The 236,920-nt window shown below is 38.9% G+C and overlaps 6 protein-coding genes across 27 annotated transcripts; 3 read left to right on the forward strand and 3 right to left on the reverse strand.

Moving 5' to 3' along the window:
- The first annotated feature begins 14,807 nt into the window (after positions 1 to 14,807).
- Positions 14,808 to 43,575, forward strand: golim4a (golgi integral membrane protein 4a). Of its 4 annotated transcripts, none has more exons than XM_053623405.1 (17): positions 14,826 to 14,983; positions 15,151 to 15,527; positions 23,673 to 23,747; positions 29,280 to 29,329; positions 31,292 to 31,345; positions 32,476 to 32,626; positions 33,459 to 33,541; positions 34,333 to 34,416; positions 35,565 to 35,672; positions 36,612 to 36,806; positions 37,068 to 37,366; positions 37,964 to 38,016; positions 39,391 to 39,455; positions 40,044 to 40,229; positions 40,759 to 40,827; positions 40,927 to 41,013; positions 43,069 to 43,575. In XM_053623405.1, exons 2-17 carry the CDS (start codon positions 15,320 to 15,322, stop codon positions 43,195 to 43,197), a joined length of 1,896 nt encoding a protein of 631 aa, XP_053479380.1. In that variant the 5' UTR covers positions 14,826 to 14,983; positions 15,151 to 15,319; the 3' UTR covers positions 43,198 to 43,575. The 4 variants fall into 4 exon arrangements, with proteins under 4 accessions (XP_053479382.1, XP_053479381.1, XP_053479380.1 ...); XM_053623403.1 differs by having other exon boundaries at positions 14,828 to 14,983; positions 36,609 to 36,806; XM_053623407.1 differs by lacking the exon at positions 36,612 to 36,806 and having other exon boundaries at positions 14,808 to 14,983.
- Positions 43,576 to 55,673: 12,098 nt separating this feature from the next.
- LOC128606887 (protein tilB homolog) lies at positions 55,674 to 70,686 on the reverse strand. Of its 8 annotated transcripts, none has more exons than XM_053623412.1 (9): positions 70,112 to 70,684; positions 65,711 to 65,767; positions 65,295 to 65,424; positions 62,035 to 62,128; positions 61,800 to 61,902; positions 60,346 to 60,470; positions 58,705 to 58,847; positions 57,642 to 57,839; positions 55,674 to 55,962 (listed from the first exon to the last, which is right to left on the reverse strand). In XM_053623412.1, exons 4-9 carry the CDS (start codon positions 62,074 to 62,076, stop codon positions 55,851 to 55,853), a joined length of 723 nt encoding a protein of 240 aa, XP_053479387.1. In that variant the 5' UTR covers positions 62,077 to 62,128; positions 65,295 to 65,424; positions 65,711 to 65,767; positions 70,112 to 70,684; the 3' UTR covers positions 55,674 to 55,850. The 8 variants fall into 8 exon arrangements, 5 of the variants coding, with proteins under 5 accessions (XP_053479387.1, XP_053479388.1, XP_053479386.1 ...); XM_053623413.1 differs by lacking the exon at positions 70,112 to 70,684 and adding an exon at positions 66,473 to 68,192; XR_008385761.1 differs by lacking the exons at positions 61,800 to 61,902; positions 65,711 to 65,767 and adding exons at positions 56,066 to 56,144; positions 56,583 to 57,306 and having other exon boundaries at positions 55,894 to 55,962; positions 70,112 to 70,678.
- Positions 70,687 to 82,516: 11,830 nt separating this feature from the next.
- On the reverse strand, positions 82,517 to 112,770 carry serpini1 (serpin peptidase inhibitor, clade I (neuroserpin), member 1). Its single transcript, XM_053623415.1, has 9 exons — positions 112,659 to 112,770; positions 94,268 to 94,545; positions 93,848 to 94,078; positions 93,474 to 93,668; positions 88,635 to 88,839; positions 85,888 to 85,997; positions 85,296 to 85,382; positions 84,153 to 84,242; positions 82,517 to 83,441 (listed from the first exon to the last, which is right to left on the reverse strand). The coding sequence occupies exons 2-9, from the start codon at positions 94,521 to 94,523 to the stop codon at positions 83,365 to 83,367; spliced, it is 1,251 nt and encodes a 416-aa protein (XP_053479390.1). The 5' UTR covers positions 94,524 to 94,545; positions 112,659 to 112,770; the 3' UTR covers positions 82,517 to 83,364.
- Positions 112,771 to 113,145: 375 nt separating this feature from the next.
- pdcd10a (programmed cell death 10a) lies at positions 113,146 to 135,936 on the forward strand. Of its 2 annotated transcripts, none has more exons than XM_053623416.1 (8): positions 113,146 to 113,394; positions 125,264 to 125,434; positions 126,928 to 126,981; positions 127,134 to 127,251; positions 130,322 to 130,448; positions 132,149 to 132,227; positions 132,708 to 132,790; positions 135,405 to 135,936. In XM_053623416.1, exons 2-8 carry the CDS (start codon positions 125,345 to 125,347, stop codon positions 135,484 to 135,486), a joined length of 633 nt encoding a protein of 210 aa, XP_053479391.1. In that variant the 5' UTR covers positions 113,146 to 113,394; positions 125,264 to 125,344; the 3' UTR covers positions 135,487 to 135,936. The 2 variants fall into 2 exon arrangements, with proteins under 2 accessions (XP_053479391.1, XP_053479392.1); XM_053623417.1 differs by lacking the exon at positions 113,146 to 113,394 and adding an exon at positions 114,052 to 114,411.
- A 6,907-nt stretch (positions 135,937 to 142,843) lies between these two features.
- LOC128606891 (WD repeat-containing protein 49-like) lies at positions 142,844 to 201,334 on the forward strand. Of its 4 annotated transcripts, XM_053623419.1 has the most exons (20): positions 142,844 to 143,394; positions 145,659 to 145,785; positions 146,853 to 147,293; positions 149,366 to 149,542; positions 152,361 to 152,532; positions 163,514 to 163,681; positions 166,995 to 167,143; positions 169,863 to 170,096; positions 170,212 to 170,376; positions 172,477 to 172,592; positions 178,268 to 178,389; positions 181,416 to 181,517; positions 182,649 to 182,771; positions 182,920 to 183,107; positions 190,528 to 190,725; positions 191,728 to 191,915; positions 194,316 to 194,440; positions 194,708 to 194,854; positions 198,045 to 198,174; positions 199,680 to 201,334. In XM_053623419.1, the coding sequence occupies exons 2-20, from the start codon at positions 145,705 to 145,707 to the stop codon at positions 199,720 to 199,722; spliced, it is 3,069 nt and encodes a 1,022-aa protein (XP_053479394.1). In that variant the 5' UTR covers positions 142,844 to 143,394; positions 145,659 to 145,704; the 3' UTR covers positions 199,723 to 201,334. The 4 variants fall into 4 exon arrangements, with proteins under 4 accessions (XP_053479394.1, XP_053479393.1, XP_053479396.1 ...); XM_053623418.1 differs by lacking the exon at positions 199,680 to 201,334 and having other exon boundaries at positions 198,045 to 199,236; XM_053623421.1 differs by lacking the exons at positions 146,853 to 147,293; positions 199,680 to 201,334 and having other exon boundaries at positions 198,045 to 199,236.
- Positions 201,335 to 203,344: 2,010 nt separating this feature from the next.
- On the reverse strand, positions 203,345 to 216,318 carry LOC128606892 (uncharacterized). Of its 8 annotated transcripts, none has more exons than XM_053623427.1 (7): positions 215,407 to 216,318; positions 214,441 to 215,314; positions 212,627 to 212,720; positions 205,612 to 206,215; positions 205,357 to 205,406; positions 204,256 to 204,313; positions 203,345 to 203,896 (listed from the first exon to the last, which is right to left on the reverse strand). In XM_053623427.1, exons 2-3 carry the CDS (start codon positions 215,312 to 215,314, stop codon positions 212,665 to 212,667), a joined length of 930 nt encoding a protein of 309 aa, XP_053479402.1. In that variant the 5' UTR covers positions 215,407 to 216,318; the 3' UTR covers positions 203,345 to 203,896; positions 204,256 to 204,313; positions 205,357 to 205,406; positions 205,612 to 206,215; positions 212,627 to 212,664. The 8 variants fall into 8 exon arrangements, with proteins under 8 accessions (XP_053479402.1, XP_053479401.1, XP_053479398.1 ...); XM_053623426.1 differs by adding an exon at positions 212,461 to 212,479 and having other exon boundaries at positions 214,441 to 216,317; XM_053623423.1 differs by lacking the exon at positions 204,256 to 204,313 and having other exon boundaries at positions 203,345 to 203,681; positions 203,873 to 203,896; positions 214,441 to 216,317.
- Positions 216,319 to 236,920: the final 20,602 nt, after the last annotated feature.

Genomic DNA, 236,920 nt, shown 5'->3' on the forward strand with positions numbered 1-236,920 from the left:
CACATGCTATGATAAGATAAGAAGAGCTCTGACTCCAGTTAGACCAGCAAATTGTACTGAGTTATTATTAAGTTACTTGTTAATTTTTGAATTAGATGTCACATGATACTACTATCAGTTCAGTAGTTAATAATGCACTTTATCATGCTCACATCATGTTATTAATGAGTAACATAACACAATAGTAAAAATTTAGCTTAAATATTTATTTATAACAAACATTTTACCAGTAGTCTAAAGATATTTGTTAAAATCAGGTTTGCATTTTACAATTCACCAATAATCCTTATAAACACTCACATTTATGTCATATGTCCCGCATATACTCACATACTTATATAATTGCTACATGAGATGCAACCCTCTGACCTCTACCCCACTGAACACCTTTAGGATGAACTGGAACACAGTATGCACAACAGGTGTCCTCACCCAACATGAATGAACACTAATACCCAAAGCCATGCTCCAAAATCCAGTGGAAAGCCTTCCCAGAAGAGTGGAGCTTATTATAACAGCAAAACATCTAGAATGCGATGTTCAACAGGCACATATGGGTGTTATGGTCAGGTGTCCACAAACATTTGACCATTTAGTGTATGTGCACTGTATACTTCAACAAGAAGTTAAAGTCTGCCAATGTAGCATCCCATGAATCATCATCGCTGCTGAGTGGCTCTTTTCTTTTTTTTTTTGAGCAAGTTTTTCTTTGTACCTCATAGTAGATTACATTCTGCCACCACATTAACAGGATTTTGTTTCCATACTGAATGCAACAACTGGGCATGTGAGAGATGTAATGGCTGTGTGAGAGGTAATAAAAAAAAAGCTCATCGGTAGCATTTGCAAGGCAGTATAAGGATAGATAGAAGTGTATGTCTAGCAGTGAAGTATCAAAAATGATCTAGTAATCTGTACTATTTTACCAAAGATTAAATCAAACATTTGTCTCAGTTATCTGACAAAATATCTAGGTCTTGTGTGTTTCTTTTCATACTGATCTCCCAAATAAGGTTTTTACACTAATAGTTCACTTAGTCCCTGACTACGAGAATCCCTTCTCTTAGTCTATAGTGAACTAAGAGGCTGTATTTATGGATAGAGTCGTCAAAGCAGGGGCGCATGTTGGCTTAGTGGTTAGCATGTTCACTTCACTCCTCCAGGGTTGGGGATTCAGAGCTTGCATGTTCTCCCCGTGCTGCAGGGGTTTCCTCCTGGTACTCCTGTTTCCTTCCCCAGTCCAAAGACATGCATGATAGGCTGACTGGCATGTCCAAAGTGTCCGTAGTGTATGAATGGGTCCTGCGATGGATTGGCATCCCGCGCAGGGTGCACCCCGCTTTGTTCCCCATGCTCCCTGGGATAGGCTCCAGGATCCCCGTGACCCAGAAGGATAAGCAGTATAGAAGATGGATGGACTTCAAAACACTGTAAGTCACTCTGGATAAAGGTGTCTGCCAAATGCCATAAATGTAAATGTAAATGTTTTTTTGTTAGTAAACTCAGAGTCTCAGAATATACACATTCATTCATGTTTAGTAACTGCAAATCGTGGACCTGAAGCCTATTATTATTTTATTATTATTATTTTATTAGTAGTAGTAGTAGTAGTATTATTCGGAAGTATCTGTATTAGTATTGCTAAAATTAATTTGACTTTAATTAATACAAGTATTCAACTACAGTGACTTTTTTTAAACTATGAGCTTCAACATGCCAAATCTGGCAACCCCAATCTCCAGGTTCCTGCTGTCCTGAAACGTCTGTGCGCGATGACGTCATTATCAGGCCTTTATGGGTTGTGCGTAAAGGGGAAATGCCCCGCCCCCACCAGCAATCTGAACACATCATTATTAATCTAACACGACTTTTATACTAATCTAACACAACTGATTGGACGTCAGATCAGTTTTTTTTTGTAATTCTTAAATTAAATATACATTTTATAAGGGAAACCACAGTTACTGTAGGATATTTAAATGAATGTGCCACTGCTGTTTCATAAGCACTTTGTTTTTGCATATCACATTTAAATTATACATATATATATATATATATATATATATATATATATATATATATATATATATATAATATTTAAAAATAGTTTATGCTAAAATGAACGTTCTTGTACAACAGCTAATACAATTTGCTGAATAGTTTAGTTAACATTTGTAAAGAATAGGAATCTTCATGTGTGTTCAGATTGCTGTTGGGGGCGAGGCGTTTCCCCTTTACGCACATCCCATAAGGGCCTGGTGATGACATCACCACGCACCGATGTTTCAGGACAACACATGCGGACTAGTTGAATACACAGCGGTATATATTGTACTCCCCTAATGAATAGGATGTGGGTCAAAAAGTTTAAAACAAAAAAAGTTCAATTCTAGTGTGAAAATCTCTCTGATAATATTTGCTTTTGCTTCTTTATTTAAGAATGTGTGGAATCTGTAAAGCTTCACTCAGACTTCATTTGGACACTGAGAGGTCAGAAAACACATAAGGTCCTCCTACATTAGTCGTGCGGTTATGTATCACTTTATCAGATACACCTACCATATAGACATACAATTACTGACTGTAGTCCATCTGTTGCTTTGTTTTTGTTGTTCAGTTTGTCAGCCCCCTCCATCCATCCATATGCTACCACCATAGAACCATGTGTGACCAGGTATTTGTAAGTGGTGGACCATTCTCAGTACATCAATGCCACTGATTAGTGTGTATGCCACAATAATTGTCTATCTAAACATTGCACTTATATGGTAGATGCATCTGATAAAATAGCCAAGTGTAATATATACATATAAACTGACAACTCAGTGTGTAATAGACCCGTTGAAAATATTAATGGGATAACACATTTAGTTCAGATTAGAAAAATAAAACAAATCTGATTCAGGTGGTACTCTCAAATGTGTTGACATGTAGAGAGGCTTTTTGGGAATTAGTCACCTTGTTTATCATACAATAAACCATTTTAAACTTGCTTTACAGCTGCAGTCAAAATATGAAACGTTTATTAGTGATTTACTTGTACAATAAAAGCCAACCCAGCAAGTAACCGAACAGTAATGCCATTATGATATGTTTTAAAATCCCGCCATCTAGTGGACATATATGAGACTTGCAACTATTCAATTTGGCTGTGATGGCAATAAAAAAGGCTGATATCTGAATATACTGTATATAAATTGTACTACTACTACTACTACTACTACTACTACTAATAATAATAATAATAATAGTAATCATTGCCATCATCATCATCATCATCATCATCGTCTTCTTCTTCATCATCTTCATCAACATCATCATCATCAGCATAATCTTCATTATCATCGTCTTAATCATCTTCATCATCATGTCCTCATTGTCATCATCATCATCATAATCATCATTATCATCATCGTCATAATCGTCTTCATTATAATATTAATAATCATCATCATCGTCGTCTTCATTATCATCAATCGTCTTCATCATCATCACCATCGTCGTTGTCTTAATCATCATCTACATCATGGTTATCATCATTATAATCATCTTCATCATTATCCTCCTCCTCCTCCTCATCATCATCATCTTCATCATCATCATCATCATCATAATCATCTTCATCATCACCAACATAATAATCGTCTTCATCATCATCAACATCATCATCATCACCAACATAATAATTGTCTTCATTATCATCAACATCATCATCATCACCAACATATTAATTGTCATCATCATCATCATAATTCATCTTCAGTAGACACAACACTGGGCAACGGGCAAGTGACAGATTTTTTACCTGAATTTTCTCCCCAATCTGGTTACCTGCCAATTCTCACCCACCAGACAGCTACCAACTGGGGAGGGTAAAGGCTAACATCCTTTGAGACACATGAACCCAGAAACCATCTTTTTAAACTGCTGCTCATCCTGCATCACAGGGCAGTGTAACCCACTCAGAGGAAAACGTGTTCTGCCCTCGTCAGCGTACATGAGCTCACAGACACTCACAATTGACGAGTGTCACTGTGATCTAAACTCACCATCTCTGCTGTATCACTCGGGAGCCCTAAGGCAGATTTTTTCAAAATTTATTCCTGCAATAATAGTACAACAACAAGGTACAATAAGGTTCAATACATGTGAAATATAATTTATATGACAAAAAATGAACAATAATAATAAAAGAGAAAATATGCCTAGAATATCATACGGGTTTTAAATGAAATAAAAAAAACTTCAGCAGTCTGAAATTGGAAGATTTAAGCAATCTTTTTACAACATTTCCAAAACCATAAATTGAATGCAAATTTTTAATGTTAATATACACTAATATGTAGTGAAGGCAGGACACCATATACACATATTTACACACTCATTCACACCTAGAGCTAATTTAAATTAGCTTGTCTACCTGCCTTTTTTGGAAGGAAACTGGAGAACCCAAAAGAAACCGTGCTCAGTATCGACCCTGGGACACAGTTGAGGCCCGTCAAATATATTTTATTGTATATTATAATAAAAATTAATTAATAAAAACGTTATATATATATATATATATATATATACACACATATATATATATACATATATATATATAACGAATACGTAATTATACTGTAGTTATATACTGTAGTTATATATTATATATATATATATATATATATATATATATATATATATATATATATATATATATATAACTACAGTATAGCGAAAGGGATTCAAGAATGATTTGTAGTTTCATGCATTCATCAGTCTGTTATGGGAGAACAGTTTTGAATATCAGAATTCCTTTTATAACTTTTGTGTAAACAGGTCTCAAGCTGATGTGAGCCACTTAAATGGAAAGATTTTTGGCATGTTATTGTAATTTTTCACCCTTAGGTTATGCATTCGTGAAATTTGCTGCATAGCCTCAGGGCATGGTCCTGAAGTTACCTACCAAGATTTGTGTCAGCGTGCAAGGTTGATGCTGAGATACAGCCTAGCTTCACATCCTGTTTGGCGGCTTCACCAACAGATTTATTGGCATATTATGGGCAAACCATTTGGAATATCAACAGTCTTTTGATAACTTTTGTCCAGGTTGTTCTGAGTATAATGTATGCCAAATTTGTTATTGATGGGACATAATTTGTAGAAGGAGTATGATCTCATTTATCATAGGTTTGTGTGCAATCTATGAATACACATTTTCTTTACAGATACAATGTGATTTATGAAAGTAATTATTGTGCCTGAGGATGTACGTATACTGTATATAGAGCTTCTCCTGACCATGCCTGTGGAATCCCTAGTGGTAGGAAATTGTGAAGTTATTATGAAGAGCGCCCATCACACTTATAGTCAGTCATGTCAGCATAATTGACAGTAACTACTGACTATTGTGCTCACGATAAGGTACAGATAGATGATACAGATACAATCAAAAGTAATATCATATAAAAACATCTAAAGATGGATGACGCGGAAAATGGCTGAGCTTGCCTTACTTGAAGATTTGGTTTGCACAGCTTTGAACCAACAACAAAACAATGGAAAAGACAACAATAATGAGGGATTTTTGTCTAGAACAAGGGCCAGCGTGGGTGCAGGTTTTCATTCCAACTAAGCAGAATTCACACCTGAGTCTGTTTAAAGTCAAGATCACATGATTAAACAGGTGGCATCAGGTGTGGCTCCTGCTTGATTGGAATGAAAGCCTGCACTCACACTGGCCCTTTGTGTATAAGATTGGACACCACTACTCCAGATTGTGTTTGTATGCTGTAACATTACAATTTGCTTTCACTGGAACTAAGGGGCCCAAACATGTTCCAGCATGACAGTGCCCGTGTGCACAAACGGAAGTCCATGAAGACATGGTTTACCAAGGTTGGAAGAATTTGAGTGGGCTGACCTCAACCCCACTCAACACCTTTGGGATGAACTGGAATGATGGCTGCACAAAAGGCCTCCTCACCTGATGTCAGTGCCTGACCTCTTGTACTCTTGTAGTACTATGGGCACAAATCCCCACAATCCAGTGAAAAGCCTTTCCAGATGAGTGGAAGTCATTATAACAGCAAAGGGGGAACAACTCAATATTGTTGCCCATTGTTTTGGAATGGGATGTTCAATACTCGGGCCTCCTTATACTTTTGATAACTGTGTTGATAATTGACTTTTTTTTAAAACCATCATCAGACTTGCCCCCAAGCACTTCAAAACAAAGTTATGTCCATGCCATATGCCATATACTTCATCTGTCTTGTATCAGAGGTATGTTGATATAACTCGGCACACTTGACATCTCTCAGCTTCCTTTTCAATACATACATAAATATACAATAATACATTTTAGCAATTTATTTATAACTTTTTAAACAACAATTCTGTTGATACTCCTTAAGGCCCACTATTTCCTAGAAATTTGGCAAGTGTGGCCATTTTATTTTTATATGATTATCGTTCCTGTGTATAATAAATATGCTGGCAAGACTAAGCCCTCTCTTTCAAAGAAAGGTGCAGAGAAAATAAAGTTCAATTGTGTTATTACTTTTAACAAATAGCTTGAAGTGGATTTTTTTTCCCCAGATTGTGAAACTAAGAGCAACAGCACCATCAAATGTCATAATGTACAAAATGGTAGCCAGGAGAAGATTTTTTTGGTCCATACTATACAGTAGATTCATGCAGCATATTGCTGACAGTGATTGCACATGGTAAAATGCACCCTAGGGACAGTGGTGGCTTGGCGGTTAAGGCTCTGGGTTACTGATCGGAAGGGCAGGGATTCAAGCCCCAGCACTGCCAGGCTGCCACTGTTGGGCCCTTGAGCAAGGCCCTTAACCCTCTCTGCTCCAGAGGTGCTGTATCATGGCTGACCCTGCGCGCTCTGACCCCAGCTTCCTCACAGGCTGGGGTATGTGAAGAAAACAATTTCACTGTGCTCTACTGTATATGTGACCAATAAAGAATCATCATTAGATTTGGTGTCTATTTGGGCAAATTGAATTAAGGCAAATAATGCATAAACATGTACAAAGTGAATTATTTCCTTGATTATTTACTTTTCGGAATGCCTTTGAAGGAGAACCTAGATGTAAACAGACTACACATGCAATGTTTGATTAAGGTACAAATTATTTGAGTGACAATATACTGGATGATATTTATGTATACAACTGTGAACACTGCATTCAACTAGAGGTTAGAATTTCCAACCTCCAACCAGGAAAAACCACAGAAAGTGCCCCTCAACTCAGAATTCCTCTTCAGGAACTTTAAGTTCCTGCAAGTTCAGCAAGTGACATCAAATCAAAATGGCTGCACAGCATTAACACTAATCAAAGTAGCACTTCTTACCTTTAAAGTTAAAGAGTTGAAGAGTTATGCTGTATATACAAGTATTTGCTTTAAATGGATCAACATACAGATATATTCGCTTGTTAAATCTATAACACTGACTGTACAGATTGCTTTTTGGAGGAGGAAAATATACATCACTCATCACAAGTAGCTAGCTAGCTTGTTGCTAACAAAAGATGAACATAGAGGTGTCCATACGGTAAATGATTTACTTTCATCCATTTTCTGTACCACTTATCCTACACAGGGAGCCTGGATCCTATACCAAAGTACTCGGGGCACAAAGCGTGGGACACCCTGGTCAGGGTGCCAACCCATCGCAGGGCACAAACATTCACACATTATGAACAATTTGGAAATGCCAATCAGCTTACATCGCATGTCTTTGTACGAGGAGGAAACCAGAGTACCCGTAGGAAAACCCCAAAGCACAGGGGTACATGCACACAGGACGGATGCGGGAATCGAAACCCAAACCTGGAGGTGCGAGGCAAACATGCTAACCACTAAGCCACCGTGCCCCGCTGATTTACTTTCATACCTTTCAATACGTTAATCATTTATACATTAATTAATTCTTTAATATTAGTTAATCCTTCATTATCTTCTGTAGTAACACATTTATGTTGGTAATCAGAAGTCTAGCAGATCTGTTTCTTGATATTTCATCTTGTGTGTGAGAAAGCAGGAAGGAGTCCTTGAAGGCCTGTTTTAAGACATAGAGGGAGGCCTATTCTGTCGCGACTGATTTAAGACACCAGTGAGAAGTGAAGTTGCAGTCATGTCTTCTTATGCATGATGAATAGAACAGGCTTGGGACCTGAAGAGATAAAGTAATTTATGCATTAGATATTCACCATATACCCTGCGATGGATTGGCACCCTGTCCAGGGTGTACCCCGCCTTGTGCCCGATGCTCCCTGGGATAGGCTCCAGGTTTCCCCATGACCCTGAAGGAAGGATAAGTGGTATAGAAGATGGATGGATAGATGGATATTCACCATATATGCATTCCTTTCCTGTTAACTGTATAATTATTTATGATGATTCATATTAATTAGATCTTTTAATTTGTCCAAAAAGCGTGAAGTCCTTTGTCTACTGGTAGCCAATAATGAAACACTAGCCCTGTGCAGGGAACTATTTAACTGCATGTGTCACTTTGGTCTTTGGATTTCTTCTCCCTGGCCATGATGAGAATAAACGTATTACTCTGGAGTATGGTACCCTGTGTCTCTGTGAGTTTAACTTTAGATTTGTCTTAGAAGGTAACATGTCCATCACACCCATATAGCTGAGGTAAAAAATGTAGTCATTTTAAGCTCCGACTTCTCATTTCCAATGAGTTCTTCTCAGTTCTATTTCTTCTCCTGCAGTAATCCTTCATTAGCTGTTACCTCGATATACCTATGCATAGAGTGCAACTATTAGCATAGAGCATAGAGAGCTTGCTAGTAGCATTCAAACCAAAATAGGAAAAATGCATGATCTGGATTGGTTAATTATCACCATTATCACCAACTGGATTGTATCTCACCATAGCAGCTGGAAAGCGAATGAAATGTGATAATAAAAAAAAGTAGGCTAAGTGTTCATTTAATGTTTTGGGTGGTTGATGACCATTTATGGACATTAATATAGCCCCAAATCAGTGTTATTTGCCAGGTACACAGTCATCTGTGTTGAACGTAGGCAGCAGTGGTAGCTGAGAGCCTCAGTGGACTACTGATCAGAAGGTCATGAGTTCAAATCCCAGCACCACCAAGATGCCACTGCTGGGTCCTTGAGCAAGGCCCTTAACCCTTGAATGAGATAAATGTAAGTCCCTCTGGATAGGGGCATCTCGAATCTGATTGGTCAGGAGGTGTGCATTCTCAAATCTGATTGGTCAGGACATATAACCGCACAGATTGGATAGTAGTTCCAGTGGTAAGGTAAATGGGGTTTATATTAATGCACTCATTCTAAAACATTGTTTCTATAGTAACAACTCATTCACAGGAATATGTATGGCAAATGCTCCACATAATGTCACGAATCGAGGTTGAGCCAGAAGCAAGTGCAGATAATAACATTTATTTAAACAAATGTACTATGAGACAAAGACACTAAGACAACTTGGTATAACACTGTGGCATGAAACAAAACACCGAGACATAAACAACAAGAGTCTAGGACAACGAAAGACCACCAAACAGTGCAGACAAGGACTATATATACACACACACACACACACACACACACACACACACACACACACACGAGTGCTCATTAACCAAACATGAGTCAGGTGCAGGTGGTCATGTGACAGCTAGTGCAGTGCAGTGGCTGATGGGAAGTGGAGTCCAGAGTTTCTTGATACATGACAGAACCCTCCCCCAAGGGCGCTACTCCCGGAGCGCCCAAAATTATACGTCCTCCATCTGGTGGTCCTGGCCCCCTGGGCAAAATGTCCCCAGTAGAACCAGGAGGCCGAGCGGCTTCCACAACGGCACAGGGAGGCTGAGATACATCCTCAGCTGAACAGGGAGACTGAGCGACGACCACAGCTGAACAGGGAGGCTGAGCGACGACCTCAGCTGACCAGGGAGGCTGAGGCTCTGAGGTCACCAAGTGAACCTTGGGCATGGGCGGAGCTTGGCTGTGCGTGTCAGCAGACTGGGGCGTGAGCGGAGCTTGGCTGTGCGTGTCAGCAGACTGGGGCGTGAGCGGAACTTGGCTGTGCGTGTCAGCAGACTGGGGCGAGAGCAGGACTTGGTGGGTGAGGTCATCAGACGGGAACATGAGCAGAGCTTGGTTGTTCGTTTCAGCAAACTCTGGCTTTGGCAGAACTTGGGTGACCGGGTCGGTAGTCTTGGGCGTGGGCTGAACTTGGGCGACCGGGTCGGTAGTCTTGGACGTGGACAGAACTTGGTCATTAGGCTTAGATATTAGCGGAGCTTGGTCAACTGGATCAGCAGGCTTGGACGTGACCTCAGGAACTTGAGACTTGATTTGGACCTGAGCTGAACAGGGAGGCTGAGCGACGTCCACGGCTGAACAGGGAGGCTGAGCGACGTCCACGGCTGAACAGGGAGGCTGAGCGACGTCCACGGCTGAACAGGGAGGCTGAGCGACGTCCACGGCTGAACAGGGAGGCGGAGCGACGTCCACGGCTGAACAGGGAGGCGGAGCGACGTCCACGGCTGAACAGGGAGGCGGAGCGACGTCCACGGCTGAACAGGGAGGCGGAGCGACGTCCACGGCTGAACAGGGAGGCGGAGCGACGTCCACGGCTGAACAGGGAGGCGGAGCGACGTCCTCGGCTGAACAGGGAGGCTGAGCGACGTCCACGGCTGAACAGGGAGGCTGAGCGACGTCCACGGCTGAACAGGGAGGCTGAGCGACGTCCACGGCTGAACAGGGAGGCTGAGCGACGTCCACGGCTGAACAGGAAGGCTGCGCGAGAGCCATAATAGGGGAGAGAGGGTGGGAGTCGGTCTCCACCCTGACCACAGACTCCTCCTCCTGTCGGCATGGCATGGCGTAGTCCTTTATGAACGCCGGGTGTGGCCTGGTGCATGGTCTGTCCAGCTGCGGCAGGCCTAGCATGCGGTTATTCTGAGCGAGCAGTTCATCTGTCCTTCTTCCCTGCTCCAATAGTCCTATATACCACTCCGCATATGCTGCAAACCAGGCATCCATCTTGGTGATCTGCTGCTTCTGGTAAAGGGTCTTTCGTCCTGTCACAAATCGAGGTTGAGCCAGAAGCAAGTGCAGATAATAACATTTATTTAAACAAACGTACTATGAGACAAAGACACTAAGACAACTTGGTATAACACTGTGGCATGAAACAAAACACCAAGACATAAACAACAAGCATCTAGGACAACAAAAGACCACCAAACAGTGCAGACAAGGACTATATATACACAAGAGTGCTCATTAACCAAACGTGAGTCAGGTGCAGGTGGTCATGTGACAGCTAGTGTAGTGCAGTGGCTGATGGGAAGTGGAGTCCAGAGTTTCTTGATACATGACACATAACCTTAGACTAGTAATAAACAGATTTAAACAGCGGGTTGTTTAACAAAATAAAGCATATAATAATCACTGATGTGCTGATGTTTTTTATTAGGAGACATTTATTAAACATTAATGGAAGAAGTCTTAGTTATAAGCACATTGCAACAGTCATGGTGCTTTAGAAAGTTTCCCAGCACAGGAAAGTCTTTTGGATAGAGGAGTTTACGTGTTCCGGTTTCATTTTCTTTTTTGTTTTTCTTGGTAAAATGATAGGCTGCAGAAAGAGAGAGAAAGAGAGAGAGAGAGAGAGAGAGAGAGAGACTGGAGAAGGGAGTGAATGTTTACGGCGGCTACAACATAAGTGATAACAGGAGTTAATTTGTCTCTTGGACATTCCACAACATTAAATGTATACTAAATCTAACTATACACTGTTAAAATGTGTTCCTTAATATATTAAACATTATAATACTTGGCAAATCGCTGTGATATAAGTGGAATAACACACTTCAGGTGTTGTGGAAAAATCTCTTCACCCAAAGTCTGAAAACTTCCAGAGACTTCAATTCAATTCAATTTTATTTCTATAGCGCTTTTAACAATGGACATTGTCTCAAAGCAGCTTTACAGAAACATATAAACACAGGATACAGATTTTAAGTGTCTGAATTTATCCCTATTGAGCAAGCCGGTGGCTATGGTAGCAAGGAAAAACTAACTAAGATGATATGAGGGGGAAACCTTGAGAGGAGCCAGACTCAGAAGGGAACCCATGTTCATCTGGGTAACAACAGATAGTGTGAAAGTAAGGGAAAGTTCATTATGGTTTTTATATGAAGTCTGTTTTCCAGCAACCACAGTGAGAATGTCCATGTGGAATTGAGGTCCAAAACCATTTCCATGATACTTCAAGCAGCACCATCCTCAGCAATCTCCAGGCTGCACTGCTTGGGGTCATCCTCAGTGGCAGAATGTAGCCTCCAGTTGCTGAGAACTCCATCCAGAGGTAGGGCATCAGGATGGATCAGGCAGGTCTTGAGAGCAGAACGGGTCAGGATCACTGGCATCTCCATAATATCATGGTGCCATGACCAGAGACATGAGACAGTCTGCAGAAAGCCCAAATTATGCAAACACACACATGCCCTTTTATACCTTTCTTAGGCGGGGTTTTACCTTTTCTCATTAAAAAACAAACCAATCTCCTTCCCCACAATTAATTATTCATGTCTATATGATGTCTTAGATTTGCGGAGCATGTGCAGTTAGTTGCTTTTCTTAAAAAGGTTTTAATGACGACAATTTTTTTTAAAGGTTTCACTCAGACAGAGTCTTTGTTTTGTTTTTTTCTCTCTGACCAAAATTCCCTTCTATGCCTCAATGAGTTTCTGCCTTCCTTCCTGAGGCCTTATCCTAACTTGATAATTGGTATCGGGCCTCAAGGTTGTTTACTTACAAAAGCAGGTTCTGTGCAGAAAAACACAGGATTCTTCTAACAAGATGTCTAAATGCTGATTTACTACAGCAAAAACACAGGATTCATTTAACTCAGTACACACTTAGAATATAGTTTGACCAGAATGTATTTGACAGTTTTAGATGATGCTTCTAAATATTGATTATACATACTGATTGTACTTTATTAATATCTCCAAATGTTAGTTAAACATATTGATTACACTTTATGTTATATACAGGCTGTATACAGTAAGATTACACTTTATATTGTATACAGGCTGTGCGGTCACACAAAAATAATTTTGTAAGTTGTAACAACACTCCGATTTGCGTTGCACCCCAGAGTGCATTATTTGCATATTCCTGTCTGTCCTATATTATTCCTTACTTATAAGGCGAATTTCAGTTCTAAAATCTGGCAACTCCTCTGTATATGCACACCTGTGACTGCATCACAATAATTGAATTCTGTATTAATGCGCCAGGTTTTGAATCAACAAATCTGTTACAATGTAGCCGTTGTTGTTCAGAGAATACCTTGATCTTTGGCTTACTGTTCACTGGATGAGTTGTTTATTGTGAATATTATTATTCATAAATGTAATTATTTATTGAACACTGGAACATTGAATTTGTTTTATAATACTGGGGTTTTTATGAAAGCATCAAGCCACTCGTTTGTATCACAGTTAAGTAAATTTTTACTTTTCTTCGAGTTGTGTGACTGTATACACAATCAGTACATTTACATGGACAACAATAATCGATATTAACCCAATTAAGACAATACACTGATTAAGAAACTACCATGTAAACAGTGATTATTTATTACCTTAATCCAGCTAAAGTCATACTCGAAGTAAACACAAATGGAATTAATGTTGAGTATTCGTAATTTAGTCGCATTATTGAAGTGCATTACAGACATGTACACACCTTAATCACACTATTAATGCCATGTGGGAGTTTTTGCCGCATTTTGCGTCAGGACACGTACACAAAAATTTTCTTTCCATTCGGCGTCATCAAATTCCATTAAAACAACTCTCTCCCACCAGTCCTTAATTTATACTCGCATCCAGTACCTCCGAGTTTGTCACAGTGGCATGAATGAAATGTTGCCGAAAGAAAGTACACAGGAGACCTGTTGCTGGAGAATTTGTATCCGTCTGCGTCTATTTGCACGTATAGCACGACAAATAATTAACTGCACTTGAAGCTTTCATAAAATGAAAAATGAAACACACAAAACTGTATACGGTACCATAACGAAGACGAACTGTATGTTGATACGTGAAATTCTGGAGGGAACGTCGGACGGCGTGCCGTGGGGACGTAATGACTTGTGACGTTATTCGATCTATGTTCTATAACATGTAAAACAGGAACATGAAAGGAATATTCTAAAAGCAATTCATGTATACGGAAGCCCTAAGCGTCCATGCATTATTAATTTTTTTCTGTTGTTTTCTCATGATCTGGACTTATTTTCTTAATTCTTAATTTACACCTTAATCAGAATACTGATTTATTCAGAATAAGGTCAATAAATACATTACTGCTGTCCATGTAAACATAGTCTATATGAGTCATTGTTTGTGCTTAAGAACACAGTCTCTCGTGCTTTATTGCTTTAACCTCCCTCTAGAGTAAAACGAATTCCAAACGCGAGAGATGAAATCATCATCAACAACAACAAACACCAACACACAATATAAATTTGGTCATTTCAAGTAGCTACACCCAGCCACTTTTAAACCGTATACCAAAAAAAAATCCCGCCTCCTGCGCTGCGATTGGCTGAGAACATTCCGCCCAGTCAACCAATAGGACAATCGGATTTTGTTACATGATGTTTAATCGCTAAATTGGATTACTGTTTCTGACCAGCTATAACAAAGGGAAATAAAACAATGCAGATAATGCATTATTATGGTTATGCAAGTTTAAAGATAAGCGTGGGGCATTTTAATGTAGCACCAGGAAAACACTCACTCACACACACCGTCCCAACACACACACTTTCCTCTGACGGAGCAGTACATACACCAATAGCAGTAGGTCCAGGACGGGCAATAAGCAGGGAGGGACTTCCTTCAGGTCCGCTGCAGCTCGGTGACACGTAACTAAAGCTAAAGGTGTCGTGCAAAGCTAATAGGTCTGTTTATATATATATAAAAATATATATAAAATGTAATTCATATTTGTAGCAAAGTTTTGGAGAGGAAAAAAACTAGCTTAGGACTACTTCTGTTTGTTTGCTAGAGGGAAAAAACCGTCTTTTGTTCACTTTTTGCAACTTTTCTTTCTTCTTCTTCTTCTCAGGGTGAAAGTAAACAGAGCTGTATGGGAAACTTTTCCTCCATCCTGGAAATGGATGTTCCACACCAGAGGATCTGCTTCCATCTGACCTGGAAAATCCTGGTTTAAATGACTGCTCTTGGAATGTAAAGCCCATAAAGAGGGGAAAGTTTTTTGGAGAAAGTTGTTGTGTATGCTCAGCGTGGAGGAGAACATGGGCAGTGGGGTTTGCTCCAGAAAGCAAAGGAAAATCTTCCAGTTGTTGCTTCTCACCACTGTGGTTTTTGTCCTCGTTTATGGAGGAATGATTTGGTATGAAATGCACCAGCAGCTCAAGAGGACGGAAGCCCTGGCTCTGAAATACCAGCAGCACCAGGAGTCTCTCTCAGCCCAACTCCAAGGTATTCAACAGTGTTTTACAAGGTCAAGACATCTCGAGACCCCTGAAACTTTTCTTTACTTTCTTACTTTGTTTTAATCCAGGCTGTTTTTGTTTTAATTCTGTTCTTGTTTGCACTTAAAAAAACAACAACAAAAAAACAAACCCCAACATGATTAGACAAAGTTTTATCTTCGCAAAGCTGTATATGCAGAATGACTTCCATAACGACTAACACATTATCCTTTATAAGTAGTTATCAATAGGTAGTCAGTGTGTTTTTCCCTCAAAATAATCATTTAAAAACTATTTAGAAACTTTTTATAATTTTTTTTTTTTTTACATGAAATGACGGCCATTTTACAGCTCTTACATTATAACTAACCCTTTACTCTTGGCACATAGAGTAATTATGGTAGAGGTTATAGTGACGGTTCAGTATGCTTTTGTACAAAACTTTATACTATACCGCAATACACGAAGCACAAGACCATGTATAACCTTCACATGAATTATGTAACCTGTCATTCATCTTCAGTAGCTGTTTTATCGTAGTCCGGATCGCCCTGGATGTGCTGTCAGTCCATCTCAGGGCATCATAAACACATTGCACAGACATGTACACACATAGGGGCAGTTTAGCCAATTCACAAACCTGGGGGAATATCGCATGCACACAGGGGGAACATACAGAACAACAAAAAGACAGTAACTTGAGCTTTGAATTGAACCAGGGACCACGGAGATGTTAGGCGGCATTGCTAGCCGCTCTGTCGCCCCTCATGTAATCATGCGCTAGTTTGTACAGTGATATACAGAAAACTCTGATATTGGGGTATGATTATCATAATGTGATTTTTTTTTCATACTGTTCCAGCACTAATTGTCATTAGAGGAGGGCTGGGGGGTTGAGTCCCACCATTGTCCTGTGTGCATGTTGTTTGCATGTTCTCCTTGTTCTTCAGGGGTTTCCTCTGGGTACTCTGGTTTCCTCCCTCAGTCCAGAAACATGCATTGTAGGCTGATTGGCATTTCCAAAATTGTCAGTAGTGTGTGAATATGTGTGATTGTGCCCTGCGATGGGTTGGCACAATGTTCAGGGTGTTCCCTTGGATAGGGTCCAGGCTCTTCACAACCCTGTGCAGGATAAGCAATATGGATGGCTGCAGATCGTGGTTTCAATACATTAAGTAGTTACATTACTGTATGATTGAGTAGAACAAATGCAAAGTATTAAGAACATAAAATCTCCAGAACCTAACAGGATTGTTTCTGTAATCTGATTTTTGATTGGACCCAGTCCACTGCACAGTCTGTGATTCACTGGCACTAGATTTCAAAAGGAAGCACGCAAGTACACAAGTATGGGTAGAAAGATGATTATTAGTCTTGGTCTTCAAATCTGGCAGCTACACACCTACTTGAGTTAAAGGAAATCAAGATTCCGTCCCTTAACTGAACTGGAAGTTATTAGCCAGGAAGTTTGATTCTTAATGGGAAACGCCACTCTGAAACCCGTAAAATTTGTTTGATTCTTCTAAGCACTTGGCGATTCTGGTGCTAATTTGTTGCTGTTTTCGAAGTTAATGGTTGTGTGTCACGATAATCTTTGAAACATGATCTGTTTCAGCAGAGTGTAAAGATTAGGAGGTGAGAGAGCTGGACAAACTAAAAGACTAAAGCACTGCTGCATCACTCTCTTTAGGTAGAGATAAAGCAACGGGTAATTCCCACTAGCGCCACTATCAGCTAGTAGTTGAACGGCATTGTAGGTAATAAAAGAAACTGTTAACCAAAGTGAAAAAGGCCAACCTGTTGATGAAGTAAGTTTAAAACTAAACAAATCCAATTCAGAATTTCATTACAAAATAAATCTGGGATGCCTTTGAAGACAATCTTTTACTAATTAAGATGAATATTCCTGTCATTCATTGTGGATTTTTCCTTAAAGTTTTGCATAAAAGCTGTTGCCGTGCTAAAGTAGTGGTGGTGATCTTCAAGCCGAATTCACTTCCCTCCTCAACCCATCGTTTGTTTCCACTTGATGGAAACATTAGGTAGTAGCTTTAAGTAGTAGCATTAGGAGTTGTAGCTTTCAGATTTCCAGAGTTTGAGGTGGAATTGTATAATGGAATTTGAATATATCTGTTGTCTTTTGCGATCTAGAGTTATGCTGCCATTTTAAGAAACTGTAAAATTGCAAATGGTATTCCTGAACCAAATGATGTTCTTTCAGTTGAGTGTGTTATGATTTCAACATGCAGTTTGTACAGTGAACAAAACAAAGTTGATAATCCTTCCTTACTTGTTAGGAACATTAGCTTTGTGGTAGGCCTGGGCAATTTAATGGTTTAATTTTCCCTACACGATATTACACTGCCACAATAACAACTGATGTTTCAAATTATATTGTATTACCACACCTCACAATCTTTATGTATTTTGCATAGGAGCTCCGCAATTTAACATCGGAGTATGCTAATATGATGATCACTCAAAAACATGCCAAAAGAGCAGCCTTCCCCCCCCCCCCCCCTCCCGAAACAGGAAATGAGCCAACGGACACAAGAATCTGGAATTATTTGTGCAAGTCGTTTGTTAATTGACACTGTCTGGAAGCCCTGACTGTTTTCTGGACTTGCGGGACTCACTCGCTTTCTGTCACAGTAAATGGAGAAAGTCCTGATGTCATTAATGTGAAATAAATTTGACTGATCAATGTATATTTGACTTAGCTAAAATCGTACCATTATATTAGGAACACCTGTACAACTGCACATTCATGCACTTAATCAATCAGCCAATCATGTGGGAGCAGCACAATGCAGAAATCATGCCAGTCAAGAGCTTCAGGTAATGTTCACATCAAACATCAGAATGAAGAAAAAATGTGATCTCTGTGACTTTGATCGTGGCATGGATGTCGATACCAGATGGGCTGGTTTGAGTATTTCAGAAACTACTGATCTCCTGGGAATTTCACACACAACAGTCTAAAGTTTACACAGAGTGGTGTGAAAAACAAAAAAACATTGCGTTCTGTTGGTGGAAACGCCTTGTTGATGAGAGAGATCAGTGGAGAATAACCAGACTGGTCTGAGCTGACAGGAAGTCTATAGTAACTCAAATAAGCACTCTTTACAACCATGGTGAGCAGAAAAGCATCTCAGAAAGCACAACACATCAAACCTTGAGGTAGATGAACTGCAACAGCAGAAGACCACATCAGGTACCTCTCCTGTCAGCCAAGAACAAGAATCTGAGGCTATCATGGGCACAGAATGGCAGAAACTGGACAGCTCTTGACCATTTTTTTTTTAATTCTCATGCTTGATGTGAACATTAACTGAAGCTCTTGACCTGTATCTGCATGATGTTTCACATTGCGCTGCTGCCTCATGATTGGCTGATTAGATAACTGCATGAATGTAGTGGTGTTCATAATAAAGTGGATGGTGGATGTGTATTACTATATTATATATTAGGGATGCACCAAAATGAAAATTCTTGGCCGAAGCCGAATATAATGAAAAACTTGGCCGAAGGCCGAATACCGAAAACGTTTTTTTTCGTGTTTTTTCCATTTATTTTGCCATTTTTTTCACCATTGCATAAATTAAATAGTCAAAATGTGCTTTTTACTATTTTGTCTTGCTTTTCAAAGAAAAAATCAATTACAAAAACTACAATTTCAAAATATTAATTTAACACTGAACATTTTTTTCATTCCAGCAGGCATAAGCTACCAACAAGGCACAATATAACTTTAAATAAATAAATGAGTAAAATAAAAATATTTTTATGTGGTCATCTTTGAGTTCCCCTTGAATAGCCTATGTTAGGCCTATAACTGACTGCTGAAAGAATGTAACACTCTGTAGCCTACAACAAAAAGTGCATTAAAAAGTGCACTGACGAGTGTAGGAAATGGTTCTGTTCGGTTCTATACGGCTGATTATATTGGGGATATATACTGCTCGCGTCCCTGTACACCTCGCGGAGTATTATAGTAGATATAGTAGAGTTAGATACGTTGTTAATGTCATGTTATGATTTAGTTAGTTTAAACTATAGATCAGTTCATTTAGTCCCCGCTGGTTTTTCCGCTCCCAGTCCGTAGTACTAGTTCATGTTTCTTGTTTTGTGTTTTCTGTGACCGCGACTTTGATTCCTGCTTTGCCCCGTTTATGCCTGTTTGCCGATCGCCCGACCCTTTGCCTGTCTTGACTAAATTTTTTGGATTACGATTTGGATTTGTCTGCCTGCCCTTAAATAAATAAGTCTTTACCTGCTTCCGTACTCTACTCCCTTACGTCTCGCGATGTGACAGGATACTCCGGAACAGAAACAAAACAAACGCACGTGTCCACAGTAAACAATGTCACGGTTGTCACTGAGCACTCATGCACGCGCACGCGCCCTCTCATCTCTCAGAGCGCGCTGCTGGAAGTGGAGGTCGTGACATTCGCGAGTCTCACTCTGGTTGCTAGGCTATTTGGTCGCGTCATCAAACACGTCATTGTTCGGTCAAATTTATTCGGCCTTTTCACTTATTCGGCCGAATAATTTCGGCCGCCGAACATTCGGTGCATCCCTATTATATATAGTAGGTATATATTACTATACAACTATATTTAAGCTCATTGGTGATGCCACAAAAAAATCACCTGGAAAATGGTTTAAAAATGGCTCAGTGAAAAGTGAAGAAATTTTTCTTAACTATCATCTTTTATGCTTTGTATTCTGTTCGATTAAACTATTTAGCATAATATTTGTAAATGGAAAATTGTGAGCAGGGGGAAAAAAAATCTGTATAACACAAGCCTACTCTGGAGTCTGAAGTGAATTGTTTGTCCTTGCAAGCCAGGTTTATTTATAGCACCTAATATACTATCTAATCCTTAACATACACGCCTGATGTGTGTGCATACTGCTCTACTATAGCCTTAACAGTACCATAAGTGTAATTAACCCAAGCTAGTAGTTGCATCTGGACTTGTAATAAGGAAAGCCATAATTACATGTATATAACAATTAATGCTGTTTTAATTCGGGACCTATGATTCAGTCTGAGAACATACACGGACACAGTCATGAAATTAATAGGCAAAGAGTGGGTTTTGTATTTAAACACAGAAATGAACAGAATTGAGGGGACATTGAAATGTGTACTTATTGTACTTATTTTTTACACTATTTTTCAGAGAAAATCTCTCTCATTGCTGTAGCACTTGTAGCCACAAACTAGCCAGCTAATCTTAACGATGACTGATCTTTAAAGTTCATAAAGTACAGTTGCAATCAAAATTATTCAACCCTCCCCCATTGAAAATCAGGTTTATTGTCAAAGTTTACAGACTTTCAGCTGTTTGCAACGAACAAATAAAACAAAAGCAGTTTAAATAGTTCATCACAGCGAATGCTTCAAGTGGTTTACACAAATACAACTCAAAATGCAACTTAATGATTTCTCCACTTTCAAAATTATTCAACCCCCTGAATAGAATCCCTCACAACAACACAAATATGCAAAAGAGGTGTTGTCTCAAGCACACCTGAACTAGTCAAGGGCTTCATTAATTGCACCAGGTGTGCTTGAGCTGGAACACATATATCCCTGATACACATGAAATACCTTTCAGTTGCTTTTGTTTGATTTGTTCATTGCAAACAGCTGAAAGTCTGTCAATTTTGACAATAAACCCAATTTGCAATGGGCAACATACTGTGTAGTCAGTGTTCTAAACCTGGCCAGCTAATATGTATGTACAGTATATGTTGATTGATCTAAAACAAATACTACTATAATCACATTTAAAAGTAGAGAAGAAAAGTGTTTGATTGTACGTCATATGCTGAGCTCTGGGTTGAGGAACTTGGGTGTTGAAGACATCTTCCTGACATCCCAATTTCCTCATTAAGGAGGCAGTTTCTTTGTTAACTTTCTTTGAGTTATGAGATTAACTTGAGCGCAACAGAACTCTTATTCTTATTCCTAGCATTTGTTAGCTGAATTAGCACCATAGCCTTCAGTTCATTAGCAGAGCTCACTCAGTTATGCCTTCACTGAATGGATTTCTTACAGTTAAACAAAATATTTCTACTGTAAAAATGAAAGAAAAAAAACCCCACAAAAAGCAAAGCTACCAGATTAAAGAAGATGAGTGAAAACAGGAAATGAGAATAAAATGGAGTGCTAGCACATTCATAAGCAGCATACTTGAGTGACTATTTTGCAAGCTAGCACACTGTGTTAGATAGCCTCTCACTCACAGGTGCACATTATTGTTAATGAAATCTTATTCTTTGATAACTGATAGATAATCTCAGTGTGTTATGTTTAGTGCATTAAGATACTCTGCTTAGATTTATTTTTTTTAATCTGAGCTAACATAGCCAGGGGAAAGGCGTATGAGAATCAGGTAGGTGAGAATGCTAAATTAGATGTAGCTTTGTTCTGTACTCATTCATTATTGTGCTATTATCTTGTCTGTAAAGGTAGCATTGTAGAGCCTTTTTCTTTTCACCCACCTTTTTGTGACTCCTCTGGTTTTTGTGGTAAGTCTAGCTAGACTGGATTTGGAAGCATGTCATCGGTGCTGCAGAAATGGATTGTGTCTCGTTTTTGTTTCTGCTGGCCCACTCAATCACATTCTTTCTGCCTGTCTTCCTAAGATTGTATCACAATCCACCAGTATTACATTAAGCATAATGTGGCTGAATATCTGTCTGCCTGTGTGTTTGTCTGTGTATTTGTCTGTCTGTCCGAACAGAGTTCAATGTGCCGGAGCTTAAATATCAACTAGGGGTCATTGTTTGTTTCACTGTGGTTCATTTAGTTACTAGGTTTGAAGTGAGGTTGGAAGATTCATTTGGATAGCTGCATCTGTTGATCCAGTTTTTATCATATGTTTTATGAAAACAGGTTAAGGTTCCAGAGCACACAACTTAACCAGAGTATCGCCTGTTGCACTTCCAGGTCAACTCTTCATGTTGAAATGTCCTGCAGTGCACTTAAAAAAAAAAAAATAAAAAAAAAAAAAAAAATTTGGATTTTGGATCATTTTCCTTTGACCTTTTTAGAAATAACTGTATGACAAAATGAATGAGTTTAATATTTTTTGTACCTGCTTCGAAAAACCTTCACGTTTTCATTTTGAAGTGGGAAAACAAGAATGCACTGTACCTGGACCTGTCAATGCAGCTTTCTAACTAACTATAAAGTAGTACACTAGGCTACGGTAAAAGTACAACGTAATCAGATATCGCCAATAATTGACACACAACCCGATACTGAGGTTTGGCAGGCGATAATCACCCACGCTGTGTGGGGGAACGGAATTAATAGAGATATTAGTTAACATTTAAGTAGAGCTTCCTGGAACACGTTTTGTGTTGGTATGGGGGGAAAAAAAGGGTTAACGTCACAACACACTGCAACCATAAGAACATGACACGCCCACTGTAATCACAACAAAAAAAACCCTCTGCATTCAGAATCCACTTCACAGTGAATTAGTATGTCAGTTTAATATTAACCTGTAATAAAGCCTGTTTCCTGTTACTGTTATTAAAAAAGTATGTTTAAAAGGATGGATTGTGACCGGCCGAGCCTTCAGGCCGCAGCAGAGCAAATTTCTTCACCTCGAACGTGGCATTACTGTCTGGTGTTTGATATGCTGTAATATTACTTCTACTTCTAGAGTAGTGTTTTTATTGATTTTATTCTGCCACGAGAATTTTTTGATCATTCAAACAAAGTGCAGTTTAAACCAAAAGCCTACACTGAAATGAAGAAGAGGGTAACACTAACTTTACTGGATCATAATAGTTGTTAGTTAATAGTTAATTATTCCTCATTGTGATCTAAACGTGTTGCACAAGAGGTGCACATTTCGGCCATTATGGCTTTGTATGCGTAAAAAAAGTAATGGAGGAGCCTGTCAGTGGGTCAGTGGCTCACATGCTGTGTGTTTGTGTGTGTGTGTGTGTGTGTGTGTGTGTTCTTAAAAACAGCACAGCTCATATTACCCATTCAGCTGATGTTTTTGTCCAAGCCCGGACTGGAATGTCTATTGTATAACTACTGTATAATTCTGTGTATGTGTGGATTCTGCTTAGTCATAGAATGTTTACAATGTGTTTCTCCATCTTTCTCTGCTTTTAGTGGTGTATGAGCATCGGTCTAGGCTGGAGAAATCGCTACAGAAAGAACGGCAAGAGCACAAAAAATCCAAGGAAGGTACATGTATGCATATTAAATGTCATGTAATATTAAATGTCATGTCTGTTGTTAAAAAAAATGCAAGAGATCAAACTACTGGCACATGATATAGCATTGAAAGTAATTTATCAGTTTGAGCAACAGTTGTGTCTTCTGAGTACGGTCGTGGGAAAAAGAAAGTACACCCTCCTTGAATTCTATGTTTTTATTTATCAGGGCCTAAATAACAACTTTAAATAACCTCAGGTGACAAAAAAAACCCAACAAAAATACTCAACAGATTTCAGTATGTAGTTATTCTGCCCAAAAAGTAAACCAGGATTCAGAAATCAGGTGGGAAATAGCAAGTACACGCTTTCTATTTCCACAATCATTAAAAGAGTAATTAGCAGTAAGCTGTTAGTAATGAAATGCACAAGATTAGTTCATCGTCAAGAAATGTTACTGCCTCTATAAAAGCAGAACATTTGGCAGTTCGGTTTTCCGAAGCACTCAGGTGTGTATGTACATCATGCTGAGAACAAAGGACATCAGCCATGACCTCAGAGAAGCAATTGTTGCTGCTTGTCAGTCTGGGAAGGGTTATATCTCCAAACAAATTGAAATTCGCCATCCAACAGTGACAGTTGACAATCTTTGCAAAAGTGGGCGTTCCAGAAATTAAGTCCAAAGTAAGACCGTTTAATGCTCAGAGACATAAAGAAAAACCCAGGCGCTATGTCATATGACCTACAGACCTCTGTAAGCACATTAAATGTTTGTTACTGACAGCACAATCAGAAAAAGACAGAACGAGTATGGCAAATTCGTCTATTCTCCAAAAGAATATGGCAGCATGACTTAGGTCTGCACAATTGCATGTGAACAAACCACTAAAGTTCTGTAACCATATTCTTTGGACTAATGAGACCAAGATGGAGATGTTTAGTCATCATGCACAGCGCCGTGTTTGGCAAAAAAAAACACAGCACCTCAGACCGTGTTGATATTTCTGTAAAGCTGCTTTGAGACAACGTCTGTTGTAAAAAGCGCTATACAAATAAAATAGAATTTAATTGAATACCAACTGTCAAGCATGGTGGTTAGACTTGTTTTGCAGCCACAGGACCTGGAAACTTGCAGTCATTGAGATAATGATTAACTCCTCTTTATACTAGGATATTCTTGAGACAAATGTGAGGCCTTCTAGTACAGCAGCTTAAGCTGAACCGAAATTAGATCATGCAACAGGACAATAATCCCAAATACACCAGCAAATTGACATCTGAATGACTAAAGAAGAACGGGTTATTACATATCCTTAGCTAATTAGAACCAGGGTGTTACAGAAAAGATAAGGGGTATTTGTTCTTTGCTTATATCCAAAAGCTAGGTAGTGTTTGCAGGTAAAACAAAGTAATGAATACACAAGGAGTAGCTGTCTTCTTTCAAACATGTATTCAAAAAGGATGAAGACCAATATGACCAGGACCCCACAAAGTACACAATTAAGAGGCTAGATCTATGAAGTACTTGTAAACAGTATTGTGCTCTAGTGGCAATTTAATCATGAACACATTGGTTGTATAGATATGAATGATGATGTCATGGCAAAAAAGTCACACCACTAAAGCAGTAGAGGTCGACCGATAGTGGATTTGACCCATACCGATAACTAAGTTGGGCAGGACCTGCTGATAACCGATTAATCACCCGATAGTTTTTTAAAATTGATACTGTATGAAAACATAACACTCAAAGTAAAATACTGCTGAACTTTATTACATAAATAAACAGTACTGACTGTAAAAAATAAATATATAAATATTAATAAATATTAATATTGTGTTTTGATATTTATATAAGTAAATAAAAGATATACATCCAAACTGAACCAAAAAGTAACACTCCAAATAACAAATAAAAATAGATCCAAATTTGATCCAAAAGGAATCAAAAACACTTCAAATAACACGACAAAATTTGTCAGTGATAGTTTCTATTTCGCCTCTAGAGGCCGTGCTCATACTGTATAATGACACCCTCCTCAGCTACTCACGCAACAGACGCAACCAGGAAAAACTATCGGTGTGGATTTTTGCCAATAAAAGATCCAGCAATCAGTTATCAGTGCCGATTAATCGGTGAAACCGATCAAATGGCTGATCTCTACAAAGCATGGTAAACAAGACTGGTTCACTTATTTTCAAAATATAAAATTGACTAGAGCATACATTTGAGCCACTGGATGAGGAGGACATGGTATTGAACTCTCCCTACATCCCTATTGCCAAACTTTTCACCCTGAATTTGGACATTTCATTATCCTGGGCTTTGAGAAAAACAGTTCTAATGCCCTTTTGTAGTTGAATTCCTCTGGGCTCACCTCAGGCAGGCAGCCAGGTGCTCTCTTTACAGCCTGTTACCAAGGTCTGATTTGACCTTAAAATGAAGGTAACTACAATTAAATGAATGAAAATAAAAGGTGCATTTGCAGCACACTGTTTGTACTCTTCTTTTAGTTAAGAAGAATGGGGTTAAATGTTTGGCACATGTCTCGGCAACTTCACTCATACACATATACCTGCTTAGCACTTCTCATATAATCATCCTAACCCTAGGAGTTATGAACAACCGATATGATTGACAGACCTTTAGTGAATCATCTGTCTGTGATTCATAGTCACCTATCCCAGTATCGAGACGAAGGGAGAGCGTTATACGACACATCATGCTCATCAAATTGAATAATTTTGTGTTTAATGTATAGAAACGATTATTCTGTCTAAAGAAATGTGAAGTAAACATGTGGGAAATGGGAAGTAAACAAGGAGAGTGGTCTGAATGACTTGGAGTGAGGGATGCTTTGCCAAAGCAACGGCACAAAGCAGAGGTCTTTTATGTTATTATGAGGAGTGTAAAAATATTTTCGGTTCCCTTTTTTATTTTTGGGACAAATTAGGTAATTAGTGGGAAACGCTGACCTAGCTACTTTTGGATAAAACACTTGGATAGTGGTGATAATTTGAAGTGGCTGCACTGGCAATATAGTGTGTTAAATATGTAAGGAATAAAACCTAGCGGACTACGCTGTTAAACTAAAATGATCCACAATAATGTGGATTATCTTTGCAGAACAGCACAGTCTGGCATGTGTTAGTCCCCTTATACCACAGCAGCTTTTTAACTGTGTATAATTACGTTTAACATGAGGGAATGTCCATGAGACAATTAGTTCCTGTCATCACTTATGTTATAAACAGTTGTTTTTTCAACAGCCTCTCCATTCTGCTTGGTTCCACGTTATGTACAAGATCACCTTAATAATCAGTTATATAATATATTGCATTATGCCACAGTGTGGTTGAATTCTCGAATCTGATTGGTCAGAAGGCGTGCATTATTTTTGTATAACAGCGCGGCTCGGAAAGTAGTTCCGGCTGTGCCTTAATTGATAGGTTTATTTTAATGCTCTCATTTTAGTAAGGTTAATAAATACAGTAATAAATGGAATAAAAAATGTGCTGTTTAACAAAGAAAAAATCTTTAATCGTTGGCCTGGTGATGTTGTTTGTTAGGAGACATTAATTTAAAATAAATTTATGTAAGGAGTCCCGATGTGTCAGTACTTTGTAATAGTCACACTGATTTGTGAAAGTTTCTGCACAGGAAAGTCTTCAGGACATTGGAGCTGTGTTGGGGAGTAGCTAACTAAAAGTAGCAACTTTACTAACGTAACTACATTGTTCAGTAGCGTGACAGTAACTCTGCTACTTTAAAAATAGTGTAGCTTTTCCAGTAGCAATGTAGCGTGACCAATCGCTCCTTTTTTTTTTTTGGCCAGTTATAGCGGTGTGCTTCATCTCATGTCTGCAGTGCACGCTTGCTTTACAATTAAGAGCCTCATTGTAGCTCGCATGGTTAGGAAGAGACCATCTGATGGACGCGTAAAGCGACCAACCACAGTTTATATGTTGTATGGGGCAGGTAAACGATAACTACATAATAAATTAACACTGGAGTTTATTCTTACAGAGAATATTGCTTGTGCTTTGTTGTTAATGGGTGGCTCAAAACAATGTTTACATTTGCTTACAAATAAAATAAAAGAATTCAATAAGTTTATCAGTGCATGCTGAGGGATTTTTTTATGTTCTGAATATAACAGTGTGATTGTATTTCTCGTTTAAGGGCGTAGCAAGAGAAACAGTTCCTATCTTAGCTTTTTTTATGATCTATTATTATTTCCATGATTGATTAATTTATCAGTGATAACAAAATATTAATAAAAATAGTAAAAATTAATAATAATAATAAAAAATAATAATAAAAATTTGTTGTTGCATGTATTATTAAATTCAGTTCAATTCAGTTTTATTTGTATAGCGCTTTTAACAATGGACATTGTCCCAAAGTAGCTTTACAGAAATATGTAAATTTTAAATGTATGAATTTATCCCTAATGAGCAAGCCAGAGGCGACAGTGGCAAGGAACAATTCCCTGAGATTATATGAAGAAGAAACCTTGAAAGGAACCAGACTCAAAAAGGGAACCCATTCTCATCTGGGTAACAGCAGATAGCGCAATTATAAATAAATAAATCCCTTCTATAACTGTGCTAATACTACATGGTCAGATAGTGAAGTCTGTTTGGTTGAACTTCTCCACTGTTCACTGATGGAGACTTGAATGCCAAACTGTTTGTGGTAATTATAGTCAACTGCTCATATGAACTGAGGTCCAAAGCCATCTTTATGGTTTTTAAGTGGTACCATCCACAGCAATCTCAATGATCTTTAGGCTGCACCATGTGGAGCCATCCTCAGAGGCAGCATGTGACTTCCAACTGATGATAACTTCAACCAGAAGTAGGGCATCAAAATGGGTAGGAAAGGTCCAGAGAGTAGAAGGGGTCAGGATCACTGGCATCTCAGAAGTAACGTGTAGCTCGACAGAGAGAGAGCGAGAGAGAGTGTATCAATTATTCAAGTTCGACACACTCATCCTTATTATCTATGATTGAGCGGGAGATCTTGATTGATGAGAAAACCAATTACCCGTGGCCTTTTTTGTGGAGGTTCATGTGCCTTAAGGAATCAAATAGTTAATCTTACACCTTTTTATATTTAATCTTTGCAAACCAAAGACTAAAAATATTTTGTCCAATTCTTCTATAATAATATGATATCCAAGAGTTCAAGCACAAGGACGCATATAGTGGTGAATGTGATTGTAATTTTAAATTGATAAGTAGCCTAATGTGCACATTATTGAATATGTCACACTGTAGTATAATGCAAAATGGCAGCACATGGCGATGTTGTACATAATCTGGCACCAAGTCATATTAAATTGGTCCTTGTTTAGTGTATTATTATTTTTATCTTTAAATTATGGTTTTATTAAGCTTTATTACTTTTATGTATAGCATATAGCAAAGTATTTCTCAGTCTTGTCTTTTATTTACTGACTTGAAATAGGCTTTTTTTTGTTAAAAATTGGAACTCAATGAGGCTCTCGCAGCCTGGGTGACGTAACCATTTTGCTTTTATTTTCTGTCTCCCCCCCAGATTATCTGGTTTATAAACTGGAGGCGCAGCAGTCACTGAATAAGGAGAAGGTGAGGCATCGTGTAATCTTTACATTTACATTTACGGCATTTGGCAGACACCCTTATCCAGAGCGACTTACATTTATTTCATTTTTTTTTATACAACTGAGCAGTTACGGGTTAAGGGCCTTGCTCAAGGGCCCAGCAGTGGCAGCTTGGTGTTGCTGGGATTTGAACGCACGACCTTCCGATCAGTAGTCCAATGTCTTAACCACGAAAGTTGAGCAAAGCTTTTTTCAAAACTATTTGCAAATGAGTTAATCTCTAGCATTGAGTATAGGAAGGCAGGCAATGGTAGACATCATGCAATGAGAGACTTCTAATGTGCTTTAAAATATCACATGATGTAGCTATTCATACCTAAATATTATTACAAAATTTATATCATATGAAGCTCACTGAGTTACACGGTAAGGCAAGTTTACAGATTATTGTTACTCACTAATAACAAAACAGTTTATTGTTACTCAAAGATATGTTCAGTATGTTTTAAGTAACCTTTTTAAGGAGTAAAACATGACTGGCCATGCTGTTAAAAGAAAATAATCAGTGATTATGTTTACATGCAAATCAATGTTCCTATATTATATCAGAATTTGGCAATATTCTAATTAGTACGGAATCGTGTAAACGCCACAATCCAATCGCCCGATTCAGATTAAGACAATATTCTGATTCCCCAAATTCTGATTCCTGCCCCTGGAATATGCCTGTTTTAATCAGAAATTTGTTGCATGTGAACACCTCATTCAGAAAATCCACCGAAAGGAGATATATGCGCATGCTCAACCCGCAATTGTGGGTAGCAACGTAGACTGGCATACTTGCAACACCCGTGTATGGGGGAATAGTCCGATGCCTGTTCACATATAAACATCGTATTCGGAATATGGCTGCAACCCGAATATAGACCTTAAACGGAGTGTGATGTGCGTGTAAACGTAGCCAATGACTGGGTGGTCTGAAGCAGTCTAACAACTGTTACCACCCCAGAGATGATAATTTTCCAGTGACAGCACATTCTGTGTTTTTACAATTTTTATTCCTCTTATTGCATAGCAATTTGCCAACACTAAACTTTTAGTCGTACTTTTATTTATCCATTTACATGAATCCATTTATAGTTACATTTAATGTTGCGGAATGCCCATGAAACAAGTTATAGCCACTACAAACAGTTATTTCCTTACCAGAATCTCTTATTACTGTGTCTTGAAGTTAATGAGGTAAAAAAAAAAAAAAACCCACAAAAACAAAATGAAATTCAGCTTGAGAAACCCTGAAAGCTACAGATTTACCTCTGAGTGTTACAAAGCAGTGACATTGGAGAGTCCTTCCATAAAAGCTGAATCAAAATCTCACAGAAATCGCCACCTTGTTAACAATTACACACATTTTTAAATCTGTTTATTTGGAGTTAGCATTATATAAGTTCTTGTGTAAGTTGTTACTATAGAGAAGACCATTTATTACACTGGTCATTATGCATGATGCTTGAGTTACTGTAATGCTTTGATGGCAGTTTATGTACACATGTATATGTATCAGTCTGTGTGTATGAGTGAGTGTATGTGAGACTGAGCTCTGTGACTATGTTTAGGAGCTCTCACAATACAGTTTACATATCACACATTTGGTATTCGCTAGTTTTAACCTTCCATCTTTAGTGTTTTCTTTCACACTGTCCACTGTGCTTTGTGTGTGATTGCTGTAGAGAATTGACACCATCAACATAGCTTGAGCTGCCTTTTGTCAGGATTGAACACACATTGCATGAATGTGAGAGCTTCTCATGTCCATGTAAGCGGTAAATAGATGTGTGAGTGAATGTAAAGTAAGTAAAGTTTGTAGAATGGTGTAACCAGCAGCTTCAGGTGTGTTCAGTGTCTCACATGTACGTTAGTCATACGTTTGGACAGCTTGAAGATATATTTTTACTTGTCTTAGCATGTTATTGGTGTTTTTCCACAGCAAGATGCCAGCAGCAGGATTAACTCTCTACACACACAGCACCAGATGCTGAAGGTCAGTGTTCTGTCTGTCTGTCTATCTATCTATCTATCTATCTATCTATCTATCTATCATATCTGTCTGTCTGTCTATTTATCTATCGATCTATGTCTATCTATCTATCTATCTATCTATCTATCTATCTGTCTGTCTCTATCATATCTATCTAACTGTCTAGCTATCATATCTGTCTGTCTGTCTATTTATCTATCGATCTATATCTGTCTCTATCTATCTATCTATCATATCTGTCTGTCTATTTATCTATCGATCTATCATATCTGTCTGTCTATTATCTATCGATCTATATCTGTCTCTATCGATCTATCTATCATATCTGTCTGTCTGTCTATTTATCTATCGATCTATATCTGTCTATCTATCTATCTATCTATCTATCTATCTATCTATCTAACTATCTAACTATCTAGCTATCATATCTGTCTGTCTGTCTGTCTCAGTGGTGGTGTTTTTGGCCTATGCTACCACACTAAAGTTGATTATGTTCCAGTAACAGCACACCCCCAAATGCTTTATTTCTCTTATATCACAGAAATTTGCCCACACTAACAATTTTATATTTATTCAAGAACAACGTGACATACTTTTTATATGTTTATGGTTACATTTAATGTTGTGGAATGTCCATGGAACAAGTTAGTTTCAGTTATCACTTACATTATACCAGCTATAACAAGACAAAAAAATGCATCTTGTTGTGTAACAGAGAAACCAAAGAGCCGAACATCCTCTCCAGAAAACTTAGTTACAGTTTAACCTCTGCCTGTTACAAAACACTGCCACTGGTCAGACTTCTTCCAAAAATGCAAAATATTTCTGTCCTAACATTTTTGAGCCACCATATCGACTCCTTTTAAAAATCTGTTCATGTGGGGCGTCCACCGTACAAGTTCCTGCGTGAGTTGTTACTATTGAAACATGTTAGAATGAGCACATCAGTATATGTACTCCTGTGATTTGCCTTGCAGCCAGAACTATTGTCAGAGCTGCCGTTCTGGAAACTTAATCAATACTTTCTGACCAATCAGAATCCAGAATTCAACAATATCCACAGGTGTTTGTCTTTGTGTCCGTCTCATGTTGTACGTTTGTGTGTGTGCATGTGCGTGTTCTTGTGCTTGCAGAATCAGCATGAGGAGCTGAAGAAACAGTTCTATGAGCTGCAGGAGCAGCATCATGCTCAAGGTGAAGACCACAGTAAGGTTGTGGATGATCACCAGCAGAGATACGAGCGATTACAGCAGACTAAAGAGATTGAGATCTCTAAACTCAAAGGTATCACTTTATCATGCCACGATCATTCTCTATCTCTCTCCTATCACTTACCTAATGTTTTACCTTCCTCTCTCACAGTGTACAGAGCAGCATTTCTACTCTCAGTACCACGTGATTTAGTATTCATTAAGCCATGGGTTCTCAAATTCCTTGGACAAATCACCCCAAATGGAGATTATTAATTTTCTGTGACTCCCAAAATCAGGATCAGCCTACATTTTGAATTCTGGGTTTATAATTTAGGACTCCATATTCAGTAAATTTTTCTACATTTTTGTGTTTGTTTTCTAGACTTCTGTTGTTCCACAGAGTCAGAGTCACTCAGAATTGTTGAGGAACTAGTGGAGGTAGATGGACAGAGATATTTGTCCAATGTTATTGTTAAAGTCCAATTCTAGTACAGCATTTCGGGACGGCAAAAAAGACTGAAATAGCATGTGCACGTTTAATTGAAAGGTAGTATGTCTGACTGTGACGTCTAAGTATGACCCAAGTATTAGGCATTATTTGTTATGGAGCTGCCACCTACTGGGATGTGTGACGTGTTCCACTTCTGTTCTCGCGCCCTTGTTAACTTCCTCTCCACTTTGCCTTGAAAGGCTATCCGTTACTTAATCAGCTCGAGTGAAGTTCATTAGATGACCTTTAGATGAGGGAGATCGCATTAAACTTCATGAGCAGCGTTTACCCAAAATGCATTGCTGCACTCTGATCAATTGTATGTTGTAGGTGTCTACCTCTGTATGTATCTATAAGGGGAAGTTGATGAAAGTATGTTAAGCACAGTATTGGGTGGTTTGATATGTGCAGTGTTGAAATATGTCTCCTATAGAAAGTGTTTATAACCTGCGGGAAGAGAACAGGCAGCTGAGGAAGGCTCATCAGGAGATCCATGTGCAGCTTCAGGATACAAGGGTAAGCCCTTGAGGCAGTGTGGGTAATGTAGATTTTTAAATGACTGCTTAATTTGCAAAATTAACCCAACTTTTACATTATTATTAAATACCACAGCTAGTTTTCCCACTACCAGTCAAAAGTTTGGACATGCTCATGGAAAGGGTTTCTTCAAATGTACTATTTTCTACTATTGTAGAAGAATAATACTATGAAATAACACATGGAATCACACAGTGACCAAGAAAGTGTTAAACAAATAAAAATTTTATGTTTTGTTACATTCTTTACAATATATTGTTCTAAATGAGACCTGCTTATTGGGGAAAATTAATTTAGAAGAATTTTAAGAAGAAACCCTATGTTTTAAATAGTTATTAAAACATACAGTGTGATTCAATACAAATGTAGGCACTGGCCTTAGATTCACTATTAATATTTGTCTTAGAAACAAAATTTCAATAAGCATGTATTAAATGTCTTTAATACATGACCGTGAAAAATAAACATTCAATCTGGTGTCCAAACGTTTGAATGGTAGTATACGTGGACTTTTTTCAGTTTACTTTAAAAAAAAAAAAAAAGAAAAAAAAAAGAAGTTATTATTCTCAAACTGAATGTTCCCCATGTTACATGCATTTTAATGTCTAATTCCATTCCATTTACTGACAAATCATCATCATTGCATGTGCTCTATGTTGCTTTATGTTACACAGTTATTGTCTGAAGTGTGTCGTGTCTACCTGTAACTGAAATCTAGTGTTGTGCAGAATGGCTTGAGGCTAGTTGACTTGTGCTGATCCTCTCTTTAGCAACAGCACAAGAACTTAAAAGCAGCCCATGATCAGCTTGCATTGACCCTGGAGGACCACAAGAGTGCGCTAGCAGTGGCTCAGGTGTGTGTGTGTGTGTGTGTGTGTGTGTATGTATGTATGTGTGTGTGTGTGTGTGTGTGTGTGTGTGTGTGTGTGTCCACTGGGAGACATTGTGGTACTCTTCAAAGTGATGCTGCTGTTAATCCTGCTAAGGAAATAGCCTGTCACTCTTAAAACACAGCTTTACTGCTTTTTAACTCTTTTTTTTTTTCTTTGTTTCTTCTCATTTTCCGTTTCTTTCTCACTGGTATCTCTTCTTTCTTCAATTCAGGTTAGTATTATTGACCTGTGTGGAATATAGTATCGATTTTGAAAAATAACAACAAAAACAAATCAATAACAGTAGTAATCAAGCAATAATTACAAAACTGGCAACAGTTGCGTTAAATCGGGGATGCTTATCTCCTACTGTCCTTTCAGGAATTCCATCAGTTTGTGTTTCTCTTTCTTCTGCTTCCGAGCATCACCAGAAGCGAACTTCTGAAAGCTTGAAAGGTTTATGGTTGGCTGTCAATCAAACAAGGGGATTAGGCAGTAAACTGGATGTAACACTAGGATAAAGCACCCCAGCACTACTGCTAGTTGCTGTGGAGATGGGTGGCATATATTTCTGTTTCAGAGAATGATTTTTCCAGGCTGCCTCTGGCTTTTTTTTTCACCTGGCCAGCTGACTCTCAAATAACCTTTTACTACAAATAGAGTTTGTCTTTAGTCTGTTTTTTTCTACGTGTATTCATTGTCCTGTCATGCCAATAACCTGTCACCAGCATCACCACATCTATATCAGTGGTTCATTATTATTATTATTATTATTATTATTATTATTATTATTATTATTTGATTGTGTGTTGAAAAGTCTATAAATAAATGTTACATACTATACATATTGTGGCTTATTCAATTATTATTTAATCATTTATTCTTATTACTTCTTCATCATAAGCCCTTCAAATTACTAAACTAATCACATAACTTTGAGTTTGGTGTCATTACTATACTACTGTAATATTATATATTACATCTTTGCCAATTTCATTATAGGTTCTATAATTGTAACTGGACCTATGCACCAATATATTTATTGTACTGTAGTTTATGCGTACTCTGCATATGAGAGTAACACAGCTGTAGGGGTGTTAGTGTTTAATGTGGCTCTTTGTGGTTTGTAGGTCCAGGTGGATGAGTATAAGCAGCTGAAGGAGACTCTGAATAAAATGCCGAATCTGAAGCAGCCGGAAGAACATCAACCTGCTGCGACTCAGAGCAGAAAAGCAGAGGTACAAACAAACACTAGTAAAAAAACCAACATATTCCAACAAACACTGGTTAAAAACACAACCCTCTCTACAAACACTGATTAAAAACCCAACACTCCAACAAACCCCAATAAAAACCCAACACTCTCCAACAAACACCAATAAAAACCCAACACTCTCCAACAAACACCAATAAAAACCCAACACTCTCCAACAAACACTAATAAACCCCCAACATTTTCCAACAAACACCAATAAAAGCCAACATTTTCCAACAAACACCAATAAAAGCCAACATTTTCCAACAAACACAAATAAAAGCCAACACTTTCCAATAAACACCAATAAACCCCCAACATTTTCCAACAAACACCAATAAAAGCCAACATTTTCCGACAAACACCAATAAAATCCCAACACTCTCCAGCAAACACCAATGAAAACCCAACACTCCAACAGACACTAGTTAAAAACCCAACACTGTACAACAAAGACAAAAAACAAATCACGCCAACAAACACCAATAAAAAGCCAACATTATTTAACAAACCCAACACTTTCCAACAAACACCAGTAAAAACCCAACACTTTGCAAGAAATACACCAGTAAAAACCCAAGACTATTCAGCAAACACCAATGAAAACAAACACTAGTTAAAAACCCAACAGTCTCCAACAACAGAAAAAAAGAAAATTCAACATTCTGCAACAAACACCAACAAAATACTACTTTCTATATTCTATGCTCTTAAACAAAAAGTTGATCTTACTTTCAATGCTGATTTATATATTATATCATATTATATTATATTTGCATTCCTGGTCATAATCAATCAATTTACATTCATACTTGTAGTAGAGTTTGGAGTTTGTGTGTCTGTCCATAAATGGTGTCCTCTGACCATTAATGCTCTGCATATTTCAAAATGCTCCATTTTCCTTATCATCATGGGTCAGCAGGGGCAGAAGCAAGATGTGAGAAGGGTGGAAGGAGTACAGAAAGAAGAGAGGAGGCATGAAGGCATGGATCAGCCTCAAAAAACAGAACAGCATGATCAGCTTCACCATGAAGAAGAAGAAGAAGAAGAGAAAGAACCAGAACAAAACCTGCCTGATGAAAATGCATTAGAGAGGGAGAGTCACATTGCACAGCCGGTCAGCTGATTTTAGTTTCTGTCTCGTTATCTGTCCATTTGTTATTTCCACTTCCACCTTCCATCAAGACGAGTTCTGGCAGGGAATTGGGTTTCAGGGCTCTATTTGCTTTAGGGTTCTTTATATGTTTCATCACTTTTTGCACTGACGTTGTTGTATATAAAATCTAAACTGATGGTCTGGCCAATGGGACATCAGGGTGGAAATAAATGTTGTGATGATGATGATGATCATGATGCTGATGTCTCTGTGTGTTTCCAGGTGAGTGCTACTCAGGGAAACCACATCAAGTCTGCCTATGAGCAGCAGCAGGAAGAACAGCGGCGTTTAGCTGCTCAGTTGGAGGAGGAACAGCAGCAGCTTCTTCAGAGAAAGGAAGAACTGCAGCGAGAGAGGGAGGAGAGAGAACGAATGGGGAGAGAGAGGGAGGAGAGAGAACGAATGGAGAGAGAGAGGGAGGAGCGAGAGCGGATGGAAAGAGAGAAGGAGGAGAGAAGGCAGCGAGAAGAGCAGCAGCACAGAGAACTCCAGGAACAGCAGCTCCAGGATGAACAGCTCAGGTTCGGCACAGTACACATGCATCCTAGGGATACCAATACTTACTCAAAAATAATGCTCACACATTTGATAGTATGTGACACCACATGTTGCTATGTGAAGTAAACCTAAGGTTTATTGCTGCGCTAGTGAATAGACGACACGAAATGACAGCGATCTGGACATTCTTGATTAATAATGACAATCAAAGCAAATCAGACTGCAAACTGTTGTTTGTGAAAATATCAAGTGTAGCGACTTCAGCATCTTCTTACAATGCAAGTAACCTGTATTGTTACTAACAGTATGTTAATGAATGAGACATACCAGTGTATACACATTGCTTGCGAGCCAAAGTGCAATCCATTGCACGTTGCGGTCATTTTAATGATCATACTCGCTCATGCTGCTCTACACGCTCAGCTCAGCTGTCCCTCAAACTCTGTGTTACAGATAGAGAGATGCCTTGTGAATTAGCATCCCAACGAGGGTGTATTCTGCCTAGCGTTAGAGCATAGGCGCGTAGGCTCCGGATCCACCATGACCAGGTTAAATTGGTTGGCGAAGATGAATAAATAAATTGCTAATGAATGACTGTATTATTTGTATGTCTCATTCAGGAAAAAATCGCTGTATGTAAATATGGAGCCTGGCGTTGTCCATCATGAAGAAGGTAAATATTAATGCTAATATTATTGCACACTGCGAATATACCTTTCTCTTACTGAAACTAAGCTGTTCTTTAATATTATTATTTTTTTAAATTCACATAACACCAAACATAGTTCGATTAAACATGCAAGTGAAAAACAAAACCTCCCAGATAACAATGTATGCCTCAAACATTAATCTAAACTCACTAAGAGTTTAATGCAGGGATAATCCCGTACTGTTTAACTCCACATCTACAAACCTACCTAGATGTAGTTTGATCACAGCAGGTTGGGTTTGCTAGTAGGGTTGTTATGGCGTCACAGTGTGTCATCAGCCAACCTCAAAATACAGATGAAACTGCTTTTACGTCCATTACACTCTACCCATTCATTTCATCCTTACTCCAGTCGTTCTTATTCTTTCTGTGTCCGGCTGCGACTCACCAAAAATATAGGTTCTATTTTTTTAACCACGTTGTCCTGGACTCCCCCTAAATCATACCACAGCAACCTTCTTTTCTCTGTGCAGTGGACACGATTGCACTGAAAATGCTTTAGCTGTGTAATCCGCTACTGTTATATTGCTACCTCTGCTGCCACAACTTTATCTGTTTTTGGCTAAGCAGCAAGGCACACCGAAACAGTAGTTCGATTATCCATCCATCCATCCATCCATCTATTTTCCATAACACTTATCCTACACAGGGAGCTTGGACTCTATCCCAGGGAACTCTGGGCACAGGGTGCCAACCCATCGCAGGGCAAATTCACACACATTCACACACTATGGACAATTTGGAAATGCCAGTCAGCCTACAGCGCATGTCTTTAGACTGGAGAACCTGGAGGAAACCCAAGAAGAACGGGGAGAACATGCAAACTCCGTGCACACACAGGGCAGAGGCGGGAATTGAACCCCCAACCCTGGAGGTGCGAGGCAAACATGCTTGATTATTTATTTGTTTATTGATGGATGGATGGATTGATTGATGGTTCAGTGCCCCGCCTTTCCTCGCAGCCACTATATCTTTCTTCTTAAATGACAATGTGATAAATACTCACAAAGTAAAAGTTTTAATAGAAATATCGTTCTCAAAAATAAGAAAAGAAGGAGTTGATCATTGAATTTTTTTTGTTATATACTACATGACATTCACAGCTTTCAGCATTTTGTAGCACCCTCTCCTAAAATGTAGAGTTATTATTAATTAATTAATATACATTAAAATCTTCTCAGAATTCTTGGGAGGTTTTTGCATCTTCTGTGGTCTGCGGATGGAAATGCACAGATCATGGGGTTCTGGAATTCTATTAAGACTGATTGTAAATGTATGTCTACAGTATGTTTAACGGCTGTGAGTGTGATGATAATTGTCTTTTCTTTCTTTTTAAAGAGAATAATGTCCACCCCGAGGAAGTGCAGGGACAAGAGGAAGATAAGCATGCGCATCATGAAGAGGTAAGGGTGTCTCTCTATTAAACACACACATAAAAATACACAAATGTATGGTTTTTCCCCGGTTGTTTCCCTTGCTCGAGCGGCTGAGAAGTGTCCGCTGTCATTATACAGTACTAGAGCGGCATCTAGAGGTGAAATAACACTTATCACTGACAGACTTTGTTGTGTTATTTGAAGTGTTTTTCATTCATTTTCTAGTTTTATTTGTTATTTAGAGTGTTACTTTTTGGTTCAGTTTGGATGTATATCTTTTTTTTCCTTTAATATTTATTCATATTTAATATATATATTAATTTGTAATTAATAGATTTATTTCATTTTAAAAAAGTACAGTGCATTTTCATGGTACAGTCAGTACTGTTTATTTTTTTAATAACGTTCAGCAGTATTTTACTCTGAGTGTTATGTTTTCATTCAGCATCAGTTTTAAAAACTATCAGTTGATTAATTGGTTATCGGCAGGTCCTGCCCAACATAGTTATCGCTATCGGTAAAATCCACTATCGGTCGACCTCTAGTTGAATGCATACGCAGTATAGTGTGTATTTTCTCACATGCACGATGGTGTGATTTTCTATCCGTGCATAGCAAACCATGGAGGCGGACATTGATCCAGCAAACGATCCCAACAATCAAGGAGAGGACGAGTTTGAGGAAGCTGAGCAGCAGGCCCATGAGGATGAGGAGGAAGAAGAGCCAGTGCCTGCAAGACACCCTGATGCACACTTAATCAAAGAGAATCGGCAGCAAGCTCCAGCTGATGAACAGCTGGTGGTGAGTCAAACACAGTGGGGTAATGGATTTATTTTTTGAGGCAGCATCTTCTTTCTAACAGTCACATCTACCCAGAAACTGGATTGTTGCATTTTACCAACCTTATTACTATAATGCTAGTTTATGGCTTAGTCTGTTTACTATGTTGGTAGTTTGACCAGTGTATTATAATGCTACTTTGTGTGTTCAACTGTATTTTATATTGCAAGTTCATAGATGTCTCGTTTACTGTAATGCTACTTTTAGGTTATTTCATATTTTAGCCTGTTTACTATAATACCAATGTAGGGGTAGCTTGATTATTATAATGCTAATGGTAGTTTGTGCTTAGATAAAATAAAAAAAAACTATGTAAAATCATTCGCAAATATCAGCGAGCTCAGATTTGAGGGCGCTTGTCTTACTTCAGTCTGAATGTTCATGAGCCCTTGTGTTGTAATGCAAGATGTTTTATCATCTAGAAATGGAGGTGATTTTAATATTTGCAAGGTGAATGAAATAAAATAAACTGTGTTGTGTGTTTGTGCAGATGGCAGGAAATGCGGACGAACAGGAAGAAAATTTGGAGGAGCAATATCAGGAAGAGGGAGAAGATGAGGTCTATCTCTCTCTCTCACTCACTAACTCACTCACTCGCGCGCACACACACACACACCTTATTAGTGACCTATTAAAGCATTTGTGTGTTTCCTCTCAGGCTCAGGAAGATTTGGCTGTGCAGCAGAAACCGGAAGAGAGAGGAGTAGAAGAAGCAGATCCTTACAACGAAGAGAACGGAGAACAGGTATGTTCTCTCATCCTTTTATTCATACACTATTTGCTTCAGCTGTTGTGAGACCAGCTCTCTTTCTTTTGTAAGTTTAAACCTAGATGAAACCTTATTAAGAACCTATTATTCCTCCTGCCTTATCCTGAAAATATTTATCTTGTTATATCTTCTGGTTGATTCTGTGCAGTATTTGCTTAAATAAATATGATATGTTCCCTGTATGAGGTTACATGAATTGTTCTGAACATTTAATTTCAGATGACTGTGAAATAATAGATAATAATTTGGTTTTTAATTGTTGTTTTTCATAGTGTTATTCTTTGTTTGTGTGTGTGTGTGTGAGAGAGGGAGAGAGAGAGAAAGCCTTGAAAGCTGTTAGTGTAACTGGCTGAATGGGAGCACTAAAAGCTTTAAAGGTGTACTCACTAATTGTTGCCAGCGGTTTAGACATTAATGGCTGTGTGTTGAGTTATTTTGAGGGGACAGCAAATTTACACTGTTATACAAGCTGTACACTCACTACTTTACATTGTAGCAAAGTGTCATTTCTTCAGTGTTGTCACATGAAAAGATGTAATCAAATATTTACAATTATGTGAGGGGTGTACTCACTTTTGTGAGATACTGTGTATGTATGTGTGTGTGTCTATATGTATATATATATATATATATATATATATATATATATATATATATATATATGTATATATATGTGTGTGTATGTATATTATCCATAGTCACAGTAACATGCACACACTGTAGCAGCCTGCTAAGTAAGCTTTGTGTTTATTTGTCAGAAGAAATGGGTTTCTGATAAGACTTGTGTGTACATCGCAAGCTTTCCTGCCTTTTCCCTTGCCACCTGGTGCGTCTGACACAACCATACCAGAGAGAATACATTCATTTTGGCCAGGTTCTTATCACATTGTTTTGTACAATTAAAATTAGAAGTGCCTATGTTGTTTGCACGTTGGGATGACATAAACCCTGTTTCTAATGGATGGACTATATTTGAAAATTAATCCAGCTGAGTCAAGTAGATAGTACACAGAAGTCAGAATCCTACCTTACCAGTGGAGAATAAATTCAAGATAGAAGAACTCAAAGCAGGCTAGACGACCGGGTCAGAGCTTCTCTAAAACTGCAGGTCTTGTGGGGTGTTCCCGGTATGCAGTGGTTAGTACCTACCAAAGGTGGTTCAAAGAAGGACAACCGGTGAACCGGTGACAGGGTCATGGGCTCCCAAGTCTCATTGATGTGTGTGGGGAGTGAAGGTTAGCCTGTCTGGTCTGATTCCATAGAAAGCTACTGTAGCTCAAATTGCTGAAAAAGTTCATGCTGGCTATGATAGAAAAGGGTCAGAACACACAGTGCATCACAGCTTGCTGTGTATGGGGCTGCATAGCTGTAGATCAGTCAGAGTGCCCATGCTGACCACTGTCCACTACCAAACACACCTACAATGTGCACGTGAGCATCAGAACTGGACCATGGAGCAATGGAAGAAGGTGGCCTGGTCTGATGAACCACGTTTTCTTTTCATGTGAGTGGCCGGGTGCATGTGCGTCGCTTAGGTATTAAAGAGATGGCACCAGGATGCACTATGGGAAGAAGGCAGGCGGAGGAAATGTGATGCTCTGGACAGAACAATGGCTGTAGTGTGGTGTTTTATTTGTTTAAAACCTGGAGTATTAATACAGAATTCAATTCATGTGATGCACATTATCACAGGTATGTAAATATCAGGCACATCTCAGCTATGGGGTAGGCTGGCTAAACGAAGCCCATTCTCACAAAAAATAAATAAAAAAATCAAAGCCTGCTTAAATCACCCCAAACCATGTGTCAAATGGCCTGCTGAGACCATGATAGAACTTTTTGGCCATAATTCTAAAAGATATGTGTGGTGCAAAAACGAGAGCTTATCCCCTTGGAGAACACCATTCACAGAGTCAAGCACGGTGGTGGCAGCATCAAGCTAAGATATATTAAGACTTAGACATTACCCTGCTTAACACGTCAAAATGTTTTTGTGCTTGTGCTTATACATTTGTGTGTGTGTGTGTGTAGGATGACGCTAGAGAGCAGGAGGATATGGGGCCTGAGAAACAGCCTGCCAAAGAACCTAATGAGGAGGAGAACTATGAAGAGGAAGAGGAGGATCCAGAGGAAGAGGCCCATCACAGGGCAGAGATGTGAGCCTTTCCTTTGTGTCCTTTCATTACTGTAGCAGGATTAAGCTGCGTGAAGGAGCGATTCTACTGGGACTTTCACCTTCATTTGTTGTAACACACCCTTGAGTTGGACATACTAGACTGATATATTTCGTTCACTGTGCCTTTATTTTGCTAATTTGTAAATGGAGCACTGATGTGTAATGAGAAATCTGAACAACGCTGTAGACAGAATGTTGATGATCGGAGTGCCATTTTAAATTTTTTAAATATTTAATGTTTACCATACAGGTGCATTTCAAAAAATTAGAATATCGTAGAACAGTTGAATATATGAAAGTTCCACTTTTTGAAAGATATTCTAATTTTTTTAGATGCACCTGTGTGTGTGTGTGTGTGTGTGTGTATATATATATATATATATATATATATATATATATATATATATATATATATATATGTATATGTATATATATATATATATGTATATGTATATATATGTATATATATACATATATATACATATATATATATATACATATATATATATATGTATATATGTGTGTGTGTGTGTGTGTGTAACTTGTCTTCTGTCTATTTTAAATCGTGTTATATGGCTGGATGTTTTTGAAAACAGACAGTGCTTTATACAGTAAGAATACTGTTTGTGACACTACACTGATGTTTATTATTTGTTGGCAGATGGATGTTGCTAATGATCATATTTTTTATTTTACCCTTATAGGTGTTGTATAATATTTGGGGGGTGAATACTTAAGAAAATATTTTTCGCTACTACAAACAAATGTAGAGCAACTTGGATCCAAGATATTTGAAATTTGGCTTGTGTGCCTTATTTGAATGTCATATTTCTGTTGGTTTTTCTGTGTTCCTATGTCATATTGCTTTGTATGTTGGATTTGGCTATCATACTGAACATTTACTACAGTCACTGTACAATTAGCACAGTCAAGTCTCTACTTGGGAACGAGCCCTCGTAAGTCTTGGATAGAAATGAAAAGGCTAAACTTCACGTCGTGTTAATTATGCAGTTTAAACACCCTGATTTACTAACATCCCAAATAACGCATGTTCATTTTTGCGTGTTCTGTTCATAATGTATGTTTGAACGAAAACCTTTTCACAATCTCTATTTAAATGCAGTTGCCACAGGAAGTGTGAATGTGTGGTGAAAATGTGATACCAAACATACTGTACTGCAGTAATATTTAGTCATTAATAATTTTTTTAAACCATCTTTTTGAGATACTGAGGCATAATATTTCTCATTATTAACCTAGTTTAAAAAAAACCTGGTGTGGCAGGAAATGGCAGAAATGGATTTTTGCTAAATAAAATCAGTTCGTACAGGGTTTTGCAGAGTTTTTCTGTGATTGTTGCAGCAAAAATGCTTGATTTTCCTGCAGCCTTTCCCCCCAAAATTTACGAGGCAACTTGCAGAGTTTTTTGTGCTTTTTGTTTGTTTGTTTGTTTGTTTTGCACGATCTTTCGCAGTGATGTTTGTTGGTAAATGAGAACTTAAGCTGTACTCATGTTCGACGCATGTGAATAGAAGAGGGCTATGGCCGAATACGCGTTGTGATGATGTCACATGACACATCTTGGCCCTAATCTGCGGTAATTTTCAAAAATTGCAAGCTCCTCCGAATATTACGCCGTTTCCTTGATTTTGAGTTCATTTCTGTGATCGCAAAATTGAATTAATCTGGGCCTTTAATTGCCGCTCCCTAAGCGACTTACAGGTTTACTAAATCTATATGCATTGACGTTGGCTATATTTTGCATATGAATCGCATATGAATATTCATATTCATATGAAAGTCGCAATCTTAAGTAGACCCTGTTAGTAAATCAGCTTGCACCTGTTTTCGCAGCTGTTGTCAAGTTTGTTTAAGTAAATCAGAGCCTGAGTTTTTCTATTAAACTATGTATTTTATTTCTAGTCTCACTACTTAAGCTGATAATGAAATGTATTTACTGAGAGAGAAAATAATTCCACTACAACTCTTCACTGCTAAAGTGGAGGCCTGTGATGGACTGATGTCATATCAAAGTTGTATTGCTCTCAGTGTTGCTCTCAGTGTTCCCAGTACTGGTTCTATGTCCAGAGTGTCCAAGTCACTGGTTACTGAAGATGAATGAATAAACTAGAGACTGTAAGCTTTCATTACTTGTTAGCCTTGTACTATAGCTACAGTGCAAACTTTAGACAGCAAACGTATCTTGGCTAAAGGAATGTTTACATTTGAATATTTGGCCAAAATAGGGCTTATATAACCTTATCTTTTGTTCCACTAAAAATCACACTAATGACAGGCATGTGCCAACATTAATATCTAGAATTCACAATATCACAGTGTAATATATCACTAGAGCAGTATTCCTTAATCAGAGCGTCAGTTAAAATTGATCTTTATGCTGCTTTCTGACTGTTACAGAATTTATCTCTGGAGAACAAATCCTGGCCAATGGAACACAGTATTGTACATGTTAGATGATATTATGGTCACATGCTTCATGTCACATCAGCTGACATGTCTGTGATGTACATGCCATTTCTGCCATGCAAATTTCAATATGTAGACGATAACGGTTATGTAATAAGTAATACAAGACTATATATGTGCGAGAAAACTGTGCACAGATATTTGAAACTTATTTTGAACAAGCTGCCAAATCTTATCTTCTCTTATTTAGTATTATTATTATTTTTTATTTTATTTTATTTTTATTTTTTTTTTTTGCTGTCGTTTATTCAACTGAAAACTGAACACAACTTACTGTTTTGTGAAGACGTTCTGTATTTGGACTTTTGTGTGTCACTACAAATTATTGTATTTATTTCGTCCACCCCCTAGCCCTCCCAACCCCCCATTAAATCCGCCATATTTGTTATAGTGAAATATTGGGTACATAAAGAAATATCTTTTTGGGTAAATTTTACTGTATTTAATACACTGTATTAAAGTAAGACACTTTATGTATATAGTAGAAATTGTACTCATTCCTTTCCAAAGGCTTTCTTTTTTGAAACTTGGTGAGAGAATTCACACTCTCTCTCTCTCTCTCTCTCTCTCTCTCTCTCTCTCTCTTTCTCTCTCTCTCTCTCTCTCACACACACACACACACACACAGTCACCTTGCTGTTAATGGTCACCTTGTTACACTCATCACACCAGTGGTCACCAACCCTGTGCCTTGAGATCTACCTTCCTGCTGCAGGTGTCATCTCCAACCAAAGTCTAACACAGCTGCTTTAGTTAATCATGAACTTCTTAAGGCAATGATTAGATGGTCAGTTGGGCATAATTATGGTTGGAGTCTTCAGGAAGATGGATCTCCAGGAACAGGGTTGGTGACCATTGCACTACACGGTTGTAGCTTTTTATGTTGTGCTCCTGCCCCTACAACTCAAGTTTATTCCCAATTTATTCAGACCAACTTTAAGCACCATGTCCATATATAATAAAAATGCTGCATGTCTCATGTCAGCAGTGATCAGATTCTTGTTTGTCAGTGGTAACAATTTCTTTTCTCAGCTCAACCTCGACAGGTGATTCCTTTTTAATTGCATTTACACTCACTGAGCACTTTATTAGGAACACATGTATAACTACTTATTCATGCAATTATCTAATTAGCCAATCATGTGGTAGCAGTGCAGTGAATAAAACCATGCAGATACAGATCCAGATTCCAGTTGAAGTCTGAAAAAACATAGCCCGGTCTGATGAATTTCTGTTGAGGGACACATGTGGTAGGGTCAGAATTTGGACTCAACCTACCTTGTGTCAACAGTCCAGGCTGGTGGAGGTAGTGTAATGGTATGGGGAATGTTTTCTTAACACACTTTGGACTCTTTAATACCAATCAATCATTGCTTAAATTCCACAGCCTATTTGAGTATTGTTGCTGACCATGTGCATCCCTTCATGGCCACAATTTACCCATCTTCTAATGGCTCTTTCCAGCATGATAATGCACCATGTCACAAAGTAGTCTCAAACTGCTTTCATGAATATGACAATGAGTTCAGTGTTCTTCAGTGGCCTTCCCAGTCACCGGATCTGAATCCAATAGAACACCTTCAGGATGTGGTAGAACAGGAGATTTGCAGCATGAAAGCGCACCTGAAAAATCTGCAGGAATTGCGTATGTCAACATGGACCAGAATCTCAAAGGAATGTTTCCAACATCTTGTGGAATCCATGGCATGAAGAATTGAGGCTGTTTTGAGAGCAAAGGGAAGCCCTACCCAGTAATTAGAACAGTGGTCCTAATAAAGTGTAGTACAGTGAGTGTATGTGCACATTATCAAACTTTGCTTACTAAGTTTTAAATTTGTCTTCTTAGAAAACTAGAGAATCTTATGCAGATGTCATTATTATGTAATTAAACTACTGGAACATGCTATGCTATAACATTCATTCATTTACATTTGTATAGTGCTTTTAATAATGGACATTTTCACAAAGCAGCTTTACAGAAATCCTGATGTAAATTTTATGTTTATGAATGTATCCCTAATGAGCAAGCCAGAGGTGACGGTGGCAAAGGGGAAAACCTCCCTCAGATAATATGAGCAAGAAACCTTGAGAGGAAGCAGACTCAAAAGGGAACCCATCCTCATCTGGGTGGCACTGGATAGTGCAATTATAAATAATTTCCCTTCTACTGTATAACTGTATACTATATAGTCAAATGTTAACAGGAACATGAGTATGAGCATCAGAGTCATTTCTGAATTCATTAAAGTCTATTGTATCAAACTGAACTGATTTAGCTGTTCAGTGATGGAGACTTGAGTGCAAACTGTTCTGAACAATTGTAGTCGTAAGGCTATCCAAGGAAGAACCTCCATAGCCATCCTTATGGTTTCTATGTGGTACCATCCACAGTAATCTCATGGTGATCTTTAGGCTATGCCTGTGGGGCTATCCTTGGCAGCAGCGAGTGACAGGACCCTAGTGGCCCTGGGTCCCTGTGCACCACATACTCTGTGTATTTGTATAAAATTCAAATTTGTATGTATATCAAAGAGTAATATAGTGGCACTTGGTTCGATCCTGAGTTACTGTCTCTGTGGAGTTCCACATGTTCTCCATATGTCCATGTGGGTTTCCTGAAGGTTCTCTGGATTCCTCCCACTTCACAAAAACACAAGTTGGCTTGACAACTCTAAACTGCCCCTAGGGGTGAATCAATGACATTGTGTATGTGCATGGTCCAGGGTGTATTCCTGCTTCACACCCAGTGTTCCTGGGATAAGATATGGATTCACAGCAATTACTAAGATGATTGAATGATTGAAAGGATTATAATGAGATCTCTGAAGGTGAGAACAACCAATCTTTCAATCGCAATAGGGAAACCATATAGCTTTTAACACAGAAGACACAGATGGCTAGTTAATGGGATATAAAAGGATATTCAAACAGCTAAAACACATAAGGAAAATGTTTGGACCACCAAAGCACCACCACTGACCTGATGTTATTTGTGTGGACCATCCTCAGAATAATTACACAGTCAACAGTAGAGATGACAAAATGAAATGAGTAATCACTACTCAAATGTGTTAATATTCTCGTCAATATGACGTATAAAGTTAGTAGTTAACGTTGTTTGAAAAACTCACTCTGAATTACTTCATTAGTGTGTGAAATTTTAAGTAAGCACATACTCAACTCAAGTAATAATTACTCAATAATATTGGTATATTTATTATTAAAAATATTTATTAATATTGTAATAAAACCAAAACCAAACCTAAACTTTGGACATTCTTTCAAATTTCTCCTCAGCACCTCATACCAATATGAATCCTTGTTCGTGTACTCTTTCATTTAACTGCAATTCAGTTAGCAAATAGGCCAGAGGTATTCAATTAAAATTTGTGAAGGTCCAGTTTCATAACAAATAAGAACAGTTACCTTTAAAGCTTGAACATTAATGATTACAGTTGTGTTCATAAATTTCATACCCCTTCTAATAATTAAAACAATAAAAAGAGGGATCATAAAAATCCCATGTTATTTTTTATTTAGTGCTGCCCTGAATAAGACATAATAATAACTCAATTTGCACAAATGAACCAGTTAAAAAGTTTACACACCCTTGATTCTTAATACGTTGTGTCGTTACCTGGATGATCAACGATTTTTTTATGTTGTGTGAGAGTTGTTCATGAGTCCCTTGTTTGTCCTGAGCAGTTAAACTACCCACTGTTCTTCAGAAAAATCCTCCAGGTCCTGCACATTCTCTGCTTTTCCAGCATATTGCGCATATTTGACCCCTTTCCAACAGCAGCTATATGATGTTGAGATCCGTCTTTTCACACTGAGGACAACTGAGAGACTCGTACACAACTATTACATAAGGTGCAAAGATAGCAGTTATAGCAGTGTTGTCACTTACTGGGATGAGAAACAGTAGACAATCCTGTGCTCAGAAACTGAGACGTATGATGGGTTAGAGGTTGATTTAGACGCAACTGCCATGAAAAAATAAGAATTAGTTATAGTCTCTAATTGTACACTTAGAAAGGGGTGACAAAAGAAAAACCAGTGGCTGTGGTATGCTGTGGGAGGTTTGTTTTCGCTGGCATGGTTTAGGTCCATTTGTACCCTTTAAGGGAAATGTCACTACAAATCAGATGATTTATTCTGATTAATCACCTTTATCCATATAAATCAGTGCCTTTATCCCATTGCTGCATTTCACTAAAGGTCACAACTCTGACTAGGAAAAACCAAAGAAAACACCCAGTCAGCTTTGCTCGAGAACTCAGCACGGTGTCCTCAACCCTGAGTTCAGCAAGTGACATCAAATCAACATGGCTGCTTACATCATCAGCAGTAACGCAAGTAGCACTTCTTACATTTTAAGTACAAGTATTGGCTTTAGATCAATCAGCATACAGACATATTTGCTTGTTAAATCTTGTTATAACACTGACTATACAGATTGCTGTTTGAGGAGGAAAATATACCTCACTCATCAGAGTTAGCCGGCTAGTTTGTTTGCTAATGAAAGACGTCCATGTTTTTCCACCCACAGTGTAGCACAAATGGACAGAGGTTGAAAATGACGTCATTGCAAGCTCCAACTTCCTGTTTCCGAAGTAAGTCAAATGCCACATAAGCGAAAACATGTCTAGCCTGATGGGAGTGGTCTCTTCCAGGATGACCACTAGCCCTCACAGTCACTAGAGCTCAATACAACTTCAGAACTGTGTGATGTGTTAGACAGTACTTCTCATTACCATCATCCAAACACCAACTGAGGGAATATTTTTTGAAATAACAGTATTCATCCCTCCAGTAAGGTATAGAGTCGTGTACAATCTATGTCAAGGCACACTGAATATGCTCTAGTGCCTTATGATGGCGCAACACGTTGTTTTCCCCCTTTGATTTGTTAGTAGCTGTACATATGGGGCAGGTTGCTTAGTGGTTAGCACATTTGCATTTGCACCTCCAGGGTTGGGGGTTCAATTCCTGCCTCCGCCCTGTGTGTGCGGAGTTTGCATGTTCTCCCCGTGCTTTGGGGGTTTCCTCTGGGTAATATGGTTTCCTCCCCCAGTCCAAAGACATGCGCTGTATGCTGAAATGCTGAATGGCATTTCTAAATTGTCCAGGGTGTCCCCTGCCTTGTACCCAGAGTTCCTTGGGTCCAGGCTCCCTGTGACCTTGTGTAGGATAAGCGGTACAGAAAATGGATGGATGGATGGTTTGTGGACCACCATACATGGTGGGCCAACAAGTAAGTCTACCCAGTGTTTAAAAACCATCAGCAGTACTGCTATGCAAGGTACAGCTTTTGTTTTTTTGCTTAATCTGTTGTCAAAAAAGTTGCTTTATGACCAAATAAAATTCATTAATCACCTTGGCCTTAGATTGTGCAGAGAAAGTAGAATGTGTGTGTGTGTGTGTGTGTGTGTGTGTGTGTGTGTGTGTGTGTGTGAATGCGTATATCCTTTCTCTCAGTGTCCTCGGTGTCCTAAATTGTCCTGGTTCCTCAGCTCATGTTTCACTGGAACCGATATCGATGACGAATTTTAGACTGAAACTCTGATGCGCGTATGAATTAATGAAGCGCCGCTGAAAGGATGAAGCTGCTGTCATGAATGGCACGCTGCTCCATTGTGTCGAGTCTTTCAAATACATTCAAACCACAAGGATAAGCTTCTGAGCTTCTTTCTGTGAGATCTAACAAGATTGGAGATACTTGTGAAATCTTGATCCACTTCTCCATGCAGAATATTTTAAGCTCGTTTAGATTCTTATGTTTGTGCATAATGTGCAGACTACTACTGCCATCTGATCTTACTAATTATTCATCACTGGACATAACCAGCATTTAAAGAGAAAATATGCAGAAATTATTCATCATTATGCAACATGAATACCACACGCCAGAAGAACTCACACTTACACTGCTTAACAATGTATAGACACGTACCCGTATAGGAATCACAGATACACAACTTAGTTATGGTTATTCCAGCTCTTGTTAGTGAGTCAGTTCATTTGACTTACTTACATTTAATACTGCTGTGAAGGTACAGTGCTCTCTAAAACCAAATGTTTAGGCTCAACATTATCTCAACAGGGGGGATGTGACTTAGCCTGATACGGACCACATTGCACATGTCTCACTTCGGTCCTTGTGATTTGGCCTCAGAGTTAGGCAGAGACTGTAACCTCGGGTCTGTTTTACTTTTCAGGTTTTTATTAATTTGTTAAGTACCTCACTCACAAGGAACAGGTTCAAATGTCAGCTGATCAATTTTATTATTAGTCAGGCAAAGATGTTGATATGCCTGTGCAGAAGAAACAACGTGGCACAACACATAATCTGCCATTAAAGTTCTCTCCGGACTGATAACATCAAAAAATACTGATTGATTTTAATTTTTACAGAAATATGTTTAAGCATTTATATATATGTATTGAGTCACCTTGACTTTAATGTGTAGTGTGAAATTTGATAACTAAAAGATTGTAGAAAGGCACAAAAAATTATATTATTATTGTCATTTTGGGGCCTTTTAACTAACCAACACATTCATAATTTATGGAATATAAATGAAAGGTCCAAATGGACTGACTCACTCATTTCTCAACAATGGCCTGAAAATGCACACTTTTTCCCCACCTCCAGTCTTCCCTGGATCACACAATCTGGGAATATGTTTTTATATTTTTACTAGAAATTCTTATTTACACAATAGGCAGTCTGGCAAAGGTCTAAAATATTTACAATGTTTTTGAATGCTCCCCAATTTTTAAAACATTCATACAGCAATTATTGATACCAAAGTAATTATAATACTCACAGTCACACCTGACTCACAGAAAGTCAAAACATTCAAAAAAAGCAAAAATATCTCACAATGTTCTGTGTTACCCAGCTCAATCTGAAGAGCACACACACAGAGTATTGTTTTTCCTTTTTTTTTCTTTCTTTCTTCCACACAGACGGCAGGCCTGCCTGCACAGATAAGAACAGATAGGAACACACACATACACTCCTTTTTATCAACAACGCCTGCAAGCTCACATACACATATTATATTCACACACTATTACACATATTTATTTTATTACATACACACAATTGAGGTTTCAGAGTATAAAGCACCTTCACACCAGCTCCGTATGTATGAAGCTTACAGTCATATAAAGTAAATGCAACTTTCTCCGAAACTAATTTTCAAAGCTTATCAAACACACATATCTCCTTATGTATGGAGCTCATGTTCAGAGCACTAATGAATACATTTTTCCCTGTCTCCAAAACTAAGTTTCAGAGCTTATCGCACATGCATGCACGCTCTCACACCACACTCATATTATAAGCACACACATTTGTTATTACACATTCATACACTGGGCACGCTGGGTCCGTTCCCTAAGTTGCGTGACCCGGACCTGGGCCCAGGATTTATACCCCTCTCTATCCAGACCTGGACTCAATCCAGCGGTATTAGGGGTCCTCCACCAATGCAGCCGCCACCTCTAGTGGCCGGTATCTGGGGTTTGAGGCCTCATATCCACCTGCTTCCTATCCAGCCCTGGAATTTTTAACCAGCGGTATTGCAGGACTTTCACTCACACAACACATACAATTTCATTAAGCAGTCTTATGAACCTTATACATAGCCCTTATACAATTACAATCGGTTCACACTTCTCTTACCTCTTCTCACTCACTCAAGGTTCTTTTGGAGACCAACTTTCGTCCTTCTTCCCACCCCGGGGCTTCCCACTCGTAGCAACAGATCACTAAAACAGAACTTTGTAATAACAGGCGTCTGCAATACCTTTTTTCCCCTACACGGCCTATCTGTTGCTTAGAGAGTGAAGTCCCACAGGAGAGATTACAGGCATAATATAGATCTTAACCCAGTTCCATCTGGGGTGCCAAATGCTGGCCCGAATTTAGCCTATTACCCAAAGACACTTAAAATTCAACATAGAAGCAAATACTCACATCTGTAAACCCAGTTGGAGATAGAAAAAAGACACCAGCCGTGAGTGAGAAGAAGCAAGGGTCCAGATTTTATTTCCACCTCACGAGATCCACACCAATGAGAATTCTCAGAAGTGATCTGACACCTGGAGCTCAAGCTCCAGTATTTATACTGTATTTACACAGTAGATAACCAATATATTTTAGAAAGACTATGATTTCAATACCAATAGGGTTAAAAAGAGCTCATCTACATTACCATGATGTTTAAAAAAAGGCTTATCAACTTTACCATGATGTTTTGAAAGAGGCTTATCAAATTTACCATAATGTTTTGAAAGAGGACTTTCTGACTACCATTAGGATTGAAAGTGGGAGAGAGAGAAAACAATTTAGAGAGACCTTAGTCTCATGTTGTTATCTCATAATGTTATGTGTGTGCGTTGGGGCCTTTGTGTGTGTTATGTCTGCACGCCCGCCCTTGACTGTACGAGAGTGTGTGTGTTTCTCAGCCTGCACTCCTCAGCTCTTATATTTCTCTGTGACTAATAAACCATAGTGTGTTACTCTTAAAGATCTTAAAGTGTGAATCCAACCAGTCCTGTGAATTTTCAATAAAATTACATTACTCATACTAGGTCTCCCTCGTGTTTATTTCATGTCATTTTTATCCACAACAATATTTTAAGTAGGGCTCAAACCTAAGATGGAGACTGAGATGGTCATTGCAAAACATTGATTTATTTTTTTTGGACCACTTCTGTATTGGTTCGAATGTACGTTCAGGGTCATAATTGATCTCTGCCCAAAGATGGTTGTGGAGAACCGAAAGATCAGTTTCAGAATGTACTTTTAGACACCACCTTCATAAGAACAAGATGTTTGGAAGCACAAAATGCAGGACTGGAACGTCACCAAGCACCAGTGGAACCATGTTGTGTTCAGACAACCACTTCTTGACTGTGCACACAATCGCTGTTGTTTTGCTGCTGTGGTATACAGGTTGTGGAGATCGATGTCATCAATTCCACTCAGGATGCACTAGTAATATTTTCAGGTTCTGTCATTCAGAGATATTGCTAGTGCAATATCTCATAAATGAGTGGTTAAATGTTTGTAGGATTTATATGGAAGTATCATTGTAACCAGCAGATAAACTGATTCGATTTTGGAGTTGATCCAAACAGGTTCAAGATCCCATCAAGGTCAAATGTCTGTTTTTCTTCAATAGCTTCCATCCTGCTTGAAGTATATTTAAAGGGTAACAAGAAGGATTAGACTTGTGGTGGAGGCATCCCCGTCGACGCCGTAGGCATAGAGTTCTACTTGTTACTCCAAAAATCAGATCTGATTGTTCATCAATACATGCATTTATTCAGTTGACTTCATTATTAGGGATGCACATATCCAGTACTGAGTATTGGTATCAAACCAATATTGGTCTCAAATGATGGATCTGTAGATGTAACGTGTGTGATTTGGACAGTTTTCTTCTTTTTATGCAAATTCAGGTCGCATAGGATCATTACTAAGTAAAACACAATGCCGGCAAACCAACCGTCTTCACAACTTTTGTGATTAATAAAGTGTAAGATGATCAGCATTGGCAGGCACTCAGAGCTCTGATATGGGTATTATGACTTAAATATAAAACAGCATCAAAGAATGGATTATCCAAAATGAGAGATTCATGGTTTAGCTGTTTGAAAAATCTGTTTAAAATCAAAATCTATCTGAACATCGTGTTCACACTTGATTTGCTTAATTTTTTTCTAATGTTCAGTTATGACATCAAATAAAGCATTTACGCTCCTAACACAGTGCTGACTGTTGTTGCATCTTAATGACTAGCACATGATATTGACTCAATTACTGTAGTAAGCTCACGGTTATTATGTTGTCTATAGCCAATACTAACACAGATTGGACTTCTATTACTGAAGGATTGAATCTCTGATAAATATACTACACTGGTATATATACAAACTGGAATATGACAGGATGCAGACAATAACAAAAATAGACTGCTTTAATTTGCAATATAAACGGACATATTATATATAAACAGTGCATTTCAGAAACGGGACATTCTCATTTCTGGTTCAGTACGTTAGAAGAGATCATGGCTTTTGCTGCTTCCAGTCCATTAGGCTAGATGTCCTGTCTAAGATCTGTCCTACATCACAGAATGATGCAAAGCCTAGAGGATTCCTGGAAACAGAGAGGCACCGAATCTTCTGGCAGCTTTGGGATTCCATCCAGGACTTTGAGATTTGGCAAATAGGAGAACACACTGTGGAAGGACAAAAAATCAAAATCAAAGTCACATTCACTGAGTCAGATTATATTATTAACTCAGTTTGAAAGGAACCATTTGAGAAAAAAATTAAATGTACACAAAGCCGGCCTTTGACCCAAAGCTAGCCAACACATGTTTGGGGTGTCTGAAGTTTGCTTTTGAGTTTTGCACTGGAGCTACAAGACAAGTAAAGGAAGCTTTTAGCCTACAGTTTAATTTGAATAATACTGTAGAGTTTAATCTGTATATTTCAATTTTTGATTTAATTCGGACTTATGCTATTTCTGTGAAAATAAAACTGTTAATGTAATGCCAATGCAAAATGGTATAACAGAGTTAAATAAGGCCTCTTGAGGTAAGTATGCGAAAGTATTTAAGCATGTTATGAGCTTCCCTTCTACCACAATCCTGTTAAATTCTCAAATCTATTTGGTCAGAAGGCATTCCTGTATAATTTTCTATAACAGCAGCTCAGACAGAAGTTCTGGCTGCAAGGCAAACCCTAGGTTTATACATTACATGGCCAAAAGTTTGTAGACACCTGACCATCACACCCATATGTGCTTGTTTAGCATCGCATTCCAGGTTTAGTTACACTTTGCTATTATAATAACCTCCACTCTTCTCCACTCTTCAGCTATAAGAGCATTAGTTAGATCAAGTAGTGATGTGGGTGAGGAGGTCTGGGGTGCAGTCTGTGTTCCAGTTCATCCCAAAGGTGTTCAGAGGGGTTGAGTTCAGGACTCTGTGCAGGCTTGTGTGGAGTTCTTCCACCCCAACCTTGACAAACCATGTCTTCATGGATCTCACTTAGTGCACAGCGGCATAGTCATGCTGGAACAGATTTATAAGGTGGCGCAGTAATGCACAACATGACGAAATTTAAAAAGCAAACATAAGTTAACAACACAACGGAATCGAGCCACAACACAATGGAAATGCACCCGGCCACTTGGGGCAGTGTCTGCATGGAAAAGAACAGATATTTCTGGTGTCATCCACCACTGGAGAAATCGTTATGGGCGAAATTTCCGGTATATAGTGGAAGTGACCGTAATAGCAGATGTCGGCTGGAGTATGATTCACAGTGCTTTTGTTAGATTACTACTGTTTACTTTGTTTTTTCCACGTTAGCTTTTATTTCATGTTGTAGTATACTGTAACTGTCTGGATTGTGAAAATGTCATTGCAGAGTTCTGAGAGAACTTGTGCTGTTCGCTGCTGCGCTAACAATCAGGCTAAGCTAAACCAATGGCTGAAACAAGAGCGTTATGAACATTAGCACATTTGTAGGAGGAACGTATCCGTCAGTGATGAGCTCAGTGAAGTTTTCATAGTCTACAAAAAAAAGAGGACAAACATAGCTGAAGAATCTAAACTTAAAGAACTCCTCCAAAAATTCTGCATGTGGGATCATTTCACTTAGTTGCCATTATTATTAACTAACACTTGTATGACTCCCAGTACAAACATAGACATGTATGGTGAAAGCTCCACATCACAACACCCCATTTTCCTATTACAGCTTGCCACAGCGTGATTTAGTCCTTACTTACACCAGTGCAAACTAAAGACTCAAAACTTCTGACATTAAATGTGTGAGGAAACAGGATCATTGTGTACAACTACAAAAGTAGACAAATTAACAAGAGTTCCCTATCTCTTTCTCTTACCGTGAGCGGTAGTCCTCCAAGAACTCACAAGGGTTATGTTTGAGTGTGAGTGTGTGCAGCGGTGTGTGTTCCAGCAGCTTCAGCTCTGCCAGACTCCTGATGTTGTTCTCGGACACACACAGGTGTTCAATTGCAGGGATCTTTGGCAGCTGAGCGAGAGACTTCAAGTGATTTTGGTGCAGGTTCAGGCTTTTACATCTACAGAAGACAAAATAATCACTGATATTTAGTGTGGGCAAAAGTAGGCAGTATATGTTTTCATTCAAATCCATTTTTCTTTCTTGTGTTCTATCTTTATTTACCTCTTGCTATATATTTTTATTTGTTCTCCCTCTCTTCTTACTTCCTACATTTCTCTTTCATATTTTCTGATTTCCTTCATTTTTCCTTACTTAATTTATTCTTACTTTTCTCTTTACTCTCTTCTTCTTCTACTACTACTAATTCTATTTTTCTCCTTTATAAATGTCACCTTTCCATAATTTCTTTCCATGTATTTTTCTTTTTTCATTCAGTTATCCCCATATTATTAATTCTGAATCATTTTTTGCACTGAACCCATTTAGTTATGGGTTATTGCTTTATGCTGTTGTACTCTTTGCACTATATGTAGATATACACTATCCCCCTGCTGAATGGCTGACTGAGTTAACCACACACACAAACATATGCTGCATTTGACTAGAAGTCATAACTCGTGATTTCCAAACACTGACTCGGAAAAAAAACAAAGAAAACAGACCCTCAACTCAGTGTTCCTATTCGGGAACTCAGGATGGTATCTTCAACTCCAAGTTCCTCCAGCAAATGACATCAAATTAACATGACTGCACAGAATCAGTAGTAAACAAAGTAGCACTTCCTACCTTTAAAGGAGTTATGCTGTATATACACAAGTATTTGCTTTAAATATTAGCTTGTTAAATCTATAACACTGACTATACAAATAGTTGTTATGAGGAGGAAAATATACATCACTCATCACAGTTAGCTTGAATACATGGAGGTATTCAAGCACCGACCTCCCACTTCTGAAGTGAGTTGAGTGTACACGCACACATACCTTGGCAGGCGGATGGAACTGAGGTCACACAGTGCATTGTCCACTAGCTGCAGGCGCTCCACTCGGATTAGCCTTCTCAGGATTCGCCTGAAATTTTCTAGCTGAAACGCATCTCCCAGATCTTGGTAGGACAAATTCAGTTCCTACAGACAAATCAAACTGAACTGAACTTTATTCACCCCTCATAGGAGAACTGGCTAACAGTCATGTTTAGTTTAAACAAAAAAAAAGCAGCAGAAACAATCTCATAATAATACACTAATTCAGTGAAAAGAGAAAGTAAACATACATAAAACAGAGTACATATACTGTAAATTATGTGTTTTACTATGTCAAATATTGAACACGGCTGTTCACATGTTGGAGAACTTCTTACGCTTTATTTTAATGTTTGGGCAAGTCATCAATATACAAAACAGAAGAATCAATACAGCAAGACACATTCAGTCCAAATACGCATTGCTACTCATTACTCATCAGCAAATGTGCATAGGATGAACATTTGTCTTTCTCTCTTTTTTCTCTCTTTCTTTCTAACTCATGAGCTGTGCAACTAAAATGTATACGGTAATAGTGGTGTGTGTGTGTGTGTGTGTGTGTTATATGAGTCATATGATTTCAAACCAGGTAGATATTACCCCAATTTTGTTTTCTCAGTCAAAGACCTGAGCGAGTTCATTAGAATGATTGTTTTTATAAAAAATGATAACAGATAAGGCTGTGTACTCTCAGTTATCAATGGACTCTACTCACATAATAATGAAACAGAAATTAGATCGCACTAGGACATCCAGTAGTATTGAATGATATGTGAAATGTGTAATACTTTAGGCCATTTTAGGCTAGGGTTGGTGTTTGGGCTGTTCAGCTGCAATGACATCGCACATTGAATATCACCCTCTTGGAAAAAGTGATGATGTAAGCATGCTGCAGATGGATGTGCTACATGGAGATATGGAGGGAATAAAACTCTTGTTTGTCTGTGCATGTCACCTAACATTTTCATCATACTTTTCTAAAAATAGCCTAGCAGCTATTCAGCTACCATTAATTTTTCATACCATCCCAACACTAATACAGACCTGCCAACCCTGAAGAGGAATAATGCATAGTCCATGTAAGGGGAAGGGGAGAAAACAGTAAAAACAATAGAGTACATTTTTGATATTTAACTGATTTATTAGCCACTGATCACTTTTGGCATTTTATTGAGTAATAACATCCACCCATCCATTTCTGTACTGCTTAAGCTACACAGGGTCATGGGGAGCCTGGAGCCTATTCCAGGGAACTCGGTGCACAAGGCGGGGGACACTGTGGACAGGGTGCCAACCCATCACAGGGCACAATCACACAGAAGGATCTGGGGAGATTCTGTATGGAGGAATGGTCTCCAATCCCTTGCCATGTATTCTCCAACCTCATCAGGCATTATAGGAGAATACTCAGAGCTGTACTCTTGGCAAAGGGAGTTAGCACAAAGTATTAACTAAAAGGGTGCCAATAACTGTTGCACACCTATATTTATTTAACAAAGAGAGATATATATATATATATATATGTGTGTGTGTGTGTGTGTGTGTGTGTGTGTGTGTGTCTGTCTGTGTGTGTGAGAGAGAGAGAGAATGTTGAACATCTCACCGTACAGTTCTCCCAATTCTCCTGTAGCCTGTCCTCCCATGTTTGCTCATCATCTTCTCTCCTCTTCCTGCTATTCTTGCTAAAGATCTGCCTGTTGCTAGGAGCACTGTCATCTTCTACAGGTCCTGTTTGATAAGGTCATAGACCGGTCTCACAATATCAATCAAATTAAAATTTAATTTGTCGCACACACACACACACACACACACACACACACACACACACACACACTACAATGTATAGTGAAATGCTATTTATATAACGTATCGGACTGTATTATACTGTATGTTAAATTTAATATGTGTATTGCTTTTAACTTCATGAACAGCACAGAACAATATTTATATTTCTAAGAGTGAAGAGAAAATGAAAATGTGTGGCAAGTTGAGAAAATCCTTGCCATAGTGACATTTTGCCATTTTCTTCTATGTAGAGTTCTAAGCTTTCCAGACCTGAAACATCTCTCTCTTTTGTACGCATCATAACCAGAACTTTATAGCATTGTAAAGTCTGCTTAACCACAAATGAAAGGAGAAAATAGCATTTAAAGATTCCAGTTCCACTGAAGGCACCAACACATTGATTGTCTAAAAGCAACTGCTATTTGTGTGTTATTCCTTCATTATTTCACTTGCAGATAAAAGGTCTACAGTTGATTTCAAGTGAGACATTTGTATTTGGAATCTGCTGCTGTTAACTCTCAGTAAGAAGTCTAAAGAGCTGTCACTGCCAGTCATGGAAGCCATCATTACGCCAAAAAATTCTAAACAAACCCATCAGAGAGATAGCTGAGCAAAAACTTAGCTGTGGCCGAAGGAAAAAAAAGAATGCACTGGTGAGTGCAAGAACACTAAAAGGCCCAGAATACCATGAAAATCAACTGTGGTAGATGACAGAAGAATTCTTTCCCTAATGAAAACAGTTGGCCAGCCAGATCAAGAACAGGGTTTACCACAAGATGTAGACCATAGGTAAGCCTCAAAAACAGGAATGCCAAATTATATTTTGCCAAAAATATCTAAATAGCCCGTACAGTTCTGGAATAACATCTTATGAACAGATGAGACAAACATTATCTTGTACAAGAACGATGGGAAGAGAAGAGAATGGAAAAGGGAAGGAACTGCTCATGTTCTGAAGCATACCACCTCATCTTATGGTGTGGGCATGTGTGGCTGCCAATGTAACTGGTTCCCTTGTATTTATTGATGATACGACCACTAACAAAAGCAACAGGATGAATTCTGAAGTGTATATGGTTATATTATCTGCTCAGATATAGCCATATGCTTCAACACCCATTGGACGGTGCTTCACACTGCAGATGGATAATGACCTGAATCATACTTCAAAAGCAATCAAAGACTTTTTAAGACAAAGAAGTGGAATGTTCTGCAGTGACCTGAGCTGACCTGACAGTGACCTGAACTGACCTGACAGTGACCTGAACTGACCTGACCAATCATTTGACCTGAATCCAGTTGAGCATGCGTTTCTCTTGTTGAAGGCAAAACGCCCCAAGAACAAGCAGGAACTGAAGACAGCTGCAGTAAAAGCCTGGCAGAGCATCCCCAGGGAAGAAATCCAGCGTTTGGTGATGTCTGAGTATTCTACACTTCAGCCAGTCATTGACTGCAAATGATTTGTCAGTGTCCAAATATTAATATTTAGAAGGGTTAGAGACCTTACCCTCTCTGACTCGCGGACAGGACAGCTGGTCTCCACGAACATCGGTTTCCTTGAGCTGATACCATGAGGTGAACCGGAATCGACTGGATGGCAGCTGAATTAAATCAAATGAAATAAAAACAGAAAATGACAGTAAGCACAGAAAGGAGTGAAATCTTAATAACACAATGTGCTTGAATACTGTTTGTAGTGTGCCCGCGCTGACTAATCTCCTTGAAGACTTATTTTATACTGTCCAGGGTGTATATGACTTGATGCAGCTGCTATGTACACTCTCAGTGCATTTATATTTAATGTTCTTGTAAGCTGTGTCTGGTATCTTTACTAACTGTATAAATACAGTGTTAATGGATAAGGGAGTGTTATGAAAAGGGATTGTAAAGAAGGGCGATTCAGCCTGTCAATTTCCTGCCTTTGATTATTAATGATAAAATGGTCATACCCTGGGTGAACCCATTCTAGGGAAGGATCACCTTCACATTCACAGTGAGTGTGTATTCATGGATCATTTGTGTCCGGTAACCTGATCCACATGGATTACCCTTTACACTAACCCTTACTGTAGCATGACACTGTACACAAACTAAACAAACGTGCACAAGGGCTCTTCGAGAATCATTAAATAGTCAACTACAACTAAATATGTGCTTTTACACATTATATTTTCACCAGAAATAAAATGGTAAAAAAAAAGGCAATTGTTTTACACTTTGATACTCTCTCCATTCTTTAACTTTTTCACTATTCACTCTTGTGGTATTCACAACTTTGGAGGTCAAAGATTTCTGAGAGCTCTGAAATGTGATGCAATCGTGATCTTCCTTAATATTCCAAATCCATGAAAATTCAGCTTACAGTCTATATGTTTATGCCACAGTGCTGGTGAATTCTCAAATCAGAAGGTGTGGATTTAATTTGTACAACAGCAGCTCTGACAGTAGTTCCAGCTGTAACATTAATTACAGGTTCATATTGATATGCTCATTCTAATATGTTACAGTGGGGGAAATAAGTATTGGACACGTCAACATTTTTTTCAATAAATATATTTCCCATGAGGGTATTCACATGAAATTTTCGCCAGACATCAATATTAACTCAAGAAATCCGGAAATATAAAGAATTCACATCATTAAAGTCCATAAATAAAGTGTAATAATGTGGAATGACACAGGAAAAAAGTATTGAACATGCTAAGAAAAAGCAGTTCTCCAAGGTAAGGAAAGGCAAGGAGCCAGCTGAAATCCATAAGTAATTATACCCCCTATCTGTTCCAATTAATATCAGATGGGTTAGTAAATTAATGGTCTATAAAAAGGCTTTTCTTTACCAAGCTGTTGCACAAGAAACATCTCATGATGGGTAAAAGCAAGGAGCTCTCCCAAGACTTTCAGAACCTTATTGTTGCAAAACATATTGATGGAATTGGATACAGATGTATTTCAAAACTTCTGAATCCTCCAGTATGCACCATTGGGGCCATTATACACAAGTGGAAGCAACATCATGCCGTCATCAACTGGCCACCCACACGAGCTGCTCACAAGATTTCTGACCAGGAAGTCAGAAGAATAGTCAGAAGAGTAGCCCAAGAGCCAAGGACCACTCAGAAAGAGCTCCAGAAACACTTGGAGGCAGTAGGTGCCATCGTCACAGAGAAAACAATAGGCAATGCACTCCACTGCTCACGCTCACCCCACAAGACTCCATTACTAAATAAAAGGCATGTGGAAGCTCGTTTAAAGTTTGCTACAACTCGTTTGGGCAAGCCTATGAAACACTGGGAGAGTGTAGTCTGGTCAGACGAGAGCAAAATTGAACTTTTTGGCTGTCATTCTACACACCATGTTTGGAGAAGAAGTGGCACTGCACATCACCCTAAAAACACCATACCAACAGTGAAGTTTGGAGGTGGAAGGATCATGGTGTGGGGATGTTTTTCATCACATGGTACTGGCAGACTTCATATAATTATAGGAACGATGAATGGAGCCCTTTACCGGGAGATTCTTGAGAAGAATCTGCTGCCATCCACCAGGATGATGAAGATGAGACATGGATGGACCTTCCAGCAGGACAATGATCCAAAACATACAGCAAAGGAAACTTTCAATTGGTTTCAGTGAAAAAAAAATCAAGGTGTTGGAATGGCCCAGTCAATCACCTGGCTTGAATCCAATTGAACAAGATTTAAAGACAATATGTTTAGAAGAATGGGCCAAAATCACACCTGAATACTGCGGCCGATTAATTTCTTCATACAGGAAGTGTCTTGAAGCTGTCATTACAAACATAGGCTTCTCCACTGAGTATTAAATAAATTTCAGTTAGCGTGTTCAATACTTTTTTCCTGTGTCATTCCGCTTTATTACACATAACTTTATTTATGGACTTTAATGTTGTGAATTCTTTATATTTCCAGATTTTTTGAGTTAATACTGATGTCTGGTGAAAATTTCATGTGAATAGCCTCATTGGAAATATATTTATTGAAAAAATGTCGATGCATTCAATACTTATTTCCTCCACTGTACCGTTTCTATAGTAACAGCCCATTCCCAGGGACTTGTATGCCAGATGCCCTATGTAATCTAAGCCTAATAATATTTAATATTAGGATTGTTGCCTAATGATAACAGATAATGGAAGTAAAGGTGTCATTATTTAACAAAGAAAAATGTATAATAAATGATGTGGTGAAGTTATCTGTAAGAAGACATGTATTTAACATTTATGGAAGGTGTCTTGTGTGTCAGGCTTTGTAACAACATGGGAGAGAAATCTGGATATCCAGTAAGGTCCTGTCATGTTTCCACTGTCACTGTGATTTTACATTGTTCATATAAAAGCCATTAACTAGTTGTCTATTAGCTAGCTTGTTCTAAGTGTCCATATTTACAATATATATAAAAGTAGAGCTCTCACAACTGGGCAAATGTAACAACTTTTTTCTCTCTCTTTTCTTGTGTCAAAAGCAAAAATTCTGCAAGTTCTAACACACCACTGGGTTCTGGATTGTTCAGACTATACAAGCTTTCTAACAAATGATTTGAGCTGCATCACTTGGACTAAAATGTTGTGTGTGAATGGTATGAGTCATCTAAACACAGAAATACTCATCTAGAGAATCTAAGAATAAACCATTTAGTGACTGATTAGAGGGCTCAGTTACATGTTGGATAAGTATCATAGTAGCTGATAAAAACACAATGACATTTAACAAGCAATATTTTATGCAGTCCCAATGTGTAGTAGCTTACTGGAGTGGCGACGATGCCGGAGTCTGTTGTGTGCTCCACTGAGAGAGGAGTGTGTGTATAACTGAGTTCAGAGTAATGGGAAGAGTGCGATTTGGGGAAACTGCCACTGCTGGTGTTCACTCCTGATGAACTGAATTGGTGGAGAAAAGAAATATAGCCGAATATGAGTAGGACAACTGAGCAAACATAACACCATTTTTTTTTCTCTCAAATGCTAATTTTTCACTTTAATGCAACCTGAAAAATATGTGATGAATTTCTTGCAATTATACTTTCAACTGTATTAATGAAGGGCTATTTTAAAACTATTTTAACTAGGGATGTTAAGCAGTGTTGCCAGATTAGTGACTTTGTTGCTAGATTTGGTGATTTTATTTTTTTTTTAAAAAAAAGATTTTTGACAAATGTAGACTTACTGAGCAGGCGTTAGTGACTGTGCTGCACTCGATGTCGCTCACCAGCACATTTTACAGCTGTTGGTTATACGAGTTATGAGGTTCAGTGTGTAAAGTTGCACTTCTCACTGACCAATCACTGATCACCACTGTACCCAAAGACCAATCACTGATCACCATTGTACCCAACAACCAATCACTGATCCCCATTGTTCCCAATGGCCGATCACTGATCCCCATTTTTCCCAACAACCAATCATTGATCGCCACTGTTCGCAACGACCAATCACTGATCACCAGTTTGCAGCAACTAATCATTTATCACCACTGTACCCAACAACCAATCATTGATCCCCACTGTTGCCAATGACCGATCACTGATCACCATTGTTCCCAACAACCAATCACTGATCACCATTGTACCCAACAACCGAACACTTATCACCATTGTTCCCAATGACCAATCACTTATCACCATTGTTCCCAATGACGATCACTTATCACCATTGTTCCCAATGGCCGATAACTGATCACCACTGTTTGCAGCAACCGATCACTGATCACCATTATTCCCAACAACTGATCACCATTGTTCCCAACGACCAATCACTGATCACTATTTTTCTCAATGACCAATCATTGATCCCCATTGTTCCCAATCACTGATAACCATTGTACCGAACAACCAATCACTGATCACCATTATTCCCAACAACTGATCACCATTGTTCCCAACGACCAATCACTGATCACTATTTTTCTCAATGACCAATCACTGCTCACCATTGTTCCCAGTGGCCAATCACGATCACCATTGCACTCAATGACCAATTACTGATCCCCAGTATTTCCAATGAACAATCACTGATCACCGTTGTTTTGATTGTGTCTCCAGTGAGCACTTGTGGAAGGGCGTTGCACACATTTATCTAGATACAGTATCCCACAAAAGTGAGTACACCCCTCACATTTTCGTAAATATTTGATTATATCTTTTCATGTGACAACACTGAAGAAATGACACTTTGCTACAATGTAAAGTAGTGAGTGTACAGCTTGTATAACAGTGTAAATTTGCTGTCCCCTCAAAATAACTCAACACACAGCCATTAATGTCTAAACTGCTGGCAACAAAAGTGAGTAAACCCCTAAGTGAAAATGTCCAAATTGGGCCCAATTAGCCATTTTCCCTCCCCGGTGTCATGTGACTTGTTAGTGTTACAAGATCTCAGGTGTGAATGGGGAGCAGGTGTGTTAAATTTGGTGTCATCGCTCTCAGACTCCCTCATACTGGTCACTGGAAGTTCTACATGGCACCTCATGGCGAAGAACTCTCTGAGGATCTGAAAAAAAGAATTGTTGCTCTACATAAAGATGGCCTAGGCTATAAGAAGATTGCCAAGACCCTGACACTGAGCTGCAGCACGGTGGCCAAGACCATACAGTGGTTTAACAGGACAGGTTTCACTCAGAACAGGCCTCGCCATGGTCGACCAAAGAAGTTGAGTGCACGTGCTCAGCGTCATATCCAGAGGTTGTCTTTGGGAAATAGACGTATGAGTGCTGCCAGCATTGCTGCAGAGGTTGAATGGGTGGGGGGTCAGCCTGTCAGTGCTCAGACCATACGCCGCACACTGCATCAAATTGGTCTGCATGGCTGTCGTCCCAGAAGGAAGCCTCTTCTAAAGATGATGCACAAGAAAGCCCGCAAACAGTTTGCTGAAGACAAGCAGACTAAGGACATGGATTAGTGGAACCATGTCCTGTGGTCTGATGAGACCAAGATAAACTTATTTGGTTCAGATGGCGTCAAGCGTGTGTGGTGGCAACCAGGTGAGGAGTATAAAGACAAGTGTGTCTTACCTACAGTCAAGCATGGTGGTGGGAGTGTCATGGTCTGGGGCTGCATGAGTGCTGCCGGCACTGGGGAGCTACAGTTCATTGAGGGAACCATGAATGCAAACATGTACTGTGACATACTGAAGCAGAGCATGATCCCAGCATGTATTCCAGCGTGATAATGACCCCAAACACACCTCCAAGACGACCACTGCCTTGCTAAAGAAGCTGAGGGTGAAGGTGATGGACTGGCCAAGCATGTCTCCAGACCTAAACCCTATTGAGCATCTGTGGGGCATCCTCAAACAGAAGGTGGAGGAGCACAAGGTCTCTAACATCTACCAGCTCCGTGATGTCGTCATGGAGGAGTGGAAGAGGACTCCAGTGGCAACCTGTGAAGCTCTGGTGAACTCCATGCCCAAGAGGGTTAAGCCAGTGCTGGAAAATAATGGTGGCCACACAAAATATTGACACTTTGGGCCCAATTTGGACATTTTCACTTAGGGGTGTACTCACTTTTGTTGCCAGCGGTTTAGACATCAATGCTGTGTGTTGAGTTATTTTGAGGGGACAGCAAATTTACACTGTTATACAAGCTGTACACTCACTACTTTACATTGTAGCAAAGTGTCATTTCTTCAGTGTTGTCACATGAAAAGATATAATCAAATATTTACAAAAATGTGAGGGGTGTACTCACTTTTGTGAGATACTGTACATGAGACTCCTATCTTATGTGTGGGCTATTTCAAAAGTTTCGATCATGTGGTCTGCTAATGATGTCATGGTCCGGGCCAAAACTCCTGTGTGTTTCTCCGTGTTTCCCTGTTTTTCTCCCTTCCTCTTGTTTCCAGTGGGCGGCTGTGGTTCAGGTGGTAGAGCAGGATGTCCACTAATTGTAGGGTTGGCAGTATGATTCCTGGCCCACATGACTCCACATGCCGATGTGTCCTTGGGCAAGATACTGAACCCCAAGTTGCTCCCGATGGCAAGTTAGCACCTTGCACGGCAGCTCTACTACCATTGGTGTGCGAGTGTGTGTGTGAATGGGTGAATGAGACACCGTGTAAAGCGCTTTGGATAAAAGCGCTATATAAGTGCGCCATTTACCATTTACCATTCCAGTGTTTTCTCTCCCTCTCATTTCTGTTTGTGTGTGTGTCTGGGCATAACGCTCCACTTCGCGCCTCTCCCTGTTGGAATCACTGAACACATGTGTTCCTCCTCAGCCCACCGATCAGCAGAGTATATAAACCTCGGTTCTCCAGCCACTCACCGCCAGATTGTTCCGGCTTCCAGTGCGGGAACTTTACATTCAGTGTTTGTTCATCCACTTATTCCGTCATATTCTCAGTGTGTGTTCCAGGATCACGTCTTCCCCAGCCTGCTTGCCTGCTTACTTCCTGCTACACCCAGCCCTACTCCAATTATTATTACTTTTCTAATAAAACTTTGCTATATTCTAATATTTACTATTCTGATAAAACTCTATTCTAACATTTAATATTTTATATTCAAATAAAACTCTATTTTAATATTTACTATAATGATAAATGCAATTCTATTCTAATATTTCATATTTTCTTTTGTGATAAAACTCTGTCCTATTCTAATATGTAATATCTCCTACTCTGAGAACACTTAATTCTCTTCTTTTCTGTTCTAAGTGTCTTTAGAAAATCATCCATCTTCATGTAACATGTTTGGATATGCAAATGATAATGATGATTCATTAAATAAACACCGTAGTCAACAATGTCCTCTGGTGACTTCTAGCAACTTTTTGAGCATACATTAACTTCCCCCAGAAAAGAGTTGGCATCACTGTCTGTAAAGTGGTTAATATTCTGTATGTTAGTGATAGACACTTCCGAAATAAAATAAACTATAATTTAAGTAATGAATCAAATAAATGAATCAAAGAATACATGCATGAATGAAATTAAATGGTCTTGCTACAGCTTGTAACCCTATTTGCGGTGTTAATTTTTACTTCAGAGTGATAATTCATGAATAACTGTAAATGCAGGGATGAAGTTGGCATCTTGAAGACCTGATGTTTCCAATCCTTGTCTGTAAAGCAAATATTTCCTCTTGGAGATAATAAATGAATAAATTCTTAACAGCTACATAACCTATAGTAATTATAACTTGGTAACCATTAATTTCAATGTATGCAGTGTGCAACTCAGTGTGCAGGATCTTCAGCAGGGTTTTGGCATGTGGCTTTGAGCATCAGGTTTAATCTCTGTGTAACAGGACGCCACTAGATTGAAATTCTGAGCTCCTTCTTTAAGGTTTAGGTTACCCTGACCTCTGACCCCTTCACCTGATTAAAACCGTATAACCCATACTAGCAATAAGACAGGTGCCATTATTTCGTAATAGATGTGTCGCTTAATTAAATACAACATCAATTTATTCCTACAAAATGCCACCCTTTTCACTTATAGATAAATCTCATAAACTTTACCAAATACTTTAGCCACAATAGCTGGCTAAGTGAAATGGACACTAACGCTCTAAAAAAAAAAAACAAAGGCAGAAAATTATCCCAAAACACACAAGAATTAAATGACTTACCTTTCGGACATGTCCGCCAGTCGTAGTGAATCCCTTTGGCATTTAAAACGCGGAGAAAAGCTTTGTTTAACGCGAGGAGTGTTTGCTTTCCCATTGGAACTGAATAGCTGCTCAAACCGCGAAATGGCGACTGGAGCGTGTTCCCGTTGCTAGGCGACTGTTCTTTCTGCGCGTTCACGAGATTCGGGTCATAGCTGGATAGTGACCCCGGCTGCGCGTGCTAGATTACCTGCTATAGTAGAATATGGTAGTATGGTGTATTATGGGTGCTTCTCCTCCACATTCTAACTAACTAGCTAATAAATAAATAAATAAATAAATAAATAAATAATTCTACTCCCTAAACAATTTCTCTAATTATTTAGAATCACAAATTTGGAAAACAAAGAAACAGCTTTTTGTATTGTTTTTGTTTTTCCTGGCACACACTAAACTATGGAATAATTTTTCCACATAAAATTATTATTCAATATTGACTCGTTTTTACTGGGTTCTATGTTAACCGCACAAAGTCTAAAAATGTTCACAAATCCTTCTAAGTGAAAAACAACACAAATCTGCCCACTGTTAAACAGCATAAACAGAGTCGACTAAAATAGACTCTTCTATGGTGAAGATGTACAGGCTGCTCTGGTACCTTATTCTATTTTTGTAAAAGATATTATTTCAAAAATATATAAACTTTTTTTAGTGCTCTGATTTCTTCTGTTTTTGTGTATATCTCATACTAAATTGCATCAGAAATTAAAACCAAATCTAAGATAAAACAAAGGCAATCTGAGTAAACACAAAACACAGTTTTTAAATGATAATGTTTATTTATTGAAGCAAAAAAAGTTATCCAATACCAACTGGGCCTGTGTGAAAATGTATTTGTCCCCGTAGTTACTAAATCTATGAAACTGCATTCATAATGGGGTTCAGCTCGACTAGACACAACCAGGCCTGATTACTGCAAACCCTGTTCAATCAAATCAACACTTAAATGGAACTTTTTTCCTAAAGGTGAATGTCCGGTCTTCAGTCCATAAATTGAAACTCAAGCGCATCTGGATTATGCAGCAAGACAATGATCCAAACACAGGAGTAAGTCCTAGTCCTAGAAGTAAGTGAAAGACTGATCTCCAGTTATCAGAAGTGTTTGGTTGCAGTAACTGCTGCTAAAGGTGGCACAATCAGACTTTATGTTTAAGGGGGCATTTGGTTTTTCACATTGGTGATAGGTGTTGGATAAGTTTCCCTGCTTCAATAAAAAAAATTAAATAAAAACTGTATTGTGTGTTTACTCAGTTGCCTTTGTTTTATGTTGTATTTTGATTGAAGATCTAAAACTATTTAGTATGAGATATACACAAAAACAGAAGAAATCAGGAAAAAGCACATTTGAAAAAGCAAATACTTTTCCACAGCATGTACACACACATACATATCATATACGGTACACCTATGATGCAAATCCAGATCATTCATTAATTTTAGCACCCATATGAATTTGAAATGATGAAAGACAAGCAAAAGAGAAAAACTAGACCATCACCATCAAAACATCTGAAACTTGATTTAGATCAAATGATCAAATGAAAATTTAAATATACTTTGTGTATATCAATTTCTAAAAAGCAATCTGTCTCTCTATTGCGTTCACAATAACACCCAGGTAACCTGTAGGGTATAAGAAATTTAATTAAGCGACTGATTAATTTTTAGAAACAAATTGTATGCATACTCAATTTTGAGCTTCAAAAGTTCATACACCCAAAGCAAGATTTTAGATTGCTCTTTTGCAAACCTAGAAATCCCATTTCAGTTCAAAATTCAATTTCAGATGGTATTGTTGATTGCTTGCTTGCTTGCTTGATTGATTGATCCAATCATTCATTCATCTTTACTAACCACTTTATCCTGATCAGGGTCACTGTGAATCCAGAGTCTATCTGGGAACACTGAGTACATTACAGGAATACACACTGGATGGGATGTCATTCGCATACACACACACATTCACACTGAACCAGGGCCGTGTTCAATAAACCTTGTGCACATGGTTCCTTATAACCTGTCCCTGAGTCCTCCGTTGCACCAGGATTCATTTCTATGGTAACATGAATTTAATAGTAAAGAAACGTTGTAAGAGATTAAACATATTGTTATATTCTAGCTATGATCTTGTAATAGAAAGATTTTTAGTGACGCTGGGTCCTGCATTTTCCTGATGTTTTGCAAAATGATATTAGAACAGCATGACATGCTTTTAAACTATTGTGTTCTGGTCAGTTCAAGACACTGAGGTCAAAACGACTAATCTAACATCTTACTAAGACTGTGTGCATGGCTCAGTTCCCTAATAAATATCAAAGAGCAATAAATAAAGAACAACAGCAATCTTGTTAGTATTAGATGATGTTCCGGTTCTTTTGGAGGTGAAAATAATAAGGTGTGTTATTTAAAAAATGACTGGTGTTTTGAAGCAGAAAGGTGATGTTGGTGGTGTCCCATCTCCTGCTTCTCTTATTTCTACTCCCAACTGTACACACAGCTGCTGTTAGGAGGAACCCAGAGCATGTGAAAGGCTTTGGGGTATATGTATTTATCAGTATTATTTACATTGATAATCACTTAGAAAAAGAGACAATAGATTAAGAGTCGTAAAAGAGAAAAAGAATTGTATTGCTATAGAATATACATTCAGCTCCATTGCTCAATAACTTGATTGACAAAAGTGAGTACACCCCTAAGTAAAAATGTCCAAATTGGACCCAATTAGCCATTTTCCCTCCCTGGTGTCACGTGACTTGTTAGTGTTACAAGGTCTCAGGTGTGAATGGGGAGCAGGTGTGTTAAATTTGGTGTCATCGCTCTCACACTCCCTCATACTGGTCACTGGAAGTTCAACATGGCACCTCATGGCAAAGAACTCTCTGAGGATCTGAAAAAAAGAATTGTTGCTCTACATAAAGATGGCCTAGGCTATAAGAAGATTGCCAAGACCCTGACACTGTGCTGCAGCACGGTGGCCAAGACCATACAGCGGTTTAACAGGACAGGTTCCACTCAGAACAGGCCTCGCCATGGTCGACCAAAGAAGTTGAGTGCACGTGCTCAGCGTCATATCCAGAGGTTGTCTTTGGGAAATAGACGTATGAGTGCTGCCAGCATTGCTGCAGAGGTTGAAGGGGTGGAGGGTTCAGCCTGTCAGTGCTCAGACCATACGCCACACACTGTATCACATTGGTCTGCATGGCTGTCGTCCCAGAAGGAAGTCTCTTCTAAAGATGATGCACAAGAAAGCCCACAAACAATTTGCTGGAGACAAGCCGACTAAGGACATGGATTACTGGAACCATGTCCTGTGGTCTGATGAGTCCAAGATAAACTTATTTGGTTCAGATGGTGTCAAGCGTGTGTGGCGGCAACCAGGTGAGGAGTACAAAGACAAGTGTGTCTTGCCTACAGTCAAGCATGGTGGTGGGAGTGTCATGGTCTGGGGCTGCATGAGTGCTGCCGGCACTGGGGAGCTACAGTTCATTGAGGGAACCATGAATGCAAACATGTACTGTGACATACTGAAGCAGAGCATGATCCCAGCATGTATTCCAGCATGCTAACAACTCCAAACACACCTCCAAGATGACCACTACCTTGCTTTAGAAGCTGAGGGTGAAGGTGATGGACTGGCCAAGCATGTCTCCAGACCTAAACCCTATTGAGCATCTGTGGGGCATCCTCAAACGGAAGGTGGAGTAGCACAAGGTCTCTAACATCCACTAGCTCCGTGATGTCGTCATGGAGGAGTGGAAGAGGGCTCCAGTGGCAACCTGTGAAACTCTGGTGAACTCCATGCCCAAGTGGGTTAAAGCAGTGCTGGAAAATAATGCTGGCCACACAAAATATTGACACTTTGGGCCCAATTTGGACATTTTCACAGCGGTTTAGACATTAATGGCTGTGTGTTGAGTTATTTTGAGGGGACAGCAAATTTACACTGTTACACAAGCTGTACACTCACTACTTTACATTGTAGCAAAGTGTCATTTCTTCAGTGTTGTCACATTAAAAGATATATTCAAATATTTACAAAAATGTGAGGGGTGTACTCACTTTTGTGAGATACTGTATGTAGATATTAGAGATGCACCGATGTATAGCCTGTATATCGATGACTACCGAGTAACGGCCGATAAAGGCTATTTTCCTGCTATTGACCATCGGCCGATAGTTTAAAAACATTCGATGATCAGGGCCGATTATGTCCTGTCACTCAAAAGAGGGCAGGAAAACACATAGATTATGTACGGTGTGTAAAGATGATGTCTCTTGTGTGGAATGATGACAAAACTGCAGTTTGTAATCTCTGCACCGCTAAAATTCGCGGCATCGACTCAAATTTTTCCTCCCGCACTACTCGCACGCTGCTCGCGCTCAATTAAAGGGCCAGTACACTGTTGAAAGATTTAAATGAAGATGAGTGACAAAAAAGTAGTATATATTGCACAGAAATTTTTTTTTAGAGTAGTATGTTTCATATGCAGTTAATGTTAATATGAGTTAATATCATCCAAAAAAAAGGTTTATATTAGGCCTATATATTACCAGTTTGATGTTCAATGATGAAGTAGAAATGCTTTTGTTTGTGGTGAGTGTGAGACTATCAGGAGGTTTGTTAGAATTCAGTCAATGTAAATATGAATTAATAACATTCCATAAGTTAAGAAATCTTACTTTAATCTTCAGAATTTAGTTCATGTGTTAAAGTTAATTAGAGTAATGTGTTTTCTGTTTATGAGACCAGTTACTGTGAAACAACTTGTTGAAATGGAGAGAATAAAGTTTTTATTTGCATTTCCTTCAGAAATGCGGAATTAATTATTATTAATTTAAAAGAAGGTATAAAAGTCAGAACTATCGGTATCGGTTATCGGTATCAGCTGATATCACTCGGAATAATTGGTTATTGGTATCGGCTGAGAAATTTAGTATCGGTGCATCTTTAATAGATATAGTCCTGTCCTGTCTCTGCCCCTGTTATTTTATTGGTTCTTTCCTAATGTCTCAGCTGTTCTGTGTTATGCCCTTTGATTCATTTGCATATTTAAACCTCCTGTGTCTTTGTTCTGGGCGAAGTATTGTTTTTGTGTTTTGCCGCCAGTGCATTACCAAACCTTTGTTCTGTGTTCTCGTTTCCTGTTCTTTGACCTTGTTCCCACTTTCTCGGTTTTCATGTTCTGCCTTTGCCCTGTCTACCCTGTTTGCTGATTGCTTTACCCATGCCTGTTTTTGACCACGATTTTGTCTTCACATTTTGGATTTGTCTGCCTGTCTCTTTAAATGAAAGTTTTAACTGCGTTTGCATCCATCTCAACCCTGTTTAAATGTTAAAATACTTTGCCTACAACATGGATGCAGCAAGAGAGCGAAAGGAACGTCACGCCTGACTCTTTATGCCGGCGTTGACTCTGTGCGATTTCCCTAGTGGCTTGACCTGGATGTTCCGGCTCCTCTCAGAGGGCTTTGAAAGGGCTTTGAAAGCCCTCTGAAGGGATTTTTCCTCCAGTGGCAATTTTATTTTGAGAGCCTGGTGAACTCCAAGTCGAAGAAGAGATAGTGGCTAATGTTCATGTTATTCCGGCTTGCCGGCACGGCTCACCAATAGACAGAGCTCCTGATCGCCACAGGAAAACTAGGCCCAGGGAGTGTAGCGGAGTTCATCTGCCTCATGAGGGTGATCTATGGAAGACTGACTTTCATATCAATTTATAAAAAAATTTGGGGAGGGCCAGTCTGACAGACGAACCTGAGAGGCCGTTCACCAACTACTATGACAAGGCCGACAGGGTGGCCTCCACAGCCCAGCCAATGGTCGATGTGGCGACCTCATCTCCAGAGCTCCAGCCTCAGATCAACAAGGTAGTCCCCCCTGCAGAGCTCCAGCCAGAGGTCAACATGGCAACCTCAGCTCCAGAGCTTCAGCCTGAGATCCACGAGGTGGTCTCCCCTGCAGAGCTCCAGCTGGAGGTCAATGTGGCCACCTCATCTCCAGAGCTCCAGCTGGAGGTCAACGCAACGGATTCCCAAGCCATGCTCATGCCTGAAGCTGACATGATGGCCTCCCAAGCCATGTTCCAGTCAGAGGCCGTCTCGTCAGCCTCTGGCTGGAACATGGCTTGGTGGGCTTTCTTGTCGGCCTCTGGCCGGAACACATCTTGGTGTTATGTCTCGTCATAATTCAGGAAATCGCTATGAAAATAGTGACACATTTGTAAATGCAACTAACCATAATTAGAGCAATAATTAAGACAACTTATGGTGTAAGGAATCTTCCTGGAAGAGGCTGCAAGTGTATTTTGCTCTCATACACATTGAGATGGACAATGATTAGATTTTATCAAAGGACCAAAGTTGGAGAGTTGCAGAAGATGGTAGAATTTTGAGGTCAGCAAGCCTCCAAATCTACAATTAGATGCCACCTTCATGCCATCAAACTATTTGGAGGGTGTGTAAAAATAAAGCTTTTTATTTTATTTATTTATTTTTTTTTTAAAGAAAACAATGTTGTGGGCTGTTTTTCGTCCAAAGGCAAAGAACACATGGTTAGGATACATAGCATCCTGGAGATTGTAAATGAAAACGGGTCTGCTTCTGTCAAGAAACTGGCCTGTGGTTGGATCTTCCAGCAGGACAATAATCCAAAACATGTTCAATTCCTTGCAAAAGTGGTTGAGTGCCCACAGAATGAAGCTTTTGACATGAGAGATTCTGTACTGAGAAGTAGTCTCAGATATGTTCTCTCTGTATTGTCCAATCCCATCAAGCATTATATGAGAAGACTCAGTGCTGTTAGGTTGTTACAGAGAGATTACAAAAATTTATGAAATCTAGGGATGCCAATAATTGTGACACATATAGCTGTGTCACAAACAATACATCACCATTGATAAAACATGGAATAAATTGACTCCATTTAAAGGTCAGGCATCTCTCAACTTTTCAGTATTAGATTAAGTTAATTAACCATAGCATTTTTTAAAACCAAGGGTGCCAATAATTTTGGTACTGACTGTAAATAGATGGCTTGCAGCAACATGACACAGCATAGCTAATGAACAGAAGACAAGGGTTAATTAAAGAGTGTTTCTTTTCCTGACAAACTACTATGGCAAAGATTGACCCTTTTACCAAGTCAGAGTTTCCATAACCACTTAATATTTCAGCTGGAGTGTTATGGTTTTGAATGTCTCACTCTTAGAACACTGGAAGCTGTTAGCCCCTGCAAAATGGAGATCAGCAGTGCTTCAGCTTCCCAAATCAGTTGATGCTGTCTGCATTCTGTCTTACTTGGCAAATTAAAGACAAGCAAAGTCAAGTCAGGTTGGTATCAAAAGTTTTATTAAAGTTTAATAACAGCTTATTTCCAGTTGTACAGCATCAGCCATATTTCCTTAGTCCTTGTGTACTTCATCCTTCAATTTCACATACTGTACATCATTTTTTTTAAAAACTCACACACTGTATCCTTCTTCCTTCAAAGTTGCACACTTTATCTTTTATTCTTGAATATGTCATGCTTCACCCTATAAGCTTGTGCATATCATCCTTCTTTCTTTGACGTTGCATAATTTCAGTCTATTCGAATATTTAAACAATAACTTAAAAGCTGCCTTGTCATCCTGCAGCACAAAAGAGCCAAATACAGCTCCTCAGTTTTCAGTGAGCTATAGTGATACTCTGATAACAGATGGTTCTGTCTCTTATGATGTGCGATTAGAAATATTACATCCTCTGGTCTTTAAGTATGAACGAATAAATAAAGCAGAAAATGAATTGTCCATTATTGTCTGCTGAATTTAATCAAATTTGTATTTATTTAGCAATGTTTTATTAATTTAGTGACTTATTCATACCTTTAAAATGAATGATAAGGAAAATATAGCGTTATCTGCATATTCGTACTGTATCTGCTAAGCATGACAATGTCATAAGAGATCAGACATCCTTCAACCTCACAAGATAAAATCTCATGTCCTTCCGCCTTTAATATTGCTCACTTCACTAAACATCTACATTTATGATAAGAGGAAAATTGTTTCATTTTTAAACGATTCTTTAAAATCCGCCTTGACATCCTACAGCATATCAGAGCCAAATAGAGCATTTTGGTTCTCAGTGAGCTTTAATGATGTTCCCTGATAACAGATGGTGTTGTTTCTTATGATATGTCACTGGAAATATTAAATTCTCTGATGTTCAAATGTAAGACTATAAGGATGGAGTCTGCCATTAAGCAATGTTTTATAAATGTATTGTATTATTTAGGTAGCTTTAAAGTGAATAATGAGGAAAAATGTGCGTAATCTGCAGGTTCCTATATGCTAAACACAAACTTTCTTTTCTCACAGATGGCTTATGAAATGGCACTGTGGTTCTCTTTGAAATTGAAAACACCATAACATTGTGACTTAATGATGTGTCACTAACTTGCTACAGCTGAGTGGCAGTGTGTAGCCAAATTTCTCGCATTAGTCATTGCTGATTAAATTATCAATTGCAGTCAGGCATTTTATACAGGATGTGCTTCATTAAATTAAAGCACCCTTATTATGCTATATAAATGTGCCTAATTTTGTTTTTAGAGGTCTCATACAATAGATTTACATGCATCCAAGGTCAAAACACACTTTACTGTTCTCATAATTTACATTGCAGCACCACCTCTTTTTCTCGGTGTTACATACGACTTGCTCAAGGATCCGTTCTCTGCTCTGATTGGTCAGATGTCCCAGTCTGTTGTGATTGGTCTGCCACTTACAGCGCGTGTTGGAAAGGAAATGCCCATTACTGTATCTGAATTTTAGTTCAGTAATAATGTTGTCAGTTTTAACTTATCAATTTGAACCCGAGTCCAATAGTGATACATCGGAAGATCAACCTGAACCACCATCGCAAGCGTGACGAGAACAGGGCGTTTCTCAGTGGTAAGTTTGTATGTAGTTTGACAATAATGTGAGTTAGCCGGTTAGCGGAGGCTAACAGCTAACAGGCTAACAGGTGTGCACTGGCTGTACACGTATACAACACAAAACCATGCATTTGGAACACTGGGTAGAAAATATTTACATAAATAATTGATCAGACTTACAGGTTGTGATCCAGCGGCGCAAAATGGTCCAAATAAAGTGGGTACGGCCACGTCTTTAATGAATAATTGTTTCAAAAATCGCACGTTGACTTCAGCTAGATTTGAGAAGCAGTCGTCAGTGAAATGACTGGAACACGAACGAAGGTTGGAGTTGAACTGCTGTGATATCGTTTGGAAAATGAATTCTAAGTACTGGCGCTTTACATCCTCATCCTTTGGGAGTCCATGCAAAGTGGTTTTGCTTTTGCAGCGCAGAAAACAACATCTTCTAGACATGATCCTAACATGATCTTCGTGAAGAGTTAGGACCTAACTCTTTCAGGACACAACTACTGTACTGTAGCGTTTGAGAGCAGGTCAAAGTACACGTTGTTCACAAGCAACCAATGAAGACCAGAGGTGGGGCTTTTTGTTACAAACATACATAGGTTTGTGCAGGAAATAAGTCTGGAATTACTGACGACTTATTTCAGGTGTTCAGAATCAGTTCTTTCTTTTGGGAGTAAATAACTACGTTTGTCATGGGCTTTGATTTTTGAAACTTTGCAGAAGTTTTTACATTCACAAACAGCTCTATAACATGCTACATCAAAGGTAATATTTGAAAAAGCATAATGGGGCACTTTACGTATCTGGGACATACAATACTATGCAATAGTCTTAGGCACACACAAAGAAATGCTGTAGAACAAAGATGCCTTTAAACATAATGAAACTAAATGTTTCTACATTAAAAAATACTATAAAGTAAACAGTAATAAATGAAACAAAGTCAATATTTGGTGTGACAATCATTTGCTTAAAATAAAAAATTATTAGTAGTCTCAGGTACAGTTTGTGCAGTTTTATAAGGAAATGAGCTGTAAGTTTTATTGAGCATGTTGCAGATCCAGTCACGGTTCTTCTGGAGACTTTGACTGTCGCACTTGCTTCTTATTTTTGCAGCAAAATCCAACAGCCTTCATTGTTTTTTTTTTTGTCTGAAAAGTGCCTCTTACCACTTAATATACTGCTTTCTTTACTGACACATAAACATTTTTCTGTAACATTTAATTTCGTGCTGGAAAACTAATGTTTGTAAATCTAAAATGTTTTTGAACTAACTAAATAATATAGAAGTCATAAAATAAAAATTTACAACAAAAGTTTGTAATAGAAAAATAAGGTGCCTAAGACCTTTACACAGTATTGTATATTAACATTGAATTTTTATTGTGTTAGCAGTATTGGAGCTCTGACTACTGGTGGATACCCAATACAAACCTGATATTTAAGAGATAATGGCCAACAAAGTGTGCAAATATTTTTAAAAAATGTATGTGGTGAAGGTGAGGAACAACACAACACAAAGTGCAGACACTTGGCATGCTTTGCTGAGCACTGCTTAGCATTTGGTGTCATGTAATGGGATTGGAGACGGATGCAAATGCAGTTAAAGCATTTATTTAAGAGACAGGCAGACAATTCCAAATTGAAAGGCAAAAGCATAGTCAAAAAACAACGGCTTAGACGAGAATCGAGAAACATGAGGACAAAACAGGATCAAAACCATGGAACTAAGAACAAGGATCAAAGGCTCGGTACGGGTCTGGTGATAAACATAGAAGCACACAATACTTTGCCCTGAACAAAGACACACGAGGGGTTTAAATGCGAAACGTAATCTAAGGGGATAAAAAAACACAGCAGGGTTGGAGACAGGACAGAAACCAAAACAAAAAACGCACGGGTCATAGTAAACAGTGTCAATGTCAGCTCGGAAGAGTGTGCTGCCGTGCTTCGGGCAGTTCATCTGTTACAGTTGGCTATTTAATAACATTTAAACTCACCCAGGTTTTGATATTTCTCTAACTCAACTGTATGATATGAAAATAACAACTCTCATTTTATTTAGGCAACTTTCTAGTCTAAGGAACAGACTGCTATTATATGATTATTGTGTTTTAGGAGGGCACTATCTTGTACTGTTCTTGTCATTTTTAATTAAATGTCCTCCACTGACTGTTGCATATATTTTATAACATATTCAAATGTCATGTTCACAGTGAACACTCTCCTGGAAGTCATGGATTATCAGTACCCATATGCATACTGGATTAGTTTTATATCGGCATGTGGATGCAATTATTACTAGCATTATCTGATGTTAGTTCCATCCCCGTCTGTCATGTTAAGTGTTCCCATGTCTGGAAAGTCTACACTGTTTTTACCTAATATAAAAGTAGAAATAACCCCAGGAAATACACCAAGCTGACATGCTGAGAAGAGGGTTTTTTTTTCTTTCTTCATTTTTTCTTCACTATGGATGTACTCCATACTGCTGCTATTTCTCTTTCAATCTTACTAAATCCAAACCATGAACAAGTCCTAGCTGAATTTTAAATGAAATACAATAAAATTTAAAAGGACGTGTTAGAGAAGCCACACTTCTGGAGGTTTTAGGTATGTTTCTGAGTTCCTAGCACAGGTACATACTGTACATGTTATGGTCATGTGAACTAATAACCTACATGTCAAAATGATATGTGCACAGTATGCTGAGGAACTGTTCTGTGACAACCATGTGCACATTGTGAAGACTCTAATCATTGTGATCACTTCCTGTGCAAATTGTTCATAATTACCTCAGACTTTCTCTGACAACATTACACCTACTTAAGACATACGGTATGTCTGGTAAATGTTAATAATCCCAGTGGTTTTGTCTCATTTCCTCAGTCTGTGCATTTTCAGTATGCATTTAAAAAATTGTGGCTATGTGGTAACTAGCTAAATCATTAGCCTTTGTAAGTAACTAGCTTATACTAGGTTTTCATGTTGACCAATACAGCGTTGTGCCCTGAATGCTGATGATAGTTATAGAATCAGGAATGTTGTAGAGCTGTGATTTAATTTTGGACTAAAACTTGGAACAGACTGTACTTTGCTAATTACTAGCAATATTCAATTTGCACTCCTAATTCTAATGGCATCAATGTATAGTAATTACTGTTATACAGCAATGATTGTACAATGATTATACAGTAATGACTACTGCTGCTACAGATTTCAGTCTGTCTGTACTACTGCAACATTTGCACATACTCTTCTGTTACGTTTTCACTCAATGACTAAGTATAATGCATATTTCTTGCATGTGTTGTCTAGTCCTGCTGTCTTGCCCTGCACTTTCATACACATGTTTAGTGTATTATTTACTGTTGATTGATAAGCTATAATGAACTCAATTACTACCAATAAAAGAATCTTCAATCAATGTTAGAAGCCAATGATAGAATTATTTAAATGGTCATGGTATAAGGAATTTTTTATTTTTAAAAAAAAATCCTAACAAACGTAGCAGACTTTGGCACAAGAAACAAACCAGACCGTTATTAGTCATCATACACATCCACAGCATAGCTACATAATAACTGTCCAGTATTCGGTCATGCTGTATCTGATCAGTACATTCATATATGAAATGTAAACATTATCTGAATTGACTTAATTGAATGAAAGACATCTTTTCCACATTCATATTTATTTCTGAAATCAAGAATACAGCTGGTGTGTCTCTTATTCAAATCCCTGTACATCAAACAGATGGTCTGCACACCGAGTCACCATGGTAATCCTGCTTCCATAACTGTACATTCTTAAAATTGAAAACTCATTTATAAGGCATGTCAATATTTCAGCAGTACTTTAGCCACATTGAAGAGTAAACATACTAAATTCAGGACGGTGAGGAAAAAGATAGAAAGCAAGAGGGAGGAAAGAAATAAGAGAAAACTGCACGTTTATATTTAATAAATATCTACTTTGTAAACACAATAGCAAATTTACAGTAATGAAGAGTGCATACTCTGAGGCTGGTGAAAAAGAAATGCAGTTACTTATCTCAATAAATACGTATAAATGCATGTGCTGCTTTTACCATCATGGCCACAGAGACCATTATCTCAGATATATTTACAACACCTGCTCTTGTGGTTAAAGCTGAGAGTATCAAAATACAATCACATATTATGTAGAGTATAATTTGTGTATGCAGGGTTCTCCCTCTAGAAAACCATGAAGGGGAAAAAAAAATGGCATTGGCGCTCTTTGGGCCTCATTACATTCTATTAGTGATGCATTAAATAGAATCCAAATCAGGATCGAAGGGATCGACGACCTCTGGGTTCATGACTCGGCCCATGAAAAGGATGGAGCCTACAAAAAAAAAAACAAACAAACAAAAAAAACACAACAATAACACACATATTTAACATTAAAGGAACAGTTTAGTCACAAGTGAAAACAGCCCCTCCTTACCCAAAATATAAATGTAAAACAACCAAGTCATGCACAGTGTCTTAAATATCTTTTTGTTGTTGTTGTTTATTTAGTTCTGCTACAAAGTAATGTAGCAGAACCTTCAGTTTATCACTGTGCTAATACTGTAGATGCCTAACACCTCACACAATTGCTTGAAACGGCTTTGACAGATTGTTCAGTATGTCAAACAGACTTGTGTGGCACTATGTGACAATGTTATCTATAGAAACGGACAAGAAACAGTAACGATTATATTAAAGCCATATTAAAAGGCTTTAATATTCTTCCACATTTTCTTCCTTAATCGACAGTTTTTCACAATGTGAAAGAATTGGATGAAAAAATTGACTTGCATATTGCATTTTAATACAGACTTACTCTGCTTCTATATAAATCTGTTTATCTTAAATTTAATTACTGAGCCAAACAAAGTTTGACATTTTGCTAAACTGGAAGCTGTGAGCTTCCATTACTTGGTAGCTATATTAGCCTCATGGTTCCAGTGTAAAACTAAAGAAGCAAATGGCAGATATCAGATATGTCTTGTTTTCACAAAGGCAATATTTATTAAACATAAAACAGGCACAGATTGCAGGTACATTATACCTGTCTTCCTGTTCCGGATGATGAAGAAGAAGGGATGATCAGCCATAACCTGAGGGTATAACACCATAGTCCTTGTCAGAGCAATCATTCCTGTGGAAGAAAATAGATCCCATCAACTCATTTGAACTGGTGTACCTGTTGCAATAACTGATAAAACAACATGTATTACATAAAGCTTCACTGCCAAATCATGACCAAATGGATCTGGAGGTCTTTGTACTAATAAAGTAGTCTGACACCAGTCAGTCTCAATAAAGAAGGCATGGCCTATACCAGTCTGTCCCAGAGAAAGAGTTTTGCACTCTGTCCCTATCTGTCCCAGAGAAAGAGGTGTGGCTTCTGTGCCATTCTGTCAAAAAAGAAAGGAGGTGCGGCTTCTGTGCCAGTCTTTCCCACAGAAAGAGGCATTGCCTCTGTCCCTATTTGTCTCAGAGACAGAGAGGCACGTTCTCTGTGCCATTCTATCCCAGAGAAAGAGGTGTGGCTTCTGTATCAGTGTGCCCCAGAGAAAGAGGTGTGGCCTCTATGCCAGTGTGTCCCAGATAAAGCGGTGTGGCCTCTGTGCCAGTGTGTCCCAGAGAAAGCGGTGTGGCCTCTATGCCAGTGTGTCCCAGAGAGAGAGGTGTGGCCTCTATGCCAGTGTGTCCCAGAGAAAGAGGTGTGGCTTCTATGCCAGTCTGTCCCAGAGAAAGCGGTGTGGCTTCTATGTGAGTCTGTCACAGTTAAAGAGGCGTGGCCTCTATGCCAATTCCAGAGAAGGAAGTTTGGTCTTGTTAATCACATGTTGAGATGATCTAGTCTTGGAAGCAAATATGTACAACCCTAATAAGATATATTGAACTGAGCTCTTGGTCCTGTCAGAAAATGAATATTCCAGAGGTGCTCTTACAATAAATGAATATTCAATCTGATGAGGGTGAGAGTGGTAGGAATATTAAAGTGTGAAGAGAAAGACGTGAACTGTGGGAGGACAGAAAGAGAGAGGGGGCGCATGCAGAGTAAAACTATTATACAGTGTGTTCACCCTGACTGTAATATGATGTGACCGTGAAGTGAGATTGTCTGTTTGTCACTGTTGTGTGGTTACATTAAAGAATAAAATAATGAGAGAAAGAGAGGGAGGGATAAAATGACTAAGTGCACCTGATCCGGCAGCTCCCTCCGCTCCCTCCTCGGTCACCTCCAGGTAAGACTTCTGTACAGCTTTCCCGATGAACAGATCCTTCCCTTCTGCAGATCAGAACAGAGAGAGGTGTGAAAGGAAGGAGAAAAAAGGGAAAGAGGGACAGAAGGTAGGCCAAACAAACAGGACAGAATGTTAAAGGTAGAGAGTCATGGAGCAATGGGTTGAAATGAGGGAGACAATATAGGAACGGCAGAAGGAAGGAGAGAGAACAAGCAAAAAAATAAATAAATAAAAGGGGAATGGAAAGAGTGAAATGGAAAGCACAAAGGATGAAAAGACATGATGAGAGAATAGATGTATAGGGAGAGGGATGTAAGGATTATACGGCAGATATAAGGCAAAAGATGGATGAATAAATGAAATGCAGGAACAGGAAAAAGAAAAGGATGATTGTGAATATAGGGATAAACACAAGGAAACACTACTATAATAATAATGATAATAATGATAATAATAATAATAATGTTCAAGCAACACTGTAAGACTCAGAAATATGACACTTACTGTGTGTGCTTGTAATGTTCTGAGAGATGTTAACACCACACATACCTTCTATCTCAGCTGTCATGGCCGACAGGTCTGCTTCCTTGGTGAAGATGTTCTTAATACCGAGTTGCTTTAATACATCTCTCAAGTCAATCTTCTGCTCCACTTTAAACCTACATCATCATCAAAATAAACAAAAGAATAAAATCATGCACAGAGTTAAGAACGAGGTGGCAGTTTTTCCATCCTTAACGCAAAATGTACATATGTAATAGCTTGATTGTAGTGTGTGGTAGAAATCAGACAGATTAAGAATCTGTTGTTGCATTTAGTGTGTCATCAGTGGGCACAGAAGCATAAAACTGGGCCGTAAAGTAGGCTGCTCGGATAGATCCAACTTCCTTTTGCATCATGAATTTGGCAGTCCATGGAATCGATCCATTTGGTGTGTACAGTAAGGGCTGCAGGTGGCAGTGAGATGATGTGGGACACAATCAGAAACCACTGATCTGAAAATCATTACTGACATCACTGTCTAGATCACATCTAGTCAAATGCAATAATACTGAGTATATAAAATAAGTGAGCAAGCAAATTCCTGGTGAGGGGAAGATTCTGTGTAGCCATAGTCTTTAGTCATTCCTGATAATATCTTTGAAAGTTTGTCACCACTTGCATATCTCTGCTTGTTGCAGGACACGATAATAGTGTGCCACTCGATCATAAATCATCACAAACATTTCAGTTATAGGGTTTCAAACAAGGTGCTTTTCTGTGGACAGGGGAGGAGGGGAAAAAAATAAAATAAAATAAAAAAGCACTGGCAATTACCTACTGCTAACCTACTTAATGTACTTGTTTGCCAGGCAACTAACCAAGACGCACAATGTGCTTGTTCCAGGCACCCAGTCTAATCATTAGACCTTAGGGCTGGGCAATATCTAAAATAATTATAACAATATTTCCTTATTAAAATTGTGAGATAACCAACAACATTGCCAGACTCCTTCATTACCTTCCCCCTCCACTTGGCAGTATTTTGGTTTTAAACCAAATGAAAGAGGAAACAGGGGGATCCACCTTAACATATTTGTAGGTTTCGCAAAAATAAATAAATAAATAAATAAAATAAAATAAAATAAAAAAGGTAAAAGCCTGAGATGCTCAAACGTCAATCTTTGCTCGAATATCCATGCCCCTGCCATGACTTTAGTCCTTCTTCTTACTAATTTGTATTCCAGGAATACCATTAATATACAGCATACTTCCAACAGGAAGGAAGCTAGTGAAGAACAATTATTTCAGACACATGACCTTGAAGTGAACTTGATCCTGTTTGGATCAACTGCAAAATTTAATCAGTTCATCTGCATTAATGAGACTCTTGGACGGACATCCTGAAAAAATAATGCCTATACCATTTAGTGGTGCCGGCATAAAAAGACAGTACACAAAGTTACAATGCACACTCACAGGGAGCATTATATTCTCCTAATTTTGCAACCCATCCCAAGTTACACAGATAATGCTTAGAATTTTATACACATGGGTAAAATTGCTGTGGTGAAAAAAAGGCTCACCCAGTTGCAATTCACCCTTTTAAACATCATTGGTTAATAACAGTCATAGGAAATGTATTACAGGTTAATATTTAGCTGCCCTATAAAGCTAATTCTATGTGAAAATGCCTCAAGACAGTCAGAATGTAGCAGCTTTTAAAAAACACTGCAACCAGCATCTTTTTCTCTCACTGTTATTACAGTGGGCGCTGTCATGATTTTATGGTGATGCTGTCCTGTGGCATGAGTTGGTTTTTTTTCATATAAACACCAAACGTGTTCCAGGCAGTGCTTTTCCATGCAAAAATGGTACGGTCTCTATTAGTTCTTTTCCCCTCTGCAGCATGGGTGATTATTGCCTGTCAGACATCAGCATCCTGTTATGTGTCAATCATTGCCAATATGTGAGTACATCGCACTATCCCCCAGGCCTACTCCACCTCTGCAGTAATTTTCAAATGGTACATTCCTGCACAACCAGAATCCAGTAGAATTCATGCCAAGATGCAGTCATCCTTCTCTGAAAGCCTGTTTGGAATGCAGCTTTTATTTCTAATCCTTAAATATGTTAATTTACAGTGGGGGAAATAAGTATTGGACACGTCAACATTTTTGTTCAGTAAATATATTTCCAATGAGGCTATTCCCACAAAATTTTCATCAGACATCAGTATTAACTCAAGAAATCTGGAAATATAAATAATTCACAACATTAAAGTCCATAAATAAAGTTGTGTAATAAAGCGTAATGAGACTGGAAAAAAGTATTGAACACGCTAACTGAAATTTATTTAATATTTAATGGAGAAGCCTTTGTTTGTATTGACAGCTTTAAGATGCTTCCTGTATGAAGAAATTAATCGGCCGCTGTATTCAGGGGTGATTTTGGCCCATTCTTCTAAACATATTGTCTTTAAAACTTGTTCAATTTGATTCAAGTCAGGTGATTGACTGGGCCATTCTAACGCCTTGATTTTTTTCACTGAAACCAATTGAGTGTTTCCTTAGCTGTATGCTTTGGATCGTTACCCTGCTGGAAGGTCCACCTACATCTCAATACCAAAGTCTGGTGAAATTTCATGTGAATAGCCTCATTGGAAATATATTTATGCAAAAAATGTTGCCGCGTTCAATACTTATTTCCCCCACTGTATACTATTTTTAATTGAATTGTCTAGGCAAAACTGTTCATGCGTTTTATCTCCCCATTTAATCAACATCAATTCCCACTCCATTATCCAAGTCTCTCACCTGGGCAGGTAAACCTCCACTTTCTGCTTCTTGACGTTATTGGCCCAGTCCTCAATCAGCGAGGCCTTAAGGATCGGTTCTAACGAGGCCAGTGGAACTTCTTGTCTTGGCAAAACAATCATCATGCTCATGTCTTCACCTTCATATGGCATCTCCAACACCTGATACACTCCTCCTGCCTCTGAGCTGCCATCACTGAACTCACCTGCACAAGTGGTGAAAAGAAAGTATGCAGTGTTTCTCTCAGCTTCTGTTAAGCTGATATTTTGAAAAGAGGCAACACAGTCACATGTGAACCGTACAGGGGTCCCCTTCTGTACCTCCATCTATTATGGCTGCTTTCATTTAAAACATCTGCACATATTGTAGAAGTAAATAATTGCTATTATGAAATTATTAGTTTAATTATGACAAAAAATGATAACATTTCTTGTTTACTAGAGTAATAGTCAAGGCAATAGTAAAGCTTACTATATATAATATAAGCCTAAACAATTATTTGTATTTAATATATAAAAATTATGCTTGCCGGCCAGCATACATTCTGAAACGGCAACATGAGCACTGTCGTACCAAAGGGAGTGATTAAGAACTCTGATCAACGTTTTTATGAGATCTACTTTAGAGACATGCTTGGTTTTTTAATCACTGTGTACACTTTCTTTATTAAGGCACACATTGACCATCACATATGAGTGCTCCAATACTGACGACACTATTAAAATTTCATCCACGGAAAAAGATTGCCTTTTGCAATGTGCCGACAGCAAAAACTCATTTGTAACGACTAGAGCTGCAACAACTAATCGATAAAATATATAATAATTGATTATGAAAATCACTGTCAACGAATTTCATTATCGATTAGTTGGTCTGCGTGCGGCACCGGGTGTGTTTACTCATGATGTTACTTCTCTTCCGAAAGTTGCGTCCCAAATGACGCACTATACACTTATACTATGCACTATACTTCATGTACTAAGGTAATATCGTCTAAACACTAGCATTTTTTTTAACTAACCGGAAGTATAAGCCACTTCCTAGTAAGTGGCGCATGAAGTCATGCACATGTAATGCGACGCTGCTAGCTTTAGCCTAATACCCGGAGTCACTAACAATAACTTTCTTCAGTTTACTGTTTATGTCAGCGTTACCTTTTATTCCCAACATGACCTCAGTCACCATCAGACGGAGGCGAAACTGTCAAGTGACTGAGGAAGAAAGTGTGCGACCTCCAAGTCCTCTAAGGCAGGGGTGCATTTTATATTAAAAACTGCGGAGAAGATCAAACTTTATAAAGCGAAGTTTGTGTAGCATGAGCACGACAGTGATGCTGTCAGGAGTTGCTTAAAAGGTTTAGTTTAATTTAAGTTTGTCATTATATGCTGTATCTGTGTAACTTCTGTCGTTTATTATAATGGAAGTGATGTGTTAGTAATGAGGCCGTGTTGCTGATCACGTGCAGTGTATACACGCTGATACACACTGGGAGAGCGAGTACGATCTGTAATGTCTAATTAAAACACTATGATCAAAAGTAAACAGAATTAAAACAATGTGTCTAAAGGCAGCGAGTAACAGAAACCACAAGGCGCAGTGAAAGTGAGTTTTTATTATTAATTTAGGACTGTAGTTTAATTCAGTGCCTTTTGTGCATCCATAAAAATAATGCATATATACTATAATACGTATACATACATACATACATACATACATACACACACACACACACACACACACACACACACACATACATATATATATATATATATATATATATATATATATATATATATATAAAAAATATGCATATATACTAAGTGAGTACACCCCTCACATTTTTGTAGATATTTGATGATATCTTTTCATGTGATAACACTGAAGAAATGACACTTTGCTACAATGTAAAGTAGTGAGTGTACAGCTTGTGTAACAGTGTAAATTTGCTGTCCCCTCAAAATAACTAAACACACGGCCATTAATGTCTAAACTGCTGGCAACAAAAGTGAGTACACCCCTAAGTGAAAATGTGCAAATTGGGCCCAATGTGTCAATATTTTGTGTGGCCAGCATTATTTTCCAGCACTGCCTTAACCCTCTTGGGCATGGAGTTCACCAGAGCTTCACAGGTTGCCACTGGAGTCCTCTTCCACTCCTCCATGACGACATCACGGAGCTGGTGGATGTTAGAGACCTTGTGCTCCTCCACCTTCTGTTTGAGGATTCCCCACAGATGCTCAACAGGGTTTAGGTCTGGAGACATGCTTAGCCAGTCCATCACCTTCACCCTCAGCTTCTTTAGCAAGGCAGTGGTCGTCTTGGAGGTGTTTGGGGTCGTTATCATGCTGGAATATTGCATACTGATCATGCTCTGCTTCAGTATGTCACAGAACATGTTGGCATTCATGGTTCCCTCAACGAACTGTAGCTCCCCAGTGCCGGCAGCACTCATGCAGCCCCAGACCATGACACTCCCACCACCATGCTTGACTGTAGGCAAGACACACTTGTCTTTGTACTCCTCACCTGGTTGCCGCCACACACGCTTGACACCATCTGAACCAAATAAGTTTATCTTGGACTCATCAGACCACAGGACATGGTTCCAGTAATCCATGTCCTTAGTCTGCTTGTCTCCAGCAAATTGTTTGTTGGCTTTCTTGTGCATCATCTTTAGAAGAGGCTTCCTTCTGGGACGACAGCCATGCAGACCAATTTGATGCAGTGTGCGGCGTATGTTCTGAGCACTGACAGGCTGACCCCCCACCCCTTCAACCTCTGCAGCAATGCTGGCAGCACTCATACATCTATTTCCCAAAGACAACCTCTGGATATGATGCTGAGCATGCGCACTCAACTTCTTTGGTCGACCATGGCGAGGCCTGTTCTGAGTGGAACCTGTCCTGTTAAACCGCTGTATGGTCTTGGCCACCGTGCTGCAGCTCAGTGTCAGGGTCTTGGCAATCTTCCTATAGCCTAGGCCATCTTTATGTAGAGCAACAATTCTTTTTTTCAGATCCTCAGAGAGTTCTTTGCCATGAGGTGCCATGTAGAACTTCCAGTGACCAGCATGAGGGAGTGTGAGAGCAATGACACCAAATTTAACACACCTGCTCCCCATTCACACCTGAGACCTTGTAACACTAACAAGTCACATGACACCGGGGAGGGAAAATGGCTAATTGGGCCCAATTTGGACATTTTCACTTAGGGGTGTACTCACTTTTGTTTAGACATTAATGGCTGTGTGTTGAGTTATTTTGAGGTGACAGCAAATTTACACTGTTACACAAGCTGTACACTCACTACTTTACATTGTAGCAACGTGTCATTTCTTCATGGTTGTCAAATGAAAAGATATAAATCAAATATTTACAAAAATGTGAGGGGTGTACTCACTTTTGTGAGATACTGTATATATGTCTGTGTGTGTGTATAAGTATTTATGCATTGTCTTTTTATGGATGCACAAAAAGCACTGAATTAAACTACAGTCCTAAATTAATAATATATATATATATATTCTGATGTGTGTGTGTGTATTGGGTTCTTTTCAGTTGTATATAATTGTACAAACAGTTGTGTAAAATTTTAGTCTGAAGTTTATATTTGTAACACTCAGTTTGTGTATTCTATTTTAAATAAAGGAAAAAAAGGGTACAGGAAGTCCCGGGTTAATAGGGTTAATAATAATAATTTAAAAGATAATAAAAATAATTGGCCAACTAATCGATTATGAAAATAATCGTTAGTTGCAGCCCTAGTAATGACCAATCGCAAGCTTGGTTGCACAGTGCGTTTGTTGGAGTTTGCATGAAGTGCACGTGTACAGAGAAATACTGCCAATGATACATAAAGAACGCCCTTAATTATGAGCAGCACTGAAATGTTGCCGTACTGTCCGTACTGGATTTCATTTATTTTTTGTAATTGTTGCGGCCAAAAATGTTTTTTTTCGTGTCGTAAAAAAAGTGTCGTGACGTCACATGATGCGTCTTGGCCGAAATCTGCTGAAAATCTGTGGTAATTTCGAAAACGTTGCAAGTTCCTCCAAATATTGCGGAGTTTCCATGATCTTGCATTCTTTTCTTCAATCACAAAATCCTGGATGGACTGATTAATTTAACTTACACCACAATGTTGTGGCATTCTTCATTCTGATTGATTTAGGATGATTTGGCAGTAGTTCCAGATGTCCTTGTTCTAATAGGTTGTCTTTTCTATAGTAATAACTTGCATAGGGTAAGGTATGGCAGACGCTTTACATAACTTAAATTGAAAAAGGTGTGTAACAGTTGAAATGTAAAGTGTTTCATGAGGAAACCCTATTTAGCATTCTGAGATGGAATCTGCAGTATCAGTACTTTGAAACCATCGGAGCAGTATAATCTAAGGTTGGTCCATGAATTTTTCCAACGTCTTCAAGACAGACGGCTTTGCAGTTTCTCTGTAAGCTGCATTTTTATATTTATTTTTGGTCATATCAACTTGAAGGGAAGAGAAAAAAAAAAGAAAGAGAGGCTGGCAAGTAACTGACTGTTTTTAGATGCTATAACAGGAACTAACTTTTCTTTTTCTAGACAACATTAACCATAGCTTAATAAACTGTTAAAAATTAAGCTGTGTCATTCATAAATTTTTTAAATTATTAACATTGGCAAAATTTTGTGGTGTAAGAGGAATAAATTGGTTTTATTCTTCTAAAATCACTTTAGGGTGGTTGATTAGTTTCCTATAACAGCATGCACCAATGATATGAGTGTCCTTTAAGAAAATATTGGTATAAAATTATATTTGGTTTATACCAATATTTTCTTCAGACCTGCCTGGATTGCTCACCGTAGTAAAAGTCACCCTGTTGGTACATCATCAGCGTTTGCACCTCACTGCCATCATCTTTACTAAAGGAAAATGTTCTTGTGTTTTCGGGTCGAAACTGATTCTTCCAGCTGCCTCGGAAGTAAACTGCGTTAATCAGCGTTATTCTTGTCAAGCTGCTGAAATCCTCTGCCGAAACCAGGTCATGAATCTTACCTGCAGAGGACAGAAGGGGAAAAAAATGCAGCATATGAAAATCTTTAGACTTAATGTTCTGTATTACTTTGTGTTATAATCATAAGGTCTCTCTGGATATGAGACATTTGACTCTGAGGGGCTTTCTTGCTTGCTTTAAATGATCTCAAGTGAAATAAACACAATCGCTGTGTACTTACTTGCGGTGTGGTTCTGGACCCAGGCATTGATGTGTTGAGCCACAGCAGCTGACTCGTTGAAGTCCACGGTTTCTGCTTCAGCATGGAAATAAAGCTTAACGAGCTTCAGAAACTCGGGGCTAAAGTGAATGCCAGTCTGGAGGAACAGTGAGTTCGCAAAACGCACCACGTACTGGGCCTCATCTCCAATAAGAGCCTGGGTTAGGTTCTTGAGGACAGCGAACTCCTCGTCTGTGAGAGCACACCACACACCCCTCTATATTATCAATAACATTTCTTAGAGGCTCTTAATTCTGAACCTTTTGCTCGTTAGAATTACACTAACCTAATTGTGTAGTTATCCATGCACTGGATTTTCTGTAATTAAGTAATTATATTTTGATGTGACGATAAATCTCAGATTTTAGGCCACTTCATTACCTTCCCTGTAGTTTGTGTAACCCACAGCCTGTCTGATCTGCTGCAGTGAGGACCCTCGAGCTCCGAGCTCAACCATGCCCAGTGCCAGAGCCACACTCAGTGGAGAGAAGATGATATTGTCATCGGCTCCTGCCATCTGGAGCTGATGGTATAATCTCACCCAGAACTCGGCACTTGCATCCTCTGGAACTTCAGTCGCCCGGCAACAGCCAACCCGTAGCAACAGCAGGGGAATGAAGAGGCCGACAGCCAACATGGTGGACGACAGAGGACTAGAGCTGGAGAGAGAAATGACAGGGAAGAATGAAGGGGGAGAGAAACAAACAGACAAAGGGAGAAAAGAGTGGAAAAAAAAGATGAGAGCGATAGGACAGGAAGCAATGAGAGTGAGAGGCTAGTTATCTACTTCTAGTCTAGTGATTCAGCTAGGCCTTGAAGAGCACTTCATTTCATCCTGCTTTTCATCAAACCACTCTTGAATAATTATAGCAGTATGGGAACATCATCTGGAAAGAGGGTTGACACCCTATGGTGCTTCTGGTTCTGTAAAATTATATGAACATGCATGGCAATCACTGGACCTAATGATTTCCATGAGTATGCTGCCCATACCATTATGATCTGTACTTAACAGTTGGCAGCTGCTATTGTGGCATCCTTTGGTTTTCCTGATGTCAAAAATATGATGAAAAATAACTCCCATGACCATATAACGTCAATTGACCATTTTTTCAACATTGAGTAATTTTAATTCTAGTTACACAGTCAAATACACTATACAGTATGGCCAAAAGTTTGTGGACACCTGACTGTCACACTCATATGTACTTTTTGAACATCTAATTCCAGATTAATTCCCTTTTTATAATAACCTCCAGTCTTCTGGGAAGGCCTTCCACTAGATTTCAGAGAGTGGGGATTTATCCAATCAGCCACAAGAGCATTAGTGATGTCAGGCACTGATGTTGGGTGAGGAGGTCTGGGGCCACATTTGGCATTCCAATACATCCCAAAGGTATTCAGTGGATTTGAGGTCAGGGCTCTGTGCAGGCTATTCGATTTCTTCCATGCTAACCTTGGCAAAGCATGTCTTTATATACTTCACTTTGTGCACAAGGGCACGGTTATAATCAAGAATACAGCATACAAAAGACATCCTATAAAAAAAGTGTGCTTCCAACTTTGTGGCAACAATTTGGGTAAAGCCTGCATATGGGTCTGATGGTCAGGTGTCCACAAACTTTTGACCATACAATGTATTTGTACATTTTAAGAAAGCATTTAATTATGTTTAGCAAAATGGACTATTCTACCAAGTCTTATAGTGGTACAGTGGGTAAACATTACTTTGTACAAAGTAGTTCAATACTTTGGACTGAAAACTAAAAAGTAAGAAATCGATTTTCTTCTTCATGTTGTTATTTATTCTTTTTTTTGGGGAAATCAAAATGGACATCGCAATCAAAATTTGGTGCAGACTTTTTGACTGCATTAATGCACCTTTTCAGCTGTATGCAGGTGAGGTCTGGGGGCTACACTACAGTAGGTGGGACAAGCATGAGAATTCTGCAGAAATATCAAAAGGTGTAAAGAACAACACCCAGCAGGCTTAGACTAGCACTGCTTATCAGTCTAATCACAGTAAACCAAATTATCAGACTGATCCAAACAACCTATTTGGAACCGAGACAGCTCGCACACCCGGTCGTGATTACAGTGTTATCAGGCCCTAAACAGGGAGTATAAACTGGCAGAGTATCTGTTCACTGTCTGAGATAAATCCTGACCAAGTACAGTATCAGTGCCCCAGGAACTTCTTATTGAAAAGGGACAACAGTAGATTCGGACTGCCCAGAGAGGACAGACAGTGTGGTCACTGAGGCAGAGGTACACTTTTTCCTCCACTATGAAAAATTTCAAGACAGAAGGACTTTTTTTGATGAAATAAACACATTTCCAAATTTATGCTTCACCCATCACAGGGTGTCAAGTTATTTTCCTTTTGTTGTGTACTGTAGTCTTATGATATTGTGTGCCATGCACACCCTTTCACCATTTAGATTAGAGGGGGCTATCAGGCTTATCCAATGTGTTTCTGGGCCTAATTTATTTTTCTTCTTATTATTGCTGCATTATAATTCAACACACATTCAAAACAGACACTCCTTCTAAAGCTCTCTGGCAAAAGCTGGAAGTCTGACGCCTAGATTACTTTTTTCTTTTCTTTTTGATATTAATGTAGTGAAGTGTGCATACATGTGAAAGACAGAGAAGGGTATAGATGACTGAGATATCTATATAAGAGGACAGACAATATGCTAGTGGATTCAGCTACATTTCCAGGAAGCTGTGTGTGTATAGCACATCTGTACGAAAGAGCACACACGACTGACTCCAGCCTCTGCGCAGTGTGTATGTGTCATGAATGATTGATTATTCACAACTCTGCTGCATACTCTCTCGCTCTCACACACACACACACACACGCATAGATAAAATCCACTAACGCTCATTGCACATGTTGCATATGATGTTCAGAGAATCACATTTACACAAGCATACATTGGCATATAGAGGAACACACACACACACACACACACACACACACACACACACACACACACACACACACACACACACACACACACACACACACACACACACACACACACACACACACACACACACACACACACACACACATCCAAATACATAATCCTCTCTTCAGTTCTGGTTTTCCAGTTGCCTGGCAACATTGTTTATTGTGCCAAGAGAGAAACGAATATTTTTGTATGAGCAGAAATGTGCATGAGTTTGAGTGTGTGTGTTTGTGAATTGTCTCTAATCCATGTCCCAATCGTGAGTTCAAATCACAGAACCGCTAAGCTGTCACTGCTGGGCCCTTGAGTAAGGCCCCAAACCCTCAATTGCTAGGCTGTATAAATGAGAAATGTAAATGTAAAATCTTTCACTTCTATAAGTTGCTCTGGATAAGGGAAACCGCCAAATGCCATAATGTAAATGTGATGTAGCAAAACTGAGTGTGTGTGTGAGAAAGATGTGTGAGAGAGAGTGTGTGTGTCTTGAATTTCAATAAAATATCTGTTATCAAAAAATTAGAAAAATATACTTAAATTTCAATCTAATAAACATTGGAGCTGTCTCTTTGTTAAATAAATCAGGATTAACTGAAGAGAATGTCAATAATAATAATAATAATAATAATAATAATAATAATAATAATAATACCAGAATCACTGGATCATCGATATTTTTGTCCATGTCAGGATAATTAATTACATCTTGTAGAAATGTAGTCTCTACACTGTGTAGAGTATTACAATGAATAATAACTGACATTTTTTCCCTGAAATAGGGCCAAAAATTACATTTGCGTTTGGCTGATGCTTTTATCCAAAGTGACCTATGATTGAGACATAATACAACTGTGTAACTGAGGGTTAAAGGTCCCAAAAGAGGCAGTTTGGTGATGCTGGGAACTCACAACCTTCTGATTAGTAGCCCAAAGCCTTAACCACTGACCCTGTGTATAATAAAATTAACATTTATGAAAATATATTTTGATTATATTGTACCTTATGAAAGCAAGTTCTGCTTTTTTACCTAATGGTCAGTAAACCTGACAGTCAAACTGACGTACACAATAAAGTCTTCCCATAAAACTTCTGTAAAACCATTATGGCAACATTTATTTATAGCCTCAGTGTCATAAATACCTGGACTGCATATTGCTGTAATAAATAATATTTTAGCATACCTTTGGTGTCATTATATAGGCATCCTACTTAGTGAACATTGTGTAGTTTGGGATGCAGCCTTGAATTCTTCTCTGTATTAACTTGGCACTGGCAACCTTGAGATTAATCCATGCAGCATAAAAGGTGTAGCACAAACCTTTTTTTTTGCCAGAAAGAGACAAAATCTTCATTTCAGCATCTTTAACTTAAAACCTTACACATTGCAGCTTCTAAAATATATTACAAAAAGATGTTTATGTTCTATGGAGAGATACTCATCCCAGCGGCAATAAGACACAACATAAAAACATAACTCTCTTCTCGCACATTAGTTAAATACGCACCTAGGTGTAATCGGAACCTTTTTGGATACCTTTTAGAGGAGGAGTTTGTTTCAGGAGCCATGAGACTCGAGTTTTGTACAGTGCAAAGGCCTAACTGGAGCTGCAATGAAAACAGACACTCGCTTGTGAACGGAGGAGAAAAGACGCCTGAAAACAGCAGATCCAGTGACCTTTTTTCCTTCAGTAAGGCCGAGTTGTGAATAAAAGCCATCCAGCCACCAGGGAGAAACTGAACAAGCCAAACGGAGAACTCCAGACGATACTGGAACTCAGTTAAACTTGGTGGCTTTAGGCTCAATGTCAGCTTGATTTCTTGACATTGTGTGTCAGGAAATCTTACACAGCTCTATATTTATTTAAAGTTTGGAGCTTAAGTTAATATGATCCATCCAGTAAAAACCTGTTACATCGTTTAATTTTTTTCAGTTCCTTGACATGCCACACTGCTCAGCATAAAATACTGGTTTTAGTTCTGCAACGTAATATTAATAGCAAAATTAGCTAAGCCATCATCTTCCAAAATGCAGCACAACAATAACATTAGCCGGGGAATCTATAAGCTTAGCTAATATGACTGTTACATCTCTAGCAGTGCTTTTCTGTTGTTACTTTTGATAAACTACTTTATTCCACAGAGCTGTTGAATTCTCAAATCTGACTGGTCAGAGGATGTTGGTTAATTTTCTATAACAACATGGTTCTGGCAGTAGTGCCAGCTGTAGTTCAAATGATCTGTGTGAATTAATGTGCTCATTTTAAAATGCAATAATTTCTATAGTAACAGCTAATTCATTATGACTTACAGTATACACGGATCAGTCATAACATTAAAATCACAAACAAGTGAATGGAACGACATTGAATATCTCGTTACAGTGGTTAGGGCTGCACGATTATAGCCAAAATGATAATATTGATCAAAATAATCGGGATTAAGATCTCGATTATTTATTACGATTATTCATTGATTTTAGTGACAACATATTTTTTTACTGTACTTTCACATTTAAATAAACAGACCGCTGCTTTCACCTCCATGTTGTGCTACATTCCTGCTAATGTGCAAATCTTTGCATCAAATTAGACTAATCCTTAAAGTGCATCATCTCGTAGAAGCAAAATATAAATAAAATTGTACCCAAAATATAGGATAAGTAAAAATGCCATCAACCAAATGAAAATATGTAACTAAATGAAAACAATTCAGGCATATGCAGAAAAGGCAATAACAGTGTTTACAGGAGGAGAGATACAAAACAATTTCATTTAGGAGATTACAAAAATTTAGGAGCACAGTTGAAGTTTAGTGTTTTTTTTGTTTTTGTTTTTTTTTTTTAAAAGAGATGGTAGCGTTAATGTGCCACAATATAACACACAAGTAGGCATGAGAAAACTTGAGCTTGTCAATTATGACAGAATTTAGGAACATAGCGCGTGACCAATAATGGTGGTTGTGAGATCGGGAAGTTGAGAGAAGCAGATGATGTTCGCTCTATGCACCGTTACTGTGTGATTGGCTGTAAGTGTAGGAAGCGCTTGATTTGAGTGGAGAAAACAGTGGAGTTTTCTATGAGCGGAGGACGAACTTTAAACGTCAATATCGCAGTCGATCATGTTCATTTAATCGCGGGCAGTCAAAATCATAATCGCGATCGATATCTGATTAATTGTGCAGCCCTAACAGTGGTACATGTCAAGGGGTTTGATATATTAGGCATCAAGTGAATGATCACTTTTTGAAGTTGATGTGTTGGAAACAGGAAAAATGGACAAGCTTAAGGACTTTGAAACAATTTTGAAAAGGGCCAAATTGTGATGGCTAGATGACTGGGTCAGAACATCTCCAAAACGGCGGGTCATGTGAGGTGTTCCCAGTATGCAGTGGTTAGTGGTCCAAAGAAGGACAACTGGTGTACCAGCGACAGGGTCATGGCCGCCCTATGATCATTGACACGAGTGGGGAGCAAAGGCTAGCCCGTCTGGTCCAATCCCCCAGAAGAGCTACTGTAGCACAAACTGCTGCAAAAGTTAATGCTGGCTTTGATAGAAAGGTGTCAGAAACCACAGTGCATCGCAGCTTGCTGTGTATGGGGCTGCATAACCACAGACTGGTCAAAGTACCCATGCTGACCCCTGTCCACCGCCAAAAGCGCCTAAAATGGGCATGTGAGCATTAGAACTGGACCATGGAGCAATGGAAGAAAGTGGCTTGGTCTGATGAATCAAGTTTTCTTTTACATCACGTGGAGAGCTGGGAGTAGGTGCATCGCCTTCCTGGGGAAGAGATGGCACCAGGATGAAGGCAAACAGGCAGAGGAAGTGTGATACGCAGGGCAATGTTCTGCTAGGAAACCTTGGGTCCCGGCATTCATGTGTAAATTCATGTTACTTTGACACATACAGTGAGGGAAAAAGTATTTGATCCCCTGCTGATTTTGTACGTTTGCCCACTGACAAAGAAATGATCAGTCTATAATTTTAATGGTAGTTGTATTTGAACAGTGAGAGACAGAATAACAACAAAAAAATCCAGAAAAACGCATGTCAAAAATTTTATAAATTAATTTGCATTTTAATGAGGGAAAAAAGTATTTGACCCCCTCTCAATCAGAAAGATTTCTGGCTCCCAGGTGTCTTTTATACAGGTAACGAGCTGAGATTAGGAGCACACTCTTAAAGGGAGTGGTCCTAATATCAGTTTGTTACCTGTATAAAAGACACCTGTCCACAGAAGCAATCAATCAGTCATATTCCAAACTCTCCACCATGGCCAAGACCAAAGAGCTCTCCAAGGATGTCAGGGACAAGACTGTAGACCTACACAAGTCTGGAATGGGCTACAAGACCATTGCCAAGCAGCTTGGTGAGAAGGGGACAACAGTTGGTGCGATTATTCGCAAATGGAAGAAGCACAAAAGAACTGTCAATCTCCCTCGGCCTGGGGCTCCATGCAAGATCTCACCTCGTGGAGTTGCATGGATCATGTGAACAGTGAGGAATCAGCCCAGAACTACACGGGAGGATCTTGTCAATGATCTCAAGGCAGCTGGGACCATAGTCACCAAGAAAACAATTGGTAACACACTACGCCATGAAGGACTGAAATCCTGCAGCGCGCGCAAGGTCCGCTGCTCAAGAAAACACATACATGCCCATCTGAAGTTTGCCAATGAACATCTGAATGATTGTGAGGACAACTGGGTGAAAGCGTTGAGGTCAGATGAGACCAAAATGGAGCTCTTTGGCATCAACTCAACTCGCCGTGTTTGGAGGAGGAGGAATGCTGCCTATGACCCCTGGAACACCATCCCCACCGTCAAACATGGAGGTGGAAACATTATGCTTTGGGGGTTTTTTTCTGCTAAGGGGACAGGACAACTTCACCGCATCAAAGGGACGATGGACGGGGCCATGTACCGTCAAATCTTGGGTGAAAACCTCCTTCCCTCAGACAGGGCATTGAAAATGGGTTGTGGATGGATATTCCAGCATGACAATGACCCAAAACACATGGCCAAGGCAACAAAGGAGTGGCTCAAGAAGAAGCACATTAAGGTCCTGGAGTAACCTAGGCAGTCTCCAGACCTTAATCCCATAGAAAATCTGTGGAGAGAGCTGAAGGTTCGAGTTGCCAAACGTCAGCCTCGAAACCTTAATGATTTGGAGAAGATCTGCAAAGAGGAGTGGGACAAAATCCCTCCTGAGATGTGTGCAAACCTGGTGGCCAACTACAAGAAACGTCTGACCTCTGTGATTGCCAACAAGGGTTTTTAAACCAAGTACTAAGTCATGTTTTGCAGAGGGGTCAAATACATATTTCCCTCATTAAAATGCAAATCAATTTATAACATTTTTGATGTGTGTTTTTCTGGATTTTTTTGTTGTTATTCTGTCTCTCACTGTTCAAATAAATCTACCATTAAAGTTATAGACTGATCATTTCTTTGTCAGTGGGTAAACATACAAAATCAGCAGGGGATCAAATACTTTTTTCCCTCACTGTACCACCTATCTAAACATTGTTTCAGTTCAAGTACACCCTTCATGGTAATGGTATTTCCAGTGGCCTCTTTCAGCAGGATAATGTGCCCTGCCACACTGCAAAAATTGTTTAGGAATGGTTTGAGGAACATTACAATGACTGGCCTATAAATTCCATCCATTTTCTATACCACTTATCCTACAGGCTCGCGGAGAACGTGGAGCCTATCCCAGGGAGCATGGGGCACAAGGCGGGGTACACCCTGGACGGGGTGCCCATCCATCGCAGGGCACAATCACATACACATTCACACACACTACGGACACTTTGGACATGCCAATCAGCCTACCTTGCATGTCTTTGGACTGGGGGAAGAAACCAGAGTACCTGGAGGAAATACCTGCAGCACGGGGAGAACATGCAAACTCCGCACACACAGGGCGGTGGCGGGAATCAAACCCCCAACCCTGGAGGTGTGACGCCAACGTGCTAATCTGTGGGATGTACTGGACAAACAAGTCCAAAGAGGAAACATTTAACATCTATGGAAGGAGTCCCGAGAGAATATCATGATAGTTTTGTTGTATTTATAAATTCATGATCATGTAATCATATTAATATGTAAACTTGCTGTGATTTTTCAAGGAATGTATGGGTTACATTAGCTGTCTAACTAATTTTCTAGATAGAAAGTAACTCCCACCACAACCAAATAAAATCTCACATCCTTTCCCATTCAAGTATATTGGCTTTTCCACAATGTGAATTTTATTTGTGTTTGGTCTGACTGCTACTTCAGCTGAGAAAACAAAAAAGCATAGTTTTCAAGTATCTCCCATATAGGATGGTGTGCTAAAAATGTTACAGCTAAACCTCTGTTTATAGTTTCTACATCCCCTCCCCGCCTCTCATAAACACCAAGCTGTGCAGTACACCCTTGCATTTTCTCCTGTGTAGTTTACTGTCACCATTCTCCTAAGTGGCTTCAAATTGTTCAAATTATAAAAGACAGTTATTTTTAACACTAGAGCATGAAGGCCACCCTATCAAGCTCTGACTGTGCACCTACGCAACCACCTCCTCCATATCTCCATGTGGAGTGTAGACACACGTCAAAAAATAACACACACACACACACACACACACACACACACACACACACACACACACACACACACACACACACACACACTCTACCAGAAGCGAGGCCATTATCTCACTGTTCTCAATGCCATGGTCAACTCTATAATTCTAGAACAAGGCTATTCACCTTTTTTGTCATGTGAAATATAACGTGGTCAAGTTTTAAATGATCAGATTATAGTCATTAAATGATTAAAATGCGTTTTCACATTCTAACCATAACCGGCATAAAATATTTTACTAATCTGGAACTAACACCAAACAACCATTACACAACAATAAAACCTTATGATGAACTTGGAGAGCTCAAGGGCAGAGGCTTAAATGATATTTTGAGCATGAAGTTTGGCTTCTCTTGCACAAGTGAAATAGCAATGTCTGTTTTCAGCCAGAGATTTCAAGAACACTGGTTACATCCAGAATATCCCTTTGTGTATGTGTGCACAAATGCCAAGATACTGCGACAAAAATTCATAGTGAGGTATGGTAGTATTTACACAAAATACTGCAGAATTTTGTCTTATTTAAAACATTGCTTCAGTTCATTTATGTTTGAGGGCATTCGTTTTTGCATAGATCTCTTAAGATCCCACCACAGTATCTCAATAGTCTGGACTTTGACCTGGCCATTCCAACACCTTTATTTTTGTCTTCTTTAGCCATTGTTCTTGGGATCATTGTCCTGTTGCACGACCCAATTTTTGCCCAGCTTAAGCTGCTGGACAGAAGGCCTCACATTTGTCTCAAGAATATCCTGGTATAAAGTGGAGTTCATTGTTGTCTCTGACTCAGTGGCTGCAAAACAAGCCCAATTATCACCCCTCCACCTCTATGCTTGACAGTTGGTATGGGGTGTTTGTGGCATTGTGTTCGCTTTTCACCAAACATGGTGCTGTGCATGATGATCAAACATCTCCACCTCGGTCTCATCAGTCCAAAGGATATTGTTCTAGAACATTTGTGGCTTTTTCAGATGCAATTTTACAAACCTAAGTCATGCTGCCATATTCTCTTTGGAGAGAAGGGTCTTTTCCTAACCACCCTTTCATGAAAGCCATGTCTTTTTCTGATGTGCTGTGCTGGCATGAACATGAGCATTAAATGGTCTTACCTTGGACTTAGATAACTGGGTCTCCCACTCCTGGCAACTGTCCTGAAGGCACTGCATTTGTAAACAATCCTTCCAACTGTAGAATATTGAATTTCAAATTGATTGGAGATGGCCTTATAACCCTTCCTAGATTAATAAGCAGCAACAATTGCTTCTTGGAGGTCATAGCTGATGTAATTTCTTCTTGGTATGATGTAGACACAGACCTGAGTGCTTCAAGCTGCTTCAAACTTGTCATAGAGACAGTCACACTTCTTTAAGATTAACTGATCTTGTGCATTTCTTTAGTAACACCTGACTGCTAAATACTGTCTTAATGATTGTGGAAGTTGGAAGGGTGTACTTATTTTTTTCCCCACCTGGTTTCTGAATGTTGGTTTACTTTTTGGGGAAAAATGACTACATATCGAAATTTGGCGTTTGTTTTTTTTGTTGTTGTCTGGTTATTTGTTTGTTTATAGAAGTTAGTGAGGACCACCCAATTGTTATTTAGGTGCTAAAACATAGAATTGAAGGAAGGTGTACTTTATCCCATGACTGTATGTATGTATCTGTGTATCTATACGTACATTATGTACATATTTATATACACTATAGTGTATCTCCTTGTGCGCTGTGTGTGCGCATTAGTTTTAGGACCTGGAGTAGTGGACATAAGTTCAGGGTTTTGATGGTCTTGGGAAGAAGCTCATTTTTAGTCTCTCACTCATGGCGGAGTTGCGGAGGTGCTTTTCTGACGCACAGCCACCAGAATAGCCTGTTGTGTGTGGGATCCTGAAGATCTTTGCTGCTGTACACCTGCAGTGCATGATGTTCCCAGTGAGGATGCTCTTTATAGTGGCAGGATAAAAAGGTCTTCTGGATAGTTGAGGAGATCTGTCTCTCTTTCATACTGACATTTAAATTTGACGAGTCCTTGACAGGTCCTCGCTGAGGTTTACATTAAAGTACCTGATGTTGCTCACTCTCTCCACCAAGGTCCCACTGATCATTTGAAGTGTGTATCATCTGTTCCTTCTGAAGCCCACAACCAGTTCCTTTGTTATGCTGGTATTTAGAAACAGGTTGTTGGCTTTGCACCACTGGGCCAGCCTCTCCACTTCATCCATATAGGCCTTCGGTTCATTCTACTGCAGCGTCATCTGCAAGCTTCATGATGGTGTTGGATCCAAATGACAAGGATGATATAAGGGGTTCACAGAACCATAGTTACATATGCAACTAGCATTCTATTTCACCCCTCCTAACTGCCAGCAGGGCTTTATAACCCCTAGATAACATCTCCCAACAATGTCATGAGGAACAGGACAGGAGTAGTAGTTGCTGTGTTCTTGGAGGAATTTTGGAAGGTCGGCCAGTTCTGGGAAGGTTCATTTGATTGAACAGGGTTTGCAGTAATCAGTCTTGGTGGCATCTAGTCCAGCTGAACCCCATTATGAATGTAGTTTCATAGACTTGTGGACTTCGTAACTACGTGGCATATACATTTGCACACAGGCCCCAGTAGGGGCATTATAATTTAAAAACTGTATATTGTGTGTTTACTCAGGTTGCCTTTGTTTCATCTTTGATTTTGTTTTAATTTCTGAAACAATTTAGTATGAGATATACACAAAAACAGAAGAAATCAGGATGGGGCAAATACTTTTTCACAGCACTGTAAGATAGTAGCCATTTATACATTCTACTGCAAATTTATCCACACCAGGGTGTTACATTTGTTTGAAAATATTTTATATTGTATTTAAAAGGCATAAAAGGCAAATGCATTTTCATGGGCAGGAACAATGATAGGAACAAAGGTTTCTGGGAACAACAGGCAGTTTACTATCACCAATCGTTTGAATTTGTCACTTTACTGCATCATACCTAATTTGCATATAATTAAGAAAATGTAACAATTTAAATGTCACTTGTGTCTGGAATCGTGGCTCTATGACACACTCTTAGACCACTAATTTCAGCTAGGCCATGTCCTATATCTGCTGAAAAGTTATTTATTTGTCTAGACAGGGTTCTTGGCTTGTTGTGGTGGTTATGTGCTGTTACAGGGCCTGGTATTTACAAACTACATATAGGCGGTTTAGACTAAGAAGCTTGAACAGATGTGAAAAAGGATTCACGTCTGCTAACCAAGCATGTGTTCCAGAACTGGCATTAAAGTCAGTGTAGGAGATGTAGTCAGAGCCAGACACAGCATCAATAATATCAGCTCAATGCCAAGGAAGTGGACACAGTTGATTGTCATTGTTTACCAAGAGGTTCCGGCATTACTGCATGAGGGCTAGCACTATAGCATGCTTAGCAATACAAAGTGAATTGGGGGGGGTTGACAACTCAGGTGTAGAAACGCTGACATTTGTGTGGGGTGAATAAGTCCAATTCCAACTCCAAAACAAAGAGTTGGAATTAGCAGGAATCCCAGCTGAGAATAACCGAATATCAGAAGTTAACAGTGCATAATGTGTTAAGGAAACACCAATTCCACAACTTCTGTTTGACAAAGAGTTTCAGATATTGGCTGAGTGTTGGTTTGAGCACACAAAATAATGTACAAACCAAATGGTGACTCAGCTTAAGTTAAATGGTCACAATCTCTCTTGCATGCAAATTTTGACTGAAGCAATAATAAGCTGATGAATATCCACTTCTGCATGTTCTGATTAAAATTTAAATGAAGAAATATAAACATCTTCTGATGCTTCTGGAGACATTTTCATTTCCTAGAATCATTCTGTGTTTCAGGTCTTTCAACATCATAGACCACACAACAGGTGATCCAGCTGAGGCTTATCAGAATTGTATCCAGATAGCTAGCAAATGACTTTGCCCTATGGTTCTCCTCTTTTGAGTCACCGACATCTAGAGACTCTCTTTGTCACACTGGTAGTATCAGGGCTCTTCTTCTCTTCTGCCCTTTGATGTCCAGTGTGCTTAAACCTCTGGCCAGAGATCGCAACTGACTTCGATCAGGTAGCACCTTGCCCGCACACACTGACCAGCCCCTTGTACATGGTGAGTTTCTTTTCAAAGGACTCATCTAAACAATCTTCCCAACGGACTGTTAGCTCCAGCATGATGACTTGCCTGGTGAATTAAGACAAGAGAATGGTGTCTGGTCTCAAGGTGACTGCAATGTGCTGCAGGAACTTGAGCTTCTACTCCAGATCTAGCAACAGGTGCCAGTCCCTTGCAGAGGTCAAGATTCCTGCAGATGTTCTTACTATAGGTTCACCGATGTATCAGCCGATAATTGGTATCAGTGGATAAAGGCTATTTTTCCCACTATGGGCCAATCGACAGTTATAAACTGTCAATCAAAAGAGGGCGGGAAAACACATCGATTTCATGCTGTGTGTAAAGATGTCTCTTGTGTGGAATGATGACAAAACTGCAGTTTATAAGCTCTGCACTGCTAAAATTTTACACCGGAAGTGAGCAGAAGTTAATCAGAAGTTTCGGCGTCGAGTCAGCTCTGGGACTGCTTGCTCCACTGAACTCCTGCGCTGATGACCATAATGACCTTCAGGACTTGATCATGTCACCAGCCGTATCTCCCCTCTGCTGACATGATTACACGTTGACACTAAATCCTATTACCTATATTTTAGTCTCAAGTTCTCAAGAGACAAGAGAGTACTTGCTATAGTTATTTATGATACTGATTTCGATTTTGATTATTTAACTGTAAGCAAGCCTTTTTCAATTCATATATGCTCAAATTTAAATGCACTCCAACCAGAAGCAAGTATGATTGTAAAGATATACTAAAGATGAAACTGACGAATAAGGAGCCCGTCACTGGGTATTGTGCATACTGTTTTGTTTTTAGTTTATTTGCATATTCAATAACTTGACTGTGGATTATTTGCAGACTCAATAACTTGACTGTGGATTGTTTGCATACTCAATAACTTGATTGTGGATTTTCTTCCACGATCACTCAGGGTTTCTGTTTTGGATTCATTATGTTACTCCTTTATTGTCCTTCTTATTTTTTGTAATTTGTCAATTTTGTATTGTTTTCTTTTCTATAGTATAACCAGCAAGTCCACATTAGCTTTATTAACAGCAAAAGTAAATATCCATGATAACAGAGTGAAAAACATGCAAGTTTAGTGGCTTTTAGTATGAATATGTTAGCCTTAAGGTTATCTATAAGCTAGTGTGCTCCAAAACAAAGACAGATTTTGCATTTAGAAGATATATGTATTCGTCTCTCTCTACAACCAATATGGATAATCAACGATTCTGATTATCATTCTCCACTTCAGCTTCTCATCAGATTTTCTGTTTAATCAAATGCTCTCTAGAATCTGAAACGTCTCGCCCCAACATTATAAACATCCATGGTACTAACTGTCAAGTACGGCTTAGCCCGGGCTGTGAGGTAAGCTAAAGGCTACTGTCTATTTTTAAAAGTGGGAGGGGCCACTCGAAGTGTTCTGCCCTGAATTCCTGTTTCAGTGGAAATTACACCAACACATCAAACAATGCTGCACCTTTCAAAGCATTTCACTAGGACCTTAAGACTTCTCTAAGATTGTGTGCATCTATTTTGCTTTATCAGAAGAAATAAGATAAAAAGAAAGATAATGCCAAAACTCACAGTCGACTCTATATTAAATAATGGTCACTGCCATTCCTTATCTGAAGTCCAAAACTTTTGCCAAATGTGGCCTACCTGCCAGTGGATGTAACCTCTAAAAACCCTCACTCTACCCTTACGCCACCCCATAGAGAACATCTGTCAAGCCCTTTGATTACCTGGGCATGGATTTAATTAGGCTGCTGCCTTGTTTGGCTTGAGGGCACAATTACATCTTAGTCATGTCGCATTATGACACCCACTACCTGGTATTCTTAGCCTTATGAATCTCCAACATATTCACTGAAAAATGGCACTTATGTTCTGTTGCATTAGAAACCATGAGAGACCATGCATGTGATTATTACGACCTCCAGTTAGCTTTTGGAATGTAAGGTCTGAGAGGTTCCTCAAACATTCACAGGTTTATTTTCCCCATTAAACAAGGTTATGGGCTGCCAAGGAGACCTGGCAGCATCAATCCTTCTTTCACTGTTTCAGCAGGTTCACCAGACATAGCAACACATTTTGAAGACTAGCCCAACCGTACCAGAACACATGAAAGAGGTGCACAGTCTAGTGAGCACAGAGAGCTTTCAAGAAAATAAATACTAAATTGTACCATTGCTTGTCACTTGGGGTGATCCTTAAGGTCCAATTATGTGCTTTATAACTAATGTAATAAGACATAATCTTGCAAATTCCAGCATGTGACTGTGTCAAGGCTCTGGATGTACACATGGGCGTAAAACTACCATTATATATTCTTTCTTCCCATTCCTTCCTTCCTTTCCTCCCATTCCCTTTTACATGCACTTCTTTCACATTCTCAGTTTTTAAACATTAAAATATTTCTACTTAAGTTTTTGAAAACGTTACATTTCATATAAAAAAATTATTCTTTTTTTTTTTTCCATCTCTCCATGACATTTGGCTTCTTATAACTGCAGGATTTCCAACAGGAAAAGCAAACTGAGTTATCATTTCTTAGATTATGTGCATGTTGTGTTTTACTGTGCAGAACAGACGTGTCCAGGTGTTCCAGGAAAAAGCATTTGCAAGACTACTGTTTGCCAATAAGCATATAGGCAAAGACCAGGCCTTCTGGAATAATGTGCTCTGGAAAGAGTTGTTTGGCCACAGTAACAGCAGAGATGTTTGGCGCTAACCAAAGACATCTGTTCAGGAGAAGTGCCTCATACCAACAGTTAAGCATGGTGGTGGAAATGTTATGGTTTGTGGTTGTATTGTTGCTTCAGGGACTAGACAGCTTGCATTCATTGCTTCAACTATGAATTCTGCATCATATTAAAGAGTATGTGAAGATAATGTGAGGTCATCTGTCTGAAAGTTGAAGTTGAACTGAAAGTGGACCTTTCAACAGGATAATGATCATAAGTCCACTAGCAAATCCACCAAGGAATGGCTCATAAAGAGGAAATGGAGGGTTATGGAATGGCCTAGTCAAAACTCGGGTTTGAATCCCATTGAAATGTTGTGGGGGGATTTGAAACAGGCAGTACATACAAGAAAACCCTCAAACATCTTGCAACTGAAAGAATATTGCATGGAAGAGTGGTCATAAATTCCAGCAAGCTGATGTTATAGACTGGTGGACAATTATGCAAAACGCCCACAAGAAGTTATTTCTGCTAAAAGGGGCAATACTAGCTTATGAGGCCAAGAGTGTACTTACTAAGAATCTCACATCTATTGACATTTCTGTTGAATAAATGACTGAAAAAACTAATGTTCCTTGTGGTTTTGTTCAAGTACCTTGTGGTTTTGTTCTGTCCAGTCCACATCTCCTTTTTGTCTCAGTCTCACTTTCTTTTCTGTCCCCCTATTTCCCTCTATCCCCCATCTCCATGTCTGTTTTTACAAATCTTATTTACAGAAGCATGAAACAAGATTTTCTGGAGCAACACGTTCATGCCAGTGTCCGCTCAAATCATCTTCCTCTCTGTTTCCACAATGATGTTATCGCACAACCAATGCCAGAAATATATTACACCAACACTTTCCCAATTCCCTTGGCTTCAAGAAAAGAAATTACTTTACTGCAATAGAAACTTTACTGATGCGCTGTTAGAAGTAACACTAGCGGCAGTTTGTATTAGCCAGTGTGCAACAGACAAATGTAAATAAAAAGTAATTATTAAATAAAAAATAAAGTAAGATTAAAGTGACATGATGTTGCCACAAATTATATATTGTGCCACATCACTTATGTGCTAGGTGATTTATTATTATTTTTTTTTTAAAGAATGCTTTTAATACATAATAAACATTCACCTGTTACTCTTAATTTTGGCAGGGTTTTGGATAAAAATGTCATGGGACTCATAGTTAGGGCGTATCAGCCGTAACATTAAAATGACCTGCCTAATAATATGTAGGTCCACCTTGTGCTGCCAAAACAGCTCTGACCTGTCGAGGCATGGACTCTACAAGACTTCTGAAGGTGTGCTGTGGTATATGGCACCAAGAGGTTAACAGCAGATCCTTTAAGTCCTGTTCCTCAAACCATTTCTGAACTATTTTTGCAGTGTAGCAGGGCGCATTATCCTGCTTAAGAGTCCACTGCCATTAGGGAACGCCACTGTGATGAAGTGGTGTACTTGGTCGGCAGCAATGTTTAGGTAGGTGCTATGTGTCAAAATAACATCCGCATGAAAGCCAGGACCCAAGGTCACAAACCACTGTATACCGAGAACACCCTACAAGACCTGCTGTTTTGGAGATGCTCAGTCGTCGATCACAATTGGGACCAAGCTTGTCAAAGTCGCTCAGGCCCTTACGCTTGCCCATTTTTCCTGCTTCAAGAACTGACAGTTCACCTGCTGCCTAATAATATCCAAGATTCTGCACTATTTCTAAGTCCACATTTATATGCAAGTAAAATTGTGATATTGACCATGTTAAAAGTTTTGTACATAAAGTCGGATTAGGGCCTCAGGCCTAATCTCTTCTGTTGAAGCATGTGTTCAGATGACACACTGATGAATTTTATATAAAATGGATCATAAGGTTTTGCACAAACTTGTGGAGTCTGTGTCAGCTTGAGTGCACACTGTCATTAAAGCAAAAGGGGGACGTGACAAATAATAACAAATTCTGAAATACATGCAGAAATTTCAAAGATTCTAAGATTTTATATATATATATATATATATATATATATATATATATATATATATATATATATATACACATACATACATACATACATACATACACACACACATGCATGTTTATGTATGTACATGAAAAAAATTAAAGCGTGGTATGTGTATTTCAAATGAAGTAGAGATCCCAATCCTGATCTATATATATATATATATATATATATATATATATATATATAAAATATATAAAACCCATCAAGTTATCCATCGTGTATGTCTATTTCAGATTTTAATCACATGTTCTCGAGGCATTCAAATAACTTTCAGTTATCCTTACCGTCTGTGTAAAGATGATGAAGCCGAAATGGAAGCAAATATCCTGCTCGCTCGCTCTCTCTTTCTCTCGCTCTCTCTTTCTCTCGCTCTCTCTCTCACACACACACACACACACACACGTTCGTCCTTCACTAACACGGAGGCAGGTGGCTCTGACTGCCGTATATATATATATATATATATATATATATATATATATATATATATATATTCAGCAGTGGCTCCACCCCCTCTCGTCCACCATTGGTCATATATACCACCACAGAAATGACTTTTCCTCACAAAATTTGATATATTTATAATAATTGTATGACACTATATAATGTCACCTTGTCACGCTGTTAATATACAGAAAGAAAGACGACAGCAATTTTAAAAAACGTATTTGGAAAACCGGAAGATCATCCAATGACTTCCGAACTGGCAATAGCCAATCAAACGAGCTCTCCGGGAAGTGTAGTTCTTTTTTTGACCCGAGGCGCACCTTCTCGGTTATTTTTACGCTTTGAAAAGACTACAAATTCTCTGTCCACACCTTTGCGAATCATCTGCTGTTGGAAGCAGAAATCCTCATCTATATTTTGTGGATTTTGGGACTAAAAGAAAAGAAAGAAAGAAGAAAAACAAAACAACTTCCGTCTTTTAGCCTAAACGTTTCGGAAGGAAATTCAGCGGACAAGCATCGGGGAGATACAACTATAAATTCCGCAAATCAACTTTATTTTTTAACACGACAGGTATGGGATTAACGTCACCAATTCAGCCTAAATAACTCGGTTATCATATTACCGAGTGTAAAAGTGCTGCTTATTGGCGATTTAAATGACTGAATTACAAATGTATCTCTATCGAACAGAGAGTGTACTACCTAGGCTGTAGAAACTATTGTTTCAAACCCTATCAAGGACACATATCAAGGGAGTAGAGATGCATTTTTATCCTGCCTTAACTAGCTCGAAACTATTAGCTTAGCTAGCTAGCTAGCTAGCAGGTGTGCTGCAACTTCCTGCACATCCCGCGCGCCTGTGCGTTCCGGTTTCAATCTCATTGGATGAATCTGAGGACCCAGAGCGGTCTTCCAACATTTGAGATAGATATTTGATGTGCCTGATACAAAGTGTATTTATTTCCTGAATTTATTTATTTCCTGAATTTGACGGTTTTTGTAACCAATTGCAACACTACTAGTGAATTTATTTTTTTACGTTTCATGTATGTAATGGCTAGCTAACGAAATATTTGCTAGCATACTGACCTACAGTATCAGTAGAAATCCTTCGTTTGAACTCTTTAAAGGTTACATTTATCTGTTTAAAACCTGTTATATTTGCAAGTAGTCCATGACCAGCGCTCACAATGGTCGTTTGCTGCTATCTGAAAACAGCTTCGTCGATGTAGGGATTACGAGTTGATATGATTTTGATCAGGCGCACACGAAGATACCAAAGGGTCCTTGGGATGCAGGCTGCGCAGGGAGATGCAGGATACGTCACCCCACGGCTACATAGTTAGCTTGCTAGCATTTACATAGCTTTGTTTAGCAAGCTAGATTAGTTTCACCAACGCCAGTACGTTGTTCACCGTAATGTAATGAAAACATAAAATTAAGAAACTTAAAACAACAATAATAATAACTACTTGGCTGTACCTTTCTGGTCACAGCCTTAAAGGTAGTTTAATCTGAATAAACAATAGAACTTCAAAAGAAACTAAATTACAGCCATGTAGTTAACTTAAGGAGGTAAGAGAGTGAGGTATGTATTAGTTGCTATTTTTACAAGATTATTCTTATATAAATATAACCATATATATATATATTGTTACATTTATACACTTATTTTTGGGTTTTCATTTAACTTGTGTTATTCAATGAATGCCATTTTATATAGCAAATTCTGTGGAATTCTTCTTGTGTGGCGTAAATGTTTGAGTCATCGTTAAAATCAAAAGATCAGGACCTATTTTCATTTTAACTTTATAGTTTGCCGCTTGTTTGAAAACGGTTACAATTTTTTAATGCTCATACTGTACTAGTCCTGTGTTCGACCAATGAAATGTTCTGTAGAAAGTATTTGTCCCGCCCCCAGAGGTGTGTTTTGTTCTACAGCAGCGGCTTGTTAGACGTAAGCATGGTTCACGTTTGAGTATTTAGCAATGCGCTGTCATGCATGTTATTCCCCTTTCCAGCTATTCCTTGGTTGAGAGAAAATGGTTGTAGCGTCTTCGTAAACTTTGAAAAGTTTTTTTTTCCCCCCACTTTTCTGAGGAGTGTTTTACCAGTTTGGAGCTGTTCAGTGCCAGAATGCCGCTACCTCAGACTAATTGAGGATGTGAATCTGTCTTTATATTCCGTCATAAAAACCACGACCTAAAAACGTGCAAGGCATAATGCTCGTCAACTAGGATATCATCCTCGTTAAAGTGAACAATCGTGGTGTAGGTCGCAGTGAGAAATTCATAATATTTCTCCTTTGAAGTGACAGTCTTAAGAAAATTCTCCTACATGTCTATATATGTGTGATTTCCATTCAGTTTTGCTAACATTTTTTCATATGAGGCACTCTCAATCATTGATTCAAACCACACTGTGGGAGATTGGGTATCTTTCCAGTCTCTAAGTATCTCCTGCACTGCTGTAACTATACCTGCAGTAAGAAGGGAGACTTCATTTAGGGATGCACCGAAATGAAAATTCTTGGCCAAAGCCGAAACCGAATCTAATGAAAAACTTGGCCGAAGGCCGAATACTGAACACGTTTTTTCCATTTATTTTACCATTTTTTTCACCATTGCATAAATTAAATAGTCAAAATGTGCTTTTTACTATTTTGTCTTGCTTTTCAAAGAAAAAAATCAATTACAAAAACTACAATTTCAAAATATTTATTTAACACTGAGCATTTTTTTCATTCCAGCAGGAATAGGCTACCAACAAGGCACAATATAACTTTAAATAAATAAATGATTAAAATAAAAATATTTTTATGTGGTCTTTGAGCCCCCCTTGAATAGCCGATGTTAGGCCTATAACTGACTGCTGAAAGAATGTAACACTCTGTAGCCTACCAACAAAAAAGTGCATTGACAAGAGTGCAAAAAATGGTTATATTCAGTTCTATATGGCTGATTATATTGGGGATATATACCACTCACGTCCCTGTACACCTCGCGGAGTATTATAGTAGATATTGTATAGTTAGATACGTTGTTAATGTTATGTTCCTTGATAGATTTAGTTAGTTTAAACTATAGATCAGTTCATTTAGTCCCTGCTGGTTTTTCCGCTTCCAGTCCATAGTCCTAGTTCATGTTTCTTGTTTTGTGTTTTGACCCTGTTTTCTGTGACCGCGACTCTGATTCCTGCTTTGCCCCGTTTATACCTGTTTGCCAATCGCCCAACCCTGTTTTGACTACGCTTTTTGGATTACGATTTGGATTTGTCTGCCTGCCCTTAAATAAATACGTCTTTACCTGCTTCCGTACTCTACTCCCTTACGTCTTGCGACGTGACGGGATACTCCGGAACAGAAACAAAACAAATGCACATGTCCACAGTAAACAATGTCACGGTTTTCAACATCCGAAGAGCATGCGCTCGCTGACCACTCATACGCGTAGCTCATGCATGCACGCGCCCCCTCATCGCTCCGAGCGCGCTGCCGGAAGTGGAGGTCGTGACATTCGCGCATCTCACTCTGGTTGCTAGGCTATTTGGCGCGTCATCAAACACGTCATTGTTGGGTCAAATTTATTCTGCCTTTTTACTTATTTCACTAATTTCGGTTGCCGAACATTCGGTGCATCCCTAACTTTACTGTTTTTAATCTGAGGAATCTCAATTTTATCCCCTAAAAGACATACCCTTGGTGAAAGTGGAAGGTTATATCCTAACCCTCTCCCAAGATATTTCAAAATAGTTTCCCAAAAAGGCTGAACCTTTGTACATTCCCAATGAGCATGAAAATACGTTCTAGTTTCTTGTTTACATTTCCAGCATTTATTATTTTTCACACTACCCATTTTATAAAGTTAACCGGTATGTAACAATACCTGTGTTATACATTATGCTGGATAAATTTACCTCTTGCTTCCTTTATATACATCCTATTGTTGGATAAAACTCTATTCCAAGTATCCTTATCTATGTCACTATTAAGGTCTCTTTGCCAAATCAGTCTCAGGTTTTCACAGTCCCTGTCATCAATCCTAATACACCTTTGATAAAAAATGAGATGCCTTCTGGAGAGGCCTTGATAATATGCAGAACTCTTCGAAAACATTATTTTCTTGCCCAATGCTGACCGATGCCTTCAAACAATCTCCCCCTCCCCGCCCCCATTTTAATATGTGGATTATTCCATACTGAAGAATAGTGTTGGCACATGTGAGAGATCTGACACTTTTTGTGGACGGCCTTCCACACCTCTCTAGAAAGAAGCAATATTGGATTTGTCATTATGTTGTAGTTCTCCCTCCAGTTTTTGTGATGGAGCCTCTATTGGTCGAAAAGGGAAAGTAAGTTGTTGTTCTATGTGTACCCAGTCTAAAGCTGAATCGTTTTCATCCCAGTGTCTCGTGAGCTTAGACATCCCAAATACTATTTTATAGAGTTCTACATTCGGTAATGCTAAACTGCCTTTTTCTCTAGGTAAACATAATTTATTTATTCCAGTCCCGGGTCTTTCACCTTCCCATATAAAGGCCTTACTAGAGGAACCATTTCCTGATATATAATTAAACTGCGTCGCCACCACCAGCTTTATTATAGTAATCTTTCCCCATAAAGTTAAGTTCAGTTCTAATTTTATCTGTAGTTTCTGCAATAAAGGGTCCATGTTCAAACTCATTATGTTCTGTAAATTAGGGCTCCGTTGGAGACCAAGATATCTAATTCCTTTATGCATCCATTTAAAGTTAAGTGCACTAACAGAAGAAGAGAAACATGTTCCCGATATGGGCATAGCCTCTGATTTATGCCAATTGATTTTATATCCTGAAAATTTGGAATATGATTCAATCACATTAAGGGGTACTGATAGAGTATGTGAGGTCTTTAACTAATAGTAATATGTCATCAGCATATAAAAGCAGTTTGTGTTCTCTTTCCCCTTCAAATACACCTTTTAATTCTCAGGTCTTCTCTAATCTTCGACGCAAGTGGTTCCAAAACCAGTGTAAAGAGTAGTGGACTAAGAGAACAACCTTGACCTAGATAGATTAAAAAAAGATGACATCATCCCATAAGTTATTACCACTGCTTTAGGATTGGAGTATAGAATTTTGAACCACTTCACCAACCAGGGCCAAAACCAAATTTATCCAAGGTTGCAAAAAGAAACCCCCATTCCACCTTATCAAAGGCTTCTTCCACATCTAGCGATATTGCAGCCATGGGATCTAGGTTAGACTGATTCATTCACATAAGATGCAGTAACCTTCTCATATTATCAGTTGAGGATCTGTTTTTAATGAAGCCCACCAGATCTCTGTGTATAATATTAGGTAGAATGCCTTCTAATCATGAGGCCGCCAACTTTAACACTTTTAGGTCTACTTTTAGCAAGCTTATTGGACGGAAATTAGCAGGATCCATTCTGTGTTTTCCAGGTTTTGGTATAAATTATATTAAGGCTTCATTAAAACTGTCGGGCAACGTATTATCTCTGAATTTAGATATTTTTTTATAATATTCGACTGGAAAACCTTCAGAGCCTGGTGATTTTCCAGATTTCAAAGACATTGTAATAGTTCTGACCTCTTCTTGATTTATCTGTGCATCCAATAAGTCTTGTTTATCAGAGGATAAAGTGGGTAATATAATGCTGGACAAGAAACATTTCAACTCATCCTGACTATAACTGAAATCTGATGCATATAATTTAGAGTAAAACTGATTAAAAACCCTATTAATTTCTTTCTCAGAACTGAGCACCCTCTCTCGCTCCCTAATTGCAGGTATGACATTAAATGCACTCTGTTGCTTTTTCTGTCTAGCAAGAAGCTTCCCAGCTTTTTCCCCACTCTCATAAAAAAAAATTGGGCTTCAATTTAAATAATGCATATTCTGATTTCTTATTAAAGAGTTTATGCAAATCAAATTTTAATTGACACAGCTGTTTAAATTTCGAATCCAGGAAACCTTCTGCTAATTCCTTTTCTAAGTCACAAATTTGCTTTTCTAGATGTCTCACTTTTTCATTACTTTCTTTTCTTCCCTACTGGCATAAGCAATACATTTTCCCCTGAAAGATGCTTTAAAGGCATAGCATACGGTTGCTAATCTCTGGGTTGAACAAATATTAAGTAAAAAAAAATAAAAATTTTAATATCTTCCTTTAGAGAATCTACTAAGACTATCTTCTAACATAAACATAGTTAGTCTCCATCTCCCTCTTTTCCTATGGTCTGCTTTTACATCTCGTTTCAACTCCACATGTGCATCGTCTGTCACTGCTATAGCCCCTGTTGTACAATCAACAACAGCATCAATTAACAAATTGGAGATCAGAAAATAATCAGTTCTTGAGAAGGTCTTGTGACAGTTTGAAAAGAATGTATATTATTTTTCTCATGGATTAACCAGTCTCTAGATATGTTCATCCATTATATCTTTGAGAATGTGAATAGCCTTGTCTCTAGAACTTGAAATGATGATGTTTTCACTTCCGTCCAGGATTCCATCCATTGTCTGATTAAAGTCTGACACATCCCTCAAGATTGACCAATGTTTTGTTTACATCATGAAAGAATTCAGGCTCCTCCTTATTTGGTGCATATATATTACATAACACTACTTTAACACCATTGAACTTTGCCTCTATTCAGATTAGGCTACCCTCCTTGTCCTTATTCTGACTCATCAATACAAAATTAATTTTTTTCCTCACTAGGATGGCCACTCCATGCCGTTTGCTTGATTTAGCGTTGTGTAGTTGTGAAGAACATGTCCGACCCAATCTTGTCTAAGTTACAAGGCTTCCTTTTCATCTTTATAATGTGTCCCTTGTAAAAAGGTGATATCAGCTTTTCTGACCTTTGAGATATTTTTTTCCCTTTTGACATGTGACGCACAGCCATTTATATTCCAAGTTATGATATTTAAACATTGTCTATGCAGCATAAAAATAAATATTACACATTGCACCTGTTGTGCTCCAATATAACTCCTTTTTTATGTTCATAATTAAAACTTGAAAATATGAACTTGTATTGTGCCCATGTCCAATAGAAAACCAACAGTATAACCTCAAACTGTTTTGTGAACAATGAAACCCTGAAAAACATACATGTAAGGGACATTGAACCCAGTTTTGGCCCACACATTTTGGTCTGTGATGCTCGCAGTCAACGTGCACTCGCTGACTCGGGAAGGCAGACCCCAAAGCATTCCCCGACCCACCATTTGCATCAAAAATCAGGATACTTCAACTTGCATATTTCCAAAGATTTATTCATGACCTCTTGGTTGTTGAATATGCTCCTTTATATATCTCTCCGTTCTCATGTGATCAGTAAAACTGCTTTTTCCCCTTCCAAGTAAACTTCAGTGTTGCTGGGTGAGCCGGGGATGTCTAACCTCCGTCTCCTGTGATTTTCCAAATCCTCACCTTTATTCCAGAGTTTGTCCACCTGTTTTCCCATCCTTTCTTCGTATCGTTAATTAAGCAGTTAGATACATCTTTCACGTGCGAGATGTGATTTTCAACTTCATTAAGTCTAGCATGTATGGAGCTAATCGTATCTTTAAGTTCTGTAGTGGTCGCCTTAATCGTAATCACATCACTCGCCACCCCTTGCAGAATAGCATTCATTTTACTAATTTCAGTAAACAGCTCTTTCATATTCTGGTTTTGATTATTTGACTCTGGTGATGGTGGGTTGTTAGATTCAGGGTTCATTGTTTTAAAGTGCGTCTGTACCCCTCGAATTGGTTGCTTGGTAGAGGTCATCCCGTCGTTTGTTGATCACTTTTTGTAAAAACAAAAAACAAAGTTATCTGCAGAAGTCTGATTCATTTTGCGAAATAAATATATTTTATCTAATCTATTCAATGGTGGGTACTCGTAGCCATACTCTAGTGTGCCGCCATTTCCCAGCTTGCCATCGTGTGACTCTCTTTTCTCTATCTTTAGCTAGTTCACTCAGTACTGTCAAACAACCTATCACTTCAGATTCCTGTTTCAAAAGGAAATGTGTCAACATAGGGAATTAAATCACAGGTCTCGAGCCATTTCATGGGGACTTTAAAGGAACATTTTACCAAAGAGAAATTTCTGCAACTCTACCCTTGCTTGAATTCTTGCTCATTCCTCCTGACAGAACAGGTGTAAATCAGTTAAGGTTGTGGGCCTCCTTGCTCAGACATGCTTTGAGCCATTTTGTTACAACTTTGGATATCTGCATGTTCAACTATGACTTCCCCTTTCACAGGGGTATAAATATGAGGCAACAAAGGCAATATTTTAGACAGGGCAATAATTAAGAAATTCCAGAAAAAAATCCCCAAGGATCACAGCTGGAGAATTGCAGAAGTTAGCTGCGTTTTGGGGTCAGAAAATCTTTTTTTATCTTTCACAAAGTCACCTACATCACCTATGTTGTTTGGAAGGTTTTCAAGAAAAAAGCCTCTACTCTCATCAACAAACTCAAGTGTCTTCAGTTTGCCAGAACTGAAGATCAGGTTCTGTGGTCAGATGAAACCAGAATAGAGCTTTTTGGCAATAAACACCAGAGGTGGCTTTGGCACACAGAGAGGTAGTCATATGGAAAAGTACTTCATACCCACGGTTAAATATGGTGGTGGCTTTTTAATGTTTTGGGGCTGTTTTTCTGCCAGAGGACCTGGATATTTTGTTAGGATACATGGCATCATGGACTCTATCAAATATCAACAGATTTTAAATGAAAACCTGACTGCCTCTGCCAGAAAGCTTAAAATGGGCCATGGTTGGATCTTCCAGCAAGACAATGATCTAAAACATGCATCAAAATCAACACAAAAACGGTTTACTGACCACAAAATCAGGATCCCGCCATCGCCATCCCATCCCTGACTTGAAACCCATAGAAAACCTGTTTGGTGAAATGAAGGAGAGTCCACCAGTGTGGACCTCAAAATTTGAAGGATCTGGAGAAATTCTGTATGGAGGAATGGTCTCTGATCCCTTGCCATGTATTCTCCAACCTCATCAGGCATTATAGGAGAAGACTCAGAGCTGTTATCTTGACAAAGGGAGGTGACACAAAGTTTTACAAACCTGTTTTGTTTGCAATTGTTTGATATCCTATGAGAGCAGAGTAGTTTTGTGAATTTTTTGAACAAAAGATCAAAAGGTTAAACAACAGACACTTTTTCAAAGCCTTCTTTGCTCATATTTACCAAGGATGCCAATATTAGTGGATGGCACTGTAGTTGTAAAAAATTTTCTTTTTGTTTTGCGGTTAAATTCTGTTTGCCTGCGTTATAGCAAACAGGCTAACGATGAACTACCTTTGTAGTATACAAAGGCTAACCAGACTTGCATGATGGTATATGAAACAAACACCTATATGTAGAGCTGCAACAACTAATCGATAAAATCGATAATAATTGATTATGAAAATTGTTATCAACGAATCGCATTATCGTTTAGTTGGTCTGCGCACGGGACGGGGAAGATTACATCTTTACATTACTTCTCTTCCAAAAACACGCTTCAGAGAGTAAATACTGAAGCTGTGTCCCAAATGAAGTACTGTACACTTACATTGTGCACTCTACCGTCTAGTGTGTGGATTTTAGAAAGGTAATATCATCTCAAATATATCACTATCGGATTTTTACTAACCGGAACTATAAGCTGCTTCTAGGCGATGGCGCATGACGTCATACGCACGCCAGCATTAGCAGACACCCAAAGTCGCCGATAATGACTTTCTTCAGTTTATTTTCTGTCAGCATTAACTTTTATTCCCAACATGAATTCAGTCACCATCAGTCGGAGGCGAAATCATCACGTGACTGAGGAAGAACGTCCTCTAAGGAAGGGAGCATTTTATATTAAACACCACGGAGATCAAACAGTGCTGCACAAGCACCAACTTATGTTTATATCCAAAATACTCCACTGTGTGTAAGGGGCAGGGGAAACTGGTGCGAGTTGCTTAAAAGGGTTAGTTTAATTCCAGTTTATTGTCATTATATGCTGTATTAGCGTGCTTGCGGTGTAAATTCTGTTGTTTATTATAACGGAAGCGATGTGTTAGTAGCGAGGCCACGTTACTGATCACGCGCTGTGTAGACGTACTGATACAGAGTGTAGTGTGAGTAAGATCTGTAATGTCTCATTAAAAGATTATGATCAAAAGTAAACAAGTAAAATAATCTGTCTAAAGGCAGTGAGTAACAGAGACCACAAGGTGCAGTGAAAGAATTTTTATTATTAGTTTAGGACTAGATTTATTCAGTGCTTTTTGTGCATCCATATATATATATAATATAAAAAATTCATTTATTTTAGTTTATATTGTGTATATAAGGGTTTTTTTTTTTAATAAATGGATGTGCAAAAAGCACCGAATTAAGCTACAGTCCTAAATTAATAATATATATTATGGTGTGTGTGTGTGTATTGGGTTCTTTTCTGTTTTGGACAAACAGTAAAAAGTTTTAGTCTGAAGTTTATATTTATAACACTCAGTTTGTGGATTTTATTTTAAATAAACAACAACAAAAAAAAGGTGTATTGAAAGTTTTCCCCGCCCCACCCGATTAATCGATTAACCAAATAATAATAAATAATTGGCCAACTAATCGATTATGAAAATAATCGTTAGTTGCAGAGATACCTATATGGTGATTATCTGGCACGACTGACGACAGCAACATCAATAATAAATAAGTCTAAACGTCTCCAATAGGTTTGCCACCTTGTTCCTGGGATATTTAGGTCCATTTCTGTCATGATTTTGTAGTCTAATGAAGTATGCAAATAAATAGTAAAAAAAAAAAAAAGGTTGTCTTGCGGAGACTCTGCCATTTCCCCAGATGTTTCATTCCAAGGCCTTTTGTGTGTTTATGGCATCAGGGCTTCAAGCCAACCAAGTCATCACTCCTCGTTTCTAATTAATATGAGTTATGAAATCTTGAGAGGACATAAAATGAGATTTAACAGTTTTCAACAGGCCACTTAATTTAAACAATGTAATAAAGGATTTTTGACTGCGTGAAACAGCCTGGCGCTTAATTAAATGGCTCCTTGCAGATGAGCGGATATAATTTAACGGTGTAATAATGTCTGTTTTTCATTTTTGGAGTCTCGTCCCTGCTTTCGGTCCTCACACATTAGTGTGATCACTTTGGATGGCAGGCAGTTGAATGGGTTTATATTACAGTAGTGCTGGATCTTTAATGTTTGATAAACAAGATGCTGATACTGAGTTGTGGTGAGTGTGGCAAAAATATTATATCGTGAAGACATTTTCATGATCCATCATGCTGATGTTTTTCTAACAATGAAAATAGTTTTGTCATATCCAAAACTTCAGTATTTCACTCAGTCTCATGAAAGGGGAAAAATTACACAGCTGATGATCCGCATATTTTAATGTCCAAATAGCAGCTTGTTACCTTCTTGTAAAAGTAATTTCGATACCTGTTATACTCTCAGAACAATCTACCTTGGTGTAATAAGTTATGATGCAGTTTAATAGGTACATCCATGGGCATTCAGATATCCAGTTAACCATTTGACTACTGAAGTCACTATTCGGTCATTTGTTATGTCCTGCATCCATATGATATTAGTGAGTCTTGGGTGTTATTTCCAATAACATGCAGTACAACTCAATTAAAAGAATTTAAACTATAGTGGAAACGAATCCAGTATCTCAAGTTTGTGAATTGTTCGTTTTATGTTCAATCTTGGCAAATGTTTTTATTTTAGACTGAGCACTGAAACAAGAAGCATTCATTTCCGTGTCATCATTAGTTGTTTCAATAAATATAATATCGAAATATACTCACCCACCACCTTAGTAAGAATTCCTATGCACCTGTGCATTCATGTAATTATGCAATCAGACAGTAATGTCTTTGAGTCTTTAGAATTTGTATAAACAAGCAAAAAAAAAAAAACATCTGGTGAGCGGCGGTTGTGCAGAAAGAAAAGTCATGTTGTTGAGAGGTTGGACTAGATTCGGCTGACAGGAAGGCTACAGTAACAGAAATAATCACTCTTTTTACAATGTGGTGAGCAGAAAAGCATCTCTGAAACCATACCATGCCAACCCTTGACATGAATGGGCTACAACAAGACAGCTTCCACTGTCAGACAAGAACAGGAATATGAGGCTAAAGAGGGCACAGAGTCACTGAAACTGAACAGCTGTAGATTGTCCAATTTTAGTGAGCTGTGATGTTTAATTAATTTTTTTATTTTGTACATTCTCCATATTATATCTGTCAGACACATAAACGTATGCTGCCACTGACAGGAGAAATGTTTAATTGCAGTTGAAAATGATGCATAATTACACCATATTAAATATACTTTTTCCTCTCTCCTTTTTTTAAATAATAATATTAGGAAGAAAGCACTAATAATGACTGCTTTTCCTGTCCTTTAGTTGCAGACGTGGTTTTGGCTTGAACTGAGCACGCTCAGGAGTGAATGAATCCCCGCCCACCCTCACATTGCCACGACAACGATGACAATGGAAGAGATTAAGAACGAAGCAGAGACGGCCCCAATGGTTTCCATGTCGCTCTACGCCGTGATGTACCCTGTGTTTAATGAGGTGCAAAGAGAGATATTACTACATACTAATACATACTAATTCGCTTACTTGCATCAATGCACTCAGTGGCCACTTTATTAGACATGCCTACTTTATTGGTATGGGTTACAGTTAGAATATAACTCATCTTTTTTCCCCCCAAGCATTTGTTGCCTAGATATTTCTGGTTAGTGGATTATTCCCATCACACCAGTGACACTAACACGACAGGTCTAGCTGCAACTTGATTCGCAGTGTGAAAAAGCTTATGCAAATGACTGCTGCTGACACTTGCGTTTAGCCACTCAGGCGTTTAACCAAATCCATAACAACGCCATAGAAACACACTCTAACATTTTATTGATTGATGGGGAAGAGCAACAGTAAATAATTGTATAACTACACAGTGACCTGTAAGTGTACGTTCAAGGTAGGTGTATTTAGTAAACTGCCCACTGAGTGTGTTTCCATGCTCCCTGACTCACATACATGCCTATTTCCATACTCATTTTCATACACTATCTGTATGTAAATGGACAAAAGTTTGTGGACACTTGACCATCACACTCGTATGTGGGCCTTCACTAAACTGTTGCCATAAAGTTGGGAGCACACAATTGTCATGAATGTCTTTTGTATGCTGTAGTATTAAGATTTCTCTTCACTGGAATTAAGGTGCCCAAACATGTTCCAGCATGACAATACCCCGGTGCAGGTCCATTAAGACATGGTTGACCAAGTTTGCTGTTGAAGAACTTGAGAGTCTTGCACAAAGCCCTGATCTCATCTCCACTGAACACCCTTGGAATGAACTGGAATTCTGACTATGCACCAAGCCTCCTCGCCCACCATCTCACTAATGCTCTTGTGGCTGAATGTTCAAATCCCCACAGCCATGCTCCAAAATCTAGTGGAAAGACTTCCCAGAGGAGTGGAGGTTATTGTAAGAGCAAAGTGGCAGCCAACTCCATCTGTTTTGGAACAAGATGTTCAACAAGCATGTGAAGGGTGTGATTGTCAGGTATGTGGGTATGTTAATCTCACTTCGTGATTTACATACCCACTCACTTATGTGCATACACAATTACACTGGCCCATAATTTATACGGCTCTTTACAAGCCACAGTCCTTTCACACAATCCTGCAGGTCATCCTTCCAACCTCCTTTGCTGCCTCTTCCCTTTATTACTCTCTTAATATTGCTCTTCAGTCCTAGTAAGTCAAGGCCATTTGACCCTAATCTTTTAAACTCATAACAGATTATACTTAAGTCATCTTGGTGGAGACAGAAAGGAACAGAAACTCCCTCAGATTACTGGAGAAATGTCAATATTATTTAAAAAAAAAAATCCAGAAGATGGAACTGACTGTTATTAAATAAATTTATAATGAGTGTATATCTTTACAGACACTCTGGCAAGAAAATTATTTTTTTCTCTAATTAATTTACAAATCTCCAAAGACTCAATGGCTATAGGAACATGTTTACTGAGTATTTTTGTTTGCCATTGCAGTTGGAGAGAGTGAATCTGTCTGCAGCACAAACCCTAAGGGCTGCTTTCATAAAGGTAAGAAAAGCACACCTGGATACAATTGTGATGCTTTGCTGTAGTTTTACATGTTCTAGATTTTGTTCTGTGCTTGAAACGTGCTAGCATTCTTTGCTATTATGAGGCCAAAGATTTCTCATCTCTGCTGATCCAAATACAATAACACACAGGCGGAGAAGGAAAACCCGGGTCTCACACAGGAGATCATCATGAAGATCTTGGAGAAGAAGAATGTCGAGATCAACTTCTCAGAGTCTTTATTGCGAATGGCTGCAGACGACGTCAAAGGTGTGTTTGACTGTGTGTGTGCATGTTCCTGACTGCTTGAAGTTTGGTGTGTGTCCCCTTGGTGGAGCTGTTTCCCTACAAATGGCATATTTATCTAAATGCCAAGTTTTATGGTAATATTTTTTCCCCCTTGTCATAATTTAATTTCCTGCTCTCTGCAACACATTTTTGTCACATCTTCAGATTTATGCCAGTAATGAATTCACAGGCACACTTGCGTTTGAATGTGAAATTTCCCTCCATCTTTAAGCCAGGCCCGTTTTCATACCGTAATCCCATTTTTGTAATCTTTATCTTCATTTTGTGTGTGTGTTCTAGCATTGATTGTTTGTTTAGTGAAATATGGAGGCCTCCATTGCTAAGCCTGTCATGTGTATTAACCCCCCCCTCCCCACCCCCCAAAAAAAAAAACCATCCTATGGTACCGTATACTCGTTGCCGAATTCAGCCTGGACAGTCCGTCCTGAAACATTTTCTCCCCAAGGGAGATCGCTTTCTGAAGCAGTTTTTTTAATTGGACCAATCATTGCATCCACAAAGCCAGAGGGAGGATGCAGTTTGGGACTGCGAATAAACATGCTTATATGGGGCATGGAAAATAATAAAGCAGCCATAACCATAGCCGAAGCTCTTGAGAATGATTTTACTCTCCTGTGTGCATTTGAAGAAAAGACACACACACATTCTGTGCTGTGCTGGTAATCCGACAATATTGGAGACTCATTTTTTTTTTTTTTGGTTTGTGTTTTCTCACCTAGTATTAGAGTCCAATGGTCCAGACTGTAATACATTTCTTATTAGTTTTACTATTCATACGTAATAATATGCTTTAATGTAAAGAGTTTCTGCAGCCAATTCATAGTTTTCATCAAGCTATATTCACATGCAAAGAATTTCGGCAACCGGAATGGATTTATTCTGATTGCAGGATTCTGACGAACTGTTTATAGGTGTCCTAAACCAGACACTCGGTAGACAGTCTTCATTTAAATGCACATTACATCCGAGCCAAAGCTATGTGCATGTAATGAGTGGGGCTTCGGGTCAACATTACCATAACAACAAGGAGCTTGTGAGTCTGGTCAGCTCGTTCAGGTTTTTAAATTATTTCCATCACGGCAAAACTTCAGGCAAGTGTGATTTTATTTAATTTTTTTCCTTTAAAAAAAGAATTTTAAAAAAATGTACAGCGATAACAAGAGTCTGCAGCAAAGGTGCTTAACATTTTATATACTTCAACCTTAGGGCTTTGACTATGTCGGGGGTTTTTTTTTTTTACCACTGCGGTGGTTAATGACCAAATCACCACAGTGAGTGGTGGTGGTGGGGGGGTGTTAGTGAAATATACATAGTGAAATAATATAGTAATAATAATATAATTTTATAGGCTTTAATTATATAAAAACCTAGATATAAAAAAAATTATGAGGCTTTATTTTAGTACTTCCTTCAGTGAAACAGCCTTGTTGTGTCGTGTTGTTGCAATGAGGAACAGCCTGAGGGTGCTGTGGGATACGGTATTGTGATTGACCAACAGAGGAGAGGTGAAGAAGTGAAACATACGTTTCTCTGACGAATACTTTTTCTTTTACAAGTGCAGTATACCACAAGCCTATAAAATTTTGAAAGAAATACTAGTAGGACGGTAACCTAAATAATACACTAAAAAGCTAAATATTAAATAAAATAAAAAATGTGGGTATGCGTCATGCCTGGAGATGGATCCTGAGATTTGTAGGCTGGTGTTTGCCCGTTTAACAAATGTTGTTTTTTCCCAACAAAGCCGACATATGGCTTCATCCAAATTTATTGGTTCAGCTCGAATCCAAAATGTTCCCAGATCGCAGATGTAACATTTGGTTTCCCAACAAGATCCATCACAGCGGCAGAACCCGAAGTGAAATCGCAGAATTCCCCTGACTGGATTTTGCCATGCTCAAACAAACCCGTGCCAAACTAACACACAACACCATATAAGGCTTGATTATGATTATGTAATTTGAGTATTAACATATAATCTCCCACTCTATGGTAGGCTATAAATACAAATTAGTGTTGCAACACGTTGTTGTTGTTGTTGTTGTTGTTATTATTGTTATTATTATTATTATTATTATTATTACACTTGTATACAAAACGTTGTACTTTGTACTTGTCATAGTGCTCACTCAAGCAGAAATGTTAACATGGCGTGTGATGTGACACCACTGCAGGTGGCACTCCACCACCGCGGTGGCGCGGTTGTCATGGCCACCGTCACAGCCCTGTTCAACCTTGCTATGAAACTGCAAATAGTAAGAACTTTAAGCATCAGTGTAATAGGGACAAACTTCGACATGACAATGGAACAATGACAGTTTATGCCACATAAGAAAAATGTGATTTCAAACAAGAAAATAACAGCTTTAGGTGTTAAGCAGCATTTGTCTGAATTTCTTTCCCATCTTCACTGAGGTGCAAACAAAATTATCCAATTATGTGTGTTCCTGCTTTGATGTGTTATTTGAACAGACTTAGTGGCTCAGTTAATAGATGTTAGTTGTAAAAAAAGAAACAAAAGCAAAAAACCTGTGAGCAACAAGCAGGATTGTGTTTACTCTGAAGCAATAGATTTGCACCCTTATTCAATGTCATAATTATTTAATTCAACACGCACAAACAACAACATAAAATTAACTTGCCTAACCCTCACTATGTTTCCACTACATGATGTGAATACAGGAAGCAAAAAAGTAAAAACAAAAAAAAAAAACTAAAATTTATGCATGGGAAAAATAGCACTGGTTTATTTCCAGTTCCTTTAGCCGTCTGAGTATTACATACCTACTGTTTTTAATCAGAAATCATGATTGATTTCTGACACCCACCAGTCTGTAAAGAAACAAGGTGAAAAGCAGATAGATTTCTTTCTCGAGTGAGACTGATTTGTGCCTTGCCTAGTACAGAGCAGCTCTCATTTTTCATCACTTCTAAAAAGGGCTGTCAGAAATAGTTTTTGAGTTTAGTGCAAAGTTATGATGTTATGTCAGGTGTTATTAAAGTGATGTATGGGTGTGTTTTGTGTCCTCAGAGTATATGATTGACAGACCGGAGCGAGAGTTTCAAGAGCTGAACGAGAGAGCTCGAGCACTGAAACAGATCCTCAGCAAAATCCCAGACGAGATTAACGACAGAGTGCGCTTCCTGCAGACTATCAAGTATACACGCGCACACGCGCACACACACACACACACACACACACACAAAATATGACAGCTCTGTCTTTACAGACTTATTTTCCAATATTGAGTTCCTGATTTGTTGAAATAGTCAATAAATCTGTCAGAACTTTTGTTCTTTATGGGAGTGTGTATTGAGTTTTCAGGCTCCAGTTCTGTTTCGAGAGGGATATTCTGTCTGTCACTTTTTAAGTTTACAGTATTTAAGGTTGCATCATGGCAGTAGTAGTTGTTATGGCTAAAACTTCTGCCACTGTATAATTTCAAATTCTGGCTGTATCAAGATGCATCATGGTATAATGTGATGTCTCTTCAGGCTCACAAGGACCGTATTGATTGGCAAAAATGTTGCTCTTTTGGTTCCTAATGGAACAAACAACAAAACCAAACTGCCACAATGTGTCATTATTTATCCAAACATTGTTTAAATGGGAGAGCCAGTCACAAGTTAGTGTGCAGCTACAGTGCTGTGCATTTTGTTTTTGTCTGAATGATTCAAAATCTTTTATAACCACATTATCTCTAACAATATACTTATAAAAATGCAACTGTGTGTGTGTATATGTATATGTGTATGTGTGTATATATATATATATATATATATATATATATATATATATATATATATATATATATATATATACACATATATATATATATATATATATATATATATATATATATATATATATATATATATATATATATATACATATACACACATTCAATTGATAAAAGTGACTAAAGTATTATGACTATTATCTGTTTCCTTCAGAAGATGGGGGGGACTTTTACCATAACAATTAACAGACTAAAGTTAGAAGTCTTATTATTATAAATTCTATATTATTATGAATTCTATTCTCAAAAGAATAAAACTGCATTCAAATTAGCTTTTAAAAGAAACCTGTGGGATTATGAGTAGTATGTTGTTGTTTCAAAGAAAAATGTTCTATACCAAAATAACGGTATGCACAAAATTGTAAATCTGAGGCTAATTTTAGTATTATATCATAATATAACAATAATAATAATGATGATAATATATTCATGATGACATAAGCCCCACCCCCTATATTGTTATTTAGGGAAAAATAAACACAATGCTTCATTGGAAAATGTGTTTGTAAGTCCAGACTTGCCAAACCACCATAATATAGCAATATTTAATTCGGAAACATTGGCATTTAAGAGGCTTTTGTTTATCCAGACACTGCCACTATGATTATGCTAATTTCTTCTGGGATGGCTGTAAGATTTGTAATGTTATGTTAGAACCAGGCTGATAACAGACTGAATTTATCACTTGGGCAGGCAGAGTACCATAACTGCTGGAGTAACACACATACTTTTAAAGACATTAACACACAGACAGTTACAGGTAGTACTCTTCTAACAAGGATTACATCGTAATTTTAAACTCACAGGCTACTTATCAAGGACAGAATACATTTGACCATATATAAAACATTTGACATATTATGTCAGTACAATATAAACTAAAATATATCTGTGGTGGCAATGAAACAGGCAGCAATGTGCTGATTGAGTTGGTCAGTGCTTGCTTTAAAGGTGTGACTGGAATATTGTATATTTCATACTACTTCACAAGTTAAATACCAATTGTGTATGACTAATACCAATGTTTTTCTTTCTTTTTTTTTTTTTGCCACACACAGAGACATTGCCAGTGCCATTAAAGAGCTACTGGATACAGTCAACAATGTCTTTAAGAAATACCAGTATCAGAACCGAAGGGTGAGTTGATGGTTGCACTATTTATTGAATGAGATATACAGTAACACATGCACCATAAAAATGATAGTACAATTATACATTATGTGGGGCACAGTTATAGTTCTTTATACCACTGAAGTGTTGCAGATCATTGAAAATTAGGACCCATTTCATGTTAATACACCTAACATCACATTTTTATTGCTTCATCTATTGAAGGCCATTAAAATGGAATGGAACAACTTTATGTGAAAGGCTGTCTGCACGTTTAAGACTTTTATTATTTGAAAAAATTGAAAGGAAAAGCTATTCGGTATGTGTTGCTTGTTAATCAATTAATTGTTTCTTAACTTTTTATTCATTTCTAAATAAATTTTTTTTAAAAAGCTCAATCCCCCCCCCCCCCCCCCGCACTTTTTCTTAGCCTGTTTTGCCCACGAGTGTAATTCAGTCTACATGGTATGAGACTGGTCGTTGTGAAATGTTGCTGGTGCTTTGCAGGCTTTGGAGCACCAGAAGAAAGAGTTTGTGAAATACTCCAAAAGCTTCAGCGACACTCTGAAAACATACTTCAAGGATGGAAAGTAAGCATGTTGTGAAGCTCAATTATAGGCTGCTTTATTTTGTTCGTAAACCATTGTGTCATATATCAGTTTGGTGTTTAAATATGAATTGTCTAGCCAAAGCAGAAACAGCACAGAAATAATTTGGTGCTTTGTGTTAAGAGTATTCTAATAGTGCATATTTACTAGAGGGTCGGTGTGAGAATATTCAGTGGCCATATAATAGAGGATACAGCATGATATTTTTGTAAACAATACTGTTGAATAAAACGTTTGTGGGCATTTAAACGCTGATATGCTTTGGCTGATGAATGACCTTATATTGTCTGTGTGACCTAACAGCCCATTGCAGGCTAAGCACTAAATTGCATCTCATTTGCATTACAAAATAAATATAAAATAGTCTGTCAGAAAGAAATGTCGTAAAATGGAGCAAATCATTTTGCAGCCAATACTGTTTTCATCATCTATAACATCACAAAAAAAGCAAAGCCTTGTTTATGCCATCAAATGCACAAGTGCTGTTATGCAACCTCGTAAAAAAGCAAACAAGCAACAGCAAACAATACCAAGACATTATAGCAGACGTGCAATAATACGCTGCTAAATGAGAGGAGATTAAAATTTAAATAATGAGAATATAACGGGTATTGAAACGTCAGATGGCACACTCAATATTTTTGTTTTGGGCTGCTTGAATGTCGGAATTCTATGCACTGTACTAAGACAAATGCTTATGAAAGTATTTTCATGCAACTTTTACCAGTAGAGGAATGTGTGCACAAACATGGGTAATATAAACTCGCCGTTCATTAGGAATTCATCATTTATTGTTCATTCGGAGCACCAGTACACCTTCTCATTCCTCCAATTATTCAATCATGTAGCAGCAGCACAATGCATAAAATCATGCAGATAAAGAGTTTCAGTTAATTTTCACATCAGAATAGGGAAAAAATGTGATCTCTGACTTTTACTGTGGTGTGGTTATTGGTTTCAGATTTGAGTGTTTCAGAAACTGCTAATCTCCTGGGACAGAACAGGAATCTGAGGCTACAGTGGGCACAGACTCACAGAAGCTGTACAGTTTTAGACTGGAGAGAAAAAAATAACATTCCATTTTAGGTGAGCCTGTGCCCAACGTAACCTCAGATTCTACTGCTGTTGTAACCCATATTTGTATGTTTGCAGATGATTTTTTTTTTGTGCACCAGAGTTGTAAAGAGTGGTGATTTTTAGTTGCCGTAGCCTTCCTGATAGCTGGAACCAGTCAGGCGTTCTCCTTTGATTACTGTTTCATTATCAAGGCTTTTCAGCCTGCAGAACTGCCCCCACACATCAAGCTCTAGAAAATCCCAGGAGGTCAGTAGGATCTGTGGGAGGTCAATAGTTCTAGAAAACTCACACCAACCTGTCTGAGAGCAACAACCATGCCATAGTCAGAGTCACAGATTTAGATTTTTCCTGATTCTGATGTTTGATGTGAACATTAACTGAAGCTCTTTTCCTGTATCTGCATATCTCGTCCTGATTTTATGCATTGTGCTGCTGCCACATGATTTGACTGACTGGATGATTGCATGGCTGTGCAAGTGTACACGTGTTCCTAATAAAGTCGGTCAGTGTAGCTGTACACAATAAGGAATTAGATAGCTGATGATTCCTATCTAAACACAGCTCTATCAGACCATTTGGCCTCCATATTGAGCCTCCCTCTCCACTCTGTAAAATAAACACTTGTCTATGGACAGAATGTACTTGTATTCCCAAACAGTGCATATTTAATTTCTGTAGCAAAACATTGTGTATACGTATCTGTTTAAAAATGTATTTCAAAGCATTCCAAGTTATAATGGTAGTAACTGATGTTTACCATTGCTCTGCAAAAATGATTTGACTATTTTGACTTTATTTTAATTTTTTTCAAACAAAAAAAATGTATATTAAGAAGAACCAGATGTTAAAATCCCAAGGCAAAGCTCACAGAGCTGAAAATGACGAAGAAATGGGGAAGACATGGAGTGCACTAAATCTTATAGTAATGCAGATTAGCCATTGCAGCATGTCAGCTGCCATATAATTCTTCCTCATTTTATAGGATAGAATAAATCTTTTCATATCCGGCTTGATAAATGAGGCCCAATATCCCCAACCACAGAGATGGGTAGAAACTGCATAGTTTGAGTTTGAAAATGATGTAAATCATATTGATGGCTTACGGAGTCACCAGATCTCAACCCAATGTACATACTTATATTGGGTTGAGTACGAACAAGAAACTTAAACTTGCTGGAGCCTGAATAAAGGAAATCTACTGACCCTGTTCACAGCTGATTTTTTTTTTCATGTGCTGTATATCTGGATTATACCCTTGTAAGATTTTAACTATTTAAAAAATAAAAAAAAGGTTGAATTTGTATGCCATTGGGGAAGAAAAAGGCTTTAAAGGCACCAACTTTACCAGCAATGGAGCATGAGTGTTCTCATGCAGTATTTATTACTGTGGCTTGGGGAAAACATTTGTGTAACATGAATAAAATATATCTTAGATTTTTTTTAAATCAGAAATGGGGTCACAGTGTTTCTTTTTGTTTTCAATCCCTCTTCTCTCTCTCTCTCTGTTTCTGTCTCCCAGGGCAATAAACGTGTTTATCAGTGCCAACCGGCTCATCCACCAAACCAACTTGATCCTCCAGACCTTCAAGACAGTTGCATAGGAGATTGATTCTGCCTTCAATTTTTAAAAACTACAACATAACCTTCAAATGAACATGGAAAAGTGTTGGGGACTGTGTAATTTATTAATCTTGTGGGCCAATTACTTTGGGATATTCATTCCTTTCTTCTTGTCTGATTTCTAATTTCCTTTAAAAGCTGGGTAAAGAGCCAAGAATTTATCATAACCCCCCCCCCCCCCCCCCCCCCCTTCTCTCTCTCCTACCATCATCTGACTCCAGGTCTCCATTTTGTTGTTTTTAAAGGAAAACATTTCCATTTCCATTAGTGAAAAGAACAGCTGACGTTTTTTTTTCTACATACTGGACTTTTCCTGTCCTGTGTAATATTCTAAACTGCAGAGAAAGAGAATGGGCAGATGGGAGATTGTATATTTAATAAATATTTGGTAGCAGATATATTCAAATAAATAGACTGCTATAAATAGTCAACTATTCTACAGTCTCCTATGTATTGTATTATTTGGATTTTATGGCATTTATAGACTTCTAGCATTGCTACATTATACAGGAAATTCTATTCATTCATTGTTGGTAACCGCTATGTTGTGCTCTGGGTTTTGGGGGATTTGGAGCCTATCTCTAGAACATATTTACAACAGCCAGTTATACTATTTATAGCCAAATTGAGCATTTAAAATTCCTGCTATAGTGATTCATCATCACTACCTTCAATTTAAGAGAATGCTGCCTAGGGTATCAGCATTTTTCTGTGTTTGTGACAGGTTTTATCTTGCAAGCATACAATTCAAATGAATTTTGTTTGTGTACCACCGACTGACTGATAACAACAGCAGTTCTCATACAGAGTACATTATCCACTGAGCAAGGCCTCAGCTGTTTATGGAAAATGCATATATTTTGAAATCCCAATGCAGGTATTTTGAAATTTGTTAGCCCTCCTTTTTGCTAGAGTCATCCTATTCAACTGTCAGAGCCTAGGTTGGTGTTAGTCAACAGAATTGATGATTGGTGTTTAAAAAAATAAATACATTATGACACTTAAATGGGTGACAAAAATGCTGATGTGGCCTAGGCAGAATTTCTAGTTTGACACCCCTGACTTATAGGGAGCATTTAGAATAATGTGTAATCTTTGCAGGACAACATTAACAGCGACAAAACCTCAAACAAAATTTAACAGTTTAAGTCAAGGTGCGATCACATTTGCCTTAGGCTGTAGTGGACTATCTAGTGAATTTTTAGTGTAACCCCATAACAGGCAGTCATCCAGCATACAGTATAGCAGCTTGTTTACTTGTATTGTTTCAGCAATATTTCCAAGCCAATACTCAAAATCCACACCGAAGACTTGAAACTAACCCAAAGAATGTGGGCATTGGAAAAAGGGGAACGCATTCTGTGGTGCAAACACATTTTTTACGTATGGGCATTATCCACTCCACAATGGATAATACACAGTAGATATAGAGTATATACAGTTTATACCCAGTATATCTTACAACTAGTAGGTGCATTAATAACTATGGAAACTACCCCATGATCACAGCATCTAGAAAGTTCTGTTAAAGAGCAACATTTTTAAATCACTCAAATGAGGTTTTATAATGGGAGTTATATTGTTCTCAAAATAGGAAATCAAATTGTCTCTTATTCCTAGTTAGCATTGCTAATAATTGTAGAAGTCTACCAGTTTAGTTTGATACCATTTATATTTAAGTGGTCTGTTTTAAAGTGCAAGTGTGATCATTATACCAGTTGGAACAGTATCTGCCATGGAGCTAAATACTGAATCTAAGTATTCATTCATTTGATCGAGTACCGTGGAGTGAGAGGGTGAATCAATCATCGTAATAAATCCAGAAGATTTACAATAAAGCTGCATACAGTAGCTGATGTGATTATATTTTTGAGCATATCTGTACTTTAAAGCGCAGCCTATTTGTATCTGCGCTTGTGTTCGGATTTAAACACAGAAGTGGGTGTGGTCTGTACTAGAAGGTGGGTTATTTTATTTATTTATTCATTAATTTTTTCATGCTAACCATACTATTATACCCTAGAAACACTGTAACACATTAAAAAAGTAATTTTTATTCACAAATTATAGCAACAAATAGCAATTTGCCGAAAATTACTTTATTCAGCTCCTGAACCAGATGCCCTGTGCACCTTTCTTGCACACCTGTACAATGTTACCCTTAGTAACTCCTAAGATGCAGTATTGTCAAAAGTATGTGCATATCTGACCATCATACCCATATGTATTCTTGTTGAACCTCCCATTCCAAAAGTTGTTCCCCCACTTTGAAACTATAACAGCTTTCACGCTTCTGGGGAGGCTTTCTGCTAGTTTTTGGAATGTGGCTGTTGGAATTTCTGCCCATTCAGCATTAGTGAGGTCAGGCACTGATGTTGGATGAGAAGGCCTTGTGCAGAGTCAGCGTTCCAATTCATCCCGAATGTTTTCAGGGGAGTTGAGGTCAGGGCCCAGAACAGGCCACTTGTGTTCTTCCATATCAACCTTGGCAAAACATGTTTACATGGACTTTGCTTTGTGCACAGGGGCATTTTCATGCTGGAACAGGTTTGGGCTTTTGAAATTGAAATTGTAATGCTACAGCATACAGAGACATCTTATAAAATTGTGTGTTTACAATTTTGTGGCAACAGTTTGGGGAAGAACCACACATTGGTGTGATGGTCAGGTTTCCACAAACCTTTGCCCATATAGTGTACAGTTGTGGTTGGAAGTTTACATACACTCATCATGGACATGGCTGTCATGGCAATATTGGGCTTTCAGTAATTTCTTTGAACTTTTCTTTTTCTGGGGCAGAATGATTGTACAACATACATTTTTAATAATAAAAAATAATTTGGTTCACAAGTTTTAATTCATTTGGCGTTTTCTGTAATCAACATAGGACCAAAATTATACATACAGGGTCAAAAATATACATACAACAATGGTTCTGAAAGTTCCAAAATGTCCTTTAATTTGCCAAGACCAAGGCCTCTTAATTTCCTGTTAGTGATAATGATTGACTACAGCTGGCAGCTTCTCTGTACCAACATAAAAATGGTTTGTTTGACAGCACTCATTGGCTTGACCAACACACACTATGCAAAAGTCCAAAGAGCACAATGCAGATCTGAAAAAGAGGATGGTTTATTTACACAAATCAGGAATGTCTCTTGGAGCCATTTCTAAACAAATTGCAGATTCCAAGATCATCAGTTCAAACAATTGTATGTTAGTACAAATTATTGGGAAGTGTAGCCACTTTGCCAAGGTCTGAAAGAAGACTCAAACTGTCACCCTCAGCTGAGAGAAAATTGGTTTGGATGGTCAGGAAAAACCCAGGAACCACCAAGCCACAGGCTTGCCATGAACTGGAAGCTGCTGGAACATCAGTATTACCTTAGGATTACCTTAGAATTATACAGCAAAAACCATCAGCCAGACAGTTGAAACTTGGACACAATTGGGTGTTCCAGCAGGACAATGACCCCAAACACATTAACATTAAGCTTTTGGAATGGCCTTCCCAAAGTCCTGATCTCAACCCTATCGAAAATTTCTCGACTGTGCGTAAAAGTCGAGGCAGGGACAAATGTAATTGATCTTTACCAATTCTGCCAAGAAGAGTGGTCAAATATCCAACCAGAATTCTGCCAGAAGCAGGTTGATGGCTACCAAAAGCGTCTGCTCGAGGTGAAACTTGCTAAGGGACATTCAACTAAATATTAGGTGTGCTGTATATATATTTTTGACCTTGTATGTATAATTTTGACCTTGTATTGACTACAGAAAACCCCAAATAAATTAAAACTTGAGATCCAAATTCTTGTTTTTGTTTTTTTTTTTTTTATTAAAGATGTATGTTGTTCAATCCTTCTGCCTCAGAAAAAGAACAGTTCAAAGAAATTATTGAAACCCCAATATTGCCATGACATTCATGTTCCTGATGAGTGTATGTAAACTTCCGACTGCAACTCTATGTCATCAGCTCCTATATAAATAACCTTCTGAGAAAACTTGCACTTACCTAAGACTAAGATTACCTGCTATGTCTGGCACCCTGGTATACAGCTAACTATAGCTGCTGTTGACTCTAAAGGCATAACTAATTTCGTGTGTTGAAGAATAAAGTGACCTATAACCAGCGGCAGCATTAAGACAGACATCTACCTTATGTATCTGCCTGGTTAAGTGAATAATTCTGTTTGAGAGTATGAAACATGAAATTCTGAAAAATATGGCACACAGCTGTTTCAAACAAAATATCATTTTATTCATGTCGTAAGCCATGGTACAAGGTTATACGGTTGTAATGACGTGGAAATATTGAGAATGGGATTAAAATAAGATAATTCCTCATTTAAGATCTAACAGGTGCAATATGTTTTAAAATTATTTATTTATTTTATTTAATTTAATTAATTTATTTATTTATTTTAACACAAATTCATACTGCAAAAGGAAATCCTAGCTCAATTTAGGAATTATTACTTAAGGATGAAATCTCAGGTTAGGAAATCCAAAAGTAGTAGATAATCAATTTTCCACTGTTACTTAGCAGTCAGTGATTCATGAACAGCTGTTAGACAAACTGAACAACACAAAGTGTTATGGAAAATCTGAAATGGCTCCTAAATTGATATATGGTCTGCTATAAAGGTTGTAAATGCCATTATGCAGGAGTGTACAATTTCAGATTCAGCCACAGTTGTATTTTTATTATTTTATTTTATGTTGTAAAAATAGAAAAGTAAAAACGTCTCTCCAAATTGAAGCAATTCGTGGAGTTGCCAATAAGCATTTTGCCATTGAAACACATCACATAATTTTAGTCAGCTTTTACAAGCGTTTCGATCGTTAAGTTTCTATTTTGTGTCTTGCAATATAAACCAACATAGTACTATTGCTAGTTGATGTTAGCAATCAAGTTGTGCTACACAGTTGTCCTATAAACAAGGAAAACAGTAAAAACCTAGAAGTTAAGGCACCATTAGGGTTATCTTAAAGTAAGGACAGCTTTAAGGGATTTTGTCCAGTTAGTATGCTTCTTTAATCTTCTCTTTAATCTGGAATTAAGATAATAAAGCACTTCTTAAGTTAATGAGCATCCACTAAATGCCGTAAATGTTTTTTTTTTTTTTTTTAATTATGAATTGTTATTCTGTACATAGCCATTGTCCTAAACGAGAACCTGCCTGTGGTTGTCACGGCTAAAAATCAGATGTAATAGGATAATACAGCTCCAGGACTATAACACCTCAGTTCAGGTAACAGTTAGACTCTGAAGACAATAATAGGACAAATCCTAACCTAGACTACATCAACAGGTGTTTTAGGGCCAGTACAAAGACACTAGGAAAATGAGAATGCCTGCTACATGAATGCAACTTACTGTATATAACAAATGTAAAAAAAAAAAAAAAAAAAAAAAATGGAGAATTTAAAGAGGTGCATCTCATAGTCTGGAATGAGTTCTATCCTGAAAAAGTATGGTGGACATCTTATCCTTTTACCCAAAGGATTTTATAGTAATCCTTCAAGGAGTTCCCTATCTCTTTTAATTTTTTAATTGCTAAAAAGCTTCTGTTTTGAAACGAATATTGAATTAAATGACTGTGACCTGATTTAAAACCATATCTTCATGCATGAAAGCGCTGATCAGCTAATTATTATTATCATAGGCCATTAAGTAATGTGTAGAAATCAGTTACAAATGATCCCTGAGGGTTTGATCCATGAGAAAATGAATTATTTCAGCTCTATTGCTCTCCTTGTAATACAGTTGCAATCAAAATGATTCAACCCCCATTGCAAATCAGGTTTATTGTCAAAATTTACAGATGTTCAGCTGTTTGCAATGAACAAATCAAACAAAAGCAAGTTAAATAGTTCAACACAACGAATGCTTCAAGGGGTTTCCCCAAATTCAGCTTGAAATCCACAACCTATTTGAGTATTGTTGCTACCATGTGCATCCCTTCATGGCCACAATTTACCCATCTTCTAATGGCTATTTCCAGCATGATAATGCACCATGTCACAAAGCAAAAGTCCTCTCAAACTGGTTTCATGAACATGACAATGAGTACAGTGTTCTTCAGTGATCTTCCCAGTCACCGGATCTGAAACCAATAGAACATTTTTGGGATGTAGTAGAACAGGAGATTCGCAGCATGAAAGTGCTCCTGAAAAATCTGCAGGAATTGCGTGATGCGATCATGTCATGGACTAGAATCTCAAAGGAATGTTTCCAACATCTTATGGAATCCATTTCATGAAGAATTGAGGCTGTTTTGAGAGCAAGGGGAGGCCCAGTATTAGTACAGTGGTCCTAACATTTTATCTAACTGTATTTCATCAACTTCAACCACAAGACACAATTGATTATTTTCTTCTCCCTTACACTTCTTGCACTCTCCATTACCCTCTATTTCTCAATCTTCAGTATAGTGTAAAAATTGTGCCTGTTACTTCATTCATTCCTTTTCAGTAACCACTTTATACTGATTAGGTTTGTGGTGGGTCCAGAGTCTATCCAGGAAAACTGGGTGTGAGACTGGAATACACTATGGATGGGATGCCAGTGACACTCTGGACAAGATGCCACTCTGAATGGGATGTGCAATGGACACAGACATTCACACCTAGGGGCAATTTTGAATAGCCAATCCACCTGCTGGCGTGTTTTTGGGAGGTGGGAAGAAAACCGGAGAACCTGAAGAAACCCTTGTGAACATGGGAAGAATATGGGAACCTCCGCACAGCCAGTAATCTGACCTCAGGATCGAACCAGGGACTCTGAAGCTGTAAGGAGGCAATGCTACCTGCTGTGCCACTGTGCATAAAGTAGCAATGTGAATAGCATTATGAGTGTAAATTATAAAACAGCAGTGGTCATGTCAATATGTATCTGTGTGGATGAGTTATATGGTGTGGAAGTGAAGGGTGTATGAACAGGATACATAGATCTCAGTTTCACACTATCATTTTTCACAAAGCTAAACACTGGAGCTGTCTCAGCTTTAAATAATCGATTTGCGTAAAATAAGGCTCAACTTTGGGAATCCTTAAATCAGTGTTTAATAGCTGATCAAGTAAAGACACCTGACTGTATGACTGGAAACTGTGTGTAAGCTAAAAGGAATTCTAAAGATTGTTTTTGCACATTTATTGAGAATATTTTAAACAAAACACAGTTCTGAGCTTTCTGGTTGTGAATACAACATTATTTGGTTCCCAGGGTGATGGTTTGTTGTGGTGGGTGTGTGTGTGTGTGTGTGTGTGTGTGTGTGTGTGTGTGTGTGTGTGTGTGTTTGTGTGTGTGTGTGTGTGTGTGTTAGTGAAAGAAAGAAAATAAAGCTTTTGTTCTCACTGAAGCCCTGGACAACAATTGTTTAAAGCCCTTGAGAGTTTTGGAAACGAGGGATGTGGAAACTGTAATAAAACTCTTTCCCCCATTGCTTCTCTCCACTGTGTGTGACTGTGTGTATGTGTTGGGGAAAAATGTGCCCCAGGCTCAGATAAGCTTTTCTCTAGTGTCCAATCTGTGAAAAGAGGAATGGCTTGGACGCATAAACACGTCCTCGTCTAGCTCCCTTGTTGCCTGGATACCTGGACGGGCTTTAAAAGAGAGAGATCATAAAAGAAAAGTGTTGTGTAGATGTGTGTATGTGTGTGGTGTGTGTTTGGATTCACCACCAGCAATGCTACAACTGGTGGCTGCTACTCTTGTTCTTTGAGGACTTTTTCTCTGTCTGATTCTTAGAAATGCACTTAGCGTTGTGAGAATTTAAAGGAGTTTATATTCCCATCTGCCCAACACTTAAACTTTTTTGAGCTTCTTCGCTAAAGAGCCTTGCGAGAAGCTTTCATGTCCTGGACCCACTTCACACAAAGAGTGATAGGTAGGGAAATTTTTTCATTTATGTCACTTTAGACTTCATTGATTTCTATTGATGCCTTTCTTCAAATGAATTATATAACGCATTAACATTTAGATATTCTGTGACAGTAGCTGATTATTTGTTGTTTAGAATTTTATGATCGTGAACAAAATGTATAATTTGGTTCTATTTATTAGTGCTTTTAGAAAAACTTGTGTGGCCCTTTACTTTATGACCTTGATGCTGTGGTGATATTTGTTGTGTAATCCTATACAGTAGTGTTTTTTTCTTTTCAAATTCCTGTTCCTCTAGTCCATTTTTGTTGATTAGACTCATTATTAACACACATACAGTAAACAGGGTGTGTTAATATGTCAGTATTTTCCAACTCTTTTATTAATATCAGTTTGGCTTTTAATACTGTATATCTAATATCACAGGTGTAATTTTGCTTTGAAACATCATGGGGAAAGAAACACCAGCTTAAGAAACAAAAGCATTTCAGTTGCCTGTATGATCATGGCTCCCAGAAAATCCACATCAGCTTTATAAATACTCCCAGTAAACACTGAACAGTGGATGGTTTGAAAGTTTTAACATGTACTTTACAGCCTGTCATAAGGAAAGGGAAAGTAAACCAAAAAACTTGATTCCGCAGGCTGTTTTAAATGACAGCTACAGCTTTTTGAAAACCTCACTTTATGTTTGCATATGCCACAATATCATGCTGTAATTTTTGGTGAATAAAATTTAATATTGTCTTGTATAATGCAAGCATTTAGGTTTGCAGGAAAGGAAACATTCTAGAAACTTTCTAGTGCTATTTTAATTTCTAGATGCCAGGATATGAGTTTTATCATAGAGGAGACATATTGAGAAGTGTGAATAAGGCTTAAACATGCTATTTTATTATTTATTTATTTTTAGAAAAAGCTTAGATAAATTTCTGTGGCAAGCTAATATATAAGACTACACTTTCAAACAATGGTGCTGATTAAATCAGACATATCAAAGTGTTGGGGACCCTGTTATGCTTGTTTAATATGCATATTTAATATAAATGCTCTAGGTAACTGAAAAATTTGGTTAATTTTATTGCCTACATGCATGCTTATACAGCCATCTATAGCAAAAAAACAAAAAAACAAAAAAAAAACAACAACTATATCCTTTCCACTAAATCTGCTTCTACAAGTGAATTCGACTGACAGGAAGTCACATGAATTGATAATTATTGCATAATACTGTACATACCATACCATATACTATTACTAAAATTAGTATGCAGTATACTAGTGAAGTATGCGCTATACAAGTATTACATTTTGAACACAGCCTCAATGATCCCTGATCTAACTACCAGAATGACAACTTCATGGGTTTATGGGTATTAAAACAAAATTAAAACTGATATGTGCATCTAATGCAAGTATTCTTACTTTCAAGCACATCTTTGATGACAAAGGACAATTTAATGACTTAAGACTGTGAGCCGACTGTGTTCCATGGCAAACTTCCAGAGAAATTCACCCTTTGGCTGATCTTTTGAAGTCCAGCATTTTTTTTGGATCGAATCTTTATAATGAATTTATCTCTAATGGTCCACCTTGTGATAGTGGAGTTATGGTCGCAGGATTTGTATGAAGCTAATGGGGAACTGGATTTTGATATTATTTGGAAGAATGTATTTGTTTCATCTAAAAAGTTTGCTCACCAGTTGATTATACATTTTTTTACAAAGATTTTATATAACTCCTCAATTTCAAATGAAATGTATTGCTGAAAAGTTGTGTTCCAAATGTTCCTCAAATGCTGTTGCCACCTTTTATTCAGACATCTTTGGGAAATTGCTGCAGACGTCTTGTCCTCTATTTTAGAAAAAAGATTTTCCTATATCCCCAGTATTATTCTTACTCAGAAATGACTCATCTTTCAATCTAAACCCTCTTCACAAGAAAATACTACTAACTTGCTGTTGTTAAAAAGACAGTTCTAAAATTTCATATTAAGCCTATTCCTTCTTGGAAGTCTGAGGTTATTCATTTTATTGTTTGCATCTCTTAGGGTTTTTTTCTGTTCCATTTTTTCTCATTTGTTATGCTAAAAAAATCTGAATAAAAATATATTCACAAAAAATAACCCTAATATGTGTACATAATTTATAGTCAAGGCATCATAGAAGTATTGATTCATTAACTTCAACACCTCAGTGTTGTATCTCTGTCTAATCTGATGCTGAGCAGAAGAGTTGGTCTCTTTGTGAACTTTGCCATTTTCCCCCAAAGGAGTCGCACGCTTGTGTCCTCTAGGCCTTGATTGACAGCTGAAACCATGGCAACAGTGAGGGAGGTGGAGATGCTTGAGAGTCGGCTGAGCATAGAGGACTTCATCAAGATGCAGAGCCTGTTTCAGGTGAGATCAGTGAGCTTTAGAGGGGAAGATGAGACAGTGTTTTAATGTATGTGTGTGTGTGTATTTTATAAGATGTGTGTGTTTGAGTGAGTGAAGAAGCTTGGATTATGAGGTTAGAGAGTCCTTAATCTTTCAATTTTATTTTATTTTTCATCTTACTTTTGTTTAGGAAAGCAGGTATGGAATTTATAAAATAATGGAAATAAATAAAAGACAACCCTAAGTAGTTCCTTGCAAAAATTCAGCAGTACACAATATTTAATAATTCAAAAATAGTGAATATGGCATGATTAAATAGAAGGCTTATTATTATTATTATTATTATTATAATTATTATTATTATTATTATTACTACTATAAAACACACTTTAATAATTTGTATATCATCATTTTAATTGTAACTAAAAATAAAGAATAGGTGTTGTACGTTGTTCCAACTGGAAAACTCTCATAACTCATAGAATGACTTTTTTGAAATCAATAAGTCAATAAGTAATAATAATAATAAAAAATACATTAAATTAAATAATGATTTGAAAAAATCCTTGCAACTATGATACTTTTATTTAATTATGCATTTCTATCAGTTTATAGCAAATGGCTACACTATTTCAAGTGATTATTTATTTCACAAATGGCATTCCATAAAATCCAATACCCAGTGGTTATGCTATATGGAAAGAATTACAGTTTAGCATATACATAAAAACCTTACATTCAAGTTTTATTAGTAGATACATGGTGTTACAAGAAAGCACTTTGAACTACCCCTTTGAACTTTTGCACTGGGCAAAACACTGACAACAATAATAGTAATTATCAATAACAATATTTGAATTACAGCAGCTTAGTGGAACAAAAGGAAGTATTATTGCCTCACAGCTTCTGGGGTTCAATTCTGAGCTCAGATTATTGTTTTACATGTATTCCCTGAGTAAAACAACAGCTTTCTGAAACAGAAACAGTTCTTTGACATTCAGTCTTCATATCTTACTAGAGTTATTCTTATGTTTCATTACTCCAGTTGCAGTATAAGAACCACTTTGACCATTTTATTTGAATTCCAGTCGTGTAATGGCTCTGGTGATCCAGTGCCCATGCAGCGAGAGGAGTTTATAGACCAGTTCTACTCCATCATTGGCCATGGCTCACGGGAGGAATATGAGTGTTTATTTGACAGTGTGGACGTGTCTAGGGAGGGCTCGGTGGACTGGCATCACCTAGCATCTTACCTTCTTCTGGGACTTTCAGAGAAACAAGAGCAAGCTACAATGTCTGCAGTGCCATGTTGGTGCCCACCTCGCCTTCTACGTGCCCCTCACAGAGGGCAAATCCAGAGCCTGGTAGCTCTGAGCACTGGCCGCTACCTGAGTGTGAGTAAAGAGGGCATGATGGCTGTGTGGGCTGACAATCTAATGCTGCTCAAGAGCCACAAGCTCCACAATGATTCAGTCAAACCCAAAGACCTCTGGGTTACAGGCATGGTGGTGCTGCCCAATGTCCACAAGGTAAATATATATAGAGAGGCATATTCTGCATATTAAAGTGTAAGGTACTAAATATTAAAGTTTAAGAGAATATCTCATTATTATACTTTGCAAAGTCTTGCTCCAGCACTGATCACCTAATCACGTCAGCCTCTGGTAAAATATAAATAATAAAGGCTGTAGGCTTTCAAAAAGCCTGTATCCTGTTTCCTCATTCCCCTTGAGAACTGCCAGGGCATCATAGTGGTCCCGAAGCTGGGAGTAAGGAATATATGTTGCTTTGAAGACCTTGTCGAAATCATAAAGACCCTTGAATCATACGTGTCTATAAATACACTTGGCCACTTGACCACACATACACACACACACACACACACACACACACAGGTGCACCCATTTATCCATTACCACACTCCTTCTCCTCAACTCTTGGTCTGCATGGCTGTCGTCCCAGAAGCAAGCCTCTTCTAAAGATGATGCACAAGAAAGCCCGCAAACAGTTTGCTGAAGACAAGTAGGCTAAGGACATGGATTACCGGAACCATGTCCTGTGGTCTGATGAGACCAAGATAAACTTATTTGGCTCAGGTGGTGTCAAGCGTGTGTGGCGGAAACCAGGTGAGGAGTACAAAGAAAGTGTGTCTTGCCTACAGTCAAGCATGGTGATGGGAGTGTCATGGTCTGGGGCTGCATGAGTGCTGCCGGCACTGTGGAGCTACGGTGCATTGAGGGACCCATGAATGCCAACATGTACTGTGACATACTGAATCAGATCATGATCAGTATGCAGTATTCCAGCATGATAACGACCCCAAATATACCTCCAAGACGACCACTGCCTTGCTAAAGAAGCTGAGTGTGAAGGTGATGGACTGGCCAAGCATGTCTCCAGACCTAAACCCTATTGAGCATCTGTGGGGCATCCTCAAACAGAAGGTGGAGGAGCACAAGGTCTCTAACTGCCACCAGCTCCATGATGTCGTCATGGAGGAGTGGAAGAGGACTCCAGTGGCAACCTGTGAAGCTCTGGTGAACTCCATACCCAAGAGGGTTAAGGCAGTGCTGGAAAATAATGGTGGCCACACAAAATATTGACACTTTGAGCCCAATTTGGACATTTTCACTTAGGGGTGTACTCACTTTTGTTGCCAGTGGTTTAGACATTAATGGCTGTGTGTTGAGTTATTTTGAGGGGACAGCAAATTTACACTGTTATACAAGCTGTACACTCACTACTTTACATTGTAGCAAAGTATCATTTCTTCAGTGTTGTCACATGAAAAGTTATAATCAAATATTTACAAAAGAAATGGATGCATTTGCTATTATGAAAGTTTAAGAGAGGAAGTGCTTTTGCTTCTTCTATTTGTACCTGCTGTGCACAGGATAAATAGAAAACGAAGAATCCTGTTCTGATTAACAGCAGCTCTGCTTATTAAATCTACATATGGTGGCTCAGTGGTTTAGGCTCCACCTGATCAAAAGTTCAGGGTTTCAACCCCCTAAGCAGGTACTTATCTGCTCCAGGCATGCTGTTCTGCCTTATCTGCTCTCAGATTGACCCTGCTCTCTGACCCCAACTTTATAATAAGTTGGGATATGCAAAGAAATAATTATTTCACTGTGCTTAATGAACTATACATTTGTAATGTGTACATGTGTAAGTAAAGCTTTATTCTTCTCTATATTACAGCTTATACACTGCATATTTTTTATTAAAGTTTCAGGAAGCCTGTGCTTTGTATTTTGCTGCACCTAGACTTTGGTAGCCTACATTTTGCCAATTAATCTTAGAAGTGCCTCTTCTTTTTTCTATGAATAAATCAAAATGTAATTATATTAAAATCTAGATTGAAACCATTTTAGTTTACGTTCCAGGAAATTTGAATGTAATTATTAGGTGGATATGTTGGATAAATGGATAAGTTTTCTGTTATCTAAAATTTGTACAGGCATTAGTTTGTTGTGTTATGTCAATAAAATATTTCTGTTGCCTCTCTTTCTCTCATGTCAGCATGAGTTATTTTGTATGTGTATATGAAATATGTACTGTAATTTTCTCAATCTGTCCTCTCTTCCCATTCCTCCATTAGCTCGCTGTTTCCTTCACCAGTAAGGAGATATGCTTTTATGATCTGCTCTCTAAGCAAGAGTTCAGCTGTCAGTATAAAATTCATAGCCTGCATCACACTCCCATCTGCCTCCATTATTGGTATCATCCTGAGAGACCTGGACATGCTGTGCTTAGCTTCGGAGATACAGCAGGACAGGTGAGCTTTGAAATGATTTTTTTTCCAACAGGAAGCTTTATGTGCTTGGCTTTATTGCTGTTCAATTCCTTTCATCTCTTATTTCTACCCTGCCTGTGTGCACAAACCTGCTATGAGGAGAAGTCCTGAGTATGGAGAGGGCTACTTGGGGCTCGGTTTTCATCAGTATTTTTCATACTGACAGGAAGAGGAAATAGATTGGATTTTATAATGTTATAGTTGTAAGTTACAAAGACTTATAAAGAGATTATATGATTTTTTCAAATTAGCTGACAGGTGTCTATAATTTTCTTAAACCACGATCCCTCTATCAAGACTTAGGTCAAAATATGTAATCTCAGTTCTGAATCAACCCTCATCAGACTCAAGTTGTAAAGTTAATCTGAAAGCGATCACAATAGTTTACACTAGACGTATTTATTCTTCACTATTGTCTTTACTCTTGAACCACTACATGCCAAACATATGTAATCAGTTATCAAAAAGTAATGACTGATTTATTCAGTTGATTGCTATTTTACAAGAATAATCTTGCTGTCATAAATCACACAGAAATTAAATCAATTTGAATATCCTGTTCACACACCATTTGTTTAAATTCCACATGTCGTTCAAAAAAGAACATATACAAGTGTGTACAGATGAGTACTGGTGGAAGGGGGTCAGAGGTAAGAAGTAAATACTGTGGGAAGACAGATCTGACTGGGAAGTACACGGGGAAGAACATGTGTGCACAAGTTTCTACAGTTGAGGACAGGGTGAGGACAGATAAATACGGTGGGAGGACAGATGTGTACATGTCAAGAGTTGTATAAATGACAGTGGGTAAGAACATGTGAGGACAGAATGCAGCTGTGCGACTGGTTTTCAACCTTCCTAAGTTCTACCTAATTGCTACACTACACCCTCTGGCTTCCTGTAGCTGCCCGTATCAGATTTAAAACACTGATGCTAGCCTACAAAGCCAAAAACTAACCAGTACCCACTTACCTCAAAGCAGTTATCACACTTCGCATGGCCCCATGGCCCCATGCTCCCTCCAATCCTCTAGCACCGCTCGACTGGTCCCACCATCAGGGTACAAGGAAGGCATGCATCAAGACTCTCTCGTCTCTGTTCTGGAGAGAAACCTATAACCTAGGAGATAGAATGAATTTTCCTAGAATTTCATAGATGTCCTAACAGCTATGTCACTGGCTGTCTTCAAACAATGTCTAAAGACCTACTTCTTCATGAAGTATTTGAATTAGCGCATCTATCTATCTATCTATCTATCTATCCATCCGTCTTCTATACCGCTTATCCTTTCTTCAGGGTCACGGGGAAACCTGGAGCCTATCCCAGGGAGCATCGTGCACAAGGCGGGGTACACCCTGGACAGGGTGCCAATCCATCGCAGGGCACAATCACATAGTGTATCACATACATAATTCACATTCTGTGGATTTATGCCAATCAGCCTATCATGCCTTTGGACTAGGGGAGGAAACCGGAGTGCCCGGAGCACGGGGAGAACATGCAAACTCCGCACACACAGGGCCACGGTGGGAATCAAACCCCCAACCCTGGAGGTGTGATGTGAACGTGCTAACCACTAAGCCACCGTGTACCCTCTATCTATGTATCTCTCTCTCTCTCTCTCTCTCTCTCTCTATATATATATGTATGTATGTATGTGTATGTATGTATGTGTATATATATATATATATATATATATATATATATATATATATATATATATATATATATATATATATATATATATATATATGTATATGTATGTATGTATGTATGTATGTATGTATGTATGTATGTATGTATGTATGTATGTATGTATGTATGTATGTATGTATGTGTGTGTGTGTGTGTGTGTGTGTTGTCTGTGTGCTTATCTTACTATATTACCTCCACAACAGAGTTTTTAGACTGGTGGTATTCTTAGTACGTGACCTAGTGAACCAGAATCAGGATGTATTTATTGATAAAGACTTCTTAGCACTTCTATAAGTCACTCTGGATAAGAGCATCTGCCAAATGCCATAAATGCAAATATAATGAACAGGACAAGGAATCCCAGTACAGAACAGATGAGGACGGATGAAGGCCTTCCAATTATTCACATGTCTTTACTTGTAATCACCTACAAACACCTGTCATCTCTTGTACTCAATTGTATACATCTGTCTTCTTCTATACCTGTTTTCATCTGTAGCAGAAGAGGCATTATGTTGCATGGGTGATCATCCCCAAAGGTGGGGGAGTTTGGGGATGAGCTAGAGAGATAATGACTAATGTGGCATGCCTGAGCCTTGATTTCCCATGTATATTTATGTGATGTATCTCTCGTTCTCTCGCTCTACCTGAACAGTGAGCTGATCATGTGTGAGTGAGATCAAAGCAAAGGGAAAGCAACAAGTGAGCTAGAAAGCTGCAATATGATTTGAATAGTTTTATGTTAGACCATACCAAGGCCAAAAGCACCAATAAAAAAACCTCACGCGTGCTCTTGCCCTGGTTCTGCGGGGTGTTCTCTGAGTGGAATATGGTCAAGATTGTTGCTTCACTTTGACACCTAATCATTAGATACTTTAGATGTTTGAAGTTTGCTGCAAGTGCAGGATATATAAATGGTATTATGCCAGCTTTTACTGTAAGTCCCCTGCCCTCATGCACATATTCACACCTGTCCTCATTTGTATTCCCTTTTAAAAAGATCTGTTAAAAGCTTCAAGCTTATTGCACATTCATTGACATGTGTTGTCTGCTTTTGGCCTTCGTGTGTTAGTTTTACAGTGTGTGTATTTTGTGTGTGTTTGAGGTGAGTGCGATGTGTTTTAGGTCAGCAGTAATCTCTCTGTTCGAGAGGCCAAGTGCGGGTGTGGAGCAAAATTCTGCCCTCAATATCACCTGGAGTGAGTTACAGCAGAACCGACATCAGTGCTGTTACACCGTGACACACAGCGCACATGCAGCTCACTGGGTCAGGAGCGGTAAGAACCACATTGTCTGTCCATCCTGTCTGTCGTTGACGAAGCAAAACTCTGCCAGCCTTTTGCTTGCTAGTGTGAATGCAAGGTAGTAAAAACATGCAGTTATAGGACACAGAGACAAACAGTGTCCAGAATGACAGTGTCCCTGTTATGTTTTAACTCATTTCCCTTATGGGGACCTGGCCATCATTTATCAAAATTGTGTAGAAAAACTTCTTAAACTATAACTTATACATAAACTTTTGAAGTTTTGTATGCACAATACAATTTGGATTTATCGAATGTGCCTACAGATATCATACAAACAAGTGTATACAATGAAGCTTAACACTTTGATTCTGATGAACGTATTTGTGGGCATTTTTGCAATTAGTTTTCAAGGTTTCATAACTCAGGAATTGTTTATGGTTCAGAAATAAGACACACATTACTGGAAAAACAGAAGGTCTTACCCTTTAAAGTGGCTTTGTTCTGTTAGTAACAGTGTCAGTGATTAATCTGGTTTTGAAAATTCATAAATGATCAATGTTGTGTTCAAAATGCTCAGAAGTGACAGTCCTCATATATTTCCTCATGTGTCCATATCTGTTCTCACCTTGTCTATTTTGTACTCCTGTATGTGTTCTCATCCTCCATTAACAGACCAGACACAGTAAGAGAGTGAGAATCCATGTTTAGAGGCAAATTCTTAAAAAAATACAGGCAGAGTCAGATAACATGTACCAATAATCAAACTGATAAGGCAATGGTCAGAACATTAGTGGCCAGGATATAATAAAGCCAAGGGGGAATCCAGAGAGTAATCCAAATAAACAGACAGAAAGTCCAACACAGGAAGCAGAGACAAGCAGCAATAAACAAGGCTTAGAACTTGCACTGTGGGATTAGCAAGCAAACACATAGTTTACTTAAACATAGGGTGCTTCCCAAAACTCTAGTCGATGCCTCCTTGATTCCTTGATCCTACCTCCTTTAGTCTGTCATCCTTAAGGACGCAGCAATTGTTCTCATTCACTCAGAGGAATAAATTGTTTCTGAAATGAAAACAAAAATCTAAGCTGAAACAAAGGCAACCTGAGTAAACACAAAATACAGTTTTTAAATGATAATGTTATTTATTGAAGCAACAAATTTATCCAATACCAACTGGGCCTGTGTGAAAATGTATTTTCCTCCATAGTTACTAATTCCCAAACTCTATGAAACTGCATTCATAATGGGGTTCAGCTGGACTAGATGCAACCAGGTCTGATTACTGCGAACACCATTCAATCAAATCAACACTTAAACTTAAACTTAACTTTTTCAACAGCATGAAGTTGGTTAAAACGGCTAAGTTGAGAGAAATTCCAGAAATTATGAGGAAGAAGGTGGTTGAAATGCATTAGTCTGGGAAGGGTTACAAAGCTATTTCAAAGGCTCTGGGAGTGATCTCCAAATGGAAAAACTCGGCACAGTAGTCAACCTTCCCAGAAGTGGCCGAGCTTCCAAAATTCACAGCAAGCAAGAGCACAGCAACTACTCATCCAGGAAGTCACAAAAGAGCCAAGGACAACATCAAAGGAACTACAGGCCTCTCTTGCATCAATAAAGGTCACTGTTCATGACTCCACTTTCATAAAGACAAAACACACTTTTATGATCCTCAAACCTTTTGGGAGAATGTTCTGTGGATTTATGAGTCGAAAGTGGAACTGTTTGGAAGACAGGGATTTGGTGTAAACCAAACACAGAATTCCACAAAAAGAACACCATAGCTACAGTCAAGCATGGTGGTGGCAGTGTGATGGTGTGGGGATGCTTTGCTGCTTCAGGGCCTGGGCAACTTGCAATAATTGAGGGAAACATGAATTGTGCTATCTACCAGAAAATCCTAAAAGGAATGTCCGGTCTTCAGTCTATAAGTTGAAACTCAAGTGCAACTCGATTATGCAGCAAGACAATAATCCAAAGCATTAGAGTAAGTCCACCTCTGAATGACAACCCCCCCAAAATTAAAGTTTTGGAGTGGCCTAGTCAAAGTCCTGATTGAACCAATTTTGAGATGTTGTGGCAGGATCTTAAACGGGCAGTTCATGCTCGAAAAGCCTTCAGTGTGGCTGAACTAAAGCAGTTCTGTTGCTACGGTACCGCCGGCAGATGGCGCTGTGGCAACAACGTGCACGAGCGGCTTGAGAGCGTGCACATGCACGTGATTGAAGTACACATGGACGCTAAAGCTGTGTCAAGTGTTGCCAGCTGTCGACAATCAAGAGACTGGTTACTTAAACCCCTCGCATTGCTGCGCACATCGCGTGGCATTAACCTAATGTCAGGTAAAGTAAAGTAAAGCAGAGAAAGGACTACTGGTGTAAGGACTAACAGAGAAAATGACGGAATGAATAATGGTGCCAGGTTGTGATGTTGCCATGCTCTGTCTGTTTTCCTGTTCCTTAGCTTACGCTTTGCTAAGAGTGTTTATGTCCTGCCAGAGTTAAGATTGTGTATGCCCTGTCCTAGATAGGAGTGCTTCTCCCTTGTCATAGTTAAGTGTTTATGCCCTGTCATAGCTAAAAGTGCTTATGTCCTATCATGGTTAAGTGTTTAGGCCATGTCATAGATAAGAGTGCTTCTGCCCTGTCATAGTTAAATGACGTGTTCATGTTCTAGTTACATGATGTGTTCATGTTCTAGTTAAAGGATGTGTTCATGCTCTAGTTAAAGGATGTGTCCATGCTCTAGTTAAAGGATGTGTTCATGCTCTAGTTAAAAGATGTGTTCATGCTCTAGTTAAAAGATGTGTTCAGGCCACAGTTAGATGTGTTCATGTCTTACTTTAGAGGAGTGTTCCTGCCTAAGTTCAATGTATGTTTGGTGCATGAGTTAAGCTACTGGTTCTAGGTATAAGCCTGTCCTAAGTTTTGTGCTTCACGTTTCAACCCGAGTTGAGGGATAGGTTTTTCATTGTAAGTCTTTAGCGTGAGTTCAAATGAAGACTGTACTCTTGCACTTACTTCCTGTCTCCAAGTCCTGCTTCGTAACAGAATGCCACGCCAAACCATGGAAGTAGCAGGAGAGCTCATGGTCGGGAGATGCTCGGATTACTAACCACGTTTCCTCTCAGTCCAGTTTCCACAGAGGACAGCCACCGAACTCCCGCCGGTAATACATGGGTGGGGACACCACCCGTTGTGGTTCCTGTTCCTCAGCCAGGTGTACTTTGCCAGCCTGGTGCCCCCCAAGCCTATCAAGAAACAGTGGCTGGGCTTCCTAGTATCCCGGTTTTATGGCCCGGCCCGGGATTGGGCAGAGCAGCTGGCCTGTTCAGGGTCCAGTGCCCTCCACGACATCACCCGGTTCTCTGAACTTTTTCTGAAGGTATTCTCACAGCCAGGGCAACTAAACCGCCTGGATGTGCTGGAGAGGGGAATTGAGGTGACGGAAAAGGAGAACTGGCCGTTCCGCCTCTATTATGCATGGCTAGACTGGATAGAAGCAGCAGCTTCGCCTCAGGTTCCAGTCAACATGGTGGAGAGGACGTCTAGATGCATGTCTGAGGGCTGCGGGAAGGAGACCAAGCTACAATGCCCTACCACCAAAAAACTGGGTCTCCAGGAAGCATTCTACTGCTCAAAGGAATGCTTCAAGAGCACCTGATGGGAGCATAAACAATTACATTGGCGAGCCGTGCAGAGATCCAGCCCAAGGTCAAAAGTGCGACCTCAGAGCTCCCATCAGAGGTCAACCAGGTGGCCCCAGAGCCCCAACCTTAGACCTGTGGGGGGGGTCTCAGCTCCAGAGCTCCAGCCTGAGGTTAACCTGGGAACCTCTAGGCCCCCGTCTGAGGTCAACTTGGTAGCCTCAGAGCTCCAGCCAGAGACCCGCGGGGAGGTCTCTGCCACTGAGAAAGCTGCCCTGCTGTCCTGTCCTGCTGAGGAAGCTGTTCCACCGTCCTGTCCTGCCGAGGAAGCTGTCCCGTCCTGCTGAGGAAGCTGCCCCGCTGTCCGGCCCTGCTGAGGAAGCAGTTCCACTGTCCTGTCCTGCTGAGGAAGCTATCCTGCTGTCCTTTCCTGCTAAGGAAGATGTTCCACTGTCCTGTTCTGCTGAGGAAGCTGTCCCACTGTCCTGTCCTGCTGAGGAAGCTGTCCCACTGTCCTGTCCTGCTGAGGAAGCTGTCCCGCTGCCCTGTCCTGCTGAGGAAGCTATCCTGCTGTCCTGTCCTGCTGAGGAAGCTGTTCCACTGTCCTGTCCTGCTGAGGAAGCTGTCCCGCTGTCCAGCCCAGCCGAGGAAGCTGTCTCGCTGTCCAGCCCCGCTGGGGACGTCGCCCAACGTTCCAGTCTTGCTGGGGACGTCACCCAACGTTCCAGTCTTGCTGAGGACGTCGCCCAGCATTCCAGTCCTGCTGCGGAAGGCACCCCGAGCTTCTGTCCCACTGGGGGTGGTGCTCTGCCTGTCTGCTGCCTGGCGGAGGCCACCCTGTTTTCCGATGCATCAAGAGACAGATTACACAGGGGCCCAGGACCCCGTTGGAGGGGGTTTTTTGGCACTCTGGGAGGAGCGCCTTTGGAGGGGGGGTTCTGTTACGGTACCGCCGGCAGATGGCGCTGTGGCGACAATGTGCACGAATGGCTTGAGAGCGTGCACGTGCATGTTATTGAAGTACGCATGGACGCTAAAACTGTGTCAAGTGTTGCCAGCTGTCGGCAATCAAGAGACTGGTTACTTAAACCCCTCGCGTTGCTGTGCACATTGCATGGCATTAACCTAACGTCAAGTAAACTAAAGCGGAGAAAGGACTAATGGTGTAATGACTAAGAGAGAAGACGACGGAATGAATAATGGTGCCAGGTTGTGATGTTGCCATGCTCTATCTGTTTTCCTGTTCCTTAGCTTACACTTTGCTAAGAGTGTTTATGCCTTGCCAGAGTTAAGATTGTGTATGCCCTGTCCTAGTTAAGAGTACTTCTGCCCTGTCATAGTTAAGTGTTTATGCCCTGTCATAGCTAAAAGTGCTTATGTCCTATCATGGTTAAGTGTTTAGGCCATGTCATAGATAAGAGTGCTTCTGCCATGCCATAGTTAAATGATGTGTTCATGTTCTAGTTACATGATGTGTTCATGTTCTAGTTAAAGGATGTGTTCATGCTCTAGTTAAAGGATGTGTTCATGCTCTAGTTAAATGAAGTATTCATGCTCTAGTTAAATGAAGCATTCATGCTCTAGTTAAATGATGTGTTCAGGCCACAGTTAGATGTGTTTATGTCTTAGTTTAGAGGAGTGTTCCTACCTAAGTTAAATGCATGTTTGGTGCATGAGTTAAGCTACTGGTTCTAGGCATAAGCCTGTCCTAAGTTTTGTGATTCACATTTCATCCCGAGTTGAGGAATAGGTTTTTCGTTGTAAGTCTTTAGAGTAAGTTCAAATAAAGTCTGTACTCTTGCGCTGACTTCCTGTCTCCAAGTCCTGTTTCATAACATCTGCAAAAAAGAATGGGCCAAAATTCCACCACAGCGCTGTGAAAGAGTATCTCCAGTACTTATTTATAGTATTATTATTCCTTACATTTTTATTTAGACTTGCTACAAATGGTAACAAAAAACTGTTCTTCTGTTCTGTTAATCTAGTGATGCTATAGGCTATATCAATAGAATGGGCTCAGTTTAGCATCCAGTCATTTTAGTGTAGCATAAAGTCAAATTAATCGATGTAGAAGAAAACTATCAAGTTTGCCAATTTATCATCTGTGGTGACCTTCTCATGCTACATAATGTAGCTAATGCTATAGCTTTCCTTGTACTTTTGAAGACGTATAAGCCACAGGACTGCACTGTCTAGCGTGATGTACACCCCTGGCCCTACTGCAGTGAAATATGCTGGAGTAAAGACATTTTGGAGCAAAGACATGTAAAAAACTTGTGTCCCTAGAAGAGATGAACTCAATCTAATTTGAAACTGACTATATAACATGAACTGGCTATATTTAATGAAGCAAGTCTGTTTTCTTTGCTAACACAACATTAGACTAGCATTGCTTCCAGTCGCTAGCATAAATGGGCTAAGCAGCAGGTCAATTTGTGGCACATTATCTATACTTTCATTTATTATCTCAGTCCTTTTTCCACCCCTGCTCCTGCCCTTACCTGCACCCACATGTCCACATGTCCTATACTCACACCATTAGCAATTTCCTCCACAGGACCCCATAGGCTGATAGGCCTGTGTGTTATTATTAGTGTTGACAGTATAGCACTGTGTGTGTGCAGATGTGGTGATAGAGAGAATCAGAGCTGAAGTAAACAAGAACAACAAACACAAGAGAACAGAAGAAACATGAAAAGGACTTGTTAATTGAACATTGCTATGTGCTTCATTTCCCCCGCTGACGGCTAGATCCTTTTGAAGTGTCTTTGTGAGATTAGACACAGTGTGTGTGTGTGTGTGTGTGTGAGTGAGTGAGAGAAAGAGAGAGAGAGAGAGAGAGTTTGAAACAACTCATTTGGTTGTGAGCTGGCCTTTGGGCCTGGCAGTCGCTAAAGGCATCTGTCTCTTAACCATAATGCATCTGTGACCTCTTGAGTATGAAGTGCCTGGTGTTTGATCCTCCAAGTGGGATTTCTCTTTGCCTTTGTTTCCTGTAGTCCACTTTCTTTTCAAATTTATCCTGGAAAAAGATAAAACAGATGCTGGTGAGTCAGTTGGTGTCAAACTGAAGTATGTGTTTGATGTAGTGATGTGTGTGAACTGACTACTTGAACCAAACATGGCAAGTGCACACTGGACGTAGCGAGTTAACACATAGTGATCTTCCACTTCTGCTTCCTTAGCCATCCTATTCAACAACACTGAGACAACTTCTGCAGAGTTTAGTGATTTAGCTTATCAGTAGATTAACACATGCTTCACGAGATTAAAATAGATGTGTTAATTTCTCAAAATATAGACTGTGGCCTAGATAGGCAGCTCTATAAATGTTCCTGTTTAGCATTTGGTCATGCAAAATGTCTAACAAGGCAGATGGACACATACTTTTATTGGTATTTCCATTTAACTGCTGCAAAATATAGGGTAGTGTACACTACTTTGAGTTATACTTAACTAACTTGATAACCTAACTAACCACTTAACCCTTATGTTACGTTTTCTTTTAAAATACAATGTTTTCCTTATTTTTTTGTACTGTCTTCATCCATTTAAAAAGCACACAAAAAGAATGCCCTAAAGTTTATAAGTCCAAAAGGCTTAGACTCAGCCCTGTTCAGTGGATAGTCTCACAAGAAAACTTTACACTCCTACAACTTTATAGTGTAATGATTTATAATCCCATTATCTGGTGTTACTGGGAACAGGACGGGTTCCCATTGTAGTCTGGTTCCTCTCAAGACTTCCCCATGTTGTCTCAGTGATTTTTTTTTCTTTTGCTAAATATGCTTTGTGACAATGTCTATAAAATATACAGACTTGGTTCTCAAGTCCCACAGCTGGGATTGGAGTGCTCAATGCATGCCCATTGAAATAGGCTGTAGAGGGTTTGTAGCACACTCCCTTTGAAAGACCTACAACATGCTGGGCATCAGAGGTGCAATGAAAATGAGAGGCCATCATGGATATCATGGAGGCAGCTGAAAAGCCTGTGGACAGGGAGGTTTCAAAGCTCTGTAAATTGTGGCTTGATGGACACCTGACCATCACATGCATATCTGGGTCTTTCTCAAACTGTTGCCAATTAATTGGACACTATTGTCTTTAATATCGTCTTTGCTTAATATTAAGATTTCCCTCCACTTGAACTAAGTTGCCCAAACATGTTTCAGCATGTCTGTGCACAAAGTGAGTTCCATGAAGAAATGATTTGCCAAGGTTGGAGTGGAAGAACTCAAGTGGCTTGTACACTGCCCTGACCTCAACCCCACTGAACACCTTTGGGATGAACTGGAACGCCAACTGCGCCCCAGGCCTTCTTACCCGGCATCAATACCTGACCTCATTAGTACTCGTATATGTGTTAATTTCTCAAAATATAGATTGTGGCCTAGATAGGCAGCTCTATGAATGTTCCTGTTTAATAGTTGCTATTGCAAAATGTCTAACAAGGCAGAATGGCCACATAATTTTATTGGTATTTCCATTTAACTGCTGCAAAACCCATTCATCCATTTTAAAAAGCAAACAAACAGAATAAAATCACATCTTACCATGACCTGTTTAATGTAACCAACCTACTGTGATGTTCTTTAGCTTTCACCTTCCACTGCATTTTTGGATTTTTTGAACCACAGACAATTGTGTGGTACTAAGGACATTTGATATCATGTGTGATGCTGTCTAACAAAAATGCACACAAACACAATCATGAATGTGTCAAAATGCTGATTGTAAAGTAGGTCAGTATTGGTGGATCTGATGGTCAGGATTGGTCCTGGATTTGAACCTAAAATGTCTTCATCCAGGAGCATATTAACTGACTTGTTTTTATTCAGCATGTTGAAAAAACATAATGTGATTTATATTTGTAACTGTTTTTTTTTTTTTTTTTTTTTAAACCCTAGATAATTACCAGGGGTGTTATAAAACACCTGGACATGAAACTGTGCGTGTGTACATGTATGTTGAGATCTTCCAACAAAGTCACATTCATCATTCACCTATCTTCATTGCTTTACAACGATCACGATCACAATAGAGCCAAAGCATATCCCAGGAACACTGGACAGCAAGAATACACCCTGGTTGGGATGGTAGTCAATCATAGGGCAGTTGTCCCTTATCATAAATTTTGCTAACTAGTTAGTTGGATGCAAGATAGCAAAAACAGCTTCTGTGACCTTGTTACCTTAAATATTTGGATGTCCTAAAGTTTAAAAAAAAAAAGTTTATACTCAGCCCTGTTCAGTGGATAGTCTCACAAGGATACTTTATACTCATACAACTTTATACTGTAATTATTTTTAATCCCATTATCTGGTGTAACTGGGAATAGGATGGGTTCCCATTGGAGTCTGTTTTCTCTCAAGGCTTCCCCATGTTGTCTCAGGGACCTTTTTCTTTTGCTAAAGCTACTTTGTGATAATGTCTATAAAATATACAGACTTGGTTCTCGAGTCCCACAGCTGGGATTGGAGTGTTCAATGCATGCCCATTGAAGTAGGCTGTAGTTGGTTTGTAGCACACTCCCTCTGAAAAGCCTACTCCATACTGGGCAACAGAGGTGCAATAAAAACAGGAGGCCATCATGGATATCACGGAGGCAACTGAAAAGCCTGTGGATCAGGAGGTTTCAAAACATGGTCAGTGCTATTTGGACATAAGTTGTGGCTTGAAAAACACCATGTTAATGTTCATGCTACAACAATACTATGTAAATTGAAGAGCCAGTAAAAAAAAAAGGACAGTTGGATGGAAACAGCATGTAATAAAACTCAACTCCATGTACTATATATGGTAACCAGGGAACACTAGGATTTTTCTGGTGATTTAATTTTGAAAAAGAGCCAAGGGGCAAAATGATCAGGCATTAGCAACTGACCTGTGTTTGATACAGCTCTCTAATTCACATCACAATTGCTGGTTATATGAGCTGAGAGAGCAGGTTCAGTTGACTCACCACCAGTGTGTTTAGACTGACCTGTGCTTTCATGTACCTACATTCCCAATGACAAATCACTAATGACCATTGTTCACAATGACCAATTACTGATCCCCATTGTTCCCAACAACCAATCACACAAGCAATTGTTTGTCCCACCTCCACACTTCTTTGTTCTTCATTTTAAACTGTCTTCTTGGCCATATTTACAATTCATAAAAGTGAACTATGGCAGTTTTCTTTGTCTCTATTTCCCTACTACACACTTCTACAGCTTCTTTTTGTCTGTGTTCTTAGTAGAAATTGTATTTTCTAAATATGTGAATAGTTGTCTTAAGAAACGTCTTCTTTCCTCATATAACAAGTTTTGATATTCAGATGAACATGATGATTGATGATAACACCATCTGGTGACTTCTAGCGACTTGAGCATGCATTAGCTACTTTTCCCTGAAAAGAGTTGGCAACAGTTGGGAATTTAGTTTCCAAAGGTAGTAAAGTTCTGGATCGAAACTGTCTCAGTGGTGTCTGAGGTGAAAGGCACCAGTACAGCTAAGCCATTGCTTGTCAGCAATGATTCATTATTAGCTTTATGATAACACCAAAAGCATACTTGGTTGGCTGGCCAGACAGCAGCTAAAGGCATTTGTTGGCAGTCACATTTATTATCTTAATTTAAATGGTTTACTTAGAATCAGCAAAAGGAATTTACAAAGCAAGCCAGAAAGCTGTCATCAAGCACTGTCTCTGGCATGGTCAGAGTTCAACAATGAGGTCATTGTTGATGTGGTATAGTTTAAAAGTACTGTGAAGTAGGTCAGTTTAGTCTGGGGTCTGGTCACCACTGAGGGCATGGGAGAGAGTAGTATGATTATGGTTTATGGTACATGCTAGCATTTTTGCATGCTCTATAACTACTGTGCTGATGGCAAAGTGACAAAGAGCAATAAAGAATGATATACCAACACAACACTGTGTATATTTCATGGAGTATCATGATGCATTTTTACCTTGTGTGTTTTTAATCTGTAATGCTTTGTTTCTGCATTTTTTTTTTAAACTGTTGGTGTGTTTTGGTGCCTCAGTGTGATTTCATGGCCCTATGAAACCTTCAGTCTTTTTGTAGCTGTGCTTTGCTTTGGTGCTTGTGCACTCAGATCTTCATTTCTGTATTTGTTTCTGTTTCAGTTTTTACAACGTGTTTATTGTAATTTGTTTCTTCATTGCATTTCCTCAACCCTCTGAATGTCTGTGTCTCCTGCCTTGCTCTTTCTCTGTAGCATTCTACACTCTTAATTAGCATGTCATTACCTTCTTATGGATTCTGTGTAATGCCTTGGATATCCCTGTCATATTCTTCCATGTGTAAGATCTGTTTTGAGTGTGTTTAAATTAATCATTGTGTTTCGGTCCTTTAGTACGTTTCCTCGGCACTCTGGAAGCCTTTGTCTCCTGCAGTGGTTCTGCTCAGAACAGCATGGTGCTGGCATGGAGGGAAACAGCGGCCCATCCTCTCCGAATCACAGCTTTTCACACAAAGAAGGGAATTATGGATCTGGATTATCATCCAGGACTCAACCTCATTGGTAGTTTGTCATTAATAGTCATTTATAAAAGTATTAACTAATTTTTGTTCACTTCTGTTCTGAATATTCTAGCAAAACAACATTGTTCATGTTTACTGCCAGTGTAAGTTTACTGCCAGTGTATGTTTCAGCTTAGTCAAGCTGAAACATACTTAACACAGGTTAATAGAGATGTAACAGGATAAGAATACATTGGGCCTCATTTATCAAGATGAATGAAATTGATTTATTTATAAATAAATATGAGTGTTTACACAAGAAATACTCATGAAAATACTGTAATGTCTGTAAACAAAAATGTTCGTATCCTACTTGTGCTCCTGAGTGTGTGTAAATTTATGCATAAGAACACTAACTAATGTAAACCTCAACCTGCTTGACTTCGCTTTTATATATGGAATATACTGTTGAGTATAAATCCAATTTCCAGAATGACTTGCAGGAGTGAGTTGCAGTATATCAAAAAAACATCCTCATGCTAGTTCACTAGGTCAGGGATTAAGAATACCATTCAGAAAATTTTGTTTTATTTTATTAGCATTAAAAAATATGAAAAATAATGAAAGCAAGCTAACACAAACCCATCAATTAAGCAAAAATAAAACTAAGCATTCAATTATGACAAAATTAATGCTGTTGAATAAATGGAGGACAGGCTGATCTGTATGTGCAAATGAAGATTTAGCGCTCACTTAATATAATAAATATGATCTTTTATTTAATATTTTTATTGGCATAAAAGTCAAAATACTGTAACCTCCACTTCTGTCTTTCAGTCATTACCCTCATCAGTAATTTTGACTCAGAATAACTTCCACTGTCTTTCACATTTTACCCTGATCATTCCTTTGTGCTCCCAGGTGTCTGAGCAACTTTTATGGAGTTTTGAGGGCGTCACTAAGTACAAATAAGCTGTGTCATGAATGCACTTTGCATTTTATGAGTAATCAACATATGCACACTGTCACGATTTCCCCTCGCGCTAGCGCTGGAACATGCGGCACGCTCTGAAACCCAAAGCGCGAGCTCAAAGTGTGAGCATGCGCTTTTGGGTTTGTCACTCAGTACATTTACATGGACTGAAGTAATATAGTTATTGACCTTATTCCGAATAAGAGAATACTGTGATTAAGGTGTTTACATGAGTTGCTTTTAGAATACTCTTTCATGTTATAGAAGATAGATCAATTAACAACACACGTCATTACGTCCCCATGCCACGCTCTCTGATGTTCCCTCCAGAATTTCATGTATCGACATACAGTTGGTCTTCATTATGGTACTGTATACAGTTTTCAGTGTTTCGTTTTTTATTTTAGGAAAGCTTCAAGTGTAGTTAATTATTTGTCATGCTGTACGTGCAAATAGACGACTGCTTGAAGCCATGGGCAGCGTACGAACCATGTACTTACCTACTATATAGTAGCTGATATACATATATTTCACCTATTATATAGTATATAGAGATATGTGTATTTATCCTACTATATAGTAGGTAAGTACGTGGTTTTGGACACAGCCATGCTTCTTGTTTGCCGTAAAACGGTTGAGCACTGCCGTGTGTGATCGTGTCCTGTCACACAATGCGGTGAAAACTCCCACACGACGTTAATAATGTGATTAAGGTGTGTACATGTCTGCAATGCATGTCGATAACGCGACTAAAACAGGAGTACTCCACATGTCTTAATTCGATTTGTGTTTACTTCGAGTATGACTTTAGTCAGATTAAGGTCATCGATAATCGCTGTTTACAGGCTAGATTCTTAATCATGACTATTGTCTTAATCGGGTTAATATTGGATTACTGTTGTCCATGTAAACGTACTGAGTGACCTTGTTTACTTCTGACACGTGTGTTTTGTTATGATTTCTGTCCTGTCTCCGCCCTGTGTTGTCATTGGTTGTTTCCCGTATGTGTCATTAGTCTCAGCTGTTTTGTTTCACGCCTGATTTATGTTTAGTATTTAAACACCTCATGTCTCTTTGTTTGTGGCAAAATATTGCGTGAGTTTTCCGTGTACCACCCTTTGTTCGCCATGTTTTGTTTCATAGTTTTGATCCTGTTCTCGTCCTCTGTTACGACACGGCGAAATCGGTGCGGCAACTCACAGAGTGTAGTGACGCCCAGGGACGTGGCGGAGGAGGACTACACTTCCCAGTTATACCCGCGCTCGAGTTCGCCAGAGTTCTAATCATGAACACCTGCAAACACCTGAGGTTATATAAGGGCCTCCCTGGCATTAGCCGCTTGCGAAGTAACCGCTCAGCAGCCTCGTCTCTGTTTGTTTACCAAGCCGATCTCATTAGAAGTGTTTTCCCTGGTGCTTGACTTCACGCTCATCTCTCACTACGCTTTTGCCTACGTCCCTGATACACAGCTTACCTGTTCGGTCCCGACTCGATTCTCGTTCGGGATTCTTCCTCACGTCATCTCTCCGCTCGCCCGCGCTTGTCTCCGTCTACGCTTCGTAACATCCTCGTTTCTCGATTCCTGTTTAGCCTTGTTTATTGACTGACATATTGCCTGTTTTTGACCACACTATTGTCTCATGTTTGGGATTTGTCTGCCTGTCTCTTCTCTAATAAAGCTCTTATCTGCATTTGCATCCATCCTAAACCCCATTACGTGCTTAACGTGACACACACAAGTATGAAGAAAATCAGTATTTCCGAAACTTTTAGTTCAGTTTTGGCTTACTCAAATATTTACAAACTTTACTAATAGACTGATAAATGAGGCGCATTATTCAGCTTCTTAGTGCACTATCAAAATTTTTTATTATTTTTTAAAAATTATTTTGCCAGAAAGGTTCACCAGGTGTCTGGTTGAAATTAGAGGTGTGCTTTTGGGATCCTGCAAGTTTAAATACAAAAACAAATACAGACATTTGGAGCACTAAACAGATATTCGCAGACATGCGTAAATTAAGGGACTGTCTCATACACAAAATATACCATAATTTAAAGCTCAATAGCATTTGAAGGGAATGACTTACAGTCACAAAACCAACTGTACAGTGTTCGACTAGGTGTTAGGTATTTAACAACACAGCTCCATCTTATACATTCTTAGCATACAAATGTCACTTCTGTGAATGTTTTTGGTCAACCAGTAAAATATTATTAGATCAACGATGGTCTCTTTCCACTTCTACAGTATATGGCATAGAGGGGGCTGACAGGGCATCAGATTATTGTCTATCTCATAAAATCTTAACTAATTTATAATCTGATTTTGACACAGACTTGGACTTGTACATTAGTGAAGGATGGCATCTTGTTTGAGAAATATTTTGTTCCTCTCCCATAGCTACCGCAGGTCTGAATAACCACGTGTGTCTCTGGAACCCTTACTTGGTCTCTAAACCTGTAGGCATCCTTAAAGGTCATGTTACCAGCGTAGTGGCAGTTCAATTCATTCTAGGAAAAAAACATCTGATTAGCTTCTCTAAAGACAAGGTGAGGAAGAAGAGTTGATTATTTGTATCCACTCATCTGACACAAATACAACTATTTTCCTGGACATATTGACTTACAGTATTGCAAAGCTTTTACATCAGTATGAATCATCTATCAGTCTTTTAACCGAATACATATGTTATACTATCTTCGAATGGAAATTGTAATTTGTCCAATGCATAAAACTTTCACTGTTTGAGTGGTTAAATTTGCTATATTCACTTTGGAAATATAAATTTTAGTATTTTACTTGGACAGTGACACAGATATACTGTAACTCTTGTGACAGTCTAGCTACCTTGGCCATTGACAGTAAGGAACAAAAACATGGTTCATAGGTGATTCTTCAAATATGGTACATTTTGTGTCCTGGAGGAAATAAGAAAAACAAAAAAGATTTCTACATTTTTATTTTTGTCACATTTACTTCATACCAAGATGAACTTATAAAAAATAAATAATAGCTCAGTCATTAATTTTATTATATAATAAGAGGCCCTTTATGTATGGTTTTTACTATATTGCCTTTGTCCCTAAGCCTGACTCTGGACCTTCAACCCTGCATCATTTTGAATTTATTATTGGAATAATGTTTCATTCAAATACAAATTAGACATCAATGCCTATTTTCATTAAATATATTAAGTATTGTAATATTTATTCACATTTTCTTGTATATTTTCTAAAAAGAATCCCTGTCCCTTGGTTCACAATCATTTTCACCACACTGTACAAAATAGAATTCTGGATTATTGTTTGAGGGTCTTTATAGTTGGTAACCATATAAATAGCTACTCAGCAGGGGAACACATGGCTGGAGAAAAGAGTCACCTCCACAGGGCTTAATAAAAAGAGGAAAAATCAATGTAAAAATTTGTTAAATCGAGAGTATCTTTATTGGGTGTCATTTCCAAACATCTCATATTTCATATGAAAGTAACAAGAACAGGACAAATTTCATTTCATATTGTGTATTTTGTGTATATTTAATGCTAACTCTAAAACAGACATTAGCAGGCTAACATATCATGAGATTTCAAATGAAATATGACAAAATATAATTTCCACAACAGTCATTTCCACCACTGTGTTCATTGTGGTGGAGAAGACGTGTTGTGGTGGAAATGACATTGCCAGTACTAAAAAGCCATTTAGTTGTGTTATAGCAGGCCTACTGATTTAAAAATATATCATATTGTAGTGAAGTACAAAAAATGTATAATATTGTTGAGTCAACAGGAGCAGAATAGACAGCTAAATTTGACATAATCTCTCTTTCCTTTAAGATGGCACCCAAGACCACAGCAGAGAGATAAAAATCATACAGAGAACGGATAAAATCATAGCCACTTAAACATCTGGAGTTCCTCAGAAAAGATCGAGAAAGATATCTGGGGGGAAAAAAAACCAACAACAACGAAGTGTTGTTAAATCTGTGTCAGAAATGTCAAAAAGAGAGCAAAGAAAAACTAGACAACAATGGCGAAATTCTCAACAAAACAGATGTAGGAAGTTGAAAATGATGTCAATAGTAGAAAGTTTTGTGGTGCGAACAGCACCACTACAATCACCAGAAAATATGAGGGCAGAAGATATCCTTGAAACACCTCAAATGAGTATACCAGACAGTAAACAGAGAAGAAAAGGGAGAGAAAAGGTTGTGAAGGCAAGAGCAAAGGTGTACAAGGATCTTTATTAGACTAAAGCAAAGCTTGAAGATGCCCTAAGAAAAATAGAAAAATACAAAAAAAAAAAAGATGTGATCGATTTACAAAAAAAATTGAGATGGTAGAATCACCAAAAGTCAAAATTGAAGTGCTGTTGGCATATTTAAGTTGGGCTGTTAGGCTAAATGTTTTGACCTGATTGAGCACATAGAGAGCAGTGGAAGCTATTTTCTGACACTGGATTTAACAGAAATATATATGCTTTTTAAAAAAGATTTTTCCATTTCAGAATATATGTTACTCGGTGTCATTAATTATCAATAAATCAGTAATTGTTCACTAATGCTGTTTGTCACAATTGTCATTTCCACAACATCCAGGCATTTCCACCACACTACGTCATCGCCATCACAACACACATTTTTAAGTAAAACATAAAAATAATACAGCCACATGAATAATATTGTATAGTTTTGAAACGTGCAGTTATGGTTAAAATATATGTATATAAATGGAAAACAAATAATTTGTGAAAAGTACAAAAATTACTGAAAAGTTCCAGTGACTCTTTTTTATGTAAACTTTGTAAAAGCATTACCTTCAAATTCTTGAAAAATAAATGAATTTATATATTTTGGCAGGTAAGTATGTGAGATTTAATAAGATACATTTGTAACAGAAGATATTTCAGTAATTTTCCTAAAAACACATGTTTCTTGGTTTGATGGAAATGATGATTTCCTCTTAATGTTAGAATGAAATGCTAAAAATATATATATTATTTAACAAAAATGATCACAGCCATTATCAGGACATGCTTTTACACAGAATGGAGAAATTTCATAACAAAATGTTAGATTTTCAAAAATTTTCCAGACCATAGTTGAAGAATCACCCTCATTATAGTATATTTTGACAGGTTTGACTATGGTAAAATCAGCAAAAATATGGCAAATACAAGCTAATTTGTACAAGCCAGTTATTAGGCTTAGCAGGATATTTCAAAATAATACAGATCTCTCTCTCTCTCTCTCTCTCTCTCTCGCTCTCAGGTCTTAAGGGTGTGGGATGTGTCCACTCATCTGTGTGTCCAGCATGTGGCAGGACTCTTCCCTAAAGCTCAGGAGTGTACAATGCTCCTGTTCTTCCACGAGGAACGATCACACCTCTTCCTCTCCTTTAACAGCACCCTGTTCTTCCTTGAGGGACAGAAAGAGGATAGGAAGAGAGTGATGAGTCACGAGAGCACCGTCACCTGCGTCCTCTACAACTCTCTTTTTAGACAGGTGGGGGTGCTCTGACCCTGTAAAACTACATTCCTTAAGAGACCCTCTGTCCTACACACACACACACACACACACACTACAAATCTCTTACATTTTGATATTGTGCTCCTCTAAGGTTATCAGCAGTGACGCAAACTCCAGTGTAAAGATTTGGCTCATAGACACTGGACAGAAGGTCAAGCACTTTCCCTGTTGCCATGGTGACTCTGAGATCACCACCATGGCGCTGGACGCAACTCAAACAAGACTCTTCACTGCCGGCACGGATGGAGCAATAAAGGTCTGAGGTCACAAGCAGATTATTAAAGAAATTATGGGGACATAGAAGAAATCACTTGTTTATCATAAGGGAAGTTTTGTCATAAATCTAAATCTTGTGACTAAATGACAACATACATACTGTATGTAAATATTTGTTATAATCTTATATAATGTTTATATATTTTAATCTGGGATCATCAAATATACACTGTTGAAAAAAGCAAAGCCTGTTTTAATTCTATGGCTTTATACTGTATATCCAGACATAAAAAAAACAAAAAAACATCAACTGGTCCTCATTAGGTCCTAAAACTTTACCAAAATATCAGCCATGTATAAGCCATGTGTGAAAATAAGCACAATCATTCAGTAGCTTGTAGAAGCACCTTTAGCAGCAACAATTTGAAGTAAGCATTTTCTGTATGAGTTTTTATGAGTTTGTGAGTCTCTCACATCATCTTGGAAGAATTTTGCTCTACTCTTCCTTACAGCATTGTTTCAGTTCGTTGATGTTTGAAAGCATTTGTTAAGGCTCCACCACAACATATAGATGTGGTTGAGGTCTGGATTTTGACGTTTGCTGTTCAAAAACCTTTTTTATTTTTCAGACATTCAGTACTTTTGCTGGTGTGCTAGGGATCATTGTCCTGTTGCATGATGCAGTTTGTGCCAAACTTTAGCTGCTGGACAGATGACCTTACATTTACCTCTAGAATGGGCTGGTATAATGAGTTCATGATCGACTCAATAAATTTAAGGGGTCCTGAACCTGTGGCAACAAAACATGTCCCAATCATCAATCCTCCACCACCATGCTTGACAGTGGGCATAAGGTGTTTTTTGTTTTTCGACAAATATAGTACCATTCATTATAACCAAACACCTCCACTTTCGTCTCATCAGTCCAAAGGGCATTTGTTCCACAACTGTTGAGTTTCTTTATATTTAACATTGCGAACCTAAGCTGTGCTAGCATGTTCTTTCTAGAAAGAAAAGGCTTTCTCCTAGATATCCTTACATTAAAAGGCTTTTTCTGACAGTAGAGTCACAAACAAACATTTAATATCCTCACTAAGGTCTGCAGTTCCCTAGATGTAACTCTTTCTGATTTGACTTTGGGATGAATTTTCTGGTTGTCCACTTCTGGGAACATTGGCAACAATCTTGTTTTCTCTATTTCTTAATAATCCTTCTCACTGTAGAATAATGGATTTGAAATTGTTTGGATATGGCCTTATAACCCTGCCCAGACTGATATATAGCAACAGCTGCTTCTCTGAGATCGCTGCTGACGTCTTGTCTCCATGGCATGGTGTTGATACAAACCTGAAGGCTCCGCATCACCAAAAGATTTTATAGCATTTATAGAGGAGACCACACGTGCTGATGATCAACTAACAATTGCATTTTATTAGCAGCAAGTGGCTGCTTATTATCTTATTAAATTGATGTGGAGGCAGCAAGGATGCACTTACATTGTCAGGGGTTAGGGGTTCGACATGCTTCGGGGGTTTCCTCAGACAGTTCAAAAACATCCATTGTAGACTGATTGGCATTTCTAAATTGTCCTTAGTGTGTGAGTGTGTGTCCAGTTGTGCCCTGCAATAGGTTGGCAGCCCTTGTGCCCGTGTTCCCTGGGATAGGCTTCACATGACCCTGTGTTGGATATGTGGTACAGAGAATGGATGCGTGGATGGATGGGTAATGATACAGTGGAATCAGTTATGCGGTGTTTGTTACCTGATGTAAGTTTTACTAAGTTTTAGGAGCTGATGAGAACCAGATGATGTCTATATATAATATAATATATTATAATATATATAATTATAAAATAATATAATATATTTATGTCTATATATAATGGAATTGAACAAGGGTGTACTGTTTTATTCTTATAACATATAAACATATAAAAAGTGTAATATGGAAATTATTAATATAATTTTTTTGAGAAATTCACAATTTCATGATCTGTTTACACGTATATGTTTGCACTTGTATTTTCTTTGGACACTGTGGTTGTTGTTGGTGACCTCACTGAATGGACAACACTGACATCTAGCTTTATTTGTACATCAAGCTAATATGCTGTTATGGTCCTGTATTTGTGCATGTGAAGGTGTGGGACTTCAATGGCCACTGTCACCACAGACTGAACGCATGCCGAGACCTGGCAGTGGAAATCTCGCAGATACTGGTGCTGAAGAGGACAGTGTTGGTGTTTGGCTGGGACAGGTGAGAGATAGAAACATATAGAGAGAATGAATAAGACAATGAGTGTGTGTTTGTGCATGTGTGTGTGTCTAGGTGACTGAGGACAGAGTTTGTGTCTGACTATACCGCTTTTTACTACATGTATGAAGTATGCTAATATCTACACTGTCAAGTAAAATTAAATGAATTTACAGAAAAAGTGAAAAATTTACAGTGAGAAGAGGTGATTTCAAAAGCTTGTATTTCCTCATTTGTAAGTCACGTTGGAAAAAGCGTCGGCTAAACAAATAAATGGAAATGTAAAAGAGTTGGAAACTACTAAGCATGAAAAACTAAAGTGGATTTGCAACCATGTATTAAAAATTACAATTTATTTTATGATTATGTTAGTTTGTCCAGTGATTTTTGTTCCAGAGGGGGTAATGTAGGCAGTTCAGCTCACACTTGTCTTTATATGTGCTATATGGACATAGGACTTGACTCATAAAATGTTGTATTGGCTGATGTATTGGAGGCTCAGAAGTTGAATCCTGGTGAGGATAGAGAGGAAGACTGGACTCATTAAGTTTAAAAAGAAAGCATGCTTACCCTTCCAGATTTATAGCTGTTTTGTGATTGGGGGGAGGGGGTCGGAATTAGCTATACTCTTGTAAAAAAAAATAAAAAATAAAATTGTCAATATGTAAATTAGGTTGTTTTCATAAAAATTCTATACCAGAGTGCATTAAAAAGAAAAAATATTTTGCATTTGGATCATTTGGTTTCAATTTGAAAAAGTTTTCAAATGCACTACATTATTTGCATATTATTTGTGGAGGTTCTTTGATTGCTCGGGAATTTGCCATTATGTGCTTTGATTAACATTTTCCAATTTATTGTCATAAAGTTGTTTTCATTAAGAACTTTTTGATTGATGGATCTTTAACTGCTTTCTGAAAGAACTTTTTGATTGATGGGTCTAACCGTTTTTGTTGCTTTTTTGTCTACTTTGTAGAAGACATTATTAAGACTCTCAATCTCTCTAGCCTAATCTCTAATATAATCTCGTAATCTTGAACCTAAAAGTCGATAAGCAGGAAATGGTCAAACATAGAGTGGCACTAATCATCAAAACAAGAAGGTAATATACAAAGAGTGAGAATAGACAAAGAGTGCTATACAAACGTGATTTAAATGCTAGTATTCATTGTGCATAAACATGGTTCAGTTGTTCGTAATCATGTGACTTGGTGCATGACATGAACATGTGGTATGCAGTGACTGATGGTTGATGTGGTCCCATGCCACTAACCTGACAACAGCCTGTAGTGAGTGTAGTAATGCTTTCAATTAATAGCAGAGTGATGCAAACAGGGAAATGCACCAGTGCTGTTATATGAAATACTGTATCAGCACTCTTGGAATACCATTTCTCCAATCAAATTAGTGGACCAGAAACTAACTGTTGTGCAAATCACTTTATACCACAACACAATTAAACTCTTAATTCTGATTAGTCAGAAGTCGGGACTTTTTTGCAGATGCTCCACATAATCTTAGACTAATAATCAATACTATATATTGTTGGGGGGGAGGGGTGGTTTCTCTGTGTATATTATATATACAAACACGGCCCTGTGTTTGTGTGTGTATGTATGTATGTATATATGTATGTACAGTATCTCACAAAAGTGAGTACACCCCTCACATTTTTGTAAATATTTGATTATATCTTTTCATTAGCCATTAATGTCTAAACCGCTGGCAACAAATGTGAGTGCACTCCTAAGTGAAAATGTCCAAATTGGGCCCAATTAGCCATTTTCCCTCCCCGGTGTCATGTGACTTGTTAGTGTTACAAGGTCTCAGCTGTGAATGGGGAGCAGGTGTGTTAAATTTGGTGTCATCGCTCTCACACTCCCTCATACTTGTCACTGGATGTTCAACATGGCACGTCATGGCAAAGAACTCTTTGAGGATCTGAAAAAAAGAATTGTTGCTCTACATAAAGATGGCCTAGGCTATAAGAAGATTGCCAAGACCCTGACACTGAGCTGCAGCGTGGTGGCCAAGACCATACAGCGGTTTAACAGGACAGGTTCCACTCAGAACAGGCCTCGCCATGGTCAACCAAAGAAGTTGAGTGCGCATGCTCAGCGTCATATCCAGAGGTTGTCTTTGGGACATAGATATATGAGTGTTGCCAGCATTGCTGCAGAGGTTGAAGGGATGGGGGGTCAGCCTGTCAGTGCTCAGACCATACGCTGCACTGCATCAAATTGGTCTGCATGGCTGTCATCCCAGAAGGAAGCCTCTTCTAAAGATGATGCACAAGAAAGCCCGCAAACAGTTTGCTGAAGACAAGCAGACTAAGGACATGGATTACTGGAACCATGTCCTGTGGTCTGATGAGACCAAGATAAACCTATTTGGTTCAGATGGTGTCAAGCGTGTGTGGCGGCAACCAGGTGAGGAGTACAAAGACAAGTGTGTCTTTCCTACAGTCAAGCATGGTGGTGGGAGTGTCATGGCCTGGGGCTGCATTGAGTGCTGCTGGCACTGTGGAGCTACAGTTCATTGAGGGAACCATGAATGCCAACATGTACTGTGACATACTGAAGCAGTGCACGATCAGTATGCAGTATTCCAGCATGATAACAACCCCAAACACACCTCCAAGACGACCACTGCCTTTCTAAAGAAGCTGAGGGTGAAGGTGATGGACTGGCCAAGCATATCTCCAGACCTAAACCCTATTGAGCATCTGTGGGGCATCCTCAAACGGAAGGTGGAGGAGCACAAGGTCTCTAACATCCACCGGCTCCGTGATGTCATCATGGAGGAGTGGAAGAGGACTCCAGTGGCAACCTGTGAAGCTCTGGTGAACTCCATGCCCAAGAGGGTTAAGGCAGTGATGGAAAATAATGGTGGCCACACAAAATATTGACACTTTGGGCCCAATCTGGACATTTTCACTTAGGGGTGTACTCACTTTTGTTGCCAGCGGTTTAGACATTAATGGCTGTGTGTTGAGTTATTTTGAGGGGACAGCAAATTTACACTGTTACACAAGCTGTACACTCACTACTTTACATTGTAGCAAAGTATCATTTCTTCAGTGTTGTCACATGAAAAGTTATAATCAAATATTTACAAAAATGTGAGGGGTGTACTCAGTTTTGTGAGATACTGTATAATGTATTAACTTTCCAATTTTATATTTAAAGTGAGTTTATTTTGCTTTAGTAGTAAAAAAAAAAAAGCTTGTCACATGAAAAGTTATAATCAAATATTTACAAAAATGTGAGGGGTGTACTCACTTTTGTGAGATACTATGTGTGTGTGTGTGTGTGTGTGTGTGTGTATGTATATATATATATATATATATATATAAAATTAGAAGTTCATCTCTGAATGTCAGAGCTAGTTTGTGTTTGGAAGATGGAAGAAAACAGGATTGCCACAAATGTGCGTGTGCACACACACACACACACACACACAGAGAGAGAGGCAGTCTGATGTCTGACCACTTTTCGGGTGCTTTGCAGAGGACGAATGAAAATAAAACATGATACCAAGAGACTAGAAATGAGCCTTATAACAATATAAAATACTTCTATACATTTTAAAAAGAATACTAAAATGCATTAAGTACAACGAGTATGGAATACTAAATTTAATACTTCATATACTATACCTTGTACTACCTCTATACTCTTGTACTACCTTGCTTCAGATTAAATTAGTACAAAAGTATCATTAGAAGTAAACTGATAAGAGTACTTTGAACATACTAATAATACACTAGCCATATACATATACTGATTGTACTTTTCTTGAAAACAAGGACACATTCATACCTACTTTGTTTGGGATGGAACTTTTTTTTATTTGGTTCATTTTGTAATCACTCCACCCATATATATATATATATATATATATATGTGTGTGTGTGTGTGTGTGTGTGTGTGTGTGTACGTATAATATAATATATGTATACGGGAAGAGAGAGAGAAGAGGTGAAGGAGATGCTGGTAAGGGAACGACTGTTTATCCAGTATATAACATAAATAATACTAGGAACTAACTTGTCTCTTGGATGTTCCAAAACATTAAAATGTGAAAATGCATGATGTGTTGCTCATTAATAAATTAAACATTGTAATCACTGGAAAATTGCTGTGGTATAAGTGGAATAACACACTCCAGGCTGCGCGACTGTACAAAAATAGACCATCTCGGGGTGGAGTCACATAGTCAAAAATTATTTGACTGTTCTTCAGGTGTGATGTCATAATGCACACCAAATGTATACTGCTTAAATTTCCAGCACCACAAATATAAAATGCCTTCTTGCATCCTTGTTGGAAAGACTTTGCTAAGATGAATTAAAAACCATGGCTGTGTCTGAATATCCCTACTACCCTACTACATAGTAGGCGAAAAGCAGTACGCCAAAGGAGGAGTATGTCCGAATTCTCAGTATTCATAAACAGTAGGCGTTAAATACACGGATGACCTACTGCTTCTGCTGAGATTCGGCGGTATGAAACCACTGGACACTGTGGATACTGTGCTATCCCATAATGCAACGGGCCTGGAGCGGAAGAACTGTCAGAAGAACTCTGGAGACAGTGACCTCTGCTGGTGGGGAGAAGCTGGTCAGGTCCTAAAACTGTCGTGAGTTTAATTATGTGGAACTTAATCTTTGTGAAATCTTTATGGTGGGAAATGATTATTCCATTTATAGGTACAACCACAAATAATGTCTAAAGATTAATGGACTAAAAGGTTGTTTAAGGAAACAAAATTACTTCTACAGAATAACCCTAAAGAACCTTTTTCTGGCATCTCTGTTCCTGTGAGTGTAGAATGAAATGCAGGTTGTTCTGCAGGAATATCCTAGGTGCTTTTTAAATTTTGATAACATAAACACTGAATTTCACTGAGACTGCATCATTCTCTGTGCTAACACTTGTATGAGATGCCTGATGATTTTTTTTTTTAGCAGCCCAGGGTTCAGTTATTTGTTGCACACACATATATGGGTGGAGTGATTACAAAATGAACCAAATATGAACCAAAATGAACCAAATAAAAAAAAAGTTCCACCCCAAACAAAGTAGGTATGAATGTGTCCTTGTTTTCAAGAAAAGTACAATCAGTACATGTATATGGCTAGTGTATTATTAGTATGTTCAAAGTACTCTTATCAGTTTACTTCTAATGATACTTTTGTACTAATTTAATCTGAAGCAAGGTAGTACAAGAGTATAGAGGTAGTACAAGGTATAGTATATGAAGTATTAAACTTTAGTATTCCATACTCGTTGTACTTAATGCATTTTAGTATTCTTTTTAAAATGTATAGAAGTATTTTATATTGTTATAAGGCTCATTTCTAGTCTCTTGGTATCATGTTTTATTTTCATTCGTCCTCTGCAAAGCACCCAAAAAGTGGTCAGACATCAGACTGCCTCTGTGTGTGTGTGTGTGTGTGTGTGTGTGTGTGTGTGTGTGTGTGTGTGTGTGTGTGTGTGTGCACACGCACATTTGTGGCAGTCCTGTTTTCTTCCATCTTCCAAACACAAACTAGCTCTGACATTCAGAGATGAACTTCTAATTTTCTCCAGTCATATCTCATTTATTTCTCATCACTGGAGCTTCATCTTTCTTTCCCTCTCTTCATTCTAATCTCTGTCTGTCTTTCTGTGCAGGGTGATCTCTGTGTTCAGGATGAACTCGTTCTCTGTACAGCCTTCAGAGTGGAAAGGCGGCGTTCAGCATCGCAAGCACATTTTGTGTGCAGCATTTCACCCACCTCAGACCTTAGTCACTGGTACTTCTCCTTCAATTGCCCTCTAATTCTATGCTTCTCATATTTATATTTATTAATTTAGCAGATGCTTGCTGCGTTCAGTTCTCGAGACAGCTGCTTTAGTGGTTTCAAGCTGCTTCCAAGGTCCATGTGTCATTGGGCAGAATTTTAACCTGAAAAGTAACCTTGCAGGTGTTCGGTACTCCCTTCACAGTCCTCACAGAACAGTCTTTCAGTGTGCTTTTTTAGTGTACATTTTTATTCACTACCAGCTTTCCTGAGGATGTATCCCCAACTATATTTAATAGGGGCAGATATTATTTTTAGTTCTCAGCATACCAAGTCTACTCTATGCTAAAAAGCAGGGTTTTTGTAGATTTCTTTCTGGTAACTACAGTTTTGTACTTACAGTTGTTAATATACCCATCATACAGAGTGACAGTTACTGTGCCATGTTGGTTGAAACTTTCAGTGGTCTAGTGAACTGAATTCTGATAATGATGCCTAAAAGTAGGATTTTCAAAGGTTAGCATCCTTCAGAATGGGACAGTTTGTAATGGGAGTTTAGGGATGCATCAATACAGATACTGATCTCAGATATCAGTCTGATATACTCGTATACCAGGTGAGACTATGTGACATATCTACTGTACATTGCTGCTTTAATGAACAGACAACACAAACTGACAGTGATCTGGACATATTTCATGATTAATGATATAAATCAAAGGAAAGCAGACCACAAACTGTGCCCTTGTGAAAATAATCAAGAGAAGCTACTACAGTATCTTTCTACAATGCCAGTAGCCTCATTAAAAGAAACGCACACATGGCGCTTAAACAGTATCTTTTATAGAGACTGTGAGGGTGACAGCATTATCAGTGAGTATGTTCATTACAAATTAGGAAAAGGTAACATGCGAGGACACAAAGGGATTCCGTGAGCATGGAGCAATGAAGTGGTTCTGCAGAGAAACAGGCATGCATAAGAGCATTTCAGTTCTGTCAGCACTGAGCCACGTGTGCCTCCTTTCCCCTTGCTTGCCAGGGTCTACATTTTGTTAAGGAGCCAAGGTAGAATTCACTGTACTTTGCGATCATTTTTAATGACCATGCTCACTGATCCTGCTCAGCATTCTCAGGTCAGTTGCCATGATTGTAGGCCACAGTACAGGATGGGAAATGTAATCTCTAGTCTTCTTGGGCATGGAGCTACGGCTACCATGCAGCCAGCGGGGGGAAGGAAGCTCAAGGTGGAGCCTGAGGGGGGAGCGATGCTCTCTGCAAAGTCAGAGGGAAGCACGCTGCTCTCTGTGACACATGAGGGGGGAGACACATACGTCGTGCAGAAGAGAAAAGGGGCGATGTCTTCAGTGGAGCATGGAGGCAGAATGATGTCCTCAACAGGGCAGGGTGGCAGAGCGATGTCCGAAGAGGAGCCTGGCATGGTGATGTCCGAGGCAGAGCAGGGAGGTAAAGTGGAACTCTCGGCCGAACGGGGAGGCTGAGCGACAGCATCAGCTGAACAGGGAGGCTGAGCGGCGTCCTCAGTTGAATGGGAAGGCTGAGCGGCATCCTCCATCAAATCAGCAGGTTTAGCGAGATCCATAGTAGAGGAGGGAGGGTGGGGAAAGATCTTATGCATGGCTTGGGAGGCCGCCTCGTTGGCCCCAGGCTGGAGCCTGGAGTTGAGGTCGCCACATTTACCTACGGCTGAAGCTCAGCAGAGGAGACCACCTCGTGGGTCTCAGGCTGGAGCTCTGTACAGGAGGTCGCCATGTTGACTTCTGGCTGGAGCTCTGCAGGGGAGACCACCTCGTGGGTTTCAGGCTGGAGCTCTGTAGTTGAGGTCGCCACGTTGACCTACGGCTGGAGCTCTGCAGGGGAGACCACCTTGTGGGTCTCAGGCTAGCGCTCTGGAGATGAGGTCGCTACATTGACCTCTGGCTGGATCTCTGGAGATGAGGTTGAAACGTTGACTTCCGGCTGGAGCTCTGTAGATGAGGTTGCCACGTTGAGCTCTGGCTGGAGCTTGGCAGGGGAGACCACCTCGTGGGTCTCAGGCTGGAGCTCTGTAGATGAGGTCTCCAAGTTGACCTCTGGCTGGAGCTCTGGAGATGAGGTCGCCATGTTGACCTCTGGTTGGAGCTCGGCAGGGGAGACAACCTCATGAGTGGAGGGGAAGAGAGGGAAGGCTTGGTAATGACAAAACACAAAGGAAACTGAGCAATTACTTCACAAAGAGTGAGTGAATGGAAAGTCCTTAAATACTGTGGCTGTGATTGGGCTGTAGATTGGATGCAGGTGTACGTGATTAGAATGAAGGTGAAAGTGTTCTGGGAATTGCGGTCCATGTTTGCAGGCCGCAGTGCAGGATGGGAAATGTAGTCTCTAAAAAAGAGGACATATGGTTACCCTAACAAAAGTATTTCAGAGACCAATTTGTGTTAATTTCTACCAAATTAACTGTGCACAAAATTTATTTGCGCATGCACCAGTAGGTTGCCCATGTAAGCCATGACTGGTAAGAGAGAACCAGAACTATAATCAAGCAACTGTCTGTATTGTGTTCTGTCAAAAGTTTAATTTCTTTGGTTTTGAATGAAAAAAAAAATCCTTGTAGTATTCCCTTTATTTATTTATTTATTTATTTATTTTTACAAAATGTACCTCTAATCTGATTACTTTGCTTTTTGACAAAACCGTAACAGATTACAGTTACCAGTTCATGTATTCCGTTACTCCCCAAGCCTGTTAACCAGTGAAGTAAAATAGCTCCACCACCCAGATTTTTGGATGTGTTGCTACTGAAAGCATTTGTTAAATTTCAGTGATTTGAATATAAAGGCTGCATCAGAGTGAAGAGAAATGACAGTGGAAATTGTTAGGCAGTTTTGAATAAATATGGCTGCTGGGTGGATAAATAATGAACATCCAGAACAGCCATGCTATTTTAACATTTGTTTTTAACACTTCTCTTTCTAGCTTTATTGTGCTTTGACAATATATATTGATTTTGGGATTTATTTTTATTGTGTTTTGTATAGGTGGTAGTGATGGTGAGATTATAGTCTGGAACAACAGCACTGAAAATGCCATACGCAAACTGTACAAAAACACACAACAGCAAGACTGCAAGTTCAGCTCAGGTGTGTCTTTTTTTTTAAAAACCATAAACATAAATAGAAACAATTATATTATATTATAACAATGTAAGGTGTAGCAGGTAACCAGCCCAGAGTCTCCATTGCAGTCCTGAGCTTGGTTTACTGTTTGTGCAGAGTTTTGTTTTGCATATTCTCCCAATGGCAGTAGGTGGATTGACTATTATTAATTGATCATCTGAATGATGTGCCCTGCGATGGACTAGTGTATTCCCTCCTTGAGCATAGTATTCCTGGCATAGGCCCCGGATCCAACACGACCCTCACCAAAATAAAATGGAGAATAAAGATGAATAAATTGATGTTTTATAACACACCTCTTAGGGAATTCTCCTTTTTGCCTGATGAATAGTTTGGTAAAAAAAAAATTTAATGGATACTTTTTACATCAATTATTTTCCACCAGTCAAGACATGTTTGGCATCAATCTGCAACGTAGGACATGAATGAACCCGTCAATCATAAAATTTCATTTGCAGTCTCTTGAGTGGTGTAACAGAAAAGCAATCGCCCTATTGTCCAATGATTGTGAGTTCAAATCCTGATGATGCCACAGCCATCCAGGAGACCAAAATGGCAAAATGCTCCTTCTCCCCTGTCAATCAATGCGGCAATAGTCAATTGTGGGTGTTTGTGAGCTCATGTATGTGAAGGAGGGAACATAGCGCTTTCATCGGAGTGTGTTAAGCCTCCATGTGAAGCAGTATGAACAGTGGCATCCAACAACATGCATTCATGTTAAATACATCATTATTAAAAAGAATACTCGTATAAAATACAGGGACGAAATGCTCAAAATTACCTGCAACGTGCTTTGGAGAAAGAAAAGGCTTGTAGCAGTTATAAATTTTTTTGTTCCGATTTGCAGTAGTATATGGTATACAGGCACAATTTTGTACAAACAATGGATAGATGTCTTTTGTCAAAATATTTTTTTTAATTTGAAATGGCTATTCAGAATTCAGGGGAGGTGGGTATCGGCTAATGTAACAATTGTGTACAAATAAAATTGTGTTCTTGTGTTGTTTTAACTCTTGGACACTACAGAAGTAGTGAAGATGAATAATGCTTATTAAAATGGCTGTAAGAGTAAACTGTCATTGTTCTTCACTGCAGATAGCACTTTACCTAGTACTCCCAGTACTAAACGACCAACAGCAAATTCTAGTGAAAAAGACTCAGAGAATTATGTGACCAGACTGGCCTTTCTGGAAGGACAAAAAAGAGTTGCTGCAACAGGTAATGGAAAGAGAGGGAAATCTTTCACAAAGCACATATTACAATAATCTCTCCTAAATACACAGCATTAATGTCTTACAAAATACAACATAAATACACAATTAAACAAACAAATAAATTAAACATGTCTGTGTGACTTTTCTTTGAGGTGGAGCTGATCTAGTGTCATGTGGAGCTTCAGGCATTGTTTGTTTCTGGAATACAGTGAATGCTCGATTAGTTGGCAAATTTGTGGCTCATGAAGGCTCAAACTCCATTATAATGACTGTAGATGGCAGCAGTTGTTTCCTGGTCACAGCGGATATGAGTGGAGGGCTGAAGGTGTGGGACATCCAGGTACCAAAACTAATTTGTTCTACGAGATATCAAACACTACCTGAGGTCACTAACCCAATTAAAAGAGCTTATTCTTACAGACTCAAAGCAGTAAGGATATTAAGTGTTGGTCGATAATAAACCACAACAATTAAGGGTACTAAAATGATTTGTCCCATTTTTAAATAATTTATTCTTGAAGAACTTGTATGAGTGTTAAATAACTGATGAAATAAGAGCAGTGTAAGATGTGAATTATGAAAGACTATGGAACTTAACATTTTGCTATAACACCCTCATCTCTAGCTAACCTTCAAAATGTTGAAAGTAAATCAGAGCTGGGGTGACCTCTGACCTGCTCCACCATGCCTGTAGTGATGAGTTTTATCTGAGTGGCAATACAGAATGTCAACCCTATGGCCCACAGGGGTGCTTGACAGTTTGTGAACCCTTTAGAATTTTCTATACATTGGCATAAATATGACCTAAAACAACATCATATTTTCATACAAGTCCTCAATGTAGACGAAGAGATCCCAATTAAACAAATGAGACAGTTATTTTACTTGGTCATTTATTTACTGAGGAAAATGATCCAATATTACATATCTGTGAGCAGCAAAAGTATGGGAACCTCTAGGTTTAGCAGTTTAATTTGAAGGTGAAATTAGAGTCAGGTGTTTTCAATCAATGGGATGACAATCAGGTGTGAGTAAGCACCCCGTTTTATTTAAAGAACAGGGATCTATCAGAGTCTGATCTTCACAACACATATTTGTGAAAGTATACCATGGCATGAACAAATAAGATTTCTGAGGACTTCAGAAAATGTTGTTGATGCTCATCAGGCAGGAAAAGGTTACAAAACCATCTCTAAAGAGTTTGGACTCCACCAATCCACAGTCAGACAGATTGTGTACAAATGGAGGACATTTAAGACTACTGTTACACTACCCAGTGGTCAACCAACAAAGATCACTCCAAGAGCAAAACATGTAATAGTCTGTGAGGTCACAAAGGAACAAAACTAAAGGCCTCTCTCACATTGGCCAATGTTAATATTCATTAGTCCACCATCAGAAGAACACTGAAAAACAACGTTGTGCATAGTAGAATTGCAAGATGAAAGCCACTGCTCTCCAAATTGGAAAAATGTATTTTGGATAGATGAGACCAAAAGAAAACTTTTTGGTTTAAATTAGAAGGGTTATGTTTGGAGAAAGGGAAACAGTGCATTCCAGCATAACAACCTTATCCAACCTGTGAAATATGGTGGTGGTAGTAGTATCATGGTTTGAGCCTGCTTTGCTGCATCTGGGCCAGGACAACTTACCATCATTGATGGAACAATGAATACTGAATTACACCAGTAAATTCTAAAGGAAAATGTCAGGACATCTGTCTGTGAACTGAATCTCAAGAAAAAGTAGGTCATGCAGCAAGACAAGGACCCTAAGCACACAAGTCATTCTACTGAAGAATGGTTAAAGAATAATAAAGTTAATGTTTTAGAATAGTCAAGTCAATGTCCTGACCTTAATTCAATAGAAATGTTGTGGAAAGACCTGAAGCAAGCAGTTCATTGAGGAAATCCACCACCATCCCAGAGTTGAAGCTGTTCTGTACTGAGGAATGGGCTAAAATTCCTCCAAGCTGATGTGCAGGACTGATAAACAGTTACTGGTCATGTTTAATTGCATTTATTTCTACACAAGGGGGTCACACCAGATACTGAAAGCAAAGGTTCACATATTTTGCCACTCACAGATATGTAATGTTGGATAATTTTCCTCAATAAATAAATGACCAAGTATAATATTTTTGTCTCACTTGTTTAATTGGGATCTATTTGTCTACTTGTGTAAAGATCTGACGATGTTATAGGTCATATATAGAAAATTCAAAAGGATTCACAAACTTTCAACATGTCCATGAACTAAAATGTCAAGCTAGTCTTTAGAGGAAAGCAATATAGCAATCAATTATAAGCTATACCTCAAATGTCCCAGGCAATACAGTGTAATATATATATATATATATATATATATATATATATATATATATATATATAATATACAAAAGGCAACCAAAAAACATTGTTAGAAGGAGTGGGACTGAAAATGTATTGGAAATTCAGCAGTAAAAATCTTTGGAAATCATATGCTCACTGCAACTGGTCATGGAGAACATGGAGTCAGTGCTAAGTAACTGATTAAATAATTATATGAATGTCTGGTTTAGTTCATTTGCTACTAATACACAACATCACAGGGTCAAATTATGTTCTCACTACAGTTAATCTGCATTATTGTTCACTGGTAAGCAGACCAAAATCAGTGTTCCCTACTGTATTTAGAGGATCTAATACAAGCTCAAAAAGTCTTGTGGGGTGTCCCTGGTATGCAGTGGTTAGTACCTACCAAAAGTGGTACTAACCACTGCATACCAGGGACACCCCACAAGACCCGCCTTTTTGGAGATGCTCTAACCCAGATGTCTAGCCATCACAATTTGGCCTGTCAAAGTCGCTCAGATCCTTACGCTTACCCATTTTTACTTCTGCCAACACATCAACTTTGAGATCTGACTGTTCACTTGCTGCCTGATATATTCCGCCCCTTGACAGATACCAGTGTAACAAGCTAGTCAATGTTATTCACTTCACCTGTCAGTGGTTTTAATGTTGTGGGTGATCAGTATAGAAAAACAGAATAGAGTTTTATCCGAATAGAAAATAATAGATTATAATTTTTATAGAAAGAAGACAGCACCACAAACTACGTATTTACGTATTCACAAAATACTATAATTTCTATTAAGATCACAGACAAAAAGAAGCAGTGGATGTGAGTAGTTAGAGTAGAAATAGACACTAAGGAAAATAGTTAGGGTTAAGGTTAGGGATAGATAAAATATTTTATTACTTATACTTTTTATTACTGCAAATATAGCCAAGAGTAGAGTTTAAAATGAAGAACAAAGAAGTGTGTGGATAGGACAAACAATGCTGATCAGTGATTGGACTGAACCTGCTCTGTCAACTTGTATAACCAGAAGCTGTGATGTGAACTGGAAGGCCATATTGATTGCAGGACAGTCGCTAATGTCTACTCAAAAAGTCTCTAAAGTTCACCAAAAATAGTGACAAAGTCATTAAATTGGCAACACTGACCAAATCCATTCTCGCTCAGGTGGCCCTGGGCCAATTATTTGGTCGGCACCTGAGTGTGATTGCTGTGTTCACACCTGCCTAAACAAACCACACCAAAGAGGAGACTGCACCAGGATTTGGCTGAAATGAAAGCATATGTGTGCCAGCCTTGGAAAAGGAGAAATTTGCATTTAAATATTCCAGTCTGTCTCAGGTGCAGGATCAAAATGGACATTTTGATAGCTGGTATCTGATTATAAACTGAACTGATTAGGCTTATATCTCTTGCAGTGCAGCAAGTAACAATCCAATAACTTGATCAAGGTCAAACATTTACTGTCTGAGGAAATCACACTAAACTAGCAAGGTTTTAGATATCTTCAGACAGATTGACCATTTTTATCAGCACTGGCTCCTTGCCCAGTGTGATCTTTGCAGGACAATAGCCTAGACAAGATTAAAAATTAAATAAGAACATTTTCACATTTATTTAGTGAAATATTTACGGTTTCAGTGTCAACGTGTAAGGCATAGGAGATGCCAGCCTTGTGAATTGTAAGAGTAACGCTTATGCAAGCCTGACCCAAAATTAACCCAGTCCACTTGAAAGGAAAGAAATTATTTAGACTGTGTATCTACAAATTGCACCCACAAGTCCTACATTGACCTCATTAGAGAGCAATCACGGATTCAGCTTTCCTTCAGACATCTCTAATAGCAAATTTATACACATATATACTGATAGCACATTCATCAGTGATGTTTTGTGCAGGAGCAACACTCCCTCCTCTAGTCATCATGTCTGAAGGACACAATTTTCTGTCCTTGAGCCACAAATGGAGCCTGTCAGCAGAACCAGCATGATTGATGAAGGGAGAGCAGGGTGTTTGTCAACTCCTCATAACTTTCTGTGAAGTATAACAGCTCTCCTCAATGACGATAAATCACGTGTTCGCTTTCATTTTACTGCTTCAATAGCTCGTGATAATTTGCAGCCTCACATTTGGGCCTGCTCGTCAGATATAATTGCTTTACAGGCTGACATGTTGTCTCTGTGGCTGTGACACAAACTGATTCTTATTAACTGCCAGTGTACTAAAACCTCCACTGAGAACATTTCTAAGCAGGAAAAAGAACTAAGGTGTTTTAATGTAATTCCTCTTATTCTTATTCTAATGTAAATCTTTCTGTTGATGTAGGCTGAATCAAAGGTAATTCTGTTTCATTCATTCTGGTTCTGCCTCTGTATAATCTCTGATTCAGTCAGGAAGGTCTGAGTCCTCTAGCTAGGACTACTTTTACTAATTTTTTTTATTCATTAAAGAAGACACATAATACTTTTAACCATTTATAATTACATTTAATGTCAAGGAATGTGCACAAGACAGGTTAGTTCTTATTATTACTTACATTCAAGCAGCTATAAACAGTTGTTCCCTTTACTAGACTCTCTTTTTTCCCCTCTCTTGAAGTTAATGAGGAAAATGTGTTAATGCCATAACACAACAGTTTGTTGTGTTACTGAGAAACCGGGAAGCACCAAGTCCTGAAGATATTCCTGTGGCAGAAAACTTACTGACTGTTACAAAGTACTGACTCTGGAGACTCCTTCCATAAATGTTAAATAAATGTCTCCTTACAAGAAGTTTCAACATTTTAATAACAGCACATTTTAAATGATCCATTTATTTACATCATCATTATTTCCATGCAGTATTCAGTACAGAAATGCCTGTAAAATGGTTGTTACCAGTGGATATAAAAAATCCTACACACTACTGTTAAAATTGTGGGTTTTTGTGATATAATTTTTTTTTTAACCAATATAAATCATAATGTGATAATAGAATAATAAGATTTAGATCTGGGCACTGACTGGGCCATTCCAAAACATTGATCTTCCATCACCTGTTGTTGACTTGGATTTGTGCTTTGGGTCGTTATTGTGCTGAAAGTTGAAATTTGTCATGTTCAGATGTCTAACAGAGGTCTGCAGATTTTGTCAAAAATAGATGAAGAAGCAGAAAAGCAGATCACAATGCTGCCACCACCATGCTTCACCACGGGTATAGTGTACTTTGGCTGATAAGCTGTCTTATTTTTGTGCCAAACATATCTTTTAGAATTATGCTCAAAAGAGTCTACCTTGGTCTCATCAGTCTATAACACAGTTTGACACATGATTTGAGGTGATTAGGTGGGCTTGGACTTTCTTTTTCTGAGAAAGGGCTTCTGTCTAGCCAGCCTACCCCATAGGCCAGACATGTGAAGAAAAGAATAGGTTATTGTCACATGCAGGGTATGACCAGTACTTAACAGATATTCCTGCAGCTCCTTTAATGTTGCTGTAGGTTTTTTGGCAGGCTCCCCGCTAAGTGTTTGTCTTGTCCTTTCAACAATTTTGGAGGGATGTCTTGTTCTTGGTGATGTCACTGTAGTGCCTTTTTATTTCTTAACTTGTTGATGATGGCCTTCAGTGTTCCATGGTACATCTAATGTTTTGGAAATTATTTTGTACCCCTCTCCTGATCAATAATTTTCAACAATGAGATGCGATACATGCATTGTAAGCTCATGCTTTGCAGACTTTGGCTTCAACAGTCTGATGAAACCAAGAAGATGTCAAGAAAATCCTACAGAAACAGCTGATCTTTGTTTGGAGTTAATCAGAATCACTTCATCAATGACAGCTGTATGATAATTACTTTTGAACTTGAGTTTGAATGTCATTGGTTAGGTAATGAAAGTGGAAAAAAGCTAAAGAACAGAAAACTACCTGCAATTTTAACAGGGGTAGGCTTTTTATATCCACTGTATAGAAACAATAACATGTTAAAATGAATGCATTAATATAAACCCATACTTTCAGTTATCAGCAGGACTACTTTCAGAGTCATGTTATAGAAAATTAATCAACACCCTCTGACCTCTGATTAGATTTGTTGTAAACTGTGATAAATATAGAAAAAGTGTCATCTAAATGTTATGTAATCTGATGTAATGAATTGAGGGTAAGTATGTTTTAAAATATAGATACAAATCATTAAATGTATTCAAAATGCCCATCTTACAAACAAAGAAAGAATAATAACTCAAGCAGGAAAGTACATGCACATGGCAACACTGCCAGAAGGCATTGCTTTAGTCTGATGCAATTTCTTTTTCAAAATGGCAATTGAAGCTGTTTATAGCTGTAATATTTCAAAACTCTTACAATTGATTGTCTGTGTTCAGATTTAGTTTTATTCCCCCAAGACCACACTTAAAAAAATAATAAATCAGTCCATAATTGGCCTTGAAGTAGGAAAAAAGAAAGTTATGAGCATTCATGTTTTCAGCTTTCATACATTGTTAGGCAGATAGCGAACACAAGCTAACCTGACAAGATTTCTGAGGATTTTAAAGCCATACTTATAAATGTTCATAATCTTCCGTGCTAATATCCACCAACTGGGCAACAAGAGGAACCTGACAGGATATGTTTGGGGGGAAAAAAAAAAACCCTCCCTGTAAGTGTAATCAAAAAAGCGTTATTAAGCATCAGGTGCGGCTCAGTAACATTGCTAGGGTGTGTCTTTGAATTTACAGCATATATCTTTCAAAGACATTGTCAGTTATGTGGGGTTGTACTTTTTCTTTTTAGGATGTTGTAGTTTTTGTAGTTGGTTGTGCATCACAATGGTCAACTAGTGTTATTTTTATTGTGCTTTATAAATAAAGTGATTGATTAATTGATTGATCATGCTAGCGGGTTATCAAGCAGACTCTGTACATGAGCATGAAGGAAATTGAGCCCATAATTTTACCAAGATCCATTCTGAAAATCTGACAGAAACAGGCTTCTGCAAAATTAATACATGCATATTGGACATGAATTTGCACACAAAATCACCATTCCCAAAGAGAGTTTCAAATTGCATCACGGTTTCTAAGTTAATCAATTTGCATAGACTCTGCTCTAATTTACACCTTTAGATCAAAACACCCCAAACATATTCAGTAGTGTGAATATGTGAGACGGGCATGGTTTTTTTTTTGCTCATATGAAAGACTTAATCTTAGCCCCTGTTAGTAAATCAGCTTGCACATTTTTGTCAGCCTGAGTGTGTAAACATCAGATGAAATCACTTGAGCTCTGTTGTTCTACCTTCAGATTTTGAGTGCGCACTACACACGCTTCCTTAAATTTGGATAACGAAGATGATACACATTTCTGAGTTGAAGTTGATGACAGTGTGTTGAAAACGGTAATGAAACACATCTTCTCTCCCGGTTCTTCTTTTGTTTCAGAAATATTGTCTCCAACCATCTGAGAGTGTAATCAATCAGGCACCAGAGATGCTATCGAGCCTCCACCCTCATGTTGACTGCATCACTCACTTGGAAATATGCGTCCATAGTGGCCGTCTCTTTCTCCTCAGTGCCTCGGCTGATTGCAGTCTGGCTCTCAGCTACCTGCCTGGAGGAACTATAGGGACATTTGGACAGGTTAGTTTCACTCTGTGTAAAATAGGCACAGTGTTTGTACTTGTCAGTCCCAGTAAAGGAGGTATTTAGTAAATTAACACTAGCTACATAAATTTGCCAAACAGTTTCCTAGATTTTCCTAATTATTTAAAACCATTTACATTATCTATAACTTATTAAGTTATTAACTATTGTTTTGGATATGGTGACTTTAGTATTGTAAGGTTCTGTCTGGCATTTTGGTCGAAAATGAGTTAACCACATAAACTTCATCATGGAGGGGTCGGGGGTGGGGGCACATTATTGTCCTGAAGTGTTAATTTTCCAAAGTATCTTCAAACTTGCAGATAAATTTAATTTTACAAGGTTCTATCTGCCAGCCAATCATCATCCAGGATGAACATACTGTATGCTACATTACAGTAATAGAAAGTGTACAAAACAGGTACTGTACAGGTCTATTGTACTGGTTTGCAATATTATTTCATGGTAAAAATATTTAGGAACAACTTCAGATTTTAAAAGTGATTTTTATTTGTATTTTAGATATTAGGTTATACATTCAGGAAAATACAATAAATTCACTCAAAATGTTTTTCCTCTGTTGAGTTTGTTAATATTTATTAGTGAGACTAAGAGACTGCTTAATAAGAAACAGACAGATAGATCCTTACAAACCAAACACTATTTGATGTTATATTTGGCTAGTGTTCAAAAACTGTCCCATATCTCAAAATAGCACTTTCACCCATATAGACCTTATAATATTAAGGTCACAAGCTGATTTTATCAGGATAGACATGCATCTCAACATAAACTTTAACTGGCTTAAAATCAAATCCCTCTCCTTCCAATAAGTTGGATGAGGTGATTGGTCACACTAGCTAGCAATGATGGCTAATGCAACATCTACTGCTTTCCTATATCTAGGGTCAGAGGGACCACTGAAAGCTCTGTTAGGATATTAAGTCTTGGTGATGACATGAATACAGTTTGCAATAATAGAGCCAGCTTTCCTTTCAGGATGTGCACTGGAACCTGGTGGGAATCAGTGAAGTGTTTGTGAGGAGAGAGCAGGAAGTGAGCACAGAGGTTACCACAGAGAGTGGGACAGAAACAGATCTGCAGGAAACACAGCCTGGACAGAGCTCTCAACATGCTGAGAGATCAGAGAGCAATACACACACTGAGGAGGAGAAAGATTACACACTGTGAGTAAGGTGTGTGTGTGTGTGTGTGTGTGTGTGTGTATGATGTTGAGCAGTGAAGAAGAGATGCTGGCACAAAGTGTACAAGTCAACAACAGCATTATCATCACTCCATGTCTTTCTCCCTCTTTTATTTTCCTCCCTGCCACCCTCCCTTATTCCTCTTCACCTCCTCCTTTCTTTTTTCTTGCTTTTCTTTTTTCTCTCTCCCTATCCATTCATCATCTCTCTACCTGTTCCTCCCATTTCTTTTTCTTGGTTGTGTCCTTCCTATCTCTCACCATATCTCTTTTTTTTTCTTTTGTCCATCTTTTGTTTTCTCTCCACTCTCTCCTTTTTCTCTCTCCTCCCACCTTCATATCACTCCTTTGTTTATATCTGTCTCCCCCTTTATGCAGCCATCTTTCTTTCATACCCCAGCTCTCTATCTCTCTTGAGTTCATGTCCCCCTTCTGTCTTTCTTTTTTTCCTCCTCCTTTCTATAACTTACTTCATCTCTTTCCAGTATCTTTTCTTTCACTCATTCTGTCTATCTCTCTTTGTCCCCTCAGTTTGCACCACCTCTGTATCTTTCCTCACTGCGTTTTTAGCTTTCTCTCTGCTCTATCTCTCTTTATCTCAGGTACTTTCCAGCCAGCTAGTTCTCCCTCTTCCTTTTCTCTCATTTAATATGGGATAAATAGGAACCAGACAGATGTTGGGTAAATGCCAGCAGATGGCTCATTTCCACTTGAGAGCTTTTATTCCATGATTCCCATGCAAGCTCATTAATGTTTTCACATCTGGGTGATTGATAAAGTAAATTAAATACTCTTTCCTTCTCTGTCTGTTACTGTTAGCAGCTGATTTGATGCTGATTATGGAAAATCCATTCAAAAATGTGTATGGGTGTGTGTGTTTGCATGTGTGTAATTCCATTCACTGTTTCACACTCATCTGCTCAGAAATGGCCTTACTGTCAATGTTCTTAATGTGTACTTTCTTTAAAAAAAGTGACAGAATAGTAGTTTCATTAACTTTTTGCCCATCTTATGAAGTACGTGATTGATTATAATGAATTATCCATTTCATAACATGTTCTCAGTGATAAACAAAAGCAGCACGATCACTGTAGTGAGTGTGTGGTGTAATCTCTTCTCTACGTGTGTAGTGAAGAATTGTTGCACATTGGCTGAACTCTCTGATGGAAAGCTGCCATGTTCTTTAATAAAGCAGCAGGAAGTTAAGTTTAAAATTACCAGCCAAATTCATTACTTAGGCTTCAGAACTTGAATAAGAACGTGAAATATGACATTTTGTCCTTTCCTTTGTTCCTTGAACTCAGTAGCCTCATCTCATTTTGCCAGAATTCAGTCCAGATACTTTCACTTCAGAACTGCACGGTGTCATGTCATTATGAGAAAAAAAAATACATCAGCCAATCAGCAGCAGTAAAGGTAAAACCATAGGTCTGTTGATACAGTGCCATGCTGGACCAATAATCTTCTACTACATACCTTCGTATTCTATCATGTTTCAGATTTAGCTGTGTACAGTCATTTCATTACATTGTAGACACCCATAAAAAAACCATACATGGAAATGTACTCCTCCATTAACTATGTTCTTTAAATCCAGTGGCCACATTTGATTTTGTGATAATCACATCCAACCAATTGATTTTGACTTGGAAATAGTGAACAGTGTTCTTTCTTTGTGGTTACACAGTAACTGTAGCTTAAAACATGTGGTGATACAACATATTACATTAATCTGTGCTATAAAGTGGAAACAGTTTCTATAAATCTATAATAAACTATGAACATGTTTATATCATGTTATAATGCATTCATATGGCATAATTGTTATATACAAATGGTTATAATTAATTAAGAAAATTTTTATTATACATTATTAAGTACTGTTCATGTTACATCACCAAGCCCCACTTTGCATAGTGCATCATAAGAAGATATAATGATGATATAATGTGTTACATGCAATACGTATATTACTTTTAACAAGTAATAAATGCATTATAAACAACACTACAAACTGTAATGCCTTTTCATAAAGAGTTATAATGATTTGTAAGTGATTATACATATGGTTTTCATAGAAGCGGCATAGAAAGTAGAATAAATCACATTTTAAAATACAGTATTGTATTCAGTCATGAGCCTGGAGTTTTGCATACTCTCCCCATGTCCATGTGGGATTCCCCCAGGTTTTTTTTCACCTATTATAAATTTCCCCTAGGTGTGAATTAGTGTGGGAAATTGTGTTTTGTAGTGCATTGCTATGGACTGCCATCCCAACCAGGGCAGTGGTGGCTCAGCATACTCCATGGTCAAAGTAGCAGTTCTGTCAAATTTTAATGGAACTCACCACCAGCTCGTTATCATTGTATATATTGTGTTCTAGGCAACACAATACCCTTGATGATGACACCACAGGGCAGAGATCCAGAAGAATCCACAGAGCTTTGATCCAGCAGAATGAAAGCACACAGCTTCAAAATGTTAATGGTGTCTGTGTTACCACTATTGGTCAGTCACAGTTTATTCTCTCCTACATTTTTTTGTTTATGTACCTGTTTGCAGGGTTACACTCCCCACAGTTCGACTTTGTCACTGTATAAATGCTGAAATGGTATTTTATAAGTTGTGTTTATGGTTTAACTACAATCGGTTCCACTACCATGACCAATTGTATTTAATTTTTCAGACAGAGCCTAAAGAGTTTCCTGAGATTTACTGCTTTTTTTTTCCTTTCTCATGTAATACTTGCCTAAATGTTACTATGTATATCTGAAGGGGTGTTCAGCAAACTCCGAGTTGAGGAACTGGCTTCACTAGGAGAGCTAAGCAAACCTGACTTCATCATCAATCCTCATTTATATTTTGGGAAGATGTGGGATTCATCCTCTCCAACTCCTCCACCTCTTCCTGTGACTGGAGAAAGTAGGGTATATTCACAATTAATCAGTGCTTTCATTTGCTTAATTTCAATTTATGTTTATTTACTTATTTGGCTGACTTTTTATTTTATTTTATTTTATCTACAGCAACCTATAAGTGAGGCAAAATAAAAAATAGAGCTGTTTAAGGCAAGATCCTACAGGTGAATAGGGTAATAAAAACAACAACAATAACAACAAACAAGAGATACTGATATTACTATGTGTTGTTTTGCATTTATTGATGCAAATGAGACTTTGTCTAACTAAATATGCTAAAAATAAATTTGCTTATTTAATAAAACCAAGTCTCTTAATAAAACGAAGTCATTAAAATAACGACTTAAATTTGAAGATGCTCTCGGGAGAAAAAATTTAGGAATTCCATCAAGAAAATGCCATGCACTGTTATTCTAAAAAAAAATATTTAATGGCATTTTCCAGTATAGGGTCAATCATACATTTTTCAATATAGATCCAACAACAATCTTACTACTAGTGTGGAAACACATGAACCATTTTGGGAAATTCCTCTGCAATAACCTTCTAATTCTAAAATATATAGAGATTTTTGTTTTTTAATACCAAAAAGTTATTTTGAGAAACAGTTTTAAAAATACAATGTGGTTAATGTGTTTCCACTCTAGTAAGTATAGACCATAACTCTAGTAAGTTTAAAAGTTGTATAAAGGTGTAAAAGGTTTATAAAGGAAAATGACATACACCAGCTTTTCAGGGATATACAGTATCTCACAAAAGTGAGTACACCCCTCACATTTTTGTAAATATTTGATTATATCTTTTCATGTGACAACACTGAAGAAATGACACTTTGCTACAATTTAAAGTAATGAGTGTACAGCTTGTATAACAGTGTAAATTTGCTGTCCCCTCACAATAACTCAACACACAGCCATTGATGTCTAAACCGCTTGCAACAAAAGTGAGTACACCCCTAAGTGAAAATGTCCAAATTGGGCCCAATTAGCCATTTTCCCTCCCCGGTGTCATGTGACTTGTTAGTGTTACAAGGTCTCAGCTGTGAATGGGGAGCAGGTGTGTTAAATTTGGTGTCATCGCTCTCACACTCCCTCATACTGGTCACTGGAAATCCAACATGGCACCTCATGGCAAAGAACTTTCTGAGGATCTGAAAAAAGAATTGTTGCTCTACATAAAGATGGCCTAGGCTATATGAAGATTGCCAAGACCCTAACACTGAGCTGCAGCATGGTGGCCAAGATCATACAACGGTTTAACAGGACAGGAAGCCTCTTCTAAAGATGATGCACAAGAAAGCCCGCAAACAGTTTGCTGGAGACAAGCAGACTAAGGACATGGATTACTGGAACCATGTCCTGTGGTCTGATGAGACCAAGATAAACTTATTTGGTTCAGATGGTGTCAAGCGTGTGTGGTGGCAACCAGGTGAGGAGTACAAAGACAAGTGTGTCTTGCCTACAGTCAAGCATGGTGGTGGGAGTGTCATGGTCTGGGGCTGCATGAGTGCTGCCGGCACTGGGGAGCTACAGTTCATTGAGGGAACCATGAATGCCAACATGTACTGTGACATTTCATTCCAGCATGATAATGACCCCAAACACACCTCCAAGATGACCACTGCCTTTCTAAAGAAGCTGAGGGTGAAGGTGATGGACTGGCCAAGCAAGTCTCCAGACCTAAACCCTATTGAGCATCTGTGGGGCATCCTCAAACGGAAGGTGGAGGAACACAAGGTCTCCAACATCCACCAGCTCCGTGATGTCATCATGGAGGAGTGGAAGAGGACTCCAGTGGCAACCTGTGAAGCTCTGGTGAACTCCATACCCAAGAGGGTTCAGGCAGTGCTGGAAAATAATGGTGGCCACACAAAATATTGACACTTTGGGCCCAATTTGGACATTTTCACAGCGGTTTAGACATTAATGGCTGTGTGTTGAGTTATTTTGAGGGGACAGCAAATTTACACTGTTATACAAGCTGTACACTCACTACTTTACATTGTAGCAAAGTGTAATTTCGTCAGTGTTGTCACATGAAAAGATATAATCAAATATTTACAAAAATGTGAGGGGTGTACTCACTTTTGTGAGATACTGTGTGACGTGATATGGCATCATGATAGTACATAATGGTGCCAAGTGTGCAGAGCTTAAGTCTTCCTTTTCTTCTCATATAGTTTCCAATAATGCTGTGGTCAAGAGTGGACAAAGACAATGAAATAAACATTTCCCTGTTGAGTTTAAGAGATGACATTTATAGAAGTAATTTATCCAAAAATTTGAAAGATGATGGATGTGACCAAAATTGCCATTTCTACTTGTGGTGTCTTGCCTTAAGGTCTCAGTGTGATCATATTCATACTTCTAAGATAGTTGTACTGTACAAAGTACTGAGAGAAGTGAAAGTATGTGTGTAAGTAATAAGTAATGTGTCAAAACTCTACTCAAATAAAAGTGGACATATAAAAAGTCCAGTGAAAAGTAATTAAAAAAAACAATGCTACTTTTAAATGTACTTAAGTATTAAAAAGTAAATGTTTTAACTGATGAAATTAAGTTAATGTTTTCATGTGAGAAGTTACTTTTATTACTAATGTTAGAAGTTGTTAATGTTATAACTAATGTTATCATTTTGCCTGAAGACATCATTCAATCTCATTCAATATAAACTTACAATATTTTCTATACCTAGAATTTGACTTGCTGCCTAGCCAGATATGTTAGCTACTGGAATTGATGCTGGTCTAAATGGACATTAGAAAAGACAACTGGCTGACTTAATTAAATATAGCCACTTATTGTTAGAAAATTAGTGAAACATATGGAGTTACAAGATCGGATGCTAAACTGAGCATATTCAATCAATATATAGCGTACAGTTATTGGCTGGGTGAGATGAGACTGTTAAGATTTGTAATGAGTATTTTGATGGTGTAAATAAAAATATAAGGAGTTAAATGTAAATGTTTTCATTGGAAAAAGTGTTTTTCTTGGAAAAGTGTTGGTAGTTCGGAAAGCTAAACACTTGTCACAAAGTAGCCATGGCAACTAATAGATACACGTGGGTTTATTGTTCAACTTTGCATATGTATAAGTGGTTATTACAGTTGACGAAACTAAAAGGAACCCAGCTCTAAACTGAAATAAAATCATACCAAAATCAGATTTTGGACTTCTCTCCCTCTCTAACAGATTTAAAAGCACCATTTGATGAAAAGAGTTTGTTTCCTAAAGAAATGCTGGAGCAGGTGGACAAGCCCCGGCGTTACATGCAGAAAGTTACCATGATAAGGAACTATGGCAGAGCCATCAGGAGCATGGGGTGTGTATTTAGCTTTCTCTCTCTTCTTTCAGACTGGGAACACATTTGTAATGAGTGGAAGCAATAGGCAGCATGCAAATGCATAGCATCAAGTTTAATTTGCAGAGGTACCAGACATATTAACAAGAAAAAGTTAGCAGGCAGAGGAAATTTTATTATATTATTATTATTTTAAATGTACCAGTGGATGGAATGGCTTCATGATGACTTACATCAGCATAAATGGAAACATCAAGTGGTTCAACCAATTGTTACATAATGAGGGCTAGGATGGATGCAATTGCAGTTAAGAGCTTTAATGAAGATTATAATATCCAGAGGGCAAGGCAAAAGACATAAACAAAGACAGGCGGGGATCAGGTCGATCAGACAAACAGGCTAGCGCAAGTAAGGCAGAAATCAACATCAAAGGCAAAGCAGACTCAAAACCAGAATAGACAAAACAATGGAATGGCTTGGTAATACACAGAGACTATGGCAACTGAACGTATTACTTCACGAAGACCTTGTGAATAAGCAGTCTCTTAAGTAGTGTTTTGTGATCGTCAGTGTGATTTAGAACAGATGTTTGTGATTTAGTCCTCAGGAGAAGGTGACATATCTGTATGTTCCATTGGGAGTTGTAGTCGTCGGCCATGTTTGTAGTTCGTGGTGCTTTCTGGGAAATTCAGTTGCTAGTTTGCCATGACATGACACTGATTTTTAACTGCAATCTGCAGAACTGTTTGGATTTATATGCAACAAACTGAGTGTATATACTTACTTTATACAATTATTACAAAATTAACATAAGTGTAAGTCTGCCCATTTCTATTTCCCAAATCAGTTACAGATAGACTTATCACGTGATACTGTCATGTTGCACACACCAACAATAGGTTTTTGGAAGGTGTGATTTTGGAGAGGAAGTACAGCTAATGGCAGCTTGCTAATAATTTTTTATCCCTAGATTTGTGCCAGGCAACAGTAAAAAAAGAAAAAAAAAGAAGGCAGAGAAGACTTGTGAGATTTATACATAGTAATTATCAGCTCCTCCATTGTTTACAGACTAAAGAGACAACAGTGCCACCTTCTTCTTTTCTACTGGCTCACAAGACCAGGGTTTCACAGTTTCACAGTTCACCTACAGTAGTCAAGACCAAGTCAGGACAAAGCAAAAGTAAATGTGTCTCCCATATCACTGTAGCAAGTGGTCAAAAACCATAAATGGCTAAACTGTTGATGTTGGCACCCCTGAATCTGACAATTTTACCCCAAACTCAGATAAACAACCAGTTAAACCTATAAATGAAAAGCTATGTACTTCCCCTAAACAAGTGCAAGTGAAGGGATTATGACATTTGGTCATATGCCATTAGATTATTTAGCAATTTGCAACAAAATATTTCATATTTGACGGTAAAGTGAAAACCTAAATGTTGTAACAAATGTTCATGATTTTTTAACTATCTGGTCTTGTGAATAAATTTGCTGAATATGTCTTTTCATATTTTTCATTATAACAGGAAAGCCAAAGACAGCACCTCTGGAGTCCACAAAGCCAAATGAAAGTTCTCTAAGTAAAGGTTTACTACTATGTATTATTATTACTGCACATTAAAAACTCTGATTTACCTAGTATGATTTGTAGTAAGTATTTATGATTGTGATTATGATGTGAGTTGTGTGTGTGTCGTTTGAAGTGTGTTCTCTCAGTGTGGCATTAAGTCTGACCTTGAGTGTGTATCAACATCTTATATAACTAATTCTGTTTGGGTGTTTCTGGGTCTAGCTGACCATGAGGTGAGGATGGAGCATCCTTTCAGAAATAGTTGCATAACTTGCTTACCGTCTATAAGAACATACTGTTACATTACAGTAGGGAAGAATGAGCGGAGTCTTGTTTGAGAAATATAGTTAAATAAAAGCTGTATTTGTTGCTGATGACCGCTGAAATACAGTGCTGTGAAAAACATATTTGCCCCATCCTGATTTTTTCTGTTTTTTTGTATATCTCATACTAAATAGTTTTAGATCTTCAAACGAAATACAACATAAAACAAAAGTAAACATATTATACAGCTTTTATTTATTGAAGCAAAAAAAATTATCCAACACCTATCACCCATGTGAAAAACTAATTGCCCCCTTAAACTTAAAATCTGTTTGTGCTACCTTTAGCAGCAATAACTGCAACCAAATGCTTCCGAAATCATTGTCTTGCTGCATAATCCAGTTGCACTTGAGGTTCAACTTACAGGCTGAAGACCGGACATTCTCCTTTAGGATTTTCTGGTAGAGAGGAGAATACATGTTTCCCTCAATTATTTCAAGTTGTTCAGGCCCTGAAGCAGCAAAGCATGCCCACACCATCACACTTCCACCACCATGCTTGACTGTAGGTGTGATGTTCTTTTTGTGGAATTCTGTGTTTGGTTTACACCAGATGTAACAGGGCTCCTGTCTTCCAAACTGTTCCAATTTCAACTCATCAGTCCACAGAACATTCTCCCAAAAGATTTGAGGATCATCAAGGTGTGTTTGGCCAAAATTCAGACGAGTCTTAATGTTTTTCTGGGTTAGCAGTGGTTTTCACCTCACCACTCTTCCATGGATGCCGTTTTTGCCCAGTGTCTTTCTGATAGTAGAGTCATGAACAGTGACCTTTATTGATGCAAGAGAGGCCTGTAGGTCCTTTGATGTTGTCCTTGGCTCTTTTGTGACTTCCTGGATGAGCAGTTGCTGTGCTCTTGCTTGCTGTGAATTTTGGAAACTCGGCCACTTCTGGGGAGGTTCACTACTGTGCAGAGTTTTTCCATTTGGAGATAATGCCTCTCACGGTGGTTCTTTGGAGTCCCAGATACTTTGAAATAGCTTTGTAACTCTTCCCAGACTGATGTATTTCAATCTTCATACTGATATTCTTCCTCATCATTTGTGGAATTTCTTTCAACTTTGACATAGTGTGTTACTGGGTAAGATCTTTTAACCAACTTCATGCTGTTGAAAAAGTTCTATTTAAGTGTTGATTTGATTGAACAGGGTTTGCAGTAATCAGGCCTGGTTGTGTCTAGTCCAGCTGAAACCCATTATGAATGCACTTTCATAGATTTGAGGAATTAGTAGCTATGGGGCAAATAAATTTTCACACAATCCTAGTTGGTATTGGATAACTTTTTGCTTCAATACATAACACCATCATTTAAAAACTATATTTTGTGTTTGCTCAGGTTGCCTTTGTTTTATCTTAGATTTTGTTTTAATTTCTGAAACAATTTAGTATGAGATATACACAAACACAGAAGAAATCAGTAAATACTTTTTCACAGCACTGTAAATAATACTATGCAGCATTTTTCTTACACTCAAAGATAAGATAATCAGGAGAGGGGTAAAAATGAATTTCCAAAACAGTAGATGCACATGGAACACCATGAAGGCCATCACCAACAAGTGACATCATCAACATCACTGCAAAACTGATGAAAGGACAAAATTAAAACTTATCAGTGAGGTTGCCAAGAGACCTATGGCAACATTATAGGAACTCCAGGAATATCTGGCAAGTCCCTGCATGTGACATCAATCTCTCATATTCATTACATATCTGGGCTATGGGGTAGTCTAGAAGCCCCAGGTTTTGAGAGACCAACATTGCAAAACCAGACAATTTCTGTCACTTACAGGTTTGAACAACACTTGGATTCTTGGAAATCAGTTGCTTCCAAAACCAAATGTCTGATAAGTCAGGGATATCCCAGCCATCCTTAAGCTCCATCATGTCTGCCTTAAATTGAAAAATTGGTACATCAGATTTCCTTACACGGGGGGTGAACAGGCCAACATCAATGTGCAATTTGCAGCAATGAACAGTTTCCCGAATGTAATTGGAGCAATTGACCACACTCATGTTGGTATAAGGGCGTTTTGTCAAAATGAAGCTCCTGTCATCAATTGAAAGCAATATCATTCTATGAGTGACTTTAATCAATGTGGTCGCTCAGTGGCCTAGTTTAACACATAATCCCTTCCTTCTGAGACACAGCAGTTTAGAAAATGAGACTTGAAAGACTTGAAACTGGGGCTGTGCAGGATGGTTGGCTTCTTGGTAAGTTATCACTCAAGGCAAATCACAGATTTAAATAAGTCTGCTCTATTCTAATATGTTATCATTTCTATAGTAACAGCAACAGTAATAGTGGATTGAAAAAGTGTGTAATTCTTGATCTGCTGAAGCATTCCATGAGGAGATGTTTGTCACTGGAGACTCCTTTCAAAATGACAATTAGAAGTAAAGATATTCATTTTCCCAAGTCTGGAAAGTTTTCAGTATGGAAGTCTTTGCTGTTTCTCAGTTACATGGACAACTGAATATTACTGTCTTATTAAATTATAGAAAGAAAAAATTCTCTATATAAAATGACTGTTTATCTATAATGTACGTGATAACAGGAACAAACCTTTGTGGACATTGCACAAGATTAAATGTAACTGTAAACACTGTAGTATAAAATAAATAAAACACTATTATGCTATAATGTGTGGTTGTAGCAAAAAAATTCATCTTGGGGTTAGCATTAAGTGTATTATTTATAAATGCTGTAGTATAAAAGGAATAAAACACTATTATGCTATAATGTGTAGTTGTAGCAAAATATTCAGCTCCAGTGTTAGCATCAAGCGTATCACACCACACATGTGACAGCATGCCCTATCACCCTGTTCCTCATATTATGATGAAATAAATTATAGCGTAATGAGCATGGGTGGCTGATTATAAATGGCCTACCAGGGATAAGCCCCATGTCTTTCACATTTAATAATACATAAATATAAGTTGTTTTTTTTTTTTTGGCAACTGCATCAGATTATTTGCTGTTAACAAATTTTTTACAGTACAAATCGCGAGTCTGGTACTGATTTCTTTCTAGCCAAAACTGTAAATTCATGTAGCCTATCAGTGACAGTTGTGTCAAGTGATTACAGGGAGTGACATGCCCCTTAGATGTAAATTTGGACTAATATCTTTCAACCCATGATGCTGACACATCCTTAACAAGTAATCATCAATGACTGAGAAACACAGACACAGATGTAATGAACATGAACAAGGTGGATAATTTTTCTGCAAAATGTCTTTAGAAGAGATTTAAGCACACATTGTCCAATGAGAATACAAATGACACAAAAGAACAAAGACAGAACTAAAAGGTTGAATATAAGGGTTACAAATTTACTGTTTAGCATAGTTGGTATTCAGATGAACCACAGCATGAACCCAGTAGGGCATTATTGACTTGAAACACTTTTGATAATAATTTTGTTCTCAAGCTATATTATATAATTAGATTTTAGACCTCCGATTTCATATCACGACCAGCTGTCATTGGTAATGAGTATGTGTTCCAGTCTCTCCACGGCTGGGTGTTATGTTGGCGTTCCTTGGTGTCATCTTGTCACTACTCTTCAGGGTATTCAACAGAACAGTAGTTGATGGAAAAACACAACTGTTCACACGTTGTTGACAACTATACTGAAATGAATAACATAAAATTAAGACCATTGTGTGTTCCGTCATAAGCTGTGATAATCTGCCTAAGTGCCATGTTTATTTCTTTTATCAGGGGATGTTTTAAAATGAATGTAATGAGAGGAGAAAGCTAAGTACATGAAGAGGATATGTGAATTTACATGTGTGCTGAACGGATTGGTATCAAACCTGCGAATCCTGTTGCCATGGAAGCTGGAGGAGTTATTTTAGATACAAAGGTTGATTAGTTAGAGAAAGGCTGATTAAAAGCAGAAAACCAATTTTATGTCACATTAAATTATCTGATGGCAATAATCTTGTCTAATGCTGCATGAAGAAAAATGTGTTCCTGAATCTACTCCTGCCATGATTTTTAAACTCCAAAAATATTTTAAATCTTATAACATAATATAATAACAGACTTGTTTTCATTCCTGGGATAAAAAAACAAAACCCTGGAGAAACAAACTTGTATTTGGGTGTTATTTTAAACATCTAGCAGAAACATGCATCTGCTTGGGCATGAACTAACATTTAATTAATAATATGCAAAATATTTTAATATTCTGTACTTTAATAAAGAAACCTGGTGTGTACATCCTGAATTTGGCTCCCCTTTGGTTTTGTGTTCTGATGATGCAGAAGGAAAGGAAGAAATGGTGGTTTTGTTTAAAGATTGTCTACACTTTTCCTCAAACAGCCTAATTAATCTCATCAATGGATGTTAATGGGTGAGTTGAAAGTGATTATCGTTAATAAAATCTGATGCCCTGAGATGCCTGCTGAGCCTCAAATAACAGTACCATACTCATCAAGGAACATAAATAAATAAATAACTTCAATACTACACTACTTATTTGATATTCTACTTTGTTGAGTAGAATGTGTTGCATGCTGCTCCACACTAAATACAAAATTAAAGTGATTAGAAAGACTGTTTTGTTATTTTAGTATGTGTGCCCTTGAGCTTGTTCTGTTCTGTTCTTTAATAAATTAATTTAATACATTTTTAAATTATGGCATATGGTTAAACAAGCAGAATTGCCTCTCCTGCTGCTATCTGATATTTATGATGTGTTTTAGGCTTAGCTAAAACATTTTTTTTGCCTTTCTGATAGAAACCTTCACTAGGATTCTCTCACCAATAGTGGGGATTTCTGTGGATTTGGTTAAAGCTGCTGGATCTAAGATTTTGGAATTTGGCTCTCACTGGTAGAATAAAGCTAAACATGCTATTAGAGGGAAAGTGTCCCAAACTTCATAATACACACAAAGTAGTATGCCTAAATAGTATTGACAAACTATTTAGCACTATGTAGTACTATATAGTACTATGCAGTTTGGGATGACCCCAGTTGTTCATGACCAGGTGTTCAAAGATACTTATCGATTAACAACTAATAAATATTACCAAAGTGAGAATAATAATGTGACTGCCACAATTACTGAGCACAAGGTGAAAGAGTAAAACCTCTCAGTTGCTCTGCTGTAATTTCATAATGTGCAACAGTGTTGGCTTGCATGCTGCACTGTAGGCTTGTGTCTATTTATAACCAAGCTAGCCCATTAACTCCAGCTAGCTATCTAAATAGATTTACAATTGTGCCATTAAACAGACTCCCATCCACTGAGTGAATTACAGAAATGCTTTTAAGTCTCCATCAAAAACATACCTTCATGTTAGTACAATAGTTCAGGGTCTGAGAAGCATCAAGCTAAAACACTGTTAAGAGATTAGTACAGGAAGAAATGAAAATAGTTGTCAAAAATTTATTACTATAACTCTTTAACAGGCTCACAAAATACTTATGCAAAAAAATAATTTTATGTTAATTCTTATACATCACATTCAACAGCATTTCATTGATTTTTTTTCTTTTTAAATTCACCCTTTATATTAGAAATTATCTTTTTGGGTAAGAACCTACCAACTTGATTTGGCAATTTTATTCCATTGTTCTTTGCAAGAATGCTCCAGATCTAGCAAATTGTGATAGTATCGCCTATGCACAGCCCTCTTCATGCCATTCCACAGATTCTTTTTAAGGATTTGGATCCAGGCTCTGACTGGGCCTTTAAAGAATGTTGATCTTCTTATTTTCTAGCCATTCCTTTGTTTAATTGGATTTGTGCTTTGGGATTTTATCATGCTAGAAGGTGAAATTTTTGTACATCTTCAGCTGTCAAACAGAGGCCTGCAGGTTTTGGGCCAAAATAGATTTCTTATTTGGAGTTATGCATGATTCCATCTATCTTGACTAGAATCCCAGTCCCAGCTGAAGAAAAGCAGCGCCATAGCATGAAGCTGCCACCACCATGCTTCATTGTGGATATGGTGTTCTTTGGGTGTGTAGAACCCTGGTGTGTATGGGTACGAAGGAATGCTTGGGAGACAGGCTGAATTTTAACACAGCTCTGGGCAAACGTTTATTTGCACCATGCTTTTCAGTGCACCTTGACATGTGTGTATATGTGTTTAGAGCAGGCTCCACCAGCTATGCCACTCTCTCTCTCATTTCTCACCATGGCAGTCTGAAAGCACAAAAACACAAAAAAGTAGACTGGCAGCAATAAGACACTGCCGGTCCACAAACCCCGCTGCCACAGAGTGAAAAGCTGTCTTGGTTTTACATCAAACATATCTTTTAGAATTATACTATAACATTTCTACTTTGGTCTTATCAGACCATAACTTATTTTGCCACATGGTTTGGGGTGTTTTATGTGGGCTTGGATGTTTTTTTTCTGCATGACAAAGGTTTGGCCACCCTACGCCATAGCCCAATCATGTGAAGAACACAAGAGATTGTAGTCACAAGCAGCTAGTGACCAGTACTTTCCAGATATTTATGCATCTCCTTTAATGTTGCCATAGGTCTCTTGATCATTTGATTTATGTTACTTCAATTTTTTTTTTACATCACAAAACGCAGGGGTGTGTAGACTTTTTATATCAACTGCACATACTTCTTTATGAAGTTATTTGCTACATATGGTGTTATATTTAGGATAAGAGGCCATTAAGTGCAAACATGTGGAGAAAGCAAGTATAAGTCTACAGTATGTGTGTTGCAGAAGTAACTATGGAATCAAAGAGGCAGATGAGGACTGCAAAAATAGTTCCCTTTCAAAGGGAACTTCGACGTTGCGTTTAGCATAACAGTATGGGAGCGCTCTTGCATGCGTGACCGGTATCTGAAGCTTGTGTAAAATCATGCCTCTACTTATAGGCCTGCCATGATCAGGTGACGTGGCAATTAAGTGTGTCGCTTGATTATTTATATATATATATATATATATATATATATATATATATATATATATATATATATATATCATATATATATTTAGCACCTATGAACCATGCTGCTAGCCTTATTATCTTCAGCGAGACTGCATGTCTGTTGTTTGTGTGACAAAAAGACACTTCATCTCTACTCTATATTTTCTTAAAAAATATCCCTTTTTAAAAAGAACAGAAAAGAGAAAGAATGAGAGAGAAAGAATTCAGAAAGTGTGTTAACGCCTTGCTCCCGTTTCATCACGGGAGGAGACGGACATGCTTTCAGTGTGAAGTGTTTGGGCGTGGAGCATGTGATGGCAGCCCTCGAGGGGTCTGTCTGTCAGCATTGTAAAGATTTCATGATTAGGCAGCTCCGCTCGCATTTCGCTCACTTCTTGTCCGAAGGGACTTGGGTTTCAGAGCCTCGCGGATCTGGGCTGGCCGCTGCCGAGGCAGCCAGCCGGCTCAGGTCCTGGGGATCTCGTATGGATTTGGAAGAGGAGCCGGAGACGAGTGCTGCTCTATCTCTTGCTCTGTCTTCCAGGTCTGGCTCTGACTTTGGAGCTTGCGTTGTGACTCCTCCTTCCCATATGGAAAGCCAAAACACCCTCGCTGACTCTGAGGAGTCGGTAGAGGGTGCCATTGCACTGAAAACCAAGAGCAGCTCTCAAGCATATAAAGAGCTGCTTGAGGTGATTACTAGGGTAGTAGAAAAGTTGAAGATAGACTGGCCCGGGGAAGAGGAAGTGGCTGGATGAGCACTTCCTCTCCAGTGAAAATAAATATAAATCTGCCTCACACCACAGAAAACTCCCCTTTTTTCCAGAAGTGCATGATAAGATATCACGCTTCTGGAGAAAACCATACACTAGCCGTGTTTATAACCCCGCGACGTCTGATTACTCAGCCATCATGGGGAGTGAGCAGCATGGCCATTTAGCGATGCCGAAGGTGGAGGAGGCGCTTGCAAGCCACCTTCTCCATCAACGGCAGGTAATTTAGAGAGAAACTTTACCTTCCAAGCCATGTAAGGCCACCTCGGTGTTGGTGGGCAAAGCCTATGCGGCAGCGGGTCTTGCTTGTGGGTCACTGCATACAATGGCAGTGTTGCAGGCCTACCAAGCAGACCTGCCAAGTGAGCTCAATACTGGGGAGGGAATTGGGCCCGAGGCAGTGGCAGAGCCGCGCCGTGCCATAGATTTATCTCTCCGGGCGACCAAACAAACGGCCTGTCATATTGGCCGTTCAATGGGTAGCTTGGTTGTGTCAGAGAGGCACCTATGGCTCAACCTCTCAGGGATGGGGGACAAAGATAAGGTCTCCTTGCTGGATGCCCCTGTTAAACCTTCCGGCCTGTTTGGCAGCACAGTTAATGCCATCGCTGACAGGTTTCGTGAGGCAAAACAGCAAACGGTGGCGTTCAGCCAGTTCCTTCCCTGTCGTGTCGTGTTCGCCCAGTCATCCATGAGTGGAGCCCGGGCCAGTGCTAGTGTGAGGGAGGGCAAAGAAGGCGAGTGTGGCGGCCTGCCTCCCCCCGTGGAGAGCCAGGGGGACCGGGTGGCCACAGCCGCAGCCTGCTAACAGGCCTGATCTAAGAATGGTCATAAAAGCAAAGCAGGCAAAGAAGGAACAGTCCTGATGGGCCACGGAGGGATGTATCAGGGGACATGAGGTTGTTAGGGCAGATAGCCACCAGTGCTATTGTAGGGCCTGCCCTAGCCAAGGCCATCCCACGTTTTCAGCCTTGTCTGGTCAGCGAGCTGTCACAGGGCAACGGAAATCTGATGCTTTCCCTCCAGCAGAATATGGAAAAGCTAACATCAGTGAAAAACCATCTGGCAGCGTGGAAACTACTGCCAAATGTGTCTCCATGGGTTCTGTCTACCATAGAAAAGGCTTACCGGGTCCAGTTCAGAGCTCGAACCCCCCCCGGTTCAGAGGTGTGCTCACCACAGTTGTCAGCACAGAGCAGAGCCCAATGTTAGTGCAGGAAGTAAGTTCCCTTTTGGACAAAGGGGCCATAGAACATGTACCCCGTTCACTAAGGGAGGGAGGTTTTTATAGCCATCATTTCCTGGTCCGCAAAAAAGATGGGAGTATGCGGCCAATTTTAGATCTGCGTCATCTGAACCATACTCTTCGGACATACAGGTTCAAGATGCTGATGCTCAAACTTATCGTGCCACAGATCAGTTCGAGGACTGGTTTGTGACGATAGATCTGAAAGATGCATATTTCCACATAGGAATATTGCCCAGTCACAGGAAGTTCCTGAAGTTTGCGTTTGGAGACAACGCATACCAATTTCGGGTTCTTCCCTTTGGGCTAGCTTTATGCCCTCACACCTTCACAAAGTGCATGGATGCTGCTCTGGCTCCCTTGTGGCTCCAGGGCATCCGTGTACTAAACTACCTGGATGACTGGTTAATTCTTGCACGATCCAGGGAACTGGCACTTCAACATAGAGATGTTGTTCTCGCCCACATGAGGAGCTTGGGGCTCAGGTTGAATCTCAACCTATTACGATTAGGGCATTTCTATCCTCAACACGCGTAGGATTGATCCTATCAACTTTGAGCAAGATAAAGCTGGGTCTGGGCATCCCCTCCAGTCTCTACGAGAGACTGTTGGGCCTTATGGCAGCAGTAGCCAACGTCATACCCTTGGGCCTATTGCACAGGAGACTGTGTCAGTGGAGGGTGAAAAGTTGGGGGTTTCATCCGAGGATGAAACCTCTGAGAGTAATCAGTGTCACGCGGCGATGCCTACGTGCTCTGAGTATTTGGAGGTGTCCGCAGTTTCTAGCCTTGGGTCACACTCTAGGGGCATCTCCTTATCGCAAGACGGTAATGACAGACGCCTCCCTCACAGGCTGGGGTGCAGTCTTAGATGCCTGTCCAGCTCACGGTCTTTGAAGCGGTCCTCATCTGGAGTGGCATATAAATCGCCTAGAGATGCAGGCCGTATTCCTAGCACTGAAATTCTTTCTTCCTCAGTTGAGAGGTCACCATGTATTAGTTGTGTCAGATAACACAGCAGTGGTCTCATATATCAACCACCAGGGAGGGTTACGTTCACGCTCCCTGTTCAGGCAGGCGCAACTAATCCTTCTCTGGGCAGAGGGAAAGTTCATGTCAGTGAGTGCAATGTACATTCCGGGCAACCGGAATGTGGGGGCAGACATCCTGTCGAGGCAGGGGATGAAGCCCGGGGGTTGGAGGCTCCATCCACAAGTGGTGGAGTCCATATGGCGGAGGTTCGGACAAGCGGAAGTGGATGTGTTTGCCTCTGAGGAGACAACACACTGCCTGTTGTGGTTCGCCCTCACTCCTCCCGCATCATTGGGGCTGGACGCCATGGTGCACACGTGGCCTAGGTCACGTCTATATGCTTTTCCCCCGATCGCTCTGCTCCCACGAGTTCTAGCGAGAGTTCACCAAGACCATCTACGTCTGCTGGTAGTAGCACCTTATTGGCCAGCTCGAATATGGTTCTTGGAGATAATTTCCCTGCTCGACGGTACTCCTTGGGAGATCCCCATCCGCAGGGATCTACTGTCTCAAGATGGAGGGCTGATTTATCACCCTCGGCCAGAACTATGGAAACTGTGGGTCTGGCCCCTGAGGGGCACCAGCTCATAGATTCTGGTCTCATGTTAAATGTTAGAGCACCATCCACAAGGAAATTGTATGTGCTCAAGTGGCGGCTTTTTGTCTTGTGGTGTGAGGAACGTCAGCTAGACCCAGTGAACTGCACAATAGCTACAGTCCTGGAGTTCTTACAAGAACGTTTCTCAGCGGGGTTGGCTCCTTCTAGAATCAGGGTTTACGTGGCCGCCATTTTGGCCAACCACGCCCCTGTTGATGGGGCCTCTGTGGGGCAACATTCTCTAACTTTGAGGTTCATGCGTGGTGTCAGGTGGCTGAGGCCCATCTGCAGGCTGCGCATACCTTCCTGGGACCTTTCTGTGGTCTTGGAAGGTCTGTCAGTAGCCCCATTTGAGCCCTTAGAGTCAGGCTCTGAGAAGCTTCTGACTCTAAAGGTAGCTCTTCTGCTGGCCCTGTCATCTCTCAAGCGAGTGGGAGAGCTACAAGCTCTCTCTGTTGCCCCTTCCTGCCTTGACTTTGCCCCTGGATTAGCCAAGGCCTTCCTGTATCCTAGGCCAGATTATACTCCTAAGGTGCCTACATCTGCTGCCCAGCCTGTGGTGTTGCAGGCTTTCTGCCCTCCTCTTTTCCTCACACCGGAACAAGAGAGAATGCACCTGCTGTGTCCAGTAAGGGCTCTCTGTACTTACGTCCACTGCTCCAGCCAGAGGCGTATGTCGGAGCAGCTGCTGGTCTGCTTTGGCGGCAACAGTAGAGCTGATGCTCTGTCAAAGCAGTGCATCTCTAATTGGATAGTGGAAGCAATCTCTATTGCTTACGAGGTGTGCGGTCTCGCTACGCCTCTGGGCATAAGGGCTCATTCCACTAGGGCGGTCGCCTCCTCGAAGGCTTTGTCCAAAGGGGTATCCTTACAGGATGTGTGTGCTGCAGTGGGATGGTTTACGCCACACACATTCATTCGTTATTACAGCCTGGATATTCATTCCACCCCGAGCTCGAGTGTCTTGCAGTGACCCTCGGGCTTGGGTCTTTTTGAACAGGCCATACCTTTGGTATGATGGAGTGGGTATTCTCGTTCCCTTACGGTTACGCTAAACGCAACGTTGAAGTTCCCTTTGAAAGGGAACGTCTGGGTTACGCATATAACCCTGTTCCCTGAGAAGTGAACGAGACGTTGCGTAGCTTTGTCATACCAGGGCAGGCCTGTGAATTGCATCTTTCACTTCAGATAATAGAGGCTGGCGGCGTGGTTCACAGGTGCCATATATATATATCATGCGACGCGCTTAACTGCCACGTCACCTGATCATGGCAGGCCTATAAGTAGAGGCATGATTTTACACAAGCTTCAGATACCGGTCACGCGCGCAAGGGCACTCCCATACTGTCATGCTAAACGCAGCATCTCGTTCCCTTCTCAGGGAACAGGGTTACATGTGTAACCCAGACGTTTTATTGAGTACAAAACTGATTTTGATTTGTTAAAAGATAATTCAGCAAACTTAAGTTTATGCTCTTTCAACAATTTACCTTGTGCTCTGAAAATATCTGATCAGGTTTTTTGCACAAATATAGCACCATAATTGCATACATACGTATAAGTGAGTAGTTTTCATAAAATAAAACAAAAAGATCACAAATATGTTGAGACTGTAGAAAACAGTTTTACAGTTATCATACATTATATGAATATAAATACATGAAAATAAATACAGCTTCTTTCTCAAAGTATTATGATTTCTCATTTTATCTTGGCCTTGCTTCTATCTGCATAATCTAATAATGAGATGTATAACTTTTTAAGTAAAGATTAGCAGTTCATATATGCTAAGTTATTATGAAAAACATTTTTCAACTTTCCAAGTCTTCCAAGGATGCATACAGACCTGAGTTTGAGACAACTGCCTGGGTGAAATGTATAATAGCTGTTGTTGATTTCGAGACATACTGTCCAATCATATATATATATATATATATATATGTGTGTGTGTGTGTGTGTGTGTGTGTGTGTGTATGTGACAGATCAAAAATACAGATTTAGTCAGTATTCACCTCAGAAGATGCAATAACTGGCTTTACATGTCCTGGTTTCATGCACTTGATTCACACTTCTTGATTACTCCAGTATGAGAGGGGAACAGCAATTCTATTATAATATAATGTAATATAATATAAGACGATATCATGTAATGACTTAGTATCTTGTTACAAGTGAAAAAACATGAAATAATAATTAATTAATTTCAGTGTACGAGTTAGAGATAGACTTTATTGCAAAGCAAATAATAATGTGCTATAGTTTATGTTCATTATATGATATGCAATATTTCTATTATAAACAACATATCTCACTCTCATGCTACATGTGCTACGTTCATGGCTCATTGCTTGACTGATTTTGTTTGCCTGGCAACACATACTGTACTGGCAGATAATCTGGTTTCTGAAAAACAATCTGAATAAAAATTTGCTAGAAGCATAATTTACTTATATTCTTATTTCAGTTGGCATAGTTGAAGTGTTATAGGCTGTCCTACTAACAAAAGAGCATTGTGACCTGTTTTGTAGGCCAAATAGGTATCTTTAAAATGACCTATAGGCCATCAAATCATAACCAATGTAAGTTATTGACAAGGGTACATTGTCATATCTTATTTCCACTATTTTTAATGTTCGTCACTATTGGAATATTTTGACAACTGTTATTAGAAACCTATTTTACGTTTTAATTTATTTATTCATTTTCATATGATTCATTTACATGTGATTCATTTACATGTGATTCATTTACCTTTTCTCTTCTCTCCTCCCTTCCCTTTCCCAAATATTGCATTGAGAAGAAGAAAAAACAAACAAACAAACAAACAAAAAAAAACAAAGGAAAACAAAATTAAAAGTACCAACCCCCCCCACTCAATAACTACTCAATAACTGTCGCTGGTTATATAAATATTATAAAACCCAAGAACAGGCACAAAAATTTAAGTGGGAAGTGTCTGTAACTCCATAAAGTATACAATAAAGGGATGCCATTTATAAAAAAAAATAAAAATAAAAAAATAAATAAAAAATTCATCTAAGTTAGGAGCGTATACAATACCTGTCTTTGCATTAGAGTACCAGCAACTATAATATATCTACTGTTCGCATCAGCGATAACGTTAGTGGACGAAAACTGTAACCTTTGGTCAATTAAAATAGCGACCCCTCCTACTTTCAAATTAAAGTTAGCGTGGAAGACGTTTCAAATATGTGAAAAACCTTAGATCTCTGGACAGGATTACCTCTGACGTTCCAACAAATAAATCTTAAAGGCGTGCCTGTCCCAGCCGGAGTGGGACCCCCCCAACACACCCAAAGTCTCCATAAAACAAAGGGAGACGGCAGTGTTTCCCACCAAGAGTTGTCCACAATGTGAAAACAACTCAAAGAGTAAGCCGAACTAACCAACTAAATTACCTAAACAAAAAAAAAATTCCAGTAAGAGAAAAGCCCCCTACTGACTTCCAATCTGATAAATAGTCTGCGCACTTTAACAAATATAATGTCCTTACCTTTTAAAGACTTGTAACAAATAATATAACACAGTGTAGCATGTAAAGATGAGGAAACAACACTAATAAAATGAAATAAACTCTAACCCAGTCAGAGCATCAAAACAGAGAAGCACATTAATACAGAAGTAAATTTAAGAGGAGTGAGTCCACAAAATCTAGACGAAGTAATGCACCGACAATATCTTCAATAAGAATCCGAATTCTGTAGAGCTGGAAGGCCGAGTGCAAAAAAAGAATAAAAATGAAAAAAAAAAACTCCACTATATAGGTGATGCAGTTCACCCCGATATCAAAAGTTTAACGTAGTACCTGCTTCCTCCGCTGAAATAAAGTCCTTCTGAACACCGTTATATGTAATGTGAAGTCGAGCTGGGTGAAGTATTCCATAGCGAGCTCCCTCAATACTACGAAGTTGACGCCGAACCTCGTTAAACGCGGCCCGGGCCCGGGCTGTCTTGGCTGTGTAGTCAGGGAAAACGGAGATGGTCAAATCCCTCGTTTTAATCCGCTGGATCTCTCTCGCACGGCCTAAAATATCAACACAGTCACTGTGATAGTGGAATCTGCACACAATAGCTCGTGGTCGTTCACCAGGCTTGGGCTTCGGCTGAAGGGTCCGGTGGGACCGGTCCAGAACCGGCTCCTTCTCCAGACCAAACGCCTCCTTTAACAAGGTCGCTACAGCAGCGGTTGTACAGGTGTCAGCGCCCTCTGGAACTCCCACTATCCTAACGTTATTGCGCCGTGACCTCGACACCAAATCCTCACATTTATTCTCTAATTGAGTCACGGTCGCAGTGAGCGACTCGATAGTAGTCTTCATATGAGCTATGTCATCGGTGCAACCGGAGAGAGCGTGCTCCATTTCCCCAACAGTACCTTTCAGTGTTGATATGGTAGCCTCGGTAGCAACTTTATCACCAGCCTGCTGTGTTTTCACGGCTTGCAGGTCAAGCTGGATAGTAGACAGCGCTTCCCTGAACATCGCCTGAAACTCCTTTTTTAAAATATCGGCGATGTCCTTCCTCAGTGAAGCCAGCAACTCAAGCTTGAGTGCAGCGAAGTCAGGGTCACTGCTTGGGGACGCGGATTCAGGGGGAGAAGGGGACTCGCTCACGGCGCGCACACTAGGTCTCGGTCGTGTCTGAATGCCACCACGGGTTTTCGTGTTCTTTCCAGACATCTTAACGTGCCACAAAGTTAAAAGTGCAAATAAGGAAACGAAGTAGAATAAGTCAAAATATATTATATGACCAAAAAGCGCTAATTAATTACAATTTTAATCGAAATCAGCAGGAGCCTCCAACTTCGCGTCTTACTCCATCGAACACCGAATTCGAATCTTTTCAGAAACCTATTTTAAATACTGATAATATGTAAAGATGTAAATTTGCAAATATAGCACTTTAATATGTTAATATTTGCATTTGTATTCATTTCTTGATATTTTATCCAGAGTGATTTATAATTAAGACAGGATACAGAATAAGCACAGAGCTGCACAGAATTAAAGGTTAACAAACAGGTCACTAGTTCACAACCTGAAGCAACGGGCAACCATGGCCCATTTTAGATCATGAATGACAAATAAACTCTTTCCGTTTTTCACAAGCAGCTCCTTAAATCTGCAAGCCATACAGAAGCGGTGCGTTTAGCATTTTAGCGTTTAGCGTTTTGCATTTTAGCACAAACTAAAATGAGATTCCGTGTCTTCAAAGATTAATAAGTGAAGCTGAAATGAAATATGATTTTAATTCCCTCACTCTCAGTTTCTCTATTTCCCTCTCCCTGTTTTTCTCTCACTCTCCCTCTTCCTTCTAGCACAGGCAGATATGATGCTATTGTTGTTGGGGTTACGCGAGTTTAATTGAATTTTGGTTTAAATTAGAAATGGAAAGCAGGGGTGACTGAAATTTATGCAGATTACACTGAGAATATAAACATGCACACAGACACACATACATACAGAAAAGAGGAAAGCTGCATTCAACTTGATTAATGGATTAGAGCTTTTCTCAGCCCCTGCAAGAGACTAATGGTGTAAAGTCTGTACTGCACCATATACACACTCACCGTCTACTTTAATAGGAACACCGGTACAACTGCTTATTTATGCCATCCAATCATTTAATTATGTTGCAGCAGCACAATGCATAAAATCATGCAGATATAGGTCAAGAGCTTCAGATATTGTTCACACCAAACATCAGAATGGGAAAAAATTTGATGTAATTTTAACCATGGCATGATTGTTGGTACCAGATGGACTGGTTTGAGTATTTCATAAACTACTGATCTCCTGGGATTTCCACACACAAAAGTCTCCAGAGTTTACACAGAATAATGCAAAAAAATAAAAATAAAAATCCTGTGTTCAGATGGTCTAAGGTGGATGGGCTACAACAGCAGAAGACCACATCAGGTTCCTCTCAGTGAAGAACAAGAATCTAGGCTATCATGAGCACAGACTCAACGAAGCTGGACAGTTGAAGACTGGAAAACATCTAACCCTAATCTATTTTGTGCATTCTCAGATGCTTTTCTGCTCACAATGGTTGTAAAGAGTGATTATTTGAGTTATTATATCCTTCCTGGCAGCTTAAACCAATCTGGCTATTTTCCTCTGAACTGAATGACACTGAATGTTTTTTGTTTCTCGCACCATTCTGTGTAAACTCTAGTGACTGTTGTGTGTGAAAATCTCAGGAGACGAAAATTTTCTGAAATACTCAAACCAGCCCATCAGGTTAGTGTATTTATGACACAGCATACAGTTTGACACCTTTATCCAGCTTGCTAGAAGGAGCTTTGCAAGTGTTCTTACATATCCAATGTAAATACTGCAATTATGACTGTAATCTGTAATTACAATTGAAACACAGGAACATTGTTAAATATAATGTGGAAGTGTTTGCACAAGTAGCCCATTACAACTGCATAACATGACCAGCACAATCATGTACAACAACTTTGAGCCTTTCAGTGCCATCTTAGAGCGCTTTTGCAGGAAGAAACAACAAACATGAAATGAAATGCCCTTTACCCTCAAAACCCAGTGAAGCCAGGCATCATTTATTCGTGTAATATTTACTCTTTGAGTGGTTTTGTGAAGTGTGAATGATTGGAACACATTCTTTCAACTTAGTTCTTCCATTTAATCAGTATTTATTGTCCATGTCCTTCACACATGGAGAGAAAACTGTGTAAAGGACTAACAGCTGAAATATTTGCTGCTGAGTAAATCCATGCTGATTTCAGTGAACTATTGACACTGAAGAGTAGCATTTTTTACTTCAATGGAAATGCTCCAGGTGACACACCTGCATTTTGGAGCACCAAGGAAGTGTTTCAATTGGCAGCATCATACACTGCATACTGTGGAATGAATTTGAGACTCCTGTTATCTCGTTAGGATATGTCCATACTCAAATCAACATCATACAATACATTTTTACTAAAGCAGTGTTAAAACGATGCATTTTTACAAAGCAATTCCACTTTATTCAAATGGTCTCTTATTACATATACTGTCAAATAAAGAATATCTATGAGAATGAACGAACCAATTTTCTGACACACAACATGAACACGTGAAATCAGTCTACTCTTTTTTTTTATTTCTTATGCATTTACAAAATTGTATTTATCACCACAGCCTACACACCTGCACCATCTGCACCATCTGTGAGGTTACTGTTTACATTAAAAAGGCACAAAACATTAATATAATTAATTAATGTATCCAAAATGTCACTAGCCTGAGAAGAAAAACACTCCCATAGCAACAAGTTAAAAATAGCTCAGGTCAGTAAGAAAACTGGCAACACTGTCTATATCCTTTGTGCAATTAGTGCTTACATATATCAGGACATTTGAATTTGGACAATAAGCTGTATTAATATAAGCCCACTTTTTCACAACCTACATCTTGTTTTTTTTTTTTTTTTTTTAAAAGCGTTCTTATTTGTTCCTGAATTGTTGTTTACATGTTAGATGTATTATTTCACTGCCTTAATTTAACTCCAGATGTTTTTTCTCTATGGTGACCCCTTTTATATATATATATATATATATATATATATATATATATATATATATATATATATATATATATATATATATATATATATATATATATATATTAATATATTCAATTCAATTTTTCAATTCAATTTTATTTGTATAGCGCTTTTTACAATAGACATTGTCTCAAAGCAGCTTTACAGAAATATCAACATGGTATACAGATATTAAAGGTGCGAATTTATCCCAACTGAGCAAGCCACTGAGTGGCGACGGTGGCAAGGAAAAACTCCCTAAGATGTTTTAAGAGGAAGAAACCTTGAGAGGAACCCGACTCAGAAGGGAACCCATCCTCATCTGGGTAACAACAGATAGTGTGAAAAAGTTCATTATGGATTTATATGAAGTCTGTATGGCCTTAGAAGCAGCCATAGTCCCATCAGTCTGGAATTAGAGAAGATTTGAGCTCCATCCAGAGGCAGAAAGGATCTGGATCTCTAGTATCTCCATAAATTCATGTGGGGCTCGGTGAAAGGAGAGAGGGAGAAAAAAGATAATTATGACTGCGAAGTAGTAGAACAGAATCTAGTCAGGGTAGGCTTGAGTAAACAAATACGTTTTAAGCCTAGACTTAAACACTGAGACTGTGTCTGAGTCCCGAACACTAATAGGAAGACTGTTCCATAACTGTGGGGCTCTGTAAGCGAAGGCTCTTCCCGCTGCTGTAGCCTTCACTATTCGAGGTACCGTCAAATAGCCTGCATCTTTTGATCTAAGTAGGCGTGGCGGATTATATAAAACCAAAAGGTCGCTTAGATATTGTGGCGCGAGACCATTTAGTGCTTTATAGGTTAATAAAAGTATTTTATAGTTAATGCGAGATTTTACTGGGAGCCAATGCAGTATTGATAATATCGGTGTGATATGGTCGTACCTTCTAGTTCTAGTTAGGACTCTAGCAGCTGCATTCTGGACTAACTGGAGCTTATTTATATTCCTACTGGAACATCCAGACAGTAAGGCATTACAGTAATCTAATCTAGAGGTGACGAATGCATGAATTAGTATTTCCGCATCATGTAGTGACAATATGTTTCTTATTTTAGAAATATTTCTGAGATGAAAGAAGGCTATCCTAGTAATATTATCTACATGAGCATCAAATGATAGGCTGGAGTCAATAATCACTCCAAGGTCTTTAACTGCTGCACATGATGAAACAGAAAGACCATCCAGAGTAACCATGTGATCAGAAAGATTACTTCTAGCTACACGTGGGCCTAATAAAGGTATTTCTGTTTTATCAGAATTAAGTAGAAGGAAGTTAGTTAACATCCAATGTCTAATGGCCTAATATACACTATATAGCCCAAACTATATGGACACCAGACCATCACACCCATAAGTGCTTTTTGAACATCTTGTTCCAAAATGGACATTAATATGGAGCTGGGCCCCCTTTGCTGCTATAACAGCCTCCACTCTCTTAGGAAGGCATTCCACTAGATTTTGGAACATGACTTCGGGGAACTGTGCTCATTCATCCACAAGAGCTTTGGTGAGGTCAGGCACTGATGTCAGGTGAGAAGGCCTGGTGCACAGTCCACATTTCAATTCATCGAAAAAGTGTTTATTTGGGAACAGCCCCTTAGTTCCAGTTAAGGGACACAGCATACAAAGACATTCTAGACAACTATGTGCTTCTAACTTTGTTTAGGTAACAGTTTAGGTAAGGCCTGGATGGATGCAATGGTCAACTGTCCACATACTTTTGGTCATGCATTGTATAATCAATAATCACTACATGGATAAAATGGATAAAGATGGATTGTGGGTTCCACCACTGTAAAAAAATAAAAATAAAATTAAATAAATTGTGAACACTATGGCTATATTTTACCCCATTTTGAGAGGCATGGCTCTTATGAGCAATCATCTTTATGAAACATGGATAATGTTCAGGTAACTTTTCATTCTAAGTAACAAGATAAAATAAATGTGTGTTTTTAAAAAAAGTTTGTAAACATGTAGAACAACTGATGTTAATAACATTTCATTTCCAAAATCTCTTCAAGGGAAAGGATTTGTGATCACTGATATGAAGGGTAGCTAGATTGGGGATTTTAAAAGAAATAGTATAGTATTATGCTATGAAATCTAAAGAGACAGCCTCAGGCAAAGGGACATAACATCACTGAACAGAATAGTGCACACAGTTATCCTGACAACTCCGTTGGGGAGTAATTTACTTTTGGTTTTATTCTTATTGCCAGTAACTACAGCCCAATCTTCTCATTCTTCTGCATTGAGATGTAGACAGGAGATTACAGGAGTGCACTCGACATCCCCCCTTCTTCCACAGTAAAGCCTCCTGAATGAATTCCTCTTCAGATCCAATTTGCTTTCAGAGTGTTTATTTCTTCGAAGCACCAGGATCCTGCATTTATCTCTGCAGATAAAGAGAGAGAGAGGAGAAAAATGCTTAAAGAGGGACTGGAGAAGCCCTCAGATCTCATTACTTCCACTCAGCAGCAATGACAAGAGGAGGGAACAACACGTCTCTCCTGATGCCTTGCTAATGTGCTTTCTTTTCTTTTTGTTTCTCATCTGTCATTCCACTTTCACTCATTCAACAGTGTTCTCAAACTTCTTTGGTCTGCTAGTTTGACTTTTCAGAGTATTTTCTTCTAGCTTGTGTGTATGCATGTGTTGGTACTTGTGAGCAAGTGAGAATCAACCTCCTGTCATTTAGTGCATGAGATGCCATAAAATCTCTCTCTCTCTCTCTCTCTCTCTCTCTCTCACTCTCTCTCTCTCTTTCCCTACTGCAAAAAATGACATCTTACTGACAACAAAAATAAGATTAGTCAAACTACTTCTAGATATTTCTATTAGTTCCAAGCTTGACTCTCCAGTTCTATTTTCAGTTATTTTTGCATTTATTTCAACAAAGAAGCAAAATTATCTGCTAATAGAATAGGACAATTTAAAGCCTGAAATTAGTAGATCTCATTACTAACACTCAGCAGCAATGCAAACTTACTAACTCTGGAGATTTTCAATTCTCTAGTTAGCTAACTAGCCATTTTGGGGGATTTTCTTTTAGGTTAACTAAATAGCTTTGTTTGGGAATTTATTTCCTAGGTTAGGTAGCGTTGTGTGAATATTTTCTGCTACTGTACATACATTAGCTGACTAGCTTTGTTTGGGGATATCTCCTAGGGATTTTAGTGAGAAGTGGATAAATTTATGACTGTGCTAAAACTTCTTTAAAATCAGTCATATGAGGACATATTGTGTAAGCGCCTGCCAGAAACTGAGAAAATAAATGCTGAAATATCTTTCATCATCTATTCATTTTAATCATCTCGATAGAAATAAAAGAAATGCTGTGATGGGTTGGCACCCTGTCCAGGGTGTCCATCGTCTTTCTCAGTTGAGTTAAGGTCTGGTGCTTGACTTGGCCAGTCTAAGTCTCCGTGGCCAGACTCGTGTCAGCCAAAAACAGGAATCTGAGTCTATCATGGGCGGAGGCTGACAGAAACTGGACAGTTGAAGATTAGAGGAAAAAAAAAAAAACGTGGTCTTTTTCCAGTCTTCAAGTGTCCAGTTTTGGTGATTCTGTGTCCATGATAGCCTCAGGTTCCTGTTCTTGGCTGACAAAAATGGAACCTGATGTGATCTGCTTTTGTAGTTCATCCACCTCAAGGTTTGATGTGTTGTGCTTTCTGAGATGCTTTTCTGCTCATCATGGTTGTAAAGAGTGTTTATTTCAGTTACTATAAAGTTCCTGTCAGCTCAGATCAGTCTGGTCATTCTTCTTTCATCTATCAACAAGGTGTTTCAGCCTGCAGACCCTCCACTCACAGACTGTTTTGTGTGAAATTCTCAGGAAATCAGCAGATTCTGAAAAAGTTAAATTAGCTAATCTGGTGCCAACAACCATGTCACAGTTAAAGTCACAGAGATCACATTTTCCCCCATTCTGATGTTTAATGTGAACATTAACTGAAGCTCTTGAACTGTATCTGCATGATTTTATGGATTGTATTGCTGCCACATGATCAGCTGATTGGATAGTTGCATAAATGAGCAGGTGTACCTAATGAAGTGGATGCTGAGTTAAGTGAGGAGAAACAGAAAATGGTGTGACATGAAAATGGAGGAAAAAAAAAGATTTTCACTATATCCAGTTGATCATGCACCCCTAGCACATCATGCAGGGAAATTGCTATTTTAAATGTGTCTCAGCTGACGTTCTGGAAGCGTTGCACAGAGAAGATGCCATGGAAAATGGAACCAATTTATAAGCCAGCTTTCATCCTCCAAAAAAAATTATACCAACACATTATGAGGGAAACATCCTTCATAAGAATGACCTTAATCTTCTGTCAGCTGAGGCATTTGTTTATGGCTTACAGCTATGTGCAGACTTATTTAATTAATTATTGGGTTTGTGTTGGCTTTCTTTCTTTATTTTTCATGTTCTTTATTTAATGGCAACTATATACAGTAAATGACTGGTTGCTGCAAATTATATGATTTGAAGTTAAGGTTTACATTAGTTAGTCTTCTTATGTATAAATTTACACACACTCAGGGGCATGAGTAGGATATGGAAATTTTTCGAAAATTACAAAAAATTCATGAATACTAAATTTCTTGTGTAAATGCGTGTACTAACAATTTACAAATAAATATGTCTGTATCCAGCTTGATAAATGAAGCCCACTGAATGTTGGACTGAATGGAAAATTTGAAGCTTTTGTATTGGGCTGGTTCTTGTCCTTCACTGTCTGCTCCAAAGTGAACTGATGGATAGTCTGACACACACACACACACACACACACACACACACACACCATGCTGGTATTTCAATATCAGGCTCTCTGGTCCATCTGTTGAGTTTGTGTCCATGTGTGTGGGTCCTTATGTCTAAATCTTGTAACAAATCAACATGAAACAAAACAAACAATGAAACAAGTATCCCACACCAAATGGATTCCTTTTGGTTACTGAGCTTAGGGTTAGATGTAAATGTAACATAGCATTAATTGGATGTATTAATAATCATATTAATGGCAGGTCTTCACAATGATAGTAAGACAAGTATATTTGTGCATCGTGATTCTGTGTGTGTGTGTGCGTGTGTGTGTGTGTGTGTGTGTGTCAGAAGGGTGGCTGTTCATGGGCACATCATATGTGTGTGAGCTCTCTAATTATGTGATGTCTCTTTAAAGAAGCCCTCTGGTCAGCCTACACTTGCTACTCATTACAGCCTCTCTCTCTCACACACACACACACACTTAGAAACACTCATCTTTTAATCACTGACTGACTTGATTAAAAAAAAGAGAAAGATTTATTCTTCTGCTTTACATTCTCATTTACATTTGTACTTTTATTCCACCCTTTTCTTCTGTCCATCACCCCTTTTTCTCTCCATATTCAGCTCACTCTCCTCTCCTGACAGCTGTCCATCATGCCTTTATAGAGGGTAATGGAGGGGATGGTGAAAGCTGTGGACACACACACACACACACACACACACACACACACACACACACACACACGGGGACACGCACACAGACACATGTGGACACACACACAGCCAATCATTTCCATCACTCTGACAGCTGGAAGAGGGTCTGACACACAGAGAATAATGCTGATGACTACCTGTCACATGAGCTAAAACTGATAGTCTGTGTTTGTCTGACATATTTTACAAAAAGGATTTACAGTCAGCCCCAAAAGTCAGTATCCAGAACTGAGAACTGATTGTATTTCATCAGTTACAAAAAAAATTATACAATGATATAACCATATTTTAATTATGATTACAATTTTAGCTTCCTCAGGTAATTAAAAAGAATGAACTTAGACATCAGTGAGCTTAGCTAACAGGTTAACATTAGACATAGTAAATGAGTGGTAAATGATCTGCACTTACATAGCGCCTTTTAACCTTAGCGGTTCTACAAAGCGCTTTACACTGTTTCTCATTCACCCATTCACACACACACACACACACACACACACACACACACACACACACACACACACACACACACACTCACACACCCACACACCAATGGCAGCAGCGCTGCCATGCAAGGTGCTAGTCTGCCATCAGGAGCAACTTGGGGTTCAGTATCTTGCCCAAGGACACATCGACATGTGGAGGCATGTGGGCCGGGAATCTAGCTGTCAACCCTGCGATTAGTGGACGACCAAATAGCCTACCACCTGAGCCACATCCACCCCAGTGTCATGTTATGTTACATGGATGCGGCTAATATTTTAAACCAAATTATTCCAAATAAGAGACATAAGATGCATATTTCCTCCACTTTATTTATATATTTTGTCCATTTTGTCCATTTATATACACCAGTTAATTCATAATATAAACGACAACTGACAAATTCTAAAATGGCAGAGATATACCAGCCCCTAAAGTGTAATGCTACAGCATACAAAGACATTCTATACAATTGTGTTAGGTGGAGTCAGCTCCAATCTATTTGGGCACAAAACCTGCAGGCCTCTGTTATACAGCTGAAGATGATAAAAAAAATCACTGTCCAGCATGATAACATCCCAAAACACAAATCAACATTTTGGAATGGCCCAGGCACAGCCTAAATCTAAATTGAGATTGAGATTGAGATTCAACATTGTCATTGTGCAGTGTTCATGTACAGAGATAATGAAACGCAGAACTGTAGAAATCCTATTGAAAACCTGCAAAATAACTTGAAGGGGGCTGTGCACAAGAGATCTCCTTGCAATTTGATAGAGCTGGAGCATTTTTGCAAGGAAGAGTGGGATAAAATGACCAAATCATAAAAAGCTCAGTTAATTGCCGCATTAAGGTGATCAGAGGCCCTAGGCTACACTTTGTATAGGCCCCCCCACCTACAAGTTTAGAATAAAAGCCTACATCTACAATATGATGGAGTAAAACAATATAACGTGGCACACTCTGAGGACACCTGTAGATAGGGAATAAACATATGGGCACGCTGTAGTAATATAGCTTACGCTACAAGACCAATAGCAGTATTGTTTCACAGATTATGTTAAAAGAAAGTTGTACAAAGTGGTTCATTAAATTCAGCCACATAGGGTATAGATTCATAAAATTGTTTTCCACAAATTTTGCATTTAATATACACATTAATAGTCAAAGCCTTATTTCAAATTAACTTATCTATTATCTGTATGAGCACACAAACAAATCACAGCCAATCTACGAATTGACACCAGAAATCCTTTGCATGTGAGTTGATACTGACCAACAGCAACAACAACAGCAACAGTGGCATCAACGTCACAAATTAAATATGTACAATACAAACAACAGACTGTAATAAACAACATATCATCAAAGCATGTTCTTAACATTTAGAAGTTGTTCTTTCTTGCTTTTTCTTGCAGACAATTCCTGAGGATGAGGATTGTAAATTCCAATATATGCATTATATCATTTTCTATTGAAAGAGCTAGCTGATTTAGCCTCTTCTGAGCCATTGTTGACCTAAGCCTATTTTTAACCAGTGCCAATTTTGAAAAAGAGCACTCACCACTTGTGTTGGTAACTGGCAAAGTCAGGGACAATTGGATAGCACCAACAACATTCAGAAATATTGACTGCAGTTTACATCCTTCTTATTTGTTGAAGTGCCACAAAAGTTTTTTGGGGAGGATGCAAACAAACTTAAAACAACACTGTTAGTAATGCGGGACTGAATGTAATTGTTAAATAGCCATTTAACGGATGATATAACAATGTATCAAATAATGTAAATGTAATGTATCACCACTGCTTAGCCCAAAATGGAAAAGTCAACTGTTAAAGTATGCAATACGGTACCTGTTATGATACCTGAGGCAGAAGCAAGCGCAGGCGATACAGACGCTGGAAGGCGAGGATCAGGCTGAAGGTGAACTTGTAAAACAGGCAGAGGTCAGGTAACCGGGCGAACAGACAATACTAGGCAGGGCGGGGAATCATAGTCAAAACACAAGGCAGTAAATCGGAGAACCAGGAAAATCCAAAACAATGACGATGGCATGGTGAACGACAGAGACGAGACTGCTGAGCGTTTACTTCGCGAGTAAACATTGTTCTCAGCATGACCTAAATACTGTGTGTGTGTGATTGAGTGCAGGTGTCCGTGATCAGAACTCCAGAGAATGCGAGTGTGTGCGTGTATGGGAAGTGTAGTCCTCGTCGGCCATGTCTATAGTTAGTGCTGCACTCTGGGAACTGTAGTCGCGAGTTCGCAGCGACTTGACAGAGCCCCCCCTGAAGGGCTCACTCCGGGAGCCGAATACCTTCGAGGCCGCCCTCTCCTCCGCGGCATGAAAGTCCCTACACAGGCTTGGGTCCAGAATGTCCCGGGATGGGATCCAGCACTGATCTTCTGGGCCATATCCTTCCCAGTCCACCAGGTACTCTAGTTTACCTCTCCGGTGCCTGGAGTTCAGGATGGTTCTGATGCGGTAGGCTGGTTGGCTGTTGATTTCTAATGGCTCCTGTGGTGAGTCCCCTGGCACTGCCTTGGCTAATGGACCTGGGATACCTGGTTTAAGGAGGGAGACATGAAATGACAGGGCGATGCGGCTGTGCTTGGGTAATTCCAGTGTGTACGTGACCTCATTGATTTGTTCCTTAATTTGTTCCTTGAAGGGTCCGAAATACCTGGGGTTAAGTTTCCTGCACGGGAGTGGCTGTTTCAGGTTTTTTCGTGGAGAGCCACACTCTGTCCCCAGGTTGGTAGTTGGGGTGTTCCCTCCGGCGATGATCCGCCTTTTGTTTGGAAGTGCGTATGGCCTGCACTAGATGTTGGTGTGTGCGTTCCCAAACCTGCTCACTCCGTTGGAACCACTTGTCAACCGATGGTGAGTCAGTGGGGTTGATGTTCCAGGGGAATAAAGGTGGCTGGTAGCCCAAGACACACTGAAAGGGGGTGAGCTGCATTGCCGAGTGTCGCAGGGAGTTCTGCGCGTACTCTCCCCACGGGAGGAATTGGCTCCAATCCTCCAGGTTCATGGTACAAAAGGTCTGGAGGAACCTAGCTATTTCTTGGTTGGCCCGCTCTACCTGTTCGTTAGCCTGGGGGTGGTACCCTGAGGTGAGGCTAACGGTGACGCCCATCTTCTCCATGAAGCTGGCCCAGACTCTTGACGTGAATTGTGGACCCCTATCACTCACGATCTCTTCCGGGATCGGAAAGTATCTGAACACATGCTGGAACAGTAGCTCTGTTGTGGCAAAGGCAGACGGGATGGCGGGTAGTGGGATGAGGCGCAGGGATTTTGAAAATCAATCAATGATCACTAGAATGGTGGTGTTCCCCTGCGACTCCGGTAAGTCAGTGATGAAGACCAGGTGGAACCATGGGTGTGCTGGGATGGGTAGGGGCTTAAGCTTGCTGGCGGGCAGGGGCCACGGTACCTTTGCCTGGGCGCACGTAGAGCACAAGGACACTATACGCTGTACCTCCCTGGACATGTTGGGCCACCAGTACTTCTCGGCCAACAACCGGTAGGTACGATGTACCCCCAGGTGGCCCGTTGCTAGTGCCGTGTGGGCCCAGGTGGTGAGCTCCAGCCGGTTTTGCTTCGGGACAAACTGCTTGCCGGGTGGGCATGCTGCCGGGATTTGTGACCTGGGGAGGCGTGCTAGGGCCTGGTCCAGTGCCCACTCAATGGCACTGACGATGCAGGAGGGGGGCGGGACATAATCTCTGTGGTCCGCTCGGCTCTCCGGGCAGGGGAGCTGCAACAGGGCATCGGCCTTGGTGTTCTTAGATCCTGGCCGATATGACAAGGTAACCTGGAATCTGGAGAAGAACAGGGACCAGTGGGCCTGGCGAGGCGTGAGATGTTTGGCCATCTGCAGATACTTGAGGTTCTTATGGTCAGTATAGATAACAAACGGGTGTGTGGTACCCTCCAGCCAGTGCCTCCACTCCTCCAGGGCCAGTTTGACTGCCAGGAGCTCTCGGTTCCCCACATCATAGTTGCGTTCTGCTGAGGATAACTTGCGGAAGAAGAACGCCACAGGGTGAAGCTTGGGTTTGTCTCCGAGCCTCTGTGAGAGGATGGCCCCCACTTCTGCTTCTGAGGCATCAACCTCCACGACGAAGGGTCTGGAGAGATCAGGGTGTCTGAGGATGGGAGCCGTGGTGAAGGCCTTCTTGAGCTTGTCCAATGCCTCCTGGGCAGCTGGGGTCCAAGCAAGCGCCTTGGCTTGCCACGTAGGAGGGACGTCACGGGGTGCGCTATGGTGCTAAACCCTCGAATGAACCATCGGTAAAAATTTGCAAAGCCGAGGAACCGTTGCAACTCCTTGATGGTCCGAGGCGTGGGCCACTCTATCACAGCCTGAACTTTATGTAGGTCCATGGTGACCCCCTTCGGGCTGATGAAATATCCCAGGAAGGAGATCGTGTTGATGGAATTCACACTTCTCGGCCTTTACGTAAAGCTGATGCTGCAGGAGGCGATGTAACACCTGCCGTATATGGCCGATATGCTCCTCTAGGGACGCAGAATAAACCAGGATGTCATCGATGTACATAATAACACTCCTCCCCAGCATGTCTCTCAGGACGTCATTAATAAGACAGTGGAACACCGAGGGGGTATTAGCGAGCCCATAAGGCATGACCAGGTACTCGTAGTGACCTGAGGTGGTGCTGAATGCCACTTCCACTCGTCCCCCTCCCTTATGCGGACCAGGTTGTATGCGCTACGCAGGTCCAGCTTGGTAAAAATGGTTGCGGACCTTAGCTGTTCGAGGGCTGCAGGTACTGGTGGCAGGGGATACCGGTATTTAACTGAAACTTCATTTAGACCCCGGTAATCGATACATGGTCGAAGGCCCCCTCCTTTTTTCTCTACAAAGAAGAACCCGGCAGAGGCAGGGGATGTGGAAGGTCTAATGTTTCCCTGTTGAAGAGCCTCCTGGATATACTCCTCCATTGCCCAATGTTCGGCTTGGGAGAGAGGGTATACACGACTTCGAGGTAGGCTGGCTCCAGGAAGGAGCTCAATTGCGCAATTGTAGGAGCGGTGTGGTGGTAATCTGCTTGCTCTCTCCTTGCTGAATACCTCCCTGAGGTCCCGATATTCGGGAGGAACTGTGACTGGGGCGGGTGTCGTGGGGCTCTCCACTGTCCTGGCTGCCAACGGGACAACGGGGAATTTCAGGCAGTTACTGAGGCAGTACGGGGACCACTTGGTAATCTGTTTGTCCACCCAAGAAACCTGGGGGTTGTGGAGCTCCACCCAGGGCAGGCCTAGAATGACGGGCTGCCGGGCAGAGACAGTCACGTACAGGACTATGGTTTCGCTATGGAGGGCATATGCTCTCATTTCCACACTGTGGTAGCCCATAACAAGGCATGTCCGGTTAAGCACTCCAGGAAGTAAGTGATCTCATGGGTCTCCGACATTTCAGGGTAGCTGGCGAAGAACAGAGAACACTGTAGCAAGAACCCCTTACATCGTTATGGCTCTCCGGCATTGGCAGTGGCGGAAAATGTGCAGGCGGTGGTGGTGGAATGTGCGCAGGCTGCAGTTGGTGGAACGTGCACAGGCGGCGGTGGCAGAAAGTACACAGGCTGCGGTGGTGGAATGTGCGCAGGAGGCAACGTGGCGGGGCGCACAGATTGAGACAGGAGCACCACTTGGTCTGTTAGGTGAGAAATCTGCTCTTGTTGCACATTTATAGCTCAATTCTGTTCGTAACTGAACTGACGCCATTCCGGGGCGCCCGCTGCTTCCATAGTTAGGCAAAGTAATCTGTTATGATACCTGAGGTGGAAGCAAGCGCAGGCGATACAGACACTGGAAGACGAGGATCAGGCTGAAGGCGAACATGTAAAACAGGCAGAGGTCAGGCGATCGGGCGAACAGACTATACTAGGCAGGGCGGGGAATCGTAGTCAAAACACAAGGCAGTAAATCGGAGAACCAGGAAAATCCAAAACAATGACGAAGGCTTGGTGAACGACAGAGACGAGGCAGCTGAGCGTTTACTTCGTGAGTAAACATTGTTCTCAGCATGACCTAAATACTGTGTGTGTGTGATTGAGTGCAGGTGTCCGTGATCAGAACTCTGGAGGATGCGAGTGTGTGCGTGTATGGGAAGTGTAGTCCCCGTCAGCCATGTTTGTAGTTTGCGCTGCACTCTGGGAACTGTAGTCGCGAGTTCGCAGCGACGTGACAGTACCACGATTCAGTGAATTTGAGTTTAATGTGGGTTTATTATCAGTAATAAGGTAATTATCTAAAAAACTGTAATCAATCAAAAAACAACAACAACACTGTAATGTTGCCTAAACAACGGCCAGTAGCACTACTTGAAAATAAATGTTACCCTTGCCAGTCCTGTTGCCTTCATCTAGCTGTTCAGCAATGCTTAGCTTCCCAAAAAACTGTAGCCTCTTAGCATTGTCAAGATAGCTGCAGTTACTTTCATGCTATTTGCATTTTTCAGAAAGATGTTTAAAGTCTTGTACCCCCCGTCGTTTCCACAACGTTTTGGTCTCAAGACTTTGAAACAGGAAACAAGGAAAACAATAAAATGTATGACTTCATTGCATCCAGTTAGCCAACTCCATTTGATATAACAAGTGTCCTGACGTTTCATCCTACCAGTCAGATTGTCCTACCAGGGCTTACTGCACATGCATACATCAATAATGCGTAATTTTTGTCGCGCTGATCAACACGTCCATAATTTTTTACTACTTGTATGTGGACTTGGAATCTGATAGGGTATTCTGCATTGTAAAATCATCCTACCTGTTAATTTTAGATTGGCAGGACAATCTGATAGGGTATTTTGTACTGTAAAATCATCCTACCAATGCCTAATAAGAATCTTCGGCAAAGTTACACTAAATAATTTTATGTAGTCACAGACATGAAGCAGAGAATCGCAGCAGGATTTTTCGATGTGGTAGGATGGATTGATAGATATAGCTATAATTTTGCGCTATGGTAGGAAAATCTGACAAGGTAGGACAAATCGACAGAACACCGGAGAAACCCAAGGTGTAAGCTCGTCTGCGATCACTCGACTGCTGCTGAATATGTAAGTTGGGTCGATCTGGTCCAAGCTCCTTTATCCTTTTTTTCATTTGAAAACCTTGTGAAAGGGTTATTAGTAAAGATAAAACCGAATTTTCTTTCATCTCGAAGAAATGTTGTACTTACTTCTACGTTGTTAACAATCTCTTGCAGTGCTGGTCAACTGACAAGCTGCTGAGTGGGAAAGAGAGTCGTTGAGAATGGTCCAATCATGAGGTCCAAAAATATTAAAACAATAGAGGGTATGCATTGACTTCACTTTCCCGCCGGAACACGCCCCTTCAGCCAGACAGAACGGCAAAACATCCACCAAAAAGACTGGTTTTAATAGGGGAAGTTACAAAAACTCTAGTATAACTAATGATTATCAGCTTATATTAAAGGCAGTTGGACTCGACAGTGACAGTGAACCTGTGGTCCAAACACATTGGCATGTGGCCAGAAATCGGTTTTTCCAGACATTTATATGTACTGGCATACAAAAGCCTTGATGCTTGGTCCTACTTCGAGCCGGTGTTGTTGGAGAAATTAAAGTAATAAGAACACAAATAAACATTCTAGTTGCATGTGGACAGGTATGTACACATTTTTATTTTATTATATAATTTTATCTGGTAAACCATAAGCTAGCTAGTCAATTTTAATTTCAATTTTATTTTTTTATTTTATTTGTATAGCGCTTTTTACAATAGACATTGTCTCAAAGCAGCTTTACAGAAATATCAACATGGTATACAGATATTAAAGGTGCAAATTTATCCCAACTGAGCAAGCCACTGAGTGGCGACGGTGGCAAGGAAAAACTCCCTAAGATGTTTTAAGAGGAAGAAACCTTGAGAGGAACCCGACTCAGAAGGGAACCCATCCTCATCTGGGTAACAACAGATAGTGTGAAAAAGTTCATTATGGATTTATATGAAGTCTGTATGGCCTTAGGAGCAGCCGTAGTCCCAGCAGTCTGGAATTAGAGAAGATTTGAGCTCCATCCAGAGGCAGAAAGGATCTGGATCTCTAGTATCTCCATAAATTCATGTGGGGCTCGGCGAAAGGAGAGAGGGAGAAAAAAGATTATTATGATTATATATGATTATATAGTCCTAGATTGTTTGTAGCGAACACTGCTTCCACTTACTAGCGTTATATATTTGTGAAGGTAAAAAAGGCAGCATTTAAAAAGAAATATGTGCAATATATGCAAATTTTTCAGCATTGTACAACATGAACACTACATGCTGAAAGAACTTACACTTACAGTACACTGCTCGACTTAGTAAAAATGTGTTTTTGGCACTCTAAGATAGCTCAGAAATCTTGTTGAATCTGTTAGCACAGTTGATCACACAACAGCCTTTTCTAATTTTAGATGCGTTTTTTCTGTGTTTTCACGGAATTCATGCTGTACACTAATGTGGCTGCTCAGTCTTTTTTGTCATTTAGTGGGTGTGACCGCAGTGAGTTCTGGCTACGGTGATGTCACATGCATACCCTCTATACTGATTCGCTAACAACAAAGTGGGAGTGTCTAGGGCACAATGAGCTGCACACTGCGGACAATCTGAAGCAAGCCAATTAGACAGCAGCCTCAAATCACCCGCTTTACAAAATTTAAGGACCTACATACACACTCATTTGGCCGGAGCCCTGCAGACAGATATGAAGGAAATAGTTTAAAAAAAAATAAAATAAATGCTAACATGACTGAAAGGCAAATAGTACAACTAAATAATTTTATTTCATAATTATTTTGCAAAATATGTTTAACTTATGTTTAACATGTTTAAGTGGTCTTCTTCTCTGGATAACTTGAAGGGGCGGTGCCCCAGCACCCGCTATTGACCAGCCACCACTGTAGATAAAGTATCAGAACTGAAGATATTCTTCATGGAAGAAAATAATTTCTCTTACTGGTAGAAAAGAAAGTTTTTGCTGTTTGACCAGTAACTTGTTTTCATTTTGCTTTCTCATGACATCCACAAGGGCATTACTGAGAGCAGTTAAGCCTTTATTCTGATCATGACTTGGGTTTGGGCTTTTTAATATTTTATTTTAAAGTGAATTGGTAAGTATGACACAGTTTAGGTGGATGTCAGACAACAGTAGGAGCAGTGATGACACAAACTTGTTATTTAAGGCACAGTCTACCATCAAACAATCTTTTAATATTAACAATGTTGTTTTAAAATATCTTTATAACAGTTCCACCAAAAATTTTCAAAATAACCTAAATGATAGGGGGAAAATTTTACCTTAATTTATAAACCTGATCTCCTTTTGTTTTGCAGGCTCCCACCTCCATACCTCTGTGCTTATAGTGTAGTTACCGAGTAGCTTTCATCCCAATAGGCTAATCATGTTTCTCATCACAACAGCTGGTAGTAGACAAAATGTGACTAAACACATTAAAAAAACTTATATTATAATCAGTATATTAAATGGTATTACCTACAGTAATAGCGCAAATACTTCATTAATTTCTGTTAGCCCTTCTTTTTCCAAGAAACATCCTATTGCTATCCTAATAATTTATAACAACAACAACAGCAAAACAATTATGAACTTTGATTATAGCCCTTCAGGGTACCACAAAAACTGCTGATGTTGCCCTGGCAGAATTTGAGTTGGATACCCCTGTGTTAGTGGATTATACTCCCTTTTGTTTGCCCTTTGTCTTGTTTGTGCCTCTTGAATTTGTGCAATGGCTTTGTATTCAATGGACATTTCAGTGGTGGATGCACATGCATTGCTAGTTTCTGGCCTTGTGCTTTTCCTTCTCTTTCCCTGCAGTGATTCAGATTTCATTAAAACATTGAATCTAGAATTTTCTGCAGCCAGTTCAGCCTCCATGGCAATTTTTTTTTTTTTTTTTTTTTTTTTTTTTAGCTTCAGCTGAGTCATCTCAATGTCTAGAACATACTTTATCCCTAGGGTTGGAGTGTCTTTTCTCTGAGCTGCACCAATAGTCCCTTTCAAAAGTTACTCATAATAGGTAATACAGTATTTATGTTGACTTAGTTTCTCATTAACCTGCTGATTTGTTTTAAACCAAGCTCTGTGAAGAGTACATTGGTATCTTATGTATGTTTAAATAATTTCACTGTACTATAATTTATATGTTACAAATAAAGGCTTCTTCTTCTTCTTCTTCTTCTTACAGTGTCTTTTCTTGAACTTTTATACATTTTGTTTTACAACCTCAAACTGAAAAGTTTTGGGATATTTGACACTTTTCCAGAACTTTGTCTTGGAATTGGTCCTTGTGATGCTGTTTGTTTAGTTATGTTCTCTAATAAACTCTGGGGCTCTCTGGGAACTGTCATTTGACACTTAAAATATACATATATATATATAATATAGATGGACTCCGTTCAACTCATTATGTGACTTCTGGTTGCACCAGAACTGATTTAGGCAGGGTTGCCAGGTCCAAGAAAAATTTCCAGCCAAATGACAACTCAAAACCCACCCAAAAGGAATGAAAAGTAGCCCAATTTTTTCCTGTCCAATCGGAGACAACTGCTGTATTCGGAAAAAAAGCCTTAAAAGAAATGTTTACCATTACTTTTGATTTATTTATTATTTTAAATCCTATTTGTATGGTTTGAACTAGGCTAAAGTGTAGTAGGCCTTAATGTGGTAGTTAATTATGTAATATTTTGATAATTTGTTCTGTTTGTCCAATTTGTCCATACATTGTTTCAGAAAATCAATCTGATTTTAATTCAGTATGGACAATTTGTTGTCCTCCAGGAATTTGAACAAAGCATTTGCTATGGTCAGTGAATCATCAGCTACTATATGTATCACTCCTGCAAAGGTGATAATGATTTGTGAGAACTAATTGCTGTAATATCTGATGACTATGCATAGTTGTTTTCTGGTCTGCATAGTCTGGTTGTGATATCAGTGCTCTCATCAACAATAATAGAGTATGGTCCACTTCCTATATCCTCCAGAAGGTCTTCATGCACTACTGGTCACATCAGCAAATTAATTAGAGTTGTGCATTTCATTCTGTGTAAACTGATACCTTTCTTGGAAATGTCTTCCACAACAGTGGCAAGCAACATGAGCAGCCTGTTTCAACTATGCCTCCTTTACTGCAACATTAGTTCTTAGAAAGGAACTGCCTGTGTCAAATAAAGTTCTGGCATTTGAGAAAGGAGGTGAATTTTTTTTATGCTTTTCATTCGCAGCATGAGCTAACAGATCACTGTGGTGAGCTCTGATTTCACATTTGCAATATTTGCAGAACGCTTTTTTAATCATCATTTGGAACACTTCGAATCCATTCCATTAATTATTTTTCTGTCTCCCATTCTTTGCGATATTTCTTTCCATATTTGCCCCATTTACCTGCCATTTTATAATGCTGCTTGACTGTTCATCTGCAGACCAACCAACACTTCACACTGTCACTGACTTCTACCAGGGTACTGCTGCCTTTCACAAGTGTGGACTTAACTCACATAATGCTCATTTAATATGTGACATGACATCAAAAAGGCACCCTTCCAGTCCCTCACTCGCTGCAGCAGCCCTTGGGTTGCCAGATATTCATTCCGGGGATCAACACCCATAAAGGAACGATCCAATTTTAGTTTATCACTTTGTTGGCAATGAAACATTTTTGTGCTCTGTAATTTTTGCTGCGACTGAATGTTCAAAATAGCCCACTTGTGTGGGAAAACCACAACCCTGGCAACACTGGATTTAGGGGTTTCACAACATTTCACAACATTAGGGTCACAGGGAACCTGAAGCCTGTCCCAGGGAGCATCGGGCACAAGGCAGGGTACACCCTGGACGGGATGCCAATCCATCACAGGGCACAATCACACACATTCCCATGCCCATTCATACACTATGGACACTTTGGATATGCCAATCAGCCTACCATGCATGTCTTTGGATGGGGGAGAAAACCAGAGTACCTGCAGCATGGGGAGAACATGAGCACACACAGGGCAGCGGCAGGAATTAAATCTGGCAGCGTGAGGCGAATGTGCTAACCTCTAAGCCAGCATGTGGGTTTCACAACAACAGGGGTGAATTCTAGTTAAGGGATGAATTCTTATGCAAGGCACTGGATGTATTTAGGTATGTATATATTTGCTTAACACTCAATTTACATGCCCATGGAGTCTTAATTGATTCCAAGATTTATCAATTTGAAGAACAAGCTTGTTAGCTTATGTAGCATGTGAATGAAAAACTGGAAAGTTCCTTTCTTAATCTAAACTCTATCCACCACTGTAACTTTAGTGTATAGTGTATGTGCAACTACCGCAAACAATAGTTGGAACATTTCCCTGTGCTGGGAAAAGAACATAAAAACCATTCAGTTGAAACTCACTGAATGGAATGAGCACGGAGGAACAGCTGTTGAATTCCATAAATAAAAGTCTAAAATAAACAGTTACACAACACATTTACAACTACAATTTTTACACTCTAACAAAAAAAAAAAAGTCTAATATTGTGACAGGCATGAGAGAATGTCTTACAAAAGTTCTTCTTGTAGAGTTTTTGGATCCACACCATCACACATACACAACAATGAAGGTAATGCACCATACAAATTCAACAAGAAATTCTTCTCTCTGAAAGATGAGTTTCATCTGAAAGGACCAATTATACAGATTTAGATCTTAAT

The sequence above is a fragment of the Ictalurus furcatus genome, chromosome 4 (assembly GCF_023375685.1).
Source record: "Ictalurus furcatus strain D&B chromosome 4, Billie_1.0, whole genome shotgun sequence".
In the NCBI taxonomy this organism is placed as follows: domain Eukaryota; kingdom Metazoa; phylum Chordata; class Actinopteri; order Siluriformes; family Ictaluridae; genus Ictalurus; species Ictalurus furcatus.

Coding starts and splice junctions, on each gene's coding strand:
- golim4a (XM_053623403.1), top strand. CDS start 15,320: ATGCTCAGCGTGGAGGAGAACATGGGCAGTGGGGTTTGCTCCAGAAAG. Junction 31,346..32,475: donor CACAGCACCAGATGCTGAAG/GTCAGTGTTCTG, acceptor TTGTGCTTGCAG/AATCAGCATGAGGAGCTGAA. Junction 37,367..37,963: donor CTCCAGGATGAACAGCTCAG/GTTCGGCACAGT, acceptor TGTCTCATTCAG/GAAAAAATCGCTGTATGTAA.
- LOC128606887 (XM_053623410.1), bottom strand. Junction 58,848..60,345: donor AGAATTGGGAGAACTGTACG/GTGAGATGTTCA, acceptor ATTTGTCTGTAG/GAACTGAATTTGTCCTACCA. Junction 57,840..58,704: donor AGTTCCATCCGCCTGCCAAG/GTATGTGTGCGT, acceptor TGTCTTCTGTAG/ATGTAAAAGCCTGAACCTGC.
- serpini1 (XM_053623415.1), bottom strand. CDS start 94,523: ATGTTGGCTGTCGGCCTCTTCATTCCCCTGCTGTTGCTACGGGTTGGC. Junction 93,669..93,847: donor GGTCCAGAACCACACCGCAA/GTAAGTACACAG, acceptor TGTCCTCTGCAG/GTAAGATTCATGACCTGGTT. Junction 88,840..93,473: donor ACAGGGTGACTTTTACTACG/GTGAGCAATCCA, acceptor CCACTTGTGCAG/GTGAGTTCAGTGATGGCAGC.
- pdcd10a (XM_053623416.1), top strand. CDS start 125,345: ATGACAATGGAAGAGATTAAGAACGAAGCAGAGACGGCCCCAATGGTT. Junction 125,435..126,927: donor TGTACCCTGTGTTTAATGAG/GTGCAAAGAGAG, acceptor TTGCCATTGCAG/TTGGAGAGAGTGAATCTGTC. Junction 132,791..135,404: donor ACATACTTCAAGGATGGAAA/GTAAGCATGTTG, acceptor TCTGTCTCCCAG/GGCAATAAACGTGTTTATCA.
- LOC128606891 (XM_053623418.1), top strand. CDS start 145,705: ATGGCAACAGTGAGGGAGGTGGAGATGCTTGAGAGTCGGCTGAGCATA. Junction 183,108..190,527: donor TGAAGGTGTGGGACATCCAG/GTACCAAAACTA, acceptor CTTTTGTTTCAG/AAATATTGTCTCCAACCATC. Junction 191,916..194,315: donor GAGGAGAAAGATTACACACT/GTGAGTAAGGTG, acceptor ATTGTGTTCTAG/GCAACACAATACCCTTGATG.
- LOC128606892 (XM_053623427.1), bottom strand. CDS start 215,314: ATGTCTGGAAAGAACACGAAAACCCGTGGTGGCATTCAGACACGACCG. Junction 212,721..214,440: donor TATTTCAGCGGAGGAAGCAG/GTACTACGTTAA, acceptor ATATTATAATAG/AATTGCTGTTCCCCTCTCAT.